Here is a 266,458-nt window from a genome sequence, read left to right as displayed (position 1 = left end):
TTTAATCCTATGTTTATGTTGTTCAAAGAGGAAAATATTACAAATAATCAGGAGAATTAAAATAAAATAACACAAATGGGTTGGATGATACATCTACCAGAGTAGTTAAGTACAAACAATGGAAAGTTCTGAATGGAATACCAACAGTGGAAAAAGGATAGATTGCTACTCATCACATGCAGGAGACATTGAGTTGCATACATTTACAATTAAAAATATTCTTATAATATTAAAAATATTAAGTAGTGTGATATTGGCTTATCAAAGGCTAAAGGAAGAAAACCTTGAGTAAAAATTACCTGGTCCTCCGGATTGGGGGTTGTGCAGTGGGCCAGCTCCTCACTCACATGAAAACATAAAAATGCTAAAAAACCTAATAATACGCCTCGGAAAAATTGTAACTTTGGACGATGAACTGGCGATGAGAAACGGAAAATGATGTTTGGATGCTGGAATGTGCAAGGTATTTCCACTAAAAGAAATTTACTACCTGCAGAACGTGACATGTTCAACATGGATGTTGTCGTACTCTCTGAAACAAAGAAGAAAGGCCAAGGAGAAGAAGAACTGTATAATTATGCACATATCTGGAGTGGGGTATCAAAAGCAGTAAGAGCCAAAGCAGAAGTCTCCATTATGATAAAGAAATCGTGGAAAGAAAGAATCACTAATTGGACATTCATCAATCAACGTATTATAACTGTTGAAATGACATTATTTGCTAGGGAAGTTGTGATTATTGGCATGTATGCACCCACGAATGACACAAAAGATAAGGAGAAGGATACATTGTGGGCCACCCTCAGGGAGACTATTGAAAAAATCCCAAGAAGAAACGAGCTGATTATCATGGGAGATCTGAATGGAAGGGTATGAATTAGAGAATCCTGTAGAATAGTAGGAAAACAAGGAGAGGACGAATATAATGACAATGGGGAACGATTGATTGCAGTTTGTGAACAATTTGATCTAAAAATTACCAACACATTTTCAAACATAAGGACATTCATAAATATACTCGGCAACAGAACACTAAAGAACTTCATTCTATAATAGACTATATTATCACTAGGCAAACAAGTAGTTTAAAGGCAGTCAACGTCAGATCTTATAGAGGAGCCCAGTGTGGATCAGACCGCTTTCTAGTAAAAATGAAGTCTTTCTGGCCATGGAAGAATGCAAGGAATGATACAAGTAACATAAGTAAAATGAACCAGACTCAGAAAGATGAAAATTTACCTTTTAATATTGACAGCCTACAAGACGAAAGTATCAGAACACTCTTTGCAGCCAGGATGGAAAGGAAACTGGTTGAATCATTTGAAGGAAGTACAGAGGAAATATATGACTATATAAAAACTAATGTGAAAATCATAGCAACAGAGGTGTTGGGTAAAAAAGATAGCAACCACAACTGTGCAGCAGAGTGGTGGTCAGAGGAACTAGAGGTCCTCGTTAGAGAAAAGCGAAATGCGTTCCTTCAGTGGTTGAATGATAAATCAGAAGAAACAAGATCAATATACAAGGAAAAGAAGAATGAAGTGATGAAAAAAATAAGGATGGCAAAAAATGAATCATGGGAAAGAACATCTGCCAAGGCGAATAGCAAATTAGGATTTGGGAGAGCAAGTATTAAAAGGGCTTCGACAGGATACAAAAAACAAAACTAATCTCCAACTGATAACACAAAAGGAATGGGAAGAGTATTTCCAAAAATTATTAAATGAGGACAGAGAAGAATATCTAGAAGAAGGAACAGTGGAAGAAAAAGGACATGAAGATGATGAGATCCAGATTTTAGAAAGTGAAGTACTTCAGGCGTTGAGAACAGGAAAGAATGGTAAATCACCGGGACCAGGCAATATCAATCTGGAGTGTTTAAAATATGGTGGTGACAAAATTGTGAAACTGATAACACAGCCCTTCAACAAAATGATACATGGAGATTCAGTACCCAACGAGATGAAGGTAGGTTACATTAATACAATATTTAAGAAATAGGATCGCAAAATTTGTTCAGACTATTGAGGAATTTGTGTTACAAACACTGAAGGTAGGTTACATTAATACAATATTTAAGAAATAGGATCGCAAAATTTGTTCAGACTATTGAGGAATTTGTGTTACAAACACATTAATGAGAATTTTTGCGAAAGTAATTAAAAACAAACTGGAAAACAATCTTAGAACCCAAGAAGAACAATGTGGGTTCACAGCTGAGAAATCATGTGTAGACCATATTTTCACATTACGACAGATTTTGGAGAAACATAGGGAAAAATCAAAAAATATAGGATTAATTTTCATAGATCTAGAAAAAGCATATGATACTGTTCCAAGAAAATTACTTTGGAGAGCACTACATATGGCAAATGTAAACCCTTCCTTGATTAAAATAATACAACAGATGTATAAAGATAACATTTGCCAAGTGAAAGTTGGTAATAAACTTTCACAGAAATTTAGAACAAGTAATGGCCTTTGACAGGGCTATCCCATGTCACCATCATTATTTAAAATCTATATAGATATTAGCCTTAGAACATGGTCTCGTAAATGTAATAGTATGGGATTGGAAATAAGAGATGGAGTTTACCTACATCATTCATTGTTTGCTGATGATCAAGTAGTTGTAGCACAAGATGGTGAGGATGCTAACTATATGTGCAATCAACTAGCAGTAGCATATAAAACTTGGGTTTGAAGATTAATTACCAAAAAACAGAATACTTGACTAATGATTCAGATGAGCTATACATTGAAGGAAAGAAAATCAAAAAGATAAACACTTTCTGTTATTTGGGCTCTATTTTAGAAATCGAGGGAAAATCAGAGTCAGAAATCAATAAAAGAATTAGTAGCAGACGGAGGGTCATTGGGATGCTTAACTCAGTCTTATAGAGCAGGAATGTAATGAACAGAACTAAAAAATTAATATAAAAATCCATATTAGAGAGTGTGGCTCTGTATGGAACGGAGGCCTGGACAATTAACACGAAGCACATTAAAATATTACAAGCTCTAGAGATGGATTTCTGGAGAAGATTGGCAAGACTCTCTAGGAAAGAAAAGATAAGGAACACCGAAATAATAAGGAGAATGGAAATAAAAGAAAGAATATATGACTTAATGGATAGGAAGAAATCACAGTGGTACGGGGCATGTATGACGAATGGAGAAAACCAGAATACCAAAATTGATACTGGAGTGGGAACCGGAGGGGAGAAGAAGAAGAGGATGACCTATGACCACTTGTCTCCAAAATGTACAGCACACAATGAGGAGAATGGGTGCACAGGAAGAGGACACACAAGATCGAAACACCTGGAGCATTATTTTGAAAATATAGTTTAAGAACGTTTATTGTTTGTATTGTAATTTCCAAGTAAATTATTATGTTGGAGATAAGCCTCTGTAATGAGGAAAAGCTCAAAATAATAATAAAAAATCTTAAGCTTTCAGACAAAGTACACACACACATTCTGAGAAGCACAACTGCTTACATCTACATGTATACTCTTTAAACCACTGTGAATTGCATGGCAGAGAGTACATCCCATTGTACCAGTTATTAGGGTTTCTCTCTGTTCCTTTCACATATGAAGCATGGGAAGAATGATTGTCTGAATGGCTCTCAGCAAGCTGTAATTCTTCTAATCTTATCTTCACGATCTCTATGCAAGCGATACATAGGGGGTTGTAGTATATTCCCAGAGTAATCATTTAAAGCTGATTTTTGAAACTTTGTAATAGCCATTCTCAGAATAGTTTACATATGTCTTCAAGAGTCTACCAATTCAGTTCCTTCAGTATCTCTGTGACACTCTGCTGTCAAATTCTATACTGGATTTGTGGCTGAGTTAGCCCCTCTTCTCACTATAATCTATAGTAGATCCCGTGAACCAAAACCCATGCCCAATTCTTGGAAAAAGATACAGGTCACAGCTGTCTACAAGATGGGTAGTAGAAGTGATCCACAAAACTACTGTCCAATAACCTTGACATCAATTTGTTGCTGAACCTTAGAATATATTCTGAGCTCTAACATAATTATGTGTCTTGAGCAGAATGACCTCGTCAATGACAACCAGCATGGTTCCCAAAACCATTGATCATGTGAAACTGTGAAACTCAACTTTCACTTTTCTCACATGACATACTGAAAGCTTTGGATCAAGGCAACCAGGTAGATGCAGTGTTTCTTCATTTCTGAAAAGCAGTTGACTCAGTACTGCACCTACACTTACTGTCAAAATTATAATTTTGTGGGCTATCAAGTGAAATTTGTGACTGAATTGAGGACTTTTTGGTAGGGAGTACACAGCATGTTATTTTGGATGGAGAGTCCGCCAGATGTAGGAGTACTTCATTGTCAGATGTGGATGTAACTTTGGGCATGCCCCAGGGAAGTGCATTGGGAGTCTTGCTGTTCATGTTGTAAAGTAATAACCTTGCAGACAATATAAATAATGAAATAAGGCTTTCTGCAGATGGTGCAGTTATCTGTAATGAAGTACAATCTGAGAGAAGCTGCACAAACATGGTATTCAGTGAGATCTTGATAAGATTTCAACATGATGCAAAGGATGGCAATTTGCTCTAAATGTTCATAAATGTAAAACTGTGCACTTCACACAACGAAAAAACATAGCATCCTGTAACTACAGTATGAATGAGTCACTGTTGGAATCAGCCAACTCATACAAATACCTAAGTGTAACACTTTGCGGGGATATGAAATGGAATGATCACATAGGTTCAGTTGTGGGTAAAGCAGGTGGTAGATTTTGGTTTATTGGTAGCATACTGGGGAAGTGCAATCAGTCTACAAAATAGATTGCTTACAAATCACTCGTGCAACTGGTTCTAGACTACTGCTCACGTTTGTGGGACCTGTACCAGATTGAAAGTATACAGAGAACAGCAGCACAAATGGTCATTCTGCTGCTGCCATTGGGGCCTGGAGCTTTGTTCAGTTTTAACAATTTCATCTGGTTCTCAACACCATGGGCACTAATACTTATTTCATTAATCTTTTCAGTGCTACAAGGATTAAATTTGGGGCAATTCTCCTGGGCTTTCCTATGTAAAGGAATATTTGAAAATGGAGTTAAGCATTTCAGCTTTTCCTTTGCTACCCTCAGTTTCAGTTTCTGTCTCATTCACATATGACCAGAACTTCTTTGCGTTCTGTGAAATGTCGCTTGACAATATTCTGCTATGGTTGTCATTGAAGTCATTATGCATTGGTCTCTTGACAGCTAAACACATTCCATTCAGCATCTCTCTGTCTATAGCCCTACGCTTTGTTTTACATCTGTTGTTGTTGTGGTCTTCAGTCCTGAGACTGGTTTGATGCAGCTCTCCATGCTACTCTATACTGTGCTAGCTTCTTCATCTCCCAGTACCTACTGCAGCCTATATCCTTCTGTATCTGTTTAGTGTATTCATCTCTTGGTCTCCCTCTGCGATTTTTACCCTCCACGCTGCCCTCCAGTACTAAATTGGTGATCCCTTGATGCCTCAGAACATATCCTACTAAACCGATCCCATCTTCTAGTTAAGTTGTGCCACAAACTCCTCTTCTCCCCAATTCTATTCAATACCTCCTCGTTAGTTATGTGATCTACCCATATAATCTTCAGAATTCTTCTGTAGCACCACATTTCGAAAGCCTCTATTCTCTTCTTGTCTAAACTATTTATCGTCCACGTTTCACTTCCATACATGGCTACACTCCACACAAATACTTTCAGAAACAACTTCCTAACACTTAAATCAATACTCGATGTTAACAAATTTCTCTTCTTCAGAAATGCTTTCCTTGCCATTGCCAGTCTACATTTTATATCCTCTCTACTTTGAACATCATCAGTTATTTTGCTCCCCAAATAGCAGAACTCCTCTAATACTCTAAGTGTCTCATTTCCTAATCTAATTCCCTCAGCATCACCCGACTTAATTCGACTACATTCCATTATCCTCATTTTGCTTTTGTTGATGTTCATCTTATACCCTCCTTTCAAGACGCTGTCCATTCCGTTCATCTGCTCTTCCAAGTCCTTTGCTGTTTCTGACAGAATTACAATGTCATCGGCGAACCTCAAAGTTTTTATTTCTTCTCCATGGATTTTAATACCTACTCCAAACTTTTCTTTTGTTTCCTTTACTGCTTCCTCAATATATAGATTGAATAACATCGGGGAGAGGCTACAACCCTGTCTCACTCCCTTCCCAACCACTGCTTCCCTTTCATGCCCCTCGACTCTTATAACTGCCATCTGGTTTCTGTAGAAGTTGTAAATAGCCTTTCGCTCCCTGTATTTTACCCCTGCCACCTTCAGAATTTGAAAGAGAGTATTCCAGTCAACATGGTCAAAATCTTTCTCTTAAGTCTACAAATGCTAGAAATGTAGGTTTGGCTTTCCTTAATCTTTCTTCTAAGATAAGTCGTAGGGTCAGTATTGCCTCACGTGTTCCAACATTTCTACGGAATCCAAACAGATCTTCCCCAAGGTCGGCTTGTACCAGTTTTTCCATTCGTCTGTAAAGAATTCACATTAGAATTTTGCAGCTGTGACTTATTAAACTGATACTTCAGTAATTTCCACATCTGTCAACACCTGCTTTCTTTGGGATTGGAATTATTATATTCTTCTTGAAGTCTGAGGGAATTTCGCCTCTCTCATACACCTTGCTCACCAGAAACTAGAGTTTTGTCAGGACTGGCTCTCCTAAGGCTGTCAGTAGCTCTAATGGAATTTTGTCTACTCCTGGGGCCTTGTTTCGACTTAAGTCTTTCATTGCTCTGTCAAACTCTTCACGCAGTATCATATCTTCCATTTCATCTTCATCTACATCCTCTTCCATTTCCATAATATTGTCCTCAAGAACATCTCCCCTGTATAGACCCTCTATATACTCCTTCCACCTCTCTGCTTTCCCTTCTTTGCTTAGAACTGGGTTTCCATCTGAGCTCTTGATACTCATGCAAGTGGTTCTCTTTTCTCCAAAGGTCTCTTTAATTTTCCTGTAGGCAGTATCTATCTTACCCCTCTTGAGATAAGCCTCTACATCCTTACATTTGTCCTCTAGCCATCCCTGCTTAGCCATTTTGCACTTACCGTCCTACTTGATCCTCTGCTGCCTTCACTATTTCATTCCTCAAAGCTACCCATTCTTCTTCTACTGTATTTCTTTCCCCCATTCCTGTCAATTGTTCCCTTATGCTCTCCCTGAAACTCTGTACAACCTCTGGTTTAGTCAGTTTATCGAGGTCCCATCTCCTTAAATTCCCACCTTTTTTCAGTTTCTTCAGTTTTAATCTACAGTTCATAACCAATAGATTGTGGTCAGAGTCCACATCTGCCCCTGGAAATGTTTTACAGTTTAAAATCTGGTTCCTAAATCTCTGTCTTACCATTATATAATCTATCTGAAACCTTTTAGAATCTCCAGGGTTCTTTCATGTATACAACCTTCTTTCATGATTCTTGAACCAAGTGTTAGCTATGATTAAGTTATGCTCTATGCAAAATTCTACCAGGCGGCTTCCTCTTTCATTTCTTAGCCCCAATCCATATTCACCTACTATGTTTCCTTCTCTTCCTTTTCCTACTGTCGAATTCCAGTCACTCATGACTCCCTTCACTACCTGAATAATTTCTTTTATCTCATAATACATTTCCTCAATTTCTTCATCATCTGCAGAACTAGTTGGCATATAAACTTGTACTACTGTATTAGGTGTGGGCTTCGTATCTACCTTGGCCACAATAATGCGCTCACTATGCTGTTTGTAGTAGCTTACCCACACTCCTATTTTTTTTATACATTATTAAACCTACTCCTGCATTACCCCTATTTGATTTTGTATTTATAATCCTGTATTCGCCTGACCAAAAGTCTTGTTCCTCCTGCCACCCAACTTCGCTAATTCCCACTATATCTAACTTTAACCTATCCATTTCCCTTTTTAAATTTTCTAACCTGCCTGCCCGATTAAGGGATCTGACATTCCACGCTCCGATCCGTAGAACGCCAGTTTTCTTTCTCCTGATAACGACGTCCTCTTGAGTAGTCCCCGCCCGGAGATCGGAATGGGGGACTATTTTACCTCCGGAAAATTTTACCCAAGAGGACGCCATCATCATTTAATCATACAGTAAAGCTGCATACCCTCGGGAAAAATTACGGCTGTAGTTTCCCCTTGCTCTCAGCCGTTCGCAGTACTAAAATAGCAAGGCCGTTATGGTTAGTGTTACAAGGCCAGATCAGTCAATCATCCAGACTGTTGCCCCTGCAACTACTGAAAAGGCTGCTGCCCCTCTTCAGGAACCACACGTTTGTCTGGCCTCGCAACAGATACCCCTCCGTTGTGGTTGCACCTACGGTACGGCTATCTGTATCGTTGAGGCACGCAAGCCTCCCCACCAACGGCATGGTCCATGGTTCAGGGGGGGGGAGAGTGAGCCAATAACATTTTTAATAAACAAGTCTATGGAAGAAATAAGATTCCCTTAATCCCTCAAAGCCAGTAAATTGATTCCTGTATACAAAGGAGGCAACAAGTGGGATCCAGCAAACTGCAGATCCATCACTATAACCTCAGTGTTGTTGATAATATAGAGAGAGCAATAAGAGACACACTGGTACACTTCATAGGAAGGAGCAATATTCTAAGCAATGCCCAATACAGTTTCCTTAGATCGACCAAGTCGTGAATTTCAAATTTAGTGAGCTACATAATGATAGCATTAAATGACCAGATGAAAGTTTGTGGTTTATTCCTAGATCTATGCAAAGCCTTTCATTGTGTATGTCATGATGCACTGTTGCAGATACTTCATCAATATGGCATGAGGGAGAAAAGTTAGTATTTGGTTCACTGCTTTTCAGTCTTCACATAAATGGTATGGATATGTCAGAAGATGAAAACGTCATCATATCTGCTGTTAATACATGTCATAGCTGGTGGTATCAGTGGTGGTGGACTGGAGAAAAGAACTGTTGTGAATGTAGAAAATGTAACGAAGTATTTCAGTAGTAAAAATCCATCATTAATGCAACAAAAACCATGTACATGCAGGTCCATGCCAGTAGAAATATTCCCACTGAAATAATCAGCATTAGACTTAGGAATACAGACCTACAACAGAAAAGCAGCTATGAATTCATGGGTGTGATAGTAAACAAGTACTTGTGTTGGAAAAACCATGTAGTTAATAAATGTCCAAAAATTAGGTGACATATTCATAAAGAGGAAGATGTCTAGCACAGGAAATGAGGACACATTAGTAAAGTACAATCTCAGATATCCATACTTTTGATATTATGTACTAATTTGGGGTGGTGCTGCTGACACTAACACAGGAACACTGATTTAGCACCTAGCCAAGCCAAGAGAATCTAATGATGATTACCACATGGCAAGTAAAAGACTGAAACTGACAGATAAGGACCCTAAAGAGCCATGGTGTGTCTTTTACTATAAGCTCCCACATGACATAAAAAGTATAAACGTTCTGTCAGCATTTAAACAAAATCTAAAAGCTATGTGATTGTGACATCCCTACAATATATCAGAATACGCACACAAACATCACAGCAAATAAACACAAACTGTGTGTGCTTGTGGATGAATGTGCCAAAAGCAATGACTTAAGTGACAGAGTGGAAACTTAGCTCACATAGGCCTAGTTATATTAGAATAGTGTTTGTGACCAATAGGTGCAATGCACTACAGTTGATATGCCGAAGTAGCAAGCAACAATTATGTAAGTTTAATGAAAAGATACAACAACTCAATTACTCAGAACATGAGTGAGCACTATATGGTTTGGGCTGAAACTCGTCCACTGACATTGCACTGGAATATTGTTGGCTGAAAGTCAGCCATTACCATGGCATTGGAATGCTCTTGGCTGAAAGTCAGTCATTGACATTGCACTGGAATGTTCTTCCAAAGAAAAAGTCCATGGGGCCAACAATTACTGGTGAGTGGTAGGCTGCTTGAGAATGGATTGAAGATAGAATTCACCAAGATGGTGAGCTTGAGGAAGAGTTGCAGTATTAAATGGCCAAATGAAAGTGCAGCAAGGCAAAGAGCTCAAAGACATTTAAAGACAAATTCCAGCTAGGCAATGAGCAGAGGATGGGCTTGGCAAGGTCTTGGTGGCTTGAATTCTGTGGTGGGATGATCCACATACTGTTTGGAATTGTGAACCGGCTGCAGAGCAGTCGGGTGGTGACCTAAATACCTGACAGGCAGAAGAATACCTGCATGGCACTCTGGGGGCACATGACTTGCAGGAGCAAGATCGTGCAGTACTGAACTTGAGTTGATTTTGTGCCTGAAGGGGCCAGGGTGGAAGCATCAAAGGCTGTGAGTGTGTTAACAAGGTTAAGCACTGGCAGGAAATGAAGGAGCAGCATGAAGAATGATGCAGATTGTTATTGTGTATAATAGCACTGAGAATTTGCAGTGAGAAGAACTGACAATGAGTACTGCAGCAGTAAGGAAGATGTCTCAGAATGTTGCGTATCTATAGTAGAATGACATTTGTTGTAGTAGGCATTGAGTTGGCCCCATAAGTGATCAAAGGGGAAGGTAGCAAGGTCTACCTCAGGGTTAAGGAACTGGAGATCAGGACAGTGATGATCATCAGAGTAAGCAAAATGAAAAGCTTATTGTTGAGTGTCATCTTGAAACACAGAGACCACACAGCACTGTTTCAGCCAAGTGAGGAAGACAGGCCATAGCTTCAACTCTTCATTCAATTATTGAAGTAGTAGTGGCTGCATGATCACCACCTGGGAAAAGGCAGCTTCTAGCTGGGTTAACTTCCTTAAGAGGTGCTCAAAGTTATATTCTAGGCACTGTAAGTGAAGTGAAGCTGTGCTGAGAAGTCTGAGGGCTGAGGTGCCATACTGAAAAGAGACATTGGGTGTTGAGAGCACACTTATGTGTTTAGACTGTTTTCATTTGATCTCTCAAGGTAGGCTGGAGGTGTGGCAACCCACAGTATATGCCTGTGTGGTTGGTAGCTATTCTTGCATGCAGCATGAATATTACTATGTTTGAGCATGTTCTGTATAACTCTAACCAATCCATTAAAGCAAAACCAGGCTGTTTCTTTCTTGTTTTTAACCTGTAGTGTCTGACATAATGTAAAATGGTCTAACAAGGTTTAAATAAAATGGAAGATTAGAGTTTAATGTTCCATCAGCAATGAGTTCATTAGAGATTGTGTACAAGCTTGGATTAGGGAAGGATGGGGCCGGGGAAATCAGCCATGCCCTTTCAGAGGAACCAGCCAGGCGTTTGTGGTAATTGTATTATGGAATTCACAGAAAATCAAAATCAGGACAGTCAGAAGGGATTTCAGTCATCATCCTGAATGTGAGTCCAGTATGCTAACTGATGTGTCACCTCCCATGTTCCACAAACCACGGCACTGATATCATAGCCCTCCAGGAATCCCATATAAACAAAGACAATATAGCAAAGGGAAGGTTACAGGTTACAAAATGATAGGATACCTGCCATATCATCTACACATGGCTCTATCATGTATGCCAAAATCAGCGTTCCTGATATTAAAGGAGTGTGCTGCCAGATGATCAGTGACACAGAAATGATAACTCTGGAGCTGAGTGTCTTAACTGTTGTCTCAGTCTACAAACCACTGAACATCAAGTGGCCCACCCCAGCCTTGCCATCTGTACCACAGCCATGCATATACATAGGTGATTTCAACAGCCACCATTTGATCTGGGGCTATGCAAACAGTGACGTAGGTGGAGAAAAATTAGTGGAGTGGCCAGAAGGAGAAAAACTCTATCTCAGCTATGATGCCAAACAATTGAAAATCTTTCACTCCGCTAGATAGCACACTGACACTAATCCTGACCTGTGCTTCCTCTCCACTGGTAAAAACACACTCCCTTTGAGTCATGCAAAGAAAGTCCTAAAGGGCTTCCCAAGAAAACAACACTGCCCAACAATAATCAAAACAGGACTGGAGATACCCATAATAAATTCCATTAACAAGCCAAGATCGAATTTCAAGAAAGCTTGCTGGGATCAATATACATGGGAAGTTGACAGAAACCTATGCTGGGTAGCCCCAAAAGCAGAAAACTACAAAAGATTCGTGGGAGTAATAATTGGTGCAGCCAAACATAATATACTTCGAGGGCTCGGGGAAACAATACACCACAGTATCAGACCCTTTTCTGAAAGAGATATAAATGAGGCCATCAAAACACTGAAAATGAGAAAAGCTGCAGGGCTGGATGGTGTATTCCCTGAATTTATATAACATGTAGGGGAATATGGAAGAACTTCGCTGAAGAAGTTCTACAAGACTGGAAGGGTGCCTCAACAGTTCACACACATTAGCAATCCTCAAATCTGGAAAGCCAGTACATGACCCCTTGAGTTACTGGCCAATTGCACTGCTGAGCGTGTGCTTCTAACTACTGGAACGACTCATTCATAACAGAATACAAGGAATAATAAACAACATAACCCCAATGTATCAGGCTGGGTCAGAAGCAAATGGAGCTGCTGTGAACAGGTCCTCGTCTTGACATCCTACATTGAGGCTGGATTCCAAAAGAAACCAAAGACATCAGTGGCCTTTGTTGATCTGTCAGCAGCATATGACACTGTATGGCTAGATGGACTCCTGCAGAAGTTAAAAAAGCTTGGTCCAAGTAAGAAACTGACGACACTTGTGGGAAAGAAGTTAACCAACCGTTACTTCAAGATTAGCATTGGACACAAACAGAGCAAGTCATTTATCTTGAACAATGGGCTCCTCCAAGGGTCCGTCCTAGCACCCCTACTTTTCAATCTGTACACCAGTGACATGCCAAATACTGCTAGTGAAAAGTTTTGCTATGCCGACGACCTTGCCATAGCCGTACAAACCAGCACACTTGAGGAAGGAGAAGCTATGTTATCTACAGACTTAGAAACTCTCAACATATTCTACAAAGCATGGAGACTCCAGCCAAATGCAGCAAAGACAGAAGTCTGTGCATTCCATCTAAACAACAGAATTGCAAACCAGCAGTTGAATGTGAGCTTCTGCCAATGAAAGGCAGACATAATTTCCAGCCTAAATATCTTAGTGTCACAGTAGGTCAGTCTCTGACATATAAAAACACTTGGAAAAAACAAGCCAAAAACTAAAGACCCAAAATAACATTGTAAAGAAACTAGCTGGTACAACATGGGGTGCCGACGCATCGACTCTATGTACTACAGTACTTGTGCTGGTGTACCCAGTTGCTCAATACTGTGCTCCAGTGTGGAAACACAGTGTCCACACAAGGAAGCTGGATGTACACCTGAATGAGTCAATGAGGATTATTATGGGCACATTAAAATTCACCCCAATCCCCTGGCTTCACACCACCAGCAACATCCCACCACCTGAATTAAGACACCAAGAAGCAATCAATGGGGGATGGAGGAAGCTACACCACCCCGACTACCCACAAGACCTCCAAATTCATACAGTCTTAAACAACCCTCCCCCAGACCTCTTAAATCTCACAATCCACTGTTGCATAATGGCATAATGGAAGGAACAGTAAGAAGGTTGAGATTAAAGAAGAGTGGTGCAAGAGGTAGAATGCTGCAACAATAGCACATCAAGGTGTCCAAGACTCAACTGCCAGCCTACCAGGATTTCATGTGTGGAGAAGTCAGTGGACAAGGTTGAACAGAACAAGAACTGGCCATGCCAGGTGCAATGCTATGATGCACAATTGAGGACTCTGAGATTCTCCAGCCTGTGATTGTGGGGCCCAAGAACAAACTGTTAAACATATTGTTAGAGACCATCCTCAGGGGAAGCATCCTGGTCTATATAGTGACTTTATTAATGCTACTCCCTCTACTGTTAGTTGGCTTCAATCATTAGATATTGAACTATTATTAAATGTATCTGTCTTTTTTAATCTGCAATTATATCAGTTAAATTGGTCTTTAAATATGTCTGCTTGTGTCTGTATGTGTGGATGGATATGTGCGTGTGTGCGAGTGTATACCTGTCCTTTTTTCCCCCTAAGGTAAGTCTTTCCGCTCCCGGGATTGGAATGACTCCTTACCCTCTCCTTTAAAACCCACTTCCTTTCGTCTTCCCCTCTCCTTCCCTCTTTCCTGATGAGGCAACAATTTGTTGCGAAAGCTTAAATTTTGTGTGTATGTTTGTGTTTGTTTGTGTGTCTATCGACCTGCCAGCGTTTTTGTTCGGTAAGTCACCTCATCTTTGTTTTTATATATAATTTTTCCCACGTGGAATGTTTCCTTCCATTATATTGATATCATTAATTTGAATCCAACAATTACGTTTGTTATTGTCACTGTTGCATTTCGAAATCTTTTCTGTCGTCTTATTTTCCTCTTTCTGTTTTTGCCAGTAGTTTCACTTTGTATTCACCTTCTCCTTTTTACCGTAATCTGCTATACTATTTTATCCCGCCTATATATATACTCAATAATGCGTAACCCACTTCCAAACCATAACCAAAAAAATTTTTTGCCGCTTTCAGCACTACCGCCGCTATAATATCCACCGTTTCTAGTTCACAAACAGCTCCTTTCACCTTTTAAACAACCATTTCGGCCAGTTCTAATAACTTTCGCTTTATTTCCATTTCCGTTTTTCCCACACCACTGATCATTTTTAGCCGCTTCCCACAGGTTTTAACGCGATTATTTCTTCGTCAGACAATTGTTAGTCTCATTTTCATAATCTGCCACCACAATACCACTCCTTTTAATATACTACACGCAGTTTTTTCGAAATTTTCCCGAATTTCTGCGTCCTTTAACGTGTTTTGGCGGCAACACAACCACCTAACCTTTATACACATCGTTGTCTACCAACCCAAGTCCAACATAGCCCAGCTGTAACCAACACCTTTTCGCCTTTTTTCATTCCAGATCTCCTGTTTCTTTCCGTTTCACCTTTATCTCTCCCCATATATTTTTATTTTCATTTTCATTTCACCTCATGTTAATACTTTCCACCTTCTAATACCATGTCACCCTCACAACACCCCCACAATGACCCCATTAAGTTTTATTTACATTCCCTCCGCAAACATGCCTTCGCCCTAGCCAGATTACACTCCCATATTCTATTTTCTCAGGCTTGTCTGACATTTGGCATCACCCCCAAAGGCAGGTCTTTAAATATGTCTGCTTGTGTCTGTATGTGTGGATGGATATGTGCGTGTGTGCGAGTGTATACCTGTCCTTTTTTCCCCCTAAGGTAAGTCTTTCCGCTCCCGGGATTGGAATGACTCCTTACCCTCTCCTTTAAAACCCACTTCCTTTCGTCTTCCCCTCTCCTTCCCTCTTTCCTGATGAGGCAACAATTTGTTGCGAAAGCTTAAATTTTGTGTGTATGTTTGTGTTTGTTTGTGTGTCTATCGACCTGCCAGCGCTTTTGTTCGGTAAGTCACCTCATCTTTGTTTTTATATATAATTTTTCCCACGTGGAATGTTTCCTTCCATTATATTGATAGTTAAAGTAGTCAGTAATATTAAGATTGTAATTTTCACAATTTAAAAATGTGTATAAAATTTGTGCCAAAAAGAAAAACTAAACTATATGTAAATACTTAACTAGATATACATGTAAAATTAAACTTTATGTACTTGTCACTGTTTGCTTATGTTGCCATATGATAAATAAATAAAATAAATAAACCTCCCTTGTTAATAAATATGCTCCTCTCTTTGCTGATTGCATGAAGAACCACCTAATTTTTTTACCTTATCAGTCCACCTAATTTTCTGCAGTCTTATGTAGTACCAGATCTCAGATTCTTGGAATCTCTTTTTTTCTAGTTGTTCTCACAGTCCATGATTCACTAATGTACAATGCTGTGCTCAACTCATGCATTGTTAGAAATTTCTGCCTCCAAATTATGACCAGACTTTCTTTGGCCAGAATGCCTTCCGCTGTGCTAGTAAAATTTTTATGTCCTCCTTGCTTCATCTATCATGGGTTACTTTCGTTCCAAGGTAGTAGAATGCCTTCTCTTCATCTACTTCAACATAACTGATTTTAATGTTTTAATGTATTGCTGTTCACATTTTTAGTACTCCTCATTACTTTATCATGCCTTGGTTTACTCTCAATCCAGACTGATTAGTCCATTAAACAGATCCTGTAATTTTTCTTCACTTTCCAGGAGGACAGCGATATCGTCAGTGAATTTTATCATTGATTCCTGTCCCACTGTATTTTAATCCTACTCTTGAATCTTTCTTTTACTCCTGTCATTTGTTCTTTGATGCATAGATTAAAAAGTAAGGATGAAATACTACATCCCTGTCTTATACCCCTTTTAATCCAATCATTTTGTTATTGGTCTCACAGTTGTATTGTTCCTTCTTTGTTCTTCTACACAGTGTTTGACTTGTAACAACTAAATATCATGAAAAATACAGATGATATGAAAAAAAAAGTTCCAGATGAAAAGTTAATATTTTCAAAGGAGACATCTGTCTGTTCTAAAACTGGCCACCGCATAACCCCTCCACCCCCAATGGAAACCCCCATTTTTTTAAATTGTAGTTTCAGGTTCTAAAACAAAAATACTTAGGGTTTATCTGAAATAATTTTTTCCATATGTGGCACATAAACAAAACATTGCTTCCCCAAGGGACATTGCCGAGTTAGGGGGTGGCCAGTTTTAGCACATACAGATGTCCCCCTTAAAAATATTAGCTTTTCATCAGCATTTTTTTAGTGTGCGATGTGTCTTGATAAAACAAACACATTTTATATTGTTTATTACTCATCTTTCCCTGTAGCTTACTCCACTCTTCCTGAGAACTATTAACATTTTGCACTATTTTACTTTGCTGGATGCTTTCTGTAGATCAGCAAATCCTATGAAAGTGTCTTGATTGTAATTAAACCTCACTACCATTATAAAGTGTAACATCAAAACTGCCTCTCTCACAAAACTTATGATCATATAACACATCTTTAATTTTCTTTTTGGTTCTTCTGTACACTGTTTTTGTCAGCAGCTTGGATATATGTACTGACAGGGCAGTAGTTCTGATCTCACATCTGTCTGCTCTTGCACATTTTAGAATTGAGTGCATAGTGTGCTTTCAGCTACACATCAGCTATAATAGCTGTTTGCTTGCCACTTCATCCAATGATTTTAAAATATATTGTCTATCCTTTCTGATTTATTTGATCTCAAGTTCTTCAAAGCTCTGTTGAATTCTTATCCTAACACTGGTTCCCCCATGCCTTCCATGTCACCTACTGTTACTTCTCCTGTCAGATCATCAGACATCTTAAAAAAAAAAGACCTTCAGTGTACTCTTTCTACTTATCTAACCTCTCTGTTCTGTTTAACTGTGGAGTTCCCACTGCACACGTAATTTTCAAGGCCTTGCTTTTAATTTCACTGAAGGCTGTTTTGACCTTTCTTTGTGCTGAATTAATCCTTTGAAAACCATTTCTTATTTGATTTCTTCACATTTTTACTGCAGCTGTCCCAGGTTGGCTTCCGTGCACTCGCTATTTATTTCATTCCTGAGTGACTTATTTCCTATAATTGTCTCTCTCTGGAATATTTTTGTATGTTTGTCTTTCATTTATCGGGTTAAGCATTTTTTCTGTTGCCCATCCTGATAATGATATAATTTAGCTGGAATTCTTCTGTGCCACTGAGCCTTTTTGCAAGTATACCTACTCCTCTCATAACTCATAAAAAGTGTACTCACAATTGCTGGCTGAAATTTCTTGCAGCAATGCTATGATGCACAAGTAGCCTTTCTCTCTCTCATTTCTACTATCAAGACCATATTCTCCAATAAATGTTTTTGGTAAAGAAGTCTCAGTAAAACAACACTGATTCTCACAGCAGAGTAATGATAATGTTTTATTCATTAAAGGGTACAAAAACATGGTACATAATGCACACCTAATCTCTACTCTATCTACCTATTCATAATAAATCATACTCCTGTTATATCCTTTTCTGCTGCTGTTGATATTATGCCATACATACTTGTCCAGAAATCCTTATCTTCTTTCCAGTTCATTCAACCCCCACTATATCTAGACAGAGCTATGTATTTTCCTTTTCAGATATTCTATCTTCCCTACCTAATTCAGACTTCTAACATTCCATGATCCGACTTGTAGAATGTTACCTTCTCATTGTTTATTCAATCTTTTTCGCAGAGATATGAATGAGGGACTAATCCTGAAAGTTTCTAGCCTAACAAATAAAGAATGACAGAAATTTCATAATACCAATTTATTTTTCCATATAGTACCAATGTACACTAATACACTTGTGGGCATGCTCAGATAACTTCTGCAAACCATTCAAATAAAAGATCTGTGATTTCGAGTCCAATCAAATGTTCACAGCATCAGTCACTGCATCATCATTGTCAAATTGTTGTCCTTTGAGCCTTTTTTAGGTTTGGGAAAAGAAAAATGTCTGATGGAACCAAATCTGGAGAAGATGGCAGATGGCATAACAGTTCAAACCTGCAGTCACACAGAGTTTCCAGTGTTGTGAGGGCTTTTTGGGCCAGTGTGTTTTCCTGATGCAAAAGAACTCCACGCGCCTATTTTCCATGCCTTTTTTTATTTATCTCCTCTCTCAAATGGAACAGAATGATGCAATAGTATGATGCATTGATTGTCATGCCCTTTTGCAAGTAATACACCATAACTACCCCTTCTGCTTCCCAGAAGACCGATGCCACCACATTACCAGCTGATTTTGCACCCAGAATTTTTTTGGGGTAGGGAACGAAGGATGTTTCCATTGCTGTGACTTGTTCTGTCTCAGGATCAGGTTGATGAATGCATATTTTGTCCATTGTCACATACCTTGCAAGAAAGTCATCTTCGCCTACTTCAAATTGGCAGACGATTTCTTCACAACATTGCACATGCTCCCATCTCTGATCTGCATTCAAGTCTTTCGGCACCCACCGAGATGAAACTCTCTGCATTCCCAAATATCCACAACAATGTAATGAGCATGCCCATGGGAGATTCCAAATGTGGTTTGAATGTGCTGCAATGTTGTTCGGTGATCCTGCAAAATTGTATCGTGAATTGCAGTCACTGTTTCATCAGTGGCAATGGTGACAGGTCTTCTGCTCCTTGGTACATCTTCCATACTTATTCTTCCACTTTTGAGGTCAGACACCAAGTTTATCACTGTTCCATAAGACGGAGCACTGTCCTTAAGCATATTCCACATGTCCTCAGCAATTTACTTGGGTGTTACTCCCTTCAAATGAAGATATTCAACCACAGCACAGTTCTTGATTCTCTCGATATGTGCCATTTTGCTTACACTATGGTATACAATGCATCCTAGCGGCAAAACTAATGAAGCTGGAGCCACAGAATTTAACTTATATACTCACAAAGGGACACCATAAAGGAAAGTGGTTTGTACGAGACATTATGGTCTCGGGCTGAAAACTTTTTGACCTCTGCTCATAGAATGGAGAGCCCAATCTAGGGACTAGTACATATCTAGGCCAGAGAGATGACAATCTACATCTGTCTACAGCTATACTCTCTAAACCATCGTGTGACGCATGGCAGAGGGTATGTCTCATTGTACCAGTCATTAGGGTTTCTTCCTGTTCCATTCATGTATGGAGTGTTGGAATAATGATTGTTTGAATGCTTCTGAGCATGCAATAATTATTCTAATCTTATCCTCATTATCCCTATGTGAACAATATCCCTAGGCTAATAATTTAAAGATGGCTCTTCAGACTTCGTTAATAGATTTTCTTGGGATAGTTTACACCTGTCTTCAAGAGTCTGCCAGTTCAGTTCCTTCAGTATCTCTGTGACACTCCCATGGATTAAACAAACCTGTAACCATTTGTGATGCCCTTCTCTATATATAATGTTACTTAAAATCCGACTTGATTGCAATTTTTTTTTATTCATATGACCGGTTTCGGTTCATTCAGAACCATCTTCAGATCTGATATTTCAGTTACAGGAGTAACCCGTCCAAATTCAGCAACTTTCACATGCTACGTCACATCTGAATGAACTGAAACTGGTCATATGAATTTAAAAAAAAAAAAAAAAAAAAAAAAAAAAAAAAAAAAAAAAAAAAAAAAAAAAAAAATTGCAATCAAGACGGATTTTAAGTAACATTATAAAATCACTGATTGCTGTTATCCCATAAGACATTATGTCTGTTTTTGCAAACTTCTCTATATACATTCAATATCCCCTGTTAGTCCTATCTGGTACAGGTCCAACACACCTGAGCAATACTCTAGTATCATTTGAATGAGTGATAACAATCAATCACTTTTGTAGACTGATTGCACTTCCCCAGTATTCTATCAATAAACCAAAGTCTACCACCTGCTTTACCCACAACTGAACCTGTGTGATCATTCCATTTCATATCCCTCCAAAGTGTTACACCCAAGTATTTGTATGAGTTGGCCAATTCCAACAGTGACTCACTGCCATTATAGTCACAGGATACCATGTTTCCTCATTTTGTGAAGTGCAAAATTTTACATTTCTGAACATTTAAGGCAAATTGCAAATCTGTGCACAACATTGAAATCTTATCAAGATCTGACTGAATATTGATGCAGCTTCTTTCAGATAGTACTTCATTATAGACAACTGCATCATCTGCAAAAAGCCTGATTTTACTGTTCATATTGTCTGCAATGTTATTAACATACTAGGTGAACAGCAAGGGTCCCAACTCACTTCCCTGGGGCACTCCCGAAATTACTTCTACATCTGATGATGACTCTCCTTTCAAGATATCATGATGTGTCTTCCCTACCAAAAAGTTCCACAAATTTCACTTGATAGCTCATATGACTACTTTTGACACTATGCGTAGGTGCAGTACTGAGTCAAATGCTTTTCAGAATTGAAGGAACACTGCATCTACCTGGTTGCCTTGATGCAAAGCTTTCAGTACGTCTTGTGAGAAAAGGTGAAAGTTGGGTTTCACATGATCCATGTTTTCGAAATCCATTCTGCATGGCACTGAGGAGGTCGTTCTGTTCAAGATACCTCAGTATGTTTGAGCTCAGAAAATGTTCTAAGATTCTACAATGAATTGATGTCTAGGATATGGTACAGTAGTTTTGTGGATGACTTCTACTACCCTTCTTGTAGACAGGTGTGACTTGTGCCTTTTTCCAAGAACTGGGCATGGTTTTTTGTTTGAGGGATCTACGGTAAGTTTATAGTGAGAAGACGGGTAGACTCAGCCACAAATTCAGTATAGAATCTGACAGGTATTTCATTGAGGCCTGGAGCCTTGTTCATTTTTAATGATTTCACCTCATTCTCAACACCATTGACACTAATACTTATTTCATTCATCTTTTCATTGATATGAGGATTAAATTGGACCCCATCACCTAGTTGTGAGAGCATTCTGCTGATAGCCACATTACTTGCATCCATGATGATGGATAAGAGAGCATCACTTACAGAATGTGTTAGTGTCACAAGTTGTTGGAAGGACAGTTTGATATTATTGAAGGCGTTGAGAATTCCCAAAGTCTGCATCAGTGTTTTATTGCCATGTTTGTTTTTTCCTGCCAGTGTGTCCTTTACTGGGTCTTGAATAGTTGTTGTCTATAGATGTCTCCTATACAAGTTGACGGTTCCCAAAAATCATCTTAATTCTGGCCGAGGCAGAGCTTGAAGCAGTGCTGTTTTTTCTGTGATGGGTCAGACCCCTAATGCATTAACCATGTGCCCCAGAAATAAGACTTCCTCCTGGCATAGTTAGCACTTTTCTTATTGATCTCAGTGCCGTAATAATTAAGGATATCGAACACACAAAGAAGGTGCACCTCTTGATCTGCTAGACTCTCTCAAGGTATGAACAACAAAAAGGAAAACACTGTAAAATTTTATCAACAAAATGCAGCCAGGTCTGTGTGGCATTTTATAGGCTGTAAGACATGGAACGGTGCTCATACAACCCAAACAGTATATTAACAGCTCTGTTTTTGACATATCATTCAAACACTGGGGATCTGGAGATATGACGCCTTGCAGTCAGATGCTGCTGCCAAGGAATGAGAAAAATCCAGAATGTTCATAACTGGATATCTATATGGAACCATTCATGCATTTAGTGATGATAGTCCCCACATGTTCTATGAGACCTGTTCTTCTTTGGGAACAAATATATGAGTGATGGCTAAGCATTGTCTGATGGTGATACTATCTCAGCATTAAGTAGTAGTTCTGTAATATGCTTTGCTATGCACAATCTATCTGATGGCAGATACTGAGCCATATAATGAACTAATGGCTCCAGCAGCAGAATGATGTGGTGCACTGTCTCATTATTCACACAGCGCCTGGCCATTCATTCGCAATGTTTGGTAATGTCACTCATCACACACATGGGGACAGCATGTACACTTACAGTATCAGGCACTGAACTAACCTTGATCTCTCACTTTGGATCAGAAAACTATGTGGACAATGATGTGTGTGGTGTATGTACTGAGTAGACTGCTGCTATGGCTGCTGTGGTGGCAATTGTTGTAGAGACTGCTGTTGTCACTATTGTTGTAAGACTGTGCTGTGGTCACAAGCGTTGCTCAAGTCCTTTTGAACTGTAAGTATTCTCTTTTTCAGATCTGAATTCACTGTATGCAATTGTAGATGCTCCTGTCTAGCTTCTTCAGATTTGTTCGTCGTACATGTAGTTCTTCTGTTAAAGCATGCTCTAGTCCCACATTCTCATTGTGAGGGTCTTGCTGGTGCTTAAGTAATAATGGACTTGGAGATGGCCTTGAGTAGCCCTAAACCATCTCCCCTTTCTGCATTTGGTGGAGTAATTCCACTGCCAAGTCGGGTGCCATAAAAAATGTCACACACACACACACACACACACACACACACACACACACACACACACAAAAAGTAAGCACACCTCATGCACACATGACCGCTAACTCCAGCATCTTGGTTCGGAATTCTGATCAGGTGACTTTTTTGTTGAGAGTGGCCTGGTGCACCTATCACAAGCTGCCTCCAATGTTGTGCCTCTTGCCTCCAATGCATGTATGGTACCAGCACATTTGCAAGTGTGTTGAAGCCACAGCACATGTAAACCGGGCGTCACCTGAGAGTGGAGCAGATGTAGGCCGAAGGACAGTGGACCCTCTACGTGTGTTGTCAGGAGTGCTTGTGGCTACCCAGTTGGTGGAGTCCATGTGGAGCTGTTGTGGCCCCCTCATGTCTGAGGAGAGCAACCTTGTGGGAAGCAACTGCAGTGCCCTGGCATTGTTGTGGGATTCTATGTAACTTGTTGGTCAAACATAAGCAGTTCTTTGCAGTGTTACATTCTCTCGCAATTAGCACTGCCTGAATAAGTGTGCAAATTTAAACATTCAAATTGGCCACAATGTGCTACTTGCCATATCCTACAAGATGGAGTCTTGCAGTAGTCTCCAAAATTGTGAGGGTATGTTGCAACCAATTCTCTCTTCAAATATGACTTGTCAAAGCTGTTATTCTGAAGTCTTCATCAGACATTTTAGTGGTGCCATCTTTGCTGCTTCAAATTTTGAATTTACAGTAGGTTGGGGTGCCTGTTGACTGTCATTGATGATGTGAGTGTGACTGGAGAGGTTGTACAGCAGAATTACAATTTCCACATGTCGTCCTCAATACTATAACACCGCAAAGTGGAATTGACCATCCAAAACCAAGCCTCCGGCTGGTCTGGTTGAAAAGCAGGTAGTTTAAGCCTATGACACAGATAAAACATCATGTCACCAAAACTCCATCTATGCTATGTATCTAAAATCTGTCTAGGAACAGCAGTAGATACCTCATTGCACCAGCACAGCATGGAAGGAAGCCCAGGGCACGTGACATGGGGCTCAATCTGTTGAGCATAACTTTGTGGCACGAATGGGTTCATCTGGAATGACACTGGCAAATAAGTACCAATCGGTACACTTTATGAGTGTTCCGTGGATCAAGGTATGTGGCTAGAGTAAAACTCTGGTGGTCTATAACATCCAATCGGTGAACTGGCATTTACTCGGCAAGGTTTTTTTATACATGTATTGTTCCCATACACAATTGTCATTAAGAGCATTATTTGTACATTGGGCATGAGAATGTTCAGTAGATTACTAGTCATCACCCCATTCTGCATAAGTTGTTGGAAAAATAGATGTTTCTGAGGTGTATCCATCACTGAAGTAGTACTTGAGTGTTGTATAAATCCAAAACAGATGAACAATCTGCTCCATGGATGCAGGGTCACCACTGTAGGTAATCCATTGCAGGACTCATGTAGAATAAAGTACTAACTAATACAAACCGTGAATAATGTTTTTATTGCTCTTAAATCAAGCCAATATACATGCGAGCATCTGCTCACAAAAGTGTAAAAATCCAGATTGACTAAACACTAAAGATGTCACACACATTACTATTCTTTCTTTTCTTATCCTCAGTCACCTATATCAATATTATTTCATTGTTCCACTGCAACTTGCATGGAGAAATCCCAACAAGTGTCTCCCCCCCCCCCCTCCCCTCCCCTCCTCATTTCCTTGGTTTTCATTCACAGTTTTTCTTTACTTATTTTTGTATTGCTCAGCCTAGAACAATAACTGTAACGGGGATGAGGTGACTCCCATCTACCTTCCTCATGAGGTGGTGATGCTATAAAAACATGTGCTTTGTATTGATCCATTGTGAGGGTTGAAAAGTCCATGTTTCACTATGTATTAGCACCCTTATTTTCTGCACAGTCTTAGTGAGTGTCTGCTGCAGGCCCAGCGAAAAATCAAGTGTTACACAGTTCTTTGACTTCTTCTGATTCAATACTAGGGAACTCTGCTATCAAGAAAAATTCAAGAAATAGTTATGCAGGATGTTGCTGATTAAACTACATCCAACATAACTGTGTCAGAAAAAAGTACTGAGAACAAGAGTCTGCCTCAAAAAAGCACCCGTTTACATATTATCTAAATTTTTTATTCAATTATTGTCAGTAGTGTGATGCTAAATCAGTAGTGTATTGCTAAATTCATTTTAATGACTGAAACTGACATTTTTCCTAAACTGAATGTTCACTGATATTCATCTTCCTTTTGGACAGTACCTTCAAATAATTAATTGCAGTTAAAACATTGTACAACATTTTTAAACCTCCATATAGTGGAAAACAATTTTTACAAAATGATACACTGACTTCAAGAATTTCAGGGTGTTACACACTTTGTAAACTATTTCCTGAGTGTTTTTCTCTCTAGTCCTGAAAAGCTACAAATTTGAAAATGTCAGGAAGCTAATGTTGTTACATCATTTTAGATAAGTAATCTTTCAGGATGTCTGGAACCAGTTTGGTAGTAATGAATTACACTTGTTTTTGGTTGTTTATTTGTTTTACTTTGTTTTTTGCTTCTCACTATCAATACATGGCACCTTGTCATTTTATAAACATTATTTCATTCCATCAGTCCCAAAAACTGTATGCTGTTAGTATGTCCACTTCCAATATTGGCAGTCAAGCAATACTGTATACATTAGGACTGTACTAGCCATTATCAAATTACATGTTTCATTTCAATGTGGTGTGCTGTGGCTGCCTATACAAGGAAGAGTGATGAAAACACTCTGTGTCCATCAAAGGCACTGCCTTGATGAAAAATAAATCTCGCTGAATGCTGAGCTGGAATCATAAACCATAGCTCTGATGATGCTATCAGGTCAGAAAGATTGGAGCCTCCTCCATCCACACTACTCACCTCAGTGATGGAATTGGCGTATTTGGTTTCCATTGTCCCCTGTGTGTCACTGTATTAGCAAATAAGATATGAGAATCAAATAAAGCTTCTGCTTCCACTTTCAAATTCTCATAACAAATTCAGACACTGAAAAGAAATTAGAAAAGTAAGAATATTTCTGTAATTGTACTTACTTGTTTTTGCAATCAACTCTACAGACAGAGAGCATATCAGATGCAGCTTATGACAGTGGCTGGGAAGAGCATGATGTTTCAACACAGAAGAATGTAGCGTTCATCATGCAGCGTGCCCAGAAAACAGTTGTCTTCAAAGGCGGCTGGTTCTACACACTAACCACAGAAACCTTTGTGGAGGTGAGTCACTAATAAAGAAAAACCATGTTCTACCTCCTTACCACCCAAACCAGTGGGAAGTAATTCATAACTAATTTTAATGTATTACATCAATAGAAATTGTGGGATGGAAACAATCCCCAAAAATGAGGAAAAGCAACCACTTACTTTGAGTGAACTACTACTTTCTTTACCAATTGTAGTATACCCTCCTCCCCCCCCCCCCCCCCCCTCTCCTTTCCTTTCCCTCACCCCCATACACATACATACATACACAATATTGCTCATCCAAATCGTCAAATCATAGCTGAGTGGTTGCCATCCCTCACTTTTGATTTGATTAATGTTAAGTTCATTTTCCTTCCATTTACATCTGTTTTGTTTGCCTCTGTATTGGGTCTCGTCTTCATTATCCATATGGGGAGAACTCTGTGTTGGGGTGCTGGGTATTTCCGATTACTGCCTAGAAAGTGGTTAGTTCTAAACTTTTATGTCAGTGTCACTCTTTCTTTCAATGTCTGCAACATCTTATTTTTCTTAATTCCTGTGTATTCCTCTATGAGTGAAATAAAGATGTGACCAATTAGTGCGGTTACTCTGAGTGCATGTGGTGTACCTCATTAATACAACCTAAAATGGTTCCCACACGAACAACATTCCTGTATACCTAGGTCTTACAAATACTTAGGAAGCATTGTTTTATGCAGGCAGATGGAAAAATTGTTGTATTCTATTGTAGTACCAAGCCTGTCATTTTCAGGATCCACAACTGATCCTATGTTACCTTTCCGTCTGACATCTCTATGCATTGTTATCCCCTTTGTCATTCTCATTCTCTTTTCTTTCATTTGCAGTGCGTATTTAATGAATGCTTCTTCAGTAAATATTATTGTCTGAATGAACTTATTTTGCTGAAATGTATAATCAGTAAAAGCAAATAGAAAACTACAAAGTACAATAGGCATTTTTGTTGGAAGGAATGGTCAGTGTCACTAAACTGACATATATCCATACAAATAAATAATTTTACAGAAGTTAGTAATTTCTCATGCAGCAAATATTATTTTCATCACTTTCTAATTTATAAGGCTTTACTTGGTCAAAAATGTAGAAAAGCTGTCTTAATTTTCAATATAAAAGTTACTTTTTGAGCTAGACAGATAAAATTTATATTTCTAATTTATTCCACTATTTTATTCCATTAATGAGCAATATTAATGTAATTATTTTGTATGCACCATTAACTGTTCTAAGGAGTTGTGAATTTCTTGCTGTATGCCAATCAGAGAAATGCATTTGCTTGCAGCTCCTCCGGCTGTCATTTTCCTACTACACTGTGCTTCGAAATATCAATGACAGATAAGAGAAGCCACAGAACATGGATTGGATGATCTGATAGCCAAGCGCCCTCTTCTTATGATTATACCATCTTTCAAGAGGATAGCAGTCAGTAAGAAAACTTGGTTCCATTATTGGGAACTTCAGAGTGACAGTTTACACCATGCTTTTAGTTAAAACAGATTATTGATGATAGAAATTCAAAAATGTTTACTACAGCGCCATAATTCTATAAACTATAATTATATAAAATTGCTTGTAATTAATGCATAAAATCAATAAATTGCAAAGAAGAAGAAAAAGAATAAATTTTTCAATAATACAATGTGGCACTGCATCAAAATGTTTCCATCATGTAGTTGCTATGCTCAATGTCTTTTTATATTTGACTGTTTATTTCTTTAGTTGGTACCATCAAAATTTCTAAAAAAAAATCTTTTAGAGTATGAAATTTTCTGTCTAAATTTATATTATTGTCTCTTAAACATATTCAGTATGTCCAAATATGGTAGCAGTCTCTACGCCTATTTCCCAAAGTTTAAATTAAAGCCTTGGCTAACTTACTCAAATAATCTTGGACTAGTTTCTGAATTCCATCAAATCATTTAATAGAAACTGATTTGCCTGGATATGTAGAAAATAACGAGAGAGAAAGGATGGGGGTAACAATAGAATAAGGAGCTCAACCTAAGGACTAGTTCATGTGTAGGCCAGACAGATGACAGTCTACATATACTTTTACATCTATACTCTCTAAACCACTGTGAGGGGCATAACAGAGGGTATGTCCCATTGTACCAGTTACTAGGGTTTCTTCCTGCTCCTTTCACATATGGAGAGTGGGAAGAATGATTGTTTGAATCCTTCTGAGCGTGCAGTAATTATCTTATCTTATCCTGACAATCCATGTGTGAGCAAGATTTGTGGGTTGTAGTATACCCCTACAGTAATAATTTAAAGACAGTTCCTGAAACTTTGTTAATAGACTTTCTTGTGATAGTTTACATATGTCTTCAAGAGTCTGCCAGTTCAGTTCCTTCAGTATCTCTGTGACACTCACCCACAGGTTAAACAAACCTGTAACCATTCGTGTTGCCTTTCTCTGTATATGTTCAATATCCCCTGTTAGTCCTATCCGGTACAGGTCCCACACACCTGAGCACTAGTTTAGAACGACTTACATGAGTGATTAATAAGCAATCTTTCTTCCAGTCTGATTTACACTCCCCATTATTCTACAAATAAACCAAAGTCTACCACCTGCTTTACCCATGACAAACTATATGATCATTCCATTTCAAATCCCAACAAAGTTTTACACCCAGCTATTTGTATGAGTTGGCCGATTCCAACAATGACTCACTGCCATATTGTCATAGGATACCATGATTCTTCATTTTGTGAAGTGCAAAATTTTACATTCCTGAACATTTAGGGCAAGTTGCAAATCTCTGCACCACGTTGAAATCTTATCAAGATATGTTTGAATATTTATGCAGCTTCTCTCAGACATTACTTAATTATATACAAATGCATCATCTGCAAAAAGCCTTATTTTACTATTCATATTGTCTGCAATGTTATTAACATACTAGGTGAACAGCAAGGGTCCCAGAACACTTCCCTGGTGCACACCCAAAGTCACTTCTACATCTGATGGTAACTCTCCATCCAAGATAACATGCTGTGTCCTCCCCACAAAAAAGTCTTCAATCCAGTCACAAATTTCGCTTGGTAGCCTGTATAATAGTACTTTTGACAATTAACAATAAGTGTAGGTGCTGTAAATGCTTTTCGGAGATCAAGAAACTTGCCTTGATCCAAAGCTTTCAGTATTTCATGCGAGTAAAGTACAAGTTGGCTTTCGCATGATCAATGTTTTCGAAATTCATTTTGGGTGGCACTGAGGGGGTCATTCTGTTTGAGATACTTCATTATGTTTTTGTTCACAAGATCTATGATAGATTATAGTGAGAAGAGGGGCTGACTCACCCACAAATTCAGTATAGAATCTGACAGGGATTCCATTGGGGCCGGAGCTTTGTTCAATTGTAACTGTTTCAGGTGTTGCTCAACACCACAACTCTTATATTTATTTCACTCATCTTTTCTGTGGTATGAGAATTAAATTGGGACAGTTCTCCTGGGTTGTCCATTGTAAAGGAAGATTTGAAAATGGAGTTAAACATTTTAGCTTTAGTTTCACCACCCTCAGTTTCAGTTTCTGTCTCATTCACTAGGGACTGGGCACAAACTCTGGTGCCTTTACATATGACCAGAATTTCTTTGGGTTCTGCAAAAGATCACTTGACGATATTCTCATACGGTAGTCATTGAAGGCATCACTTAGTGCTCTCTATACAATTAAATGTGTTTCATTCAGCATCTCTCTACCTATTGCCAGGGCTATCACAAGTTCTGGAAATCAGAGAATATCTGGGAAATGTGGGAGAAAAAAAAAAAAAAAAAAAAAAAAAAAAAAAAAAAAAAAAAAAAAAAAAAAGAAGAAGAAGCACTGGAAAAACCTTATTTTTGTCTCACTGGATGAAATAGTTTGTTTACCGAGATGTCACACATCTTCACCGGCTGGACACAGCTGAATATGTGCGCCGCTTCCCTACTTCCTCATTCTCACTGCTTCTCCCCTTTCTACCACTCTTCTCAGTTTCGAGTCCACACTGCCATTACTTCTTATAGCACTCATGTATGCATAAGTTGTGTCCGAGTGATTGTGTGAATGTGCATGCACTCTCATTTTCTGACAAAGGATATGGCCAAAAATTTAGTTGTGAGTGTGTGATTATCTTTTGTATGTGCCTGTCTGTGGCTCATCGATCATCTTTACATTGAATTTCTACCTTTCCTCATTAGTATTGATTCTCAGAGTATTTGTGCAAGTTATCTGTTGCATGGATTGATCACTGCAGTCTCATTTTATCAACATGGTGTCTGTGACACGTGAATAACTGGCCACATGAGTGGGCTTCCATGAAGGGTATCTCTAATGGATGGGGCCTGCTGATCTGAAGCCCATAGTTTCTCACTAATGTGCAAGCCCTGCCTGTCAGATCTAGCCCACTGATCAGCCCACAGACCTGGTCTGTTTGTGTGTAGTGTAACATGGCAAATTTTCATGGTTTATCCATGTACCCAGGACTGTTATGCTGCGCAGCAGGCGAGAGGCCATGGGCGATGGCTTTCAGGAAGTGCAGCTGTCTCGCTCCAAGTACAGTGTACAATTTTATAAACATTTTATTTATACTAGTACATTTTGGCACTTCAAAATTGGTTTATATGTTAGAATGTATGCATGATAAAGAGAGGAAAATTGTGGCGGTCACTGGCAGTTTGCATGTTATGTATTCATGTATTTGTTGGAAGAAAAATCACACAATACCTGTACAATAACAGACATTACATAGTGGGTAGTAACCAACAGTAACAGATATAGTGGAACCAAAATTTTATTGGCGATCACCTATATTGTTGGTTTACACAATTCTTCCCCACTTTATACACATCTTTCAAGGGGCCTATTTTTTTTCTGAGGTTATTTCTGAAATCAGTGAAGGTCTCGTAAATCTGTCTTGTGACACCAACATAATGAATATTTTTCTCACAAAATGTGTTTCATTTTATTGAAATAAAATAACAACAGTGGTCTTAATGAAACACATATACCATTTGGTTTGCTTTCTTTATCTAAAACCAGTTCATTACAAAAGATGTTGACGTTAGAACCTAAGATTTTTGCTCATGTTTAGAAATACACAAGTCCTTATATTTTTTGTCAACTTATGGCTTTGCTTACCCCCAGATCTCTAAATTTATCTGGAAATCAGGTAAATATCAGGGAATTTCACTTCAGGAAACTTGTGGTAGCCGTGTATAGCCCTATGCTTTATCTTAAGACTGTTATGCAGTAATCTCCGTTTCCTTAGAAGTTTCTTTACAGTGACTGTACACCATGGAGGTTCCCTCCTATTACAGACTGTTCTACTGGATACATATCTATTCATTGCATGGTCAACTATTCTTTTAAACTCGAGCCAGATTTACTCTGCATGTCTCTGACCTGTGCTGAAAGTTTCAAGATCCTCATTGAGATACGACACTACTGATTTTTTATCTAGTTTACTGAACATACATTTCTTTCTGCTTATTTTATATGTCCTTTATACTTTGGTACTCATTGTCGCCACAACTGCATCATGGTCACCGATGCCAGTTTCGAAGTGGACATCTTCAAAGACGTTAGGTTTGTTTGTTGCCATTAGATCCAATATGTTTCTGTCATGAGTGGAGTCCCTAACTATCTGTTCTGGGTAGTTTTCAGAGGAAGCATTTAGTCAAATTTCACAGGCTGCCGTATCATACCCACCACTAACAAAACTGTAATTTTCCCTATTAATTGTGGGCTAATTGAAGTCTGCATTCATGATTACAGTATGACGGGGGAATTTGTGTACAAGTGAACTGAATTTTCTCTAAAGTGTTCAGTTATTCTGATGGGTGTTAGAAGTATCTAATTATCGTTTTATGTCCACCCCTGATACCGAGTCTTGCCCTATCAAACTCACATGCAGCTTCAGTTTCTATCTCAGTGGTTTTGTGTCTCTTATCTACTGCAACAAATATACCTCTTACATTTCCTAATTGCCTATTCTTTCAATATACACTTAAATTTTCCCAAAAATCTCAGTGCTATCAATTTCAGGTTTCAACCAGCTTTATGTATCTAGTGCTCCGTATATCCAGTGCTTTTCATGAGTGCTTCTAACTCTGGCACTTTGTTGTGAATGCTTTGGCAGTTTACCATTAGGATTTTAATACTTTCATCTGTGAAAGACACTGCATTCAATCTTACCCTGATACTTATGGGTTTTCTACACTTATCATTTTCTGGATTGGATAGAGGGTTGCCTAATCTAAAGACCCTTGTGTGCACACCACACACAGTCAGCTACCTGAGTAGCACATCTGAGCTATTAGGGGGACCCTACAGTTTTCAACCGTATGGCACAAGTTCAGGAAGTTGCGGCCTAGCCCGTCACAGAATCTTCTAAGTCTCTGATTCAGTCATTCCACTCAACTGAGAATGAGAGGGCCATGAACAGTTCTGGGGTCAGTGCTGCAAATTGTGAGCTTCATTTAAACTCCATGCACAAGGCTGGTATTCTCAACCTTCTCTGCCAGTTGCTGGAAAGACCCAAGAATGACCTCAGAGGCATCATTTGTTCCAATGTTCACCACGATCTGCAGTTAGTTGCACCCTAAAGGGTGGAAATGAACACGTAGAAAGGTGACATATTGAGTTGAGAAGAATTAGATGGATTTTGGAGTAGGTGTTTTAGAGTATAGAGAGAAGAGCAAAAATTGTCTCAAAATGTCATCAATGAATATGAATCATTTGCGGGGCTTTGTGTGTTGACTGGACAGGAAGGTTCCTCCAGAGGACCATAACTAAGAGACCGTAGATAGGATGACATATTTTGAGTGCTCATGGCAGTATCTCAGATTTGTTTAGAGAGTTGTCCTTCAAAAGTGGAATAATTGCCGGTCAGGAAGTGGTTGCCTAGGAGGATTTAGAAAAAGGTGGTGGGTTTAGCATCAAGACAACATTGGGAAAGTCTTGCGGCTGTGGACATAGGGAACGTTCGTGTGTTAGAACATTCACTGCATCCACAGTGGCCAACAAGTTGTCTGGTGGTAATGGGAAACTGCAGGAAGGCAGTGAAGGAACTGAACAGTGTCTTGAATGTAGTATGGGAGGTTGCAGATAATACTTTGTGACATCGGCCAACAAAGGCAGAGGTCATTCTCTATAGGAGCTTTGTATCCAGTCATAATGGGATGATCATTAGGGAAACTTGTGGGGGTGAGTTTGTGGAGTCTGGGAAGTAAGTAACAGGCAGTAATGCAGGGAGCAGTTTGTGTGAGGAGGGAGATAGCTTCATCCCAAAACCTGACATCTGAATCTAAGTGGATCATGGTCATTAGGTTTACACACAGAAGTGTTGGAAAGTTGACGGTAGTCTGTAGCCACAGTTAACAACAATTCATAACCACTGTGGGAAGCGTGATAAGGTCTGGATTGGTTGTTAGGTTATTAATAGCTGTGTGCTCCATAGGAGTGATGTTGGACTTCCTGTGGAGAAATTGGGAAAGGAGGGTGAGGTCAGGTTAGAAGTGATGAATTTCTGAAAGATTATTAGGAGTCTGGATGCAAGAGGAGGTGGATCACTGTTGGAGGGTGGTTGGAACTCTCTTCAACAAGTTTCTATGTGATGTTTTGAGTGGCTATCACCAGTGGGGTGTGTGGTGAAGAAATTTTTCCGTTGCAGGGAATGAGTAAAGGTAAGAAGGTCCGTTACAAGTTCTTCATGGTTAAGCTTAGGTTTTGGGCAGAAGATGAGGCCTTTTAAAAAGTACTGGGACTTTTGCAGGGCCAGTCTTTTGGCAAAATGGTTGTCAATTGTGTTATTGGTTGGCTTTCCAAGGGCAATATGTTTCAGGAATGGAGGAGAAGGAAGTTTTTTGGGAATGTTGGATAAGTCAGCAAGTCATGGTTGGGGAGCTATGATGGCTTTTTTTTTTGGGGGGGGGGGGGGGGGGGGGGGGTTGGAACAGAGAAGTAGACTCTTTCTTGGCTATGGACCTTGCTGTTGGTGGGGAGGCTTGCGTGCCTCAGCGATACAGATAGCCGCACCATAGGTGCAACCACAACGGAGGGGTATCTGTTGAGAGGCCAGACAAACGTGTGGTTCCTGAAGAGGGGCAGCAGCCTTTTCAGTAGTTGCAGCGGGCAACAGTCTGGATGATTGACTGATCTGGCCTTTTAACACTAACCAAAACGGCCCTGCTGTGCTGGTACTGTGAACAGCTGAAAGCAAGGGGAAACTACAAATGTAATTTTTCCCCGAGGGCATGCAGCTTTACTGTATGGTTAAATGATGATGGCGTCCTCTTCGGTAAAATATTCCAGAGGTAAAATAGTCCCCCATTTGGATCTCTGGGTAGGGGCTACTCAAGAGGACATCGTTATCAGGAGAAAGAAAACTGGCATTCTATGGATCGTAGTGTGGAATGTCAGATTCCTTAATTGGGCAGATAGGTTAGAAACTTTAAAAAGGGAAATGGATAGGTTAAAGTTAGATATAGTGGGAATTAGTGAAGTTCGTTGTTAGGAGGAACAAGACTATTGGTCAGGTGAACACAGGGTTATAAATACAAAATCAAATTAGGATAATGCAGGAGTAGGTTTAATAAGGAATAGGAAAATAGCAATGCAGGTAAGCTACTACAAACAGCATAGTGAATTCATTATTGTGGCCAAGATAGACACGAAGCCCACGCCTACTACAGTAGTACAAGTTTATATGCCAACTAGCTCTGCAGATGACGAAGAAATTGATGAAATGTATGATGAGATAAAATAAATTATTCAGATAGCGAAGGGAGACAAAAATTTAGTAGGCATGGGTGACTGGAATTCAATAGTAGGAAAAGGAAGAGAAGGAAACGTAGTAGGTGAATATGGATTGGGTCTAAGAAATGAAAGAGGAAGCTGCCTGGTAGAATTTTGCACAGAGCATAATTTGATCAAAACTAACACTTGCTTCAAGGATCATGAAAGAAAGTTGTATACACTGAATAAGCCTGGAGATACTAGAAGGTATCAGATAGATTATATAATGGTACGACAGAGATTTGGGAACCAGGGGCAGATGTGGACTCTGACCACAATCTATTGGTTATGAACTGTAGATTAAAACTGAAGAAACTGCAAAACGGTGGGAATTTATGGAGATGGGACTTGGATAAACTGACTAAACCAGAGGTTGTACAGAGTTTCAGGGAGAGCATAAGGGAACAATTGACAGGAATGGGGAAAGAAATACATTAGAAGAAGAATGGGTAGCTTTGAGGGATGAAGTAGTGAAGGCAGCAGAGGATCAAGTAGGTAAAAAGACAAGGGCTAGTAGAAATCCTTGGGTAACAGAAGAAATAGAGAATTTATTTGATGAAAGGAGAAAATATGAAAATGCAGTAAATGAAGCAGGCAAAAAGGAATACAAATGTGTCAAAAATGAGATCGACAGGAAGTGCAAATTGGCTAAGCAGGGATGGCTAGAGGACAAATGTAAGGATGTAGAGGCTTATCTCTCTAGGCGTGAGATAGATACTGCCTACAGGAAAATTAAAGAGACCTTTGAAGAAAAGAGAACCACTTGTATGAATATCAAGAGCTCGGATGGAAGCCCAGTTCTAAGCAAAGAAGGGAAAGCAGAAAGATGGAAGGAGTATATAGAGGGTCTATACAAGGGCAATATTCTTGAGGACAATATTATGGAAATGGAAGAGGATGTAGATGAAGAGAAAATGAGGGATGTGATATTGTGTGAAGAGTCTCACAGAGGCCTGAAAGACCCGAGTCAAAACAAGGCCCCAAAGTAGACAACATTCCATTAGAACTACTGACAGCCTTGGGAGAGCCAGGCCTAACTAAACTCTACCATATAGTGAGCAAGATGTATGAGACAGGTGAAATACCCTCAGACTTCAAGAAGAAATTATATAATTCCAATCCCAAAGAACGCAGGTGTTGACAGATGTGAAAATTACCGAACTATCAGTTTAATAAGTCACGGCTGCAAAATACTAATGCAAATTCTTTACAGATGAATTGAAAAACTGGGGAAGATCAGTTTGGATTCCGTAGAAATATTGGAACACGTGAGGCAATACTGACCCTACGACTTATCTCAGAACCTAGATTAAGGAAAGACAAACCTACGTTTCTAGCATTTGTAGCCTTAGAGAAGGTTTTTGACAGTGTGAGTGGAACACTCTCTTTCAAATTCTGAAGGTGGCAGGGGTAAAATACAGGGAGCAAAAGGCTATTTACAATTAATACAGAAACCAGATGGCAGTTGTAAGAGTCGAGGGACATGAAAGGGGGGAAGCAGTGGTTGGGAAGGGAGTGAGACAGGTCAATAGCCTCTCCCCGAAGTTATTCAATCTGTATATTGAGCAAGCAGTAAAGGAAACAAAAGAAAAATTCGGAGTAGGTATCAAAATCCATGGAAAAGAAATAAAAACTTTGAGGTTCGCCGATGACACTGTAATTCTGTCACAGACAGCAAAGGACTTGGAAGAGCAGTTGGACAGAATGGACAGTGTCTTGAGAGGAGGATATAAGATGAACATCAACAAAAGAAAAATGACGATAATGGAATGTAGCGAATTAAGTCGGGTGATGCTGAGGGAATTAGATTAGGAAACGGGACACTTAAAGTAGTAAATGAGTTTTGCTATTTGGGGAGCAAAATAACTGATGATGGTCGAAGTAGAGAGGATATAAAATGTAGACTGGTAGTGGTAAGGAAAGCATTTCTGAAGAAGAGAAATTTGTTAACATCGAGTATAGATTTAAGTGTCAGGAAGTCGTTTCTGAAAGTATTTGTATGGAGTGTAGCCATATATGGAAGTGAAACTTGGACCATAAATAGTTTGGACAAGAAGAGAATAGAAGCTTTCGAAATGTGGTGTTACAGCAGAATGCTGAAGATTAGATGGGTAGATCACGTAACTAATGAGGAGGTATTGAATAGGATTGGGGAGAAGAGGAGTTTGTGACACAACTTGACTAGAAGAAGGGATCGGTTGGTAGGACATGTTCTGAGGCATCAAGGGATCATCAATTTAGTATTGGAGGGCAGTGTGGAGGGTAAAAATCGTAGAGGGAGACCAAGACATGAATACACTAAGCAGATTCAGAAGGATGTAGGTTGCAGTAGGTACTGGGAGATGAAGAAGCTTGCACAGGATAGAGTAGCATGGAGAGCTGCATCAAACCAGTCTCAGGAATGAAGACCACAATAACAACAACAACAACATCATGTAATCTCATGCAAATTTAAGACAGAAATAGCCTGGATCTCTTCCTCAAGTGGTGCTGTTCCAAGTGTCCAAAGGCAAGAGTTTCTATTTCAGTTATGGCATTGATTAAGTTGTGGTCATGCAGTAAAAAGGTTTCTGTGAAAGGTGTTTAGGCTGTCAATTAAAGTTTGAGCTTGGATTGTGTAATTATGAAGGACCAGATTGCTGAGGGTGAGAGCCTAAAGGGATTTCAAAGGGTGAAGGTTCTTGGGGTAGAAAGCCCAAGATGACAGTTTAAAGCTAAGTCCACTCAGTAGGATACCACACGCCAGACAAGATTGCAGAAAAATTATGCAAGACTGGCGTTCTGCTAGGGCAAATAAGCTTTTTGGAATTGGGAGAGGTAGAATGAGCAGGAGTTCATGGTTGGATGGTCAAGAGACAATAGGAGTGACTGAAAAACTATTTCAAAATAAGGATCTGAAAACGTATGGTCTAAGTGTCATGACAGAAATAAATGATCGGGGTCGTAGAGAGAGCTGTTTAGGATGCTACAAGAAAGGTCAGGAAATGTTTCAAAGAATCAGGAAGTAGTTGGCATGATCGTACATAAATATTTTCAATTGCAATCTGCTTTAGTTGAGAGTTTTCCTTTCCCTTATGTTACTTGGTGTTTGTTTGCCAGCGATGAGACGTCAAGCCCCCAGGAAATATCGTTGTTTAACTTTTAGTCTGTATTTGTTTAATCCATAATACATTTAGTTTGGAGTGTAGCACACTTTGACTCACCACTCTTATCCTTGTGTGATGGTGAGCAGCCCAGCAACATTCATTCTCCATAAACTGAGTCATAATTATTGTTGCCTTATAGGTATTAAGATCTACCTTGTGTGAATGGACATCAAGATCTACTCCACTTGGTTTCCTTAATCCTCTTTAGATGCAGTTAAGGGCTTGACATACTTTTATTACTCTGAGCTTCATGTAACCCAAGTTTCTTTCATACACTTGAAACATAATTATGCTTTTCTTTAGCATATTGACACTGGTAAAAGAAAAATAATTATTGTAACCCTGAATTTTCAAAACAGAAACTTGAAAAAATCTGTTAGTTCTACAAGTAAACACACCTGTCATCTTCAGGAAAGATCAATGAGAACTCAATTCCAGTAATAAACATCATATGAGTTATGTAATGAGGAGTAATAAAACATCACATACTATTCCATTTACTTTTTATTGGAAGTAAATTTTTTTCACTTTTACTGAAAGACGAAATTCAAACTATCACTTGCGCAGTTTGTAATACATAGTAATTACATAGTGTGCTTTTCTTTTATGCCCATTATCAGTTTATCATGACAGTGACTCTGGTACATTCCTGCTACAATATACAGAGAATTCTAATTGGTATCTTTTTGTCTTCGCCTGCCACAAAATTAAATATTTAAATGTTACATTTGTTTTATTTGGTATAATGCCTATATATAATACACCTTATTTTCATTAAAATGTTAAAACCTATGTACAACAGTCTACTATTTTCAAATAGAAAAACTTTTTACATAATTACAAAAACTTAACAGAATTAAAGGACACACAAAAAGTCATTTAAAGCTACAGAATTATCTGTTATTTTGTCTAACTCGTTAAATATTTGGCAGCATTTGCATTATATATTTCACACATGAATGCAAAAGGTCAAGCTTCTCTTTAGGATATCACACTTGCTAGTAACTATGTTTCATGGTGTGATTAATCAGATCGTCTTTGTGGAGTACTGAGATCTTTTTGTCAGCCATTGAATTTGTCCAGATCATCACAAGATTTTGATTTGTTGGCTCTGTAAAAGATGAAAATCACTCAGCTGCATAAAATTTTAAATACTACAAGATAAAATGCTTTGTAAGATGAAAATAGACGACCAAAGACTTAGACACTGGATATGTTTAAAACTTGTTGAGAAGGTAATGCAACACAAGATAAAATAATTATTCACTCACCTTACATTAAAACATAGCAAAATGGTTCTGACCCACCTGCTACCATTCTACTACTTTGAATAATATTCTTTTCCAAATGTATGTACTAATTTAATCATTGTCAATTTCCATGATATAATTAGTTTTACAGAAAAATTCTTTATTTGAAATAAATCAGTAATTGAACTTGGCCCAAATTTTATTTGAAAGTAGGGAATGTACCATGTAGGTATACAGTGTATCATACAAATAGCACCTTCAGCTTTAATCTTGGGTGGTTGTAAATGATGTGCAGCTACTCAGGGAGGTTCATTGTGAGCTATAGTTATCATATGGCAATGAAACTTGGTAGTTATGCTAATGCACTAATACGGAACCAATTTATGCTGGAAAAAACTTAGTTCCAATTGTGGTCTCCAGGTGCAAATCAGGTGCCGTACACTGTTTGTATGATACTATGACATCCACATTGTCATTTGACAAACCATAACATGAATGAACAATATGGCTATTGAAAAGGAAGACTGTGTGCTGATAGAGAAACTCTTATGTTAACAGCAGTAATTACCATACGTGTGAGAGTATTACGGACTGAAAGATCTGAGGAGAGGCCCGATCCCATTAAATGGTTTAAAGAAGATTGTAATAAAATTCAAAAATGCAGGTGGGCTTAGTGTGGCACCTGGAAGAGAAAGGCATCCTATCCTGGCAGAAATTATTGATGACATTGCAGTTGCTGTTGCATGCAGCATGTGCCCTTGGTAGTGCTAGTGTTCGTGCAGTGTCACGAGACTTGTCCATTCCATAGTGAACAGTAATGAATGTTCTGTGGTCTGTCTTATGGTACACTGGTACCCTTACAAGATCCATATGATGCAGCAACTGAAACCTTACGATCCACATCAATGTTCTGAATGTGCTCTTTGGTTGCTGGCATGGATCAAAGTTGCTTATATGTGGCTGGGCATTAATCTATGGAATGATGAGACACATTTTACACTGCGGGGTGCAGCGAATATACAAAACTGCCAACTTTGTGTACTGTTGGACTATGTGCTGTGCATGAAGAGCCACTACACTCATTGAATGTGACTGGTGTGGATTCACAAGCACCTTTATTCTCTGTCTGTTCGTCTTTGAAGTCAGGTGTAACGTGAAGTCTGCACGTTATTGAAACGTCCTTGTGCAGCACACGATTCATACTTTGGAAGAGTGCAACTGTGGGGAAACCACTGTTTTCATGGAATATGGGACAACACCTCATGTCGTGTGCCTGGTAAAAAATCTGCTCAACACAACCTTCCACAAACCTGTTATTTCCAGAGGTTTTCCAAATGCATAGCCAGCAAGATCACCTGATTTGAAACCATGTGACTTTTGGCTCTGGGGATATCTGAAACAACACATTTACCATGGACATATTTGGTCTCTAACCGGTATAAACGTCAGTGTACAGGTGCTCAGATTCCACTGGAATTGCTAGGAGCAACTGTTGGTCATTTCGTTTTATGGATGCAGCATGCTGTTGATGTCTTCAGTGCTTTTCCCAATGCATCAGATGTGGAAACAATCACAGAGCTGGAATAGCATGTGGTGACCAAAAATTGGAACTAATTTTTTTTCAGCGTAAATTGATTCCATATTAATGCACTAGAATATCTACAAAGTTTCACTGCCATATGGTAATTACAGCCCACACTGGACTTCTGTGAGTAGCTGCTCTTTAATTATAACCACCTGTTATTTTTCTAATCATCTAAAATACATTTAAAACAAATTATTGTTGGACTGAAAAGACTGACAACACTATAAACATTCACCGTGCACTATTATGAACCAAAATGTAATTATCGAACTCACAAAATATAATTATACCAGACACTGTATACTACACCACGAGCACATATAGATGTTGACTCTGAAATTATTGGTATATCTGAACACTTCTTAAATAAGGAGATAATTCAGAGGCTTCCTGTACCAGGATACAGGTTGGCTGGCAGCTTTTCGAGGAGTTCTTTGCGGTTTGGGGGAGTAGCCATATATGTGAAAAACGGCATCCCATTTGAGTCAATTGATGTTTCAAAGTACTGCACTGAAAAGGTGTTTGAATGTTGAGCAGGTGTGGTAAAATTTAACGGAGCTAAACTTCTAACTGTTGTTATTTATAAATCCCCAGACTCCGATTTCACAACATTTTTGCTAAAGCTAGAGGAGGTTCTTGGTTCACTTTATAGGAAATACAAAAAGTTAGTTATATGTGGTGACTTCAATATTAATTGTATAAGTGATTGTGCAAGGAAGAGGATGCTGGTAGACCTCCTTAATTCATATTATCTTATGCAAACCATATTCTTTCCAACCAGAGTGCAAGGGAACAGTAGAACAACCACAGACAACATTTTTGTTCATTCCTCATTACTAGAAGGGCATTCTGTTAGTAAAAAGGTGAATGGCCTTTCAGATCATGATGCACCAATTTTAACTCTAAAAGATTTTTGTGCTGCAACACGTGTTAAATATAGTCATCAGCTGTTTAGGAAAGCTGATCCAGTTGCTGTAGAGACCTTTGTAAACCTTATCAAGGAACAAGAGTGGCAAGATGTTTATAGCGCTGATACAGTAGCCGATAAATATAATGCTTTTCTCAAGACTTTTCTCGTGCTCTTTGAAAGCTGCTTTCCGTTAGAACGTTCAAAACAGGGTACTAGCACAAACAGGCAGCCTGGGTGGCTGACTAGAGGGATAAGAATATCTTGTAGAACAATGTGGCAATTATATCAAAACGTTAGAAACAGTCAAAATCTAAATGCAGCAGACCATTACAAACAGTATTGTAAGGTGCTTAAAAATGTTATTAGGAAGGCAAAAAGTATGTGGTATGCAGATAGAATGGCTAAGTCTCAGGATAAAATTAAAACCATATGGTCAGTCGTAAAGGAAGTGGCTGGTCTGCAGAGACAGGTGGAGGATATAGAATCGGTGCATAGTGGGAAAATCCGTGTTACTGATAAGTCACATGTATGTACAGTATTTAATAATCACTTTCTGAATATAGCAGGTGAACTAAATAGAAACCTAGTCCCAAGGGAACCATATAGCGCTCTTAGAAAAAAGTGTTCCTAGACTGTTACCTGAAATGCTCCTCCATGATACTGACAAGAGGGAGACTGAGTTAATAATTAAATCACTAAAGACCAAGAACTCTCATGGATATGACGGGGTATCTAGCAGAATACTGAAGTATTGTTCTATGTATGTTAGCCCAGTACTTAGCCATATATGTAACCTTTCCTTTAGGAGTGGTCGGTTTCCTGACCGATTAAAGTACTCGGTACTGAAGCCACTGTATAAAAAGGGAGACGGGGATAATGTTGACAATTTTAGACCTATATCTATGCCATCAGTGTTTGCTAAAGTTATTGAGAAGGTTGTATATACAAGGTTACTGGAGCATTTAAATTCACATAATTTGCTGTCAAATGTTCAGTTTGGTTTTAGAAATGGTTTAACAACTGAAAATGCTATATTCTCTTCTCTCTGTGAGGTTTTGGACGGATTAAATAAAAGGTTGTGAACGCTAGGTGTTTTCTTTGATTTAACGAAGGCTTTTGACTGTGTTGACCACAAAATATTACTGCAGAAGTTGGACCATTATGGAGTAAGGGGAGTAGCTTACAATTGGTTCGCCTCTTACTTTAAGAACAGAAAGCAGAAGGTTATTCTCCACAATATCGAGAGTGGTAGTGATGTTCAGTCCCAATGGGGCACTGTTAAGTGGGGAGTTCCCCAAGGGTCGGTGCTTGGGCCACTGCTGTTTCTTGTTTATATAAATGATATGCCTTCTAGTATTACAGGTGTTCAAAAATATTTCTGTTTGCTGATGACACCAGCTAGATAGTGAAGGATCAGGTGCGTAATATTGAAACAGTATCAAATAATGTAGTTCATGAAATAAGTTAGTGGCTTGTGGAAAATAATTTGATGCTTAATCACAGTAAGACTCAGTTTTTACAGTTTCTAACTCACAATTCAACAAGAACCGATATTTTGATCAGACAGAATGGGCATATTATAAGCGAGACAGAACAGTTCAAGTTCCTAGGCATTCGGATAGATAGTAAGCTGTTGTGGAAAGCCCATGTCCAGGATCTTGTTCAGAAACTAAATGCTGCTTTATTTACCATTAGAACAGTATCTGAAATAAGTGACACTTCAACACGAAAAGTAGTCTACTTCGCATATTTTCATACGCTTATGTCGTATGGTATTATTTTTTGGGGTAATTCTTCTTATTCAAAAAGGGTATTTTTGGCTCAAAAAGGGTATTTTTGGCTCAAAAAGGGTATTTTTGGCTCAAAAAGGGTATTTTTGGCTCAAAAACTGGCTGTTTGAGCTATATGTGGTGTAAGTTCAAGAACCTCTTGTCGACCCCTATTCAATAGTCTGGGAATTCTGACATTGCCCTCACAGTATATATTTTCTTTAATGTCGTTTGTTGTTAGCAATATTAGCCTATTCCCAAGAGTTAGCAGCTTTCACTCAGTTAATACTAGGCAGAAATCCAGTCTGCATGTGGAATGCACTTCCTTGACTCTTGTGCAGAAAGGAGTGCAGTATTCTGCTGCATCCATTTTCAATAAGCTACCACAAGAACTCAAAAATCTTAGCAGTAGCCCAAACTCTTTTAAGTCTAAACTGAAGAGTTTCCTCATGGCTCACTCCTCCTATTCTGTCGAGGAGCTCCTGGAAGAGCTAAAAAATTAAGCAAATTCCAGTGTTACATTGTTGATTTTCTTTATTTAAACTTACGACTTGTCACCTGAATATGTATTTTTATATTTCATTTTATCTGTTTCTAATATCGTGTTATAATTTCATGTATTGACTCGTTCCATGACCATGGAGACTTCTCCTTAATTTGGTCCCACGGAACAATAAATAAAGAAATAAATAAATAGTCGTGTCCAGTATGCATACAGTTTACATCTCTTGAAAGTTGGCAAGTATAATTCAACCAGTTAACACCTAGATTTAGCCATTCACTCTGGCAGTGAATGTTTATTCGAGTGAATTATTATGCTGATAGTCATAAGCTCATGAACTGTGACAATCAAATATTTCTGCGAACTTTGCGCAGTTTGAACTCTGAACATGCAATTAGTGTTATGTGAAAGTAATATGACAAGGGACACTAGTAATGAACTTCTTCCAGAGCTAGCACTTAATGATTGTATTACTGTCTGACATAAGTTATTAGAATTGTTTGCTTTGTTGATTAAATGATAAACAGTTAACTGATAATTGTATGAGGGACATTACGAAGAAATGGTCATAGCTCAGTGGTGATTAAAATCATAACAAGTATGTCCCCTAAGTAACTTAGAACCCATGGTGTTGTGTTTGTTGTTTCTTATTGTTTTTCAGTGTAGTTAATAAACTGTGTGAACAATTTTTAGCAAGAAATTGCGAGATTTAAGGTACTGCCAAGGAAGAATCTACACTCATGTAAATACCCTTACACACTTTGTCGTGTAGAACCTATCAAAGGACAATATTAATGGATGTAGAACAGGCCAAGGTGTACATTAATAGGAAATAAGGATGTGTCAATGGTCTATTATAGAATGGATTCACAATTAACCATCACTAATTTTGATACTAAATTTAGCAGGAAGATTGCAACTTTGAAAGGGAAATAAATTAGTTGCTGCTTTCACAGTCATTTTAAGTAGTAACTGTTCCTCCAAGTTCTTCCTATGCCATATTTATCCAAGTACTAGTACATTTATAATTGCCAAAGGATAGGCATTTTATACATACTGTACGAATAGGGGCTAGGTCATAAACCTGTGCAATGAGAGATTTTTTGATCTGTGCTGCGACTCTTACATATTTCTCATCTACGAGCTACAAGAACACACAGCTACACAGATTATAACAACAGAATGTTTGCTCCATGTGAAAAACAAAATCAATTCCCACAAGGAACGTAGGGGGGGGGGGGGGGGGGGCTGACATGAGTATCTGAATGAGCCATTACAGTTTTTATGATATTCAGGTAGAGTAAGACCTAAGAATAACAATACTATCTTCATCCACTCCTTGCCAGACATTTCCATAATGAAGATATATGCATACAGCCACTTTTATGGGAATTCCCTTTGTCTGCCACCAATGTCAGCTGCAGCAGAATGGTGTCACACCAGTAATGGATTCAGTGTACTATCATGTGGTATTTAAAAATTACTTTCTCTTTTTCATAGGTGGAGTTTAGCAGTAAATCCATGTCTGTGAGTTGCTGGTTAACATTCGGCAACAGAGTTTCTTATTTTTGTTTACACTACCAAAAGATGAAGTTGTATGCTATACAAGGAAGATGAGTGGTTTACTATCTCTACTACACTAATGTCTTTAGATATTCCACACTAAATGAACTGTGGAAGGGAATCAGCTCTAAATTTTTTAAAGGACCGATTCCGATATTTTCTCGAAGTGAATTAGGGAAATCACAGAAACACTAAACCTAGATGAATGATTTAGAAATCAACACCCAGCTCTCTTCAAGGCAAAATCAGTCTCTTACGCTGTGAACCACCTCATCCAATAGAAGTGATGTAGAGAATGAACTTTTACCACATGTAGTTTGAAATGCATATAGTGAGACAAGTCCCCTACAATGTCACTACAAATATCATCACAATATTGTTCTTCAGCTTCTCTGAGAAAAATTCATGTCAAAATATGAGGCACATTGAATAAGTACGGCAATAATTTTTTTTATGAAAACAGGTTGCCTTTATCAGGAGTACAGTACACCACACCATTCTTCACACTTTTGGCTACGAAGTCCTGTTTACCGACAATCTCCATTCAGTGTGATGACCTCATGCCTCCTTTGGGAGGACCTGTATGCTCACATGGTACTACTCTATTGGCCAGCGTCTTGCTGCATCAATAATCTCTCCACCATCCATGTACTACTTCCCATGGAGCACGTCCTTCACTGAGCCAAACTGATGGGAGTCAGAAGGTGGGAGATCTGGGCTGTATGGTGAATGAGAAAGTGCAGTAAAATGAAGCTTTGTGACCTCCCCTCAGGTGTGCAGACTTGTATAAGGCCTTGCATTGTCATGGAGAAGGAGAAGTTCGTTCACTTTTTCATGACGATAAACATGATGGAAGTCGTTTCTTCAACTTCCTGAGGGTAGCACATTATACTTCAGAGTTGAACATTGCTCCGAGGCAGGAAATCAAACATAATAACCCTTTCAGAGTCCTGGAAGACCATGCCACTACTTTACCATCAGAGGGTGTGGCTTTGAACTTTTTCTTAGGAGGAAATGGATTGCTGTTTTGATTCTAGTTTGAAGTGATGAACCCATATTTCATCACCTGTGCCAATGTTTGACAAAAAAGTTTCATGATCAGCCTTGTAACACACAAGCTATTCTGCATGTACGGTCCTTTGTGTTGCTGTTCATGGTCCTTTGGTAGGTGACAAGGAACCCAGCAAGCAAACACCTTTGAGTATGCCAAGTGGTGGATGAGTGTGTCAGCACCACCAACAGACACATCCATTTCAGCAATGTCTCTGTTTGTGATCCATCAGTCACCTCAAATTAGACTGTCTGCACGCATCAACACTGCACGAGTCACTACTGAGTGCAGCCAGCCAGCTTGCGGGAAATGGGAGAGATTTGCGTGACCTTGTCGCAGTGATGACAGACGTCTCGCCCAATGACTCAACATGCTTTTGTTCACTGCCACGACTCTGCAGACATTCTGCAAGCACTTATGAATATCCACAACGCTCTGTTTTTCTGCCAAAAAGAAATTAAATGACAGCTCTCTGCTTGGAATGCACCTCCATTACAGATGTCATCGTGAAGGCTACATGTAGTGCCACCACCTGTTGGAACTTCATAAAGCTGTAGAGGCTGAAACAGGAATATTCCAAGAGGCTGAGAAAAAAGAATGTGTTACGTTACTTATTGAACGACCTTTTTAAATCCTCGGTGAGTGGCTGGATGTCAGTGTCCAACAGGTACACTATCATGGCGACTATGTTGCCACGTCAGGTGCACTGATGAACTGTTTCTGTGGAGCTGCTGTGACACTTTTATGTCCCCCACCCCTCAAGATCTGCTTCTATAACCTTGGTTCACACCCTGGGCTGGGGGCACATCCAGAATCTTGTCCCTCACCTGCCCCTCCCTCGCCAAGTTCCTCCATCTGCACCGCACAACCAGGAATCCATGCTGGCAATATTTCTGCTATTGCTCCTCGTACCCTCAAAGACAGTTCATAGTTGAACATGCCTCAAACGCCAATTTTGAAATTGGTCTTATCCTCTTGATGATTTTCAATGAAGCCTTATGATTTCTGGTATGAAAATAAGGTTCCATCCATTCAGGAAGGGAGCCAGTAATACTATAATATTTTACTTTTACAAACAGAATTTTATTTTCCAGGCAATCAAAGGTAAGATCCTATTATACATCAAGAAAATGGTTTTTGCTGCTCAGCTCTGCCACAGATTTTTTGTCAGGTCATATAGGACTGACTTTATAAAGAAAATTGACACTAATTACAGATGTGATTTTCTTATTTCTGTATTTATAAACAGATGTCACTACTCTGTATTCCTCTATCACAGAAGATGCCACGTATCACTAATGTATTACAAAGGTAGCTTGAGAGTAATCCTCTTTAATTAGCATGTAACATGGCAGACTGGGATACAGCATCTCAATATCACTGATACCAGGACTAATGACTCTTTTGATCCTATAGTCACAAATTTTTCTTGCACATTCTGAGTGACTGTCAATCTGTCTATTTATATTTTCACTTGGTTATGAACTTTATCTTTACTTTGGAATTGTGTAGACATAATTTTCTTCCACAAATTCATTTTTTTATAATGTAGATTTACTTTCCTTAGAACATTCAAGAGATGTCCTGTTGTCAATAATTCCTGGGGTCAGAAATAATTCTTTATTCGCATCAGAGGTTTTACATACAACGGAATCCTCAGCACACAAAATCATCACAAATATGTTAGTGATAAACTCTGTAGATTAATTAGTAAGTACTCATAATTAGAAAATTAGAACAGTCACTGTTTGAAGGACACTATTTGATTTAATTTCAGATGAAAACTTGGCACAACTTCAATTGTTTTAATGACAAACAATTTATTTCAATTCAGAACATTATACGATGTGAGAGACCTGTTATGAAATGCAAAATTGTTTGAGTAATGAAGTTTAGTAAATATATTGTTATTGTGCTATGTAGCTTAATATGGCATAAACCATACCGATTTGTCTTTGTGTGAAGTTTTCTGAACCAAGTTCTGCAGAGAGGTATGCAGGCAGTACAGAGCGATTCCGTCTTTGTAGAGAATGATAATTAGACGTTTTTTGGAATAATGAAGGTAAGTGCTTTGTTCTAATGGTTTACTATGTCAAGATCAGTGCAGTTGTATGGAATTTGTTAATACAGTGAAAATGAATCTGGAGTTGTGTGTATGCCATTTCAGTAATTACAGTGTTATCCGCATATTCCTACACATATAATGAATCCATTAGAAAAATGCGATGCAACAAAGCAAAATCACTGTTTCCCCTATAACAATGGGCAGAATCTAAGCAAAGCAGTGTTTTACTGCAAAGAGCTCTAACTTTTGTAATATACTTTGAAGATCAGTTAGTGTCAAAAACATTTTTTTAATCTTTCATGAATTTAAAATTTTAGTGGGATGTTGTAAGTGCAAGATCATATTGCTCTGCTATAAGCATTATCATAGCCAGAAGAATTACAACTTCTTAGTGGCGAAATTATTTTTATAATTTATTTTGTGACTTTTTTTTCAACTAAAATATGTCAGAGTGGTAAATTTAATGCCTATTTAATTTACTGTTCATACCAAGTGTAATATTTGCTGTTACTGTGTCATTAATGACTAAATTTTGTGGAAAATGATTTTAATGTGTAATTATTTTGCCCAAAATTATTATCTGGGAACCTAATTTCATTTTTGTCACTATTTTTATTTGTTTGTACTTCTTATCACAGAAAACAATTTTTCTTTGGGATGCAAAGAAATTTCGTCTTTGTTCTTGTTGCAAGCTTATTTTACCTATATTTTGCAAAGGTATGATACAAAGAAATGAAACAAGATCTGACCAGGCAAACAAGTAGTTAGACGCAATAAATATCTCATACCTGCGTTGTTGAGGATCCCTGCGACCAACATGCAATACCACCTCTCCAGACTTGATGTTTTTGAACACGTTAATAGCTTCTGCATGTGTCAAGCCCTGCAGTGGGTTTCCATTTACAGCAAGAATTTCATCTCCTGAAAATCAAAAAATGAAAATGATAAGTATCTCATCACACTACTGAAGAATGCCTTAAGTTCAGATGAGCTACGGTGAAATATAACACACTGGTGTTCCTTTTTAAAGACAATATTTTTAATCACAATGTCTAAACAATAAAGTTTCCATTTCTGTCATAGTACAGAATCGTGCATAAGTTGCCTCATTCCATTTTCTAGGATGTATTCAGTTAAGTAACAACACTATTTTTAAAATAATTATGGTACGTTCTTCATCATATTAAATATGTGAAAAAGTAATATTACAAGGCAAGTTGCAGGTAATTATGAACAGAAAGGAAACATTTATATTCATAAATAAATGATCTTTGGAAAAGGTGTCATTCATTTCCACATCTTTATCATTTTTCTCTGCAAGGAGCAAATTATTGCAGATTCTGCAATTTGCTAAGCAGTAATGTGTGAAATTGAGCACACACAAATGAGACGAAATGTGCAATTTCTCTTGCTTTTAATGAGGGCAGGTAGTTGGAGCACTGGTACTTCAAGGAAATTGCTCGAAACTGCCAGCATATCAAATGTATTCACAGAAATAGTCTCCGATTTGAAAACAGTGAAAACAATCAGAAGAAAATAACACTGAACATAGGCCAGATTTTGATTAATCAGGACTTCTGTGCATTGTGATTATCTTTCATACTACTGGAGCAACACAATCTGGTGTTCTGTCATAATGTGTTTATAATTCTGTGTGAGCTGTATGTGACTCATGTTCTAATAGGGAATCCATTCCCCTCAAAATCAGCTAATATACGGCTGCAACTGACCTCAAATTCCTCCATGTAGATATCTTTCACTTCGGCACATCTAGTGCCTCTATCAACTTAACAACCAAAATGTCATTAGTACCTTGAATTGGCCCTGTGTCTAGCGCATCTTTGATGGACCCTGGCCGGTTTCTAATTTTGCTAGGATAGACTAGTTATTATACTCAGACTGATGACACAGGAGTGAGATTCCCATCTTCACTATTCACATTACACCTCTTCATGGAAACGTCTGGCAAAGTGGCACTTCATTTTGTACGGATAAAACCAAAATGTTCTGTGTTGATGATGCATTCATTATTTGGCCTTTTTGGAAACCCAACTCTCAGATTCCACCAGTATCTCAATATGCAGCAATGAAACATAGTATTTCCCCAAGAAGTAGAAAAGAAGAGAGTGCTGCTAATTCCTTAACACAGAAGTGTACAGGTCACTAGAAGATACACTTGAGTGCATGGTCCACATCAATCTGTCAGTCAGTCAGTCAAGCGGAAGTTGTGTGGATACAATATAGGACAATCGGTAAAAACAACCATCCAATGTTCTCGTAACACATATGTAGTCATTGACCAAGTGGAGAAGATACTCCATCTGGTAGGCATTAAACCAGTCTATCAGAACAACAACAAAAGAAGAGGTTTGTTGGGTCCACCAATTATGCTGCTGACACAGTGCACACATTGGGAGTTGCATGTGTGGATTAATTGCCACTGGACAGACATGGTCTATGTTCAGAACATTGCTAAAAGAACACAAGTGTCACATACAGTGCTAACAACATGATGAATAAATGTGATGAACAGAAACATTGTGAATGAATTCATGTTCTAGGTAGACAGTCATTTGCCTTCAAAAGGAAGAGAGAAGAAGCACTTAAAATACTCAAGTGACCTGCCAATGTAAACCTCAGTGATGATTGTCAGATTCTATCATTTTGTCTACTGCCAGCAGAAAACAACATATGGTTGGACTGCATTCACAATGCTACTCCAACATGCACAGCCATAAGCCCTTTTGCAAAAGGCACATAATGCACTGACGCATCATAACTACCACCAGACACCACACGAGCAGCATTATGCATTATATGATGATTCCTGTTTATGCTCATTTTAATGGATTACAGGGGTTAGAGTGAAGAACGTACAGACAGAGAGAGAGAGAGAGCGAGGGGGGGGGGGGGGAGAGAGAGAGAGAGAGAGAGAGAGAGAGAGAGAGAGAGAGAGAGAGAGAGAGAGAGAGAGAGGGGGCGAGGGGGCGAGGGGGGGGGGGAGACAGAGAGAGAGAGAGAGAGAGAGAGAGAGAGCGCGAGGGGGGGGGGGGGGGGAGAGAGAGAGAGAGAGAGAGAGAGAGAGAGAGAGAGAGCTTCGTTTGACAGTCTTTTTGGTGTTCCTATCTGCAGGTAAGCATCTTACCTATATGGTGAGTAGAAACTATGCCAACTATCCTTTTCATTATACTGTCATTATTCCATCCTATATTTTCCAGTTTTTGAAGAAATTTTCACTATCAAATAAAACATTATGGCTCTGAGCACTATGACACTTAACTTCTGAGGTCATCAGTCACCTAGAACTTAGAACTACTTAAACCTAACTAACCTAAGGACATCACACACATCCATGCCCGAGGCAGGATTAGAACCTGCGACCGTAGTGGTCACGTGGTTCCAGACTGTAACGCCTAGAACCGCTCGGCCACAGTGGCCGGCTAACAAAACATTAGATCACAATGTTTCATTTACTATCACCTGCATTTGTCCTGTTCCCTGTTATTTTCATTAGTTTTCTTGGAAACTTGTAAGAGCAGGACATATGTGCCTATGAGTTTTTGTTCAGAATCACAATATTATCACCCCTCAAAACATATATCTTTCCTCCTGACTCATCCTGTATAAGAATTAAGTTGGACTGTCCAGCAGTATTACATACCCTGACGAATGCTCACTTATAGTAGTGGTCAAAACATTGCTCTGGCGTTTTACAGGGCAACACAATCTAGAAACCAGGGAAATTTCCAATAATTTTATATATCTGTGATAAGACACAGAAAGAAACTTGCTATTTAGGAGTTTGATGGCAGCTGATAACGGTGTACTGATCAATTTTAATGCTTCAGTGGAACACTGTATATGGAACAAGATGAATTATAAGCAGCAGTAGACAAACTATGAAGCAGTTTTATCTAAGTGATGTTTTATTATTCATTTCTCAATCTTAGGCCAAGAAGTAATAAATGGTCATTCTAACCTTCTCTTAGAGTGCCCTCTTCTGCAGCTTGTCCAGTCAAGAACACAGTCTTCACAAATATTCCCATGCTACCTTTCGGAGAATCCTGTCCACCAACCACACTGAATCCCAGAGATTTCTTCCCAGGACCTTTCTGAAATGTGACAGTGAAGAGTTGCATGGAAAGTGATTTTGGTCTTCGTGGCAATGTACCACCACCACCACTGCTGTTGCCACCACTAACAGCAGAACCCCCTATAGTCCTCCTACTGTCAGTAGAACCTTGTGGAGCTCCTGCGGTAGGTCTTCTTGGGCGTGGATTAGCATCGAAATGCTGTGAGAACTTTTTCATTCCAGTTAACTGCTGTGCTGAGGAGAGAGGAACTCTTGATTCTGATTTGGGCACCTCAGCTGTGGGTGGTTCTGCAGGACTAGATACACATTCAGATCCAGGAGAAACTTTACGTGCTACAACTATATCTACATCTTTTGGCGTATTCTTTAATGTGGCACGAGCTTCTACCAGTGTGAGACCACGGAGCCTACGACCATTGACTTTTACAAGTTCATCACCAATTTGAAATCTTCCATCCCTGAAAGCAGAAATATAGGTTATTCATATTGCTTAATGTTTCAACTACATTGTCTAGTATTACTAGTCATGAAAGTTAATTAAGTGGAATAAATAATTTAAAATATTCCTACTTAAGGACATCAACATTATATTTTCTACATAAAAATCATAGCTGTAGGAAAAAATGATTTATGTGTAAATTTTAATGTAAAGCAAAATTTTCACAATGTTTAATGAAATTTTACATTGGCAAGCAGGAGCATGTGATCCACTGAAATACTCACTTTCATTCTCAAATATCTTTACTATGTTTGGCAGATTTACTGCAGTTAAATGGTTTCACATTCTAATATGTCATTACCACAACTAAAACATACATAAGATGAAAATATAAAATTACTATTAAATATAAATACTTACAAAATATTGACCAGTGCTGCCGGCCGTACCGAACTTGTTGCCATTTAACTTTACCTTTCTCATTCTATGGTCCTTTTCTGGTAAGATTCTGTACCTTTAACTGTAATGTTTTTACTTATACCTGGTTTCTGTGTTCTTTTTTATTTTATGTTTTTCTTAGTTACTGTAATTAAATACTATGTTCATTTCATTCTATCAGATTATTTATCCCCATTCTGATACATTAAATTATTGTTGTTTATATTTTTGTAACGTGGAAAATAATGTTTATCTTATAAATTTTTAAACATAAATAATTTTTTACATTTGATTTCTCACACATTTAAATGTAGCCTGCTCATGTACCTTTTATGAACATATATATCCCAGTTTTAGGGTGTGACGCATGAGAAGGCGTAAATCATAGTAAGATACTGGGTATTAGATTGCACTTATTAATATTTTAGTACAGTTCATATTTAATAGTAATTTTGCATTATTTCTAAATGTTTTGTTTTGATGATGACACAGAGATGAAACCATATTTGTCTGATACATTGAAGACATTTGTACATACAAGGATGTATTTTCACAAAGAATTACAATTATTTTGAGAGTTTTATTCCATATTCTAATTCTGCAGTGAGGGTAATTGCTTGTAAGGCTAATCAGCAGTATTCTATAATGTACCTGTCAATGGGTCCTCCTGGTTCAATATGGGAAATTATGTAACATGTTGACCTCGCACTAGGATCTTTCTTCTCAATGTAAACTCCTAGCTCACCAGAATCATCCTTGGCGAATCGAATACACTTAAATTCTCTTTCTTGTGTGTGTTGGGAATTCTGCATTGGTTGTTGCTGTTTTTGTGGTTTGCATCGGTCACAGAGGAGTGACTGTTGTTCAGTGTCATTTACATTACCACCAACAACACTTCCAGTCTTACGGCCACCGAGTGTCTTCACGTCACCTCGGCGAATTCCCATATTAATCCGAGCATTTCTCTGTCGAGAGAATGACAACTTCTCATCTGTCCCATTTTCAACTATATTAACATTATCACAATGTTCCTCTTCTTCTTCAAAAACATCATCTGGAATAGCAGCATCATCATCACAGTTCATAGACTTTGTAGTTTTAGTCTCATCATCTTGTTCGGCTAAAGACGATGCATTTGATCGCTGATGTTGCAATGGCTGCCTAGGTTGTACACTACCAAATATTGCTTGTATATGATTTCCATTAATCATTGAAGGAAAATCTGATGCAGCAGACTTTATGGAACCTCGAGGAGAATCTGAACCAGCTCGCGTTGAATCACTTTCATAACCACTCTCATCAGATTTTACAGCAAGTAAATTACTCAGGAATGCACACAGTTCATCAACTGACAGCTGTTGCCCATTTGCTGTTGTGATTGACAGATTGTTACCGTTTACTGCAGTAGGCAACACACCTGAAATATAAAATATTCTGAATAAGTAAATTGACTATACACAATAAAATGAATGTTATGTATAAAAAAATTAACTTTAACTATTGAATTTTCTAGAATTCAGTGTCATCTACTAACCAGAAAGCACACCCATATGTTAGTTTTTAGGGGCAGTTGGGGTCAAGACCTGGAAGTATGGAGTATTTTTAATATTCCAGAAGATGAATGGTGACTTAGCCACAAAAAGCACCAGTTATGACCCTGTTAAAACCTGCATAACACTGACTTTTAAATCATTTCTTGAAAGAAAAACACCTGACTACATTATATTTTTTCCTTTTCTGGGAGAGCTGGGAGGAGGGGGAGGGCTGTCTCCCCCTTGCCTCCAGATATGGGCACCCTTGCTAACCACTGAGAGAGCACATATAAATAATGCCTACAGTAACAAATGAACCATGTCAAATACTTGCTGTGGCTGGTGGGTAACAATCTGATTCAATGCATCTATGAAATTTAATTAATTAATCACAAACTTTTATTGACTCCTGCTTTCCCTCAAGAGAACTACATTTGCACAAATAAATTTTAATACATATCACAGATGATATTTCATCTAATATATTTCTTTTACACGAAGAAAAGGAGAAGTCTCATTGCATGCTGTAGTGTAAAGTTAAATTAATGAACAAATATCACAATTCTATGCAGAAATGCTGCAGATAGTTACCTAGCATCAAAAGTGTAAGTAATAACAATGTATTTTATTCTTATTTCATAATATTGCAATTTCTGCTGATCACAATGGCGTTACAGATGCTAGAATATGGAACAAGCTACTATTTTAGGATACTAATGGATTTTTCATAAAATTTACTATTGTGTATACAATACAGTAGATTCATGACAGTACTCATATCGATTGATTTTAAACCATAATACACAAAAATAAATAAGGTCGACAGTAGCAGCTCAAAATTTAGTGTTATCTTCAACGCGAGATGCTTTTAATAGCTTTCACAATGAAACTTTGTCTCAAAACCTAGCAGGAAATCCCAATAGATCCTGGTCATATGTAAAGTACACCCGTGTCAAGATGCAATCAATACCTCCACTGAGCAAATATTATAATGCTGTTACTGAGGACAGTGTCATTAAAGCAGAGTCATTAAACTTCATTTTCCAAAATTCATCCACCAAAGAAGACAAAGTAAATTTCTAAAATTTGATCAAGAACTGCTGCTAACTTAGAAGTCTTCAGTGTAGCATCGCAGCTTAAATCACTTAATAAAGGCAAGACCTCTGGACCAGATTCTATACAAGTTAGGTTCCTTTCAGAATATTCTGATACAATAGCTCCTTACTTAGCAATCGCATAGAACTGCTAGCTCAACGAAAGATCTGTATGTGTAAAATTGAGTTGGACATGTCACAGCAACACTCAAGAAAGGAAATATGAGAGATCCAATGAATTAAAGACCCTTATCACTGACTTCTACTTTCAACAAGAATTTGGAACACACAAGTTGTTCAAATATTATGAACTGCCTTGAAGAAAACAATTTATTGACACATGGACAAGACAGTTTCAGAAAATATTGTTCTTTTGAAATACAACTAGCTCTTTATTCTCACTAAGTAATGAGTTCTATCAACAGGGAATATCAAGCTGATCCTATATTTTTAGATTTCCAGAAGACATTCAAAACTGTTCTTCACAACAGACTTCTAATGAAATTCCATGCCCACAGACTATGGTCTCAGTTGTGTGACTGGAGTGATGATTTCCTTTCAAAAAGGTCACAGTTCATGGTAACTGATGGAATGTCATCAAGTAAGACACAAGTAATATCTAGCATTCCTGAAGGAAGTGATATAGGTCCTCTGCTATCCTGATATACATGAATGATTTATGAGACAATCTAAACAGCCTTCTTAGATTGATTGCAGGTGCTGCTGCTGCTGCTGCTGCTGCTGCTGCTGCCATGTACCATCTTTTACAGTCATCAGATGATCAAAATCAATTCCAAAATGATTTAGACAAGATAACTGTATGGTGCAAAAAGTGGAAACTGACTCTAAAAGATGAAAAGTGTGAATTAATCCTCATGAATACTAATAGGAATCCACTAAATTTTGGCTACACAACATATCACATAAATCTAAAGACTGCCAATTCAACTAAAACTTAGGGCAATAGTCATCAAACTACTGCCCATGATTCTTAGCTGTATTTTATAATAATATGCATATAGCAACTAACAGCCAAATCCATGAACATTAACTAATGTGAAGAGCTGCTTGAGAGAGTAGTTTTCCTGCTCAGTAATGAACAAAAATATTTACTGAGACCAGTAACATTTTAAAATGTGATTAGTACTCACTTTTAATGGAAGCTGGTGAATTTGGCTATGAACCAAGTATAGTTGGTCAATTACCTCTAGGACAGAGGGCGAAGTAGGCAGCAACTGTGAGGTTAGAGGGTGCAACAGGGGCATGCTTTATTGTGGGTCTTTCAGTATTCACAACTGGTGGGCATGTGTGACTAGTATCAAGAAGCTACTATGTATAAATTTTGACATTGTAGAAACATGGATTCATGATTGTGCATTATACAGTTGCTCATCTTCAAAAGTGGCACACATTTCTGGCAAGCAGTGAGAAATTAAGTTAAGGTATCATAATAAAGTGCAGTGAGAAGAAGGAAAGCTACATTCAGTTACATCGAATTACATTAATACTTGTTCCATAGATCATGAATGTGATGTTTTGTAATGATGTGGAATGTGCCAGTTTAACATAAGTTTTCTGTACACCATATAATTACTTTTCTTTTTACAGCTATTACTTCCTATCAAAAAATTCACGTGTTATGTAGAAGGAGTTGTCATTCAGAAATTCTTTTGATTTGTTTTTAAATGATGATTGGTCAGACTTCTAATGCTATTTGGCAAATGACAAAAGATTTTTGTCACGGAATAACTCACCCTTTTCTGTGCCAAAGTCATATTTAACCCAGAATAGTGAAGATCATCCTTTCTTCTAGTGGTTGTAGCTATTCACTTCACTATTATTTTTGAATTGGTATGGGTTATTAATAACAAATTTTGTAAGTAAATATGCAGAGTTCCTTAAATAATGTCTGAAAGGTGATATTGGGTGGGCTCCAACCATTATTCTGATTATTCTTTTATGCAATGAATACTTTCTCTCTTCATGATAATCACCCCAAAATATGATGCCATATGAAAGCAGTGAATGAAGATAGGCACAGTAGGTTAATTTACTGATATGTTTATCACCAAAATTTGTAATAACACTAATAGCATAAGTAATTGAATATAACTGTTTCAGCACATCATCAATGTGTTTCTTCCAATTCAATTTCTCACCTACACACGCATGCCCAGAAATTTTGAATATTCTGCCTTCGCAACAGACTTCTGTTCAAAGTCTATGTTTATCAATGGTGTTGTGCAATTTACTGGACAGAATTGTATATACTCTGTTTTATCAAAATTTAATTAGAGTCCATTTGCAGAGAACCACTTAATAAATTTCTGAAAGAAATTATTTACGATATCCTCAGCTGATTCTTGTTTGTTGTGTTTGAGTTCTATCATAAGCAATAAGAACTAGCTTTGGATCTTCACGAATACAGTGGTAAGCCATTAATATATATTAAGAGCAATAAGGGACCCATGACTGAACCATGTGAGACTCCATTCTTGATACCTCTCCAGTTAGAGGACTCTGCTGATTTTTTGCAGACTGACTGTACTGTTAATTTCAACCCTCTGCATACAAAACATTTAGTAACCAGTTGTGCCCCTGTCTCATGTTGTATAATGCATTTAAATATAAATGTAGTTACTGTTAGTAATCCATTATTCATCTGTTCACATGGACAACACAGCAATACTTCATAATACAATTACAGCATCACAACTTTGGGATCGCTGAGGTGGCAGTGCTACAAAGCGGTGAACACTTGACATGAAGTGTTCTAAATGTTGTGAACTTTTAATAATCAGTACTTTGGGGCTTGCGGTCAACTTCTTCCGCCCTTAGTATAGCTAGTCTATTGGGAACCCTTAACACACCTCATTTACGTAGGTTACCAACTAATAGTAAGAACAGTACTTATGCAGCTTGAGGTACTGCCCTGTGACGTCAGTATTGGCTCCTGAGATTTAGTGGCAGAACAATTAGAGAATGCAACGGGCCTACTAAAGAGACTGCTTACACTACGCTTGTACATCCTCTCTGGGAGTGTTATTATGTAGTATGAGATCTGCATCAGATAGGATTGATGAAGGACAACGAAAAATTTCAATGAGAGGCTGCTCTGTTTGTATTACTGTGAAATAGGGGAAAGTGTGCTATGAATATGATACTTGAGTTGTGTTGGCAATCATTAAAACAAAACCATTTTTCATTGGAGCAGTATCTTCTCATGAAATTCTAATAACCAATTTTCTCTTCAGGATGAGAAAATATGTAGAGAGAAATGCCATCATAATAAAATAAGAGAAATCAGAGCTTGCATCGAAAGATTGTGTTTGTTTTCCCCATGCACTGTTTGAGACTGGAACAGTAGAGAAATAGTTTAAAGTGGTTCCATGAGCCCTTTACCAGGCATTTAATTGTGAACTGAAGAGTAATCATGTAGATGAAGATGCAGAACAAGAATCAGAATTGATATTTACCAATACACTATAAGACACTGTTATCAGCAGTATCTTAATGCTTTAAAATCAACATGATAATTTTTTAAGTTGCACTAATGATATAGATAATATATACAACAAAACTACACACAAGCATGATTATTTACGCTACAAAATTTACTTACTGAGTAGAATTAATTTTGTAACAGCTACTTCGTCAATTTGCTCCTGAATTCAGGATCCAAGTATGAGACTTTTGGTGTCTGTAGGTATATCAGTGAAAACTTTCATTCCAGATTAGTACGTACTGTTTCAACACTCTATTGTGGCCATCATCTGCTTTACAATAATGTGAAAAGTTTTCAGTCTGGCTTGCAAAGAGTGTTAACAATAGTATTTTTTGTTAATGAATACTAACAAGTAACAACAATTGCCAACTTTATTTTTGGATTCGATTTTTATAATGCTTTCTAAAGCAGTTTTGTTGTTTGCTTTGTATAAACAATTGTACAAGAATTTTGTCCCATCAAGGAACTGCTCATTTTGGATAGTTTATCCCAATCAAAATTAATCTGAAGCCTGTAAAACTTTCCAAGCATTGTGCTGCTTCATTTTTAATAGTCATGAAATGATTATCTGAATTCAATTGTTACCCAGCTTCGCTTGAAGATGATTCATGTGACTGCAACTACAAAAGACCAACAATGTGTTGTTGGACTATGAGTGATTCAAAGTGTATGAAACAGGTAATGCCATATTCGTATCAGAAGTAAAAGTATGGTGTATTTTGCAAGGGGAATAACTATGAGCAATTCGTGCATAAAGTGGGTACTGCATCTGTTGAGTGCTGAGAGAAAATGAATGCAGAACAGATTTCTCAACAATATCAGAATAATTTTGAAACTGATCTAATGGAGTTTGTGCACTGATTCGTTGTTGAGGGTTTTACATGGCATTCATCACTTCATGTTTGAAATGTGTCCAATCTACTGGACTAATATGCAAAGAACACAAGTTCTTATGACACAAACTCTCATTTAAAATATCTATTTGAAATCTCTCAATTAAATATTCAAAAATATGTATCAGTTTGAAAATGGTGGTGGTCCACTGTGTAGAGCATTTTTTTTTATTTACCAGTATTGCAATGGTTAGTGAAACTAAAGTATAACATGAGTGGGTCACATTGTTTATCAACAGAGTTCTTTGAATATTTAGAGAGAACTTAATAATAAATTGGCAAAGCAAGAGCAAGTTAAAAATCATTAGCAGTTTTAGAGGGAAATTGTTTCAACATTTGAAACAGCAATCCATAACATATGACTAATTCTTTTGAAATGCAGATATAAATGTAAGAGCTGTTTTAGTTACCATTTGCTACTGGTTGTGTAGGAGGATTTGTGAGAGAGACAGTACGACCAGCACGAAATCCTGATGGCTTATTCCTTTGCCTCCTTGGCTCTGGATCATCACATCCAGCAGCCAGCAGATCATCACAGCTATTCCCCCTTCGTCGTACACGAGGAGAGCTAACTGTTGTCTCCTCTGTTAGCACAGCCAACTTACGACCAGCATTTGAAGCTGGTGCTGCAGGCTGCAACACAATATTTATTGGTGCGACAGGTTAATAAATCATTAAAGAGTGACTGAATTTATTGTAACTGCAGTCAGGTTGGTGTTGAGTTAACAAATGTATAGTTAATGGTGTACACTGTTTTCAGATGATGCTAATCCTAAATGATATTCATTGCAGCAAGCCACAAGTAAGTACTGGGAAAATTATAGATGACATTTATATTTATAGAATCTCTGCCGAAATCCACTGTAGATCATTAACACAGACCAACTTTCCTGTTGCAGAACTTCCCTTTAAAATATTGTAATTCATAATGAAAGATGATTGTGGGAGAAAGTTACACTTCCAAACAGAAAACTCGTGTAGCTCAAATGTGTTATATTCATGTACATGCTTTTGTCATTTCTTAACATCGATAGCGTGCCTGGGAAATTCCCACCCCTCTTAATTTTGAACAGTAGGGGAAACAGTTGTTTTATAGAACACACTGCTTGGATGCCAACAAAACTATTTGAAATTCAAACGATTTAGACTGATGTTTGTGGATGAACTGATAACAGGGACCAGCGAGTCGCAGTGTGCTGTGCTTTTTTGGTATAATTTGCAGATTCTTTGTTTGACCCAAGAGCTATTTTCTGATGTATGTGTGTTATATCACAGTTTACATAGGAGGACTGTGATTTTCTAGTCTCAGAGAAATGACCGTTATGTGCAACAGTTGAAACAGAACCCACTTCATGTCATGATAGGAGCTGGAATGCTTTTACAATTTACATTCAGGTGTTATTTTTTGAAGTGTATGTGTATAGAAATTGTAATCTGAATATGATACAAATCATGCTAATAACTCAATTTCAATGCAAGGACTTATGGACATGTGGTTACAGGAGAATGGAGCTTCAGTAGACTTTGCTTCTCATATACGTGAGTTCCTTTATGAACAATTTTGAGGTACTTAGATTAGGCATGTTTCATCAACATATCCAGCCCTGATTAAAGTAACTTTTAGAGTGATTTTTCAGTGAGATGGGTGATAGGCATCAGCCAAGTGCAAACTAATTCTGGATTCCCCATGATTGCTATGTTGTCTCTTCTGAAGACAGAGCATTGCGAACTGAGTCAGTTTACATGGAACATGGGGAATGATGGGTGAGTGAGAGGGTTAGCCATGTCACTCCCCATCACTGATATCTGTCACTCAGAAACTAATTTTATTTGAGCTATACTATAGTGAGTAAGATTATGTATTTAATTTGTAGCAGGCAGTTTTAATGATCATAACTTCATACCTGTGAAGGTGGAACAGGGCAGCCACCATTTGCCATTGCCTTGTGTTGCTGCAAGGTGGCTAGCAGGTCCTCACAACTCAATGTGCGGCCAGAGCCACCAGCAGCTGCCAAATAGTCCAACACCTGTTGCTCATCCAGCAAAAGAGCATTCAGCTGGTAAAGATCTGCCAGTCCACGCCTACATTCCTCCTTAACCTGTATAATAAACAAACTTTATTATAACTTTAGAGTTTTGGGAGTTGACTACAATAAAAGCAAATCAATTGCAAAAGGAAGACCACAGTGCGTGTTTCATGGAAAGGAAAACTTACGAAAAAGAACTTGCTGTACATGGAATTACTGAAGCCAGTAGCATTGTTAAGTAAAGATGCCACCAATCAAGTAGTTGCTTTTAATATCAGAATACCTTAGTAGGCATGTTTCTTTGAAATTTTCCTTTTATTTAATTTAGGCCACCACAGGTCAGTTACGTACAGTTCAATACTCCATTTTTCACTATCAGGTTTAGCAACAACTACAACAATGCACCCACAATAATAACAGCAAAACAAAATGTATACATTATAATAAAAATGCTAATATATTAGATTAGATTAGATTAATACTAGTTCCATGGATCATGAATACGATATTTCATAATGATGTGGAACGAGTGAAATTTTCCAATACATGACATAATTAAGTTAATTTAACAACATACTAAAGTTAATATAACAACTTTTTCATTTTTTTGTGTTTTTTTATTTTTTTAATTTTTTTTTTTATTTATATCTAAAAATTCCTCTATGGAGTAGAAGGAGTTGTCATTCAGAAATTCTTTTAATTTCTTCTTAAATACTTGTTGGTTATCTGTCAGACTTTTGATACTATTTGGTAAGTGACCAAAGACTTTAGTGCCAGTATAATTCACCCCTTTCTGTGCCAAAGTTAGATTTAATCTTGAATAGTGAAGATCATCCTTTCTCCTAGTATTGTAGTTATGCAAACTGCTATTACTTTTGAATTGGGTTTGGTTGTTAATAACATATTTCATAAGAGAGTATATATGCTGAGAAGCTACTGTGAATATCCCTAGTTCCTTAAATAAATGTCTGCAGGATGATCTTGGGTGGACTCCAGCTATTATTCTGATTACATGCTTTTGTGCAATAAATACTTTATTTCTCAGTGATGAATTACCCCAAAATATGATGCCATATGAAAGCAACGAGTGAAAATAGGTGTAGTAAGCTAATTTACTACGATGTTTATCACCAAAATTTGCAATGACCCTTATTGCATAAGTAGCTGAACTCAAACGTTTCAGCAGATCATCAATAGGTTTCTTCCAATTTAATCTCTCATCAATGGACACACCTAAAAATTTGGAATATTCTACCTTAGCTATATGCTTCTGATTAAGGTCTATATTTATTAATGGCGTCATACCATTCACTGTACGGAACTGTATGTACTGTGTCTTATCAAAATTCAGTGAGAGTCCGCTTACAAGGAACCACTTAGTAATTTTCTGAAAGACAGTATTGACAATTTCATCAGTTAATTCTTGTTTGTCAGGTGTGATTACTATACTTGTATCATCAGCAAAGAGAACTAACTTTGCCTCTTCATGAATATAGAATGGCAAGTCATTAATATATATTAAGAACAACAAAGGACCCAAGACTGACCCTTGTGGAACCCCATTCTTGATACTTCCCCAGTTTGAGGAATGTGCTGATCTTTGCATATTATGAGAACTACTTATTTCAACTTTCTGCACTCTTCCAGTTAGGTACGAATTAAACCATTTGTGCACTGTCCCACTCATGCCACAATACTTGAGCTTGTCTAGCAGAATTTCATGATTTACACAATCAAAAGCCTTTGAGAGATCACAAAAAATCCCAATGGGTGGTGTTCGGTTATTCAGATCATTCAAAATTTGACTGGTGAAAGCATATATGGCATTTTCTGTTGAAAAACCTTTCTGGAAACCAAACTGACATTTTGTTAGTACTTCATTTTTACAGATATGTGAAGCTACTCTTGAATACATTACTTTCTCAAAAATTTTGGATAAAGCTGTTAGAAGGGAGATTTGACGGTAATTGATGACATCAGATCTATCCCCCTTTTTATGCAAAGGTATAACAATAGCACATTTCAGTCTATCAGGGAAAATGCCCTGTTCCAGAGAGCTATTACACAGGTGGCTGAGAATCTTACTTATCTGTTGAGAACAAGCTTTTAGTATTTTGCTGGAAATGCCATCAATTCCATGTGAGTGTTTGCTTTTAAGCAAGTTTATTATTTTCCTAATTTCAGAGGGAGAAGTGGGTGAGATTTCAGTTGTATCAAATTGCATAGGTATGGCCTCTTCCATTAACAGCCTAGCATCTTCTAATGAACACCTGGGGATCCTACTATATCCACAACATTTAGAAAATGATGATTAAAAATATTTTCAACTTCTGACTTTTTGTTCGTAAAGTTTTCATTCAATTTGATGGTAATAATGTCTTCCTGTGCTCTTGGTTGACCTGTTTCTCTTTTAATAATATTCCAAATTGTTTTAATTTTATTATCAGAGTTGCTGATTTCAGACATGATACATATACTTCTGGATTTTTTAATAACTTTTCTTAATATAACACAGTAGTTTTTATAATGTTTGATAGTTTCTGGGTCACTAGTCTTTCTTGCTGTCAGATACATTTCCCTTTTCCGGTTACAAGATATTTTTATACCCTTAGTAAGCCATGGTTTGTTACAAGGTTTCTTACAAGTATATTTAACTATTTTCTTGGGGAATCAGTTTTCAAATGCATTAACAAAAATGTCATGAAATAAATTATATTTTAAATTGGCATCAGGTTCACGGTACACCTCATCCCAGTCTAACTGCTGTAGGCTTTCCTTGAAATTTGCAATTGTTAAATTGTTGACTGAACGTACTACTATGGAGCACTGTTTAGTATTGCTGAATGGAGCTATGTCATATATTGTAACTAGCTGTGCACCATGATCAGAAAGACCATTCTCAACAGGTTGAGCATTTATCTGGTTAAACTTGGTCTATAAAGAAGTTATCTATCAGTGAGCTGCTATCCTTTACCATCCGAGTAGGAAAATCAATAACGGGTGTCAAATTGAAAGAACCGAGTAATACTTCAAGGTCATTTTTCCTATTACCCTCTTTCAGAGAATCTGCATTGAAGTCCCCACAAATAATAATTTGTGTCCCCCTGTCTGATAGATAGCACAACAAGGAGTCCAAATTTTTCAGAAATAGATGAAAATTTCCTGATGGGGACCTATATACAGTTACAATTATAAATGTGCCTTTATTTAATTTAAGCTCACAGGCACATGCTTCTATATGTTTCTCTACGCAAAACTTTTTTGTTCTATATTTTTTGCACAATGATAACTTTTGACATATATGGCAACTCCTCCTTTCTCCATATTTTCTCTCATTACATGTTTAGAGGGCTTATATCCACTTACATTTACCTTATCCATATCAGTAACAATGTGATGCTCAGACAGGCATAGTATATCTATTTCATCCTCAACTTCTAAATCTTCTAAACAAACCAGAAGCTCATCTACTTTATTCTTTAAACTCCCAATATTTTGATGAAATATACTTACTTTATTTTTAATTATACTTTTATGAGAACCTTTCCTTATTCTAACATTTGCAGTAGGGCCTACTCTCCTGTCTGAGTTTCTCATTGTGCTTAGGCCTAGTTGCTATACCAGTGGTCACATGGTGTTCAGAGAGGCAGATTATGTCAACTGGGTTGGGTGACTTTAATTCATCAATGGAATTACCTAGGACTGAGATACAACTTGGTGGAGATAAAATTTCTGGTGATTGGTGAAAATTTATAATTGACAGCTGTGATTGGTGATCCTATGTGCTAGAATTGTGCTGTTTAATTTCTTTCCTAAACTGAAGATTTGTTTCAATCCTGACCTCTCGTAGAACTTGACATCTTTCTGTCTTACCTATCCTAAAAAATGTGCTGCTCCAACACCTGTAACCACTGGTATTTTACGATTCATGGCAGTGCCTCCCCCCCCCCCCCCCCCTAAATTTCCTGCTATTACCCCAGCCAGTTTCCCCTTCCCTTTCCTGTTGACATGTAGGCTGTGCCTGGTATAGTCCCACCTACTGAGAGAATCAACAGGAACCACACCAATATGAGCCCCCGCATCCGACCCAAGCAGCCATTCCAACTCCAAATTAACTCTCCCAATGGAAGAGTTCAAATGAGGCTGGTCATGGCGTCTCAGGACAGAATCAAATTCAACATTGGTGTGTCTCGATGCCGACGCAATTTTTACCAGGTCACACTCTATACTGTACCCAGGATCTCTGTCAATGCTGTTCCCTGGCCCTCCCACAATAACCACGGTGTCTTCCCCTGTAAATCCTTTACAGAGTGAACCTAAATCCTCTGTCACCTGATCCAGACTAGCACTTGGTTTAGAAAATATTTGTGACCTGGTATTCTGGTCCTAATTCCTCCTGCAGAAGTTGGCCTACACCTCTGGCATGAGAACTGCCTAACAACAAAACTTTCTTCCTTTTCGATGGCTTTCCTACATTCTTTCTCAATTTCCTATTGAAAGTTTGTTGTGTCCTGTCTACACCTACCTCTGCTTGAGGCTCATCAGTTTCTAACTGAAGCAACAGGTCAAACTTATTTTTGACATTCACCACAAAACTGTCAGACTTAGTTCTAGGCCTGTTCCTTCTGCTACCTGTTGCCACTTCCCACCTCTCTTTGCCCTTCTCCCTCCTTAACCTGTCCAGATCTTCCCTAGCCTGATCTAGCTCAGCCTGAAGGGCAGCAATTTTCCTCTCCTGTTCCACTATCTTCCTATCTCTGCTGCAAATCCTACATAACCACTGATGAGCCTGATCCACTTTCCCAACACCCACGCCACTGCAGTCCCCCCAGTGAAAAAAAAAACTACTGCATCATCACACCAAATCCCGGAAGTAACAATTCTACGGCAAGTCAGGCACTTCTCACTCATGGCAAAAATGATACTTTAGCTAGAATAAATCAATTAAATTACCGAAAATCAAAAAAGAGGTTGCAAGAATGAAGCCTATTCACAAATGTATATAAGCAAGTTTCTGATTTAAAATTCCGCTGTTTTTCTGAGATCTGTATTAAAACAATGAAGGTATACGCTATTTATTTTATATTTCACTCGATGGAATGAAAAAAAGGACAATTAAACGAGATACTTTAACTTTGAATCTCCAAAAACGTTACGAGAATTAGGCCTATAAACAAATGTATATAAGCAAGTTTCTGATATAAAGTTACACTGTTTTTCTGAAATCTGTATTAAAACAATGAAGTTATACGCTATTTACGGTAGTTTACTTATCTGTTACCGAGAAATTAGTTAAATTACCGTGAAACAAGAAACAAACACGTTTACAAAATTTAAGCCTAAGCGTGACTTCGCGAAGTTACGATCTTTTCGTGTTTTCTGAAAAAAATACGCAAAGAAAAGTCAAACCTTTAACGGCAAGACTAAATGATACACAAATGCATGTATTTAATTTGTTGTCGGCGTTAAACTAAATTATATTCCTGTCTAAATCACTTAACTTTCTGGAAATGGTTTCTGGCGTCACTTACTCGGCGGCCATCTTGGAACAGCATCTTGGGAAGATGCAAAAATTCATCTTATACAGTGATGTCACCTGTGTATTTTTATCTGCCTATCTTAACTGTTGTTTCATTGCCTGTTCAAGGTATTGTTTCAACAACATGTATCACTGCAGACTAAGGGTTTATGCAATTATTTGATGCAGGTGACATTGCCTGTTCTCTCTCAAGGTAACAATTGAGAAAAACAATACAGGGTGTATATAAATGAATATTGGGGGTTTTAACACTTTATAATATTTATTACATTAAACTTGGAGTTATAAATGATATCTCATATGAAAGAGCAACTCAAACAGTTGTGTTTGGCACTAGTGCACATGCGCAGCGCACATTGTTTCCACCTCAATCCGCTAGACAGGAGTAGTAGCGAAGATGGCGATTAGTGAAAAGAAAGCATTTTGTGTTTTGCAGTTTGTGAAGACCGAATCTGTAGTTACTGTGCAACGTGCGTTCCGGCTGAAGTTGGAAGAAGATTAGCCAGAGAACTTCATTTTCCAGCAAGATGGTGTGCCACCTCACTGGCATAGCGAAGTACGTGATTGGTTGAACTTCACTGTACCAAAGTGCTGCATAGGCCGCAAGGGGCCCAATGACAGGGCTAGGTTTGCATGTCCTCCATGTTCACTCAACCTAAGGCCATACGATTTTTTCCTTTAGCGCTTCATCAAGGATCGAGTGTACGTGTCTCCACTACCAGCAGACCTCCCTGAATTAAGAAACCGCATTGAAGCAACTGTTGCTACAATCACTGAAGACACACTTATCAAAGTTTGGGAAGAACTCGGCTATAGACTTGATGCGTGCCGTGTGACAAATGGTGCTCACATTTAACATTTATAAGGTTCTTGGTAAAACTGCTCAAGTTGCTCTTTCATTTGACATATCATTTATAGCTTTAAGTTTAATATAAAAAATATTATAAAGCATTGAAACCCTGATATTCATTTATAAACACCCTGTTTATGTAGTAATATAGCAGTGAGCGCCCTCTCTAACTTCCTATGACTGTATGTCTAGCCAGATCCGTAACTGGAATTAAATTATTGATAGAACCCAGGTCTGTGTCATCCATAGAAACAGAAATAACTCTGGATGTACGTCAGTCACAAGTGAGTGGGGCTATCATCATGTGACGCTATTTTATCGACAGATGGTATGGATGTGGGGCTGTATCTAAAAGTAAGTTGTGAAAGAGCTACTGGAAAATTGAAGGACAATAAATAATTTAAACATGTCATCAGTTTTGTGGTTATTAGCTGCTTTCACAACATATTTTACCATCATTTGAAATATAAACTACTTGAAGTCTTTATTTTTTTGCAGATGACTGGGTAGCATAATATATGAAAACATGTCATCTGTAGAAACCATTACATCAAAATCTGATAATTTCTGAAGGACTGACAACGGGCCCACATTTGAAATAGGCAGGATGTTTAATGCCAATGTCCTTTCGTAACAACAGAAAGAAATGTAAATCCCCACCTTTCACGAATTTGTAAACATAGTTATTTTTTTGTTAACAGCTATATTATGTCACACAAATGCTTGGAAACAACAGCAACAATTACAACAAGGAATATGAAAATCTGTTGTGTGGAGTCATTCTTTGAACAACAGGAGATAAGACATACATGTGTCTCAGAATAGCACAAATATTCACATGGTCGTCTGTTTCATGGAAAAAGTCTCACAAAGTTAAAAAACCTGAACCAGCAGATTCTCCAAAAAATGCTGAGTAGCTCACAAAAACATATGTAGAGAACTCAAAACATCCAAGTTCTCAGGGGAAATTGACAGTATTCTGCAGCCTCCCTGTAGTAATAATCATAGGAAGCATGAAAATCAAATCATCCATGCTATGCACCATCCACAAATATTACAATGTCCATAGAATTATCCCCAGAAAAACACTGGCAATTATAACAAGTTAGTTTGCATGGCCACCCTCTGCAGGAAGCCCAGAAATTTGTTTTGTAAATAAAACCCCATTTTCCTGGTGCCACTTAATTTGTTTCTCCCAGACGCATTTCGCCATTTTCTTGCTCGAAGGCATCATCAGTGGGACGATTTGCGGTGATCTACGTTTCAATGAAGTTGCAATATTTACATTGTACGAGGCACTGTGTTCGATGAAATAGTTATATCGAGTGGGAAAAGAATAATAGTACACTACAAAAAGGAGGAGAAACATTGAGAACAGTGTGAGAAAGGTCGGAACTCAAAATTGTGCCTATATGTCGGTAATAAAGTGGTAGTGCAACCTCCAGACTCGATGAGAGGAGAAACAGATTACAGCAAATCATTCCACTAGAGATGCTTTAGAGCAAGAAAAAGCTGAAAAACTTCTTGGAAAAATAAGTTAAGTGGCTGCGGGAAAAGGCTGTTTTATTTACAAAACAAGTATTAGTGGAAATCGTGCATCATCATGTGTCTGAAGGATGCATTAGATGAACAACAAACAAGTGAACAACTGATCGCTTTTGAGTATCAGACAACATATAATGGCCAGTACACACAGGCTCTGTAAAGACTGTGGGTACCGACTGACCAAATTTAAATGCCAGATAGTCCTATCACTATACCAACAGAAATTCTGGTCATATGTGAATGGTAATCAGTAGCACTGGAGTGAGCGTCCATGCACTGGCAGATGGTTCAGAAACAAATTGAAGGTAGCAAAGCAAAAACAGAAAAGCTTAACTTCATTTTCAAATATTCCTATACTAAGAAAATATAGCAGGTCCCAGTCTAATGACTGCATCACTGCTAACATTAGTGTCGATGGGTGAAAAATATCTTAAATCGTTAACAAGACTCCAGGGTCTGACGGAAATGATGTCAAATTCCATAAAGAATTTGTGGTACACAATTCTTCCCATGTCCAGACAGCTGTGATAATCTCTCTGTACTGAAATGAGAAGCGACTTGCACTTATTGTAGGGGAGCTTCCATTTATTGGTTCACATCAAATATGAATTCAGAATTATTGACAATCCTGATACTACCACGCTTGTTTGGAAAGACTCTGCAATGTGCATTTTCCTCACTGTGATGTGAGAAAGTCACGATGTAGCAAACTTACATCTGAATTTATGGTCGGTCTCATTACGGATTAACTGTCACTAAATCAACAATTTTGAACTAACTACTGTAGATGGATAACTGTGTTACAACAACAGAAAGGGCCTTGCTTCCGACAATGAAAAGTGACTTGCTCACGATGATTAAAAGGGCCTCAAGCCGCCCTCACAAGTGGTGGAATGATATGGCCTCCATTGCATTAAGTGATGCTCACAAACAATCCTGGGGTTGATACAGTATGTGCAGCGGATTGGATCAAATTGACCACAGCCCACTCCAGTGGCAGTTGATGGCTACATGTGACGTGCACGTACTCCATAGGATTTATGCAAATGGATGATGATAACAATGATGATGATGATGATGATGATGATGATGATTATTGGTTTGTGGGGCGCTCAACTATGTGGTCATCAGTGCCAATTTCCACGCAGCCCAGTCTTTCTTTCCCACGCAGCCCAGTCTTTCTTTCCCACGCAGCCCAGTCTTTCTTTCCCACGCAGCCCAGTCTTTCTTTCCCACGCAGCCCAGTCTTTCTTTCCCACGCAGCCCAGTCTTTCTTTCCCACGCAGCCCAGTCTTTCTTTCCCACACAGCCCAGTCTTTCTTTCCCACACAGCCCAGTCTTTCTTTCCCACACAGCCCAGTCTTTCTTTCCCACACAGCCCAGTCTTTCTTTCCCACACAGCCCAGTCTTTCTTTCCCACACAGCCCAGTCTTTCTTTCCCACACAGCCCAGTCTTTCTTTCCCACACAGCCCAGTCTTTCTTTCCCACACAGCGCCAGTCTTTCTTTCCCACACAGCGCCAGTCTTTCTTTCCCACACAGCGCCAGTCTTTCTTTCCCACACAGCCCAGTCTTTCTTTCCCACACAGCCCAGTCTTTCTTTCCCACACAGCCCAGTCTTTCTTTCCCACACAGCCCAGTCTTTCTTTCCCACACAGCCCAGTCTTTCTTTCCCACACAGCGCCAGTCTTTCTTTCCCACACAGCGCCAGTCTTTCTTTCCCACACAGCGCCAGTCTTTCTTTCCCACACAGCGCCAGTCTTTCTTTCCCACACAGCGCCAGTCTTTCTTTCCCACACAGCCCAGTCTTTCTTTCCCACACAGCCCAGTCTTTCTTTCCCACACAGCCCAGTCTTTCTTTCCCACACAGCGCCAGTCTTTCTTTCCCACACAGCCCAGTCTTTCTTTCCCACACAGCCCAGTCTTTCTTTCCCACACAGCGCCAGTCTTTCTTTCCCACACAGCGCCAGTCTTTCTTTCCCACACAGCCCAGTCTTTCTTTCCCACACAGCCCAGTCTTTCTTTCCCACACAGCCCAGTCTTTCTTTCCCACACAGCCCAGTCTTTCTTTCCCACACAGCCCAGTCTTTCTTTCCCACACAGCCCAGTCTTTCTTTCCCACACAGCCCAGTCTTTCTTTCCCACACAGCCCAGTCTTTCTTTCCCACACAGCCCAGTCTTTCTTTCCCACACAGCCCAGTCTTTCTTTCCCACACAGCCCAGTCTTTCTTTCCCACACAGCCCAGTCTTTCTTTCCCACACAGCCCAGTCTTTCTTTCCCACACAGCGCCAGTCTTTCTTTCCCACACAGCGCCAGTCTTTCTTTCCCACACAGCGCCAGTCTTTCTTTCCCACACAGCGCCAGTCTTTCTTTCCCACACAGCGCCAGTCTTTCTTTCCCACACAGCGCCAGTCTTTCTTTCCCACACAGCGCCAGTCTTTCTTTCCCACACAGCGCCAGTCTTTCTTTCCCACACAGCCCAGTCTTTCTTTCCCACACAGCCCAGTCTTTCTTTCCCACACAGCCCAGTCTTTCTTTCCCACACAGCCCAGTCTTTCTTTCCCACACAGCCCAGTCTTTCTTTCCCACACAGCCCAGTCTTTCTTTCCCACACAGCCCAGTCTTTCTTTCCCACGCAGCCCAGTCTTTCTTTCCCACGCAGCCCAGTCTTTCTTTCCCACGCAGCCCAGTCTTTCTTTCCCACGCAGCGCCAGTCTTTCTTTCCCACGCAGCCCAGTCTTTCTTTCCCACGCAGCCCAGTCTTTCTTTCCCACGCAGCCCAGTCTTTCTTTCCCACGCAGCCCAGTCTTTCTTTCCCACGCAGCCCAGTCTTTCTTTCCCACGCAGCCCAGTCTTTCTTTCCCACGCAGCCCAGTCTTTCTTTCCCACACAGCCCAGTCTTTCTTTCCCACACAGCCCAGTCTTTCTTTCCCACACAGCGCCAGTCTTTCTTTCCCACACAGCGCCAGTCTTTCTTTCCCACACAGCGCCAGTCTTTCTTTCCCACACAGCGCCAGTCTTTCTTTCCCACACAGCGCCAGTCTTTCTTTCCCACACAGCCCAGTCTTTCTTTCCCACACAGCCCAGTCTTTCTTTCCCACACAGCCCAGTCTTTCTTTCCCACACAGCCCAGTCTTTCTTTCCCACACAGCCCAGTCTTTCTTTCCCACACAGCCCAGTCTTTCTTTCCCACACAGCCCAGTCTTTCTTTCCCACACAGCCCAGTCTTTCTTTCCCACACAGCCCAGTCTTTCTTTCCCACACAGCGCCAGTGTTTCTTTCCCACACAGCGCCAGTCTTTCTTTCCCACACAGCGCCAGTCTTTCTTTCCCACACAGCGCCAGTCTTTCTTTCCCACACAGCCCAGTCTTTCTTTCCCACACAGCCCAGTCTTTCTTTCCCACACAGCCCAGTCTTTCTTTCCCACACAGCCCAGTCTTTCTTTCCCACACAGCGCCAGTCTTTCTTTCCCACACAGCGCCAGTCTTTCTTTCCCACACAGCCCAGTCTTTCTTTCCCACACAGCCCAGTCTTTCTTTCCCACACAGCCCAGTCTTTCTTTCCCACACAGCCCAGTCTTTCTTTCCCACACAGCCCAGTCTTTCTTTCCCACACAGCGCCAGTCTTTCTTTCCCACACAGCGTCAGTCTTTCTTTCCCACACAGCGCCAGTCTTTCTTTCCCACACAGCGCCAGTCTTTCTTTCCCACACAGCCCAGTCTTTCTTTCCCACACAGCCCAGTCTTTCCTACACAGTCCAGTCTTTCCTACACAGTCCAGTCTTTCCTACACAGTCCAGTCTTTCCTACACAGTCCAGTCTTTCCTACACAGTCCAGTCTTTCCTACACAGTCCAGTCTTTCCTACACAGTCCAGTCTTTCCTACACAGTCCAGTCTTTCCTACACAGTCCAGTCTTTACACAATATAATCGAGCCACTGTCACTAATGATGATGATGATGATGATGATAATGACAATACAAAACGCAGTACCTGGAAGAGAAACCCCGCAAGCTGGCTGCGAATCGAACCCAAGATCCCGTGATCCAGAGGCAGCTACGCTAGTCACTAGACCACGAACTGCAGCCTTACGCAAATGGAGGAGGTTAAACTAGTTTTTCAATTTGTCAAAGACACACAACAATGTTTCTTACATTAATTTGCACCTTTAACAGTTGTTCTTTACATGCATGACAACACACCATTTTACCTGTGCCCAGTAGCCACAACGCTCCGACTGCAACGATGCGAGAAGCTACCTACGGGTGACAGAGGTGGCGTTCCTCCAATGCGTTAGTCAGCCTCTGAATGCACGTTCAAAACGTCTGGGTTCCTCGATAGTGCTCTGCACTTTCAGTAAGCCTCTGTCGTACATTTTCCACACTCCGACATCAGAAACTTTTCACGTAGAAAGTTGACGTTCGAGTTAATGGCCTCGTGATGGCAACTTAATTGTCGACCAGAAAACAATAGTGAACCGAGAATTGTAGACCGAAAAGTGCATTGCTACAACGGAAAGTGAATTTTTGAGATAGTGATCGGCTTTCGGTCGTGGGAGGAGCACACTCCAGCTTGCGACTGTTGACCCATGAATGAGACAGGCAAAACGTACCCATTCGGCGTCCTTCCTCGAGTCGGCGGCGGCGGCAGCGGCAGGAGCCACACGTTGCTGCTGCTGCTGCTGCTTGGATCGCTCGTCGCGCACGAAGAGGCTGCGCAGCGACTCGACCCTGGAGATGCGGCGGCCGCTGCGGGCGGCAGACGCGCTGGCTGCGGCGGTGCCGGTGGCGGCCCCCACCCCCGCGGCCGGCGGCGGCGTGGCGGCCGCGGAGCCGGGGGCAGCGCCGGCGGCCGGCGCCTTGCCCGGGGACCAGTGGCGCCTGCGGCCGGGCGCCACCGCCAGCAGCTCCGACGAGTCGCTGCGCTTCAGCTGCTCCCACTTGCGGCCCACCTTCTTGCCCCACGTCGCCAGGCCTGCGCGTTGCCACAGACATCAGTCACCAGTCAGATTATTCACTGTTGTTCTACTCGTAAATTTACACTACACCCAAAAAAACCTAAACTTATTTCCCGTGGTATACAACGTGAACCTAGAGCACTTAATTCATTAAATAACAAATTACAAGCAGCAGGTATTTTCTGTGTTTTGTCAAAGGCATTTGATTCTGTGAACCACAACATCCTTTTAAATAAATTAGAATTCTATGGTGTCACGGGCAGTGCTGCAAAATGGTCCAAGTCATACCTCGCGAACAGGAAACTAAGGGTGTCAGTGCATGGGACTTGTGAATTAAGTCACCAGTCATCATCAGAATGGGAAGTAATTACATGTGGTGTCCCACAAGGATCCATCTTAGAGCCATTGCTTTTTCTTGTAGACATTAATGATCTCTCATCAGTTGCACTGCCAGAAGCAGAGTTCGTTTTATTTGCAGATGACACAAGTATTGCAATAAATAGTATGTCGAGTGTAGTTCTAGAAAGATCTGCTAATTATATTTGCATGGATAATTAATAAATGGTTTAAAGCCAACTCACAGACATTAAACTTCGAAAAGACTCACTATATGCAATTCAGACCTTTTAAGAGGTTTCCACCCAGCATATGCATAAAGTATGAAGAAGAGCAGATAGAAGAGATTGTCGGTCTTAAATTCCTGTGATTACAACTTGATAATAAATTCAGTTGGGAGGAGCACACCACAGAACTGCAGAAACGCCTTAACAAATCTGTATTTGCAATTCGAGTGTTAGCTGCCAGGCGACATAAAAATGAAAAAGCTTGCATACTTTGCCTACTTTCATTCCATAATGTCAAGTCAAACAAAAGTTTTCAGAGTCCAAAAGCGTGTATTACGTATTATTTGTGGAGTAAATTCACGGACGTCCTGTAGAAACCTGTTCAAAGAACTGGGTATACTAACTACTGCCTCTCAGTATGTTTACTCCTTAATGGAATTAGTCCTAAATAATATATCTCTTTTTCCAACAAACAGCTCAGTTCATACATACAATACGAGGAACAAAAATGATCTGCACAAGGACTTAAAAGCACTTACTTTAGTTCAAAAAGAGGTCCACTACTCAGGAACACTCACCTTCATCTTCAATAACTTGCCAGCAAACACAAAAAATTTAGTTACAAATAAAGGTCAGTTTAGAAGGAACCTGAAAAGCTTCCTAGTAGCTAACTCCTTCTACTCCATTAACGAATTTTTTAAATAGAAACCAATGATGTATTGTATATATTCATACTATTAGTATTATTATTTCAGCTTTAAAAAAATTGACATTTTCCACATTCACGAGGATCTCCTCAGCACGGATCTACGGAACGAAAAACTAATCTAATCTAAACTGGTTCCTAACATAGGGGGATTTACCTCCTGGGGGATAAAATGAAATTTTCGTAGGGGTAAAAACCAAACAATTCCATTCTGTTGCAGCCACGAAATTAAATTATTTTCAAAATATCATTACTATTATCACAATTTTGTAAATACCATATATTGATTTTAGAAGTTATCAATAATTACTTTTTCGTAATTAATAGCCTTATGCGATGGATGTTACAGGTTCCTCACATAGTCTACCCACTACACACATATGTTGTGCTTTGTCCCGTACGTTACCGATGATAAAAGTGAGACAAATGCTAAATAGGCCAAGAAAACGTGTTCTCCAAGTTGTAGGTAGCACCTTTGGTAGTCCAGATATTGCGTCATTTCCCTCTTCGAAACATATAAATGAATTAATTGACGCCACTACACAGCAGTAACTACATAAGAGCTACTATAGTGCTGTACACAGTATTATTATTATTATTATTATTATTATTATTATTATTATTATTATTACTACTACTACTACTACTACTACTACCAGAAGTAAGCAGTCCAGCAATCTAGTGATTTACGAACAATAGGTATAACGTAAAATTTTTAATTTGGTTGATTTTCAATGAGGTTGCAGTGTGTTGGTCAAGCAAATGCTGCAATGGAGAGGAGTAATGCAGGGGAAGTATGTTTTGTAGGAAGTGTCTACCCTCGCAGTGGACAGTTAGCTTTCTTATTTGAGGAGTTGGGGGTAGCACTTGCGATGCTCCACGAATTCCCATACGAAGAAAAGTCCTTTCTACAGTATAGTCAGGTGCTGAATTTGATGATAATGTGGGGGCGTGGGGGTGGGGTCCTAACTAATGTGTGATTGCAATATGGCGTGGTCTAAGAATGGTTGGGAATCACTGTCCTAGAATAAATCTACTCAAAAGCCATTTTGCATCTGAGATGTGAAATATTAATTACAATGTACATTGGTGCGTAGAATACGAATCTACCTTTCAAAATTTTCTAGCAATTAAGATTTTTTAATTTTTTGGGGTTTTTTATTGTTTATTATGTATTTTCTGTATTTTGATGTTTGTCGTTCCTTTGCTCAGATGTCTTTTTATTTTATTTTATTTTTTTTTTTGTGCAGGAATGCTCAAAGATCTACATATCATCAATAGACTGGAGGAGTGGCTCTGAGCACTATGGGACTTAACATCTATGGTCATCAGTCCCCTAGAACTTAGAACTACTTAAACCTAACCTAAGGACATCATACAACACCCAGTCATCATGAGGCAGAGAAAATCCCTGACCCCGCCGGGAATCGAACCTGGGAACCCAGGCGCGGGAAGCGAGAACGCTACCGCACAACCACGAGCTGCGGACATTGGAGGAGTGATAAGGACTGTCAAACTCTCCTCACCTGATGACAAGATAATCCACAGTGCCCCATGATCTAGTTCCTATTGAAACACGCATGCACGCATGGTGCAATTCTTGTCATACATATATCGGCCTACCAGTGTACAGCGAGTTTTTGTTACGTCACTGAGTTTCTTGTGGGAAGTACTGGAATGTTGCGATATTGAAAACTTACACGTAATAAAACTGCCAACTGCCTAATGTCGTCGTTGTCTAAACACCCCTACAACTATTGCAATGATCGATTTCAAACACACCTGGTGCACATAACACTTATTATCCGGAAAAAAGTACTTTTTGGGGTAAGAACCACCTAGCACTGGGCTGGGAGTGAAAAACGGAGTGACATAAAACGTGGGCGGTGAGAGCGAGGAGGTAGAAGTGGTCAGTGATTTGGGGGGAGGGGGAGGGGGATAGGACAACGCGATGTGTGCGATTTATGTGAAATACGCGCACGGAGGAGAAGCCACTCGTACAAAGTTAATGTGGTGTGAAACTGTATGACGAACTTACAAAGGAGACGGGCGTCTTTAGGAAGACAAAGTAGTGATACCCATGGAAAAATGTTGAGTACTTGGTGCAGGCAGTGTTGGAGAGCGCGTGGGAGAAGGGAATTTCTGTGGAAAAGGTTAGTAAGAAATGAGGTGACGTGAAGTGCATTGGTTGAGGTGGTAGGAAAATTCTGCTCCTTGACCATTTAGCCACGATTGTCACAGAGCAACAGTGAGAGTTGTTCTCTCACAATGTTTTTTTGTAGTATTATTAGTGTTACACATGCACGGTTGAAACCAATTTCGGTTGAAACCAGTTTCGCCAGAAACAAACACTGTCACTTTGCTCTAATACACACAAAGAAAAAGGTTTTGCGTCACCTCGGTTACGAGAGTTCCGGAACCTGTACAGAAAATTGGAATAGAGATTAACATAATCATCATTTACGCAGTTTTTATTGCTCATGAAAACCACACATTGCATGTTGTACCACTATACAGCGAGATCTTCAGAGGTGGTGGTCCGGATTGCTGTACACACCGGTATCTCTAATACCCAGTAGCACGTCCTCTTGCAGTGATGCATGCCTGTATTCTTCGTGGCATCAAGGCACTGTTGGTTCAGATTGTTCCACTCCTGAACGACGATTCGGCGTAGATCCCTCAGAGTGGTTGGTGGGTTACGTCGTCCAGAAACAGTCCTTTTCAATCTATCACAGGCATGTTCGATAGGGTTCATGTCTGAAGAACATGCTGGCCACTCTAGTCTGGCCATGTCGTTATCCTGAAGGAAGTCATTCACAAAATGTGCACGATGGGGGGCGTGAATTGTCCTCCATGAAGACGAATGCTCGCCAATATGCTGCCGATATGGTTGCACTATGGGTGAGAGGATGGCATTCACGTATCGTACAGCCGTTGCGGCGCCTTCCATGACCACCAGCGACGTACGTCGTCCCCACATAATGCCAACCAAAAACAGCAGGGAACCTCCACCTTGCTGCACTCGCTAGACAGTGTGTCTAAAGGCTGTCAGCCTCACCGGGTTGCCTCCAAACACGTCTCCGACGATTTTTTGATTGAAGGCATATAAGACACTCATCGATGAAGAGAACGTGATGCAAGTCCTGAGCGGTCGATTTGGCATGCTGTTGGGCCCATTTTACCGCGCTGAATGATGTCGTGGTTGCAAAGATGGACATGGCCATGGACGTCGGGAGTGAAGTTGCGCATCATGCAGCCTATTGCGCATAGTTTGAGTCGTAACACGACGACCTGTGGCTGCACAAAAAGCATTATTCAACATGGTGACATTGCTGTCAGGGTTCCTCCGAACCATAATCCGTAGGTAGCTGTCTTCACTGCAGAAGTAGCCCTTGGGCGTTCTGAGCGAGGCATGTCATCGACAGTTCGTGTCCATATCCGAACAACATCGCTTTGGTTCACTCCGAGACGCCTGGACACTTCCCTTGTTGAGAGCCCTTCCTGGCACGAAGTAACAAAGCGCGGACGCGATCGAACCGCGGTACTGACTGTCTAGGCATGGTTGAACTACAGACAACACGAGCCATGTACCTCCTTCCTGGTGGAATGACTGAAACTGATCGGCTGTCGGACCCCCTCCGTCTAATATGCGCTGCTCATGGATGGTTGTTTACATCTTTCGGCGGGTTTAGTGACATCTCTGAACAGTCAAATCGACTGTGTCTGTGATACAATGTCCACAGTCAACGTCTATCTTCAGGAGTTATGGGAACCGGGGTGGTTCAAAGCTTTTTTTGATGTGTGTACTATTTCTTGACTGACATGGCCGCTACACGTCACGCTGGATGTCGTCTTCTCACTATCTGTCACCTGGTAGAGCTCCTGAGTTGCACTCATCTGTGCCAGTACATAATATATCGCAGGAGTGGGACTGCATTAAACGTTTCTTTATGAAGTGAGACGTCAGAAAAGTCTTTAACGTTGTTGTATAACTGAAAACTATTTGAATAAATAGGAACACACTGTTTGAAATGTGTTACATAAATGAAGGATAACAAATCTACCTAATATGACTTGCAACACTGTCTTCCAAATATTCACTGGCATTCAAAATTTCGCCTAGTATAAAACTACTGTGTGTGTGTGTGGGGGGGGGGGGGGGGGGGAGACTAGGAGGAGAGAAAAACAGTAAATACCGGTAGCTGAGAACAGAGGAAAGGCCAGCAACAGGAAAGGCTCACAACTTTGAAGCAATGGAATAATATCAAGAGAGAGATCTTTCTGTTGTGAGGGCTCTCCATAGGAAACTTCATACATACTCTAATTACGAGTTGACAAAGAAAATTAAATCCAAAGGGCATTTTTAATGAAGACGACGAAGTGGTAATTGTCATAATACGATTACGTTAATATTCCTATCTCATTTTGTCCTAATACTGTATTTAATAGTAAAATACCCATCTATGAATTTTTTAGCATTTTACAAAGAATGAAGTCTCTTTAAAGGAAGGAGATAAAAATAAGCGCTATAGTATTCATCAACAACAACTATAACTACTACTACTACTACTACTACTACTACTACTACTACTACTACTCGCGTGTAGCTTGCAGGCTGTATCGTCGTGTTCCATGAAACCTTTTCGTTGCTGTCTTTTCTTCCAGAGCTGCGTTGGACATCTTCAGAGGTGCTGAGACTTGCTAACGGACGGAAAGGGCTTTTACACATGCGAATTTCTGCCCGCTTTTCACGGTACTGATATAGCAACGTTGAGCTCCTCTGAAGATTTCCACCGCAGCTCTGGACGAAAGTTTCATGGCCCGCGATCATACATCCCGGAAGATTCGCTGTATTCTCGCATGGTAACATAAACAACGCTGCTAACTTCTGCTTCAGCATTTCTGAAGAGCATTCTGGACACCGAAGTTACCAGCAGTGGATCGGAGCAGTCCAAGTTTGCTGTCCCTCACGAATACGCATCGTTTGTTTATCCGCGCAGAGCGTGGTGCGTGAACCCTGAGCAGCCATCGGTCTGCTCAGCAGCCTTGGGGATCCCTTTCACCGACGCCATTTCGATGCGACCTACTAGCCAAGTGATCTTTCGCCAGATCCCGACGTACAATTACTCCTCGAGCCGAGCAGGGTTCTAACAACATAAACCGAGAAGAAATTTTACTTAAGCGAATTGTAAGCTTGAACGCTGCGTATACCTAGACCAGGGGTGTCCAACACAGGGGCCGCTTGCGGCCCACGAAGTGAACGTCTATCACATGATCGGTTACAAAAAATAAATAAATAAAAATAAAAAATCCGTTTACGTAAAATAATACTTTTTCAATCCGAAACTGTCGCCACACGATGATGGTTTTTCACTGACCCAACCGTAATTTTTCCTTCCTCGGCGGTTATTGTTAAGTATATTATGTATGGCCCCACAAATACCCGTGTCTTCGAAAGTGTTCCAAGTAAACTGAAGGGTTGGTCACCCCTACCCTAGCAACACTGGGATACGGAACGGAAAGGCGTGGGAGGGGTTGGGGATGGGGTGGGGTAGCGCTAAGCGAGGCGCTTGGCCCCTATATAATCTGCGGATGTACACTTCTTTTTCCATCACAAAATTCTAGAGTATTTCTAGCGACACTTGTTTGTAGTTCTGTTGCACCTCAGATTTACCGTTTGCGAGCGCGGCTACGAACACCTGTTGGTATGGCTGTTCAATGAACTCTCCGGCTGAGATTCAGACGTAAGTCTGTTAAAAGCCGTTTCTACAGACCAATTTGAGGGCTTTTCCGCGAGATTTCCGTAATTTACACAGGTAATGCTAGTTCTAGGGTACGCTTTACTAAAAAAAAACCTAAAGATGTAACTTTCGAAGCACATTTTGTTTGACTTTAAATATTCCAACAATACGTAAGAGAAGGCATGAAAATACTGCAGTAACTCCATTAACACGGTTACTTGAGTCGTTCTGTAAGAAAACCAAATGTTTTCGATGACATCAAACTTGAATAAGCCGTTTTAATCTTTGTTTCCTGTTTCTCTAGCTCGTGGGGTATTGATGTGGCGTTTTGCTGATTATGTTTGTTGTAATCCAACAGGATTTAGTCACTAGCTCTTATTGTTTCTACAATATCAGTTTTTAATTTTCAGTGTGAACTAAACATCATTGGCATATGAAAAAAAAAACATTTTTGTTAGGAAATAATTGCACGGATTTAAGCATAAGAAGGGTGTAACTGCACATTGATTGGTCAAATAGGTAGCATGTAATAACAGAAACAGATGTGCTTTTTGAGGGGTGCCATCGCCATCTTGAAAATAACAGTGATTCAATGTGTGTGAATCAGCGAAAACCAAAACGTTCTAGAATCGTAGTTTTGCTTTATTCACTGGCCAGTTTCGATCGTTATGGTCATAGTCAGATAGATCTGTCTCCATCAATTTAATAAGAGAAGCAAATAAATTTATAGCCATGGCTGATGTCACAAAATATAATAAACACGATAAAATTGTAATAAATACTCAGGACCCGCGACGGAGGGCCCTCGGTAACACGACACTGCATCACGGACCTTGACTGTTTATTACAATTTTATTGTTTTTTTTACTGTATTGTGTGACGATAACAATCCTGGTTATAGATTTTATTTGCCTCTCTTATTACCTTTAAGGAGACAGATCAATCTAATTATCGTAACTATAGAAACCGGCCACTGAATAAAACAAAACTCTATCACAAAATGTTTTCGTTTCCAGACCTGCTTTGGATTTACTGATGAAATATGCTTACCATTAGGTATGAAAATAATGTACCTACCTTTAAAACTTTGAGAGGGTAGCTGCTAAGAGTTTCGTGTAGAGTAAGGTTTGTACGCTCCCTGGCACAGTTCTTGGGGCACAGTACATTCTCAAATGAACGAATCAGTTACATCCAATATGGCAGTATTATCATCATGGCCCCTCTTGGATAAATTTCTGCGCATACCTGTGTCTGGACATCCGAAGTTTTCTGCCTAACACTGGAAGGCTGCTTTTCAAATCACAAATATTTCGACACTTGTAGCTCACTGTACCTTGGTCTAACACCTTCTCCAGTGGCTAGATTCGAAACTGAAGCGCGATTCCAGAAGGTCTGCAAATCAGCCTTCTACCTTTGTCATTACCTCCTCACTGGATTCAGTACGGTTTTCCAGTCACAAATCAAGCGCGATGGCGCAGTGGTAAGACACTGGTCTTTCACTCAAGACAATGGCATTTTATATTTACGGTCTGCGGTCCAGGTTTAGTATCTGTGTGACGGTTACTCTGAAAGGGCACGGTCGATTTCCTTCCACATTATTCCCCAACCCGGATGTCCCCAATGACCTTCTCGCCAGTGGGACATAAGACCCTCGAGTTCGTTCCTTCGTTCCTTCGTTCCTTCCAGGAACATGGGAATTTGTGCAAGTGACAAGTTTTCACATATGGTGAATGTACCAACATCTTTTACTTTAAATCCCTCGGTTTGAGTTAAGTAGACAGTCTCTTAAATATGGAAAATGAATCCGCTCACGTCAGCATGGGTATCGAAAAAAAAAAAAAAAAAAAAAAATACGTACACAAGAGCTGTGCAGACTACCGTCTAGCAAAATAACGGGATAGATTTTATTCGTACGTAAGAATTAATGATCACTCAGTCTATTTAAGGTAATCAGTCAACAAATTCGTCACCGCCGGGAGAAAGTAAGTTAGTACCAGTGTAACTATCTCTGGCATTGATAATGGCCTCGATTTGGCGGGCGGGATATGCCACGAACTTCTTTAGGCATGCATATCTAGCTGAAGCCCCAGAGCCACCAAGCTGCGGGGTTGTGATTACTACGTTTCACCTGACGTACAAAGAGCCCCAGACATTTTCTACGGGATTTAGTTCATGTGGTTTAGCAGGGCAGTCGAGGTGCGAGAAGTTGTCTGAGCGTTCGTTAAACCAGGAACACATGCGTGCAACTCTATGAGAACGGCTGTCGTCATTTTGGAATATTAGATCCATAGCGTACTCATTGTTAAGATCTAGAACAAAGGGCAACGCTTGGCACCGAGGATGCTGAAACAACATCCTGGTTCATATTCACGGCAACTTATTCCGCCAATTATTCTGATCACACTACTCGCCTCCAGTCAGCTATTATCCAGGATCTGTTTAGTTTGGCACACTGAAGACGTGTAACTTTGCGTGTCGCTCTAAGCAAAGACATTTTGAGAGATACCGATGTCCATTGTACGTAGTTCCCTTCGCAATATTCGTTCTGAAACTGGTTGACGCTGACGTGGGTTCACTGGCTGGAGCAATTCCAGTTGGGTTTGAAACCAGCTAACATTGGCACGGTGTGACACGCTTCTCCTGTCCCTGCAGCTTAAGATATTTCTACGTCCACTGGTCTTATGATGTGTAACGTGCCTGTCAATGATACAGCACTCCTTGACACACGCTGGACACTCCATGTTGATCAACAAATCGAGCAGTTTCATTCACGGCATTGTCATGGACATGTCCAAAGACGATAGACCCGTTCTGGCATTTTATCTTGTCTCCGCGTCGACCAATTTTCCTGCACTGATTCCACACACACACACACACACACACACACACACACACACACACACACACACACACACACGCACGCAATTCATTAGCCTGACATGTTCGGGGATGGAGGATCGCCGGCCGTTGTGGACGAGCGGTTCTAGGCGCTTCAAAATGGTTCAAATGGCTCTGAGCGCTATGGGACTTAGCATCTATGGTCATCAGTCCCCTAGAACTTAGAACTACTTAAACCTAACTAACCTAAGGACATCACACAACACCCAGTCATCACGAGGCAGAGAAAACCCCTGACCCCGCCGGGAATCGAACCCGGGAACCCGGGCGTGGGAAGCGAGAACGCTACCACACGACCACGAGCTGCGGACTTAGGCGCTTCAGTTCGAAACCGCGCTGCTGCTACGGTCGCAGGTTCGAATTCTGCCTCGGGCATGGATGTGTGTGATGTCCTTAGGTTGGTTAGGTTTAAGTAGTTCTAAGATAGGGGGCTGATGACCTCAGATGTTAAGTCCCATAGTGCTTAGAGCCATTTGAACCAATTTGATGGAGGATCAAATGGTAGCAGTTACACACCACCTACAGCGCTCAAACGCGACCAGTGTACTGTTTTAAGAGAATGACTATTATTTTCTCCCGTGGCGTTACACTCTCCACAAGCCGTTGTGCTGTGCATGGATGATATTTCGCACTAATATTACTGATTTTCTGTCCTATTCCATTTGCATACTGAAGGAGGGAAAAAGGTCTTATGAATCCTTGGACGCCCCAAACTCGTGCTCTATTCTGATAACCTCATCGCGAGATATGCGATACTGGTGAAACAGTCTTCCTCGCATACAGGACCTCTAAAATCGGTCAACAAGGTTTCACGAGAACTATTTCGACCTTCTTCAAAGGATTCTCTAACACTGTCCTAGCAGCGCGTCTCTGCATTTGTTAGGTGTCTGTTGTCTCGCTTCGCACGATAAATCTCTAAACACTGAAATAATACTATATTCCACAGCATCACTGGCACACTGCAATGTCAAGCAGTGAATGTCCTCATCTAAGCGAGAGAATATGCGTATGAAGTTTTGCGTCCTTGAACATAACTTTCTCATATGACAGGAACAAAAACCCGTCCGTCAAACACTGCAGCACCAATATGATAACTGAGTGTTGTTTAGCTTCTGATTTGTCGATTATTTTAAATGATAATGGCACGAGCGTGATGTGGGTCTACAGGTTGTGTGTGTTGTCAGGCACCCTCTGCAAAGTATCTGGAGGGAGGCTGTAGTGTTTCAGAGTGGGTCAATCATTACTATTAAATGGTTACTCAGCAACAGTAAGTCGACAATTATTCTGCATCGTATTTGCCATCTGTGCTTCGTTTTCCTACTTTTTATTATCTTTAGGTCATTGTGGTATTTCACATAATGTCATTGCGTTCATTCGCATTTTTGATTTGGTTGCACAGTGTATTGTTGTCTTAAGTAGTTTTAAAGACATTACTACTTTATGGTGACAAAGCAGCTGTTTAGTTCATAAGACTATAGTAATAGTAGTAGTAGTAGTAGTAGTAGTAGTAGTGGAAAAATCTGCCAGCACAGCCACCAAACGTCGCCACAGCCACCAAACATCGCCACAGCCACCAAACATCGCTACAGTCATCAACATCGCCATGGCTTACCCTTCCTGGTGGCCTTGGGCGACGGCTGGTCGTGCATGCTGCGCGGCCGCTCGCGCTGGTGCGCGCCGCGACCGCCCGTGCCGGTGCCCGCCGCCGCCCCTGCCTGGTGCCCCGTGGCGGTGCCCAGCGGCGGCGGCTGGTCCAGCGAGCAGTCGGGAGTCGCCGGCTGCGACTCGCACGCGTCCTGGCTGAGCGGGCTCAGCGACACCAGCTGCGGGCTCGGGTCCGAGCAGCGCCGCTTGAACAGCCGCATCCTGCAACATGCGGTCGCCACATCAAGTCCTCTGCCGGTACCTCGAACTACACAGTTGGCAGCAATTCGCAATACAGCAACAGAGTTAACTCTACAGGCTCGTCTAGTTCCTGCGAAGGAACCATATCCACTTAGAGTTTTGATACGTGCCAACAGATCGCGCCGCCTGCGGAACGAGAGGTGTGGATGAAACAACATGGCAGTGCGTTCAACTATGTGCAGTGTAGGAAAGAGAACAGCAATAATTTTGTGGTCAGAGCACTCCCAGAAGAGTTATCTAAAGCAGAAGCCATATCAAGTTTTTCAACAATACTGTGTCGAATTTAGCTAATCCAAGATCTGAGCTGAGGTGGGATGGGGTGAGGAGGTGGGCACAACATGTTACTTTTGCAGATGACAGAGAAACAGTTTTCAGATGTCATTTACGTGTTCTGGCTTTCTTTAAATTGATACTGAACTGATGTATCTACAAATTGAAGGTGGCGCGGGGAAGAAAGGAAAGGAGAGGGATCACTGCTCCCCTTTCCTTTGCTTTCTTACCCGCTCCACCTTCAATTTACGTTTATGTGTAACATCTGCGGATTCTGCGTGGTGTCTGTTCTTTCAGACCTCCGTGGGAATCTCGGACGAGCGAATATGAAGGTAATAGACAGGGGCTGCGGATAGGTGGCGCTCGATGGAAGTTTGGATCGGCTATGTTGCGAGCCGAGATAGTCCATGCAGTTGCGATAACTCTGTGTCCCGGATGGCCCAGTGGTTACCGCACTTGCCTGGTAAGCAGGAGATCCCTGGTTCGAGTCCCGGTCCAGTACACATTTTTATTCGTCGCCGCCGATTCCACGCAATTTCCCAATGGAGCTGATAGCAGCGAACCCTCCCCTTTCCTCTCCTTTCTTCCCTTCTCCACCTTCAATTTACATATAATGTATAACAGCTGAGGATTCTGCGTTGTGTCCGAAAAAACAGATACCAGACATTCATATGATATGTGTGTGGTTTGGCCTGGCAGGATGTGCGTTCGGCTTGAGACCCATTTGTACATTGTGGGAGAGGGAGGAGGTGGTAAACTGCCCTCCATCAGCCCCTCGCTAGGTACGTTCTTGAGTTAGTCGCTAACAATGAAATAAAACGTTTATTTTAAATAAACAGCCTACGCCGTTAATTGACTTCTCTTAAGAAACTGACACCGGCTGTCGCCACGCACATGAGGACGACTACTCCACAAGAGTGTAGCGGAAGTACGGTGGCAACGAATTATTGTACGGGGTGTGCACACATGCATTTAGAAATGAATCTGCGTGTGGCGCACGAGCCGAGCTTCGGTCATCCCAGTAAAACCTTATCTTCGGAATGTGGGATTCGTGAGAACTGGCACACTTTTCCAAAATGTTTTAGCCAATGGGTTGCAAGACAAATTCGGATTCCCTCGTAACTACGGGTTTCGGAGGTCTTGAAGCATAGTAAACTATCTGTAACGTACGTATTTAGCTTGCTCAGTGACGAAACCGAGATGTGATACGCCTGCCGTCACAGTGCACAAAACACGAATGCATCATTTAAACAAGAAAGCAGTCTTTAGAAAGGCAGCACACGTCTCCTGCTGAAAAGAACTTCTCATATGACTACTCAGCCGTTAAATCCGTCCTCACACGATATTGTGTGAAAACGAACGTTGAGCGCGACGAGCTTTGTGGCGCTGCAACGTGGCATTTCATCTTACGAAGCATTTACGAGCAACAACAACAAAAGAGATACCGGCGTATTTTCGCAACGCTCTGTGAAATATGATCCCACGCGATGAAAGATCGCTTTCTTCATTACGGGCCGAGTTGAACAGTCATCACTCACTGTAAGGTGCTTTTGCAGAAAACAGATGTAGAAATATTTTGGAAGCTTAAATGACAAGGTTTAAGTATTGCAATTGGTGTTTTCTTATTTAGAATTTGCGTGCTTTGAAAATATGCTGTTCCAAAACACCGGCACATTAAAGCATTGTCAGAAACTACTCGTTTTTGGTATGATGTGTTAAAATATCGGAGAGATGTAGGTCCAGATCCAAAGACACGGTTGGAAATATAAGCCTGTCAATCTTTTTTACTCAACGGAAGTCAGTCTGTAGCCCCAATGATGCTGCTGAAGTGAAAACTTTGTTCGATGTGAAGTTCGAAGCTTTGGAGGCAAATGAGTCAGAAAGAGAACTTACACGATCGTGACAAGGCACGCACGAACAGCGTATTAGTCACATTCAGTTTCTGCAGTCTGGGGACGTAGGTGAAAAACTTAGTTTCATTGTCCTAGTACATTGCTAATGGCTTTTGCCCGTCACCATTGCAGAGTTGTCTAATGTACGCGTATGAGGAGGCGCTCGACTCGGATGTAAGCCAGTTCGAATCCTGGCGGTGGGTGAAATTATCACAGCCATTATTTCACCAGGAAGGGAAGGAGAGGTGGTGTAAATTCCGTGAACACTGATCTTCGTGCCAATGTCTTAGATTAAATTTCAGATCTCTCCATTGTGTTTCGTGAAGTGAGGGCATATGACATTGTTCATGGTAATCTGTTTGTCGGATGGCGCCGCTAAACTAAAAATGTTCAAATGTGTGTGAAATCTTATGGGACTTAACTGCTAAGGTCATCAGTCCCTAAGCTCACACACTACTTAACCTAAATTATCCTAAGGACAAACAAACACACCCATGCCCGAGGGAGGACTCTAACCTCCATCGGGACCAGCCGCACAGCCCATGACTGCAGCGCCCCAGACCGCTCGGCTAATCCCGCGCGGCGACGTTAAACTCGGCGGGTCCCTAGGTCATATTGGGGAGCAGGAGGCCATACGTGCCACCTGATTTCTTCTATCATCATCATCAATATATAAATACCCTATACACGGATCCATTACATTCACCTAAACGCCACAAATACACATGCGACGCATTCTCATATATCCGCAAGGAAAGGCGCCCATACGTGCGGAGGAAGAACCCCAATTCCACTTGTCAGCTGAACCCACCCCGTGGCCTATCTCAAACAACAATGTCAAACAACCCTTAAAATTTTTAATGGCTTACGTCTCGGATAAAATTTAATTTTATTAAAGATCTTTAGGTTACTCGAGTTTTCCTTATTTCATGTTCGACAGCGGTTAGCGAAGTTAGCAGCTATTGCAAACTGTGTACATTTTCTGAAACAAATTCTGGGATGCGGGGAGGGAGTGAGGGATGAATCATTGAGGTACACGATGTAATCTTCGTCGTGCTGTAAATACGTAAATTTAGGTGAGATGACGAAGCCAGCCATATATGATCATGATGCCAACAATCCGCGTACAGATATGCCTGCATGTAGGTGGAGAATTTAAGTATTATGTTTCCAGAATGCATCTTTCACTCTGTAGATAGGACTATTCTGAAGTTTTCTGGCAAGTTGAAACTTGGTGTAGGACTGGAAATCGAAACTGCAACCGTGTTTGTCACAACCAATCCTTTCACCGAATAAGCTATCCAGGTACTTACAATTTTAAATATGCCTGTGAGACAGACAAATCACATTCTTATACGGTTGCTAACACAGCCAGCCGATCGTAATAAGATTTAGCTTGACCTGGTTTCGACACCGATTATGGGTATATTCATCAAGAAATAAAGAAAAACCAAAAACAATTACCTATTAAAGGTTAAAAACTCATTAATAAAGAGGAAAACCCAATAATAGATCGTTATTATATTGAACAAATTTATGAGGTGACTATACTCACATGTAGTACCTGTTGAACATGCATTTAGGAGCAAGGTGCTCTCGTCTTACAAAAAACTTCTTAAAATCATATTTAAAACATTATAAGAATTACAGATATTGGAACTGACATAATAATGGTACTTCTCAGTAAAAATTTCTGTGTCAGTTACAATACCTGTAATTTTTATAATGTTTTAAATATGATTTTAATAAGTTTTTTTTATATAACGAGAGCACTTTACTCGTAAATGTGTTGTCAACTATGACTAGATCTTAGTATAGTCACCTCATAAATTTGTTGAGTATAATAACCGTCCAGTCTTAGTTTTTCCTCTATATTGATGATTTCGTAATCTGTTAAAGATAACTGTTTTTGTTTTCTTTTTCTCATGAAGACACCCACAGTCGCTACCGAAACCAAGTCAAGTTATATCTTATTGCAACAGCTTGGCTGTGTTATACAGATACTATTCACGTAAGAGTGACTATGTTCCAAAACTCTGTATATATTAATTTTAAATTAACAAAAACCTCAGTTGCAATGTTTACCTAGGTATCAGTTGGGATAATTACGATTTGTCCATAACCGTAGTTCCTTTTATTCTGAAGAAGGTTGGGTTACCCCAACTGAAACCGAGGTAACTCTAGGTAAACATTGCACCTGAAGCTGTTGTTAATTTAAAATTAATGTTTATACAGTTGCTGACAGGGCCGCAAAATGAAAATATTAAAACACTCTACATGTTTCCAGACTACAGAACAAGTCTCTTGCATTCCTTGCGGTACTAACACGATGTACGTACGACAGAAAGTAGGAAGACAGTACTGTCGAATTAAAGTAAGTCGGCGAGAGGATTGGTTGTGACAAGCGAGGATCCGGGTTCGATTCCTGGTTCAAAAAATGATTCAAATGGCTCTGATCACTACGGGACTCAACTTCTGAGGTCATTAGTCCCCTAGAACTTAGAACTAGGTAAACCTAACTAACCTAAGGACATCACACACATCCATGCCCGAGGCAGGATTCGAACCTGCGACCCTAGCGGTCTCGCGGTTCCAGACTGCAGCGCCTAGAACCGCACGGCCACTACGGCCGGCTCGATTCCTGGTCCGGCACAGTTTCAATCTGGCAGTAAGTCCCGGTCTGGCACACGGTTCTAACCTGCCAGGAAGTTTCATTGTTAGAAGTGCTCAACGACCAAACGCTATGGCTTGTGACGTAAAAATATCTGTCGCTGTTTATAAACGACTATGCCGCAAATGCAACAGGATGAAACGCCCACAAAGGTTGTAGAATTTAGTGCATACGGACTTACCTGTCCCACGAGGCAGCATCGTCAGCTCTTTGTACGTAATAGATGTGCATCATCATTCCTGGTACTGTATGTTCCACGAAGTATGTGTTCGTCATTCCACGGTCGATTCTTTTAACAGGAACACTTTTTACACATTCCGGAAAGTCTGGAGAGGCTACAAATTGTTAGAGAACGCTAATTCCCATTTAATTTAGATACTAATCAGATGCCGAACTCTTCGGAAGAAATCCTTTCAAAGGAACGAGTAACCTTACATACAAGGAGACTCTCGCGGTAGCGACCTACGAACAGCACATCACGATCTATGTAACACAGCTGCCGCCTAGGACACCTCGTCTCCATGACGAAGCGTCCAGACCGCCCGCCTGCGGGCCTCGGACGGAACAGAACAGAGCGTCGGTGCTACATACACTCCGCGGCGCGGCTCAGGACACAACTGAGGCGGCGGCGGTCTGGGAGAGACGCTGCCGGGGAGAAAGCCAACCGTGGCTTTTCACTCTCGACCGAAGCGTCGCCTAGAGCTTCTCCGGTGGTAATTGACGTTCTCCTATGACGCGGCGCTGTCGCTGCCCAGGGCGAGCGTACTCTCTCCGGGAGCGCGGCCGCCTCTCCGGTCATAAATCGAGACAGGGAACCTCGACCTGTCCCGACCTGCTGCCGTGCTCTACCAGACTGACAAAAAACGCATTCTGCGGTCTCCGCATCGGATTTCTGTCGGTCGCCCGACGCAGGAGACTGTTGGCGTGGCGACCGAAGGACGTTTTGTAACAGAGTACGAGCCGACGAATTCCGATCGTTTGCTGCTGCGGTGACTGTCTGTTCTGTTCTTCCGAGTTTCTTGTCGCCACGAAACGGCTGTCGTCGGCTCCTAAGGAATGCTGTCCGAACAGTGGGCTTACTGACGCCTGCGCGGCACCTTGTCCACAGTGTTTTTACAGCCGTTAGGAGTTGTGCGACTGCATTTAGTCGCTACGACTGCTGCTGCACTACTGTTTAGTTTCTAACTGTGTGTGTGTGTGTGTGTGTGTGTGTGTGTGTGTGTGTGTGTGTGTGTGTGGAGGGATAAACAGGGCATGGGTGGGGGATGGGATATGTGCATGGTGAACTCTACTTTCACTGACATTTTTCGGAGATTGTTCAGGGACATATTCTGAGTATTATGCATTACTGCCAACCTTCGCAAACCAAAAATAGGAGGTTCAGCTTTGAAAACCAGGAGGGACGAATGATTAAATGGTACAAATGGCTCTGAGCACTATGGGACTTAACTTCTGAGGTCATCAGTTCCCTAGAACTTAGAACTACTTAAACCTAACTAACCTGACATCACACACATCCATGCCCGAGGCAAAATTCGAACCTGCGACTGTAGCGGTCTCACGGTTCCAGACTGTAGCGCCTAGAACCGCTCGGCCACTCACTCCGGCCGGCACGAGTGATTAAAAACCGTGGCTTATTTTCAGTAGAGTCACGAGGCATGCAATTTGACACTCTCCCTATGACGTCAACAAGCTACTCCATGAATGCAATGGGACAAAACGTCCGCAACAGGTTGTAGAACTTAGTGCTTACGGACTCACCTGTCCTATGAGGCAGCATCGTCTGCTCTTTCTACGTAATAGATATGCATCATTCCTGGTACTGTGTATTCCACGAATGAAAACACTACAACTACCCAAAATGTTGACTCCATGCCTCTTGTCTGTGGTGCAACTTATTGGCAAATCGAGTTTTAAAATAGGCAATGTACGTAAGCATTCAGATTTCATCACACCACTACTTTCACTTTTTTAATTTAATTGAAGAAAGGAGAAATTATAAAAATGCAGCAAATGAAGCAGGCGAAAGGGAAAACAAACGTTTAAAAAATGAGACTGTCATGAAGATCAAAATTGCTAGGCAGGATTGGCTAGAGGACAAATGCAAGGATTTGGAAGCATATTTCACTAGCGGACGTATCTGACAGGAAATTCATGTCGCCACGAAGCAAGGAATGTCTCAGTTTGCGAGAGGGATCGGACTGAAAAGGGAAAAAAAGTAGCACCAAATTCAGAACCAGAGCCTTTTTGAAGAAGAAGAATATTTCTGTGGACGTGGGATCTTAGATTAACCATAAGTTGAGAAACAGCGGTTTTTTCTTCTCCTTCTTCTTCTTCTTCTTCTTCTTCTTCTTCTTCTTCTAGCTCCGAACTTCAGACACGTTTTTCTCGAAACAAAACTTTTCAGTGGGCGAAGCTCTGTGGAGCTCGACAGATTAACCGATTTATTTGTTTTTTGTTTTTTTTAATGAAAGAATTAAATTTAGTGCGCCTTAGAGCTCTTTTGTATTCAAATTTTAAATATTTCTTTAAACATTTGAACTTAGAAAAACAGGCCTAGAAGTTACCATGTTTTTCAAATAATTGCCATTTTTGCTTCGAGGTATTTTTCAAAACCCCATCGTGATGGTCCCTACATTCCTTCTAATTAATGAATTTTCTGTTTTTATGGGTGTCAGAAATAACAACAACGCTTCTCGCAAACCAGGACGCGCTGCGAGGCGCATACTTTCACAAGGGCTGCTGCCGTCATTTTTCATTTGTTACTATACGTATTTTTTCATCCATGAACGCATGTGTAATGAAGAGGTAAATCCCTTCTATGAAAATTTGTAAAATTAACCCGTTTTTCATTTCTATCGATCAGAACTCTCCTTTACCTTTTGACCACCATCGGGACGAACACTATGTGATGAAAATATCCGGACACTCCCAAAAACACACGTTTTTCATATTAGGTGCATTGTGCGGCCACCTCCTGCCAGGTACTTCATATCAGCGACCTCAGTAGTCATTACACATCGTGAGAGAGCAGAATGGGGCGCTCCGAGGAACTCACGAACTTAGAATGTGGTCAGGTGATTGGGTGTCGCTTGTGTCATTCGTCTGTACTCGAGATTTCCACAGTCCTAAACATCCCTAGGTCCACTGTTTCCGATATGATAGTGAAGTGGAAACGTGAAGGGACACGTACAGCCCAAAAGCGTACAGGCTGACCTCGTCTGTTGACTGACAGACACCGCCGACAGTTGGAGAGGGTCGTAATGTGTAATCGGCAGACATCTATCCCGACCATCACAAAGGAATTACAAACTGCATCAGGATCCACCACAAGTACTACGACAGTTAGGCGGGAGGCGAGAAAACTTGGATTTCGTGGTCGAGAGGCTGCTCATACGCCGCACATAACTCTGGTAAATGCCAAACGACGCTTCGCTTAGTCTACGGAGCGTAAACATTGGACAACTGAACAGTGGGAAAACCTTGTGTGGAGTGACGAATCACGGTACACAATGTGGCGATCCGACAGCAGGGTGTGGGTATGGCGAATGCCCGGTGAACGTCATCTACCAGCGTGTGTAGTGCCAACAGTAAAATTCGGAGGCAGTGGTGTTACGGTTTGGTCGTGTTTTTCATGGAGGGGGCTTGCACCACTTGTTTTGCGTGGCACTATCATAGCACATGCTTACATTGATGTTTTAAGCACCCTCTTGCTTCCCACTGTTGAGAGCAATTCGGAGATGGGGATTGCATCTTTCAACACGATCGAGCACCTGTTCATAATACACGGCCTGTGACGGAGTGGTTACATTACAACAACATCTCTGTAATGGACTGACCTGCACAGAGTCCTGACCTGAATCCTATAGCACACCTTTGCTATGTTTTGGAACGCCGACTTCGTGCCAGGCCTCACCGATCGACATCGATACCTCTCCTCAGTGCAGCACATCGTGAGGAATGGGCTGCCATCCCCCATGAAACCTTCCAGCATCTGACTGAACGTATGCTCGCGAGAGTGGGTGTTGTCATCAAGGTTGGATCCACACCATACTGAATTCCAGCATTACCGATGGAGGGCCACACGAACTTTTAAGTAATTTTCAGCCAGGTGTATACTTTTCATCACATAGTGTTTCCACAACAGGTTACCAGAGAACCAACTGGAATTCGTTGCATGTTACTGCTATGTGTGTATCCCACTGGTAAAGGTAAGCCTACTAATAGTTGGCAGAATTCTTACAATTACAGATTGCACCTTTAGGTTGTGCTGTCCTCAGGTTTCATTGCTGACCCTCGTCTCGGCATTGTCACATCGAATTAGTTCGCACCTGCAGATAGGTAATCAGTTGCTAATTTCACAGAGCGGACTGCCTTCGCACCTTCCCGGGCACATCGCGCCAACGACATGCACCCACGAATTGAAACTTGGTTCGTCACAACCAAATGAAGTCCATATTGGGCACCTGTAGAGGGAGTTATAAACTTTGAGAGATGCTCTGTCCATTTATGTGCCTCGTTTTTCAGTATGTCTTGTAGATTTTAGGCGGTCGTCTTCTGAAACCCTGGAGGTAATTACGTATAATCCTGTTTGTCCTGTCCCCCGCACCCGAACTCCCTTGGAAAACTAAACGGTGCGAAATAGTGTCTTCATATTAATAATTATGAGTAAGATATTAATTAAAATAACCATACTTTATTGTTTTTGAAATAAAATTTGTTGTCAAAGAGTAAGACTCATTAAGACGTGTGAAGAATGTGGAGATCCATTTTCATGTTGAAGACGTGAACGCTGAGATATTTTGTAGTGGTTGGGTGAAGACAGTCTGACCATACATGAACTTGCAATTGCAAGTTTTCAAACACCTAATTTCGAAGACTCCAGTGAAAGCAGGTGTGGATCAGGTACGTGTGTAACTTCGTCATGGGTTCGAGACGTACTTGTTGTGCAACATTTCCAGTTGGTGACACGAACTGCAAGTTCATTCAGTACGATAATTCTGCTCTCTCAAGAAAGTAGTTACGGGAATGGTAATAAATGTTAACTGCTGAAAAATATTTCGTTCTATTCTTACGATGTCACTATTATAGAATTTTTTCAGTGTATCAAGGGAAATTTCTGTATATCGTGCCTTTGACACAAAGGTGTAAGTTGCCTAATGACGACGGAGACCACGCTTATGGCTACACGCAGTGAGAAACTGCAATATTTCCTTCTGAAGCGGTTCAGACAGAGGGTGGAACTCTGTGTAGAATCACGGTCGAACTTTATTGCAGACATCTTTCTTGCGCGAGACTCATTTCCAGGCGATCAGTAACCCACGTGCCGTTTTCTCCACAAGTTCAATCATTTGGGAAACGAAAAACAGAAGAAATTCCGGGCGTTGTTGAAACTCAGTAAAACAAGACCGGTAACTAACTGCAGATATTTCAGTGAAACCATTTTATCACTGCTGTCATATCTTAAGTACTTTAATCCTTTTGAATTCCATACATACAAATAAAAATTTGAAAATAAATCTATTTAAGCAGCCCTCGGCGTATTAAGTGCTGAGCAAAAAGGAAAGACATTAAGAGCGTCTCACCTAAAACGTAGTATCGATATTAAGTTTCATTCAATTTGTCTTTTTCCTCTCATATTCTTTGAAGGAATCTTGCGTGCAGCAGGTTGAGGTGAGATTCAGAATAGAGTGGTATATGGGTAGCTTATTCAACCGTACGTTGTCTGAGAAGAAAATGTAAAAGAAAAAGAAAGAAATAATGTTACTTTGTGCTCAATATTTATCACTATACTCTTGCGGGGTAGTGCGACGATGCATATCTGGAACATGAAATTAATGTTTCAGCCGCATGCGCAAATGCACCGAGAGATGGATGGCGGGGATTTCTCCTCTTGCGAGTGTCTGCAGTACAGTTACGGCCAGGACTATATTTACGATGTCCCATACACAAACGACAATTCCTCATCCAGATAATAGCGCGTCCGTAACTCCTGTCAAACAGGTATAAGCCATTTCTCATGAACAGTTAGCCTGTTTCTCACTTCTTCGAAAATTTATGTCACGTTTGACTCTCCTTGACTACGTGTTGGCTAACAGCCAAGTACCTATACTATCGAATTGAATCATTTTTTACTTGCACTTTACTAGTTAATTAGGTGGTTTGTACAGTTATGCTCAACTTCAGAAAATTTTTTGAGGGAAGTTCCATGTTATATCAATTTCTTAATTATTTGTCAATTAGGTCATGATTCACTACGGATTACAATAGCATTAATATGCGATGTGATGTGAGCGATTGCCCTTATCACGTCTATGATATGCTGAAATATTATCCAGTCAAAGGTACTGTTATGCCACAGAATGCAAAAGAGGAAAAATTAAAATTTTTCTTAAGTTTACGCTAGCAATGCCACCGTCGACATCAGGCAGAGGTGGTGACTTAGGTACACAGCAGAAAGTAACAATTAACTCAAGTCTGCTGCGGAAATGAGCAGACATTGTTACATCGGCACCAATCGCCAGGCTCAAGTTATGTATTAAAAGCAAAACGTGCACAGAGGGGAGGGAGAGGGGAGAGGGAGAGAGAGAGGGAGAGAGCGAGAGAGAGAGAGAGAGAGAGGGAGAGAGAGAGAGAGCGCTGGGAGAACTGCGAGCTCTCGAAGTGAAAAGCAAACTCATTTCTACAAAACCAACCATGCTTCATGAGACTTCGACCACTAGTAGAGAAGTGGGCCACATAGGGTCCTAACGAACAGAATCTCACGGTATAGCCTCCCATCCGTCTCCAAAAATACAGCGATCCTCCGGCTCTGGAACAGTTGATCATTAGAATCGATGGCGTTCGTAGCGAGGCACTCGATTCAACGATTATTAAGGTGTAGTGACAGCCATGTATTAGATGTTCCAGTAGTCTTCATGAACATGCTGCTTGTCGTCCTCTAGATGCAACATCCCAGTAACCATGACCTGCCACTCTGTCTGCCTACCACGTTGTTACGTTGTTGATGGGGATATTGAAGGTCTTCCAACAGCAATACATCTCGTGGTGGTGGTTAGTGTTTAATGTCCCGTCGACAACGAGGTCATTAGAGACGGAGCGCATGCTCGGGTTAGGGAAGGATTGGGAAGGAAATCGGCTGTGCCCTTTCAAAGGAATCATCCCGGCATTTGCCTGAAAAGATTTAGGGAAATCACGGAAAACCTAAATCAGGATGGCTGGAGACGGGATTGAACCGTCGTCCTCCCGAATGCGAGTCCAGTGTGCTAACCACTGCGCCACCTCGCTCGGTGCACATCTCGTGGTGTTTATCGCACTAACATAATCGTTACAGCTGGGTGAGAGGGCCAATCGGTGCTCTGTTCCTGATCATCGCTGCAGGCGCTTCCGGATACTAGGGCCTAACTGTACAATGGGGCCAGGATCAGCCGACTACACAACATCCGATAGTGCGGCACATTCTGACGGGACACCGTGCGCCATCAACATCTTCCGCAACGAGACCGAGTGTGCTGTAAGTCAGTGTGGGGCTAAAATCTAACGCTACGGCTTCACCTGCAGACAGCAGACGATAGCCCGCAAGACTTGCTGGAGCAACAGTCTTGCCCACTGAGCCGACAACAGAAGTCAGCTGAATTCCTCCGTGTCACTAGCACGAGGCTTCTGCCCAAGCTGACGATAGGACACACAACTTTAAATCTCAATGAATAAATATTAACTTGCTAACCATGTTTTATTAGCGCCGAAAGACTCTCCACAGGTTCCACACCACAAAACCGACAACACAGAAGTGTCTCCACTCGGCACCCCTGCAGTACAGTAACGTCCTATATACCAATACTGGTTGGTTGGTTGGTTGACATTGATTGATTGATTGATTGATTCGGGGTAGCGCGAGCGGTTCTAGGCGCTATAGTCTGGAACCGCGCGACCGCTACGGTCGCAGGTTCGAATCCTGCCTCAGTCATGGATGTGTGTGATGTCCTTACGTTAGTTAGGTTTAAGTAGTTCTAAGTTCTAGGGGACTGATGACCTCAGAAGTCAAGTCCCATAGTGCTCAGAGCCATTTGAACCATTTTTTCGGGGTAGTGGACCAGGCAGAGAAGTCAACGGTCCCATCGGATTAGGGAAGAGTAGGGATGGAATTCGGCCGTGCCCTTTCAAAAGAACCATCCCGGAATTTGCCTGAAGCGATTTGGGACAATCACGGAAAACGTAAATCAGAATGGCCGGACGCCGGTTTGAACCGTCGTCCTTACGAATGCGAGTCCAGTGGGCTAACCACTGCGCCACTTTGCTAGGTGCACTGCGTGGGTCGAGTCTGTTTTTGCTACAAGTTCTTCTCCAGAATGGCTTCCACACTACAGTTAATCGGCAATAAGTTGTCGTGTTGACCTAACGTTATCGTAAAATTATTATTGCAGAGCGCATAGGAACATCTAAGTTGTACGGTGAATCGTATCACCTGGTAGGATGAATCCTGTTTCTTATTACTCCTGGTCACTTCCGGATACGTCATCAACCGTGACAACGACTTCTCGAAACATGCACCGAGACACGGAAGCAGACCAGTGTGGGCAATATTATGCTGTGGCGGACCTCACCCGGGCTTCCATGAGACCTGCGATGGTGATCAACGGCACCATAACTGAGGACTGCAGGGACACACTTGTAGAATACGTGCATCTCTTCACGCTTGATGTCTTCCCTGAAGGCGATGCCACCTCACAGCAAGACAATTGTCCGTATCATAAGGTCAGAATTGTGCTGCAGTGCTTTGAGAAGCGTGACAGTGAACTCACGTTGAAGTCTCGGCCACCAAATACGCCTGATCCGAACCCGAGACAGACCTGGGATGCAAAAATGCACCTGCTCCGCACCCTCCTTCGGAAACCATGCATCAGAATCCTTGCTATATTGCCCCTAAAAGGCGTACCAAAAAGCTACTAAGCAGATGTTGTCTAATTAATTTGACTCATCGGTGTGTTATTTCCATAGCAAATACGTACAATGGTCTTGTAAGGTTGCGCTGAGCGCGGCGAAAATCTGAGGAAATGGTCTTCAAGGAACAAAACTTCCACAGAAGACGGACAATCGCCGTGGGTTTCAGGCTGCGAGATTGAGCTGGCACTATGTACTGACTTGATTTCTAATGTTCGTCCTGGTTCATCAGCTGTAGCGCTCTTGAAGATAAAATTATCATGTATTGCTCTGGCATATGAAAATGTACACAAGAATCAAGGAAGTCATCCTTTGAGAGTTTCACAGTCGGAGTTCTATGTTAAAAGATGTGGATATCCTTGCGTGTACCCAAATATGTTCAAATTTACACACTTAACTCTGGTTCGTCAGAACGCTTTCTTCTAAGGTTGTTTGATAGGCAATAACGGCTGCTCGCTAAATCAGGACGCATGATGTCACTCGGCAGGCTATATCGGAACAGATCCGCGAAGGAAACGGTCACCGACTGATTTTCATCCAGTGCACAACTGTGCGTGACTGGTCGCCGCGGCATACAAATACCACGTTCCTGGAGCTTTCCGCGCACAGTACTCGTTGACGTCATTCTTCTGTTTGCTGCAGCAAGGATAGTATCTGGGATGGGCCACCCGCTCTACTCCAGCTGGTAACAGCAAGAGTCGCGGACCATGCGTAGTTCATAGACTTATGAAGAGAAATTTTGAATGCAATCGAAGTTCAGGGACAAGATTTAAAAACGTCCATGTTTACTAACCATATTGCTGTTAGGAATGTGAGTGACAGAAAAGGAGTTGGAAGATCAGTCGAATTTAATAGATATCTTTGCGAAGAGGTCAGAAGATGTAACTTTAAAATAATGGAATATAGTCGATTTGTATCAAATGATGCTAAGAGAGTTATATTAAGAAAAGAGACACTAAAAATAGATGAATTTTGCTGTTTGTGCAGCCAAATGACTGAAGATGGCCGAAAGAGATATGGAATAATAATTTGTTAACATGTAGCCTTGTACGAAAGTGAAAGGTGGACGATAAACGGTACGCAAAAAGAAGAGAATAGACGCGTCTGAAATACTGTGCTACAGAAGAATGCTGAAGACTGCTGAAGACTATGTGGGTAGTGTTGGGATAGAGAATTTTACTTAATTAAATTCGAGATTTTCTCTATAGGCGTTAGGGCGAGCGAATTTTTCTGTATCCTCGTCGTCTATAACTCAGCAGACGTTCATAATTAATTATAGTATAAATGTTATGGATTGTTATTGTGGTCTTCAGTTCTGAGACTGGTTTGATGCAGCTCTCCATGCTACTCTATCCTGTGCAAGCTTCTTCATCTCCCACTACCTACTGCAACCTACATCCTTCTGAATGTGTTTAGTGTATTCATCTCTTGGTCTCCCTCTACGATTTTTACCCTCCACGCTGCCCTCCAATATTAATTTGTAATCCCTTGATGGATTATGATGTTTAAATACCACAAAAATGAGTTTTTTCTGTGTATATGATATATTGTATTAGTTTAGATACTTGTTTTGCATTTTACTTTAATTAATGTATTTTTTATGTGCCCCTTGGGCGTCGCGCGGCATAGTTCGTAAGCAGACGTCTCTACGTCACAGCAGATGCTGCTACGCGGAGCTACTAACGCCGCACGTGGAACCAAGTACGGTCTCGCAGTTTTGCAGTACGAGAGGTACCTAAGAAGACTAAACGAAACATTGCCTGTTAGGCTGATGCTAAAAATATCAAGAAGACTAATGTTGTTGTGAGCCTAGCATCGCCTCAGTACACATGCAATTAATCGATGTTGACTGTGGTACGTAACCGTAGAAAATAATTTTGAAAATGTACAAATAGAAGAATACGTAAATAAAAAGTATTCAATGAACTGTGGATGAAGCCCGACCAACAGGCATTACATGCATTGATAAAAAATGATAGTGGATTGAGAACGGCTAGTTTCTAGCTGAAATCTAGATCTGCCAGTAAAATTAAAAAGGACGACTCACAGCTGAAATCTATTATTTACATGTCAATATAACAGTCGCTGCGTGCAACAGCCTTCTGAATGGAAGGTAACCTGAAGAAGAATATGTTAATTAAGACACTGTGAGGAAACCCAGAGGGTATGGGTTGATAGACACAGTTGGCATCAAAGAATTGTCGATTTGGTAACACAAGGGAGAACGGAGGGGGGAAGGAAGTGAGGGAGGGGAGGGGGCGATCTGTTTCACTTCGTGAAAACTTTCTACCGCCAATATCACAAGAATATTTCTTTATTTACAACAGCAGGTTTCGACAGACTTACACGAAGGTAACAGCAAAGTCATTCGAAACCGGTTGTTGTAAATAAAGAAATTCTTATGTGATCTTCGTTTTACAAAGTTTTTACCGAGGTTTGAATACAGTAAGCAGCTTCCAATGGATGTAGGATGAAGTAGGTGTGAAGAAATGAAGAGTCTGTTACAGGCTAGAGAGCAGCACACCGGTCTTCGGGATGAAAACAAGGTTTGGACAACGAAAGGAAGAACTTTTAATCACCTGGTTATTTATGCGGTTAAACAACTGCACATTTCACCGATGACTCAAGCGTATTGTGGAGGCATTAATAAACTTTTAGTTGTTTTGTGGAGTACTACAGTGCTTCGGAAATCAGAGCCGCATTCTTACTTTTCATGAGTGTGTGTTCTTACCGAGTGCAGTATCCATGCACTACTCTTGTTATCTTTTTTATTTGTATCATTTAAGTATGGATACAGTGCTCCATTCCTTTTCATGGAAAGTTACTCTCATTTTCATTTCGCGAGAGGAAATTTTGTCGAAGGATAGCATTTGTAATTTAATATATAATGATTAATGTGTAGTTAAATTATATACACTAGTCAAAATTTTTGAATCATTTCTCTTCCCATTTTATCATACATGTTTCATCCAAACAAATTCACACAATAGCCTGGAAAAAATATATTGCATCCTCTCAACAGTAATGGCCGATACCAAGTCTCTTTCACGTCCTCTCTCATCTAATGGTAGAAATGAAGTAAACGGAACCAACTGTCTTCTTCCCCGTGAGAAAGAAGACAATTGCCAGAAAACAGAGGCAGCGATGGATGCAGTAACAGTTCTCTCACCGTAAATATTAAATTAATTTCAGAATTAAAAATTCTTCCAGAGCAGCAAGGAACAGATGCCATCTTGTACGAGGGGGCGAAGAATACATATAGAACCGAATGTTAATGAAGAGGTACTTAATGGAGTTGGAGAAAAAAAGAAATTTATGGCACAACTTGAACAAAAGAAGCCAGAGTCTTGGGTTCGGGTTCTGGTACGCAGTCATCTGTCAGGAGCTTTCAGAAGAGAAATTGCATTTCGTGATTGTTGTCGCAAGGGAGGAAAAAAAAAAAAAAAAAGAAAATTTACTTTTCCCTACTTGATAGTATTCCAAATTATTTTTCATTTTTCCTAGCTGAAGGAAATTACATAATTTTTTTCCTAGTTATCTGAAGTATCGCAACTTGAGCTTGTCTTCGCTCTCTCTCACTGCAGAAGGAAATCGAAAAGCTGACTAATTGGTAATGCCATAAACGTGCTCTTTCGGTGTGTCTTCGTGCGCAAGAACATGAGCCTAATTATTCTTAGCTGCGGAATCCCCATTATCGTCGCTCCTATTTGTGTTGATGAAAATTATGATAACCACTGTTCTGGGCTCTCGATGTGACCGCCTCTTGTTGTTTCTGATAACTCATCAAACTGTATAGCGAGCTTTCCGGTAATCTGTTACAGATTTTACATTTGGGTCTACCTCGAATCTGAAGCGTCATCGAGCAGCGGTTTGCTAGCCAGCTGGCGCTCACTGACTCATATAAAAGAACACGTTTTCTACGATGGACGTAGAATTTTGGTATTGCTTCACTGGTTGCTGAGTGAATTATCTCAGTGGGATGGACTACTCAACTCTCACTGAATCCGTCACTAGGTCATCAGACATTCGCAGTAATACGCTAATCTGGAGTTTAAATTGTCTCACTAAGCATTTTTGTGGTCCTTCTGCGGACACGCTGCGGTAGGTGGATCTAGATCGTGGAAATGATCAGAGTGTCATTGTCATCGAAAAATACCCCGCTAATACTATCTGAGACAACAAGGGAGAGTAGTGAATTACTACTGTGCACATGAAACATGTAATTTTCATTCCGTTTAGGATAATTAAAGTTTTCAGATAAAATGGTGTGCTTACAGATTTGAATAAGAATCGGATGCGACTATATTGCCGGCCGGTTGCCGTGCGGTTCTAGGCGCTTGAGACTGGAGCCGCGTGACCGCTACGGTCGCAGGTTCGAATCCTGCCTCGGGCATGGATGTGTGTTATGTCCTTAGGTTAGTTAGGTTTAAGTAGTTCTAAGTTCTAGGGGACTGATGACCTCAGAAGTCAAGTCCCACAGTGCTCAGAGCCATTTGAACCATTTTTTTTGCGACTATATTACGCATCTTGTAAATTGCAGTTCCCGAGAATCAAAGGGTTACAAAGCTTCTTAGTGAACCTTGTCAGCTGTGAGCTGGAATATCGAGATGCTCGTCACGGTGCAGACGGACGCAGGCCACAGGTACGAAACATACGCAGTAAATGGCGAGAGCAGTGGGTAAAGAATGATGCAGTCGCTGATGAACACAGCCACTGCAATAAAGTCTGAACAAAGGCAGCGTATCCAGTGTTAAGCGCTTAATAAATGTCTGCCTGTGACAGAGTACAAGCGCAGCTCGTGTTTAATGGATGCTCCATACACATTAAGGCGCTTACTGGTGTAGGACATTTCCCCCTCATTAGTGGCACCGCAAACGCAGCTGCGGCTTTTTCATAACTGATGGAAACAAAACCTGGAACGCGTTTTAGGAGAGAATGGAACCCCGTTCTTGAATTCTGAGAGCTGAACGTCTGAACACGCCAAATAAGGCGAGGAGAGCTTGGGCGTAGCTGCAGAAAGTTTGGTCGAATGCGGTAGGTAAGGAGGTAATTATTGTGCAAAGGTAGTGCATTGTAATTTGCATACATTTTGCGAGGTACTAATACACATTGACGAATATTGGTTTAAATATTGCGAATAAAGATACCTTTCATATTTAAGGTCGGAAAACAACCAACCAGCGTTTCTGTTCCATTAATATTTATTGTTTCGAACCAGTCTTCAGCTTATTGTTCCGTCGTCAGGAAACTATTTCTACGACACGAGACAATAGTGTTTGGGAAACCGAATATTAGTAACAAAAATGCTGTCAACAAACACAGAACTTTTGTTCATGATGTTAGGCGAGAAATGTTAAATCGTCGTGTTACGTCCCCACTATTAAGCTACACATGATTCAACCAACCACCCACATACACACTTAGACCTCATCCTCAATGATCAAATCCATCTCCACAAACGTGTACTACAGTATAATTGTCATTACACCTCACTTTATGTTTCCTTAGTGATCGAGCGGTTTTAGGCGCTTCAGTCCAAAGCCACGCGGCTGCTACGGTCGCAGGTTCGAATCCTGCCTCGAGTATGGATGTATGTAATGTTCTAGATTAAGCAGTTCTACGTCTAGGGGGCTGATGACCTCAGATGTTAAGTCCCATTGTGCTTAGAGCCATTTGAACCCGTCTGAACTATTTTTTTTTATATTTCCTTACATCCTTTGGTATTACTATCACACAATTTGTGTAGTTCAATTGTGTGTTCTTTCGTTATCAAATTTGATATTATTCATCTTGTATACTGTAATTTAATATGTTTGGCACACAGCAAGAATGATGTGTACTCGATTTCGCATGTATCACATTAGGTAACACGCGAATATTATGTGATTGCTGGTAGTATGTTTATTTCTAGCATCTGTTTTCCTACACACGCTTGTGAGTGGTTTTCTGATACATGGCCCAATAAGACGAAACTCGGTTCGAAATAAGTATTAGCGGAACTAAAACGCTGTTTGTTTATCGACATTAAATATGAAATTATTCTACCAGTCCGTAAACATAAGACTTTTCAGTTTAATATTAGCTGTTAACTAAAAGGTCACATCTGTGTTTTTTTTTGTTTTTTTTTTTGTCATCAGACTGGTTTCATTGTGCGGTCCGCCACGCCGTTCTCTCCTGTGGTAATATCTTCATCAGAGAACAGCATTCACACCCAGCTTCTTCTCGATAAGCTGTCAGTGTAGCTATCGTGAAAGACGGGCAATAGGCAATAGGAACGAGAACCAAGAGGAAACAATAAGAATGAAAGTATATAGAAGCGTTTGATTAAAAAGGCACAAGGTGGGGCTGAAGTCCTTCCGTTCTACAGTTAAACCTTTGTAAAGAATAAGAAAGAAGAAAATAAAAGAGACGTTCAGAAGTGGGATTAAAACTTAGAGAGGATATCAGTGACAAGACTCGCTGATGACATTGCTGTCCCATGTCCTGAAGGACCTGCTGAATGGAATAAACGGTCTAAAGCGCACAGAATACAGATGGAGACTAAACCAGGAAAAACAGAGTCTTGTAGAGCAATAGATTCTTGATAAACTCAGCATCGATATTGTGGACCATGCAGTAGCTGATATGAGTGAATTCTGCCTTGGAAACAAAATAATGCACTGCATGGTACTTTTATGAAGGAAAGGGGATATTAGAAGCAGCCTGTCACACTCAAAGAGAGCATTCCACCGCGAAAGAAGTGTATTAATAACAAACATTGGCCTTATCTGGAGAAATACGTTGTTAAGGATGTACACCGGAACACAGCTTCTTATGGAAGTGAATCATGGACGGTGGGAAAACGGGAACGGAAGAGAATCGAAGTGTGAGATATGATACTACAGAAAAATGCTGAAAATAGACGTATTGTTAAGAAATTAGATACTCCGTAGTGTCTATGAGGAAAGGAATATATGAAAATTACTGACAAGAAGAAGAGATGGAGGGATAAAGACGTTTGCTATAGTTTGCCGGTTTTAGTTGTGCTCTATGCCTAACAAGTGCTTTAAAGTGAAGGCATATTCATTCCGGTGTGTTTTTAGGAAGTAGGGATTTTTTAAGTAATTTTGTGTATGAGGAAAGACAGTAACTCCGCCTGGTATATTGAGCAGACCGGTGACCAAAAGCTTTAGTGCATTAGACACCGATAAACGTACAAGTGTGGGGAGCATTTTCATTTAAGAACAATCCGTGTTTAGTAGCTGATCAGATTTCGGGAAATATGTTACCATAAACTTGCTAACGCGAATGAAAGGGTTTGTGCATGACTGTTAGGATTAGCACGGGCTTGACAGTGAACTTTTAATTCAAAACTTCAGAATATGCCGAAGTTTTGCCAGTATTTCCACCTTTCATTCAAAATTAAAACCTTTTCCCGATTCTTAGAACAGTTACATTGTACAGCCTGGTGCGAGTTGCAGTACGGTAGGTTTCTGCTCGGCTTTCCTACCGGCGATCTGCTGCAACGAGTTCACAGGTAGGTGCTGGAAAAAGAACGAAAAGGAAACGCACCGTCACAAGTTTGGTGATTCGACCTGCTGTGCTGCCATTCACGAACAGCACTTCGGAGAATGTTTTCCAACAGTGTAACTCAAGTGTAACCCAACTTGCTCTAGAGATCACCATATCTGTCTCCAGTCGAGCACATATGGGACACCACCGGACAACTCCAGCGTCATCCACAAACACCATTAACCGTCCCTGTACTGACGAACGAAGTGCAAAAGACATTGAACTCCATCCCCTAAACTGACATCCGGAACCTGTACAACAGAACGCTAGCACGTCTGCATACTTGCATTGAACATTCTGGCGGCTACGCTAACCTGTCATCTTGCAACGTTAATCACTTAAATGTGTCACCTAGACAAATGTACTCCCGAAGTTTCATTAGTCTATATTGTTTATTTTATGGTGTTGTGATTTTGTTTCCCGTCAGTGTATGTATGATCAGTGAAGTTCAGATCTCAAAACATCAACCAACTGAATCCGTTCGATGCAACTCTGAAACATTCGCGAGAAAATCCGATTTGAAGTTTAGCGGCTGCCTTTAATTCGCTAATGTAGCACCTTTTTTTCAATGGCCCACACGGATCTGTGGTAGAATGCTCACTTGCCGTGTCGGTGGACTGGGTTTCATTACCCGGCGATGCAAATTTTAAAAGAAAGGTGCATATTCCACGAATATTTCTGTGATGCGTAAAATACATATAGACGAAAGAAATCTGTAGCGCTCGAGAGCGGTTATCATTGGTCCGAGTCTTGATTTCGTTACTTTTTCGTTTTTCTCAGTTCAGTTCGATTACCTACGCCATTTAAATATACAGTGTATCAAATATACGGTAATCATCACATTTATAATGGTCATTTTCGTGAAAAATTGATGTCTCCTTATTTCTAGTTACACATTGCCGTAAAATTCCAGTTTTTATTTCAAATGCGAACTCTTAACTTCCGATCTTTAATGAAAGACTATCAACAAAGATTGTTTACATTAAGAATACATTACCAACTATTTTTTCATCTTTACGTATTTTGTTTCACGGATATGCTGTTAGAACATAAATCTTTGTTTGGAAGTTTGCGTTGGGCGGGAATCGAAGCCGGGCCACCCACATAATGAGTGAGCAGCCCACCATAGATTCAAGGCACATAAAAACGTCAAAGACGATTTCCTCTGAAGTTTTTCAGATTTATTTCAAACTGCTTTCGCAGAAGTTCTGAAGTTCATGTACCATAAACATTAAAAAATTACCAACGACCTGTTACCGAGTGGCCTATTTGTTAGATGAACAGGTTGACACAGGAGGGTAAATCGTGGCGGGCCGCATAAAACCTGTAGAAAAACCAGTGAGACAGTCCTCAACCTCCCCGTCCCGCAGACATGCACATAAAGATAAGAAGGTATTCATCAGATTCAGCGAGTATGAGGCAGTAGCAGTATCGATAGTTAGTTCGCCCCGCTGCGGGGTCGCTTTACTTGTTACTTGTTTCAGAAAGAGGGTGAAACCGTGACGTCAAGTACAAAGCCGGGAATTGAGCAGCCGTAAGTGAACAGTGCGCATGTGGCTTTACAGGGGCCACTGCAGACTGATCTCGACAGCTGAAACGCGTCCTCTAAATGGTTCAAATGGCTCTGAGCACTATGGGACTTAACATCTATGGTCATCAGTCCCCTAGAACTTAGAACTACTTAAACCTAACTAACCTAAGGACATCACACAACACCCAGTCATCACGAGGCAGAGAGAATCCCTGACCCCGCCGGGAATCGAGCCCGGGAACCCGGGCGTGGGAAGCGAGAACGCTACCGCACGACCACGACGCGTCCTCTAAGCTGACTGCAGTACCTGTCTACAACAGCGTTAAAGACTTTACACTGAGGTGATAAAAGTCATGAGATATCTCCTAACATCGTGTTGGGCCTCCTTTAACCTAGGTAGTGCAGCAGCTCGACTTGGAATGGACTCAAGTCGTTGGAAGTCCCCTGCAGAAATATTGAGCCTTTCTGCGTCTATAGCCGTCCGTAATTGCGGATGTCTTGCCGGTGCAGGAGTTTGTGCACGAATTGGCCGTTAGATTATGTCCAACAGACGTTTTATGGGATTCATGTCGGGAGATCTAGGTGGCGAAATCATTCGCTTGCGTCGGTGAGCTGCTTTAACGTCTTGTCAGTTATGACAGTGTTTGGGTGTGGGATATTAGCGAGGGAGTGTTTTAGACCCTTCTTAAACTGATCCCAGTTCACCTTACCCAGGCGTCGCCGTCTTTTTTAGGTGGCTCTACCCTAGTAATATCTACGTCAAAAAATCACTGGTAGGTGATGTGAGGCTAGAGTTATTCTACTCGCTGCAGTAGTGAGGTGTCCGACACCTCTCATTATTTGTATGTCGAGCGCGTCTGGGTGGCCAAGTCCGACATCAGGGTAGCATGTGGTGTCATAGGGTCCCAGGGCTACGGCGCTGTGCTGCCGAACTACACGTAGCAGGCGGCGATCATTTGTCACACAGGAATTCCACTAGAGTGTTTGGATTTGAAAACTTCTGCGATATTGGTGTTTTTCCTGCTACGGTAATAGTTTCGATCGTAACAAGCAGTGGTAGTTGCACCAAATGGTGTTTGAAAGAGCTTTTTATTTAGAAGGTGCACGAGGTGAATACGTGCGAGCTGCCTGTTGGAGGAGGTGCGAGTGGTGTGGAGTGGAGCAGTTCGGAGGGTGCCGTGCCGTGTCCCGTGCTGGCGGCTGCACCGCCGGTCGGCCTTGACCCCGGCTGCAAGGCTGATGCTGCGGCTGGGCCGGCGCCGCTGGCCACGCCACATACCGCGGACGCCGCTGCGCTCGCGTCGCCGCGCCGGCAGTCGATCTGCACTCCCCGTGATGGGGTCGCTCTCCAGGCCCGCTGACACCTACACTCCTCACTGGCGGCTCCGATGCTAGTTATATCATGCCTAGTATCGTCGTCACTGTCTTGTGTTCCCCATGTCCGGAGGTAATTACCATTACCTGTTCTAAGTAGTTTTAATCTTAGAAGCCTTCTGAAAAACTTGATCGGCATTGGCGGGGATAGTGGGGAGGAGGGAGGGTTGGAAACTATTTCAGTCTATTGCTGGGACATTCGCCCATTACCCCAGAAAAAAATTCAAATGTCGTGAGCAAGTGTATTCACTGATATATTACACACTCCTGGCCATTAAAATTGCTACATCACGAAGATGACGTGCTACACACGCGAAATTTAACCGACAGGAAGAAGATGCTGTGATATGCAAATGACTAGCTTTTCAGAGAATTCACACAAGGTTGGCGCCGGTGGCGACACCAACAACGTGCCGACATGAGTAAAGTTTCCAACCGATTTCTCATACACAAACAGCAGTTGACCGGCGTTGCCTGGGGAGACGTTGTTGTGCTGCCTCGTGTAAGGAGGAAATTGGTTGGTTTGTGAGATTAAAGGGACCAGACTGCGATGGTCATCGGGCCCTAAGGAGGAGAAATGCGTACCATCATGTTTCCGACCTCGATAAAGGTCGGATTGTAGCCTATCGCGATTGTGGTTTATCGTATCGTGACATTGCTGCTCGCGTTGGTCGAGATCCAATGACTGTTAGCAGAATATGGAATCTGTAGGTTCAGGAGGGTAATACGGAATGCCGTGCTGGATCCCAACGGTCTCGTATCACTAGCAGTCGAGATGACAGGCATCTTATCCGCATGGCTGTAACGGATCGTGCAGCCACGTCTCGATCCCTGAGACAACAGATGGGGACGTTTGCAAGACAACAACCATCTGCACGATCAGTTCGACGACGTTTGCAGCAGCATGGACTATCAGCTCGGAGACCATGGCTGCGGTTACCCTTGACGCTGCATCACAGACAGGGGCACCTGTGATGGTGCACTCAACGATGAACCTGGGTGCACGAATGGCAAAACGTCATTTTTTCGGATGAATCCAGGTTCTGTTTACAGCATCATGATGGTCGCATCCGTGTTTGGCGACATCGCGGTGAACGCACATTGGAAGCGTGTATTCATCATCGCCATACTGGCGTTGGTTACACGTCTCGGTCACCTCTTGTTCGCATTGACGGCGCTTTGAACAGTGGACGTTACATTTCAGATGTGTTACTACCCGTGGCAGTACTCTTCATTCGATCCCTGCGAAACCCTACATTTCAGCAGGATAACGCACGACCGCAAGTTGCAGGTCCTGTACGGGCCTTTCTGGATACAGAAAATGTTCGACTGCTGCCCTGGCCGACACATTCTCCAGATCTATCACCAATTGAAAACGTCTGGTCGATGGTGGCCGAGCAACTGGCTCGTCACAATGCGCCAGTCACTGCTCTTTATGAACTGTGGTATCGTGTTGAAGCCCCATGGGCAGCTGTACCTTGTACACGCCATCCAAGCTCTGACTCAATGCCCAGGCTTATCAAGGCCGTTATTACGGTCAGAGGTGGTTGTTCTGGGTACTGATTTCTCAGGATCTGTGCACCCAAATTGCGTGAAAATATAATCACATGTCAGTTCTAGTGTAATACATTTGTCCAATGAATACCCGTTTTAGTGGCCAGTATATATATATATATATATATATATATATATATATATATATATATATATATATATAGAGAGAGAGAGAGAGAGAGAGAGAGAGAACGAGCTTCACAAATTGAGCACGTCAATAACATGTTGGTCAAGCTTTGGCCATTATGCAAGCATTTACTCGGTTTCATATTGATAGTATTGTTGGATGTCCTCCCGCGGGATATAGTGCCAAATTATGTCCTACTGGCGCTTTAGATCGTCAAAATCCCGAGCTGGATCGAGGGCCTTGTCTATAATGCTCCGAACATCCTCTGTTTGGGAGAGATCCGGCGAATTTGCTGGACAGGTTAGGGTTTCGCAAAGACGAAAACAAGCAGTAGAAATTCTCGCCGTGCGAGGGCGGGTATTATCTTACTGAAATGTAACGCCGTGATAGTCTGCGAAGAAGTGCGGCAAAACAGGGCGTAGAATATAGTCGACGTACGGCTGTGCTGTAAGAGGGTGGAAGCGGTACAGCGACTATCCTTCGTGAATAACCCAACCTTATTGACATGTGGAAGGCAACTACGTATTTTTATTTCGATTAGTTTTTCAATGTGTAACACTTCCTCGTCCTCTCTGTATCTTTCGAGTATGTATGAGAGCATGCAGTGTGAATGTGTGGGGCTTAGAAAGGTGAAGGGCTGTTTAAAAGAATTGTCAGTAGATTCAGTAGGTTTCTTAAAAGAGAAACTAGCGAAGCTAAACACCGGGATTGTTTCAGTCACTCCGGAAAGATCGGTTCTGAGGAGTGTAGATGGCAGAGGTTAGCCTTCAGCCAACGGGAACTTGTCAGTTCGAACAACGCTCGGGGTGCCTGGTCGTTAGCGTGGCGGAGGAAAGGTAGCCAGGACGTGCTGAGCAGAGGACGGAGGGTGGAGGGTGGAGACGCTTCGTCTGGAAGGTGGCAAGATGCGAAATGCAATGTATCATGGTAGATACAGTTCGCGGATCAAATCCGCTACACGCCGTCAAGTGGCTTGCGGAGTATGGATGTAGATGAAATTTCCCTCTTTGGCTCGTCTCACGAGTGTACTTGAAAATTGTGTGTTAAAGCATCTCTTTGGGTAGCTTCCCAGCTCTGTGAGGTCACGCTTGTGCATTAATTTAGGTAGTAGTGGCATTTCCCGTAGTGCTCCGCGGTGTGCTTCAGCGTGGCAATGCATTGAAGGGTTGTGCCCTGGTGCATGACAATGAATTTCCTTCGGCCTACCTATAGTGTGACCACTGATCAGCTGATAATACGAGACCAATTAACTGTTTCAATACTTTTCAGCACTGATAGTAGTATGATCTAAAATTTAGTCACCTAAAAAACCAGAGTTGGAATTTTCAAACAATTACCTTCCATCTCTGAAAGCTCAAATCCATAATTGTAAGAGTAAGAACCCCCTAATTACCTTAGTAAATATTGCCAAATCAACTAGCATTCTCCCCTTTGATAACCCAGTAAGAATATGGGTGTAGGCCTGAAAAAATGCTAGCGGTTAGACCCCCCGTTACTGAATGCGTTGGTTTTGCGTGTGTGTCTTGTTATCTGTTGCGTGTCTTGTTATCTGTTGTTTTATCAGTAATTAAAAATCAGGGTCGTACTCACACGAAATATTATCACGCAACATTGAACCACAGTATCCAGTTGGGGGGGGATAAGAATACTGTGTCATACTAGTGTATGAGAACCAAGTAGGCAAGCAGCACAGGCAATCAACGCAGACAAGAAAGACGGTTACCGAGCAGTAGCAACCAAAGGGGTCCTGCTATGAACAGAAATGGCACCCCGGATCGTCACTCCTGGTTGACGGACCTTATGGCGGGTGAAAGTAAGGTTGATATCCCACCACTTTCCTGGACGTCTTCGGCCTGGAATCTCATTGACTGGAGTAGGTCTTCAGTGATAACTTCCACTTGGAACTGAGTACCAACGGCCAGCGAAGACTCGTCTGAAGACGCCACGGACAACGAGTAAACTCGATAACTCGGTCGATGAATGAAGTGTACATGACGTCCTGCAAGTGGACAGTCCCTCTCGTAACAGCTGCCGAGGTAAGTGGCCGTGGCACTGAAAATCAACAAAAATCTTTCAAAGCACATGAACAGAGTGAGTACTTGTCTAGTTTTGAGGACTGCATACTTTAGAAATCAAGACACCGCTGTAATGTCAGTGCTAAAATGGCTGCTTCATATCCACTGTTGTCCCGTGAATGTGAAGAGTCTCAGAACAGTGGTTCAACTATCACTTCCTACTCGTCCAGTCTTTCTCTCTTACTGAATCCTGCAGGGGTGTAGGCCACATAGTAACTTAGAACTGAAGATGTCTGCAAGATGTCTGCAAGATCAACCTACTGTAATGTAGCACAACAGGGCGAAATGACAGATTGTCGGGATCAGATGGACACTGACGAAACTGTGTTTTGTCCGGCTGCGGAGGGTACAAAACGAAAACTACGAGTAAGTGATGCAGTGTATACAATAGCAAAAGTGCTCCATTACAGGAAGAGTGATGTCTGGAATACGTTCCGTGTTACACTGTACTTTTCAGATGCAAAACACACAAAATTCATCCAATGCAACAAAATGGTTGTATTCTTGTTTATTCCCTCTCCACTATAAGAAAACGTATGTGCTCCGTCAAACGAATACAGGGTACATAGCGTCACTAACGTGTCCATGCGACCAAAAATCGGGCTATTGTGTATGCTTTTACTCCTGGAAATTTGCGTTAATAGGCTAATAGCAAGTTGTGTAGCTGATAGTGGTACCAGAGATACCCTCATCCACACCGCGAAGTGAGTCGCGGAGTATAGTTGTAGATGTAGATAAGGCATGAGGTAATGATAAAATTGGGTAGTTTCTGTCTTTACGAGTTTCTGGACGAGGTCATCAGTAATGACGAAACTTCCTCTATTTCGTTTATCATCGTGCACGTTTGTGCGGCCATCTTTAAATGCACCACCGTATCTTCTAACGATTCTAGTGCTCCTTGCGCTGGTTCCACATAATTCAGTGATCTGCCGACGAATGTCGGCAGCTTTGACGTGTCTTGCATTTAAGAAACGAATAATGTCGTGTACTTACAATCGGCAGCATTTTCAATTGGCTGGGCCATTTTGAACATGCATAATTAAACAAACGTGAGGGAAACCTGCCGTAAAGGCGTTTATGGATAACCAACAGCTGAACGAAGTCTGGAAACATGTGCAGTGCGGCGACCACAAAACTATCAGTCGCATTTCGAAATGGTACTTCCTTTAAAAAATGTGCCTCTTCGTCAAAGAAGTTAGGGATCTGAAGTCTTTCTCTACAGCGACTGCGATTAGTTTTCTTGATCTGGTGCCACCGCTCCCGACTCATCTTTCATTTCAGAATCCTATCATGATATAAATTGTGGCAATGAGTACAAATTATCCAACATATTAACGGAAGTTCAATCAACATTTTATTTTTCAAGAGCTATTGGCACAAATAACATGTTATACAGCGTTATCTGTCGATTCTACAACGAAAGACAGTCATGTGTTGACTCTGGCACTTTAGAGCGAAGAATGAATGATCAGTTCTCCGCAAGACTGGGAGGAATTTCTGTGGAAATGAAGAGGCAGCTTCTTGTGTCGCTCCACGTCAGTGAATCAGAGACACTACAGGAGAGTTTGTACAACAAGTTCATCAGTTGGTACCACAGGTCAGACCCGCAAACCCTGATCATGATAACGATGGCTCAGCTGTAGCCTCATAGACTCGTACACGACCACAGAACACTCCCAGAGGTCTGTCCCATGATCTGCAACTGGACGAACTGTTGTGCCGCCGCATGCTACAGAGTTTCCCGAGACTAAAACATGTACGTTCAGGAAAATACAATGCAACGATCATGTGTCTGAAGTTTATTACGTAAGATGGTGTTACATAAGATGGTACAAGCAAGAACGACATTAGAAATTGACTGGCATTGCCGATGGAGTTGTGGCTGGGCAAATGACTATTTAGAGGTATCTTATACCGACGTGTAGGTCTAACTGAACCAAAGTACGTCCGATATTGTTTCTCTAGAGCACACTGTATGGAAATGGAACGGTCGCCATGGAATCATCAGAGTGAGAAAAAAATGGAAACTTTTGCTATGTGATACATCAGAAGGACTTTAAAAGGTATGAGGACAAATCATGTGAAAATTGAAGAAGCACCGGTACTAGGAAAAAAAACTGAAGGAAAGCAATATGTCGGAACCGTTACCTAAAGGGAGGAGAAATGTTTAGTGGGATTTTGGATGTATTCAGGCATCCGTGGCTAGCTACATTATCGTTGGAGCGAGCAGTAAATGGGAGAACGCGGTCAGCTGGAACACGGGTCTGACAAGGCTTAGATGCTGAGTCCCAGATGGGAGATGACCACGACGCACCGGCAGACGAGTCCAGAGGCGTGCCTGCGCTCGCACAACACGCTCGTGCATACGTAGGCACGTCCGCTATCTCGATCGCCAAGTGCAAGCCGACTGCAACTAGTCTTACTGGGAATGCAAGACGCGGACCCGGAATGCTACGACCAAGGCCGCCGGCGCGAGGGAGCGGAGGAAGTTCCTGCGAGGAGGAAATGCCAGCGAGGCGCGGTCGCACGGCAGTTGCTTTTATTTTTTGCCTCTTTAGCCGTTATTTGCTACTACGATGTATCTTCGAGATTTTCCCACGCTGCACCAACAACAATCCGCACAGTTGTCAAAGCTATAACGTACTAACACCCTGCAGTTCCAGTATTTTGCTGTTTTGTCAAAAAATTACATTGTGTGTGTGTGTATACAAAATCCAAATTGATTTTTGAAAGGAGAAGCATCAACCAGCCACTGTCAATAATTCTGTTTGTTTACACAAATAACGCCCTTACCGGTCTCTAACCGCCAGATTCGTCTTCGGACGTCTAGTCACGTTAAGATTCCATTTATTATTATTTACATTAGTTATCGGATGTTTCCCCCTTTTAGCAAAAGTTAATTGGGGTGGAGAAGGCTACAGCTGTAGGACACTACCAACCGAAGGGAATTTTGCCACAAGGGAGAAAAAACAGCCAGCCAGGGCCAACAACAATAAATGGAATCTTAACGGGAACAACCGTCTGAAGATAAAACCAGTCGGTTCTGAACTGGTAAGGGCGTTGTTTATGTAAAGCAATGGCATTGTTAACAGTGGCTGGTTGCTGTTTCGTCTTGTGCAAAAATCAACTTGTACCTGATTATTTTGCTGAAATAAGACAAAATATACTCACAGTAACCCGCCAGGAACCAGCATCGAAAAATTTTACTAACAGTGAAATTTCCAGCGACTTGAAGACTCATGGCTGGTTAAAAACGTGTACCTCATCGAGGCTCTGTTACAGGTTGTTAGGAATAAATTACTTTATTTCATTTCAATTCCACCACGTGCCGATTACAATAATTTTATCATCAAGGGTGCCTACAAGTGTATCCTTGTGCTCCGTATACACACGACGTAGCGAAGTATGGAAGGTAAACCTACACTCGGTTGGAACAGTGACTCGAATGCCGCACTGCTTTACTAGGCATGGTAATCTTGGACGTGATGTGCCGTTGCTTTTTGTGGACGTGAGTCGCGGACTGTGAGAAAAGTGTGAAAGAAGAGAATCTAAGCGTTTGAGATGTTCTGTAAAAGGATGATGAAAATTAGGTGGACTGATAAGGAATGAGGTGGTTTTTCACACAGTCGATGAAGAAAGCAGTAGGTGGGAAACACTGACTGGATGAAGGGATAGAACGAGAGGACAATTCAAAGCAACATTTATGGACCGCCAGCATGCTGAAGGTGAAACAGGGCTGGAACTTTTTTTAATGAAATAAATGGTTGGAATTTTGTCGGAAGTTGCATTAAGAAGTATCCTTAATTTATCGGTGGTGATTAGTTTCGGAGATTGTGTCTGTTCTCAAAACTTACAATAAAACAGAGTTACAGTAAATGTTATAATAATTATACCAATGAGGCATGAATATTGGGCGGTAGTTTCTGTTACAGTAGGTTATACAGCATCTTCGTAAGTAATTGAAATACAGTCATGGATCAGCCACAGCTGAGAATCCAAATGGCAATGCACAAAGCTTAAAATGCAATAGGCAGGTCAAACTCAGCAGTACGAACAGAAATGAGAGGTGTCAGTTTCGACTAATAGGTAGTTATAATGTATTTTATCGTGTAATTGTGTAACTTGTAACGTCAACATTATAGTATTAGAACTTTTGGGTTAGATAAATATTTTCGTCCTATGCGCACACCACTACTAACGGTCTCTGGCACTCACTTGGTAACTGCTGGTGTCTTCCAGCATCACTTCTCCTCGTACTGTTTCTATAGAATGGACACGGTGCTCGAAACTAATCACCATCAATATGTAAAGGGTACTTCTTAATGCAAACTTAAAACGGAATTCTAACCATTTATTTCAATTAGGCCATATTAACTGTTAATCGACCTTGGCTGTTTGTATTTTTTTTTTAAATTGTTATTCAAATTAACTTACAAGGATCATATTAACCCATCACTTTACTACATTAGTGGGTCCTAATATTACAATCATATTAGAACTACTGCAACCTAATTGTTAACCATACAGGTACGCAGATTCTACTCGTACTATTATTTCTCTACAGTTGTTATTGTTTATGTAAATGCTACTACCTATACCTAACTAATCTACACTACCTGCAGCGTTACAGATGTGCCAGCGTGTAACAAACCTATGTTGTTGGCCTTGCCCACCGAGCTAACCCCAGTGGGCGTGCCCCTGGCAATGGGCTAGCCGGAGACTTTAATTGCTGCACTACTATCCTAAGGAGTTTCCTAGCTTATCCTACAAGTAACCTATTTCTTATCTATACTGTCTCTGTCGGTGCGTGTCATGTTGAGTGAAAAGTGTGCACCTACTCCCCCCCCCCCCCCCCCCCACCCTAATCCGAGACATGGCGGATCCCAGCCGTGAAGCGGCTGGCCAAGGCCATGTCCCGGCGGAACAGGATAGGTGCACGGAGTCTAATTCGAGTATGAAATATTATCGATTGCTCCTATAAATTCTTTGAGAACTTTAGTGGAAATTGCATCTGAAAGTTTATTCAGGACGTGAAAGGTGTTCTCACGCCTGAGCAGATGGTGCGTGTCGTGGTTAGGAAGTAGTTGTCTAAGTTCCTCTGCAACGTCGTCGAAGAGGAGGCACTCATAGACCACGTGGTCTGGAGTGCCTTGCACGGCACCACAGTGACACGCTGGTGTAACCCGCTTCCCGAACCGACATAGGTATGTCGGGCGGGGTCCATGTCCAGTAAGAAAGTGCACCAGTCCTCTGGTTGGTCTGAGATATTTAAGCTGTAATCGCTCCTCAATGTGGCAACAACTCATACGTTCTTCGCCCCACTGCTCTTGCCACAATTATTCCCCCTTCTTTTTATTCCAGGCTTATCACCAAAGTATACCCCCATTACTTCCACTATCTTGTCCCTCCTTTCCTTCTTCACCCAGTACCAGGCGGCCTGTTCTCTGATTTTTATGTCAAAGGGACAGAGCCCCATCAATACTAGCAGTGCCCCCCACCCCGGCCCCCCGCCCCCCCCCGCCTCCGCTCCCCGCCCCCCCCCCCCCCCCCCGGGAGTTGTTCTGTATGCCCCTTGGCTGTTTCAAAAATATGAAAAAGCTTTTCAGAGACCGCTACCAGGCAACTTTCTTGACCTCCTTAAATTATTTAAAAAAATCAACATATTTCACGGCACAAACTTCATCTTCAGGCTACAATGGCATTACAAAAAACATTTTACGAAACTACAGGTAGATATTAGGGTTATTCTTTACACTCTGTGGCCGTCTTTGTTCAGATGAAATGTCTATTCCTGTGGTGTGTTCTGTTACCTCAATTTCTATGGCTGCTTGGGCCTTGTTAACCATTGTTCACAATACACTTATAGCGGGCACTTAAAACGTAGAAAGAAGGCCTTTCATATGAACATATGTCACAACTGTAAAAAAGAACTTTGATATCTGTATACAGTTTTGTAAATTATTTTTTGTATTAGCAGCGCAGCCTGAAGGCGAGGTTTGTGCCCCAAAACATGTTATTTTTCTATATTATTTAAGTAACTCAAAATTAGCGACCGGTTGCATTCTCTGGAAAACCTTTCCATAGGATGATAGGATGATGGCTAAATGTAAAGACATCAGAGAGTGACTTACATTGTAGGAGTAATCGTAGAGGGCAGATAATGTAATGGAAGACACAGACAAAAATATATTCCACGACTGATCGAAGTGTCGTGGACTGTGAGGGAAACTGGAAAAGAAGATAACTGGAACAATTGGTGTTTGGAATTAGTGTAGCCGGCCACTGTGGCCGAGCGGCTCTAGGCGCTTCAGTATGGCACCGCGCTGCTGCTACGGTCGCAGGTTCGAATCCTGCCTCGGGCATCGACGTGTGTGATGTCCTTTGGTCAGTTAGGCTTAAGTAGTTCTAAGTCTAGGGGGCTGATAATCTCAGATGTTAAGTTCCATAGTGCTTAGAGCCATTTGAACCATTTTCTGAATTGGTGTAAATGCTACTCTGTGATGATGATGTTGGCACAGAAGAGGAAGCAGCCAGGTCAAATCGAACCAATTGGGATGTTGTTTGAAAAATTTGACCCTGCCTTCCTCTGATCTTCGAACTGATCTACCAAGCCATTTGTAAGGGGACCTACAGTTCAAAATGGGCTGCTAACCATGATGGAGCTTGGTATTTTTCAGTTTGAAGCATCATTGTCAAAGGCGAAAGAAGCATTAAACAGCACATAAAAATCTAAAGTGGGGACTGAACTGCTGATGTTTAGATCCGTAATCTGATACCCGCATACCCACCGACACATTTAGAAAACTGAAAGGCCATGCTTCGTAAAGTTGGCGTCGTCCTGTGCAGATGAGGCGAAACACTTGTTTTCTTTATCAAACAAGCAATTATCAATGGGAAAACATGTGGTATAAGATTGCAATTGAGCATAAACTAAAAGGAAGGCGCCAAAACGACACCACTTACCGCGGCAAACATAGTTGTAATGTTCTTTGATCGCGACATCGGAGACTGGAAGAAAGTTAGAGACTTCAGAGACGAAAGGAATGCTTAATAATACCAACCCATTGCAGGTGAGGTCTCAAACAGACAAGACGGACTAGAAAGATATAGTTATATATGTTAAGAGGCAATTTGGCAATGACTAGTTTTGTACAGTGAGTCGGAGAAAATATATGTTAAGCTGTGGTGGGCAAATTGGCCGGATAAATATTGGAACTTCGATCTTAGCCATTGCACAACGTCATCCGGTGATAGTACACTGTACTTTCTTAGGAGGAAGTTAGAGACTGAAATTTCGTGAAAAGATCTTGCCACAAAGAAAAACTTTGTGTTAATGACAGCCACCCGAACTCGCGTATCGTATCCATGACCCTCACTCCTCTGTTTTGCGATATACAAAACGACGTGTCCTGCTTTGAGGTTTTTCAACGTCCTCCGTCAACCCTATCTGGTAAGAATCCATACCATGCAGCAGTACTCCAGAAAAGGACGGACAAGCGTACTGTGATGCAGTCCTTAGTAGTCCTGTTTCATCTTCTAGGTTTATTCCAATGAAACGCAGTCTTGGTAGCCTTCCCACAACATTATCAATGTGATCATTCCAACTTAAGGTATTCATGGTAATTCCTTGGTATTTAGTTGAATTGGCAGCTATTAGATTGTCTGATTTATCCTGTGACAGTCATTTAGCGGATTTTTTAGATGCAGAAAAAAAAGTTTGGTTGCCCAAGATAGGTTTATTTAATCTTCAAATGTGACGCGTTCGCTTGTTTTATCGATTGTCTGACGAAGCCTAGAAAAGGTAAAGCGCGTCAAATGCGAAGACTAAATAAGCTTATCTTGCGCAACTAGAAGTGTTTTTTCTGCATCTAAAGATCTATTACGGTTGCTGTACCTGTGCCACCGCCGTAGTCATGGAGTGGAGTGATTGAAATTTAGCAGATTCCTTTTAGTACTCAAATGGATGACTTCACACTTTTCATTTTTAGCGTCGCCATACAAATATCGTGTCTGAATAATTTTACAATTGGTTTTGATAATGTGACGATTTTACAAGACGGTAAATGACAGTATCATCCGCCAACAATCTAAGTGGCCTGCTCGAACTGTCTCCTAAATATAGATCGGAAACAGCGGGGGCCTGTAGCACACTTTCTTGGGACACTCCAGATATTGCTTACGTTTTACTCGATGACTTGCCATCAATTACTACGAACTGCGACCTTTCCGACAGTAAATCACGAATCCAGTGGCAGAAGTGAGATTTCGTTGGCACGCAATTTGATTAGAAGCCTCCTGTGAGCAACGGTGGCAAAAGCCTTTTGGAAATCTAGAAATACTGAATTGATAGATACCCCGTAGATAGCACTCATTATTTTGTGCGTACAAAGAGCTAGCTGTGTTTCACAAGAACGATATTTTCTGGAACCCATGCTGGCTATGTGTCGATATACCGTTACCTTAGAGGCAAGTCGTAATCTTACTGCAAATCGACATCATATGGGTCTGTAATCCCATCGAATTACTCCTCTTTCCTTTCCTGATTGGTAGTGTGGCCTGTGCAATTTTCCAGTCCTTTGGTATGGATCTTTCGTCGAGCGAGTGGTTGTATATAATAGCTAAATTAGGGATATTGTATCGGCATACTCAGAAAGGAACTTAATTGATGTAGCATCTCCTATCTTGAGCACTAGTGTGTCTGTTGTGGTTATTATGTTCAGCCACATTGAAAATATAATTTATCTACTGAGCTTGTACTGCTTAAATTGCGTTGTTGACCCAAAAAATGGCGTGAGTGTTGATTGTGACACTGCCAGTAGTACGCTTCGCTAGTACCAATGGATTATGTACCACATGTTACATGTTACATGGTTTGCCAGCTGTGGGACCCGTGGCACGGTTGCGGCTCCGTAGCGGGTAGACGCAGCAGCAGCAGCAGCAGCTGCAGCAGCAACAGGTGGGTAACGAGGTTGCGGCGGGTCGCACAGTTAGCCGCCGCTGGATGGCATACCTCGCCTCGCCCGGGATGCGGGTCACAGGTTCGCCGAGCCGGCACACTTCGCAGCGTGCCGCTCCGGCCAGTTACACCACACTCCTCCGCCAGCCACTGATCTTATTAGTTCTCCTCGGCCAATGGGTATGGTACATGTTGTATTGTTGCTAACTCCAAATGCAAAATGGTTCCAGGGGCCAGCGCTGGAACTTTTGGATTATTGGAACGACCTTCAACTAACAAGGGATGCGTAACCCAACCGGTTACCTCCTCTTTCGCACGGTTGCAGTACATACTTAGCTGCAAGAAGTGCTGCTCCAGCACACTGAACCTCTTACGTGTTTCGAGAAATTGAAGTTGCAAGATTTAGGAGCCTGTTCAAGGAGGAGGTCATTAGAGGCGGAGCACAAGCTCGGATTAGGGAAGGAAATCGGCCGTGCCGTTTCAAAGGGATCATTCCAGCATTTTCCTGAAGAGATTTAGGGAAATCACGGAACACTTGTGTCAGGGTGGCAGGACACGGATTTGAACCGTCGTCCTCCCGAATGCGAGTCGAGCCTGTTCAGTGAGCGCCGATCGTCTAGCAACTTCGTTAGGGCGACGGGCTATGATGGGACTCTACCAGAGCGTGCTGGGAAGTAACGCATCCCAATGTTTTACTCTGTTCTCGATATCGGTTGTGGCATTACATTTTATGAACATTACTTGGCCGACTTTCACCACTTCGCTGATGCAAGCTTGCAACCCCCTCCCGCTAGACAGCTCTGAATTGTAGCGTGTAACATGGCTATGTGTAACGTAACTATGCTGGTACCTGAGAAACAGTATGCTGTAATCCAATCTCTAACTGCAGAACACGTGCCTCCACTTGAAATCCACAGAAGAATGAAAGCTGTGTATCGCGGTGATTATATGGACATCAGAAATGTGTGACAATGTTGTTCGTGCTCATAACCAATGCATCACAATTATCTCATTATTTATTCCTATACTAGCTTTTTCCCCCATGGCATCGCCCATGTCTGCATCTGACACATATATTGAACACACTTCCCTCTTGCCCCCTCTGTGTTTTCCACCTCTTCCTCCCTCTGTCTGTCCACCTCATCCTCACACCACTAGTTGTGTATCTCCTCCTCCCCCTCTCTTTGTCAGATTCCTTCACACCTTCTCTCTCTCTCTCTCTCTCTCTCTCTCTCTCTCTCTCTCTCTCTCTCTCTCTCTCTCTCTCTCTGTCTATACCTTCCTCCCCTTCCCTCTGAGCAAATTCTCCTCCCCCCTCTCTCTTTCCATCTCTGCCTCCCCTCTTCCTTTTCCACCTGCCCACTACCCCTCTACACCTTCCACCTTCCTCATCCATCTTCCACTCCTACCCCCTCTCTGTGTCCATTTCCTCCTCCATCTCGTTCTGTCCATCCCATCCTCTCCGCAGCTCAAACTATTCGCAGCCATCCTCCTCAACATGTGTAGTCCCTGCATTATAATTAAATAGACTGGGCATATACTACTTCCACAATAGGCCAGTCATGCATGGAGGCTACCCATCAGGGGCTTGAAAATCAATTATTTACCCTTTACGTAAAGGCTGCCCTACAAATCAGGTCGATAAAGTGTGCCAGTACTACTGCAACACAACACACCTGTCATGCATGACAGCCTACATATTGGAGCCTGAAATACCTATTCTTGCACCTGACTTGTAGACTGCACTGCAAAGCAGGTTGCTTTGGTAGGCCGATACTGTTCCACACACAAAATGCCTGTTCGTGGGGCAGCCTATACTCCAGGGGCTGGAAAAACACGCTTCTGTTCTTATCTCCCACAGGAGCTAGATAGTTATATAGATAGTTGTAAGCCCTGCAGTGGTGATACCTGTCAGGCTTGTTTTTCTGAACCAAATTTGGTTGAAATCGATTCAGGGGTTTCGGAGTAGATCCCAAACATACAAACACTCTGCTTTTTTTATATATATAAAAAGAACAGTTAATAGTGAAATAGTGAAATCAGATCGCTATGGTGAATTCCATATTTTCACTATCTGGCCACTTCCCATGGATTTCTTCTCCATCCAGAATCTCTTCACTCTTTCGCTGAGGTGGTTCCTCCTTTCCTCTGGTCAGATGATCTTGGTCATTTTACTTTGGTTTTCCTGGACCCACTGAATTCGTCACCTTCATTCAGAAAACCTCTTTACCCCAGATCTCTCTCCGATTACAATCTCCTCCATGGCCTTTCTTATTTCCTCATCCCATTTTGTGGTCGCCTTTTGTTTGGTGACGCAGTTGAAGATTTTCTTTGTTAGTCTGCAGTCGCTCAATCTGAAGAGGTGCCAATAAAACTCCAGCCCTCTCTTGCGTATAGCGTCTGTGATCCTCTCCATCTGTTTACACATATCATGAGTTTCTCTTTTTTTTGCGGTCTGAGGGCCTTCCGTAAAATTATTCTTCTTATTACCTTTTTATTACCTTCTTTTCGAAGAAATATGACACGTTGTAGTGATACAAGTATTTGGTTGAAGTTTAGCACAAATACAAAATAAACGAGATTAGACTGCAGTACAGGCGAATACCTATTTTGCTTGCCACCTTAGATAGTTGCGCTAAAGCCATTGCTCGACATACAGCAGTCCCGCATGGGATTCAGCAGGCTCGTACGATTTTGGAAAATTTTGAATCTCGATTTCTCTAAAACATGGTTAAGTCGGTGGCTGGCAGGAGTATTCTTCCCTTTTAAGTCCAGTAAGTTCAGCTAATGACAATACCAGGTGCTTCTGAACTCCATAATTTCTGTATGAGTTGCACAACTCACAACTATATGGATCAGATTGGTCCTTACTAAGAGCTCTCGTTTTTTTGAGCAGTTAGCGTGCGGCATTGCCCCACACGGTGTCTGCTCCGACTTCTTGTCAGTAATCACGATTTCAAACATTTGTCCTTAAATTCGGCACTCGTATCAACCACTTGTGATCCTTTAACTGAAATTTATTTTTGGACACTCCCTGATAACGCAAACATTTGTGTGAAGTTTTTCAGTGTTACGGCCACTCCACATGGCGTAAGAGAAGTTACTCATTTACAAGCATTGAAAAATAAACTCACAGTTTATCTATTTACATAATTATAGCTGTATCTTTACTTCGCACTGTTTGTGAACGCTATTTTCTTCAGTCTCTAGTTTGTTACCAAACCTTGGACACGTTTTAATTTCCTATTTCCATATTTACTTTTGGTAAGTCTTGTCGTTAATGTTGATGTTATGTTAATAATTATTGTGACTTAAATCGGTAACTTTTTGCCATGCATTGCTTTCAATGTTACGTAAAAGAAGATGCGTTTATATTGAGGACTCTAAAGGCTGTACATGTTGCAAGAAGCGGCCTGAAGACCATAATATAGGAAGCATTACAACTAACTAAATAACTGTATTAAGTATGCAGTGGTTCTGTTGCGTTGAAGGACCATCAGTTATCAGGAAGAGACACGAAAACATATTCAGGTATAGTGAGGGTGTGGTGTCACCGCCAGACACCACACTTGCTAGGTGGTAGTTTTAAATCGGCCGCGGTCCATTAGTACATATCGGACCCGCGTGTCGCCACTGTGTGATCGCAGACCGAGCGCCACCACAAGGCAGGTCTGGAGATACGGACTAGCACTCGCCCCCAATTGTACGGACGACGTAGCTAGCGATGCACACTGACGAAGCCTCGCTCATTTGCAGAGCAGATAGTTAGAATAGCCTTCAGCTAAGTCAATGGCTACGACCTAGCAAGGCGCCATTAGTAACATTGCATGTATCTAAAGAGTCTCACTTTTATCGCCACAATCTCCAGATGTACCAAAAGGATGGATTAAAGTTAAGTATTCCAGAAGCTTCGTACTTTTCTTTATAGCATTCATTACGTATCCTGTTTCAGACCTCACGCCCATCTGCGTGAGCGTAGCGGGTGCCTTTCGGCTTCCTCTCATTGTGTCTAGGCTGTCTTGTCTAGACACAACAGAGGGAACTGAGGAAGCCTACTTACAGAAATCTGTAACTGTTCACATTGTATTCGCCGAACAGCGGCTATTTGACAGTCGTTTATCGCTTCCTGGACCTCTTACAATATACTTCTGCCGTGTAAGGGTTCTTATAACCGTTTTCACGTCATGGCAATTTTCATCGGATATATACATTCCATTCATTCTGCCCTACTTTCCCTTCTTGCTGTAGGGATATAGTGACAAGTTCTTTGTGCTCTCTTTCTTTGAATAAACGTCTTATGTAACCACAGTTACTTTCTCTCTGTTGAATAAGTGAGCGGTATCTTAACACTATCTCCTCGTAGTACTGTAGGTCCTTGCTTTAACTTCGCTGTGACACTACAGTACTGCTTACAGACAATGCTCTCGGAGCCTGTTTTCTTTTAATTTAAGATTTATTTTCAATTTCGAAACTTCTGATACATAAATAATTTCTCATACTGATCTTAGTCCTCTTTCCTGCGTTACTGCTCCACAAAATGGACTCCATTGCTTCTGAAGAAGTAGATGTAAGAAAACCTATAACCACGATCTCTCTCCAACTGTTTATGACTCTAGTGATAGCTTTCAGTTTGTAATACTGAAATTGGTTCCCGAATCTGAAATACAGCTGTGGTAGATTTTATTGACATTATTCAGCAGTGAAATACAAAGTAATCAAAATATCGCACAAAATATTTTCTGGAGAATCATTTATATCTTGATTATACGAGGAGCGATCAGTATATACTGCAACACTTTTCTTTCTAAAAGCAGGTTGGTTTTATTATAGATTCCAGTACACCATATTATTCCCCAATTCCTAGCTACGTAACCCTATTTTCTCAACGATCTCCGTTCAATGCGGCGACCTTTCGCCACCTTACTGTGAGGGCCTGCTTGCCCACGTGGTACCACTCTACTGGTAGACATCGGAGCCAGCATCTTGCTGCAGCAAGGACCTCCCCATCATCTATGAGGGTACGTCAATTCTTATCCGCAATTTAGTTATATTTTTGTTTATTTTGGTAGTGCTTTCGTTTTACGTTGATGACACATGCTTTGTTTATTTGTTGTTATATTTCTGCAGTTTTCAAGCTGCTAGGTTAGTTTCGTTATTTCTGCCGTGCTGTTAATCATGGCTGCTCCGCTGTCTATTTGCCCAAAGAAGAGCAACGTTCAGTGATCCGTTTTTGTGGTCGGAAGGCGTATCAGGGACCGAAATTTATGGAAGACTTTCGGTACAGTACATCCTTCATTGGGCCAAACAAATGGGTCGGAAGATGCGAGATCCGGCCTGTAGTGTAGATGAAGAAGAACAGTCCAATGAAATTTTTTGAGCTCCAGTCGGATGCGCAGACTTCCGTGGGGCCTTGTGTTGTCGTGAAGGAGGAGGAGTTCGTTTGCATTTTTGTGGCGACGAATAAGGTGCAGTCATTTCTTCAATTTCCGTAGGGTAGCACAATACACTTTACAACTGACAGTTGCACCGTGAGGCAAGATATCGAACAGAATAATCGTTTCAGATTCCCAGAACATCGTCGGCATCATTTCACCGGCGTAGGGTTCGGCCTTCATCTTTTCCTTCGGCGGGATGGTGGTGTGGCGCCAGTCCACGGATTGAAGTTTTGTTTCTGATTCGAAGTGACGAACCCACGTCTCATCGGCTGTGATGATCGACGAAAAACTGTCACGATCAGCCCTGTAACGCTTAAATGATTCGCCACAGATGGTTCTTCGTTGCTTTTTATGGTCTTCTGGTAGGCGGCGAGGAACCGCATTTGAATAGTCCAACTGGTGAAAGAGAGTGTCAGTACTAACAGAGACGTTCAGTCGTACAGCAAGGTGCTCGATTGTCAACCGTCTGTGACCTGAAACGGGAGTATCCGAACGTTCCAACATGACAGGATTCTCAGCTGTCTCCCGTTTGCCGGCTCGCGGGACATCGGACAGGTTTGCGCGACCTTGTTGCTGTTGTCCGACGCCTCGCCCTATGATTCACCTTGGGTTTAGATCTCCGTAGACATTCTACAAGCGCCTATGAATATCTGCGATGCTCTGGTTTTCCGTTTAAAGAAACTCTACTCGAAACAGACGTGAGTTAAAGACGGCATTTTGGAGGCTACGTATAGAGCCTCCATCAATGGGAACTTCATGAAATTACAGGGGCTGAAGCGGGAACAATCCACGATATTCCATAACAAATTCCGCATTTTTTCTACCGAAACTGGTGGAAAACAAAATGTGTTGCATTACTTATTGAGCGTCCCTTCTCTTAAAACCACAACTGACGTCCTGTATTTGCCTATCCTAACCCTATCGAACATTTTGTCTTACTACTTGTCGATGCATGTGGATAAGTTGAGAGCTTATTTTCAGTACAGCAAAAAGATATTCTTATAGATGAATCATATAGATGATGGTCACTGGGTGTGCATGTTGATGACACTTTTTAGTTGGAGATCTAATCCAACACGCCCGGAGGATGTACACGTGCTGCGTATCTCCATCTTTCCAATTTTGAGCAAGGTCGAATTATTGATATGAGGGACATGGAAGCATCTGATCGACTGATTCTCTAGACAGTTGGCTGTGGTGCAATGATTGCAGAAGGAGCGATGACAAGATGGAGTCTTGAGGACGCTGTGGCAAGAGGACTATGCTAGGATCCTTTCAGGACATCAGCATGAGAAGATCGTAGGTTTTTAAACTGGATCTGAACTCTCCGGAATAGATTATTGGAAGCAGAGTTGGGATTTTGAGTTGCCATGCGTCGTTTGGCGCTGAAAATATACCGCAAGAAACAGAGTTTTGCCTTCAGTAGAGCCAGCGGCTACTGGGACACTGACTGGCATACTGCGATGCTCAGCAATGAATCGTAGTTCCGTTTGTGATGGACAGGTCGATGCCACGGTGCCCATAATGACCACAGGAAACACTGATTCTCTAGACTCATACACGAAGTCATGGGACATACACAGACGGCTGTAGTAACGCATAAGCAAGATATAAAAGGGCAGTGCACTGGCGGAGCAGTCTTTTGTACTCTCATGATTCATGTGAAAAGATTTCCGATCGTGATTATAACCCGAACGCAAAATGATGGTTGGAGCTGGAATTCATGGGACATTCCATATCGAAAATCGTTCGGAGATTCAATATTCCGAGAGCCACAGTGTCAAGAGTATGCCGACAACACCAAATTTTAGGCATTACGTCTGTCCACGGATATCGCAGTGTCCGACGGCCTTCACTTAACGACCGACGCCAGCAATATCTGCGTAGAGTTGTCAGTGCTAACAGACAAGCAGTACTGCATGAAATTACCGCAGACATCAATGTGGACATACCACGAATGTAATCATTAGGACACTGAGGCGAAATATGGCGTTAATGGGCTATGGCAGCTGACGACCGACGCGAGTGCCTTTGCTGACAGCACGATATCGCCTGCAGCGCCTCTCCTGGACTCCTGACCTTATCGGTTGGATCCCAGAATACTGGAAAACCGTGGCTTGGTCAGGTGAGTCCCGATTTAAGATGGTAAGAGCTGATGTTTAGCCATGACCCAAGTTTTCAGTAAGATACTGTGCAAGCTGATGGCGGCTCCATAATGATGTGGGCTGTGTTTGTAAAGAATGGAGTGGGTCATCTGGTCCAACTGAAGCGATCGTGCTTGGGGACCACTTGCAGCAGTTGACAGTCTTCATGTTCCCAAACAACGATGGAATTTTTGTGGATGACAATTTGCCTTGTCACGGGGCGACAGCTGTTCGCTATTGGTGAGAAGTACATTCTGGACAATTCGAACGAATGATTTGGGCACCCAGATCGCCCGACATGAATCCCATAGATCTTCTATGAGATGTAAACGAGACATCAGTTCGAGATCAAAACCCTGCACCGGCAATATTTTCGGAGTCTGGGACGGCTGTAGTGGCAGCATGAGTCAATTATTCAACAGAGGACTTCTAACGACTTGTTGAGTCCATGCCAAGTCGAATTGCTGCACTACGGCCGGCAAAAGGAGGTCTGTCACGATACTAGGAGGTATCCCATGACTTTTCTCACATCAGTGTATTTAAACGATGTGACTGTCAAGCAGGACACTGCTAAAGCTGTATCCGAACATTACGGGTTTGTTTTTCCAACTCATCCGCGTTAACTTACATTTTTGTACAGTTAGAGGTACCTGCCATTCATCACACCAACTAGAAATTTTGTCTACGTTACCTTGTATCCCCCTCCTGTCACTCAACTTCGACATCTTCCCACAGACAACAACATCAGCAGCAAGTAGCCGCTGATTGCTGCCCATCCTGTCCGCCAAATCATGTATTTATACAGAAACTATAAAAAATATATAAATCAGACACCGTTATACTAAAAATATGTTGAACAATTTCTCCTTCCTTCTTCCCCCTCATTCTTTCTTGGATTTTTAATTCTGAGATAACGGAAGAACGATTTTGTATTTATTTTTGCAGTTATTCGGCGTGGTCATTTTATGTGATTCCCTTTTTAGATTGTCAACCAACATTTGGCTCTGAGCACTATGGGACTTAACTTCTGAGGTCATCAGTCCCATAGAACGTAGAACTACTTAAACCTAACTAACCTGAAGACATCTCACACATCCATGCCCGAGGCAGGATTCGAACCTGCGACTGTAGCGGTCGCGCGGTTCTAGACTGCAGCGCCTAGAACTGCTCGGCCACCCCGGCCGGGTCAACCAACATTTCTCGAAATTTTTTCGGAACGTTTGTGAGACACACCTCAGTACTAGATCGTCCAATCAACAAGGCTAAACTCTTCCCTGAAAGGTTCATAGAAGTGAACCCTGAGCATGCTGTACGGCCACCTACCTGTCCACTGGTGTCATGAGACTGTTTTTTCGGCCAAGTCGCGTCCCATTCTCATTCCCAGGGCTGTTGGAAAGCTCTGCAGCGTCTGGTAACGAAGCCCCGGTTTCCTTCCAAAGTTGCGCCACACGCTGCGGTGGTAATTGCGAGAAGAGCAACCAGCTGTAATCTGTGTTGCAAATGCGAGTAAAAGCGAAAACTCGGCAGAGCTCTCTGCTCCGTGAGAGAACGGGCGCGTTCGCTCCGAGCGTGACTGTAAACAAAACACGGCGAGACTTGCAGGCGTCAAGGACGGACGCTGAACTGGTTGCGGTGGCCGGGCCGTGGAAGCTCTTTCGACTCTGCGCTCTCTTTCCGCCGTCGATCCGTCGCAGTGCCCGTGGGTCGAGATTAATGCCACTGCACGCCAGCCCACACTCTCTGTGTGAAGCTTGTCAGTGAGCGAGGGAGATTAGGGTGTACGTACTGTCAAACACGAGGCCATTACAGACAGCATAAGCTGGGGATGGAAATCCGCTTTACCCTTTCGAGTGAACCATGGCGACATTTGGCTTAAGCTCCTTAGGTAATGCAAGGGAAACCTAAATGTGAATAGTTGGACAGAGATTTGAACTGCTGTCTATCCGAATGCGCACCCATTGTGTTACCAGTGCACCATCTCGGGTAGTCGCCATGTAATTCGCTAGTCCTAAGAAAATGAATATATTAAATCACAAGTTCCTTAGGCTAACGATTAAATACTTTGAAATAAAAAAGGTCGAAAATAAAATTTTAATTTGCTATTCAACGAAACAATTTACATTTTATAACAACTTACGCTTGTAGCAGCTATTCAGTGTTAGGACCACCAGTCGCAATGCACAAATTATAACGTAATTGTTTCACTGAAATGAGTTCTGGATTCCGAATCATTTGACATCTACAAGATTAATCTGCAATTCATACTTAAAGTGTTTGGAACTACTTTCAGACTTCTCGACCGTTCCACTCTTGAATAGCGCTTGGGGAACCAATACCTTAACCTTTCCGTGCCAGCTCTGATTTGTCTTATTTTATTACGATGGTCATTTCTCCGTATGTAGGCGATAATCAACGAGGTGTTTTGGTATTCCGAGGAGAAATTTGGTGACGAATTTCGTGAAGAGACACCACCACAACGAGTACGTCTTTGTTTTAATTCAAATAAAGCTCTCTATTCTAAAGTATTGCTTTAAATAACAGCTGAATGTTAACAGCAGTATTTACATAACATGGCTTTAAGGAACAACTTTAAGCAAGGGGAATCTCTTCTTCCTATCAGAGCAATGCATACAACAATTGTAGCAATAGTATAACGGTAACTGTTGACTTTCCCGGCGTAAACTGTTGAAGGAGGTTTCTCGGGCCTGCAGCCAGGTGGTAGCGTTGATATCTCGCGACGTTTAGAGAAGTGTCATACTACCCATATTCTGGCGAAGATGGGTAGTATGACACTTCCCGAAACGTCGCGAGATATCAACGGTATCACCCGGCTGGACACCCCAGAAACCATCAATAGTATAATCATTTTGCTCCGTGAGAGCTATGCATATCGATATTCGTGTAAGAAACAGAAATTACCGAGTGATCAATATAATATGTATACCTCACAAGTGTACATTACAGAAAGGAAACTAACCATATTTCGAGTGGTAACTAGAATTTAGAGTGGCGTTCACGGAAGATGATGTTGCGGGTATACGTTTAAGTTGTTGCGAGTACTACATACTACAGTAGGGTCTATGTAATAACTTTGTTCTCATGAAATTTTACGTCAACCGTGTATTCGAGGTAGAGGATATTTCTGATGTTTAAAAATTTAACTGTAGACGTAAGACACCACCTACTGAAACTCTCATGGGTGCAGAAAGAAAAAGGAACAGCCTTCTATAAACAATATACTGAGATTAAAATTCTTGACCAATAATAAATTTTTCTCCCGTATTCGATCGGTTGTCCCGTGTACTGATCTAATCTTTAGCTATTCTTCAGAAGCGTCACATTTTGGAACTTCTATGCATTTCGTCTCTGGACTGCTTACCGTCCACAAACGCTTTCAGAGGAGACTTTATAATACTTATAATTGCTTTTGGGGCTAGAAAATTTCTCTTCTTGAGAGACTTTTTCTTGCTGTTACCAGTATGCATGTTATATCCTTTCTACTTTGGCTAGCGTTAATTATTCTGCTGCCCAAAACGCGAAACACATTAACTAATATTGGTTTCATTTCCTGGTCTAACTCCCTCAGCACCACCCGATTATTTCGACTATACCCCTTTATACATTTTTCTCTCTTTTTTCTTCGTGTTCACCTAATAGCCTCTTTTGAAGACAATATACATACAATTCAACTGGTCTTCCAATTCCCATGCTGTCTCTCTCAGTTTCACTGTCATCATGAAACTTCTTATTTTTATCCCTGAGCTTTAATTCCCTTTCCAAATTTTATCTTCGTTTCCTGCTTGCTCCACGTGCGAACTGAGTAACATCTGTGGCAGGCTACAACCATGCTTCATTCCCTTCCGATTTCGGCTTCAATTTCATGTCTTTCGGAAGCGTGTAACTACATTGGTGGTTGCTGTAAAGTTTAAGATAACCTGTCGCTCCCTGTATTTTATCCCTGCTGCTTACAGAATTGCAAATTATATGTTCCAGTCAACACAGTCAAAAGCTTTCTCTGAATCTATAAATGCAATAAATTTAGGTTTCCCATCGTGTTCGCTCTATCTTCTGAGATAATTCGTAGTGCCATCATAGCCTCGAATGTTCCTACATTTCTCCGGAACCACCATGTACTCCACGAGGATGGCATATGAACACTGACAAAAAATAAATTCGAAGTGATATAATACTAGCAAAAAATCGTTTTCCCATTCTGAGGTTGTTTGCTTCTGCCGTCCAGTGGCAAATTAACAACCTGATTTCACGTTCTACATGTTTTTACTCGACAATTTCTTGTCAGGTCTAGAAAGAAGCTATCTCACTGAATACGTCTCATACAGAGCTAATGCTATTCTGGAGCAAAAAATTCCGTAATGCCTTTAAAAAAGACGTTCATATTCTATCCAGAGTGAGCATATTGTTTTACAGGAATACAATGGCCATCTCGTAAAAGATTTTTTTTATTATATCTTTCATCCTCAGGAACAAATGGTGTCAAAAGTGGTTTTGACTTCTTCGCAAGTCATCTGATCTTTTGAATACCTTACACAGTAGTTAGTCGACCTACAGTAAGTGAACAGCCGAGAATATTTGCCTAGAAATCTGAAGGTTTGAACTGTCATTCGTGTGATCTGAGGCTGAAAGATAATAATTCATGCTAAAGACTTTTTATAGGAATGTCATCTAGTAATTTTTGGTAGCATAAGCAGATAGGAAATAACGAGCCTAACAACTTTATGTGCATTTTAATATTTTAGCACCGTATCGACTAATGCATTTGATTTCGCGCGTGCAGTGAAGGATTTGATTAAAAGGACTGTGATTTCATCTTCGCCAAAGCATGGAATTTGGTGCTTTCTCTGGTCACTTCTGACAAATGTCGCTATCGTGCAACTCCTGTTGATGAATTGATATCGCGGTTTGGATCGAGCGCCGAACCACGGTTGGCATAAAGGTCTTTGCCACCTATCACCATCTCATTTCAGGCTCCTGTGTATTGTGCGATTACGACCTTAGTGACGCGGTTCTCATGTTTGAAACGACTGATGCGAGCGCTGTAGCTTCAGTCTGTCATCTCACTCCGAACACGGTCGAAAATTATCAGTTTAAGAAACGTAATTTCTGCGGTTGCACTCTCGAAATCTAATGCAGCAGATTTTGTCTTCGTCTAAACTTCATCTACATCTCTACTACCGAGCGAGGTGGCGCAGTGGTTAGCACACTGGACTCGCATTCGGGAAAACGACGGTTCAATCCCGTCTCCGGCCATCCTGATTTAGGTTTTCCGTGATTTCCCTAAATCGTTTCAGGCAAATGCCGGGATGGTTCCTTTGAAAGGGCACGGCCGATTTCCTTCCCAATCCTTCCCTAACCCGAGCTTGTGCTCCGTCTCTAATGACCTCGTTGTCGACGGGACGTTAAACACTAACCACCACCACCACCACCACCACCACCACCACATCTCTACTTCGCAAACAACTTTACAGCACGTGGCGGAGGGTGCTGTTGAACCACTGTCAATTTTTTTCCCTGGCGCTTCAAAATTATCACAGGCGGTTTATGCATGTATGCTTCAAGTATGATACGTAACCAGTCGTTTTGAATTCAATACAATTTATTGTGCGGTACCAGTAACTGCTCTTCGAGGCTCTGCAGCTTGGTCATCAGATGCAGGTATTACAGGAACAGCTTTACCCTAGGGTCGTGGTGTTGGAGAAAATAACTGAAATTTAGGCGAAAGTTTAAGAAATCGTTACGAAACGGAAAGATTGTTATCTTCTTCGCTACTTGAAATATAAAGAATCTCAATCTCTCTCTCTCTCTCTCTCTCTCTCTCTCTCTCTCTCTCTCTCTCTCTCACACACACACACACACACACACACACACACACACACACACACACACACACACACACACACACACACACACGCGCGCGCGCGCTCTTCAAATGGCTCTCAGCACTATGGGGCTTAGCAAGTTAACATCGGAGGTCATCAGTCCCCTAGAACTTAGAACTACTTAAACCTAAGAAACCAAAGGACATCACACACATCCATGCCCGAAGCAGGATTCGAACCTGCGACGGTAGCAGTCGCGCGGTTCCGGACTGAAGCGCCTAGAACCGCTCGGCCATCGCGGCCGGTACACACGCCGTATCTAGACATTTTGTGTTACCGTAAATAAACACCGACATAAAAGATAAATTGTAGCAATTAACAGTTGCAGTCACTTACTTTCTCGTACGACACGTTTCAAGGGCTTAGACTCTCATATTCAAGTGGACCAGTGGGTGCAATGAACTTTTTGTTTGCTGGATGCAGCCAGCTGTTTGTTTTGAGCTTCATTTCGATACAAGTATGGTATAATACGCACTTGTCATCGTAATGTGGTACTGGAATTACAAATTTTGAATAATAATGAAGGTTATTACAAAATTTTACCAGCAGAAAGACCCTGAAGTGTTATGAATATACATTTTGATGCCACACAAAAACGAGAAAACAACAGAAGGCTAGAAAGATTGAATGATGGTATGACACTAATTGCCGGGAGACCGTATCTGGATTGTTCGGCCGCCGAGTGTAAGTATTTTATTGTATTGTATTACTTACGGTGACTCGCTTATCGACGATTATGAAATGATGATCACAACACAGTGGGTATGATGAAAATTAATGTAGTCCTTGCCGGTGTGAGATCCAATAACGTCTTGGTGTACCCCATTACCAGCTTTTCTGTGAGAGGAAGTGCTAAGACTGCTGGTGCCACGAGAAGGCTGTGGTACCAGCGAAGATGGCAGCGGCTTCGAGGCGGCGGCGTGGTTCGCTCTGTGTCTGCCCGCTGCTTGCCGCCTGCTGCCTACTGCGGCGTGCAGACTGGCAACGCCAGCCAGACACCTGCAGGGGTCAGCGCCGTGCCGTGAGAACTGTGGCCCGCCGCCGAGCACAGCCTCGATTCATTCCAGCCCAGCACTCCAGCTAATCAAGTTCTCTCTGGCGGCTGTCTGCGACCACTTCCAACAACGCTTTCAATGCTCTATTGCAAAAAATTCCGTCCCTGCGAAGCTGCAGACGGTTCCCTCTGCTTCCTGCCTCACCCACATCGACAGACACTGCCTACTGCCTCGACACAATTAGCTACTTGCGTGTGGTCAATTTCTCCGTAGTACTGTGATATCGTTGTACTTCATCGTACAGTACGATACCGAAGAACAAGGGCCTGGACGTATAATACAATCTAAAAACGTATACTTTCGAGAAAGTTATGATGTTATGGGTTTTCATACCGCATCATTCTTTCCAGAATCTTCGGACCCAACGTTTCGGTCCTCTTGCTAGCGCTTCTTCTGGAAATAAGCTGCGGCAGGATTCCCGAAAAGTAGGATTCGAAGATTCTGGAAAGAATCGGTACGAAAACGCATTTCAACTTTATGGCATATAACTGTTTCGAAAGTTTCACTTTATACTATACCATTACGAACGGACTTCACCTTTGTATTTTGTTCTTCTATGGTTCTATTACATTGCAGTTGCCTGCATGTTTCATCAAGGGATTTTGGTATTTACAGTGACATGTACAAAGATACGGAGTCTGTAATAGCCGGAACTACTTTCGGAAGCTACAATTTTTATCCCTCTTATTAAGGAAACCAAACGTCGAGGAAAGCTATGTTGTATGTGACATCATGGTGAGCCTTGTCCTCTTGAACTCTATTACGAATAAGTCGCATTCCTTGGTGGCACGACAGAATAGTAGTCTATCACACGCTACCAAAATTAAGTATTTTGTTGACACATTTCACACTGGAAGTTTCTGCGAGATCGAACAGAACACAGTTTCACTTGCGTGTCTTTCATAATTATATTGGCAAAATTATTCGTCATCTTACAGAATTTAAATTTTTTTATCTTTAAAGAATTTTACGTTTTAATGATAAAATATACACTGCACAATTTGTAAATCTTGAGAATGTTCCACTTTTTTTCAGATTACTTTTATTGATGCATGCGTTCCAACAGGTCGCAGCAAGAAATCGTTTAACGCTTTTGTTTTGTAACACTAGGTTTTAATCTTTTTCTTAACTAGTAGCTAAGACTTTCCGTTATGAAAGTGTTGCACGATATTATAGGCGAAACAGGCCAACATCTCGGACTTTAATATTAGAAATTTTCGCTAAGTTGTGTTGATCTAACCACCACCACCACAACCAGTCGTCTTACTCACTGATGGGCGTAGTGGCTTCATTTGATTATTACCTTCTCTCAAAGCCTGCTGAACAGTAGACCACTTAATTTGATCTGTGCACCTGCTCGTTTCTCTCTCTCTCTCTCTCTCTCTCTCTCTCTCTCTCTCTCTCTCTCTCGATTCTTCCATCTACAAATTTTTCAGATTTTATTCATCTCTTCTCATAATGTGGCAAAAGAACTAAAGAATTTTTGGTGTACATGAAAAGAAAGACTTATAGAGTTATGAAGTTGCTTAATAATGGATAGGTCACTTCCTTTCTCGGTTCATTTTAACCGGAACGTCCTCCGCCATCACCAAAACCCAAATGTGTCAATACACTGCTTGTCTCTGGCCTAGAGGATCCGTGTTTCGTAAGCGCAAAAGAAGGCGGAAAACAAGAGTGTTTCAACAAGCGGATCTTTGTACCGTTCATTATCGTTCTGTTCTGACACATCTTTGTGAGCGTCTGCATACCAACTCGTCCTGGCGCGATCTACCTCTATCTTCACATTTTCCGTGTTGCATATGATTGCCCCAAGACAGATGAAAGATCGCTCGCCTTTCAGTTCCTTCACTCAGTCTTGAACCTCTGCGCTAACATTTATCACGAGTGTGGACTTTATGAGATTTATATCCAATCCATATGATAGACTACTGTAGTTTACTTTTAGCCGGCCGCTGTGGACGAGCGGTTCAGGGCGCTTCAGTCCGGAACCGCGCTGCTGCTACTGTCCCAGGTTCGAATCTTGCCTCTGGCATGGTTGTGTGTGATGTCCTTAGGTTAGTTAGGTTTAAGAAATTCTAAGTTCTAGGGGACTGATGGCCTCAGATGTTAAGTCCCATAGAGCTCAGAGCCATTTGAACCATTTTTGAACTTTGTTGATACAGTCCTCGTCTATCACGCGGTGTGGACGATACGAGCCAGATTCATCTCACCCTGTTTCTACTAGCGGCCACTATGTCGCTCACAGACAGCCACGTCTCTTACCGTGCTGCTTCTGTTGCATTGTTCCACTTCAGTGACGCCCGCCATGAACTTATCTTGCCTTCTGCTTTTACACTCAAAGCGTACAGCCACGGCTGTAACGCACCCTGGGCCCACATCACACTCCCACACATTATATATATATAAACAAGGGGAAGAGGGATCACATGTACAAACCCAGTTACGAGAAAATACGGGAAGTGGAACAGGATAGCAGGACGTATGCTAAGGCACGTATTGCCAAGAAATATTGGAGGGAGAGGGAGGTGGGGTGATGTGTTGTGGCATGCTAATACCCAGCGTCAGGCAAAGAAAATAAATCTGTAACTTTTCTACATCTACCACTACCACACTCTGAAATTGAATCAGCAATAAACAGTGCTGCTAAATAAATTCTTTTCAGTTACGTCATTGTAATTTGCAGAGGTCACATACAGACGTGAATAAAGTCAACGAGTTCGCTGCAGGCAGGCACCGATAGCCCGGAAAGACAAGGAGCGGGCGTGGCCGGTAGGCATTCACACAGTCGTTACGCAAGGACAGCACGGAGCGGCGTACAGCATAGGCCGGTGAGAAAGCTGGGCCAGGCGCGGTGCCGCCGGCTGATCGGCGGCCGTGTCCCGACGTAAATCTCGGCCCTGCCCGCCACGACTGCCTGTCTCCACAATCTGCATTCCGCAATGCAATTATAGGGTCACTTTTTCGAGCCCTCATACTTTTCCCCCATTGCGAAGCAAAAGTTTGATATTTGGCTCAAAGGTGCCTACAAACATCCTCTGTAACGGTGCAAAACCGAGGTGCCATACAGCATCACCCCTGGGCTCGGAAACTCTTCAAATAACAAGGTGTTGACACCTGCGTAAGAAGGCCATAGCTCATACGTTCGCGTGAGGTGTAAGGTTGGTTAATTCAGACAAACACCGCCGTGTACGTGTCGTACGATTGCAAGGTTGTTACACCCTCTCTTACCCCAGCCGAGAAAGACCTTTCACACATATTGCCGCTCAAAATCGACACAAAAATGCCTCACGGGTTGGCACGAAGGGCTTTAATGAAATCAAAAATCCTTAGGGACGTTGATTCCCATACAGTGCAATGAGCAACACGATGACGGTCTCGGCAACCTTTGACATTGCTCACAACTCCCCAGACTACTCAACCATTCCCGAAGGACCTTTTCTGGGGCCTGCAGCTCCACCGAACGTGATCACATCCCTTTTGGAGAAAAGCGCGATCGCAATTTTTTCTCTGGTGTGCAGAGTGAAACTGCTAGGGACAGTTCAAAACCAATCGAGCAAATCTGGATGTTTTACAAAGAAGGAAATGCCGTTTATGGTTTTTCAGCCTTCTTGTTTCGGCACTCCTGTGTCGTGATCATAGGTGGCGGGCTGTGACATTGACACATGCATTAGTAGTACGACAAACAGTTCCTCTAAGACCCCCAAAGTTTAGCAAACCCTCATGCTACCCGTGCTTCTTTGTTCAACGCTTTAAAAATGAACCTGCACAGAGAACCCATGACAGATTCCTAGGTGCCTGCAGGCAGGCAACCCCCTCGACACCCTTCAGCTGAGTGGCGCTACGTTGCTGCTCTAGCGGCTGCTTGCGAGCATTCAGAATCTTTAGAACATGCCTGCATCTTCGTAAGAATTTGTCGAGGACTTTCTCTACACAGGAACATTTTTAAAGTGCTCAACAAAGCTGCGTGGGTGGCTCCGAAGCTGTTGTCGACCTTAGGGTACGGGGGAGGGGGTTGAGTGACCTTTTTTTTGCTGTTTTATTTACATGTGTGTCAATGGCGCACTCCCTCCCTCCCTCCTTCCCCCGCCCCCTACCCTTCTCTACGAAACAGGAGGGAGTGAAAGCGGAGGGATGAAAAAGCACGACACTCCTTTCTGCTTTGGAAAATCCCGGAAAACCTAAATCAGGATGGCCGGACGCGGGATTGAACTGTACACAAGAACAAATATTGCTGTCGCACTACATTCCAAAGGGGTGCGAACACGATCAGTGGAACTGCAGGCCCACGACGTCCTTAGGGAAGAGAGAAATCGTCCGGGGGCGTCAGCAGTATCAAAGGGTGACACGAACGTCGTCCTGTGGCTCCTCTCATTACAAACTGTCGTTTCCGACCACGGAATGTGCGGAAATCAACGCTCAAAGGGAAGGGATAGTTTCATTGACTCCTAGTATGCGCCCTTTTCAGGCGTTTGTGTGTCAGTTCTGAGCCGCTGTGTTGCTGGAATGTTTTCCTCGGCCACCCACCAAAACCCGTGTAATTTATGTGCTGCGCGTCGCGGTTCAAGAGAAGGGTCAGAATGGTGTAAGGGGTAGTGTGCCCGTCTTCCCGTCGTGCCACATGTCCCCGGTAACGTTGAGCAGGATTGTGGCGAAATTTGGTGCCACCGTGACAACTAACACACTTTATAAATCACATGTACTTGTCGACTCTTGCCATTTTTAACAGGTTTTTTCAAGATCGCTTTCTTGTCTGTTCTCCGTTCGGCGATTTATTTTAAAATAGCTTATCTAGTGTCTTGAAACTTTAAACATAGCTCAGAACTCGATGAGAATGCGATGTTAACTCGCTTTGTGCCTAGTGTGTTGCGGAGGATACTTTCTGTACCACTGTTATTACCCTTTACGAAAAGAACGATTGCTGGGGGACGTCCGTGTGAGCTCGACGTTTTTAAGTAAACTTTTTTATCTTCACTGTCTTTTCACGAGATGTACGTAGAAGGAAGCGATGATTGTTTGACTCAGATGAAAAGAAACTGAAATAAACCGTAAATTTACCACAAGGGGCTGTTGCAATTTCGTCAAAGTGTTTCAAGTCGACTGAAAAATTTCGCACAAACAAGACTAAAAAGCAGGAAATAATAACTAAAACAAAAAGAACTTTTTAATATAACACGTTTTTAAAATGGAATAACAAGTAGAAAGTAATTTCTCCTAGATCCATAAAGATTATTAAACCCATACAGACAGTCCCAGAATTTGTGGTTGTGAATTTTTAATACCTATGACAATAGTTGTAAAATTTAAAACGAAAAACGTGGAGCTATGTAATGTATAATAGTATGGAGTGTAGGGAGCAGCGGCTGTTGAGAAAAATCACGCAACACTTCATATCAATTGCACAGTAATAAAATTGTTACAGTCTTAGGTGAACTATTCATGCATCCGTTATCTGCTGCATGGGCCCCGGTTTTTCGTTTTACATTTTACAAATACTGCCACCGCTATCAAAAACTCAGAAGTAAAAATTTTCAAGGCTATCCGTATTGGTTTAAGAATATGTATGGATCTACGAGGAATCATTTTATGCTTCTTAGTCCGTATTAAAAACGTTTTAAATTAAAATACTTTTGGCTTAAGTAATTATTTTGCTTGCGTCGACACGTTGCTGTTTGAGACATCGTTGGGCCCGATGACGACGTCGCATGGCGCCACCCTTTTCCACCACTACAGAGAATGGCATCTTCGAGCCAAATTTCAAACCGGCAACGCAGTCGGAGAGAATTATGGGGTTTCGTTAAAGTGAGTCTTTAATTGTGTTGGGTAGTGTCACAGAACCAACAGCTACCATACTTCTGTGACTGGTTTTATGCTGTTAGCGAAATACCCGAGGAATGTTTATATACCAAACTGGATGTTTTTTACTTTGCAGTACACAAAGTAATTGTTACATTTCATGTCGTTATTAGTTCTACTGGTCTGATGTACTAATTCTCTGCTCCCATCTTGCGCTAGCCTGTCCACTCCCCATATTTGTGTTATTCATTATTTAACACATTTCCTGGCCGCCCCCGCGATCCCGTCCTGATCGCTGTTGTAAGCGCTAGTGCTGGTTTTCTGTTTCGGGGGTGAAAGGGGACTTGCAAAGAGTTAACCCTGGAGATGAGGGTTTTTCGTGATCATAAATTCTTAGTAGTCTGGGGATATCACGCTGATCTCGACAGATACTGATTTTCCAATGATGATAAGTGTTTTCGAACAAGTGGTAGAAATCCTGACAGGAACAAGCACTTTCAAAAATAAGTTCTGATAATGGGAGCGGTAACTGGTACTCAAAGTGCGCATATTCTGCTCTGAAGGCTTGATTGGCTGGCTGAACGTTTAATAAATTCGTGCAGCGGTCTAGAGCTCGCGAAGCGGAGGATTCGGTCGATGGCCTGCTCTAGGTTAGAGCCAAGTCTTGTGCCCTCTAGGGGCACAGCTGATATTTTACAATGTTCACCTCTCTGAAGTCGGTAGCTACTGATCCCTCGTGATCAACAAAGCTATTCCTCAAATACGGAAAGACCACATGAATCAGATATGCTTTTTACATATTTTTGCTAGCCGGACCTATGTGTTCTTCCTTCAGCTATTCTACGACAGAGTCAGGTTCAAGCGGAAGGAGATTTTCTTCGGCCTGCAGCTGACTGGCCGGTCTTTCCAGTATTCGCCTAGTCGGATGTAGGAAACGGCCTAAAATCCACATCCAGGTTGACCAGCACACCTGCCTTGACGTGAAAACGCAGGGCGGATTTCAATCGGGGCCACTTCCTCCTTTTCACTGGCTGTCTCAAACGACCACAGTGACGAGCACTCATGGATCACCCAATTCCCTGCTGTCCTCCTGTGTCCCTTGTTCCTCCCAGATCAATGTCCCGGAAGGGGTACGCTAATGCACGTGAATGAAGCTGACTTTGCGAGATTTCACTGAAGGAAAAACAAATTATGTTTCTTCCCGTGAAATTTTTAGTCTGGTGTTTGTGCGTAACTTTTCCCCTACTGACTTTTAGCTATATATCTTTTGTGTTGTTGCGGAGATTACCGGCGAAGTTTGCTAGGTGCCAGATGGAGGCGGTGCATGAACTGTCAGCAGCTATCTATTTCCAGTCGAGTGGTCCGATCTCTTATTTGCCTCGAAGTAGATAGTTACAAGGCTTTAATTACAAAGCATTGGCACAGCCAGAATTTTAATCGTGACGCAGAATAAAAGCGAGGATGGCGCCAATTAGACTGACTTAATGGTGTAGCACGGCAGAGGATCAATCCGGGTCCGATGGAAACTTTTCCAAGTAAAGCTACGGAACAGTGCGTCATTTAACTTGTCTCGCGCACCGCGATTGTGAGCTCAGTCGACCCGACGGTAGTTCAGAGGACGGTAGAAACGAACATCATCCTCTTGCAATGTCCCCTCCCTTAAATGTTGTACTCCAGCAAGTTATTGCTATAGGCAACCTTTAATACCAATCTTTCAACACACCCATAACTAATTCTTTTGGGTCGCCAGCCGCACTATAGAAGGTTCACCCCGCAAGACAAGGGAAATGATTCTAAAAGGAAATCACTGGCCCATTTGACAGTTCAGACGCTGTGTCCGTCCATACAGATCGTCGAACTGTACAGAAACTAACTCAGAAATACAGACGCTATACATACCCTAACATCACACAAAGATTAAGGCGGACCCTTAAGAGAAGTAACGACACACAGGACATGTAGCACATATAAACGGAGAGATCGACTGTTGAAGGACTTGGCAATATAAGTTAAAAGACAAGAGTGTTTTGTTCACATCCTTTAACTACCATTTCCATTCTTCTACGCTTTTACGATGAAGTCTTTCATCAAATCTGGGTAGTTACAGTGTCTATGACAAATAAGGTTTAATCTAGCCTCTTTTATACCCTTAGACACTTCTAGTCCTCCTTGACAACTGGTAAAAGCGATGAACTACCTGTCCTCCAGTCTTTGACCGATCAATTACTTGCTCCTACCCGTAAATGAAACTACAGGAAGTTTACTAAGGCGCTGTATCTTTGACATTGAGCACTGGGTCTCTCCGTTCTCCACCGAATCTTGTCGGAGTGCCCTCTCGTCCTCCGAGCTGCCTCCAGCTCCTCACGCCGCTGTCACCGCTTCCATGCTACACTACCGGCCGCGACCCCTGACCGACACCTACCGCCTCCACTATTCTTTTCGCTCCTGTACTGCGGTACGCCACTCTTCGCCACTTCCCTCTTTTCATTGGCTGTCTCAAGCAACCACAGTGACGAGCACCCATTGATCACTCAATTCCCTGCTATCCTGTGTCTCTTGTTCCCTCCAGATCAATTTTCCAATATAACTGTGACCTAGAAACATGGCCTAATTTTCTTTCGTACACTTACATACCATTACCGGGTGTGTAAATTATTAACTGTACTTCTCTGTGACAGGCGTCTGCCGCTCGTGGTCTTGCGGTGGCGTTCTCACTTCCCGCGCACGGGGTCCCGGGTTCGATTCCCGGCGGGGTCAGGGATTTTCCCTGCATCGAGATGGTGTTGTTGCGTCATCATCATCATCATCATCATCATCATCACCTATGACAGGCTGAACGTCCACCATAGTGCATCATGTCGTCTGTGTTTGCTGCTGTTGTTATGCCTGGCAGAGTATATGTAAGGGTCATGAAAAACGCAGATGTCGAATGATCACTGTGAAGCACACGGAGATGTTGCATATTCGTAAAGAGAGAGCGCTGTCAGCATCTGATAAGAGAGCCTCACTGGAGATCTGTTTGAGCGGTTGGCCGAACCGTGCAGTATACAGATTTGCGGAACATTCGAACGTGACTGTGGTCTGATGTCGGACTCTATACGAACGTGAGGGCAAGCATACCCGCCGTCGAGATGAGACCACCACAAGGGACTATTGCAGTATTCCGCATCAAGCACATCTGTGCTTGCCACCCGAGAACAAGTAATGGACTCCCTTGAACATTCTGTGTAACTCGCACCATTGGTCGGAGGCTAACAGCAGCCGGACCAGTGTATTAACGTCCAATGCCTAGGTTGCTGTTACAGTGCAACACAGACGGCTGTGTTGGGAAATGATGATGTAACAGGGAAGACTGCACTGCTGACACATGGCGTCGCAGTGTGTTCAGCGGTGAATCAAAGCTCTGCACTATCCTGGATAGCCATCGTCGGCAGATTTCCCGTCCTTCCAAAGTTTTGGAGAGGCACAGAGGTGTTACTACTGGCGTCTTGGGGTGGGGAGCCATTGGGTACGACTTCAGATCACGGCTGATAAAGACTGAGGGCATTCTGAAGGCACAACCGTATGTCATGGACATCCTCCGTTCTCATGTGTTACCTCTCACGCTATAGCAGCGTTGTGCCATTTTTCAACAGGACAGTGTTCGTGTAACATATGACACCTGTCTCTATGAACTGTCTTCGTGACATTGAGATATTTCAGTTCCCTAGATGATCCCCAGAACCGTTCCCGATAGAACATGCGTGGATCCAGCTCGGAAGTTAAATCCGTCCAAGTGCTATTGTCGAATATGTGAAGGACCAGTTACAACAGCTGTGAGCCAGCGTTAACACACGTCAAACGGGGTGTAAGCAACTGGTAAGTGGGTTCATGCTGCCGAGTTCTTTGTAAATTTGACTCCATTTTGTTATCTCTGAAACAGTATCACATACCTTCTTACCCGTGAAGTTTTGTTTTCTCCTTCCCTTTTGAGTATTTCATTTTTTTTTGTCAGGCAGTGCAAATTCACTTCTATACAATGGTGTGTTGTTCGTGTACTTTAGACCTTTCTTCTTCTCCTCTATTCAGTATTTGATACCAGCGGAAATGTTCTGGTGAAGAAAGCTTCGTTGCTCATCAGCTGTCAACTTCTGATGTTCCCTTGCACGACCATTTTTCGGATGTTTGTTTCAGCCTCATGGAATTTCTTACGCACGGTCCTACTGGACACGTCATCCCTGTGCCAAAAATGGTTCTCTCTTCTAAGTATGTTCTTTTTGAACGTGCTGCTCTCTTGGCTAGGCATTATCATATTGGTTATAGCGGCGTCATTGATTCCGTGGCCGTGTATATTGTTATGTAGTTGTTCCTCATGCGAGCCTACGAATTAATTCATACAGCCTAGTACGGGTAAACTCATGGTCTAATGCGAGAACTAAATAGTTGTGCAGTTCGGCATCTTCCCATACACTAACCACACTTAGTGATGAATGTGGCTAACTGACATGAAAAGAAAACTATCAGTAGACATAGACAAAGTGATTTCTAACGCTAGGACACATTATAGCTTAATATCTTAATCAATGTAAAAAGGTAAATTAAAAAATCTTTTTGAAGTAATACCATGACTACAAATACTTCTCCTTGGTTTTTTCTATGAGGTGGGCAGTAAAGAAGGACAAGTTCAAATCCAGGCCCGCCCATTCGTAGCGGAAATACTATAAAATATATTTGAATTTGCTTGCATGTAAGCAGTGTAGGCAGGGAATCAATACTTCAGCGCCGCTGTCGGGTTTCTGTAACAGCACGTTCCCAAACACCTCTAGACTATTCAGAAACCCAGTAATTAAGAAGCAAGTTTCACTTAAAGGTCACCCTCTCATTGCTCCTCCATTTCCTGTTCGCGCTGTAGCCGCTTAACAAGTTTACAGCTGCAGGTAATGAAGGTAAATGCTCAATTGCGGCCTGTTGCATCACCGACCGCCTGCTATACAGACCGAAAAGCTGGATGCTCGGCTGCACGAAGTCTTTCTCTGGAACGGTTTCGCGCTTCCTACCAATCCGGCGCACTTTCGCCGGTCTGCATGGGAGATCACAGCGGAACGACAACGAAGATGCAATACGGAAGACCTGTGCTTTCCCAGCCGCAATGTACGCCATGTTAGCGACTTGTGTTTACACGCTACTTGTGGAAGGAAACTGCAACAGGTGCCGGCCGGAGTGGCCGAGCGGTTAAAGGCGCTACAGTCTGGAACCGCACGACCGCTACGGTCGCAGGTTCGAATCCTGCCTCGGGCATGGATGTGTGTGATGTCCTTAGGTTAGTTAGGTTTAAGTAGTTCTAAGTTCTAGGGGACTTATGACCACAGCAGTTGAGTCCCATAGTGCTCACAGCCATTTGAACCATTTTTGAACCTGCAACAGGTATTAGTTCGTTATTTATTTGTAAATGGAAGGTAATTATAGATTTGTGGACGAATTCGTAATGCCCTACTATCACAACTCTCGACACAAATTTACTGTCGTAAGGGTATATATGGAAGTAAACATTGTCTTCGACAAATCTCCACCCACCCACCCACACACACACACACACACACACACACACACACACACACACACACACACACAAATGATGTGGTGGGTGCGATGTCAGTATACAGAAAATTTTCTCTGTGACCGCTTCGTAACAACTCGTTCAACACTGCAAGTTTTGTTACTACGGGACTTCAAGAAGTTAAGTTACACAATATTGTGGCAGGCCAAGTAACTTTTATTGAATACTGCACTGCACTTTAGAGTGAGACAGATACATGACATTATTTTTCCATACAGTCACCAACAACAACATTAGAACATTCCACCAATCGCCGAGTTGCCCAACGACAGAAATTCGCTCCTTGGTCAGGGCCCCATTCCAGAACAGCTGTGTGAACGTCCATGTAGTTCGAAAATCTCTTTCCCCGAGATGTTCTTCCTGCATTGTCTCGATATCGTGCTCTGTGCTTGACGTCGATGGCCTTCTTTTTCGAACACTGCCACCAACGTCTGAGCGGCCTCTGTCATGTTGTTCATTTATCTCTACGAATGGACGCGGCAATACCTTTGGTCCAAATACTGCCAAAATTTCACAATGCGTCTGTGACATTTTATCCACAAGAATGGTACAGTCGTCCAAAGTTCAACTTTAAGGTTCGTTTTCAGTTGCCGCACAATTTCCCTACAAAAATATGGTGTCAACACGGCGTAACTGTCTTTGTAGGAAACCCGAAATATATACTGTCTCTTCTGACAACGAACCACTATTGTTGCACAATGGTCATAGCGTGGGAAGACGAGTGTAACTGTCTCTGGAAGTCCCTAAGTACGACACTTCTTGGACGCTCGATTGTTGTTAATGGTACTCCTGTGAGTCTCATCCTGCGCCATGGGTCATTCCAAAATGAAACATCCTAAAATATCCAAGTACACGCTTCCTGTAGCACATTTCGACGGAAAAAAAAGAAATAAATTGACACCAACTATTAACAAAAGCTTGCCATGATGTCAAGTTGTAAGGGTACAGTGCCCCTTACATAGTATCGATCATGCACTTTGCAGCGATCATAAAATACAGCAAAGACTGCAGTGCAGTCAACAATGTGCGAGTGGATAAGCTAGAGTCGAGTATTGGGAGTCCGTGAGTGGAAGTCGGGTGTGCGAGAGGCTAGAGACAGTTCTCGGTAACGAGGTTGGAGATTAGTGTCAATGTAGGCGTGATGGCACACAGTATTTGATTTCTGTGGAGTGTTTATAAATGTTGGTTTACAAAACGAATGTTTTAATTAATAAAATCCAATATGTTATCTTTTAGTAGTTTTCCTTAGATTTCACAAGAACAGAAGGACACGACAAAGAGTTTCATGAAGATGAGCTATTACCTATTTTGCTAATTTCATTAAATACAACTTAATCTTCAGTGTATACGAATAATAAAGTTCTGTGCGAAACGGGGGGGGGGGGGGGGGGGATTATAAAGTGGAGCTGAATCTATAAAACAATAATTATTCTAGTATTTTTTTATTGCAGTCTGTTGTCGATTGCCGGTTTCGTTCAAATTCTGATCGTCATATCTATTAAAAACAAGAGCCACGCTAACGTCGAATCTTACGTACTCAGTCTTCCTCCTCGACGACAATGCCATTGGGGAACGCTGTACTCATTAAATGTTGATTTAGACACGGAAAAGCAATAATGTATTTCAGTTCCTTTCGCGATGTGTCGTACCATACGTTTGGGGAAACGACAATGTTGGGGAGCCATCCTGATCCATGTCTACAAATTCGCCGTCCGCAACTCAAGGAGATTAGTCTGTGCTGGACTGACGGCGTTCCAGATGTGCCCAGCGGCACTGAGGACTCGATACGTTGGGAGGAAGTACCGTCATTTACTCTGAGCCTTTGTGAAACCAGTCTGACACTATTATGGTGTGAGTGGGTGATGCATTGCCTTGTTGAAAAACATCAGTCCCTTGTTGACCATTAAAATTGCAACACCATGAAGAAGCTTACAAACTGGCATGAAGTGTATACTGAATTCTTTGATACGGTAGTGATTAGCCTTTGAGGGAACCGCATAAATTACATAGGAGTAACGCCTTGTAAGTTCTGTGTAACTGGAGAGATTATTAGGTAGTGGGTTTTTCATTCAGAAATCTGAAGATAGTTATGTTTTATATAAGAAGCATATGCCCGAAATCGAGAGTGGTAGGATTATGACCCACCGAGACTACAGTTTATTGTTCTGCCCCATTGCTGCTGGCGCTGGCTGGGATTCCACGAGTGTAATGTGCATCTGGATTCGATGTTTGCCGAATGACGTACTTGATACCAGGAAGGATCTCAAACAGCTCTCGTGATTAGTGCTAGAGAGGACAGGGATACTGTTCGCCTCGCCGTACGAGATTGTACCGCCACGTCATGTAGAGGGGAAGTGATCCTGTTTGCATCAGTTTAAGAAGCCATACCGACAGTGGGACTATGTCTGGAGCCAAGCGGACTGTCAACACGGCGACTGTTGTTGCGGCTTCCCTTGCCACTGCAGCAGAGGGAGGCGCGACGGTGAAGGAACGTCCAACGACAACACTGGACACAGGAGGGATGCTACATTGTAATTTCAGGTGAGTCCATTTCTGTGTGCATTATCGCGAAGGACATATATCTGTGTGAAGGCTCCGAGAACTTCGAACTTCGCCAGACTGCTTTCGTTACAAGGACTCAGCTCCTGGCTCATTGGTATGTGGTGCCTCAGAGTACAGAAAACGATCATGTATAGTGCGTATAGCTGGTAATTTGGACAGCAGGTGTTGCGTTTCTAATGCACTAATGAGGTGCCTGTGCCCTATCTTCGCCTTCTACGTGAGGTTATCTTTAAACCAGATAACTTAATACCGCGTGTTGCCCGTGCCGTTCTGCCCCACCACGATGTTTTCCACATCTCCCAACCATTGAAAACATTCGAACCTGGACTGTCGAGAGAGTGGCACGCCGGTACTCGACAGCAACTACGACTGATGAATTCTGGATAGAGCTCAACAGCATAAAATGGCTTAAACGTATTTCTGATCCAAGCTCAATTTCGCTCTTTGTCGAATGGCTTAAAGTCATCGTTGCTACCAGAGGTGCCAGCTCCGTGAACTGAACTTTGCATGTTGGTAACCCCGAATCACGTCCAAATCCTGTACTCCTCTTACTTGCTATGCTTCCTGGTGTTGCAATTTAAATGTGCAGCAGAACAATATGAGCCAGTCAGTCCCTCCTCCTCCTCCTCCTCTTCCTCCTCCTCCCCCTCCTCCTCCTCCATTCCTCCTATTTCTCAGATTTTGAGTGCCCGCTTGATGCTTGAAATTATTCATTGCACACTAGCATGTCTACTCTGCAGTTACCTCGACCGAGCAGGCTCTGTGGTGAGCACACTGGACTCGCTTTCGGTAGGACGACGCGACTGCCCAAATCGCCTTCAGTCCACCGAGATTCAGCTTTTGCATGATTTCCCCAATTCGCTTAAGACAAACACCGATTTGCCTTCTCATCTTTCCACATTTCGGGCTTGTGTGCGTCGCAATAAACACTTTGTCGATGAGACGTTAACATGCAATTGTCCTTTCTTCTCTCTTTCCTCGCTCTGAAATTTACATGGAAGCGCTTGGAAAAGAGTTAATGAGCCACTTTCAGACACTCTTCTCTACGTGAAATGTATTCGCGGTTGTTTTTTTTTTTTTTTTTTTTTTTTTTTTTTTTTTTTTTTTTTTTTTTTTGGTAAGGTTTAAGGGCGCTCAACTGCTGAGGTCATTAGCGCCCAGTCACTGGTGTTAGAGCACAAGGAACCTGCTAAAACTCAAGGGGATGGGGGGACATCAAAAGGACGTGACAAAGATGCAGATGAAATAAGTAAAAAGGTTAAATGTCTTTGGTCAAGCCAGTTAAAGTTATAAAACGCAGAAGACGAGCAGCTGCTCGAGCGTCATCAGCTAAAACATCCGGTAAGGTAGATGGCAGGGACAGGACAACACGAAATTGACTAAAACGGGGACACGACAATAAAACATGGCGCACCGTTAATGCCTGACCACAAGGGCACTGCGGGGCTGGGTCACCAGAGAGCAGGTAGCGGTGGCTAAACCGGCAATGCCCAATCCGCAACCTGGTCAGAAGGACCTCCTCGCGCCGAGATGGTCGGGAGGAAGTTGTCCAAGCAGTTGGGAGCGGTTTTACTGCCTGGAGCTTGTTTCCTTGGAGGGATGACCAAGCATCCCACCACAAGGACACAAGCCTCTTACATACATCCCCACAAACGTCAGATGACGGGACACAATGGGAGGCTGGCCGAGGCTGGAGGACTGCAGCCTTGGCTGCAGCATCCGCAGCCTCATTCCCAGGCACTCCTACATGTCCGGGGACCCACAGAAAGCTGACAGAACCGCCATTATCAGCGAAACAATGGAGGGACTGCTGTATTCGTTGAATCAAGGGATGGACCGGATAGGGAGCCCCAAGGCTCTGAAGAGCACTGAGTGAGTCAGTGCAGAGTACATACGATGAATGGCGGTGGCGGCGGGCATACTGAATGGCCTGATGGAGAGCAAAAAGCTCGGCCGTAAAGCTGGAACATTGGTCAAGGAGCCGGTATTTAAAGGTGGCGGTCCCGACGACAAAGGCACAGCCGACACCATCGTCAGTTTTGGAGCCATCGGTGTAAATAAAGGTGTGACCAGCAAGTCGAGCACGAAGTTCGACAAACCGTGAGCAATACACTGCAGCCGGAGTACCCTCCTTCGGGAGTGAGCTGAGGTCGAGATAAATATGAACCGGAGCCTGGAGCCAAGGTGGTGTCGGGCTCTCACCCTCTCTGAAGGTGGTAGGGAGGGCAAAATCCAATTGTCGAAGCAGGCGACGGAAGCGGACTCCGGGGGGCAGCAGGGCAGACACATACAACCCGTACTGACGGTCGAGAGAATCGGCGAAGAAGGACTTGTAAGAGGGGTGTTCGGGCATAGACAACAGCCGGCAGGCATACCGACACAGCAGTATGTCGCGCCGGTAGGTCAATGGTAACTCGGCAGCTTCAGCGTAAAGACTCTCGACAGGACTAGTGTAGAAGGCTCCGGTCGCAAGACGTATCCCCCGATGGTGGATGGAGTTGAGCCGGCGTAAGAGGGATGGCCGAGCGGACGAGTAGACGAAGCTCCCATAATCCAGCTTCGATCGGACTATGGACCGATACAAGCGAAGCAGGACAGTGCGATCCGCTCCCCAAGATGAACCGCTAAGAACTCTGAGGACATTAAGGGAACGTGTACAACGGGCCGCCAAATAAGAGACATGTGGAGACCAACACAGTTTCCGGTCCAACGTGAGCCCTAGAAACTTAGTTGTGTCCACGAATGGGAGAACAACGGGACCGAGATATAAGGATGGCGGAAGGAACGCTTTATATCGCCAAAAGTTGATACAAACCGTCTTCTCTTCAGAGAACCGGAAGCCATTTGCCACGCTCCATGAGTAGAGGCTGTCTAGACAACGCTGGAGGCAGCGCTCCAGGAGGCATGTTCTCTGGGCACTGCAGTAGATCGCGAAGTCATCGACAAAGAGAGAGCCTGAGACATTAGGTGGAATGCAATCCATAATTGGATTGATCGCGATGGCAAAAAGGGCTACGCTCAAGACGGAGCCCTGAGGCACTCCGTTCTCCTGGAGGAAGACGTCGGACAATACGGAACCCACACGTACCCTAAACTTTCGATCCGTTAAAAAGGAATCAATAAAAAGGGGCAGACGACCGCGTAGGCCCCACTTGTGCATAGTGCGGAGGATACCTCCTCTCCAACAGGTATCATAAGCCTTCTCCAAGTCGAAGAACACGGCTACCGTTTGGCGCCTTCGCAAAAAGTTGTTCATGATGAATGTCGACAAGGTCACAAGGTGGTCAACAGCGGAGCGGCGGCGACGAAAGCCGCATTGGACATTAGTAAGTAGTCGTCGAGATTCCAGAATCCAAACTAACCGAGCATTAACCATGCGCTCCATCACCTTACAGACACAGCTTGTAAGAGAAATGGGGCGGTAACTAGAAGGAAGGTGTCTATCCTTCCCGGGTTTGGGTATAGGAACAACAACGGCGTCACGCCAACGCATGGGGAGCTGACCTTCGGTCCAGACGCGATTGTAGGTACGAAGAAGGAAGCTTTTGCCCGCCGGAGAAAGGTGTGCCAGCATCTGAACGTGAATGGCATCTGGCCCCGGAGCAGAGGACCGGGACAGTGCAAGCGCACGTTCGAGTTCCCGCATAGTAAAGGGGGCATTTTAAGTTTCCAGATTCAGCGAGTGGAAGGAAGGTCGCCGAGCCTCGTCTGCCTCTTTCCTGGGAAGGAAGGCAGGATGGTAATGGGCGGAGCTTGAAACCTCCGCGAAAAAGCGGCCAAAGGCGTTGGAGACAGCCACAGGATCAACAAGGACCTCATTACCTGAGGTCAGGCCAGGTACTGAGGAGTGGGCCTTAATGCCCGACAGCCGGCGCAGGCTACCCCAAACAACGGAAGAGGGAGTAAAACTGGTAAAGGAGCTCGTGAAAGAGGCCCAGCAAGCTTTTTTGCTGTCTTTGATGACTCTACGGCATTGCGCTCGGAGTCGTTTGTATTCAATACAATTCGCCAACGTAGGATGGCGGCGAAAGGTGCGTAAAGCACGTCGTCGAGCACGGATAGCGTCCCTACAAGCCTCGTTCCACCAGGGGACGGAAACGCGACGTGAAGAAGAAGTAGCACGAGGTATGGAACGTTCGGCAGCATGGATAATAACAGCCGTGAGGTATTCGACCTGACTGTCACAACTGGAAAAATCGTGGTCCAGAAAGGTCGCCAGGGAGGAGTAAAGTCCCCAGTCAGCTTTCAGTATGTTCCAGCGCGAAGGACGTGGGGATGGGGTGTGGTGCAGGAGACGAACGACACAGGGGAAGTGGTCGCTCGAATAGGTGTCAGAAAGGACATACCACTCGAACCGACGGGCAAGAGTGGTAGAACAGATCGAGAGGTCCAAGTGGGAGTAGGTATGAGTAGAGTCCGAGAGGAAAGTCGGGGCGCCGGTATTGAGGCAGACAAGATTGAGATGGTTGAAGACATCTGCCAAGAGTGAGCCTCTTTGACAGGATGCAGGAGAGCCCGAAAGGGGATGATGGGCATTGAAGTCGCCAAACAATAAGAACGGCGGGGGAAGCTGATCGATCAGGTGCATCATGTCAGCCCGACTGACAGCAGATGACGGTGGAGTGTAGACGGTACAAACTGAAAAAGTAAAAGCAGAAAGAGTAATGCGGATAGCTATTGCTTGGAGTGGGGTGGTCAATGGGATGGGATGGTAATAGACATCGTCCCGAACGAGCAACATGACCCCACCATGAGCTGGGATACCGTCCACAGGGGCGAGGTCATACCGCTACGAGGTATAGTGGGAAAAGGCAATACGGTCAGTCGGGCGCAACTTGGTTTCCTGGAGACCAAGGACGAGCGGACAGTGCAGGCGGAGGAGCAGTTGTAATTCCTCCCGATTAGATCGAATACCTCTTATGTTCCAATGAAACAACGCCATTGCTAGTCAAAAAGTTGGGGGAACGAGACGGGGAAGAGCTGGTCACCTCGATGGCCGCGGAGGGCCAGGTTGCGAGGCAACAACGCTACAACTGACGGCAGACGGATCCGGTTCCATCGACTCGTCGCCAGCTGCGGCCGCTGTCCCTGATTGTGTAGGAGGGGCCGCATCATTTGCCAACAAAAGGCCGGCGGAACGCCTGGCAGCAGAGCGTCCCGGCGAAACTGAGGACGGCCGGGAGCAGCGACTCACGGATGAAGCGTCAGATGAAACGGGCCGGGGTGGAGAGGGGGATAGAGACTACTTCTTGGAGGCCTTCTTGGAAGGCCGAGGAGGCACAGGGATGGTGGGCTGGACCCGAAGAAGGTCCTCACGTGCGGGGTCCGTTTTGGAACGCCGGACCTCGGAAGCTGGGGTCCGGAACGTTTCCCCGATGGACGCCTGAGAAGAGGATCACTTCTCAGGTGGCGTGGGGGGAGGAGGAGGAGGAAGGGTGGCCCCTGGGGCAGGGGGGGTGGGGGCCGCGGGGGAGGAGGAGTTGGAAAAGAGGGATTTGGGAGGCGGAGGCAGAGCCCCCTGATGGGCAGAGGAGGCGGAGGGGGGACAGGATAGAGGTGAGGATACACCGGAAGGAGTGGACACAACTGAGGCAAACGAAGTGGCCAGTGACACGGGATGAAGGCGGTCATACTTCTTCCTGGCCTCAGAATAAGAGAGCCGATCCAAAGTTTTGATTTCTTGTATCTTTTTCTCCTTCTGATAGGCGGGGCAGTCTGGGGACCTAGGCGAGTGGACGCCAGGACAATTAGGGCACCGAGGTGGTGGGGTGCAAGTATGTTCCTCACGAAGAGGACGTCCACAGTCGCCACAAAGGGGCTCAGCCTCACACCGGGACGACATGTGCCCAAAGCGCAAACACCTAAAACAGCGCATAGGAGGCGGGACGTAAGGTCGCACGTCGCACCGGTAGCACATCACCTTTACCTTCTCCGGGAGAACGTCCCCCTCGAAGGCGAGGATAAAGGCCCCGGTGTCGATGCGACGGTCTTTGGGGCCGCGCTGGACTCGCCGGACGAAATGCACGCCGCGGCGCTCCAGGTTGGCCCTGAGCTCCTCATCAGATTGTAGCAGGAGGTCACGATGAAAAATAACCCCCTGCGTCCTATTTAGTGCCAGATGTGGGACAATGGAGACTGGGATGTCCCCTAGGCGGTCGCACGCCTGGAGTGCCGCCGATTGTGTGGCAGAGGTGGTCTTGATAAGAACGGACCCTGATCGCATCTTGCTGAGAGCCTCGATTTCCCCGAAGACGTCCTCAATGTGCTGAACAAAGAACATGGGCTTGGAGGTGGCGAACGTCCCCCCATCTGTTCGAGAACAGACCAAATAGCGGGGGAAGTACTTCGCCCCAAGTCGGCGGGCCCGTCCCTCCTCCCATGGAGTGGCCAAGGGGGAAAGGGCAGGAGAACCAGAACTAGAAACGGTACCTTTTCTTTTGGAAGACTCGGCCGCAGAGCGACCTGATACGTGTTGACGTTTCATGTGCGAAACGTCCGCCCCGATACCACCCACTCCGACCAGGGGCTCTCCCCACGGGCGCCACCCAGCCGCAGCAAGGGCCACCTGGCAGGATGACCATTGCTGGGAGTCCTGATGCCCCATGGAGACGGGCATCTACTCCTTGGCCAACGTGGGGAGGGTGCAGCTCAGGTATCGGCAGTACGATCCCTGTGTTGTCAGGGGGCTACAACCTAGAGGGTACATGACGACCCCACCACAACGGGCTGGCTACCGTGCTGGATTTCTGGTGCCATGGAAAGTCCATCATGATCGCTGGTACAGATGGAGATGCACTATGGGCGTAACTTGGACAACCCATCAGGCGTTTAGGCCCAATTTGAGGAATAATGGGTATGGTGACAACGCCGGTGCAATGCTGAGTGCCAAGGTCTTAGTGCACTTAGGACCAGTGGTACACCATGTAAGGTGTCCTTCCCCAAAAGGCTCGTACTTCTGTAGAATTTTGAAAAATGGAGGTCAAACCCCAAGGGGGACCATCACATTAAGGCCAAAACATTTGAGACTCCTTTTAGTCGCCTCTTACGACAGGCAGGAATACCGCGGGCCTATTCTTACCCCCGAACCCGCAGGGGGAATTTGCGGTTGTGAATATGGACAACTATCAGCTGTATAATGGCATGACGACAGTGACAATTTGTGCCGGACCAGGACTCAAACAAGGATTTCTCGCTTATCGCGAGCGGTCACCTTACATTTGGCTACCCGAGCGCGCTCCACGGCCAGAACAAAACTTCCGTATGTCGTTAGTCATGTGTCTACACCTGCACTCTTATATCCATTATGTATATTCCGCACACGGGAGATATTGTAATTCGAAGTCGCTTGCCAGGCGTCTGCCGATAAATACGATACTGTAGTCCCTGTCCGAAGGAACATTGCATCGTACTTCTGAGCAACGCAAGCACTGCAGTATCGTATCTTAAACTGGAACAGCACGGAAAAATCGGACATCTCCATCTTTCCGTGACAGCTCTGGTTTTTCATATTTTATTACTATGATCATTTCTCCCTATGCAGGTGGGAGTCTATTATAGTAGTCGGAGGAGAAAGCCAGTGATAGAAATGTTGTCAAAATACACCGCCGCAACGAGAAACGCTTTTTTATATGATGGTCACTCGAATTCGCGCATCATGTCGCTGAAGCTCTCTCCTCCCTACTTCAGCGCAGTACAAAGCGAATTGCCCTTGTTTAATTTTTTTCGAAGTGCTCCGCCAATAATACCCGCTAAGTGTACCATACCGTGCTGCAATACACTCCACAAGATAATGACCAAGTGTACTTAGCCCTTTGGAATCTTCTAAGTGTTCTGCCAATAAAATGCAGTCTTCGGTGCGATTTCCCTACAACATTACCTACATTACCTATGTGATCGGCTCAGTTTAAGTTGTCCGCAATATTGTGATTCCTACGTCTTTAGTTCAACTGACAGCCTTTAGATTTGTGTGATTTAATGTGTAACCGACATTTAACGGATTCCTTTTTGCACTAATGTGGGTAACCTTACAATCAGCACTGTTTAGAGTGAACTGCAATACTTGGCGCCGTACAGATATCTTGCCTAAATTATTTTACAATTGTTTTTTACCTTCTGATGACTTTACTAGACGGCAAACAACAGCATGCAAATAATCCAACAGAGTTGCTCAGATTCTCTCGTAATCCACACATACTACAAATATATATATATATATGTATGTTTCATATCTCCTCTTAAACCACTGGACTGATTTCAACCAGATTTGGTACACTTGCTGTCAGGTAACAGTTCAAGTGGTTCAAATGGCTCTGAGCACTACGGGACTTAACATCTGAGGTCATCAGTCCCCTATACTTAGAACTGCTCAAACCTGACTAACGTAAGGACATCACACACATCCATGCCCGAGGCAGGATTCGAACCTGCGACGCAGCAGCAGCGCGGTTCCGAACTGAAGCGCCTAGAACCGCTCGGCCAGCACGGCCGGCAGGTAATAGTTATTGCTGGGGAAAACGCCATGTATCATATTTCAGAAGCTATGACGTCACAAACACTGAGCTGCGTGAAAAACTGACGCATTGTGCATGACGATTAAGTTATTATGTCTTTGCTACTATCTGTTCGCAACACATTTCGCCGACAGTATCCACACCTACCGTTGAATGTACCAATCTTGTTGTAAACATGCGAACGATTTGTACATTATGCACATACCTTTGTACGACTGTTTTATTATGTCAAAGATGTTGCCACGAATACACAGAAATGGAATTTTTTGAATATTACACAACAAACGCAGTTCATTTGTATCTGCTTCTAATAAAAAAATTTGCAAAATGAATACCCGGGTAATGCCGGGTTTGTCACTACTTGTTATACAGATTAGGCACAGCAGAGGGCCTGTAAAATTTCGTTGAGGATCACCAGACCAAGTCTGTTGCACTGGAGAATTTTCACTACTGGCCATTAAAATTGCTATACCAAGAAGAAATGCAGATGATAAACGGGTATTCATTGGACAAATATATTATACTAGAACTGAAATGTGATCACACTTTCACGCAATTTGGGTGCATACATCCTGAGAAATCAGTACCCAGAAAAACCACCTCTGGCCGTAATAACGGCCTTGATACGCCTGGGCATTGAGTCAAACAGAGCTAAGATGGCGTGTACATGTACAACTGCCCATGCAGCTTCAACACGATACCACAGTTCATCGAGAATAGTGACTGGCGTATTGTGACGAGCCAGTTGCTCGGCCACCATTGACCAGACGTTTTCAATTGGTGAGAGATCTGAAGAATGTGCTAGCCAGGGCAGCTGTCCAACATTTTCTGTATCCAGAAAGGTTCGTACAGGACCTGCAAGATGCGGCCCTGCATTATCCTGCTGAAATGTAGGGTTTCGCAGGGATCGAATGAAGGGTAGAGCCACGGGTCGTAGCACATCTGAATTGTAACGTCCACTGTTCAAAGTGCCGTCAATGCGAACAAGAGGTGACCCAGACGTATAACCAATGGCACCCCATACCATCACGCCGAGTGATACGCCAGTATGGCGATGACGAATATACGCTTCCAACGTGCGTTCACCGCGATGTCGCCAAACACGGATGCGACCATCATGATGCTGTAAGCAGAACCCGGATTCATCCAAAAAAATTACGTTTTGCTATTCGTGCACCCAGGTTCGTCGTTGAGTACACCATCGCAGGGGCCCCTGTCTGTGATGCAGCGTCAAGGGTAACCGCAGCCATGGTCTCCGAGCTGATAGTCCATGCTGCTGCAAACGTCGTCGAACTGATCGTGCAGATGGTTGTTGTCTTGCAAACGTCCCCATCTGTTGCCTCAGGGATCGAGACGTGGCTGCACGATCCGTTACAGCCATGCGGATAAGATGCCTGTCATCTCGACTGCTAGTGATACGAGGCCGTTGGGATGCAGCACGGCGTTCCATATTACCGTCATGAACCCACCGATTCCGTATTCTGCTGACAGTCATTGGATTTCTACCAACGCGAACAGCAGTGTCGCGATACAATAAACCGAATTCGCGATAGGCTACAATCCGACCTTTATCAAAGTCGGAAACTTGATGGTACGCATTTCTCCTCCTTACACGAGGCATCACAACAACGTTTCACCAGGCAACGCCGGTCAACTGCTGTTTGTGTATGAGAAATCGATTGCTTTCCTCATGTCAGCACGTTACAGGTGTCGCCACCGGCGCCAATCTTGTGTGAATAATCTGAAAAGCTAATCATTTTCATATTACAGCACCTTCTTCCTGTCGATTAAATTTCGCGTCTGTAGCACGTCATCTTCGTGGTGTAGCAATTTTAATGGCCAGTAGTGTACATTTAATGGCCAGTAGTGTACAAACTGCAAAGTTTCTGACAGGAAATTACGCAATTTGAGTGGGATCCGCATGTGAGGATCAGCCTTTTGGAAATCTAGAAATACGGAATGACGTTCAGATCTCCTATCAACAGCACTAATTACTTTTTCTGAATCGAAGTAATTAACCTATCATCAGGTACCTGCAAGTTTTGCTTAATGGTAATACCTGAGTATCTAGTTCAGGTGACACCTTTATATCTGCAATTTGTTGCGTAACCGAAATTTAACGGATACTTTTGGGTACTACACAGACTTTAGCATTACAGTACAGCCCGTCGTTTCGAAACCAAACGTCTTCACATGTTTTCTGCCTGACTGCGTCACAGCTGAGTGTCTGCGGTTTTGCCGGCCGAGGTGGCCAAGCGGTTCTAGGCGCGTCAGTCCGGAAACGCACGACTGCTACGGTCGCAGGTTCGAATCCTGCCTCGGGCATGGATGTGTGTGATGTCCCTAGGTTATTTAGGTTTAAGTAGTTCTAAGTTCTAGGGGACTGATGACCTCAGACGTTAAGTCCCATAGTACTCAGAGCCATTTGAACCATTTTTGTCTGCTGTTTCCTCCAGATGTACGGGAGCGAGCGACGCTCTTCTGTGGCACCAGCAGCCGCCGTTTCGCTTAACTGAGGCCGAATGATCGCGTGTGGCGCTTCTTCATTTTGCGGCGGCCAGACGGCGAGGAGGGGCGCTGTACTCTGCTGTGCGGTAATTGCGAGGGCCTTTTACAACCTGCCGTCGCCGTCGCGGGAACGTGTTCTTAATGCCGGTCTGGTAAATTTGGCGCGCTTTACGTGCCAGTGCGGTGTGCTCGGGCAGATAGCCCACCGCTCTCGGCCGGCGATACTGCACGGCCGTGGGCAGCCACTGGCCGGTGCGTACTCAAGCCTCGAAGCTGCGCAATCCACTCGTTCGGGTCGCGAAACTCATCTACGCCCGAGCGCAGTTCATTTCCGTGAAGGTGAGGTCAGCGTTCAACTGAGTGTCCGCTTAGTGGTCATTATAGGTGCGAACGTAGCCATTTCCTCTGCTCTGCTGCAGCCACGAGATTGCGCTGCGGCCTTAAGCCATTTACGAGATTGATTAACAGATGGAAATGCGGATGCGGACGAGACGCATCTACCACGTGCCTACTAATATGATCCGAGTCGGATATTACGAACTTGTTTCTGGAAATAACATTTCTACAGCTAAAATTCATTTTTTATTTTCATTTCTTCGGTTCTAAGAGTTTCCGGGTCACAAAAAAATGTTCAAATGTGTGTGAAATCTTATGGGACTTAATTGCTAAGGTCATCAGTTCCGAAACTTACACACTACTTAACCTAAATCATCGTAAGGACAAACACACACACCCATGCCCGAGGGAGGACTCGAACCTCCGCCGGGACCAGCCGCACAGCCCGTGACTGCAGCGCCTGAGACCGCGCGGCTAATCCCGCGCCGCTCCGGGTCACAGCTCCAGTCTCAAAAGCGCGTTCATTGCATCGCACTTCTTAGTAGCACAGGCCATGCTATTTAGTATTTATTTGTCAATATCATTACCTCGACTCTCAATAATTATTTCCTCCCTAGACGGGAATATACGTAACTTACGAGTGCAGTTGGAGTCATATGTGTGACGACGCATGGAAGTCTGGGTCTGGCCGCGCTTCGTGCACGGATATACGAAGCAGTTAAGGCAACCGCTGGCGTAAAGCGCGAAATCCGGCACTAATTTTCGTAGTCCTTCCAATATACAGCCGACAGTGCTTCATATTCGCAACTGCGAATACCTTTCCTGTATCTAAATTAAGTAGTTGTGTTAAGAACATGCGAGGAGTGTACGGGTAACACTAAGAAGAGTGTAACCATTACATTCAGTTTACTATGTTAAGTCAAGTACGGGACGCACCGAGAGACACATTACTATTACTTCCACCGTAACTGAAGTCCACATTTCACCTTAATTAGGCCTCTATTGCTGACATTTATTGTTTTCTGTAAATATTTTTCTGTTTCACAAATTTCACTATTGGGATCGTAAAGTTTGTGCTTAAATATGACATGGCTGCCCCATGTCGCCAACTTTTTTTGACATCTGGAAACGATAGACTTGCACATGTACAAAAATAACTGAAGTCAAAATAATCGAGGAAACTGGTGTCAAACTGTACTGTTCCTCACGTGACTTTAAACAAGTCTCCCAAAAATGTGACTTACCAATATTCAGTGGAAAAATTGTGGCCACTCTGAGCAGCCCTCTTACATTGTTAGCAGATGATATTTCTCCTTCACAGTCTGGTGAAAGCATCAAGAGGTCAAAATCAATTGTAACACGATCTACACAACACACCGGCATGGTGCGAAAATTGCCGTTTCACTCTCAGCAATAAAAAGGACGAAATCCTGCATACGAGTACTACAAAATTCCGTCCAAATTTGGTTACGAGACAAATCACAGGAATGTAAGGGGGTGAAGGGTTAACTAAATATCTAGGGACTACAACTACTAACTACTTCTGGTATATGTACTGCTTACCATACAGCGCTGACAGAGCACATCGAAAAAAAAAAAAATTCAAAGACGGGCACCTCGTTCTGTATTATCGCGACATGGGGGAGAGCATGTCACGGATATGGTAAGTCGCTGGTGTACAATAATTGAAACAAACGCGTTTTCGATACGGCGAGATCTTTTCACGAAATTTCAATCAGTCTGAACGTGAAAATGCTCTGTTGACGCTTACTTACACAGTGAGAAAAGGTCACCGAAATACATATTGAATTTAATTTAGGAGAACGGGTCCAAACCAAGGTACTGGATAAAGAGGCAGTCAGAGGAGGAGCTAGAAAACTAGACCTCTGTTATAAGTACAGAGCAGATGCAAAAAACGAACCATATCGTGGAAAGCCAAAATCAGACACTATAATTCAGTTGTAAAACCAGGAAGACTATACTTTGGAATGTCTTATTTTAAATGAAAAGGGGTAGTTGGAAGATACTGAAAGGAAGATGCTCAAGGTAATTCTGGGATCCCAGTAGACTATGATGGGTCATGGAGGAATAAGAAAAACGAGGAGCTGTAAGTACACCGAAAAGATCACGGACACAATGCGGAAAAGGTGGTTGAAATTTTATGGGCGATAACCGACCGAGCAAAAATATGATACATTATATCACATCATATCATTAAAGTCCGTCTCTAATTGGATAGGAGGAGGTCAAATGGCATGCACCTGAAACTGGTATTGCACTAGTGCTGATCCAAAATAGCTTGGACCAGAGAAGAATTCAGAAACAGTCAACTTGTAAGCGTATTATCATATCGCTGGCTTGGTTGCGGAGTATCTTTGCGGGCAGCGCTTTTACAGAGTCAAGGGTGGGACACGGAACTGTTGTGTTGTGGGTAGCTCTGCATGTGAAAGGCATTGTTACTATGGAAGTTGAAGTGTTGCTGCAAGTGCTATTACAGTAAGGTGATGAAATATGTGATTCAGAGGGAAGTGCGTAATGATGTAATTCAAAACGAGCAGTGCCGCCAATAACGTATTTGTGTATCCTCTCGTTGCGTGTCGCACAGCAATCAATCATCCGCGCCGTGTTTGGTCTCTCAGAATGAACTAATTTGAATCAGTAAAAATTAGTTACCATAATAGAGTGCAGTCAGTGCCAGTGTATTGTAGCGAGCGTGAGAAATTGCGTTCGGTCATTCCGTTTCCGCATCATCAACAATCTGCCGCGCCGCGACGGTTACGTGCACACTCGTACAATTGAGAACTGTGAATTGTAAATTAACTTTATGAGCAGTGTTATATCATTACTAGTGTCAAGGAGGACTGGCACCAGATATCTGTACGTGTAACGAGCGTAAGGACTTTCGTTCGATCATTCGGCTTCCGCATATCAACAATCACCCGCGTCGTGTCGGTTACGCGTACGCTCGTCCTAGTGATACTGTGGACAGATATTCATCTAGAAGTTGGCATGAAACTCATGATTTAGAATGTAAACAATGCAACCTGTGATTTATTATCGTCTCACAATATAGATGTTCATACCAGACGTACAACAGTGTTGTGTTTGACGTTGAGTGGCTCCCCTAAACCCGCTTGCGTATTTAGACACATAATTTCAGGCAAGCCAGCAGCAGTGTGTAGTTGAACAAAACGGCTGCCGCGGGATTACCAGGTACGTGGTGTGGACAGGGCGCACGGTCCAGGACGGTCCGAAGTGCGGCAACCAATTTAAGGGTCCCCTACCCCCGCCAGTCGAACCCTCGGGCGTGTTACGAACTGCATAATGTCATTTGAAGAGAAACCTCTGAAAGTACACTATATATCTGACGACGTTCTGGGAAGAGAGGAAAAGAAAGGCCCAGATGCTGTCAAGTTCTGCGTGCCCCATAACTGGCGAAATTCAAAAGGAAAAAGAAAAGGAAACTGGGTGAACCGTTAGTTCTCCAAGTTAACAGCAAGAACACTTCTGCAAAATCAGCCAACGCCTTTCAAAAGAGCATAACTCTTTACGAGACTTTAGTATTAAGAGTTGGTACCCCTGCTTAAGCTCATTCACTGCACCGTATGACTGACGGCTCACAGTGGACCATTTCCCACGCGTCTGACCGGCCGCTTCAGGTCGCGGGCGATGAGTAACCTGAGCCGGCCGCGCTCGCTGGCTCGCTCTTTAGGCAGGAAGGGGCCAGGCGGCGCCCTTTGAGGAGCGGGCGGCTCTCTCTTTCCAAGGAGACTTCCAATTTCGGCGATCGTCGGTCGCTCCGTCCAGACGCTTGTCCTCTTAACCCGCGCTAACCGAACGCCATTCGTTATACGAGCTCTGACGCAACACTCTTCTCTCACGGGACTTTGCGACAACCTTACCCAACTCCTGATGGGTTTTCCGGGCGCTGCTTTCTCCGTCACCAACTAACGACATGCTTCATTCCCGACAATTCACTTGGAAATAATGGACGAAGAAGGAAAATGGGATCGTTGACAGAATGTTCTTTTTTTCATCAGTCATAGACCCTCCACAATTTCATCTCCTTTCCCAACCTCCTCTCACAGTTGCACTTACAATTAACGTCCTCATTTATTTGTTCTGTGTGTTCCAAACCGGCCTTCCCTTACAGTTTTTGTCCCCTATGGCTCCCTCTGGTATCGTGAAAGGTGTTCCCTGACATGTTGCGTCCTTCCGTTCTTTATTCTACATTTCTGTCCGTTAAAATTACATTAGAAAGGACCTGGAAATGTGTGTGTGTGACGGACATGGTAATGTAGAAAACCAAACCAATCTACATCTACGTGATTACTCTGCTATTCACAATGTTCACAATGAAGTACCTGGCAGAGGGTTCAATGAACCACCTTCAAGCTCTCTCTCTCTCTCTCTCTCTCTCTCTCTCTCTCTCTCTCTCTCTCTCTCTCTCTCTCTACCGTTGCACTATCGAACGGCACGCGGGAAAAACGAGCACTTACATTTTTCTGTGTGAGCCCTGATTTATTTTATAGTGATGATCATTTGTCCCTATGTAGTTGGGTGCCAACAGAATGTTTTGCTCTTCTCGCAAAGTAATTGTGTGTGTGTGTGTGTGTGTGTGTGTGTGTGTGTGTGTGTGTGCAATCTTATGGGACTTTACTGCTAAGGTCATCAGTCCCTAAGCTTACACACTATTTAACATAAATCATCCTAAGGACACACACACACACACCCGTGCCCAAGGGAGGACTCGAACCTCCGCCGGGACTAGCCGAGCAGTCCATGACTGCAGCGCAAAGTTGTACTTTAATCTGTTTGTACAATGAACAAACTGAACACTAACTCACTAAACACTCTTAACAAGTAACAGTTCCAGTATGTACTACTTTAATGAACACTCATATAATGCAACCATACAAAAATAAATGAACGTGCAAATAAATGTCAGGAATAAGCTTCAAATTCATAAATACTTTTGTCTGATTAACTCATTAAACATTTAACACACTTTATTCTGAAACATTCCAGACGTACGGGCCGATCTCAATTCACGTATTTGTATGCAGATGGAAGACAGCATACAAAGCGCCGTAAGTGCATTTATTTCATACAGATCAGTAGCTTTGTCGTTACTTTGCTGATGTGCTTCAATCCTCTTTCTGTACTGTTCCAGCTTAACGTGTGTCCATTTCACAATTACTTCTATGAGTTCATTATCAAATATCAAGGACCAAATATTTTCTATCTTAGGATTATCACCTGAATTTTTAATAGCCCTTGTTATACCCGGTATTCCTCAGATTATGTTATCACAAGATACTCGTCTAGCTTTAGTTCGTTCTTTTGATTTCCAACAAAATACATTTTTTTACCTTTGTAAACAAAAGGCACTGACCTATCGTTATTTGCTTGCGCGCCTGTGCACGGAATTTCAGCGCCTGCAACGGAGTCTCGTTCATCAGATGAAGACCTGGACGTTGCTTTTTTGGAGAAAAGGAAGGATCACAATCGGAATGGTCAGAAAATAAATCTTCTACATCTATGTCAATCGGAATCGTCAGAAACAATGTCCCCTCTATCTATATCCCCTCCATCTATTTCTTCCCACACCCTTGTAAGCTTCTCTCCAAAATTTGGATCATCCACTCTCAATGCTTCTGTCTGTCTGCTTTTTTTGTGATTTAGCTGGAACATGCTCCATTTTCCCCACATGTACAATATATCACAAAAATGCTAGGACTTTTAACAGAATGTCTGAAAGAAAAAAAAAAAAAAACAGTTGGCCGCATGTAGACGTACTCACCAGAAGCAAACGTACAGGTTTTTGGAAATAAGTGTCTAATAGACACGCAACAAAACTTGCGTTACCGGTAATGTGTGTCTCACATACACTGTCGCATTTGAGAAAACATTAATTCACGTATAACCATTGCAGTCAATAATCAATCACATCACAAGAGCGACAAAAAATTGTGTGAAGCTACAGAGCATTCATACAAGTAGCGTAAACAGTCTAGCCAATCTAACAAAATAAAAATGCATGCGTGTCCCTCAGACACATACTTCCTTTTAAGGGTTAACAGGGTACGAATAATATACGATTAAATATCTAGGTGATTCTGAGGTAAACAGGGTGCGAAATATAGAACACAGAGTTGTCATCTCTGGCAGCAATAATGGCTCTAACCCGGCTGGGGATCGAATCGAACTGAGCTTGGATTCCATGTTGCTTCACTTCTACGCCGTAATTCATCAATAATAGTGGCTGGTGAGTGATGGCATGATATTCTCTCTGCAACCCATGAGCAAATATGTTCAGTGGGAGAGAGATTTGTGAAATATGTTGGTCAGGGTAAGAGCGGAACACCCTCTGTGTAGCGGTAGGTCAGGACACAGCGGGCAACATACGGTCTTGCGTTATCTTCTTGAAAGACAACGCTACAGCTATCACAAAGAAAGGACACAGCCACATTCACAAACGTAACGGCTCCTTTTCGAATTACCAGGTGTGCGAACCAGAGGACATCGCGCTGTGTAATCATTAGCACACTATACCGTAACCACAGGTGCTCGCCCCTTTACGACGAAAACAAACGTAATATGGCAACATTCGTTCTCGCAGCCTCCGCACACAGATACTCCACAATCTTGATGATGTAGACAGAACTGGCTATCGTCTAAAAAGATTATGTGATACTCCTCCTGTGTCCAGTACTGTTCCTTGAAGCCAGTGGTGCTCTTGAGGCCGTCGCTTTGTCTGTGTGGACGACTGTCTTCTTACCAACATGCCATTTCCTGAGGCAAGTTACGTTTATTACGATCCTATACAGCCGCGCTCGAAGATGATGTACGCCCTTTCGGCCGATAAACAATTGGGGTTGTTGACATCCTGTGTGGCGTTGAGTATGGCACACCTGAATCCATCGATTCCACACTCAAATGACAGTCGAGATACCCGAGCAACACGAGTAGAAATTCGCGAAACGATAAACCGCAGTACCAATAGTCAACGATCCTGCCCCCCGTGCTCCTGCCGGATTTCAGACACGCCTTGGTAGTCGTTTCTCCCCCTTACACGAAGCATAACACTATTTTCTCACACGTGACCAACATTCAAATGAGAATCCTGAATGAGAAACCCGCTGCGTAATCTATCCTTATGTCCGCCCCTGGTAGCTGAGTGGTCAGCGCGACGGAATGTCATACCTAACTGCCCAGGTTCGATTCCCGGCTGGGTCGGAGATTTTCTCCGCTCAGAGATTGGGTGTTATGTTGTCCTTATCATAATCATTTCATCCCCATCGTCACGCAAGTCGCTGAAGTGGCGTCAAATCGAAAGACTTGCACCAGGCGACCGGTCTACCCGACGGGAGGCCCTAGCCACACGGCATTTCCATTATCAATGCTTATTTGCAGAATGTAAATGGCGTTATTCCTATGTTTGGAGGTTAAGCTGAAGTGCTAAGTTTTATTTATACTGAAGCCTGCAGTGCATTTCATACCACCACGACGCTTGATGCGTGATGTCTTCATGATGCTGCAATTTTAATAGCCAATAGTGTAGTTAATATTTTGTAAATACTCATTTCCTCTCAGGTTCTTGTAGTCCACAACACTGTGTCTTCCGTAACACTACATCCCAAACAGCTCGAGGCTCTTCTTTACCTGTTTTCGCCACGATTCACTAACAACAACAACAACAACAACAACAACAATAATAATAACAACGACGACAACGACAACTAAGAATTTTAAATGTAACTGTACGGCGAACAAACAATTAAAAAAATATTTGAATCATATTCTTTATGTTCGAATTTTTCTTACATTTCTTTAATACACACGGAGATCCGCAATGCGTGCTTCCTTGCGATGTTGATCATATAACTAACTTCGTAAAAAACGCAATGCCTCTCTCGTGACATCAGTGGTCACTTTAACGGAGTTAATTTAACAATGAGTCTAGGTCCAAACACGAAACGAGAACACGATTAATGTACCACCTTTATTTTATTATTGCAATTTGGCGTTATCCTGAAATTTGTTGTAGTTTTGTCACTGACCACCTTTCTGCTACACATTATTACTTTCGTCCTTTCCTAGTTTAGTATGAACCCATAAACTGCGCCGACTCAAAACGTCTTGCAGTTCTTCACTTTCGCAGTTGACAGCTGTGTCATCAGCGTATCTTGTCACCGATATCCTTTCACCTTGTTTCTTTATCTCATTTATTTTGATCTCTTTCACTGTTTCGCGCTATAAATATTGCCCAGTAGAGCAGAAAGACTGCATCCCTCCCTTAAGGTTTTATCTCATTACCTTCCATTGTTAAGAGGGAATATTACAGTTCTTGCTCATGTAGTATATTGTATTATCCGTCCTCCCTAATAACACGTACCTATTTTCTGAGGGTTTCAAACGCGTTTTCGTAAAAGGGTGTGAAACGAAGAAAGTACTTACACAGTGGCTTAGCACACTGAAGAAATTCTTCCATTACTTTATTACAAATTTATGTATTCATAGTGACACACTTTTAGTTAGAAAGTTTTTCTTCACAGTGTTGTTGCGAAGTGATCAATCAAGCAGTCCGCCAAAGGCCGTCGTAAATGATAATACAGCTTTTAACCGCACGAACTTGATAGTCTCTTCGCCGTGCCGGATGTTATACTGATGTAAATGCGTTAGATTTTCCCCATCGAGTAACATATTTTGTTAGAATCCTTTCTTTACAATAAACTTTATTTTCACACATCATTTACTTTTCTTTTAAGAGTTCTTATTTACAGAAAATATTTCATTTTTTATTTGTACCTTAATAAGCTCTTATTTGCCATCCGTACATTACGACAACGACTATATCGGTCATCCAAGAAATTAGGACCGCACTACGTCACCGAGGTGATGCAAAATTTTTTTATGTATGTATGTATGTACCACCTCGGTGACGTAGCGCGGTCCTAATTTCTTGGATGACCGATATAGTCGTTGTCGTAATGTACGGATGGCAAATAAGAGCTTATTAAGGTACAAATAAAAAATGAAATATTTTCTGTAAATAAGAACTCTTAAAAGGAAAGTAATTGATGTGTGAAAATGAAGTTTATTGTAAAGAAAGGATACGTACGTACGTATCAACGTGTGTACATACATAAAAAAAATTTGCATCACCTCGGTTCCGACAGTTCCGGAACCTGTACAGAAAATTGAAATAGAGATCAACATAAACACCATTTCCGCCCGTTTTGTTGATCATGAAAACCACACATTGCATGTTGTACCACCATACAGCTAGACCTTCAGAGGTGGTGGTCCCAAATGCTGTACAACAGTATTTCTAATACCCAGTAGCACGTTCTCTTGCATTGATGCAGCCTGTATTCGTCGTGGCATACTATCCCCAAGTTCATCAAGGCACTGTTGATCCAAATTATCCCACTCCTCAACAGCGATTCGGCATAGATTCCTGGGTGGTTGGCGGGTCACGTCGTCCATAAACAACCCTTTCAATCTACCCCAGGCATGTTCATGTCTGGAGAACATGCTGGCCACTAGTTGAGCGATGTTGTTATTCTGAAGGAAGTCATTCACAAGATGTGCACGATGGGGGCTAGAATTGTCGTCCATGAAGACGAATGTCTCACCAATATGCTGCCGACATGGTTGCATTATCGGTCGGAGGATGGCGTTCACGTATCGTGCAGCCGTTACGGCGCCTTCCATAACCACCAGTGGCGTACGTCGGCCCCCCCATAATGCCACCCCAAAACAGCAGGGAACCTCCACCTGGCTGCACTCGCTGGACAGTGTGTCTAAAGCGTTCAGCCTGACCAGTTCACGTCTCCGACGATTGTCTGGTTGAAGGCATATGCGACACTCATCGGTGAAGAGAACGTTATGCCAATCCTGAGCGGTCCATTCGACACGTGGTTGGGCCCATCTGTGCCGCGCTGCATGGTGTCGTGGTTGCAAATATGAACCTCGCCATGAACGTCGGCGCACAGTTTGAGTCGTAACACGACGTCCTGTGGCTGCACGAAAAGCATTATTCAACATGGGTTTCTCCGAGCCATTATCCGTAGGTAGCGATCATCCACCGCAGTAGTAGCCCTCGGGCGGCCTGAGCGAGGCATGTCATCGACAGTTCCTGTCTCTCTGTATCTCCTCCATGTCCGAACATCGCTTTGATTCACTCCGAGACACCTGGACACTTTCCTTGTTGAGAGCCCTTCCTGGCAGAAAGTAACAATGCGCTCGCTTTTGAACCGCAGTATTGACCGTCTAGTCAAGGCTGAACTACAGACAATATGAGCTGTGTACGTCCGTCCTGGTGGAATGACTGGAACTGATCAGCTTTCGGACCTCCTCCGTCTAATAGGCGCTGCTCACGCATGGGTGCTTACATCTTTGGGCGGGTTTAGTGACATCTCTGAACAGTCATAGGGACTGTATCGGTTATACAATATCCACAGTCAACGTCTATCTTCAGGAATTCTGGGAACCGGGGTGATGCAAATCGTTTTTTATGTATGTATGTAGAGATGAAAAATCAATGCAGAGTGAAAAAATAATGTGAGAGTATCATCATTGCAGCAGGAAGACCTATGATATTATATACGAAGCCTATAAATATGGGATTTAAAGATTCGCTTGAATAGTCTATGACGTTGTAATTGACGTAATTAGGCGCATGTGGAATTTCTACTGGTCTAGGTACCTCCTCCACGTGTTAACAGCTTCGTGTTTTCTTCTTTGGGCATACCGGCTCGCGAGACCTGCATTTGCAATGTAAACTCGTCTCGCCTTACGTACGACAGCTTGTCGCCGGGAGATATGCAAATGGTAACCGACCACTCTGAAGATGTTGCCCCGAGGACCAAATTTAAATAAAATGCCTGGGTAGCGTCGTTACGCGGCGACCAGCCTTACCGTAAGGACTTGTGACGGAGTGCGAGCGAGCGGCTGCTTAGGGAGTCGCCGACGCGACGGTGGGGCCCCGATCTCTCTTTGCTGCCGTTGTAAAGTGAGGAAGCACAGCAGTTCCGTGCAGTTAAACGCTCGCTATTCCCTATGTTTACTGTCTGAGAATAGGTACTCAGCTTACGTTAATTTTTTCTGAACTTTCTGCAGTTATAAGAGAATCTCCTATACTTCTAATTCAGGCTGACAGCAAAGAAGAACCTTACGAGACACGTAAAGAACATTCAGTGTCACGGAACATTTTATTATCTTACATTTAGATGCCCTCCATCGAAGTGTCTATCTGATATTCATTGTAAGGCTTCTAACGAAATGTACGAGGGACGTTCAATAATTAATGCAACATTTTATTTTCTCTCCCAATTTCGATTGAAAAAGTTCTGCAATTTTTTGTGGAACACTGAACTATTCACTCTTCAGCCTCTACAGTTTCATGAAGTTTCAAAAGATGGCGACGCTATACATAGCCTTCAAAATGGTGTCTGTGACGAAGTGAGGAAATACACAGTTACGTGCAGTTAGTTAAACGCTCGCTATTCTCCAGGTTTACTGTCTGAGAATAGGTACTTAGTTTATTCTAATTTTTTCTACCCTTTCTGCAGTAGAAGAAAATATCTTCTATCTCTAATTCATGCTGACAGCACATACTTCGTTATCAGTTAGAAATGAATAGTTTAACCCCATTGTACAGATACCAGATATCTGTTATAAGAATAGAGGGATATGAAAGGGAAACAGTGGTTGAAGAGTGAGTGAGACAGGGCTGTACCCTATCCCAGATGTTACTCAATAGGTACATAATAAGCAGTAAAGGAAACCAAAGAAAAATTTGGAGTAGGAATTAAAATTTAGGGAGAAGAAACAAAAACTTTGAGGTTCGCGGATGACACTGTAATTCTCTCAGAGACGGCAAAGGACTTTGAGGAGCAGTTGAAGGGAATGAACAGTGTCTTGAAAGGAGGATGTAAAGTGAACATCAACAAAAGCAAAATGAAAATAACGGAATGTAGTCGAATTAAATCAGGTGATTCTGAGGTAATTAGATTAGGAAATGGGACACTTAAAGTAGCAGATGAGATCTGGGCTACTTGCGATGCAAAATAACTGATGATGGTCGAAGTATGGGGGATATAAAATGTAGACTGGTAATGGCAAGAAAGCGTTTCCGAAGAAGAGAAATTTGTTAACATCGAGTACAGCTTTTAGTGTCAGGAAGTCTTTTCTGGAAGTATTTGGATGGAGTGAAGCCCTGTATGGAAGTGAAACATGGACGATAAACCCTTTAGACCAGAAGAAAATAGAAGCTTTTGAAATGTTGTACTACAGAAGAATGCTGGTAAAGTAACTAATGAGGAGGCACTAAATATAATTGGGGGGAAGAGAAAATTGTGGTGCAACCTGACTACAAGAAAGGATCGGTTGGTGAGACACATTCCGAGGCATCAAGGGATCGCCAACTTAGTATTGGAGGGAAGCATAGAGAATAAAAATTGTAAAGGGAGACCAAGAGATAAACACAGGAAACAGTTTCAGAAGGACATAGGTCAGTAGTATGGAGAGCTGTATCAAACCTGTCTTTGGACTGAAGACAACACCAACACCGACCAAAGGTGGGTTCCAAGAAAAAAGCTGCCATTTATTTTCTTTTGATGGAAAACCAGAGCGTCGCAGGTATTCATGAGCACTTGCAAAATGCCTACGGAGACCTGGAAGTGAACAAAAGCAATATGATTCGTTGGGCGAGGCATCTACCATCATCGCAACAAGGTCGTGCAAACCTGTCCGATCTCCCTATAGAATACATCTCGCACGTTCCAACTTCCATCTGTTTGGCTCATGAAGGATGCACTTGGCTATAAGCGGTACGTGGATGGTGGGGATGTTGTTGATGAAGCAAGACGTTGACCAGCAGACTGGTATCATGCGGTATACACGCCCTCCCACTAAGGTGGCGTAAGGCCGCCGCACTTTAAGGAGATTGTGTTGGAGAAAAGGTTAGACTAAAGAGTGGGGAATAATAGGGTGTATTGGGATCCTGAATAAAACCAACCGCTTTCAGAAAAAAATGTGTTTTATTACCTACTGAACATTCCTGTAATTCATCCACGAAGTGCATGGCTTACATAATACTCGCTCTACGAATTCTTCAGTAGTGCTGTCAGCCTAAGCTCCTTATCCGCTAAGATTAGCAGAGGAGATAGGGAAGATCGAAAGGAGAGCAGCGCGTTTGATCACTTGTCCACTGAATAACAAAGTTACAGGGATACTCCTCAAACTCATGTGATGGATGCTCCAAGAAAGGCAGTGTACATTACTGAGAGCTTTACTGTTGCAATTCCGAGAGCGCGCGTTGCAGGAAGAGTCACACGACGTACAACTTCCTACCAGATACATTTTGTAAAATCAGAGTGGAGCACGCACGAAGCAAAAACGACAGTCGTTCTTCCCACGACGATTCGCCGTGAATGGACCAGGAAAAGGGGAAAATTATAGTTATGACAGAAGTATCCTCCGCCATCGTCCTACCATCCAGTCACCGTCTAGTATATGGCTTATGTGTACGAGGATTCCATGGTAATAGGGACATATCAGAAATTGGTTGTCGATTTGGGGCCTCAGTTGATAAAAAAAACAAAAACCATCAAACCACCTGTTTATTAAGGCGCCTCTTAGTATCTTGATGGTGCGTCTTGATACATTTGTCCGCTTGCTGAGCTAGTACTCTGCGCGCAGATCCGATGTCCCACTCACTGCAGCTAACACGGTAGCTGAATTGTCAACTGTCGGCGTGTGGTTTATAGAATTAATCAGTTACAAATGTTTTCCATAGGGACTGCAGTTTCGTTTACTTTGAGTGGTGTTGTGATGAATCTGAACGGAAAGAACAGATGCTGAACAGTAACTAGATCTCAAGTAAGATTAGGAGCTACACATTGCTTTCAGGAGATTTATGGAGCAGATCCTAAATATCTGTCCAGTTTCTAACATACAATGGTAGGTTAAAGGGTGTGAGTATCTTTCTTATCATTTACAACAACAGTATAAAACTGATAATGACTTTTTCAATACACGTTCCTGATTTCTAATAGCTCTGTAAGGAAATTTTTCTGCTGAGTATGTAAGACGTAAGAATGTGCCACATACTCAGCAGAAAAATTTCCTTACAGAGCTATTAGAAATCAGGAACGTGTATTGAAAAATTGTCATTATCAATTTTATACTGTTGTTGTAAATGATTAGAGAGATACGTTTTTGGGTGACCCAAAAAAAATGGAAATTGACGGGTCGAGATCAAGACTGGATGCACGATGCGAAAACACCTTGAAATTCATACTCTAAACTGCTTGAACGTTATGGGTGATGGTATGTGAGCGCTTTTGACATCCAAGAATACGGAACGCCGTTTGACAGCAGATCTCCGTGTTCGTTTTGAATTTCATGCTTCAACTCTCAGCTAAGTGTACCACTGTAACCCTGACTGTTTACTGTTGACCTGTTTCCAGGCAAAGTTCCACAAAATGCCCATGTGCGTCCCCAAGAAGCTGAGCATCACTTTTCGTATAAAAGATTGACTCTTGAATTTGTTTTTGCCTGGAGATCCATGGTTTCTCCATTTCGTGCACTGGCGTTTGCTCTGGTTCACAGCGATCATCGCAGACTTCATCTCCAGTGATGATTCGTTTCGAAAACAATTATCCTTCATCAGCATGATTGTCCAACATCTCCTGACACCTCACACTTCATTCAGTTATATATGTTTGTCATTGCGTCAGTTTGGGGGCGATCTGAAAGCAAATTTTTTTAATACTATGACCGGTTTCAACAGATCTACGTTGTCGTCATCGGACCTTTTAACTTTATTAGTTGTACATATTTGTTACAATACTGAAAGTCACACAGTGATGTTGCGTGGAGTAAAACGTGGCAGGGAACATCAGCATGTCTCAAATAAAGTAACACAGAATTAAATCATACAACATGTTGTGTTGATATCCCAGCATACACTACGCGGCGACATTAGCACAATATATCATATGTTTTAACTATGTGTTATTTTAATTATGACATCCTGCCACGATTTATTTCACACAAAATCACTATGTGACTTTCAGTATTGTAACAAATATGTACAACTAATAATGTAAAAAGATCCGATGACGACAGCGTAGATCTGTCGAAACCGGTCAGAGCAATAAAAGGAATTGCTATCGATGTTGACAAACTTAATTCTTCGAGAATAATATGGTTTCGTTCAGTTGCTTTAGGAACCATATTTTATTATTTTTCTGAAAGTTAAGACTTTATGGATGATGCCATACGCAGAACCGTTACAGATGTTCATCTGGATAGCTCAAATGGCTCTGAGCACTATGCGACTTAACTTCTGAGATCATCAGTCGCCTAGAACTTAGAACTAATTAAACGTAACTAACCTAAGGACATCACACACATCCATGCCCGAGGCAGGATTCGAACCTGCGACCGTAGCGGTCACGCGGCCCCAGACCGAAGCGCCTAGAACCGCACGGCCACACCGGCCGGCCATCTGGATAGCCACTGCATCAGTTAGTGTTCGGTTATTCAAAATGATTGTCCTACAGTCTTGTTCGGCTGCTTTTCAATGCTCTGGTAAACATTTCGCTGTGCAAAAGATTGATCCCGTATAATTCTGAAAGCCTGCTATTGATTTGAGTTCTTGGCATACCTTCAGACCACAAAAACAGATTGAATGACTCTGAGCACTATAGGACTTAACATCTAAGATCATCAGTCCCCTAGAACTTAGAAGTACTTAAACCAAACTAGCCTAAGGACATCACACACATCCATGCCCGAGGCAGGATTCGAACCTGCGACCGTAGCGGTCTCGCGGTTCCAAACTGAAGCGCCTAGAACCGCTCGGCCACACTGGCCGGCACAAAAACAGATTACAGAACGCTGTTCTTCACTGCGCAAGCGGAGAGTGACACACCCAAGTTTAAGTAGCACAATCGTGAATCGATGTGACAAAGCTGAAACCTGCCACATACAAAGATAAAGGTACCATCTAGCGTCTGGTATTAAGCCATACTCCCAACGTAAAGATGCTTTGAAGAACGAAAGGGGACGGGAAACAATTTCTTCTATTGGTAGACATCAACATCAGGACAGATCTTCGGGGTCTGGCAAAAAGATCTCCCGTTTTTCAGTAGTTACAAACCAAGACATAAAAATACGGAGAAAATACTGTTATTCGTTAACTACAAATACTAAGCCATTTTATGCTGGTTGGTTTTAAAAATTATGTTCGGTAAATGGCGTCCTCCACTGTTGACACATTACTGAAGCTATTCCCAGAAGTTGTCCATACTTGTCATTTCCGATATTTCCGATGGAATGGCAACCACATACTGCGTAATTGCCTTCTTATGTGCTTGCACGGTTGTGGAGCGAGGCTTGTACGCTATAGCCTTTAAATGTTCCCAAATAAATAAATAAATAATAATAATAAGAAGAAGAAGAAGTCCAGGAAACAAAGCTCTCAAATTTCTAGAAAATCCGAAAGGTGTGAGCTGTGGTTCCTTATTGTTGGAACCGGACTTCTCCGTCTTCATGGCCCCAACAGCCAGGTTTAACTTATGTCTCCGTCATGTGACGGTAGTAGTTTGAATTAACCATTATCGTTACGCTACCCGTTCGTAAAAGTAAAGGTTCTAACACCTCTTTCAGCAACGGTGCACCAAACTGTCACATGTCGTCTAGGAAGACGTTGTTGGTGAAGTTCCTGGTTTTTTTTAATGGTAGTAGCGAACATTTTGTTTATTTACAGTATCTGACTATCGTTTTGTATGTGTGCTTGTGACGATCTCTGTGCAGAAACTTCTTACATTCTTATCAGACAAGCTGCATCTTTAAGTGGTGAACGCATTAGGAACTGCTGCAGAGACGCTCTCACATGCGCCACATTTTTCGTCGTTTCCAAGGTCGACCAGTAGATTACCTTTTCAGTGCAGAACCTGATGCTTTGAAGTTTGAGTATCAAACTCGAATAGTTTTTCTAGCAGGGAACAGAATCGTGCTGGCCAAGTTCGAACCGCAATGCTCGCTGAGTAGTAATCACAGACCCACCACTACAAATCTACTCTTCCACAACAAATGCACGATGCTCACGTAGTCAAGCCATTGCGCCTGCGGAAAATGGCACTTACACTGCTATCGATCGAAACAGCCGCATCAGTAACCCCATCACAACACACACAACGGCCTCTCTAATTACGAGACGTCTTTTTGCCGGACCCTTCAACTGAGGAAGAGTTACTCTGATGCGAGTACAAAATGAATCTCTTGGTTGTGAAAATAAGAAAAGTTTTATTATAATTATAATAATCTGTTTGTATGCATGAGCCAACGACCTTGACGTAGTGATGACAGCGGATAAGCTCCATCACCGGAGGTAAGTGCCGTCGAGCTTGGGTAGCACTTGGATGGGTGACCGTTCGCGTCAGCCAAGCGCTATTGACAAGCGGGGTGCACTCAGCCCTTGTGAGACCGATTGAATAGCTGCGGGCGGGAGGGCGATATGTTGTTCCCATGCCCCTCCAAATCCGTATCTAGTTACGCCGTTCCGCTGAAGATGGCAAGGCGGTCGGTCGGCCTCCCTAGGCCTGTTCTGAAAGAGTTTAGTTTGTATGTTTTTTTTTGTTTTGCTTTGGTTTTAGGGCGCAAAACTGCTATGGTCATTAGCGCCCGGTCCGGACTTAGGAAACAGTGAAAAACCGAAAATGGAAACCAGCAGCAATGGAAACGAAACTCAAAAAATTGGAGAAACTAAAAGCAGAAGGAAGGCTTAAAAATCCACTACAGAAAGGGGTTGGTTGTCCCCAAAAAAAGCTTCAAATGACTGACGTCATTTCACTGGCACTAATAAACTCGAGAACGCGATCGGCCGAGCGCGTGTCATCTGCTAAAATTGAAGATATATCAGGCGACAGCTGTAGACGGGCGCGTAACGGAGTAAAATAGGGGCACTCGAATAAAAGGCGTCTTACCGTCCACAGCTGAGAGCAGTGGGGACAGAGTGGGGGAGGATCGCCGTTTAAAAGATATCGATGGCTAAAAAGACAGTGCCCTATCCGGAGTCGAGTTAAAATTACCTCCTCCCGACGACGCGTTCGGGAGGAAGAGGTCCAAGCACAAGGAAGAGCTTCCACGTCCCGCAATTTATTATGGGGAAGTGTCGACCAATGTGCGTGCCATAAAAGAACAACACGACGACATAAAACGCTCCGTAGATCGGCGAAGGGAATCGATTGAATAGCTGGTCGAAGAAGAGAGACTGCAGCCTTGGCCGCTATATCGGCCGCCTCATTTCCACATACACCAACGTGTCCCGGGAGCCAGAGGAACGCCACCGAGACGCCCCCCAGGTGGAGCAAGCGCAGACAGTCCTGAATCCGGTGGACCAGAGGGTGGACAGGGTAAAGAGCTTGGAGACTGAGGAGAGAGCTGAGAGAATCTGAGCAGATAACATACGGTATCCGCTGATGGCGGCGGATGTAGTGGACAGCCTGGAGAACAGCGTAAAGCTCCGCAGTATAAACCGAACACTGGTCGGGAAGCCGAAAGTGATTTGGGGTGTCGCCAACAATATAGGCACTCCCTACACCTAACGATGTTTTCGAGCCGTCGGTGTAAATAAATGTGGCGTCAGTCATTTGTGCACATAGAGCAGCAAATGCCCGACGGTAAACAAGTGTAGGGGTACCATCCTTGGGAAACTGACATAGGTCACGGAGCAAGCAGATCCGGGGACGGAGCCAAGGCGGTGCTGTACCCCAAGTTGTCAAGAAGGTTTTAGGAAAGCGGAAAGAAAGAGAATGGAGCAGTTGACGGAGGCGGACTCCTGGTGGTAGTAGGGAGGAGGGGCGGCCTGCATACCCTACATCAAAGGAGGCGTCGAAAAAAATGTCATGGGCTGGATTAGCAGGCATGGAAGACAGATGGCTAGCATAACGACTCAGAAGGACTGCTCGCCAATTGGACAGAGGAGGTTCACCAGTCTCAGCATAAAGGCTTTCCACAGGGCTGGTGTAAAAAGCTCCAGACACTAAACGTAATCCACGGTGGTGGATAGAGTCGAGACGACGAATAATAGACGGCCGAGCAGAGGAGTAAACTATGCTTCCATAGTCCAATTTCGAGAGCACTAAGGCGCGATAGAGGCGGAGAAGGACCACTCGGTCCGCTCCCCAGGAGGTACCATTCAGGACACGGAGGGTGTTGATGGATCGCAGACAGCGAGCCGAAAGATAGGAAACGTGGGAGGACCAGCACAGTTTTCTGTCAAACATAAGACCCAAGAATTTAGCGACGTCCGAAAACGGAAGGTTGACAGGTCCTAGATGTAAGGAGGGTGGAAGAAACTCCTTACGTCGCCAAAAATTAACACAAACGGTCTTACTGGGAGAAAAACGGAAGCCGGTTTCGATGATCCAAGAGTGGAGGCGATCGAGACATCCTTGAAGACGTCGTCCAAGAAGGCTGGTCCGTTGAGAGCTTTAGTAGATCGCAAAATCATCTACAAAGAGGGAGCCCGAGATATCAGGAAGGAGACAATCCATAATTGGATTTATGGCAATGGCAAACAGTACAACACTCAGCTCGGAGCCCTGGGGTACTCCGTTTTCTTGGGAGAAAGTACGGGAGAGAGTAGTGTTCACCCGCACTCTAAATGTGCGCTCTGCCATAAATTCGCGAAGAAAAAGGGGCAGCCGACCTCGAAAGCCCCAAGAGCACAGTGTGCGGAGGATGCCTGTCCTCCAACAGGTATCGTATGCTCTCTCCAGATCAAAAAATATTGCTACTGTTTGGCGTTTCCGGAGAAAATTGTTCATGATGTAAGTGGAGAGAGCAACAAGATGGTCAACTGCAGAACGATGCTTTCGGAATCCGCATTGGGCAGGTGTTAAAAGACTTCGGGACTCCAGCCACCAAGTTAAACGGCAATTCACCATACGCTCCAAAACCTTACATACACTACTCGTGAGAGAAATGGGGCGATAGCTAGAGGGGAGATGTTTGTCCTTTCCAGGTTTCGCAACAGGAACGACGATAGCTTCCCGCCATCGTCTGGGAAAAGTACTGTCGGTCCAAATTCGATTATAAAGGCGAGAGAGGTAACGCAGACTATGGGTTGGTAAATGCAGCAACATTTGGACGTGGATACCATCCGGTCCTGGGGCGGAGGAGCGAGAAGAAGAGAGTGCATGTTGGAGTTCCCGCATGGAGTAAACAGTATTGTAGCTTTCGCGATTTTGAGAGGAGAAAGCAAGAGGTCGCACTTCCACTGCACGTTTCTTCGGGAGAAACGCTGGCGGGTAATTTGAAGAGCTCGAAATCTCAGCAAAGTGTTGACCGAATGAGTTAGAAATTGCGACGGGGTCCACTAATGTATCATGCGCGACAGTGAGCCCAGAGACCGGGGAGAAACTAGGCGCGCCTGATAACCGTCGAAGCCGACTCCAAACTTCCGAGGAGGGAGTGAAGGTGTTAGATAAGCTAATAAAGAATTTCCGGCTTGCCTTCTTGCTATCGCGGATGACGCGACGGCATCGCGCGCGGAACTGCTTATAGCGGATACAGTTGGCCAAAGTAGGATGGTGGCGGAAAACGCGAAGAGCACGTCGCCGCTCACGTATTGCGTCACGTCACGCCTCGTTCCACCAAGGAACTGGGGGGCGCCGGGGAATTCGGAGGTGCGTGGTATTGAACGTTCCGCAGCAGTAAGAATAACGTCGGTAATATGTGTGACCTCATCGTCGACGCTGGGAAAGTGACGGTCATCAAATTGCGCTAGAGACGAAAAAAGTGTCCAATCGGCTTGGGCAAACTTCCAGCGTCGCGGGCGCATATATGGCTGTTGAGGTTGCAGTCTATAGACACATGGAAAGTGGTCACTCGAGTGTGTATCGTCAAGGGCGAACCATTCGAAGCGCCGAGCTAGCGGAACAGTACCGACCGAAAGGTCCAAGTGAGAGGAATTTGTCGTGGAGGCAGACAAAAATGTTGGGACCCCAGTTTTGAGGCAAACTAGATCCGCTTGGTGGAAGACGTCTAGCAATAGTGAGTCACGTGGACAAGGATGTGGAGATCCCCAAAGCGGGTGGTGGGCATTGAAGTCCCCAACCAGCAAATAGGGGGGTGGAAGCTGACCAAGAAGATGAAGGAGATCAGCTCGTGCCATTGGTGTGGACGATGGAATGTATACAGTACAAAGAGAAAAGGTATATCCAGAAAGGGAAAGACGGACAGCGACAGCTTGGAAGGAAGTGTTTAAGTGGATTGGGTGATAATGGAGAGTATCATGGAGAAGAATCATGAGACCTCCATGGGCTGGAGTGCCTTCAACAGAAGGGAGATCAAATCGGACGGACTGAAAATGGGGGAGAACAAAGCGGTCATGAGGACGCAGCTTTGTTTCCTGAAGACAGAAAATGACCAGCGAGTAGGATCGTAAGAGGATCGACAATTCATCCCGATTGGCTCGAATGCCGCGGATATTCCAGTGGATAATGGACATAGGGTGAACAGAAAATGGAGGAATGTGACCAAGGTTGCTGTCAACTCATCGACTGCTCAGAGCTTGCGACCGACAGCATGGAATGGCATTCATCCAAAGGCAGAAGATCCTGATCCATAGGTTGTTCAGGAGCAGCTCCTGCCACCAGCGATCGGCCGGTTGATCGGCCGCCAGCAGTGCGCCTCGGCGACACAGAAGATGGCCGAGGGTGATTTCCGCCAGGTGGTGCTGTAGATGGGACACGCCTTGGCGGAGAAGGAGATGAACTGGGTTTCTTAGTAGCCTTCTTGGAAATATGATGTTGAGATGGAGGAGGAACCGATGGTTGTGAAGTTGGGGTACATAAAAAATCTTCACGAGTGTGCTCTTTTTTGGAAGTCCGGGTGTCTGACTTTTGGGCTCGAGATTTAGCAGAACCCAATGAAGGGTGAGCCATAGAGTGGGCAGGCGAAAGTGGTGAGGTTGAATGGGCGATCTTTGCACTGGCCGATCTGACGACCGTGGCACTAAAGGTGAGGTCGCAAGTCTGCATGGCCGCCTCCTTTGTTGGCTGAGGAGAAGCAAGGACAGTGCTGTATTTTCCTGTCTGGGGCACGGTGGGCTGTCGACTGGCGAATAATTTTCGAGCAGCAAAGGACGACACCTTTTCCTTCACTCTGATTTCCTGGATGAGCTTTTCGTCTTTAAAAACGGGGCAATCTCGAGAGGAAGCAGCGTGGTCACCCATACAGTTGATGCAGCGAGGGGATGGAGGTGGACAAGCACCCTCATGGGCATCCATGCCACACGTAACACATTTGGCCGGATTGGAACAGGACTGGCTGGTGTGATTGAACCACTGACACCGATAGCAATGCGTAGGGTTTGGGACGTAAGGGCGAACGGAAATTATCTCATAGCCTGCTTTGATTTTCGATGGGAGTTGAACTTTGTCAAATGTCAAGAAGACAGTGCGGGTTGGAATGACGTTCGTGTCAACCCTTTTCATAACTCTATGAACAGCCGTTACGCACTGGTCAGATAGGTAGTGCTGAATTTCTTCGTCAGACAATCCAACGAGGGAGCGTGTATAAACGACTCCATGTGAGGAATTTAAAGTGCGGTGCGCTTCAACCCGGACAGGGAAGGTGTGGAGCAGTGAAGTACGCAGCAATTTTTGTGCCTGGAGGGCACTGACTGTTTCTAACAACAAGGTGCCATTCCGTAATCTGGAACAAGACTTTACAGGACCTGCAATTGCGTCGACACCTTTCTGAATAATGAAAGGGTTGACCGTGGAGAAGTCGTGACCTTCGTCAGACTGAGAAACAACAAGGATCTGTGGCAACGATGGAAGAACTGTCTGTGGCTTAGACTCAGTGAACTTACGCTTGTGAGCAGACATAGTGGAAGGTGAGGAAACCATTGCGGAAGAATCCCCCATGATTACCGGCGTCTCCGATGGCGCGCTCCTCCCTTGTGGGGGCCCTCTCTGAGGGCACTCCCGCCTTAGGTGATTGTTCACACCTCAGGTCACACCTCCCGACAAACGGACGGAGGGACCAATCGGCACTTTCGGAAGGTATTAGCTCGGGTAATCACCCCTCCCTGGGCCTGGCCGTTACCAGGGGGTACGTACGTGTCCTACCTGTCTACCCGGGGCGGGGAATTACGCGTTACCCCGTCACCGGCTACGCACAAAAATGCGTGGGTCGGCCTTCAGACACGCACAGGGAGGAAGAAAGAGATAGGGAAAAACAAAGAAAGGGAAAGGAAAGAAGAGAGGTCTCAAACGCCGCAACGGAGAAAAGGGTAAAGAGAAGAGGTAAGGAAAAGAGAAGGACAAAGGAAGGATGAAGACATACAAGCAGAGAAGGCGAAGAATGCGGTACATTTACGAGCGTCCGTCTCCGGACGTAGGCACAAACCATACTCCCAGAGGGGGAGAACGGGAAGGAAAGAGCCACAGGTGAGGGGAGGAGGGGCGAAGACGGGGGAGAGGGAAGGATGCGGAAAAGTAAGGTATGCAGCCCGGAAAGGAAGGAGTGCCACATTAGCTCGGGGTCCTGTGCTCGCTACGCACGTATCCAAAAAAGAGTTGTGGACCCCCTGGGGGGTAGTTTGTATGTGTACACAGATGTCAGTTAACATAGTGAAGTATGATCTTGAAACAGTTTTCTTTTCTTCAAAGACTCAGAATTGACGACCAATCGGATGTGTTTCAGATTCATGGAACTGTTTGCCAGGAACGTTTTGTGTAGAAGCCGGCGCCACGTCTATCGCGCATTTCTGCAGTGGGGTTATCTGTGTCGTACTGTCACCGTTGTCTCCATGGCCAGAAACGTACAGAAGACCTTTACGTCACTGTATGCTAATGATCAACCGTGAGCAGTGGGCAGAAACAACAGGGCTGTTGACTTCAGTGTGTACCCAAACTGTGTGCGGAGGGCGATAAGCAGTGGCGCACACACGACTGGGGCAGCAGGCGGCTCGTTGCGTCCCGCAGAGGCCTTCCGTCTCACTCTGCGTAAAACGAGTAGCGGTGAGCTCACTTGACAAGTTACATGGAGGCTTCAGAGGGTCGAACGATCTGCTGTGTCATTTGAAAGGCTTGAAGTTCAATGTAAAGCGAATAACTTCACCCACCTGCATCTGAAACAAGTTTACAGAGAAAGCGGCATCGTTCGTTACTCGTATTCCTGACATCAAGCTCGATCGTGCCGGTGTTTCAGTGTCCTCGACAGCGTCAGTATCAGCCTCGTTCTCAGTATGACCTCAGGTAATGAACAAGGCAACGCGACGTCATCGTCCATACAGCAGGTTGTGAATTAACCAGTGAGTCTTTACTGGAAAGAACGTCAGATTTAAACGCATCTTTCGTCCGTCCCTCGGAGCTTCCGTGGCGTCGCACAAAGTCACAGCCGTTGACAGACGCCAAATCGCGGGAACGAAACTATGTGACGTATTGCTTCGTGGATTTCACTGGAAACGTCATTTTGGCTGTCTCCGATTATTTATCTGCTCCAGTACACAACCTATGATTCTACATAAGGGTCGCCAACCTCTTTGACCCGCGAGGCAGAGTAAAATTTTTCATAACTCCGAAGCGAATAATTAAAACCGATGTGGCTATTTATTTTACTTACTATCTATTTATGTAACCTGATGTGATTAGGGTCATCAGGCCCCCTGTTACCCTACCAGGGTTTCACCATTACACTACCGCTTTTACATCGTAGTTACCTAAGAAATTATAGTATGACAAATATTATTAAAATGATTTTACTGTCTATAGTGACAATGCGAATAAATTATACTGGCTATGAAGTTATAAAGGTTAATACTAGCAGTACCCCCCAACTACTGCTATTTCTGTAATAATGACATTCGTAACAATGATAGTGGCAGATATAAAAACATGTAGAAAACAGTTGTTTTCTGATGAAAGGAAATTTAAGGAGTCGGCACGAGCTAAAAATACTGGGAAATGGGGAAGATCTGGTTGGAATGAAAGAGGTTCAAGGGTGACGAGTATGTACAGGGACAATAGTAATCATTATTGTTGATTTAGTAGATTTGTCATCAACAGACTTCTGAAGCCGGAGATGATGTTCAGTCCTCTAATATACTGCGGGAGTTATTCTAGAGTCTAGTTCCTGTTACTGAGAAGGGCTTCAGAAAGTCGCTGAACGATGGACTGCGACAGAAAGGATTTTTATGTGATGGGAACAGGTAGTGTTCAGACAAGAGCACTAAGGTCGAATTTTTCTGTGATGGGAACAGGTGGTGTTCAGACAAGAGCGTTGAGGTCGAGGAGAAATATGGGAGACAGTGTACGTAGATAAGACAGCAGAGAAGGTGGAGGGTATGGAAATCTCTGCGCTTGTCTGCACAACGGCGGTATAGCTGTGCATAGGTGAAATATAATCAAAAAGTCTAACATCACAGATCTAAGGAACATAGGCATTAGTAACTAGTGCCAACCGCCGTGAGCTTTCCTATGAAAGGCGCTAAAAGATAACATCGATGTATAAAATAACTGGAAGTGTAAGCGTTTCTACAAGTTTCTTTTGCATGTCAAGAGGGAAGAATTGTTTATATTTTTTTATGGCATGGAGAGATGCTGATGCCTTCTAGCACATTGCAGTTACGTGCACAGTCCAATTTAGATTTTCATTTATTATCACTCCTAGACTCATTCCTGAGGAAGAGAAGTTGATACTTGTCCCATTTAGGGTTAAAATTGATACGAATTCCCTATATTTCAGGCTAATGAGCCTAGACTGACAAACCTTTAACGTTAATACTTAGGATGGGTTGACAGTGTGATTCGCCATGGCTATATTGGTTTTCACCTTACGTATAAATGGTTGAAATGGCTCTGAGCACTATGGGACTTAACATCTGAAGTCATCAGTCCCCTAGAACTTAGTACTAGTTAAGCATAACTAACCTAAGGACATCACACACATCCATGCCCGAGGCAGGATTCGAACCTGCGACCGTAGCGGTCGTGCGGTTCCAGACTGAAGCCCCTCGAACCGCTCGGCCACACCGGCCGGCACCTTACTTCTAACTGCTTTCAAGAAAAATTTCAAGATTCGACCACTCCACTGGGAGAGGTCCACCAATAACAGTTCAATGGCTCTGAGCACTATGGGACTAACAGCTGTGGTCATCAGTCCCCTAGAACTTAGAACTACTTAAACCTAACTAACCTAAGGACATCACATACATCCATGCCCGAGGCAGGATTCGAACCTGCGACCGTAACAGCCGCGCGGTTCCGGACTGCGCGCCTAGAACCGCGAGACCACCGCGGCCGGCTAACAGTTCAATGCACCGCTTAAAACTGACCACTTATCACTATCGCCAATAATCGCCACAACGACAATACCGGAATACGGCTTACTGTCAATAGGGAAAGGGTCACATAAAAATACGTCTCAGATTTGCACTGGAACTAATGACATTTACTCGCACGAATTTGGTTTAGACAAGGCCGTCACTTATCTACCACGACGTCTAGTCAGCTAATGGCTCCACGCTCAGGTCCGAGGCTTTTTACAGGACACGTCCCAGCTCATTGAATCACAACACTCGCTGACAAAAAGCATGAAAGTGCCAGTGCAGAATTCGACGCTGCGCACGGGAATGCCCTTTAAGAATGCTTTAACGCCTTTCCGTGCTGGAAACGTAATCTCGTTAATCACAGAGGATCATTGACTGGAACCCTAAAATGATGACCACTATAGAACACAAACGTCGCCCCAGAGGCCCACTACCCGCCACTTCAATCTGCCGGCCGGCCAACTCCTCGATTTCGCGAGTTCCAAACCGCTCCAGGAAATTATTTAATATGTATGGCTTTTAGGCTGTGTGAACCTGGAGCAGAAAGTACTCACTCCCATTAGCCGTTTCCTACTCCTGCTCACAGCGCTTCTCTAAGGTGCTGCCTCCTCGCAGGACTTTAATATTTTCTGCAGAGGAAGTTTGAAACACAGGCTGTCACGAAGGAAATACTCGCCCTCTTGGACAGCCTATTCGGTTCCGATCAACACCGTTTAAGAGGGTTAGGGAAGCCCAGCGCATCGTCTTCAGCAGAACAAGCAATCCCTCCACCCTGAAAGCGAAAACTGGCATAGACGAGTACAATATCTAAACAGGATGGCAGTAAAGGATATGTTACAAGATCTACGTACGTTTATTTGAAACTGCTTTCATTATTGGCGGCGCACTTTAATGTGGAGTTCCAAATCCGTAATTCCTGTGGGTATATTTATCTTATGGTCGTTGGTTGTTCAGGGTTGCAGGTCCATGGCTTTGTACTACGTTTGACGTGATGTTAACTTAATGAAAACAAAAAAAAAAAAAATTGTGTAACATTTATTTATCATTGTTCAGTATCGAAATAATAACGGACGTGCGATTCAATAAAATATTTCGCCGCATCACTGTTGTCATCTTCACACTGAACAAAAACGTTACAGCGCCATCTTGTAAAATATGCCCACCGGCAGGTGTCGCAGCGTCTGCTTGCTGCACTCGTCGGTATCGTGCGAAGACTTCCCACAACTGCTTCTCTTCAGCTCAGGCTGCTGGCGGCTTGCGACTCACTCCCATTGGAATGATGCAAGCCCTACCTACTATTAGGGCGTGTCTTACTAATAAAATTTTAATTCATGTAATTTTAAATGATAACATTCGGAGTCCCTCACTGTCCGTTTCCTCATTCCATAGATACGCCAAAAATACAAAGTCTATATTAAAACTGACTGCAAGAAAGAAAATTTTACAGCACAGTGCTGAGTATGCAGTTTTTGTTTAATGTTTTATATATAAGGAAAAAAATGTGTGTTGAAACAATTTGTTGGGGATAACTTGTCGGAGTAAAACCAAATACGGGAAGTTGCACTACATGAAGAAATCTTATAAAACAAACCCAAGTAAAAATTTCGGATTTGATGTGAAAATGGAGGAATAATTTCAACCAATTTTATGTAGTGAGTGAAACTTTCTCTTATATTACATCAGAGCCTCTTTCTATTGCGTAAAATTTTAGAATATACCATATGTAAATGAGTTATCATCTGAAGCAATCTATTAGGAATAAATCGAGTGCTCAAAATCGATGGTAGATTTGTGAAAAGCGAGCCGAGTTCAACGGAATTATTCCGGAGAACGATCTCGCCGGAGATGATACGAATCTACCAGGTTCACATGACGAAGTGTGTGAACCAGGAAACACATTTACATTTGCATACGAAGCACTAACTTCAACACCTGGAGCACGTAGTTCGATTCCAAAGGGTGAACTGATTCGTACCAGGAAAAATTAGACTTCTTTAAGATGCTTTTACGTGTTAAAGTGAGCGCCTGGCAAACTACACCGGTATGCCCGAAGCGAAACGTCAACTGAGAGACTTTTTGTCTTAAGCACTGGTTCTAAAGAATTGCCACCTTAGAATGTTCAATCAACGTTAGCGGCAGTAGAAATTACAGTATTTCTTGACAGCAGTTGATGATGTGTTTTACATATACCTCAAAATGACAGTCGACATTACATTCTGACAAGTCAGTGGATAGTAGGATTGCGTGACTGTGGAAGGGTGGCTGTACGGTGGGCTCTTCTAGCAAGCGACTGGCAGGCAACAGAGTCGTCAGTAGTCACACAAGGGCACATCTGCTGGGCAAGACGCAGCGCAGTACTCTGGTGGCCGGTAACTTATACTTGTCAACCTGAGTGTTGAAGAGCAGCTGGCTGGCGATCACAAACGGCCTGTCGGACTGGGGTCGCTAGCAGAAAAGGCCGCGGGAACTTACAGCCATTTCCTTTTCATGTTGTTGGGTCGTTGAAACTTAACTCCACCAAAAACCTTTCAGAGGCTGTTCAGGGATATCTTCTGAGTATCTTGATGTAAGGGACTCATTGTCTCTGGTGGTTCGTTACAGACTTATTGCATTTCGGTTCGCTTCTTGTTGTAATTAGGTTTGTACACTCCTGGAAATGGAAAAAAGAACACATTGACACCGGTGTGTCAGACCCACCATACTTGCTCCGGACACTGCGAGAGGGCTGTACAGACAATGATCACACGCACGGCACAGCGGACACACCAGGAACCGCGGTGTTGGCCGTCGAATGGCGCTAGCTGCGCAGCATTTGTGCATCGCCGCCGTCAGTGTCAGCCAGTTTGCCGTGGCATACGGAGCTCCATCGCAGTCTTTAACACTGGTAGCATGCCGCGACAGCGTGGACGTGAACCGTATGTGCAGTTGACGGACTTTGAGCGAGGGCGTATAGTGGGCATGCGGGAGGCCGGGTGGACGTACCGCCGAATTGCTCAACACGTGGGGCGTGAGGTCTCCACAGTACATCGATGTTGCCGCCAGTGGTCGGCGGAAGGTGCACGTGCCCGTCGACCTGGGACCGGACCGCAGCGACGCACGGATGCACGCCAAGACCGTAGGATCCTACGCAGTGCCGTAGGGGACCGCACCGCCACTTCCCAGCAAATTAGGGACACTGTTGCTCCTGGGGTATCGGCGAGGACCATTCGCAACCGTCTCCATGAAGCTGGGCTACGGTCCCGCACACCGTTAGGCCGTCTTCCCCTCACGCCCCAACATCGTGCAGCCCGCCTCCAGTGGTGTCGCGACAGGCGCGAATGGAGGGACGAATGGAGACGTGTCGTCTTCAGCGATGAGAGTCGCTTCTGCCTTGGTGCCAATGATGGTCGTATGCGTGTTTGGCGCCGTGCAGGTGAGCGCCACAATCAGGACTGCATACGACCGAGGCACACAGGGCCAACACCCGGCATCATGGTGTGGGGAGCGATCTCCTACACTGGCCGTACACCACTGGTGATCGTCGAGGGGACACTGAATAGTGCACGGTACATCCAAACCGTCATCGAACCCATCGTTCTACCATTCCTAGACCGGCAAGGGAACTTGCTGTTCCAACAGGACAATGCACGTCCGCATGTATCCCGTGCCACCCAACGTGCTCTAGAAGGTGTAAGTCAACTACCCTGGCCAGCAAGATCTCCGGATCTGTCCCCCATTGAGCATGTTTGGGACTGGATGAAGCGTCGTCTCACGCGGTCTGCACGTCCAGCACGAACGCTGGTCCAACTGAGGCGCCAGGTGGAAATGGCATGGCAAGCCGTTCCACAGGACTACATCCAGCATCTCTACGATCGTCTCCATGGGGGAATAGCAGCCCGCATTGCTGCGAAAGGTGGATATACACTGCACTAGTGCCGACATTGTGCATGCTCTGTTGCCTGTGTCTATGTGCCTGTGGTTCTGTCAGTGTGATCATGTGATGTATCTGACCCCAGGAATGTGTCAATAAAGTTTCCCCTTCCTGGGACAATAAATTCACGGTGTTCTTATTTCAATTTCCAGGAGTGTATATGTATAGCACTGAGTACAGTGCGTAGCACAGCAAATGTCGACGGTATGCGCTGTGTGTCTTCTTTTTATTTGCTCATGGCACATGCTGTTGACTATAGTGATGTCCTCTTTACTCCGTTGGCATGAAGTTTGCAGTAAGTACTACTCGGTTCTATCTACAGTTTTGTTGTCCGGTAGTGTAGTTACCAGTGACAGCAGTATGGATAGTTTTATTGATGAAGAGTTGGCCGATATGCACCTCGTGTATGATTTCACTGAATGCAATGGCAGAGAGGCATAAAAGATGCTATGGTGAGTTTTTCCCGCACCAACGCCTACCGCATCACAGTGCATTTGCGTTCTATACACAGGCGGCTACGAGAAACTGGATCCTTCCGTATTAGAATGTGAGGTATGCTATAATACCGACGCGGAAGAGAATGTGTTACACGCTATTGGAGACAATACTGTCTCTAGTAGTAGGTATGTTACCCGAACTCTGAATACAGGCCCCTTAACTGCGCTCACATTCTTATATGGACAAGAATTACATCGGTACTGTCTACAGAAGGTGCAATCATTGCAGCCAGTGAACTTCTTGATTGTCCGTTGTTTGTAGACGAAACCACGGGAGAGAGAGAGAGAGAGAGAGAGAGAGAGAGAGAGAGAGAACGAGCACGTTCGACAGTAGGAATAGCCAGGTATTGGATGACGTAAATCAAGTAGCAGTGGTGTATGTCGATCCTACCGATGTAAGTGGGTTGGTAATGTCAACGATTTTCTGATTGGACCTTATGTAATTCCTGATGCACTAAACGTGCCGAGCAAGGTTGCGCAGCGGTTAGCACACTGGAATCTCGTTGGGGACGTCGATGGTTAAAACCGGCATCCGACCATTATGATTTAGGTTTCCCGTGATTTTCCTAAATGGCTTCAGAAAAATGCCGGGATGGTTCCTTTGAAAGGGCACAGCCGAATTTCTTCCCTAATCCGCTTGCACTGATGAGATGGCTTTTTAGGCCCCTCCACCAGATGGAACAACCACTAAACGTACACTATTTATCAAAAGTATCTGGACACCGGGCTGAAAATTACATCGGTAATGCTGGAATTCCATTTGGTGTTGGCCCAACCTTAGCCTTGATGACAGCTTCCACTCTCGCAGGCGTAAGTTCATTCAGGTGCTGGAAGGTTTCTTGGGAAATGGCAACCCATTCTTCACGGAGTGCTGCACTGAGCAGAGGTATCGATGACGATCGGTGAGGCCTGGCACAAAGTCAGCGTTCCAAAACATCCCAACGGTGCTCTATAAGATTCAGGTCAGGACTCTGTGCAGGCCAGTCCATCTCAGGGATGTTATTGTCGTGTAACCACTCCACCACAGGCCGTGCTTATGAACAGGTGCTCGATCGTGTTGAAAGATGCAATCGCCATCCCCGAATTGCTCTTCAACAGTAGGAAGCAAGAAGGTGCTTAAAACATCAATGTAGGTCTGTGCTGTGATAGTGCCACGCAAAACAGTAAGGGGTGCAAGCCCCCTCCATGAAAAAACACGACCACCGCCTCCGAATTTTACTGTTGGCCCTACACTACACACGCTGGCACATGACGTTCACCAGGCATTCGCCATACCCACACCCTGCAATCGGATCGCCATATTGTGTGCCGTGATTCATCAGTCCACATAATGTTTTTCCACTGTTCAATCGCCCAATATTTACGCTCCTTACGCCAAGCGAGGCGTCGTTTGGCATTTATGGGCGTGATGTGTGGCTTATGAGCAGCCGCTCGACCATGAAATCCAAGTTTTCTCACCTCCCGCCTAACTGTCACAGTACTTGCAGTGGATCCTGATGCATTTTCGAATTCTTGTGTGATGATCTGGATACATATATATCTGCTACACATCACGATCCTCTTCAACAGTCGTTGGTCTGTGTCAGTCAACAGACGAGGTCGGCCTGTACGCTTTGGTGCTCACGTTTCCACTTCACTATCACATCAGGAACAGTGGACTTAGGAATCTTTAGGGGTGTGGAAATACCGCGTGCAAACGTATAACACAAGCGACACCCTATCACCTGACCACGTTCGTGAGTTCCGCGGAGGGCCCCATTCTGCTCTCTCACGATGGGTACTGACTACTGAGTTCGCTGATACGGAGTACCTGGCAGTAGGTGAGAGCACAATGCACCTAACATAAAAAACCCTTGTTTTTGGGTGTGTTCAGATACTTTTGATCACATAGTGTAGTATTCTACAAAACATTCCATCAACGTGTCATCCCACAGCTCCTTGAAGATTTGTCACTGACAATTCGTCGTCTTATGTGGTTTCAAAATGACGGGGCGTCGGCCTACTTGCACTATTTGTGAGGGATCGTATGGAAGTACAGTTTAGACGGCAGTGGACTGGTCGCGGTAGTCCTGTCCCACGGGCAGGTCGGTCATCAGGCAAGACACAAAACGTACGTGCCTGAGAGGAGTCTAGTTTTCGAGACTCCAGTCGATGCTCTCAAGGACCTCGTTGCTAGGATTATCTTAGCCGAGCATTTACTACGCCGAACTCCTGTAATTCTTGAGCCTGTAAGACAGTGTGTGGTGCGTCACTGTGATCTGCAATAGTACAGTTCTGTACTTGTTGCATGCGGTGCTGCTCTGTACACTGACAGAACAGACTGAACACAATGCCATAAAAGCGTACATGTTTCGTCTCAGGGTTAAGTGCTTGAAGTCTCTGTTATTGATATTACGGGCTGCTTCACTTTTGTTAAAGTATTTTCACAGGAAACTAGTGTGACCGCAGTAACAGACATACTAAATCATAGTTACATTGTTGATCTGTAGCGAGCCGCCGGAGACTGTGGATCCCTTAACCCATAATACTCAGAAGGTATTCCGCTACAACCTCTGAAAGTTAGTCGGTGGAGTTCTGGTTCACCCTGTATATTGGAAAAACACAGCAGTTTACTTACCCTGAAGAGGAATGCTGCAAACACGGGCGAAACGTCGGCTATGTAGCTGTTTTGGTGTTCACATTAACACAGCTTAACGCACAGAACGAGTTGATTCAAACAGCTATGGAGTTATAGACAGATTTGCGTAATCTTACGATCGCTCCGAAAATCTGCCCGAGAAGAATCACCGAGTACGTTCACAGGATGTGCAGCAAATGTTGAGAGGGTGAACTAACCTTAAACAGCGGATGAACCGAATGCAGCGGTATTCCTGTGGGTATTGTTATTGGTAATCTGGACAGAGAGGCATTGTGCTGGCGGAGAGGCGAGGGCATTAGCATACAGCGTGGGCAGGCAGCGGCGCCCGGCGGCCTGCAAGCAAAAGCGGAAGAGGCGGCTGTAGAGGCAACGAGTTGCCCGGGAGGGCGCCCACCGGATTCCCAGCAAATTTACGGTCTCAGGATTTCGTAAGCGCCGCGGAGCTCCTGGGCGGACGCGTGGGGAGCAGCAGCACCACACGCCGCGTCGTGCCGTGAAATTGCGAGATTTTCTATTAGCCACACTACGCCTCCGTTCGCACGCAATAGCAGCGTCACTGTAGCGCCTTATAGAGCTGCAGTAATGCGGCCCGCAACACGATGCTAACTACACGTGTTCATTCACACGTTTCTACAGTGAAGCTATAGCATCTAGATATACATCTAGGTGATTAGTCTGTTATTCACAATAAAGTGCCTGGCAGAGGGTTCAATGAACCACCTGTTCCACTCTCAAACGGCGCGCGGGGAAAACGAGCACAAAAATTTTTCTGTGCGAGCCCTGATTTCTCTTATTTTATCGTGATAATCATTTCTCCCTGCTTGCCGGTGTGGCCGTGCGGTTCTAGGCGCTTCAGTCTGGAACCGCGTGACCGCTACATTCGCAGGTTCGACTCCTGCCTGGGGCATGGATGTGTGTGATGTCCTTAGGTTAGTTAGGTTTAAGCAGTTCTAAGTTCTAGGGGACTGATGATCTCAGATGGTAAGTCCCATAGTGCTCAGAGCCATTTGAACAATTCGTTTCTCCCTATGTAGGTGGGTGCCAACAGAATGTTTTGGCAATCGGAGGAGAAAACTGGTGATTGAAATTCCATAAGAAGATCCCGTCGCAACGAAAAACGCCTTTGTTTTAATGATTGCCACTCTAACCCACGTATCATGTCTGTGACACTACCTCCCCTATTACGCGGTAATACAAAAGGAGCTGCCCTTCTTCGTACTTTTTTGACGTCATCCGTCAGTCCCACCTGATGCGGACTCCACACCGCACAGCGATACTCCAGAATAGGGCGGACAAGCGTGGTGTAAGCAGTCTCTTTAGTAGACCTGTTGCACCTTCTAAGTGTTCTGCCAACGAATCGCAGTCTTTGGTTTGCCCTACCCACAATATAATCTATGTGATCGATCCAATTTAAGTTATTTGTAATTGTAATCCCTAAGTATTTAGTTGAATTTACAGCCCTCAGATTTGTGTGAGTTACCGCGTAATCGAAATTTAGCTGATTTCTTTTAGTACTCATGTGAGTAACTTCACATTTTTCTTTGTTCAGGTTCAATTGCCACTTTTCGTACCATACAGATATCTTATCTAAATCATTTTGCAAGTCGTTTTGATCATCTGATGACTTTACAAAACAACAGTGAAATCTCTTCAAGTGGTTTTGGTGGTGGCCGTAGTGGTGGTAGTAGCTGTAGTAATGGTGGTGGCAGCGGCAGCAGCAGAAGAGTGGTAATAGCAAACAGTTTAAGGGCACTTCGAAAAACAAAAAAACAAAAAAAAGAATTTTTGATCGAACATTTACGGAAAACAGTATCTCAGTACGAAATTTCGCGCCAGTCGTAAAAGAGTACCGCTAGCAGCGCTACTACGAGGATACGAATTACGTTTGGTTTAAATAAGCGCTTTAACGGTCCTAAGCGTTAGCTACCTTTGAGATACGACGTAGTGAGTTGATGTTAGTCAAGAATGCCCTTAAGACGACGAGGACGCCATTATCAACACCTCATTGGGTTCGAAGGAGGTCATGTAATAAGGTTACGAGGAGCTGGATGTACCTTCCCCAGTATCGCAGGAAGGCTTGGCAGGAATGTAACGTCTGCACGTGTTTGCTTGCAGTTGTCTCCGGAAGGTACGGTCGCAATAAGATCGGTCTCCAGACGGCCACGTGGCACTATCGAAAGGGTGCTGAAAAAGTAAATTTTAAAAAATGAGCGGCAGGCGATCCAGTGGTCCAGGGATTACGGAGTTCGTACGCTAACGACATCTCGTTCTCATGATCGACACGCAGAACTTCCCTTGCGCAATATGTAGCCCTAATGGGCTGTTAAGTGTGTATATATATATATATATATATATATATATTAGAATGTCCTAACGGAAAGACAAGTGTATTTGCATGATCTTCCACTGAATTTCCTATGTTATTTGGCTGCTTTCTTATTTTTATTACTACAAGAAATATTACTTGAATTTTACTTTTATAGGCAAGTTAAAAACTTTATCAGGCGCCTTCAAACTTGATCATATTTGACTGAAAACGAATGAGAGACTGCTTCTCGTGAAGACGCTATTAAAATACATTCTATTGTATATCGCCAATTTTCAGCACCGATATTTATGAAAATGTTTCGTTACGAATGGTTTGCATCCAAATAGTCAGAAGCAAGAGAAGTTTTAAAAAGTGTCAATGAGTTTTGTTTTTCCTTAGAAACCCTACAGATTTCTTGTGCAAGTGGAAATACTGCATTCATTCGATGTAGTAAAAGCCATTTTAATGTTTTCCGTATATATGAAATATATCGTTCCGATATTTGTACAGTCGAAAGCTCTTTTGATGATTAATCGTTCATTACCCTCATATTCCAGCACATTATACCTCATTGTATTATTTAGTTAAGATATGTACTCCTTTATTTATCGATTTTTGACTTGGGCTCCCAAAGCCTTTCCCTCGTCCTTTAAACTGCGTCTGCAGATCGAAAGGTTCAGGTGCAAACCAATTCCCGGTACCGTACCTTAGCCGATGGCGGGTATAAGCAACAACTTTATCTTGGAACTCTTCCATTTGGTACGTGTTTGCACAGAAAAATCACAACATGGGAATTGTGAGTCCGCCTTGATGCAAAACACTTTGTTATTTGTTTACTTCTTTATTCCCCGAACTACACTCATGCTCATAAATTAAGGATAATGAAGATACATGGTGAAACAACGCTCTGGTGGGCGGTTTGCGGGTTCAAATCACCTCGGGGTATGACCATGCGGTGCATTTCACATTCGGACGTCGCACGGTGGCGCTGGCAGCAGTCCACATACGCAGAGGTGTGTCGGTGCATGTCAGATTACGGTGCAGCGAGTAACTATGCAGACGTTTTCAGACGTGCTAATGGTGACTGTGTGTTGAAAATGGCTCAAAGAACACATATTGATTACGTTTTGTGGGGTAGAATACTAGAGCGACTGGAGGCTGGTCAAACAGAGCAGGTCGTAGCATGGGCCCTCCGTGTGCCACAAAGTGTGATCACAAGATTATGGCAAAGTTTCCAGCAGACAGGAAACGTGCCCAGGCGCTACAGTACGGGACATCCGCAGTGTACAACACCATAAGAAGACCGATATCTCATCAGTGTCCACAGACGGCCACGGAGTACTGCAGGTAACCTTTTTCGGGATCTTACCGCAGCAACTGGAACAGTTGTCTCCAGACACACAGTCTACAGACGACTCAACAGACTTGGTTTATTCGCCCGGAGACCTGCAAGGTGCATTACACTGACCCCTCGTCACAGGAGAGCCCGTAAAGCCTGGTGTCAAGAACTCAGTACATGGTTATTGGAACAGTGGTCCCAGGTTATGTTCACGGATTAGTTCAGGTATATCTCAACAGTGATTCTCACCGGGTTTTCATCTGGCGTCAACCAGGAACCAGATACCAACCCCTAAATGTCCTTGAAAGGGACCTGTATGGAGGTCGTGCACGTACACCCCTGCATGTCTTTGACAGAAGAACTGTAACAGGTCAGGTATCGGGACGACATTTTGCACCAGTATGTCTGCCTTTTCAGGGGTGCAGTGGGTCCCACCTTCCTCCTGATGGATGATAAGGCACGGCCCCATCGAGCTGCCATCGTGGAGGAGTACCTTGAAACAGAAGACATCAGGCGAATGGAGTGACCTGCCCGTTCTCCAGAACCAAACCCCATCGACAACACGTCTGGGATGCTCTTGGTCGACGTATCGCTGCACGTCTTCGAACCTCCAGGACACTTCAGGAGCTCCGACAGGCACTGGTGCAAGAATGGGAGGCTATATCCCAGCAGTTGCTCGAACACCTGATCCAGATTAAGCCAACCCGTTGTGCGGCCTGTGTACATGCGCATGGTGATCATATGCCATTATTGATGCCGGGGTACATGCGCTGGAAACAGTGGGGTTTTGTAGCATGTGTGTTTCGGGCCGATTTTCTCAACTTATCACCAATGCCGTGGACTTACAGATCTGCGTCGTGTGTGTTTCCTATGTGCCTGTGCTATTAGCACCAGTTTTGTGCAGTGCCACGTTGTGTGGCATCACATTCTGCAACTATCCTTAATTTATGAGCATGAGTGCAGTTTCAGCGGCAAATGTCAGTCATCAGTGGCTTTTTAAAATCTAAAACATTCAGAAAGTATCGTAGTTATACAGACACAGTACGACATTGTTACATATTTACTGTTCGTTTTTTGAAATATAGTTTTCTATGGAACCTTATTTATTGTACTTTATGCCAGGTTCTAAGAATTATTCTCGCTGTTTGCAGCATATTTTCTATGATTTTTTTCGGTTGCTGTTTTTTCTCGGCGTACATCATGTCATCTGCAACTGTGCGAGCGGCTGTTAGTAAAGAAATACTTAAAGGTGAACCTAGTATGTCAGCAATATACACTCGGAGTTGCGGTAGTGTTGTGGAATCCAGTTTTGGTGTGTACTGGGCTATTAATTAGTTATTCGTGAACTCACGTTCGTTGGACGGCATGTAGCTGATTCTGTACACAGAAAAACAAAACTTCGACACTGTTTATGATCAAGAAGATTACGACATCTTGCTGTTCGCGCGTGTCGCGTGAGGTGTATCACATGTTGCGATAAGGCTGTGAAAATTGTAGGGGGAATTACGACTTCTGAACCTTATTTGTCTCTGTGTGTGATGGGGAAGTGGTTCTTTTGTGTGTGTGTGTGTGTGTGTGTGTGTGTGTGTGTGTGTGTGTGTGTGTGTGTGTTTGCGCGCGCGCTTTCTGTTCTGTGTCCTGGGTCAGTTCTCTCAGAGCCGTAGAGTGTGTGTTGTGTTATCGTTTAGAACATTTTGGCCTTCCGCTATAGCCTTTTGTATGTATTAATTTTCTTCTATCGTTGGTTGTCGATATATTGTGTGGCTGTGTTTCAGAATGTGCAGATCGCTACTTGCACGTTATGTTGTCCCAGTGATTCGAAAGTCACGGTGCTCGAATGGAACATTAGTCCATAACGGTGGTCTGGAAACGCCGGTGCTACAGAGGGTTGTGATGCGGACGGCGCCGCGACTGCAGCGCTAACGGTGCGCCCAGACCTGGGCAGCTGTTTGACAAAGACACGGCGGCCCGCGGACGGAGCAGAGGCGGCCGCCACGGCAGGCAAGCTGTCTGCGGCGCGTTACGGTACTGCACTGGACGGAGCGCGCCGGGGTCGCCTTCCAGCTGGCCCGTTACCGCAGACCGACCGCCAAATCGGAAACGATGCGCCCCATTGCGTAGGCGAACGATCCCGGCTCCTCCGGCCAACATCTCCCGCTGAACCGTTATGCTCTGGGACTGGGAGGAACAGTGGATGGCAAGCACGCACGTAACAAAAAAAACTGTTGTTCATATTTGCACCGATTCATCCTCAGTCGTTAGTTCAGTTGCGTTTGCCATGTCGGTAACGATAAATATTATCAGTTTTTTGCATCTGACTATTTCGTTTTCAACCAAACTCGCGGTAGTAATCACTAGTGTTCTACAATGAAGCGCCAAAGAAACTTCTATGGGCATGCGTATGGAAATACAGATATGCGTCAACAGGTAGAATACGGTGCTGCGGTCGGAAACGCCTTTGTAAGAAAACTAGATGATGATTGGGATTGTGGGGCGCTCAACTGCGCCTTTATCAGCGCCCGTACAAATTCCTAACCTTTACTCAGTCCAATCTCGCCACTTTTCATGAATGAAGATGAAACTATGAGGGCAACACGAACACCCAGTCCTCTTGAGGTATGCAAGACGACTAGTCTGGCCCAGTGTTAGAGCGTTTGCTGCCGCTGCAATGGCAGGTTATCAAAATTTGAGTGAGTTTGAACATGGAGTAATAGTCGGCGCACGAGCGATGGGACACAGCATGTTCGAGGAAGCGATGAAGTGAGGATTTTCCCGTACGACCATTTCATAAGTATACCGTAAATATCAGGAATCCGGTAAAACATCAAATCTCCGACATCGCTGCGGTCGGAAAAAGATTCTGCAAGAACGGGACAAACGACGACTAATGAGAATCGTGCAACGTGACAGAAGTGCAACCCTGTCACAATTGCTGCATCAACGCTGAACCATCTGTGTCAGCGCGCGAACCATTCAAAGGAACATCATCGATATGGGCTTTCGGAGCCGAAGGTCCATTCGTGTACCCTTGATGACTGCACGACAAAAAGCTTTACGCCTCACCTGTGCCCGTCAACACCGGCAATGGACTGTTTATGACTGGAAACATGTTACCTGGTTGGTCGAGTCTCGTTTCAAATTGTATAGAGCAGATGGACGTGTAGGGACGTGGAGACAACCTCATGAATCCATGGAACCTGGATGTCGGCACGAGAGTGTTCAATCTGGTAGATTCTCTGTAATGGTGTGGGACGTGTGCATTTGGAGTGTTATGGGACCTCTGATACGTCTAGATACGACTCCGACATGTGACACGTACGTAAGCATCCTGACTGATCACATACATCCATTCATGTCCACTGTGCATTCCACCGGACTTGGGCAATTCCAACAGGACAATGCGATACCCTCACACTTTCAGGATTGCTACAGAGTGGCTCCAGGAACACTCTTCAGAGTTTAAACACTTCCGCTGGCCTCCAATCTCAGCAGACATTAACATTACTGGGCATATCTGGGATGCCTTGCAACGTGCTGTTCAGTAGAGATCTCCACCCCATCGTACTCTTACGGATTTATGGAGAGGCCGGCAGGATTCATAGTGTCCGTTCCCTCCAGCGCTCCTTCAAACCTTATTCGAGTCCATGCCACGTTGTGTTGCTGCACTTGTTGCGTGCTCGCGGGGGCCCTACACGATACTACGCAGGTGTACCAGTTTCTTTGGCTCTTCAGTGTAGCTGTTTAATCACTGCATTCTATTATGACAGGTCCATCGACAAAATACGTCGTTCAGTCATATTAACGTGACCACCATCTATGTTCGGTAAAGTGCTACAAGCACTCAAAGAAGGCATGTGGCAGCACTAGCAGCCGAAGGTATACCAAACGTACCTGGGGAAACATGGAAAACAGTGTTGTTGTTGTTGTTGTCGTAATGCACAAACGGAGCTATTTATTAAACTATCAGGAGTGTCATGGGTGGAAGCATCTTCAGAACGGCTATGTTGTAAACTGTTCGTATGCAACCATGGTTAAAGTATACCACGTATTGGCGAAATGGCACTATTCAATACCACTGCAAACTCAAGTGTGTTGCACCATGGGACATGGGACATGGATGACAGGGACGAACGACAGCTCCGGAGGTATGAATGGCGGAACCGACGTCCTCTGTTGAGCATCTGACGGCCCAGATGGAACAAGGGGCTACCAATAATGACCTCATCGACCCTTCTGCGAACGTTGTTGCGTGTGGCCTGCCCTCCGCAGCAGGCACCTGGTTCATGCACTCATGCTGACTACTGCTCATCGGCTACGAAGGCTTGAGTTTGCAGTATCGCAACTGAACGTCCACTGGGTGGCGACAGATGGCCTTTTCAGATGAATCACGTTTTATGCTCCATCGGACACATGGCGGTTGGTGTATACAGAGTGAAACGTCTGAAATTGTAGGTTCCAGGCTGGAGGAGGGAGCGTTATGGTCTGAGGTATGTTTTCGTGGCATTCCCCAGTGATCTCGTCATTTCGGTAGGTACAATGGATCAGTACAGGTATGCAGTTATCCCTGGGGGCCATGTCCACCCTTACACGCAATCTGTTTTTCCTCAGCACTGTGCCGTCTACTTTCAGGACATTGCAACATTTGATAGCACACAGTGTGGGTGCGTCATTCGAAGAGCACCAAGATGAGTTTAGCGCACTCCACTGGCCACCAAACTTCCTGCATTAAAACCCAGTCAAGATCTTGGGACCACGTCGGTCGGGCTGTTCGCGCCACGGATCGTCTACTGAGAAACCTAGCGCAGTTGCCACGGTGCTCGAGTCGGCGTGGTTCCAGATTCCTGTTGATACCTTCCAGAACCTCACTGATTCCCTTCCTGCATATCTGGCAGTGGTTAATAAGGTTTTTGACAGGTGGTCACACTAATGTGACTAGACAGTATGTAGATTACCTGATTAAAAAGCATCCAGACACCTATTACTGGATATTGTGTCCACCCTTCACCTTTACGACTGCTTAAATTCTGCTGGGGACACTTTCAACGTGATGTCAGAATGCCTGTGGAGGGACAGAATCGAATTCTTCCTCAATAGCCGAAACCAGAGAAGTTAGTAATGCTGGACGCTGGGATCTGGGGCTAAGTCTACGTTCTAAGTCATCCAAAGGTGTTCCATTGGGTTCAGCCCAACCGACATAGTCCCAAGATCTTGACTGGGTTTTAATGCAGGGAGTTTGGTGGCCAGTGGAGTACGCTAAACTCATCGTGGTGCTCTTCGAATGATGCGCACACACACACACACACACACACACACACACACACACACACACACACACACACACAGTGTGCTGTCAAATGTTGCAATGTCCTGCAAGTAGACGCCACAGTGCCAGGGAAAAACAAATTGCATGTAGAGGTGGACATGGCCCCCAGGGATTGCTGCATACCTGTACCTTCCGAAATGACGAGATCACCGGGGGAATGCCACGAAAACATACCTCAGACCATAACGCTCTCTCAGTAGCCCAGTCCATTTCAAGAACTTTACTCTCCACAAACCACTACCTTAAAAATTTTACTTTGTGAATGGTTTTACTGTTATATTGATTCACACAATCGTCTACGAATTTTCCTCTACTTTGCGCATTACACAATGCTATAATGTGTGTTTATATCTTTCCGCATTTAGATTTTTCTAAAGCGAAACAAGGGGACCGCATCCTACCCAAGAGAAACTCCCCCATACCCTACCATCACCACCTCCTCATTAAACGGCTTTTTTATAGGCAGGTAACATTCACCAGATACTCGCTAATCCAAAACCTTCCCACCGCCAAACCCAAACTTTTCCATGGGATTGCCACAGGGTATAACATTTTCAGTTATTCATTTTCCAGTGGCGTCGATTTTTACGCCACCTCAAGTGTCGGTTAGCATTAACTACAGAAATAAATGAATTATGTGTAGCTGCTCTAATACTGTACGCTATTCTTTTTAAATCCCTATACAATTATCTTTGTGGTTGTTGGATTACTGGTAGCACTATGGCACTCATGAGCGATTCCTTCCGCTGATTTCATCTGATTTTTTACAGCCGCGCTCCGCAATACTCGACGGTTCCTGTCCATTAGAACATGAGGTCCGCCTGGTCTTTGTTTAGGTGTCGTCGTCCCTTCGCATTTCCACGTCACAGTCACATCACTAACATTTGAAGTGGGGAGCTTTAGAAAATTTTAAATGTCCCTGATGGATTTGTTACTCAGTTGACTTTATGTCGCGTCCCGGCACAGCCACACTATACCAGAATGAAGTAAGTGCGAGCTGCGTAGAGCAATCGGGACGTTAACGACAATGGGTTAGTTATAAATTGTTGTCAACCTTTATATCGGAGATGAGAGGGAGGGAGGGAATCTCCTTGATTTGAAGCAAATTAGTTTCCTGAAAATAGGTTACAGAATTGCAATAGGCAGAAAGGATTGGTTAGTTTCTATCAAGTTTATTCTCAGATATACTTATGTGAGGTGTTGGACCATAAACCCCTTAGTAAGATTCAGTCTATTTATTCGGACTTGCTACTTCAAAGCTAATTGCCAATACATATACGAAACAAGTACAAAGCAATTACTTGTTCTTAGTTAGCACTGAAATCTCTCTAAGTAACTGAGACAAAGACTCGCAGCCTCTGTTCAACACTATTCCAATGAAACTCTAAAAATCCTATTTGACCTGCAGTTCCTGAGTGTCCACCAGAATCTATCACCGTCTTCTCGTAGTTTAAGTCTTTATCAGCTGTATCGGCTGCTATGGGCCTACTCGGCCCCGCTGGCGTCTCGCTGCGGAATCTCCAAACTGCCGTCACTGGCTCTGAGTCTGCATCTGAATCTCTGCCCCTAGCTATTCCGCTGCCTGGCCTTTTATTTCGTTTCTCATGTACTTGGGTGCACACGAATTAATTTGTTTCACACGACCCTTTCATTTCTAAGTGATCGGATTGCACAAGATTGCCTATGGTTCCACACGACACTCTCGTTTCTAATTGGTCGGCTTGCGCAAGAATGCCTTCGATTCCCCACGATACTTTGGTTTCTAGCTGCACACAACTTAATTTGGTTCCATACGAGTCTTTTCCGCACGTGACTGACACTCTCTCTTGCTGTATTATCGCCCTAATGTTTGCATCTTCCATCGTGCAAGTTTGATTCATGCTGCTTCCTCTGGGAGGAAGTCAAACACTTAAGTTATTTTATCAACAAGCCATACTTGACAGCCTCCGCCGCTTATATTGTTCCTACGTCCTAGTGGACTAAGTCTTAATGTCGGTTGGCTGTTTGCCTATGGAGCCTGGACTCTTATTATGGTCACAAAAGCAAGAATAAAAATTAAAATTTTCTACAGTCACAACAATCCAACGACCAGTCTACGATCGAAGTCACTGAGTTCTCATGATCAGTCCAATCTGCTCTTACTGCTTGTCTACTCACAACACTATACTTTCCGCCTCTCGTGACGTCTAGTCACCAGTTCCTCGTTAGGTGGTGGTGGTGGTGGTGGTGGTGGTGGTGGTGGTGTACGGATACTTCAGACAGCTAAAGAACTATTTTATAGACAACTGATGATTGCTATACAATTGATTAAAAGCTATTGATAGATAACAAAATAAACGTTCAGTTGCAAAATACACAATGTTTATTCTTACCTACATGATAAAAATACTTTACTAAAGTCTTTGACCCACTTTCGTACAGCTTTGCTTATCTGCAGATGTAAGCTATACGGAAAGGTAGAAGACCCAAGAGAGAGAGAGAGAGAGTCAGAATGACGGAACTCGAGAAGAGAAGTGATGGGATATAAAAAAAAAGTGCAAGGAAGGGATTCCATCTATTGTCCAATTGTGAATTGAAGGCACAACGAGTAGAAGAATACCAGTTATAAGATTCGCTGAGGAACTTTCTACCCGAGTGAAAGTGAGGAAGAATTACAGGCCCTGTTAAATGTAATTAACAGTCTAATGACTATAGAATATGGATTGAGAGCAAACTGAAGAAACATGAAAGCAAAAATGAGTAGCAGAAATTATATTAGCGACGAAATTATCGAAATAGGCTAACACCTCCATGACGAAATGAAGGAATCCTGTTACCTTCCAAGCAATATCACGCATCGTGGACGGAACGAAGATATTATAAACAGGGCAGCACAAGGAAACAGGACGTTCCTCGCTGTGAAAGTCTTCTATTATCGACCACATACCTTACTCTGAGGAAGAAATTTGTGAGAATTTACGTTGGGAGCACAGCACTGTATGTGCTGAGAGGCACCCGTCGTCAGCTGCAATGAACTAGACACTGATTTTTGTTACATTACGATACAAGATCACTGTTGTTATAGTTACGACTTCAAAATTATTCGAAATTCCTTGTACTTGACTCTGAACGACAGTGCGGGATATGGACAGGACGCTGTAGATACGTATATCTCATTCTCCCAGCGAACGTTATCTGGCGTGATACCAGATGAAAACCCTGTGAGACCGTCTGAATTGGAATGTAGTATAATACGACAGTTGTCTACGACGAAGAACAGCCTGAACGAAGCTGTACAAATATTCAGTCAGAACTTGATAAAGTTCCAAAGTGGTGCAATGATTGGCAACTTGCTTTAAATGTTCAAAAATGTAAAACTGTGTACTTACAAAACGAAAAAACGTAGTATTCTATGACTACAATGATAGTGAGTCACAGGTGGAAACTTTAACCTCGTACAAGTACTTGGATGTAACACTTAGTATGGATATGAAGTGGAACCCTCACATAGACTCAGTCATGGGTAAAGCAAGTAGCAGACTTCGGTTCCTTGATAGAATACTAGGGAAATTCTATTAGTCGTGTGACCCATCCCAGAATATTGCTCAGGTGAGTGGGACCCGTACCAAATAGAACTAGCAGGCGATATTTGTAGCAGCATACATGGTCACAGGTTTGTTTGACCCGCAGGAGTGTGTCACTCAGACGTTGAAAGGGCTGAAGTGGCAGACACTTTAAGACAGACGGAAACTAGTCCGGGAAAATCTGACAAAATTTAAAAAATCGGCTTTAGATTTTGAGTCTAGCGATGTACTACAACCCTGTACATATCGCTCCCACAGGGATCGCGAGGAGAGAAATTAATTACAGCAGGCGCAGAGGCATTTAAACAATCATTTTTTCTCGTGCTCCATACGTGAATGGAACGGGAAAAAGCCGTAACAACTAGTGCAGTGGGACGTACCCCTCTCCTACGCTCTTTACAGTGGTTCGCTTAATATTCAGGGTGTTACAAAAAGGTACGGCCAAACTTTCAGGAAACATTCCTCACACACAAAGAAAGAAAATATGTTATGTGGACATGTGTCTGGAAACGCTTACTTTCCATGTTAGAGCTCATTTTATTACTTCTCTTCAAATCACATTTATCATGGAATGGAAACACACAGCAACAGAACGTACCAGCGTGACTTGAAACACTTTGTTACAGGAAATGTTCAAAATGTCCTCCGTTAGCGAGGATACATGCATCTACCCTCCGTCGCATGGAATCCCTCATGCGCTGATGCAGCTCTGGAGAATGGCGTATTGTATCACAGCCGTCCACAATACGAGCACGAAGAGTCTCTACATTTGGTACCGGGGTTGCGTAGACAAGAGCTTTCAAATGCCCCCATAAATGAAAGTCAAGAGGGTTGAGGTCAGGAGAGCGTGGAGGCCATGGAATTGGTCCGCCTATACCAATCCATCGGTCACCGAATCTATTGTTGAGAAGCGTACGAACACTTCGACTGAAATATGCAGGAGCTCTATCGTGCATTAACCACATGTTGTGTCGTACTTGTAAAGGCACATGTTCTAGCAGCACAGGTAGAGTATCCCGTATGAAATCATGATAACGTGCTCCATTGAGCGTAGGTGGAAGAACATGGGGCCTAATCAAGACATCACCAACAATGCCTGCCCAAACGTTCACAGAAAATCTGTGTTGATGACGTGATTGCACAACTGCGTGCGGATTCTCGTCAGCCCACACATGCTGATTGTGAAAATTTACAATTTGATCACGTTGGAATGAAGCCTCATCCGTAAAGAGAACCTTTGCACTGAAATGAGGATTGACACATTGCTGGATGAACCATTCGCAGAAGTGTACCCGTGGAGGCCAATCAGCTGCTGATAGTGCCTGAACACGCTGTACATGGTACGGAAACAACTGGTTCTCCCGTAGCACTGTCCATACAGTGACGTGGTCAACGTTACCTTGTGCAGCAGCAACTTCTCTGACGCTGACATTAGGGTTATCGTCAACTGCACGAAGAATTACCTCGTCCATTGCAGGTGTCCTCGTCGTTCTAGGTCTTCCCCAGTCGCGAGTCATGGGCTGGAATGTTCCGTGCTCCCTAAGACGTCGATCAATTGCTTCGAACGTCTTCCTGTCGGGACACCTTCGTTCTGGAAATCTGTCTCGATACAAACGTACCGCGCCACGGCTATTGCCCCGTGCTAATCCATACATCAAATGGGCATCTGCCAACTCCGCATTTGTAAACATTGCACTGACTGCAAAACCACGTTCGTGATGAACACTAACCTGTTGATGCTACGTACTGATGTGCTTGATGCTAGTACTGTAGAGCAATGAGTCGCATGTCAACACAAGCACCGAAGTCAACATTACCTTCCTTCAATTGGGCCAACTGGCGGTGAATCGACGAAGTACAGTACATACTGACGAAACTAAAATGAGCTCTAACATGGAAATTAAGCGTTTCCGGACACATGTCCACATAACATCTTTTCTTTCTTTGTGTGTGAGGAATGTTTCCTGAAAGTTTGGCCGTACCCTTTTGTAACACCTTGTATAAACGTAGATATAGATTTAACATGCGTGAGCTTTCATTTGTCGGCAACTAACTTGCGACACTAAACCAGTATGAAATTTCATTAATCAGGTCTATATTCATTCAATTCCTGTTTGTTTCTACTTCATGATTGAATTTCACTCAATACTGGTTTTAAGCGTACAGACTGCTTTACTGCTTTGTAATTTTTTTTTCCAAATATCTCTCTCGGATATTCGAACTCCAATTTCGTCGACTCCTCCATTGTGTTGATATTCGTAGTGCATGCAGAAATCATGGTAGGATATGAACAGTAACAATTCTTTCTTTTATTCGAATTGAACGTTTGTGGTGTCAGTTTTGTCTCGAGTTTATGCTGGCAATGAAGCCGTACCTACGCTGAACGAAATGGGCAGTGCCTAATGCGGAACCGGTCCGGTTTAATGAGACACGAAGTAGACGAATCGAGCCAGCTAACACTACACATCAAGCTGTCCTCTTGGAGAACCGGAGCTTTAACTCCTACACTCCCGCGCGAGTAATTAAGTCTGCGCCAGGCCAAGACAATGGGAGCAGCACCTGGGTAGACGTTATCTTTCAGCCAGTGAAGCAACGATAGGCGAGGAACACTTAAGGGGGGCGAGGGTGCCCATTTAGTGGGATGCGAGCTAAGTGGTGTAACACTCACTGAATATATATATATCTCTCTCTCTCTCTCTCTCTCTCTCTCTCTCTCTCTCTCTCTCTCTCACGCACACGCACACACCTCTCATTCCTCTAACAATAGTATTGTGCAGTATAGAAGGGACGCAACTTGGATGCGATGATGTTGAAATTTCCAAGTGAAAGGATGATGTGTTGCCATGGGCTGATAACGTTTATTATTTCTTGGAGTGTTTGCAGTCGTAAATCGAAAGGAACGTATCAAACAGGCGAAGTGTTTTAGTTTGGGAGAGTTTTGATGATTCGTTTATGCAAACCTTAATCGGAAGGTTTAACTTCACATCGATCGTTCTTTAAAGACCAATGTGGAAAACCTGCTACGGACATGGTAAAGCCGGAAGGCAGGTTTACCTACGCGCTCGGGTACTCTGACCTAGGCGATGTAAACCCATGGCAAAGGTTGCTAGGAAGACTGTACGATACCTGCAGTCATTACGAAACCATAGCAGCTGCGGGAACTCAAGACTATTTGTGAAAGGGAGATGGGTCTCTCATCTGCTTGCCTTTTGTAAAGTAATATTTGTGATTTCCGGACGACGAGTATATCGGAAATTCACCTTCGAGCACATAGCACGACAATGTGCTAGGCGAAAAGGGAACCGGGTGACCAATGGGGGCTCACTTTTATGGACTTTGGTGGTACAACCAGTGGAAAGAAAAATAAGGAGAAAAGCGCTTTGGGGTGTAGGAAAATGGATGTAGCGTAGACATTCTGGTGGAGGTGGTCTCACCTGTGGATGGTTGAATGCGGACTGCAGCGAGAGGCGATGCTAGTAATCTGCACAAGGTAATTGGGTAGGAGTTCTACTTGGAGCAGTGGTGAGACGCACTGTGTGTAGTGAAACGTAAAGTTACGAAGGTGATTCACTGTAGTTTGTTTACGGGTGGAGGGGAGAAATTATACTGGGAAGAAGGCTGGAGGACACGGAGCTTTCTGTTACTTTAAGTAGCGTCCAGGAGGTACTCTGAGTTTCTAAGGATGTTACTATCTTTGCGCTAAGCTTTACGTTTCTAGTTGGCTGATTGAACAATTTGCAGTGATGCAGATTAAGCGGCTTCCGCCGGTAACCTGTTTCCGAACAATTCACCATAGCAATACGTCAGGTGATTTGTCTCGTGCGCCCTGCATTGTAAAGAAAGAATAGATTATGGCCTCGTGTATGCCTTCGCTCGGCAACACGGAAGCTCCAGTAGGAAAGTTTCAGGCTTAACAGATGTCTCCGCATGCGGAAGCCTACGTATTTACTCAACGACATCGTTCAGGCAACTATGGCGCAGCGCAAAAACCCCAGTATACTATCTGATCAAAAGTGTAGGACACTAATTATAGGACATTAATATGGGGTTTATCCACGCTTCGCTTTTATGGCGGGTTGAACTCTACTGGGGACACTTCCAATGGGGGTGTCTAAATGTGTGAAGGAATGTTAGCGCATTCTTCCTCAAGAACCGAAACCAGAGAAGTTAGTGATGTTGGGGCTGGGGCCTGGAGAAAAGTGTAAGTTCTAACTCGTCTAGAAAGGGTTCCATTTGTTTCTGGTCGGGACTCTGGGCAGGCCAGTCCAAGAAAGTTGTTGTCCTCAAACCATTACCTCACTAACGCTGCTTTATGGCAGGGTGCATTGTCACGCCACTATGAACAGTCATCGCCTCTTTACTGTTCTACTGTACGCAGTACACGATGCTGCGAAATGTGTTCATACCCTTCCGCATTTAACGTTTCATTAAGCGCATTTAAGGGTTCCACACCCTAATCACGAAAAACACACCCATACTGCACCACCACCTCGTGTGTACTTCACTGTTGGCACCGCACTTGGTGACAGGTAACACTCTGCAGGCATTCATGTAACCCAAAACCTTCCAAACGGTACAGTGCGATTCATCACTCCATATGACTAGACTCCAGCCATCCATTGTACAGTGGCCTCGCTCTTTACACCACCTTAAGACTAGCTTCGCATTGACTAAAATCTGCGGCTTAAGAGGAGCTACTCAGCCATTGTACCCTATTTATTTAACCTCCTACTCTGAGTCATTGCGCTAGCTGGATTCCTGGCAGCACTTTAGAACTCACGAGTGATTCCTACCGCTGATTTAATGCGATTTTTTTCCTTTTTCTTTTACAACCACCCTTTGAAATGCTCGACAGTCCCTGTCCATCTGCACAGGAGGTCTGTCGGGTCTTTGTTTAATTGTGATCGTTCTTTCGTGTTTCCACTTCACAGTCACACTACCAACATTCGACTTCGTCAGATTTAGAAGGATTCGTTAATCAGGTGACATCCTACGACTAGTCCACGAACGAAGTCGCAGAGCTCTCGTGACCGAACCATTCTGCTGTTACTGCTGTACTGACAACACAGTTTTCTCTGTCTCATTTTATACTGGCAGGTCCGCTTCTGGTGGCATCTAGTGGTCAAAACTCCATTACACAGGGATCTCCGTATACGTATGCTGCTGCATCTACATCACATCCAAATGCAAATGCCTGGCAGAGGTTCATCGCACCCCCTTCACAATAGTCCGCAGCTCTTGGTCTAGTGGCCAGCGTTGCTGCCTCTGGCTCACTCGGTTCCGGGTTCGATTCCCGGCCGTGTTGGGGATTTTCTCTGCCCGCGGACTGAATGTTTCTGTTATTATCATCATCATCATCATCATCATCATCATCATCATCATCATCATCATCATCATCACCACCATCATCATCATCTTTCGTGACAGTTGCAAGATTAGGTTGAGTTAAACATTGGACTGAGCAAAACATTGGGACTTAGTACGGGCGCTGATGACCGCGCAGTTGAGCTTTCCACAAACCAAACATCAACACCTTCACGATAATTCTCTATTGTTCCACTCTCTAACACCTACATCATCCCGTGTTTCCCTTATTTTGTTATGATGATCGTTTCCCCCTATGTAAGTCGGCGTCAACAAAATATTTTCGAATTCGTAGGAGAAAGTTGGTTCAAACATGGTTCAAATGGCTCTGAGCACTATGGGACTTAACTTCTGAGGTCATAAGTCCCCTAGAACTTAGAACTACTTAAACCTAACTGACCTAAGGACATCACACACATCCATGCCCGAGGCAGGATTCGAACCTGCGACCGTAGCGGTCGACCGGTTCCAGACTGTAACCCCTAGAACCGCTTGGCCACCCCGGCCGGCAGAGAGTTGGTGATTTAAATTTCATGAGAAGATTCCTCAAAAATGTTCAAATGTGTGTGAACTGCTAAGGTCATCAGTCCCTAAGCTTACACACTACTTAACCTAAATTATCCTAAGGACAAACATACACACCCATGCCCGAGGGAGGACTCGAACCTCCGCCGGGACCAGCCGCACAGTCTATGACTGCAGCGCTTTAGACCGCTAGGCTAATCCCGCGCGGCAGAAAATTCCTCCACAAGGACTAATGCCATTGTTTTTTGGCGTCCACCGCAACTCTTGTATTATGTCTGTGACACTTTACTCTATTCCGCGATAGTACAAAAGTGCTGCTCTTCTTCAAAGTTTCTCGATAAACTCCGTTAATCGAATCTGCTAAGGATCCCAGAGCGCGCAGCAGTACTGCAAAGCCCGCATCTCGTGGTCGTGCGGTAACGTTCTCGCTTCCCACGCCCGGGTTCCCGGGTTCGATTCCCGGCGGGGTCAGGGATTTTCTCTGCCTCGTGATGGCTGGGTGTTGTGTGCTGTCCTTAGGTTAGTTAGGTTTAAGTAGTTCTAAGTTCTAGGGGACTTATGACCACAGCAGTTGAGTCCCATAGTGCTCAGAGCCATTTGAACCAAGTACTGCAAAAATATATCTGTTGCATCTTCTAAGCGTTCTGCCAATAAAACAGTCTTTCTTACGGCTTCCCCACAACATTTTTTATGTGTTATTTTCAAATTACATTGTTCGTAACTGTAATTCCTAGGTATTTAGTTGAAATGACAGCCTTTAGATTTGACTGATTTACCCTGTAACCGAAGTTTAGCGGATCCCTTTTAGTACTCATGCGTATGACCTCAAACTTTCAGTTATTTAGGATCAATTGCCAATTTTCGAATTATTTCGATATCATTTCTAAATCGTTTTGCAATTTCTTTTGATCTTCTGATGTTTTTACTAGACAATGAGCGACAGCATCATCTGCCAACAACCGAAGACGGCTGCTCAGATTGTCTCCTGAATTGTTTATGTAGATAACGAACACCAGAGGGTCTATAACACTACCTTGGGGAACACCAGAAATCACTTCTGTTTTACTCGATGAGTTTCCGTCATATAAGGGGCATAAAAAAAAAAAAAAAAAACGATCCGGAGGCATAATTACAAAACCAGTACTTGTATGTTAGAAGTATTGATCCTGGCTGTTGAGACACTTGTCACTGTGACACAAGGCGGTGAATGGCTGTCTCATAAAATTCCCGGGGCTGCGATGTTAACCAGTTCCGCACGTACAGCTGGACGTCGTCGTCCGAGGTGAATCGTTTGCTCCTCAGAACCTTTTTAAGGGGGACCAAAAATGGCGTAATCTTCTCATTCACTCCCTGCAGCACCGGACAACAGTGAATCCCCAGCGTTACTCGCAAACCTTTACCACCCTTCGCCAAGCGATCAAATCAAAACGACCAGGCAATCTCTGCTCCACGACAATGCAAAGCCTCATACGGTCAACACAGTCGCGGCTCTCTAGCAGAAATTGAAATGGGAGGTTCTCGGCCACCATCCATACAGCCCGGACCTCTCCCTGTGATTACGCCATTCTTGGTCCCATTAAAAAGGCTCCGAGTGGCAAGCGATTCACCTCTGACGACGACGTTGAGCTGTACGTGCGGAAGTGGTTAACAACGCAGCCGCGGGAATTTTATGAGACAGCCATTCACCGCCTTTTGTCACAGTGGGACAAGTGTCTCAACAGCCAGGATCAATACTTCTAACATACAGCTACTGCTTTCTGTAGTTATGCCTCCGACTCGTTTCTTTTTGAACGCCCCGTATACTTTCTACATCTACATCTACATCCATACTCCGCAAGCCACCTGACGGTGCGTGGCGGAGGGTACCTTAAGTACCTCTATCGGTTCTCCCTTCTATTCCAGTCTCGCATTTGTTCGTGGAAAGAAGGATTGTCGGTATGTTTCTGTGTGGGCTCTAATCTCTCTGATTTTATCCTCATGGTCTCTTCGCGAGATATACGTAGGAGGGAGCAATATACTGCTCGACTCTTCGGTGAAGGTATGTTCTCGAAACTTTAACAAAAGCCCGTACCGAGCTACTGAGCGTCTCTCCTGCAGAGTCTTCCACTAGAGTTTATCTATCATCTCCGTAACGCTTTCGCGATTACTAAATGATCCTGTAACGAAGCGCGCTGCTCTCCGTTGGATCTTCTCTACCTCTTCTATCAACCCTATCTGGTACGGATCCCACACTGCTGAGCAGTATTCAAGCAGTGGGCGAACAAGCGTACTGTAACCTACTTCCTTTGTTTTCGGATTGCATTTCCTTAGGGTTCTTCCAATGAATCTCAGTCTGGCATCTGCTTTACCGACGATCAACTTTATATGATCATTCCATTTTAAATCACTCCTAATGCGTACTCCGAGATAATTTATGGAATTAACTGCTTCCAGTTGTTGACCTATTTTGTAGCTAAATGATAAGGGATCCATCTTTCTATGTATTCGCAGCACATTACACTTTTACTTTTGATCAGCTAGCGCAGTTGCTATATTTGCAGGTGAGGAAGTAAAAAGGTAGGCTGTGCGTGGTTCTCTTCGGCACGGGCAGCGCCTGTCGCAACGGTACCGGCGCGCACCAAGTCACTCGTGGCGACAAGCGAGGCTCGGCAGTCAAGGCGAGCAGGCTCGTTCCACGCCACGCCACGCCACGGCAAAGCACAGCACGCGGGGGAACACGCCCCGAGAGGCACTACCGAGAAAAGAAAGCAAAAGGCGGCCGTTCCGTTATTATTTCTCTGCGCGGGACTCTCGAGTCCACCACGCGGACTGGACTTCGCGTTAGGCACGCCGACTGCGCGGCGAATGTGCTCACTTAATGCTCGATAGCCGTCGCCGCGAGGGCGAAAGTGTGGCCGATCGACAGGCGCCGTGGACGCGGTGTGACACGGCGAAAGCATGGCCCGGGGCGTCCGGCGGACACTGTCTCCTCGCTGCGACGGGTCGATTCTCGTATCTTATGATACACCACAGATTGCGAATATTTTTCCGTCTGCTTTTATAAGCGAGTGGTGAACACACGGAGAACATATATTGTGAAACTTCCTGGCAGATTAAAACTGTGTGCCGGACCGAGACTCGAACTCGGGACCTTTGCCTTTCGCGGGCAAGTGCTCTTCTTTCAGGAGTGTTAGTTCTGCAAGGTTCGCAGGAGAGCTTCTGTAAAGATTGGAAGGTAGGAGACAAAGTACTGGCAGAAATAAAGCTGTGAGGACAGGGCGTGAGTCGTGCTTGGGTAGCTCAGTTGGTAGAGCACTTGCCCGCGGAAGGCAAAGGTCCCGAGTTCGAGTCTCGGTCCGGAACACAGTTTTAATCTGCCAGGAAGTTTCGTATCAGCGCACACTCCGCTGCAGAGTGAAAATTTCATTCTAGAAACATATATTGTGTTCTAACATTATCAATTACCTCTAAGAGAAAGGTCTACTGACACGCAATCAACACGGATTTTTTTTTTTTTAAATCGTTCTTATGAAACACAACTAGCTCTTTACACACACGAAGTTCTGAGTGCTACTTGACAAGGGATTTCAGAGTGATTCTGTATTACTAGATTTCCAAAAGGCTTTTGACCCTGTGCAACACAACTGGCTTGTAGTGAAACCTGCGAAACAGTGGCGGCGAGCTCAATTCTGCATTCAGGCGGTACGTCGTTACTTTGAACAGTTTGTGAGAGATACTCTGACCCTTAGCAAGATGCACAGAATGACATGTTTAATGAACAGCTTCTTCTACTGACCTACTGACAACGACTACCTCATAACCGAGATTTTCACTTTGGGATCCGCGCTGGTCAATAAGGAATCCGATCAACGGGACGTGTATAATGTTCATTGTTGTCGATATAAGCTGTCTTATTCAGTGCGAAGATTAGTTAAATGCAGCAGCTCTCCACGCCAGTCCCTTCATCGCTACATAACTACTTAACTACAGCAACCTCCTTGCTGATGTCAGGTCTTAGTTTCTCCTTACAATTTTTATCCCCCGCTCTTCCCTCCATTACCAATTTGACAGTTCCATAATGTCTCAGTACGTCTGAAGTACGTATTCACAACTCGAATAATCAGCTTATTCAAATACTGGCAATAGGCTCAAAACAAATAACTCGTATTACTAATATAGTTTTGGGACTGAAATTTACAACGTAATGTCACAAAGGCTCTGTATGGAGCCGTGTCTGGACGGTAAAATCCTTACACTCCTTGGAGCAGATGAAATACACTTAACAGTCTCAGCAGCGTTGAGTGTGTCAAAAATCATTTCATGTCTTTCAAGGGAAGGTTAGATTAATATCCCCTCGATGACGAGGTTGATAGAGGCAAGTCGCAAGGGTGAGGAAAGGAAACTGACAGTGCCCTTTTCATAGGATCAGTCCTGGAGTTCTCTTAAGTAATTTAAGGAAATTAGGGGCAACCTACGCCAGGATGGTCGGACGGGGATGCGAACACTGCTCATTACGAATGATAATCTAATATCTTAGCTACCTAGTTCGGTTCGAGGTTCCAGTACCAAAAAAATGTTCGTCACTGCCCAGTTCAATGTCGATCAACTGTAACAGTTCCCCATGAAATCTAGTACCTTGCCTAACTACATCATGAAATTCAGTGATGTCTGCAGCTGTCTCAAAAGTTGCGTCCGAGGATTCAACTGTAGACAAAGTTCCATATGACTTCTATGTAGCAATATGTGTTCAACGTACACGGGGGCAGAGTGAATAGTCCGTGTACCAGTCATAAAACGGCCTATGTCTCTCTCACATCTGTTGCAGAGTTGCGGATTTAGGAAGTTTGAGCTAGACGACTTTTGTGCTATGGGCTCGTGATGTGGGTAGAGATCGTGATGGACAGGCGTACAGTGCACATTTTCGTTAGTCAGTGGGATTCAGGTAAAACCAGAGTTACAAAGTTCAGATTCTTCAACCACACAAGCTAGTCTTCAGAGACGAAACTGATCCAGATTTCTTCTGTGTGGGCTATATTGAACGAAAGAAATAAGATGAAGACAGTGTAGCTGTTGTGAAAACGTAGATTTCTGGAACAAATACTATACTGCTAATAAACCGCCAGTTAAATTCTTCTTAGAAAGGAGACTTTTTTTTTTTAAGATAGGAGATCAAACTACGATGTGATGAGACTCTGGGTCACAAACCAAGCTAATAAATGGTAGTGTCACTGGCTTCTGATAGCGATCTCCTTATCTTACTGCCATGGCATGTAGTGATAGTAGAATCGAGGTATTTGCGGCAATAACGACGCTGGAGGTTAGAGTAGCTACATGGGACGTGAATGTCGGACTGATGCTGCTTGAAGTCCAGGAAAAAGATAGGGGAGGGGGGTTCTCAGGGCTCATATTCAGCGATGCAGCAAGAGGCATCACTCCCACGCCCAACCCCCAGCCTGCTCGATGATGAACCCCATTGACTGGAGTAGAATTGGCTTCAAACTGAGCCTCGATGACCTGCGAAGACGTATCTGGAGATGTCCCAGACAGCAATGGGATACCAACCTCACTATCGCTCGCCATATGGAACGGCAACCAGAAGTAATGGTGTGCAGTACTATTTTACAGCCGGACCCATTTGGCTGCCGTCTGCGGCGCTCTAAGAGCACGGTGTTTCGGCAGCGATATTATACATCCCACTTTTTGCTGCACTTTGTGACAAGTAATCCTGGCCTGACATCTCAGCAAAATATTGCCCACCAGCAGACGGCGAGAGTTTATGCTGCTTGTCTTCCTGCTCGCCCAATCCTACCTTGGAAAACAAGGTCTATGGATCTCTCTCAAATTGAGAACATTGGATCATTATCCGCAGGGCCCTCCAACCAGAAAGGGATTTTGACGATCTAACGCACCGATTGCACAAATCTGGCACAATATCCCTCAGGAGCAGATCCAACAACTATCAGTCAATGCCAAGCCGAGAAATGCTTGATTAAGGGCGAGCGGTGGACTAACGTATTATTTACTTGCTCAGTTTGTGAAGCTCTCTCTCTTAAATAAACCATCCGTTTTTTCTGACAGTGTACTCATTTGAACATATACATCACATCTACTGATTTCCGTACCATATGGTTGGTTGGTTGGTTTTGGGGTTTGATGGGGGCTAAACATCGAGGTCATCAGTCCCCAGTTCCAAACAGACATACTTGTAAAAGGCCTATACAGTAAAAGCGTAACCTCTGCACACAGAGGGAGGGAACACCAAGGTGTATAGAGCTAAAATGAACACCGCCGTAACACAAAATAGAGGTCACTTAAAAGGAGCAGAGCAAATAGTTAACTAGAGTAATACAGACTACAGTGGTTGATGGATCAGGTAAAAGGTCAACACTCAACGACAAACGAAGAACCTCCAGCTGGAAAACGTTGATAGAGGTACCAACACAACTTGTTACCGTAAAAGACGCTATTTTGGTATCCACGTCACAATTAAAAGTCGCTGGAGTGGGTGTAGCCTGAGAAATCGTGTGAGATCGCCCACACTAGAGCGAGTGATAAAACCCAGCTGCATGGATAAAACGTAAAACTGAGTCAGCTATAGCGGCATCGTCACTGAGAATTAAAATAAGTGCACCTGGTAAATTAAAGGACTGCCGCAAGGGGGCTAAAAGGGAGCAGTCCATCAGAAAATGGACCACTGTCAGCCCTGCATCACAGCGACACTTGGGCGGGTTCTCACGACGAAGGAGATAACTGTGGGTCAAACGCGTATGTCCAATTCGGAGACGGCAGAGAGCAACTGAGTCTCTACGCTTGCATCTCAAGGATGAGTTCCATACGACCGTGGACGACTTGACCATGCGGAGCTTATTTGGCGTGTTCAAGACGGACCATTCAGAGCTCCTGACATTGCGGACCTTGCGATGTAGGGCTGACCGGAAGTCTCTATCCGCGAGACCAAGCTCCAGGGTGGCGAAGTAGTGGCCTGCTTGGCCAACCGATCGACACGTTCGTTTCCTGGGAAGCCGATGTGGCCCGAAGTCCACACAAACGTCGCTGAACGACCACACTCAGCCAGAGCAAAAACAGCATCCTGAATACCGAACACCAAACGGTCCCGAGAAAAACACTGGTCGAATGCTTGCAACCCATTCAGGGAGCGACTGCATATGACAAATGACTCCCCACGGAGGAGGAAAGGTGAGCGAGTGCACGATAAAGAGCAACCAGCTCCGCAGTGAAAACACTGCTCCCACAAGGCAGGGAATGTTGCTCAACGTAATCGCCGTGGATGAAAGCAAACCCAGTGCGTCCATCGACCACAGAACCATCGGTGTAGACTACATCTGCATCGCGAAACGAGGCAAGAAGAGCCAGAAATTGGTGACGAAGACTGGCAGGTGGAACGGAGGACTTGGCGTCGCAGGACTTATCCAAGCAAAGCCGCAAGCGAGGGAGAGACCAAGGAGGGGTAGAGGAAGAGGGCCGGAAGGATGGAGGAAGGGGAAAGGACTCGTACCATATGGACAATTCCTACATGGTAGCTTATTTTTGTTTGTTTGTTTCAGTGTATTTCGATTAAGCCGTATCTTGTTCTATGCTGTTCGAGAAAAATTAAATAATATCCCGATTTCACTGGAGTTTTGGACAGAAGTAATATACTGATCACGTAACTAGCTGCGTGTCAATGTCAGCTAAACTGGCGACAAACGCAGAAGAACCTGCTAGCGACTCACTTTCCTCGGCATCTGTGAGGAGCCTTCAAAGTCCAGTCCTGAGAACTGGAGAGTGTGGGCCGTCGCCCACGTGGCCGTCCTGCAGGCGACCTTGACCCTTGGGGCCGGAAGAGGACTAAACAGCTACGTGCGCCTCGCCTCGCCGCCGTCTCGTTGCTCGTGTTGGCAGTCAGCCCCGACCGTCGCCCTGGCGCCGCCACCACCTCCTCCTCCTCCACCTCCCAGTCCTGTTTGCATAATGAAGGCTCTGCGCGCCCGATAGCGGCGTGGAGGCGTGAGGTGCCACTCCGTGACGAAACGCTCCACTTTGTATTATGCATTTCATGCCCGGCGCTCTCGGCGGTAACGCGTGTAACAACCGGTAGAGGCACCGCCCGCTACAGACAGCGCCTAAAATAATATATGACATTCTGAAATACTATATTTTACGGCGGGTAGCCGAAATTTTATTTATCACCTCGAAACACCAAGTTCACGACCCTGACATTTGGTGATGGTGTCCTTCACGTATTTACCCTCCAATGCGGCATGTTTTTCCCATCAATGGATGCCTAAGACCACTAGAGGCTGCCCAAAAGGAGTAGTTTTGTCTCCTCTATTGTGGAATCTAGTGATTAACGAACTCATTGAGGAACTAAATTCCAGACAATGCTTCTGCCAAGGATACCCAGATGACCTGGTCATAGTAATACTTGGCAAATTCACTGACACAGTTAGAAATGCGGCACAAGGAGGGTTGGACATTGTGCAAAAATGGTGCATTAAACAGGATCTGAGAGTTAATCCTAAGAAGACTGTTGTGGTGCCATTTATGAAGAGACATATTCAGCATGCAAGTTGGAATCTAAAGCTCTTCGATGAAACTCTACCTGTGAAGGGGACAGTGAAATATCTAGAGGTAACCTTGGATGAGAAGTTAACTTGGACTCCTCATATTAAGAGTATCTGCTCCAAGGCAAAAAGCACTTTAGTGAGTACTAGGAGGGCTTGTGGCAAAAACTGGGGCCTGAGCCCCAGGGGTACGCACTGGATATACACCACAGTGGTTAGACCTAGGATTTCCTATGGGGCTGTAGTGTGGTGGAAGAAGGTAGAACTGCGGGTTGCTGCTAAAGAGCTTGCTAAGGTGCAGAGATTGGCCTGCTTAGCCATAACGGGCGGAATTAGCAGCACACCAACCGCTGGAATGGAACCCATGCTGGACATGCCTCCACTTCACCTTTGGGTTAAGATGGAGGCAGCAGCTGGGGCATACAGACCTAAAACTGGCCAAAACTGGGTCTCATTTGGATATTCAGAATCACACACTAACATAGTGAGTGGGGAAAATATAGGTATGGCTGGGGAAATGCCCGCTGACTATATAATAACTCCTAACTGCTTCGACAAGCCTTACAATATAATAATTGGAAGTAGGGAGCAGTGGGTTGGTTGGTTGGTTGTTTTGGGGGAAGAGACCAAACTGCGAGGTCATCGGTCTCATCGGATTAGGGAAGGAAGGGGAAGGAAGTCGGCCGTGCCCTTTCAAAGGAACCATCCCGGCATTTGCCTGGAGCGATTTAGGGAAATCACGGAAAACCTAAATCAGGAAGGCCGGACGCGGGATTGAACCGTCGTCCTCCCGAATGCGAGTCCAGTGTGCTAACCACTGCGCCACCTCGCTCGGTGGAGCAGTGGGAGAAAACAGTTCGTCACCATACAGGGGACATCGTTTGGTTCACCGATGGATCGAAAACAGATCAAGGCGTTGGGGCAGGGTTGTACGGGGTTCAGCCAAGACTGGAGAGCAGCACCTCTCTAGGGAAACTGGCCTCTGTATTCCAAGCCGAAATTACTGCAATATGGGCATGTGTGGAGGAATATGAGTAGGTGCTACAATGATCGTAGCATCTACATCTATTCAGACAGCCAGGCAGCCCTGAAATCATTGGCAGCTCCTGCAACAAGATCTAAGATTGTTGCAGATTGCCACAGGGCTCTGGTGGTGCTAGGGGGAAGGAATAAGTTGTTCGTAGTGTGAGTCCCTGGCCACTCAAGGATTTGTGGCAATGAACAAGCCGATAGATTGGCTAGGATGGGGGCAACAACTCCATTTATTGGACCGGAACCTGTCTTGACAATCACCAAGCCTATGACCAAATTAGAACTACGGAACTGGCTTAGGAAATAGCACATAGGATATTGGACTAAGGTCCATAAACAAAAACATGGTAAGGTAATGATGCCAAGCTATGTTTTAAAAGAAGCTCTGTAAGCCTGGGATTGAACAGGAAAGAGATCAAACTCATGACTGGACTGATGACCGGCCATGGGAACTTCAAAAAAACACCTACATACAATGGGTATAATGGAAGAGGACCCTAAATGTAGGATCTGTGATGAGAGTGAAGAAACTGCATCACACCTAATCTTTGAATGCATGGCACTGGAGAGTAAAAGATATAGAATCTTCGGGACAACAAGACCTGAAGAAATTGTGTAACAGAAAACTGGTAGAGGGACTCCTTGCACTATTTAAGGGCACTGGTTGGCTTTACTAGATGTACAGGGAGCGATACCGCACATTAAACCTAGTTTCGGTGCGGGCAGTGGCGGGTTAGAGCTAAGCTGTTTTAGCTCTCCTGTTAAAATCAAATCAAATGGATGCCACAGAACCCTCCGAGACATCGTATTGAAGAACGTCTTACCATATTTCAAAGCATTACAAGTACTTTGTACTAGAGTAAGATAAACAGCACGACTGGCTGTAGCTGAGAAGCTCTCGTAAGATAATCCACCTTTGTTCAGTGGAGAAGACTTCGAGAGATGGGGTGACTTAGGGAGTAACTATTTTGAATCAAGTAGTGTTACACTCTTTAAACATTTCTCGCAACATGTGGATCAGAACGATCATTTTTAAGTACAGGTCAAGGCTTACTGTGCAGCAACGGTATGAAAGGTAGTAAAGCACATACCGAACTACGGGTGACATGGTCTTGACTGTAAAACTCTACAGTTTTGGCTGTTCAAGAAGCTTTAAACCTCGCAAAAATCACACCGTGGTCATTCTTGAAATGCCTGTCACTCAACGGTCTCTTCAATCGAGGAAAGAAGTAGTCACTGGGCGCAATGTCAGAAGTATAGGGTGGTGATGCAAAATTTGACGACCCAAAGCAGCAGCAAGTGTGATTTCTGCGCAGAATGGGTTGGGATGTTATCGTTGAGCAAAGACATCTCCTTCGACAATTCATCGTGACACCGTTTTGGTAGCCTCCTGTAGCCTCGTCAAGTGATGTTCCTGTGACGATTTGCACCTGAGAGGCATATGTACAAGTGCGGGGAGAGGGAGGCTGTTGCATACCCCAAGTGACGACAATTGTACAGATGGTCGAGAGGTCAGGGCTTAGCAGGTGGGCAGTCCAGGGCTGATGTGAAATGACAGAACAGGAAATTAAGTTAAATGAAGAGAATATATTTCAATGTACAGGATGTGAGGGGAGCGCCTAGTGTAGGAAGTTACCAGATGTAGGCCAGTCGTGGAGGTCAGACAAACTGAACAAAGTGGGCAACGGGAGGGGAGGCGGTTCCCGTTAAAATCTGTTGGTGGCCAGTGACAAGGCGCAGAGCTGGAGGCTCCTGCCTATCAAGGAAGACGTCTGTTCTATTCGAGGTCTGGATCACAAAAGATAGACGCAAATGCGTTCTGCTCTATAGAATCCCTCCAGCGTGCATATATGCGACCTGCTCCCACACACACTATTAGCCAAACCGATGACGTGAATTTGCTGGCAACTTCAGCAGAGCGCTGAAGGGGTGTCTTGTCAGCAGCTTCAGCCTGACAGAACCACCTCGGTTCTGAAAGGCAGGCAGCCTGTGTCAGGTAGGCACAGCCGACGTTACTGTGCAGTAAATATTTCTTGACTGGTTTCCACCTCGTACACGCTGTTAGCACCACATAATCCAGTCCCACGGAACACTCAGCATCACCTGGTTTGGTTTTCGCCTTTCCTTCTGTGATGGGTCTACATGTTTCGAATGCTTGGTCTGCTCATTTGTCCCTGGCCCATACGGAAAACTCGGCACTCGTTCACGGTGAATACGCAGCTGAAGAGGAGATCTGGACTGGCCTGACACAGCTGCAGTACTGAAGCTGCTGCCTCGACTAGGCGGGTGTTTCGTAAGGGTGTGAACAGTCGCGAATTCAGCGGGTCGTGACCTATTTCATGTTCTGAACGTCGTGAAAGATGATGAAAACTTGATCCATCACTGTTTTTCACTTTCTCAACTATCGCTTCGGTTATCCAGATTTAGATATTCCCTGATTTTTCTAAATCGCTCCATGTAAATGTCGGGGTAGTACCCTTCCAAGGACACGGCCGTATTCCTTCCCCATCTTCGAAAACAATTCGATTTTGTCATCCGTATCTAATGACCTCGATGTCGACGGCTCTTAAACCATCAGCTTCCTTCCTTTTCGAACACCAGAACCTCCACTTCTATGGAAAATTCCAACCGTTTGACATAGAGGTGGTTGCAACTTCGGTCATTCGCAATCGGAACTGTTTGATTAATGTAAGAACTTCTGCGCCACCTAAACACTGCGTTAAAAAATAGTGCATTGTCGCCTTAGAATTCAACTCAAAATCGACTGTTACAGTATTTTTCCCTTTCAAATGCAGAAAACGAAGCACCAATATGCTGCCCTTTTGGTTTTGGCTCCACTGCCCGGCGAACTGTCTTACAGTAGTGCGGGGATTTCCATGTGTACCACGTCTGCAGACGTCTGAACATTAGTTACGTAACTATTTATTTCACGCCGATGGTTAAAACTTTACAGCTACCTCTCGTACAGCAGGTTGTACCTTCATCGCTGTTCCTGAATTACTTCTATATCTTTAAACTGCCTACAGTAAGTCGCAACTACAGTTATCAAAACAGTTAGGCAATCAGACAAAAATTATACCACTTTTCCTACTTAAAAATTACCGTAATGTGAGGATATATTTGCAGGTAAAGTACAGTAAAATGCAGACTTGTATACTGATATAGATATTTTGTAATTCTTGTGTGTATGATATAAGACCAGTTATTGCCATCATTGCACTGTTCTGATAGCACATAAGCAATTCAATCAGCAATATCACCTAATATGGTGTTCACTGACCACGAAAACTGACCTTGAATCGCACTTGTTTTGTATGTTTTCGCTGAGTTATTGATGGGTTCGTCGAGAATGTTTTCTCACTCCACCAGAAGAGGAATCTCCATATATGTCGTAAGAGGTGCATGTATTCGCAACGTAACCCCTCTATGTGAGGGGAGCAAGAAGTTTTCAGAATTTCAGTGACATCTTCAGTTGAGCTCTAAGAGGAAGATTATCATCAATAAAAGAGAGAATCGCAAATACAGGTGAAATTAAGCATCAGATGATGGTCAGGCTTGGTAATCGCGAATCTAGGTGATGGTAAGCATCAAAGAGTGGTCAGACATGGTAATCGGATGCATCCAGAGACCGCTTGTATCAGGAGCTGTAGCGGCAGAACCCTTCCCAGGGAACTTGCAGAATATTTGTATCTCGCTGTTGTCATGAGGCGAGACTTCAGCGCCACTGTTACAGAATGGGATCAAAACTTATGCCAGAAAATTATTCATGTGACATCATTCTGAATGTCTTCGAGCATATAACGTTTTAGGGCTCCGAGAGACAAAGAAAGCTGAACCTTTCGAATCAAAGTGGAGGAGTAGATCAGTGATCATAAGGGTGTGATGACATTAGTGAGTACGGGAGTTATAAGCAACCTTAAGGAGGACACGGAAATGTTCTGTTTAGAAAGAGTAACAGCATACAAACTGCAGAGTATCTAAGCAATTAAAATCAAACATCCAGTTCCGAGACCGAAGATCTGGAGAAAAAGTGGATGAATTTCAAAAACATCGTTCGATATTTTTTTTTAGACAATTACGTTCCGAGCAGTGTTTTAAGGGATAGGAAAGACCCATCGTCGTCTCATCACCGTGTTAGGAAGTTTCTACGGAAGCGAGGAGAGTTTCGTCAAAGATTTAAAAGACGTCTAAACCTAGTTTACACAAAAGCCGAACGAAGCGGTAATTAGCGTAAGGATGTGCAAAAGAGAAAGTATGAATGAATTTGAAAGTTAAATTTTGCTAACAGATCTGACTAAAACCCTAAGAAGTTTTGATCTTACGTAAAAATCAATAAACGGGTCGAAATCGTCTATTCATTCATACGTGTCAGTATGCTGACACGGAAACAGAAAATGACACAACCAAGCCCAAAATACTGAATTCTATTTTCCGAAACTGGTTCACCAAGGAACATCGTAATACGGTCCCACCTTTCAATCAGAGACTATGAGAAACAACTTGCGCCCCCTGCTAGCAGCAGATTATTGTACGTTGCTAGAGCAACGATGGATCCCTACCGTCTGGAAAGAAGTGCAGGTAATTTCCATTTTCAAGAAGGGACATGGGCCAGATGCGCTGTATTGTTGTCACCTTTTATGTTCAATTATTATGAATTTTTTGTGAACGAAAATCTCCACTGCGAAGTCAAAATGGATTCCGAAAACAGAGATCTTGCGAAACTCAACCCGCTCTGTCCGTCCCTGTGATCTAGTGCGCCGTATATATCGGCGCTCAGGTTCATCCCGTATTCCATTACTGGAGGAAGGCAGTTGATACGCACCTCTCATTTACTGAAAAAAATACGAGCTTACCGAGTATCGAACCAGATGATGACTGGGTTGTAGACAGAACGAATCACGCCGCTCTTAACAGAATAAAATCGACAGACGTAAAGGTAATTTCAGGAATGTCCCAAGAAAGTGTGATGGGTCTTTGTTGTTTGCGGGTAAGCTATTTTACTTCGTAGATACCCGTATGAGTAATTTATGAAGTGAATAATTTCTCGTGATATTCTTAGGTAATTGAGGTCGGTGTTACGTAATGGTCTTTGTACTAAATGGATGTAGGACTACGTTGACGTGGCATAGAACTTGGGCATGCTCGCAGATCCTTGCCGTGTGCAGTGTCTGCCATATTGCAGCTAGGGGAAACGCTCCCATCGGTCTACATGCTCAGTTCTGGGTCGTTCACTTATTTCTGTCTGTGAAGCTTTTGTGATTTACAATAACAACGTCTGAAGCAGCTAACAGTCAGATTTCACAGTAGTTAAGTGTTGTATTAGAAGTCACACGCATATCTAGAGTAATTGCCAACATCACATACTGAGTCCGAGTCTCGGTCCGGCACACAGTTTTAATCTGCCAGGAAGTTTCATATCAGCGCACACTCCGCTGCAGAGTGAAAATCTCATTGTGGATCACATACTGTAAGCTGCTACTTTTACAGTCACCCTTGCCGTTTTGTTTCTGCAAAATTACAACAGAAAATTTAGCGCTCAAGATTTATATGTTTGCAGTAATTATTCAGTGGTCAATAGCAAATGCTTGTCTGCGTTATTCCCGAATTTCGTTGCCTGCCACCTTGCACGAGTATATATTTATATATATATATGTATATATATATATGTTGTGGAAATACATGAGATGCAGTGTTCAGAAATGCTGATAATCTTCAAGGCTATTTGATATTTTATGTCCCGTTGAAAAAGTAAATTGTTGCATTTGCAATAAATGCCTCTGTTTCTGAGTTGGAACGGAAGTTCTGACACACAAGTGATAAAGTTGTACGTAAATATTTACTTCGCTTAGATTTAACAATACGTGCCACCGCACATTTTAATATCATTTTATACTTAACGATTACTTGCTTAGTTTATTCGTAATTTTTGTGGGCAGTAGTGTCAACTTTGTTGAAGAGACGCCTGCATTGTTCACGACGTTTCATTTAACGAATTAAATGTACCTAAAGCTTTAAATGCACAGTAGGGTTCGTCGACGACGATGTCACTTGGCGATTGAGGACAATTGCACACTGGGGAACGCTAGGGAACGAAACTGGCCTTGCCTTTTTCAAGGAACCATGATCTTAAGCGATATTTGGAAGTCATGAGAAACCTAACTCTCGATGTGCGATGGGGATTTCAAACGCGGCACTCCAGAATGCCAGTCCAGTGTGTTAGGCACTACGCCACCTCGCTCAGTCAGACCACGCTACAGTTTTGAAAATGATATATCAGGGAAGTCATCAAATTTTGCATTAGTTATGAAACCACTACGTTCATCACCATACATGTTGAACTTTTTTAATGAACTTATATTGTGATCTAATGAAGTTATTCAGGGTGTTCGGAAATTCGCATTACAAACTTCTAGGACTTGTAGAGGAGAATGAGTACATGATATTTTGAATAGGAACTCTCATCCGGAAACTTCGCCCAACAACGCGAAAGAATCGAAGTTATAGGCGTCGGTGCCTGTAAATGTATGTGTGTATATATGGCGGTGATTCCGTGAAGGAGTTACAAACTTTCTGGGATGATGAAGGATGAATATATTAAACTGAGATAAGGGTCCCTGTACCAAAAACAAATTGTGTTGTACGTGTCCCTTCACGTTTCCATTTCACTATCGCATCGGAAACAGTGGACCTAGGGATGTTTAGGAGTGTGGAAATCTCGCGTACAGGCGTATGACAGTAGTGACACCCGATCAGCTGACCACCTTCGAAGTCCATGAGTTCCGCGAAGCACGCCATTCTGCTCTCTCATGATGTGTAATGACTTCGGAGGTCGCTGATATGGAGTACCTGGCAGTAGGTGGTAACACAATGCACCTAAAATGAAAAACTCATGTTTTTTGGGGTGTCCGGACACTTTTGATCGCATAGTATACTCATGACTGTGGAATACGTGTACTGGATCTTTTGTTGCTACGATAGTAGGGTAGACAACTTCCAGATGTGGTAGTATTCATCAAAACAAGGAAAAAATGTCCAGTAAAAATGGGCTCTAAAATGCATACCTGACGGGCTATGTGCACTTTTTCATCACATCTCTATTCACTAAGTACTCATAGATTCCGAGGTGTGCATTTTACTGGCCATTACAATTGCTACACCATGAAGATGACGTGCTACAGACGCGAAATTTAACCGACAGGGAGAAGATGCTGTGATATGTAAATGATTAGCTTTTCAGAGCTTTCACACAAGTTCGCGCCGGTGGCGACACCTACAACGTGCTGACATGAGGAAAGTTTCCAACAGATTTCTCATACACAAACAGCATTAGACCGGCGTTGCCTGGTGAAACGTTGTTGTGATGCCTCATGTAAGGACGAGAAATGCGTTCCATCACGTTTCCGACCTCGGTAAAGGTCGGATTGAAGCCTATCGCGATTGCGGTTTATCGTATCGCGACATTGCTGCTCGCGTTGGTCGATATCCAATGACTGTTAGCAGAATATGGAATCGGTGGGATCAGGAGGGTAATACGGAACGCCGTGCTGGATCCAACGGCCTCGTATCACTAGCAGTCGAGATGACAAGCATCTTATCCGCATGGCTGTAACGGATCGTGCAGCCACGTCTCGATCCCTGAGTCAACAGATGGGGACGTTTGCAAGACAACAACCATCTGCACGAACAGTTCGACGTCGTTTGCAGCAGCATGGACTATCAGCTCGAAGACCATGGCTGCGGTTACCTCTGACGCTGCATCACAGACAGGGGCCCCTGCGATGGTGTACTCAACGACGAACCTGGGTGGACGAATGGCAAAACGTAATTTTTTCGGATTAATCCAGGTTCTGTTTACAGCATCATGATGGTCGCATCCGTGTTTGGCGACATCGCGGTGAACTCACATTGGAAGTGTGTATTCGTCATCGTCATACTAGCGTATCACCCGGCGTGATGGTATGGGATGCCATTGCTTACACGTCTCAGTCACCTCTTGTTCGCATTGACGGCACTGTTACATTTCAGATGTGTTACGACCCGTGGCTCTATCCTTCATTCGATCTCTGCGAAACCCTACATTTCAGCAGGATAATGCACGACCGCGTGTTGCAGGTCCTGTACGGGCCTTTCTGGATACAGAAAATGGTCGAATGCTGCCCTGGCCAGCACATTCTCCAGATCTCTCACCAACTGAAAACGTCTGGTCAATGGTGGCCGAGCAACTGGCTCGTCACAATACGCCAGTCACTACTGTTGATGAACTGTGGTATCGTGGCCGGCAGAAGTGGCCGTGCGGTTCTAGGCGCTGCAGTCTGGAACCGCGAGACCGCTACGGTCGCAGGTTCGAATCCTGCCTCGGGCATGGATGTGTGTGATGTCCTTAGGTTAGTTAGGTTTAACTAGTTCTAAGTTCTAGGGGACTAATGACCTCAGAAGTTTAGTCCCATAGTGCTCAGAGCCATTTGAACCATTTTTTTGTGGTATCGTGTTGAAGCTGCATGGGCAGCTGTACCTGTACACGCCATCCAAGCTCTGCTTAATGCCCAGGCGTATCAAGGGCGTTATTACGACCAGAGGTTGTTCTGGGTACTGATTTCTCAGGATCTATGCACCCAAATTGCGTGAAAATGTAATCACATGTCAGTTCTAGCATAATGTATCTGTCCAATGAATACCCGTTTATTACCTGCATTTCTTCTTCTTGTAGCAATTTTAATGGCCAGTAATGTAGAACCGATGTTTATTGGACACATTTTGTTTTGGCCCATACTACCACATCTTGAAGTTTCCTACCCTACAATCTTAGCAACAACCGTACCGGTACACGTCTTCCACAGTCAGAAGTATCAAAACTGTTTTCGCTTGTAACTTTCGTCTCGTTCGTTTGCGGTACAGGGACCCTTACCTCTGATTAATACATTTCTCCATTATCCTAGAAATGTTTGTAATGTCATCACGGAGTCGCCCTGTATATAAATAAGTTTACAGGCGCCGGCGCCTATAAGTTTCACGCTCTATAGCGTCGTTGGATGACATGGGATCCTATTCAAAGTAAAGCGCTTATTCCCTCTACAAGTTCTAGAAGTTTCTAACGGGAATTTTCGAAGATCTCGTTTACTTAATTCACCCTTGTATATTCAAAATGATTTGGAACTTTATGAAGTTAATTGAGGGTAGGTGACGCTTGGAGGCCCACTCCGTGTAGAAGGATGACTCGTGCGTCCAGCAGCCGCAGCTTTCTACGGTCCCAGGTCTTGACGTATTGTGTTGCTGCGTCTTTATTTTGATAGCAGCCCAACTGGTTTTTTTTGTTGCTGTTGTTAAAAATTTTGTTTATTGGCGTGGTTCCCGAGACCCAACATCGTTTTTTTAGACTGTTTATAATGCAATGATTGAAATTTTCGTGAAAACTTCTTCGTATTTTGGTGAACTCTGTGTAATAGGCTGATGCGTGTGCGGACTCCGTGCATTTCAGTTTGCAATCTGGTTACAATTCGTGACCGCCATGTTTTAGTTTGGCAAGAAACGAAATCTGTGGGTCTCTGGCAGAAACGTTCAAAGAGTAACATCTGTTTTAGGTAGAGATTACTTCTGTTACCTCATATAACCAACTCTCCTTTAAAGCGCCTAACTTTACAGCTCCTTCCCACATGGCACCGATATTACGCAAGAGCATATCCGACTGGTATGAATTGTATCCGCTACGGCCTTGCGAGTCGACCGACCTTGGAGCTCGCATTCCTGAATGTAATATGGCAGGCAGACAGGCTGGCAGCACTCACTTCGACAGCCACTGCCGCGGCTGAACCTCTGGGGCGGCTCCACGCAGCCAGTCCCCACTTACCTTCAGCAGCTGCATCGTTGATCGGGGATCCGTCTAACAGCAAGCATTATTTCTCCGCTGTTGTGGCAAATGAAGACGTGCACTGTAAACAATCCGAATGCAGTTTTTATTTTTCAATATGCTGCGAGCTGCATGCCAGAAGAACTAGCCAGTTTGTCAGCGATCCTTGGTTCGCGCAGTTCATCTCCATCTACACGCATATTCTGCAAGGATTTGTTAATTCAATGTCGGAGGGTACTTCGGAAAAATATTATCGATTTTCTGTCCAATTCCATTTGAGTATTATAGTATAGAATAAATGATTTCCTATATGCGTTTGTTCGTGCACCAATTTTCCTCCCACGATAAGATTTTGGCCGCCTAATTTTCGCACAATATTCTTCGAATACAGAGTCTTCAAATTTTCGAAAAACATTTCGCGAAAACCACGTCGTTCTTCTTTCACGAATTCTCATTTAAGTTCGCCGAGCGTTTCTGTTATACTTTCCTATCAACTACAGCGACAAATTACGAACCCAACAACACGTCCTTAAATTTGTTGTGTATCTGTAATGCCTACCTGATAGAGACTCCAAATACTGCAACAAATGAATTGGTCACACCAGTGTATTGTATGCTGTTTCTTGAAGAGATTCATCCCACTTTCAAAAAACCCTCCAAAGAAATCTGCCTTCCTTTTGCATTCTCTAATTTTGGTTTTACGTGATCGTCACCTTACACATGGCTGCATATACAAGGTGACTCACCTGTAATTTGCGCTGCAAGTATCTCATGAACCTAAGGCCCCATTGATATGCGGATTTCACATATTGAAATGATGGGCAGGATCCGCCTTTGCAGACCATACACCGAGTGTTATCAGTTCCGAATGGGTAGTTATTTACAGAAGGTACAAAAATATGGTTCAAATGGTTCTGAATACTATGGGACTTAACTTCTGAGGGCAGCAGTCCCCTAGAACTTAGAACTAGAACCGCTCGGCCACCCCGGCCGGATGTACAAATATATCACTGCAACAATGCCTATCGACAGTACCACAATTAAAGTAGAGTAAATTGGCATGTCAATGGTATTTGTTTAATGTGTCTAAAGCAAAGTTTACGAGAAGTTCGAACACTGTAAATACCGACAGTTGTTTGTTCCATGTGGTAGCACAAACGAATGTTTATTAGACATGGGTGCTTACGTGCAGACCTACACAGAAGTTAATACGTCTGTGGAGGTGTCGTGTTGATAAATGGTGCATTGCCCAGGACAAACGAAAGACAAAAAAAGATGAATATAGTACCTGCGTGGAGTCTGGCACGTAAAGAACCAATATACCCTCAAAGCCTGTACTAAAAATGACCACCACCAACGTAAACACAAGCCAGCAGTCTGCCATACAACTATTGCTGCACACGTTCTAGCATTTCTACGGCAACTGCACTGTCTTTCAGCTTCCCCAACAGCAAAAACCCAATGGCATCAGATCTGGCGAACGGACCGGCCAAGGTACTCGTCTTCTTCGTCCATTCCGTCGATTTAGAGAAAAGCCACGCAGTCGAAATTAGTGAACTGTGGGCCGGACATCTATGTTGATACAGATTCCTCCTACTCCAAAGAAGAATGGAGAACAGGCGTAGAAGATGGTCCTTTTACGAACAACGGGCCTATAAGGTGATGGTGCACTGTTCGACACCACTATTCCACATTGGAACTCGACACTGTGTTCCTCTAACCACTCCATCACACTCCTGGCCTTGTGACATGGCGCATTATCTTGTTGAAAAATGCCACTACCGTCGGCAAACATGATCGTCAAGAAGGGGTGTACGTAGTCTGCAACCAGAGTACGACACTCCTTGGCCATCATGGTGCCTTGCATGAGCTCCGCTGGACCTATGGATGCCCAAGTGTATGTTCCCTAGAACATAATGAAGCCGCCGGCAGCTGGTCTCCCTCCTGTAGAACAGGTATCAAGGAGCTGTTCCCCTGGAAGACGACGGATTTGCGCCCTCCCATCGGCATGATGAAGGTATCGGGGTTCAGCAGACCATGCAACGCTTTGCCAATGCGCAAACGTCCAGTACCGATGGTCACGTGCCCCTTTTACTCGTAGTTCCCGATGTCGTGGCGTTCGCATTGGCACATGCATGGGTTATCAGCTGCGGATGCCCATCGTTAGAAGCGTTCGGTGCAATGTGTGTTCAGACACACTTGTACTCTGCCCAACCTCGAAATCACTGTGTCCTCCCCAGAATCGAACCCAGGACCAGCGTGTGCGAGAACACAAAACCGCACTGTAGAAGCAATTGTCCGCACGACAGAGATATGCACTTTGTAGTACATAACGGCTCGGGGGAAGTAACAACAAGTCATTTCCACAAGGAACTTGCCCAAGTAGGAAGAGAGGAATTTCCGGATCTACCCACCTACCCAAAAATGCTCACATCCTGAGAATGGGACCAATTTCGACATAGGTGACATTTAACTGAAATAATTAACTGTGACCATGTGGACTGCTTGTCGATTATTAATACTGTACACCTTTATTAAATCAGTTTCAGTTCCACATTCCACCACCATTCAAGTGAGCGTTGGAGAGAACTCACCACCAACAATGTCACATGCCCTGACATCGTGAAAGACGATGGAGAGGCTTGACGTATTACCCAGGATAGTGGGCCAACCTATTGACATGAGGATTTTTACGCCGTCCTCTTTGTCCCCTTGCCTGATAAACCCTGACAATGAAGGCACCCTTTACAACCAGTTTTCTAACCCATATCTCCTAGATCAAGCACCACTGCATTATCATTCGTTACTTTGATATGGAGGCTAAACATGAAATCATCTTTATCTGTAGAGAATTTTGTTCTGCAGTTTTATCTGACCGCTGAGAAAACTTCTAATTCTGACTGGATAAAAGGTATGCTAGCAGTTGTGGACAAGGCACTTTTTAGAAGTACAAATGAAATAAAAAAATTTCATGTTGGTTAACAGGGTTAGAATTTAATCAGATTTTTACGCTTCAGTCATGTTACTGCTTTTATTTAAATTTTGTTTATCGCCAGAGTCTGGGTTAAATGAAGTCGATGAGTTATGAAAGTAATATTTATTTGAACTTACAAACAATAATCTAAAAACAAATGAGATTGTTTTGTTCGTGAACCATTCTTTGAACGTTTAGTCCTAAGTTATGCCTTGCTCCTACCACAGATCCTTGATCTTTTACTCTTCATATCCTATGAAATATATTTGTAAAACATTGGCTGTTTCGTTTTGTATGTGGAGAACAGAGAAATACCACCAGGTCGTGTGCGGCCGTTTTTACATGTCATCCGATTTCACGCCCATCCCCAGTTATAGGTGTGCTTGGGATGTTCTGCAGTCACAGACATTTTGTCCAGGTAACAAGTGCTTCGAGTACCACGAACGATAGAAATTACTTCAGGCGTTAGAGAGAGATGCTGATATTTAACACTGTGACCTTCACCCAGACTCCGCTCCTTGTGGTGAAACGTCGGTTGGTTGGGATTTAAGAGACTAAACAGAGAGCCACCAGTCCCTCTATCAAGAGAGAGTTCATCTGGAATTAGCGACGCCACCCATAAATTTAAACAATTATCAAATCACAGTCAGAGTGCTTCATAACGTTAACGTCGATTGCTGATTTAATATGGAGTGCACCGCTTTGCACAGTTAATATATTGACGGTGTTATTTATATTACGATGTGACAACGCCGGCCGCTGTGGCCGAGCGGTTCTAGGCGCTTCAGTCTGGAACCGCGCTGCTCCTACGGTCGCAGGTTCGAATCCTGCCTCGGGCTTGGATGCGCGTGATGTCCTTGGGTTAGTTAGGTTTAAGTGGTTCTAAGTGTCAGATGTTAAGTCCCATAGTTCTTAGAGCCATTCCAACCATTCGGTGTGACAACACTGACGACAGGTAATAAAACAACGAATTTGTCAATTTTTTTATATTCGCGTAATATGATGCCGTAAATGCTTTTAAGAACCTGGTGATGGTCTATCGACCGAAACTGATTGTTAAATAAAGAAATTTATCAGCAGCTTGAGGTGGTGATTACGACTTTTTTGAAGCATTTACCAGTGTGGAGCACCATCTCCTGAAAATATACTGTAACGGAAGGACCTGTGATTCGAGAACCGATCATAATCGTTGGAATGCTATCTTTTCAGTTTGCAAAGGACGTTGATGAGGTTAATCGGTCTGTGGCTGTCAATGAACGTTGGGTTATTGCTTGGTTGGGCGATAATACTGTTTCAATACGGGGGAAACATCTTCTAGCCAAATAGAGTAGATGGAGTCCTCGAGTAATGTACTTATGTTTGATTATGATCATTTGAGTCTTATCAGGGCCTAGGGCCATATGTTGTGACTAGCCAGGAGTCAAAGTTCCCAGTCGAAGGTTCATTATATAATGTGGCGTAGCAACGGATAAAGAATAGGGAGGGTGAAACGTCATCGGACTGACACTAACCTGCCCAGCGACCTCGATACCAACATTGGTCGTTACAGAGTTTTTTCACGTTTCCCGGCTTCTCACTTCCATTCTCACCCCTTGGTGTAGTAGTAGTCCACAGTATTTTCATGCATATATATGCGTCATGTATGTACAATATTTGGCTGAAAATGCTGCAAACGTTCCTGAGTTAGGTTACTATGGCAATCCCTTTTCACCATCACAGCTAGGAGAAAGACGTGGTTCCTATTCCCACAGAGCTTTTTTCATAGACTAAGTGATACGTTTACTAAATTTGGTTGAAATCGACCCAGTACAACGTATATAAACGCACACAGTGGGTTTTATAGAGATATTTGTCGCTGACTGTAGACAGTATAAAACAAATAAAATAATAAACTAATTGTCGTCCGCGTAAAATTTTCTACGGGGTGTTCAAAAAGTCTCTCTACAGTGCCGTATGATTTTAAGTCGCGCGTGCCGTATGCCGCAGTGGATATACCGAAATGAAACTCAGTGAAATACAAGTTATTAATTTATTGAATATTCATTTTTACTTACAAATTTTCACATTATATGTTGAAAATGTCCTCCCTGTTGTTGAACACCCAATGCAATTCGTCTAGTCATGTTACCAGACACAAGCTGGAACATTTCTTCTGTAACAGAAGTAGTGAAAGTGGATATTGAACTTTTCAATTCATCGATGGATTCTGGGCGGTTTTTATAGACAGTTGCTTTCGCTGCACCCCAGAAGAAAAAGTCAGGTGGTGTTAGGTCAGGCGATCGTGGAGGCCAAAGTCCCTGTGAAATTATGCCATCACCAAAAACATCAGCAAGCAGTAATATCGAAACGCGAGCTGTATGCGCGGTTGCACCATCTTGCTGAAAATAACCCTTTCAGTATTTCACTTAACCCAAGTTCTCCTATGAATGGGTACAGAACATCACTGCAGTATAGTTTTGCGTTTATTGTCTCGTTGGAAAATATGGGACCCACAATCCGACGTCTAGAAATTGTAATCCAAGCTCCTATTTTCACAGAATGAAGTGGTTCCTCATGAATACACAATGGAGTATTATGCCATCACCAAAAACATCAGCAAGCAGTAATATTGACACGCGAGCTGTATGCGCGGTTGCACCATCTTGCTGAAAATAACCGTTCAGTACTTCACTTAACCAAAGTTCTCCTATGAATGGGTACAGAACATCACTGCAGTATAGTTTTGCGTTTATTGTCTCGTTGGAAAATATGGGACCCACAATCCGACGTCTAGAAATTGTAATCCAAGCTCCTATTTTCACAGAATGAAGTGGTTCCTCATGAATACACTATGGAGTATTTTGCAAGTTCATGTACCCGAATAAATGAAACCACCCCTCATCAATGAAAAACATTTCATTAAGAATATCCCTTCCATTTTGTTGAACGAAATTTTTGAACCATTGACAATAATGCAGTCACTTGCCATGATGAGTATTTTTCAGTTCTTGCACGACTGTCACTTTGTACGGGAAAAGTTCTAATTTTTTCATTACAGCTGTGTGGGCCGCTCCGACACTAACATCGATTTCCTGGGCGAGTTTTCGTACTGACTTGTTGGGACTCCTGGACATTTTATCTGAAATACCGAGTAGTTTATCCTCAGGCAAAACGCTAGTACGACCACTTCTCGGTGCATCTGTCACTGAACCCGTATTTCGAAATTTGTTAATCAAATCTCGCACAGTATCGCCTTGTGGGAGTGTTGTCTCCGGGAAAAATGAACTAAATGTTTGACGAACTGAAACTGTGTATTTACCGCCAGCTTTGAACACTTGTTCGACTAAAAACACACGTTCTTCAAGTGTTAGCATTTTATCAGTGACAAAAACGAAACAAACGAACATAGGAACTAAACTTAAACGCTGACGTCAACACGTAACGACACGCACCAACGATACTACTGACGCTGGCTGAGATGAAGGGAACAGGGGAATGTTGGGAGGGTCCACTTGGAAGGGAAGTAACCGAGGCAGGTGAACAATCATACGGCACGCGCGGCTAACAATCATACGGCACCGCAGAGAGACTTTTTTAACACCCCGCATGTAGTTAATACCACTGTGCGCAGACTGGGAACACTATCATACGCAGCCAGCTTCCTACGCGGCGATAATATGAGAAATCACTGCAGTCAGACGGTGACACACAAGGCAGCAGCATTCCTCGACGAATTCGAAAATACGCCACTTGCCGCTTCCGAAGAAAGGAGGTGGGCTTTTCCTGCCCAGGTCCAGTTAACTTAGCTGACGTGATCCATTGAGTCGTGGACGTAGTCGGCACGGGAATTTTTATTGGTCCTTCCTGGCGCGTATTTTTAATCGGCGTCTAGCTGCCGCTTCTGTTCCGGAGCGCCCAGCACGTGTGACGGAATGTTGTTTACTGGCGACGAGTGGTCCACGTGCCTAACGGCATAGAGCGGGCGGTCTTAATCTCCGGGCGCGTACACTGCTGAGAACATCTCACCGAGTATGATAAATTGGGATGCTGGCGCTTTAGATGTAAAACCACGTATTTATGTTGCAGTAAAATCAGTTATTTACGGTCTGAAGCCGTCATGACAGTCGAAAAATTAGGACACGGAAAAAAGCAGATCGTAACAAACAGATATACCCCCACAGGAGATCAGGGTATCACAGATGAAGTTCTTTAAGATTGTAGGTCTTTCGAATCTGAGCTATTCGCAATTTTATATCGAGACTAACTAATCAGCTGGTGTCGTCCTGTTTCTTATTTTTCTCCCATGATAAGTCATGTGGGCAGCTAGTCTGTCTGAAATAATTCCACACTTTAAGAGTTAAGCCGCCGTTTAACACCATGTTTAGTATTGATTATGCAGTCAGTTGAGCGTAGAGGGCGGGTCGATAAATTTCTCCGGGTGTGCCACGTCCAGCTAAACCCCCCACTCACTGTTGACTAGATCCCAAAGAGTTACCAAACTGCGGGGATGTTCATTGCTATGTATCACCCACTGTTCGAAGTAGTCCCAGATATTGTCTATGGGATTGGTATGGGGAGCGTTAGGGTGTAATGTTCAAAATGGTTCAAATGGCTCTGAGCACTATGGGACTCAACTGCTGAGGTCATTAGTCCCCTAGAACTTAGAACTAGTTAAACCTAACTAACCTAAGGACATCACAAACATCCATGCCCGAGGCAGGATTCGAACCTGCGACCGTAGCGGTCTTGCGGTTCCAGACTGCAGCGCCTTTAACCGCACGGCCACTTCGGCCGGCTGGTGTAATGTTCGTGAAACTGGTAACGTATGTAAGCAGACGTGTGTACACGGTCGTTACTTTGGGAGACGGTATTCATTCTCGATATAATCACTGGAAAATACACACACACACACACACACACACACACACACACACACACACACACACACTACATTGCAATGACTTACAGTGTGCGTCAATTGATCACATTTCTGGTAGCAGTTATATTCCAGCTAAAACTCTCCAAAGCACCAACTTTGTTCTTTTAACGTGGGATTAATAGTTTGTTCGCTGAGCTTATTGACTGCGATTCCATGTACAAAAGAAAAGCAGCCAAGTTTAGACCTACGCATTTCTGTCACTTTGACGTGGCAGTAATACTTTGATAGTCAACTGAAGCCCTGAAAATGAAGCTATTTTCCGCCATGTACGTTACTGAACAAAATACCCATTCTCTGTGTCGGTTTTGGCAAGAAGTCACTATGATTCCGACTAAATGCAAATCATCTTTGAGAAGCTTAGCTTCTTTTTATTTCCAGTATCATGTAGGTTACCTACAGGTAGGTGTAAGCTGGCTGTTAAACGGTAAATGCCATCACAAGTTTGAAGCAGCCAGTCACGTTGTGTCACAGGGCTCTGCTTCGGGTCCTCAATTGCTGATTTATAACAACGCTCTTCCGTTCATAGTTGCAGAATATCACTTTTTCCAGACTTTGCATGTGTGGGAATAAAAAATAATACGAGACTCTTTACTGAAGAAGTAACCAAAATGATTGAAAACGTCAACAAATGGTCAAGTCAAATATATTATTGAATTTGGTCAAGACACTGTACATAAAGTTCAGTACTTCTCACAGGAGAAGCTGCAAGAATAAGTTTCTCTAACAATAAAATACGATAAGTAGAAAGTGTTGAGTTCTTGAAATCATAAACAGGCCATAGCCTTCATTCGATAATCCACTGCCTCGAATTAATGATGCACCTTATTTGAGCTACTGTTACGATACCGCTATAAGTAATTTACAAACGGAAAAACTAGCTTATTCTGCGAATTTCCGATCACTAATAAGCCAAGCAATCGTTTTGGGGAAATTCAACTTAGAGAATGTTTTCAGGAAACAGAAGATCATTATGGGAATTACATTTGGTGCGAATTCTGAAATATCTTGCAGGGACCTGTTCAAAAAACTTTGTATTTCTTGCACTTAACCGTAAATATAATTTCTCTGTTCTTAAAAAAAAAAAATAGCGAAATATGTGGTTCTAACAGGAGAACCGAAAACAGTCTGCTTAAAAATGTATTCAACTACCTATCTTCCAGTGCATACTAAATGTTATGTACGTAACGTGGTGGAGGACTGAATTAAAGTCAGTTGGGAAAACCACCTACTCCACTGACGGCAATCTCCACAGAAATTATTAAATTTAATGTTTCAGAATTTTTAAGTAATTTGCGATGGTTTATTATGCCAATCAGAGATAATGGAAGACTTTTACGAATAAAAATCTGTCCACTGTCTGTTTTTTGGGTTTTATTTCCAGAACCTTATTTCAAATCGTAAAATCCAGTGTTTCCCAGATTCATACGAGATATTCCATTATCACATGTTGAAGCAATAGAACGTTCCTGTTGTTATATACGCGTAAAAACTTATGAGCGGTAGTAAAAACGTATGAGCGTTATGAAATACAGCGAGGAGCCGCTGTCACAGGTTGAAATCCTTCTGGGCCACCAGCGAATGAGATTCTTGCAATATGTGGGTGTGTTACAGCGCTGTAATTTGTTTTTACTAGAGCTCTTAACGTTTTACCTTTATATAACAACGTAAGTGCCAGTGGTGGTCCAGCGAGTAGAGCACTGGACTCTGTCCTGGAGGTCACGGGTTCAACCGCGGATGGACGCGGAGAATTTTGCTCGTTCCAGTCCTTCGGGGACGCTCCCAGGTCCACACAGCTTGCTATCTAGTGACTAACTGGGATTTTTCACAGTGGTAAAATGCAGCTGGGGGAGGGGGCGTCACCCTCCCCCTTCTTAGGACGTGATGATGAAAGGCTGCACACTATAGCTGCAGTCAGGCCTGTAGCCCACATTGACATTCTTGTGCTACTGTAAGTATAAAGTATGCCAGTTCCTGAGTGCAACCAGTATGAAGACGAAGCATATTGTAACGGAATTTTCATGCCTGCCAAAAGAAAACTGAGTGCAACTTGCACCGAATGCCCACAGTTGGCGTATTTTATGCTCACATAAGTACTATCGATTTTCGATATAGTTCTGTTCTCGATCAGCTTATGCACTTCGAAGTTACGGTGGAGTTGGACTACCACGAGGGCACCTGAAGACATAACTGAACCAGTTGTTTTGGAAAGGACATCAGTCACATTTTTTTAAGAAAATCAGCTTAGGAGTTGAACACGTTCATGACTACCAACCAATCTATTGCGTATTATCATAGTTCCAATGGCTTGAAAAATCCTTGTGTTTTGCTTTAGGGGGCAAAAAACAGCTGGAATCACACGCACCCAAGTCAAAAGTGTAGAACACGAACACAGAGAGGAGTTAAACGTCTATACGACAGTCCCAATGGGCAAAATAGGAGACAGCTAAAAACAGGCACATGGAAAAAGGGCTAAAAAACCTTTACAGAAATGGAGGCCCAAAAATAAAAATTAAATGGCCTTTGCCATATTGCTTCGGCGGATAAAAAGTAAAACGCGGTCGACGGAATCAGAAGTGGTCTCCAAAAGCAGAGTGCCATTCCATAAACGAGAGCAGGATTTCACACGGCCAGCAACTGAATCTACACTTTTCTGAATAATAAACGGATTTACCATGGCGAAGGACTGACCGTCTTCAGTACATGAGACCACGAGAAACCGTGGTGCAGCAGGAACACTGGCCGCCTTGCGTTTACGTATTGTAGACGATGATTGGGACTCATAGCGAGGAAATCCTCCATGATTACCATCGTCTACGATGGCAAGCTCCTTCCAACTGGGGGCCCCCTTCACAAGGTGGCGCACCCATTTCAGGCGATTGTTCACACCTCAGGTCACACCTGACGGAGGGACCAATTGGCAATTTGGGAAGGTTACAGCTCAGGCAATCACGTCTTCCTGGGCCTGACCTGTACCAGGGTGTACATGCAAACCCTAACTGTCGACCTGGTGCTGGGAATTACGCGTTACCCAGTCATCTGTTATGCGTGAAGATGTGTGGGCTGGCCTTCGGGAGTGCACAGGGAGGAAGAAGAAAAAAAAAGACGATCCTCAAACGCCGAAGCGGAAGAACGAGAGGAGGAGGGAAACAAAGAAAGGAAAAGGGAGCGAAAAACAGAGGTGATACTATTCGCATGTCAGTGACAGAAAGCAGAACATTCCCAATAATATCCCAAATATTTTCCCCAAGAGAGGGGAAAGAGAACAGCAACAGGATAGACATGCAGCACGGAATGGAAAAAATGCTGAACAGCCTGGGGCTCTGTGGTAGCCAAGCACAAACCTGCCAAAGAGTGGCGAGCCCCACGGGGGGGGCGGTTGTTCATATGTTTTGAAAAGGGGCATCAGTCCATGAGCTGATGCCCTATTCAGAACAACTACATTAGTGCTCTCATGTGATAATCCGGGACACTCCTGTCAATCCTTTAATTCCTTGCAGCTATTATAGTTATTTTTATTTTAGTTAGAGTATGTTTATCCGCTCCAGGAAGATGGATTCCGACTTTGATTTGCAGGAGGAAATAGTTTCTAAAAACGTAAAAGCGTAAAAAATTCTTCTAATAAAAATCTGATAAAAATGGTGCAAAATCAAAGGACTAACACAAACTACAGTGTTAAAACTGTGAAGGAAAGGAAATTTTTTTCAGTTGATTTCAAAAGCTGGAAGAAATTTTATAAGACAAAAATTTTTTATTTGCTTAATATGTATGGATGGATATTCCTGAAGAAGAATAATTACAGCTTGGTATATCAAAATACTACATGTTTGAAAGCAACAAGCACAACAAGGGAGTGCTGAAAACTTATCACTAACGACGGATTAAGATCAAATAGTTTTAAGCTGGCAAAATGTGAAAATATGCTATTCCCTAAAGAAAAGGCGTAGCTGAAGAATTGTCCGATTAACTCCAAAAAAGTGGAGGACATTAGAAAACTCGAGCAGTATATTCCGGGACAGTTTATTACACCCTTCTATGACGATATGTGTGAGTGATCAACTAATAACGTAGAAGAAACTGATTAAAGGCATTACATCAAACCTTATGAAGACAAGTGTTGCACATAAATGTATTTTTTGTGAAAATATGGTAGAATGTCTTTTCGCAACACGTAACTACGAAGAAAAGTAACGTCAGTAATGTAGAAACTCTTTTTGCGAAAGAGTTTTTTTTTAATTTTCCGAAAGTTGCGGCTTGCGGACTTATGCCCTTTTAAGATCTACTGGTTCATATGTGTAATATCTAAATCGACGATCTGAATCCAAAACCATGTGTGAAACGGATGAATGAATTTATTATTATTATTATTATTATTATTATTATTATTATTAACATTTGGGCCTTACTGGCCATGCGATAAACAGCAGGGGGCATTTTAACAATTTTCTTTTAGCCTTCATTGTGCCCACGTTAGTTTCATTGTTTAAATTTTAGCATCAATGTGAGTTTCGTAGAATTCCACAATATACACTCCTGGAAATGGAAAAAAGAACACATTGACACCGGTGTGTCAGACCCACCATACTTGCTCCGGACACTGCGCGAGGGCTGTACAAGCAATGATCACACGCACGGCACAGCGGACACACCAGGAACCGCGGTGTTGGCCGTCGAATGGCGCTAGCTACGCAGCATTTGTGCACCGCCGCCGTCAGTGTCAGCCAGTTTGCCGTGGCATACGGAGCTCCATCGCAGTCTTTAACACTGGTAGCATGCCGCGACAGCGTGGACGTGAACCGTATGTGCAGTTGACGGACTTTGAGCGAGGGCGTATAGTGGGCATGCGGGAGGCCGGGTGGACGTACCGCCGAATTGCTCAACACGTGGGGCGTGAGGTCTCCACAGTACATCGATGTTGTCGCCAGTGGTTGGCGGAAGGTGCACGTGCCCGTCGACCTGGGACCGGACCGCAGCGACGCACGGATGCACGCCAAGACCGTAGGATCCTACGCAGTGCCATAGGGGACCGCACCGCCACTTCCCAGCAAATTAGGGACACTGTTGCTCCTGGGGTATCGGCGAGGACCATTCGCAACCGTCTCCATGAAGCTGGGCTACGGTCCCGCACACCGTTAGGCCGTCTTCCGCTCACGCCCCAACATCGTGCAGCCCGCCTGCAGTGGTGTCGCGACAGGCGTGAATGGAGGGACGAATGGAGACGTGTCGTCTTCAGCGATGAGAGTCGCTTCTGCCTTGGTGCCAATGATGGTCGTATGCGTGTTTGGCGCCGTGCAGGTGAGCGCCACAATCAGGACTGCATACGACCGAGGCACACATGGCCAACACCCGGCATCATGGTGTGGGGAGCGATCTCCTACACTGGCCGTACACCACTGGTGATCGTCGAGGGGACACTGAATAGTGCACGGTACATCCAAACCGTCATCGAACCCATCGTTCTACCATTCCTAGACCGGCAAGGGAACTTGCTGTTCCAACAGGACAACGCACGTCCGCATGTGTCCCGTGCCACCCAACGAGCTCTAGAAGGTGTAAGTCAACTACCCTGGCCAGCAAGATCTCCGGATCTGTCCCCCATTGAGCATGTTTGGGACTGGATGAAGCGTCGTCTCACGCGGTCTGCACGTCCAGCACGAACGCTGGTCCAACTCAGGCGCCAGGTGGAAATGGCATGGCAAGCCGTTCCACAGGACTACATCCAGCATCTCTACGATCGTCTCCATGGGAGAATAGCAGCCTGCATTGCTGCGAAAGGTGGATATACACTGTACTAGTGCCGACATTGTGCATGCTCTGTTGCCTGTGTGTATGTGCCTGTGGTTCTGTCAGTGTGATCATGTGATGTATCTGACCCCAGGAATGTGTCAATAAAGTTTCCCCTTCCTGGGACAATGAATTCACGGTGTTCTTATTTCAATTTCCAGGAGTATATGTAGTTAGTCTAGTTGGTTTCATTCTTTAAATGTACGCACATAATTTCAGCCTGCGTTTCTTCATATTTCAATAAATGGTGCTGTGGCTTTCAAATTCTCTATTGGTTCAGTTTGCATGTTACTTTTTCAGCATAATTATGACCTCACTTTTTCGTGTCCACTTTCCGATCTCTCATTGGGATTTCTTCGGCGTCTGACTTTGTTTAAAAACGAGTATTTCAGCCACACCATTTTGACGGCTATGTTGTTGTGACTCAGTTTGGTGTATTGTGATATGAAATTTTGTTACATTTAGAGCTTTTTTTAATGAATAATAGCAGTTTCTACTCTGTGAAAATAAATTTCGTAACCAGTCTTTTCCAGGCCAGTCTCCTAAAAGGATTCGCCCAAATATCTTAAATGGGCTGCTCACTCGATTTACCAGTATTAACGTTTTAGATTTTTGAGTGCCAAGTTGTTGCTATCCACGTAATTTTTTTCCCTTCTGTTTATTTCTTTTTGTGCTATTTGAAAAATCCTGACACAGAACCACTAAGTCCTATTAGACAACTGAAAAGTTACTAAGACAGTTCATTAAGTTGTTTCAGTCTGTTTAGAGCAATGTTCCAAAATTTCTCCCCTGAATTTTTCCGAAGACTTTGATCCATTTAAATTATCGCTGATAATTGCACTAGTTTTGTTTCATGATTTCTAAGAGACACTTACAGGCCACTCCGTGATAAGCGTTTCTGAACTTTACAAGGGTAAGAACCACTTTATATGGTGTCTGAGAGTTTCAAACCTGAACAGTATATGAATGGAATATTTCATTGTATCGGGCACTTATATAAAATGAGTATCTTTGACAGGTTTGCACATCTCACAGACCACTCTTGCGGGATTCACGGAATGCGACTAACGTGATATAACTTTAAAAAGGCTTGTCGCTGCCAGAGTAGTATTTTGCCAGATCCCTTCTCACGAGCAAAACGACCTTGGCTGGAGAACAGCACCTGTTGGCGAATCCGGATTCTTGTCGTCCGGAGTCTGGCCACTGGCCACTGGCCACTGCCCACTGGCGAGACAAGTGTCCTTCCTTGGCCGGTGGAGGGCAGGGCCGCGAGCGGAGCGGGGCAGGCCGCAGCTCAGCGGTGGCAATTGGGAGCCGGCGGGAACCTGTTCTGGCCGGCCCAGGTGCGCTCCACTATGCACGCACAGCGCCTCGGCAGCTGACCCACCCACTGCTGGACGCACAGTGCGTCAGCTCGCGCAGACCACTCCGAGCGTTGCTGCCTCAGCGAGAGAACCGTGTGTCCCACAGGAAACCATCTTCCTTCACATCTTAGGGAAAGGCCATGTACAGCCATTTTGGTTTATGTTTTTCCACAGTGAAGAGCCAAAGAAACTGGTACACCTTCCTAATATGCAGGACACGCGTGACCACGCAAAAGTGCCGGGACACGACGTGGAAAGCACTCGACTGATGTTTGAAGTAGAGCTGGAAGTAACTGACACCACGAATCCTGCAGAGCTGTCCATAAATCCGCAAGAGGAGTGGAGATCTCTTTCGAACAGCGCGTTGCAAAGCATCCCAGATATGCTCAATGATGTTCATATCTGAGGAGTTTGGTGGCCGACGGAAGTGTGTAATCTCAGAAGAGTGTTCCTGGATCGACTCTGTAGCAATTCTGGGCGTGTGGGGTGTCGTATTGTCCTGCTGGAATTGCCCAAGTCCATCGGAATGCACAATAGACATGAATGGATGCAGGTGATCAGACAGGATGCTTACGCACGCGTCACCCGTCACAGTCGTATCTAGACGTATCTGGGGTCCCATGTCCCTTCAACTGTACACGCCCCACACCATTACAGAGCCTCCAACATTCTAAACAGTCCCCAGCTGACATGAGTCCATGGATTCATGTGGTTGTCTCCATACCCGTACACGTCCATCCACTCGATACAATACGAAACGAGACACGCCCGACCAGGCAACATGTTTCCAGTCATATATCCAATTTCGGTACTGACAGGCCCAGGCGAGACGTAACGCTTTGTGTCATGCAGTCAGCAAGGCACACGAGTGGGTGTTCGTCTCAGAAAGCCCATACCGAAGATGTTTCGTTGAATGATTCGCACGCTGACACTTGTTGATAGGCCAGTATTGAAAACTGCAGAAATTTGCGGAAGGACTGCACTTCTGTCACGTTGAATGGCTCTCTTCAGTCGTCGTTGGTCCCGTTCTTGCAGGATCTTTTTGCGGCCGCAGTGATGTCGGAGATCTGATGTTTTACCGGATTCGTGGTATTCACGGTACACCCGTGAAATAGTCGTACGGGAAAATCCCCACTTCATCGCTACATCGGATATGCTGTGTCCCATCGCTTGTGCGCCGACTATAAGACCACGTTCAAACTCACTTAAATATTGATAACCTGCCATTGTAGTAGCAGTAGCCGATCTAGCAACTGCGCCAGACACTTGTCTTATACAGGCGTTGCCGACCGCAGCGCCGTATTCTGCCTTTTTACGTATCTGTGTGTTTGAATATGCATGTCTATACCAATTTTTTTGGCTCTTCAATGTATTTTTCCGAATCAGTCTCTAGGAATGCGATGACGATTCTGTAAAGGAAATATTAAGTTTTTGAGTTAGGTCGCATCTTGCTATTCCGGTCGCAATAGCTTTATTTATCGATTCTCATATTTTGTTTGTAATTTAGTGTTGCTATTTGATTTTATATACTGTCATTTTGTCATTTGGAGGTAGTGAGTGGAGCTGTGAACGCTAGAAAATGGAGTGCCAAGTGGAGAAATCGAAACATCTCCGAAATGTTCTTCTGTTTGCTCTCAGTGCGGGTGTGACAGCAGCAGATGCAGCCAGAAACATTTGCACATGAGGCCACTGGCAATAAAATGTTTTCTCGTTTTAAGGAACGTCGTTTTGACATTAGTGACTCTCCACGTTGAAGAAGACCTGCGGGTTTTGATGAAAATCGTTTAAAAACATTAGTCCACGTCAGAGTAGTCGAGAACTGGCAAATGTGATGAAGGAACAATAATCATTCCACCGTCGTGCGACATTTGCATGCAATGGGGATGGTTCAAAAATCGGGGTATAGGTACAGCATGCTCTATGCCAAAATCACTAATATGAGGGGGCATTATATGTGCTTGTCTGCTTGCTCGTCATCATCTAGCTCGTGAACACCATCAACCATTCCTAACATTTATCATTATTGGTGACTAGACATGACGTCTTTATGACACGTATTCCTTTACCTCCCCCCCCCCCCCCCTCCATCCCACCTCCAGGGGTGTCTTTTGAGGGATGCATGATTGCATTCGGCCTTGATTTCTTTTTTGTGGTCGAAAGTGCTCGAGCGCATTTAACAGCGAAGGTGGAGCAGCTCTTGTAACGAGAGGATATTTGGTGAACGGAATGGGCCACCCGTTGCCCCGACTTAAATCCCATCGACTGCGGGTAGGATGCTTTGCGGATACGTGCACCAACGACCACCCAGCAGGTGTCAACAGCTCATTCGGAGGAATGGAACGCACTGCCACAAGAACTCCTTACCGACCTTGTGGACAGCATGACAGCACGTCGCAGAGCATGCACTGCCGTCCGTGGTGATCAGACACACTATTAAGAACCATGTAGTGTCCATGGGACCATAATTATTGTCTTTGAATAAATGTGTCATTTCTGTTTGTCTCACTGCGTATTTACTTCAGTTACCTTCTATACTATACTGTGGCAGTTATTTCCATGTGTAGTTCGAGTTTCATCGAGGTTTCCTACTTGGTAGTGACGAATCAAAGTTCTGCACACCAGAAGAATGGAACAATACTGTCAATCGTCCCAGAAGAAAGTTAATGTGCGAGTGTGCGCGTGGACTCCATTGATGAAGTTCTTCACGCTCGTCTACCCTGTGCAGTCTCTTCGTTTATGATTAATTACTGCACCTTACATTATCCGAACGTCGTTACTGTAGTCAAGCCACAGTGTCCCTCCGCAATTTTTGCGCACACAGCTCCCTCCGTTACCGCAATGACAATTTCCTGAAGCTTCAGGATAAGTCCTACCAACAGATCCCTTCTGTAATCAAGTTGTTTCATATATTTCTTCCCTCCCAAATCGATGCAGTACCTACTCATAAGTTAATCGACCTATCCATCTAATCTTTGATATTCTCTTACAATACATTTCGAGATGTTCTATCCCATTACTGTTCCAACTGCTTACCACCCACGATTGGCTTCCATATGAGATCACACTTCAAAAAATTTATATTAGATATTACCAAATTACTTTTCCTTCACAAATGCCATCTTGCTCTTGCCAGTCTGCATTTTATACCTCCCTAATTCGGCGGTCGTCATTTATCTTGCTGCCCAAATAGGAAAACAGATCATCTACGTTTAGTGACTCATTTACTAAGCTAATTCCGTCAGCATCGACTGATGCGTCTGAATTCCACTCGCTCTATTTTACTCTAGTTGATTTTCATTCCGATGAGCTGGTCTTCGAAGTCCTTTGCCACCTCTTGGAGTTGATGTATCGAAGACTGCTGCTGTATTACGTGCTTAGAAAGGAAGCACAAAATATGCCTTCAAAACAGCTTATAAGATGAATATAAATAAAAGAAAAACAAGAGTAATGTGTAGTCAGATCAACTCAGATGATACCGGGGGAAATAAATCAGAAAGTCACATACTGAAAGGAATAGCAAAATTTTAGTATCTGGACAGAAAAGTAATCTTCAATGACGAAAGTAGGTAGACTTTATGGCACAGATCGACTGAAGGATGGGTCGGTTTGTAGAGCACGCTGAGACGTCTAGGAATCGTCAATATGGTAATGGATACGCACTAGTTAAGCAGAGATGTAGAGGGCACAGCCTAAATTACCGAGGGGAGCTGCACGAAACCAAAACTTCGGGCTGGAGACCAGAAGAAGAAACAACACTGTTTCGTGTCCTTCCATCCGCACACGCCCTGAACTCAGCCACATCTGCCGTCGGCAGTATGTTTCCGGTACGGCTTCAGCTTGCACTACCCACAACACAAACGAGGTAATTACTTTCTCTTTAGTTTTGACGCAAGACGTATGCGTAAGGCCTTGTTCAAGAACTTCCGTGTCAATACCGCACAGCACTGAACTGCGGAAGCGGCCACAGCGTATTAATTGAGAACCATTTACTTGTGGACAATATATCCAGAAAAATAAAGGAGAGAATGTACGGTTCTCTGATTGCCTAGTATCGTTCCGTTACCATAGGCGAAAGGGCAAGGAAGTTTAGCGATACAAACTCAACGCTGACGTAACACTGTCATCATTACGTATCTGGGGGTCAACATGGGAGCTGTGCGGCTGTACCACAGCCGTATCTCTGTGTGCGCCTCCGCAGAGGCCGTGATGAACTTCCTTACTGCTACCAGCTACAATATGAGCAGATGAGTATCAGGCAAGTTAGGATGTAGGAACTTCACAATTTTAGACACTCCTTACTTCAATACAGCGAAGAAGGATGCGTTGATGAAACTATAGAAGGGACTGGTCTGGTAAAAATATCGTTGTAGTTATTGAATTCAAGTTTTCTATACAATGTACGAATGAAAAGGATGAAAAGCGATCACTATGTCTCGAAACAACTGAGCAAATCATTCAGTGAGGAATTTGCTTTCAATGTAATAATTTGCTTAAAGTTGCGGTAAATGAAGTGAAACATCTCTGTTTTTCACGAACGTAGTACATGGAAGGACTACAATAATTGCTCAACTTTCTCCCATGCTTCTTTCTGAGAAATATTGATATGATTATTTCATTTGAAACTATGTCGTGAAATTGAGTAACACTTTGTAAAAGAGGAAGAAAATAAGTACGTAAAAAAGGGCTACAAGTCGTTTACGTTTAGCTGTAGAGGTGTACCAAAAGCTGGTCGAAAGAAAAAAATTCACATATCTCATGACAGGTTCGCATCTGACACGATAAATAACACAAATTTTGAGTTTAAGAAGAATAATTAATTTGGTAACAAACCGTGGAATAAAAGATGCTAAGACTATGCCGAAAACAGTATGTGAGATCATTACTGTAGAATACTAAACGTACTGGGCTATTGCAAATAATTTTACAGACTTTGGGAACGGTTTTCCTCCCATTGAAACAAGGAAGAGCGTCTTGTTAATATTTGTCCGAAAATGTTTCGTTTTTTACTAATTACATAAGAAATACTAGACTGGCACATTATCTTCGTGTCACGGTGAACTTTTAAAAACTGTTAACCACTTGATTGTGTCATAGGATGATATAAACCCTTCAAAACGTATATTACAGCAACCTTTCAAGGACCCACAAACATTGTCTAGTCTGTTCAAAGATCTCCAAGCCGTCTCGAATATGGGTAACATACGTAATTTGTGTTTCCATGGATAAAACACTGGACTCGCATTCGGGAGGACGACGGTTCAATCCCGTGTCCGGCCATCCTAATTTAGGTTTTCCGTGATTTCCCTAAATCGCTCCAGGCAAATGCCGGGATGGTTCCTTCGAAAGGGCACGGCCGACTTCCTTTCCTAATCCGATGAGACCGATGACCTCGCTGTCTGGTCCCCTCCTCCAAAACAACCCAACCCCATGGATAAACGGACATGCACCGTTATCCACTGCGATTTAGTGGCTACTTAACTGGTAGTCTGGTACCTATCTCTATATCTATCTGGAGATCATTCAGTGTATCTGAACATTGAAACTAAATAAGCCAGGAACAGATTCCCTAGAAGACCTTGTATTATGCAAGGAATTCGCCACATACAATGATTTTCCCAGGACAAATGCAACAGAGCAAATATTAGTAACTATAAATGTAATGGCATCTGGCCGGAGCCCATTTCATTTAGAATCACAACAAAAACCGGCTGCGTTTCCACAATCCACTGCGATGCAGATTCAAGATAGATTCATTATTCTTAAATATAACGTTACTTCTAACACAACATCTCCTCTACATATGTGCATCGATGTCCAGCATGCTAACAGTGTACCGGCTAGTTCTCACGCACCCACACACTCGTCTACTGAAAGCAAGTTACGGCCACAGAGGCTGTGATGTTACACCTAACCACTTTCTTGCGGCTGTTTGTATAAAAGACATTGTACAAACCCTGGTATGATCGAGACGACTCAAAGTGAAGTGAGCGGCCTTTCACGGTATAGATAATTTTAGCTTGCTTCTGCTGTGCTCGAAGGTGTTATCTTTTCTTTCATTTTTCATTTTGATGACCAGATGGAGACGTCAGCTGGTGTATTATTGCGTGGTTAACTATTTATTCTCCGTTTTGAAATTATTCGAAGTAACTTAGTTTGATGACCCTTTATCATCAAAATCTATTTCGTAGCTCTGATATCAACATCAGGCACCTAGTAGGAAAATACAAAATCAGCACACTCGTCTATATAAACGTTACTATTATTTGATAAATAAAGATTAGGAATGATGTGCATATAACAGCATTAAGTCAGTCACCCAAATTACATTTTTTTGTCCAGGTCCAATATTGAAGACAGAAAAATAATAGAAAGGTATGTTGTTTTTCTCTAGCGTTCTGTTAAGATGAATAATTTTTAGCGACTAATTATTTACTTCTATATTAGAGTAGTTCTGATTGCATCTGGCGATGATCCTTCGCAAATCAAATTTCTTTGTGTTATTACCACGTGATAGTGCACGGCTACAAGATATAGAAAAGCGTCTAGCGGCACAAACCGCCAAATTATACGCCTGATTTGACGTGTAGAGGTAATGGGAGTACACCTGAAACTGTACATGGTTCGGTACATCGAAAGAAAGTACTCAACAGGATCAGTGGTTTTTTTTTTTTTTTTTGTTTGGGTTAGTTAATGTATGTAACTTTATATGGCATCACACTGAAGCCGGTATGGCTTGTTAATGTATCATATGTATAGTGTTATCTTGTGGAGAGGTGAATCCTTGGCGATGATGCTATACTTACAAAACTGACGAATTTAAAGAAACTAGTTTCGGTAGTCAGAAATGTTACCATGATATACACACAAGATAACTAGGGTCTCCCGAAACAGTTATCAAAAACCGTTACAAAATTTCGATCACTTTTGAAATATTACAGGGTCTAATGTAGAGGCCAAGGAAGAAAATAGCACCGGATTCCATTGTGGCTGGTGGGCTATTCGTCGTTAAGAAGTAATGATGTACTTCACAGCATACAACTACCTTCTAGCAGCCGCAATAAAAGCTGCAGCCGACATTAAGTTGTAAAGCATGGATGTCATCGCAGTTTTAACGAACATTCCTAGAGAGCTATTTCCCCTTACGCGAAAAACACTTTTTTAATGAAATGTGGTATCTTCTTTGGTTCAAATTATATACGTATTATGAAAACTAACACTTATCTATTATTGATAAAGTGTAAGATGTCGGAAAGCGTTCACCTTCAATGTCTATAAAGAATTATTTGTGTGTCCTTTGTAAGTATCAGTTTGTACCTTAAGGGAATGCTTTCTCGAGTGTTTCCTTGGTTACCCGTCAGCTTATTTGTCAATCTACACTACTTGCGCCGCAGCTACGGACTCTTACATTCCGTGAAAACTTTGGAGAACAAATAGAATGTTTTATTCGGAACGTAAGTACTCGCTTCAGTTGTCATAAATAAATTCGCCAGAGGCGAGGGATACAATCTGAGTTACGATTGTGACGAACTATGGACTTCAACTGGTGGAATGACAGGCAATCACTCAATGCGACTTATTTGCCGCAGCCTGTAGCGAAGGGAATTTGAGGACATATAGTACTTAAGTTTTATTTAAGCAGCTGTTTTGGTACTAGCTCAGAAAAGATGCTGAATTTCTTTACTTTTCTTTATTTAACAACATTAAATTCCTAGATAAAAAGTTGTTTCAAGAACATTCAAAATTCTAGTTTGAATGGAGCAACACAAAAGACTTTTCTTTAGTTTTATGTTTAGAAAGACACGAAATCGTTTTCGATCCACTGAGTGCATTATCACGGATTTACTGCTCTCGTCTGGGTAAGTACTGTACGTTGATTGCGCGTTAGTTTCATGGGAGGAAGTGGTCGTTGTGAGGCTGATAGTCGAGGTTTCTCGCTTTTAAGTGTATTTGAGAGTCGTCAGTTCGAATTTCACAATGTTCAACTGATTCGACTGATTGACGCTGAACGTACGAAAAACATCGATGTATATTAACTGCGTACGCATTTTATAAAGGTCGATACTGACAATATTGCGAAATTAACTATCGCTTATCGACAGGTCGTTGCGGCAATACGGATAAACCCTCATTCTTCACAAGGCTGCACTATTAATTTGTTCATTATTTCATGCATCGAGCTTTGCGTATCACACCATCGATAAGAGCCTTCTGGAATGTGTGATGAGACTGTGAGTAAGTAAGGGAATGGAGCAATCGGAAAATAATAACGTAGTAACAACTACAGAATAATTGATGGGTAAATGTAATCAAGTAACTGTACAGAGGAGGCTTTGAACAGGAAAAACTTGGTAAGAGTTATTAATTTACATAGTAAATGAGCTTCCCGCAATGCAGAGGTAAACATTCAGAACCCGGCGTAGGTGGTTCTCAGTGGAAGGCCGGGGAGGGGGGGGGGGGGGGGGGGGGGGGAAATCTGCAGCTCGTAGCAGCATGATAGCTTGTGTAGTGTAGAAACATATTGTTAACTGAGCACAAGTGCATCTTAGACAAGTATAAACAACTGAATAGGCTGTTATCTAGTTTCAGAAATTAAACGTGGCAGTCACCTGAAGTGACTTAGGGAAAGCACGAAACCCTAATCGGTAATCTAAAAATGGCAGTTTTTTCCACCTGTCTATTTATTTAGAATCGCGATATCAGCTACTGAGCCAGTCTGAAGTAACAGCTGTAACAATTTTTTTTAGTTGTACCATTTTCTACCTCACTGAAGGGAAACAATGCATATTCTTTCCTCCTAAGAGGATGTAATTCTCGTGTCAACCAAGTTAATATTTTTTGTATGCATTGTAGGACTCCTCGTCGTCTATATAGAGGGATTAATTTATCCTTTTATATTAATGCTAAGCAGTTTCAGTTTTTTAGTGACACAGAATCTTAAATTAAAAATATTTAATGTATACACCGAACTGACTTTAGTAGTATCCAAGCATAATTCATTCACCGCAGACGTAATTTTCTGACGTAAACAAACACGTCAGCCGGCAACATGGCGGATACTACGCTGTTTTTGTGTGTGTACGATACAAAGGAGAAGTGTTTGTGCCACCATAATATATGCCGAAAATTGGAGCAAAAACAAACAGCGTAGAAAGTAGAGCTGACGAGCAATATATTGAACATATGCAACTTGCGAAGTGCAGTAGTTTGACACAATAGGTGTTTTGCACAGGGCAGATGTAGCATTCAAATTGAAATCGATGTTTTTAACGATTTACTAACTTAAGATTTATATATACATTGAAGATAGGCAATAGCCCGGAACGCCTACTGGCATAAATACAAATACATAAAAATGTGACTGTTTGTTGTATTTCTTAAAATATTCTACAGAAAGACACAGCACTTCACTAAAAGCCAGAAAATTACGCAGAATAAGTATTTTAGCACAATACTACGTCTACATCTTAACCTAATGTCTTAGACATTACTTGCAATTATTTTCTGCAATATGTTGAGTGAATTCGTTCTTAACGACTTGGTCTGACACAACCTTGTATTTAATGAAGTGCTACGTCCTTTCGGGTAGACAACGACGATTTCTGTTCTACGAAGCATACAAAGTACGTTCGCGCGGTTGACGCGAGAACTACGTTCTCTTAAATCATTGACGGACTCACAGAGTTTTGGGAACAGTGTTTCCCTAAAACTGAAATGGTCGTTTAGCAAATTATGTTGTTACAGCTGCTACACGAGACTGTCACGACAGCCGAAATAGTTATCGTAAATAAGTAAACATGTTTAATAATGGCCAAAGCGGAAAAAGCCGTCATTTCTAAAATATTATAGAACTGTTTACGCAGATAACAAGAAAATAAATTGAATGCATTCCGGCGACACAGGTTCATACAGTATGCATAGAAATTGTGATTCACCTCGTAATTGCGAATAAGGCCGAGAAAGGTTTTAGTGAGTCGGCATGGTCGAATGGCTATATATAGTGCGATGCTAACGCTGATTGCAAACACTTTATAGATGTATATATCATCAGCTCAAGTCCCTGTTCTTAGATTGGGCCCGAAGTAAGGCAGTATTGTATGAAACTGACTGCGGACCGAGACTTACACGTGCGTGTGGAACGCCGCGTCGCCGCCTGCACCAGCGTCGCCGCCGTCCATTGGCACGGCTCCCCGACGGGCCATGATCGCCCCCATGTCGAGGCGTCCTCCCAGACTGGTAGTCCTAACAAAGCGTCGCAGCAGCGGCCGTCTGCGTGGTGCACAGACCGAGGCCTCGACTCGTTACGTCCCACTTCTCTTATCAGCGTTTTTTTCGTAGCCTCCTGTCTTATCAGGGACGTCGCGTTATTAATTATGACGTATGGCTTATTTTTGACATATGGCTTAACTTCATTAATGCTCGCTTATCTTCTGCTTTTACAGAATGGCACTACGGCTCTTTTCGCCATAACCCTTTAGAAATGGGCAGCAAAAAAAAAAAAAAAAAAAAAAAAAAAAAAAAAAAAAAAAAAAAAAAGTGTCCTGTTAGCTAAGAACTTCGTTACTTATGAAACGGAGTGTTTCAGTTTTCCACATGAACATACGTAAATTTATGTGAATTATTAATCTTCCCTAGGACCAAGAAGAGTGTAGAAACCCATATCCTACTCCTTTCAGTCTTCTTCCGCAGTTCGAAATGGATTAAACTCATTTCAATACAAAATACGGTACGCCAATAAACTGTGTATTACTGTGCTAGCATTCTAGAGGCACTACAAACCCTATCAAAGATATGATTAGCCCAATCTTGAACACCATTTACAGTGTTTAATTTATTTCCACGAACAAAATATTTAGCATGTGACCGCATCAGAAACATCGATTTGCAGAGGTTGACTGAAACTGTCAGTCGTGACACAAGCTCAGTGCAGGCTGTGCGTGGAACATGTTTCGTACAGACCATGTAAATGGCGTCGTTCATCTAGACAGAAAACGGCTGGTGCCACATCATCCAAAATGGTCCTATAGGATTTGTTAATTGTAATAACAGGAAACTAAAACAACGGGTCTTATGAATAGATAATCACACATCAAATGTAAGTAACGTTGAATACCCTTCAGCATTGTAAGTAGGCTGTTTAGGTTTTTATGTTGGTAACGCCAAGTAGCGCTTTGTATGAAACTCACTGACTGTGCTGTGTGCAGTCTGTGGCTATTGTAGTGTTGGGCAGCTGGATGTGAACAGCGTATAGCGTTGCGCAGTTGGAGGTGAGCCGCCTCAGTCGTGGATGTGGGGAGAGAGATGGCAGAATTTTCAGAACGGACGATCTGGACGTGCGTCCATCAGAAGAGAATTTGTCATACTGTATATCATGAAATTATATACAGACTTTTGAATATTAAGGTAAATACATTGTTTGTTCTCTATCGAAATGTTTCATTTGCTAACTATGCATATCAGTAGTCAGTGTCTTCAGTAGTTAGAATCTTTTATTTAGCTGGCAATATTGGCGCTCGCTGTATTGCAGTAGGATGAGTAACGAAGATTTTTGTAGTTTGAGTAACGAAGATTTTTGTGAGGTAAGTGATTCATGAAAGGTATAGCTTATTGTTAGTCAGGCCCATTCTTTTGTAGGGATTATTGAAAGTCAGATTACGTTGCGCTAAAAAATATTGAGAGTCAGTTTAGTGTTGATCAGAATAAGCGAAGAGAGAAATGTCTGAGTACGTTGAGTTTTGCTCAGTTGTTTAAAATCAAATAACGTAAGAGGTTTATCAGCACAGTAATTCATTAATTTTTCTACGGGGATGTTTCAGCATCACTCGTGACCATTTTGTTTACAACCGCACTCACGTACCCTACACATCCGCAGTCCATGTGAGTGAATAACGAGGTAGCGTTGAAACCTCTTTTTACATTCAGTATGAAGGGAAGCAGAAGAAAATTCAGAACCAGGCCTTTCCCTCGTGTGAAAACTCCTGATGAGCTATCCTTCGTTCACATGCACACTAGTAATGAATAAAATACGCCGCTTTAAAGACACTCGCGTGTATTTTCACGTTTTTTTCACAGGTCTCACTGTCCTAAGTTGTTAATTAATACGTAGTATGATTACCGTGAGGACATCACCACCTATAATTTTCGATGTATAAAAAAACCTCTTCCCTCCCTCACTCTCTGACTTCATTAAGTAAGTTACACATTATTACGGGAGGGTAAGTAGTAACTTCTGTTGAATGGTGTGCTACGCTTCAAAGGGACACAGATTCACGACATTATTTTTCAATTCAATCACCGTGCGTCTGCAAACAACGATCGAACGAAACTTCCCGGCGGATCAAAATTGTGTACCGGTCCGGGACTCGAAACCGGAACCTTTGCCGGGCAAAGGCACTACTAACTGAGTTACCCAAGAACGACGGAAGACCCGGCCTCACAGCTGTTCTTTCGCCAGCACCTTATCCCCTACCGTCCAAACTGTACGGATGTTTTCCTGTGTAACTTGCTTGGCTGGTACTCCTGGACAAAAGGAGTTTCTTGTCAACGGACACTCCGCTTCAGAGTAAAAGTTCATTCTGGAAACTATTCCCCAGGCTGTGACGAAACCACATATTCGCAATACCCCTTCTTTCCATCAGCGCTAATCTCTCTAGTTGCACTAGCGAACTTCTTTGAGGTTTAGATGGAAGGACAAAAACAATTTGCTATTTTTACACACACGAAGTGTTGAGTGCCAACGACAAGGGTTTTCAAACTGATTCTATATTTCTAGATTTCCAAAAGGCTTTTGATACTGTGCCACACAAGCGGCTTGTAATGAAATTGAGTGCTTATGGAAAATCGTCTCAGTTATGTAACTGGATTCGTCATTTCCTGTCGGAGAGGTCACACTTCGTAGTAATCGACGGAAAGTCATCGAGTAAAATATAAGTGATTTCTGGCGTGCCCCAAGGTAGTGTTATGGGCCCCCCTGTTGTCCTTATCTATATAAACCATTTAGGAGGCAATATGAGCAGCCATCTTAGGTTGCTCGCAGATGGTGCTGTTGTTTATCGTCAAACTCATAAGGAAATCAAAACAAATTGCAAAACGATTTTGAAAATATGACTGTATGCGAGAAAATTGGCAATTGACCCTAAACAATGAAGAGAGTGAGCTCATCCACATGAGTGCTAAAACAAATCGATTAAACTTCAGGTACATGATGAATCACTCAAATCTAGAGGCTGTAAATTCAACTAAATACAGTTTAAAACTCCTTAAATTGGAAAGAACGCAAAGAAAATGTTGTGGCGAAGGGGAATCAAAGACTGCAATTTATTGGTAGAACACTTACAAGATGCAACAGATCTACTGAAGAGACTGCCTACACTACGCTTGTTCGTCCTCTTTTTGGAGTATGCTGCGTGGTCTGCGTTCCTCACCAGAGAGGATTAACGGAGAACATCGACTAAGTTCAAAGAGCAGCACCACGTTTTGCATTATAGGAAGTGGGAGAGCGAGTGTAACGGACATGATACAGGATTTGGGATGGACACCATTAAAACAAAGGGGATTTTCGTTGTGGCGGAATCTTCTCACGAAATTTCCATCACCAACTTTGTCCCCCGAATGCGAAAATATTTTGTTGACACCGACCTCCACAGGGAGAAACGATCACCATAATAAAACAAGGGAAATCCGATGTCCCGCGGAAAGATATATGTGTCCCTCACTTCTGCGCGCAGTTCCAGAGAGGAATAACAGCAAACTATTGTGACGGTGGTTCGATGAACCCTCTGCCAGACACTTAATTGTGATTTGCAGAGTATACATGTAGATGCAGATGTAAAGCTGGGAGGACGGGTCGTCGGTCGTGTTTGGGTAGTTCAGCTGGATGAACATTTACCCACGAAAGGCAAAGGTCCACGGTTCGAGTCGCAATCAGACACACAGTGTTAATCTGTCAGAAAGTTTCACATCAGCGTACACTCCGTTGCAGAGCGAAAAATTCACTCGAGGACCGCTTTGTGAACGTCCTCATTGTTTGAAAATGTGCGATTGCTACGAATCGTTTCCTCCATTGCCTGCCATCTGTGGTCGATGATATACACCCCTCCTTCCCTATGATCACCACCCTCGTCTCTGCAGTCCTGGTCACATTCTTGACACTATCTCTCTGCGGCTGGACGTGAAATTCCATTTTAACCACATACCGCCAGAATTTCACGGTTAATCTGTGTGCAATTTGTACGTTTTGCTCACAAGAAGCGTACCGTCTCTGGTAGTACAACTGTCGACTAAGTTCCCAGTTCACACATCGTTCACTGCCACAGTATTAACCGTACCGCAGCAGAACTAGGTCTGCAGGTAAGCCGAAACACGTACTCCTTTCTGACGATGTGTCTCTCTTTGCCTGAGATGACGCGAGCAACTTACTTTATGAGATCCCCTAGTACGAGAGAGAGTGCTAGGACGAAAAGAAAATTACTTTGCTGGCACAAAAGAAAACTTCTGTCCGATCACCGGAAACAAACTGGGGTACTGTGTGGCGGGCAGCCGGCACGCTATTGACTGGGGCACCTGTCTATGCGTCAGGCGCGGCCACAAAGGGCTGGTGATAATTACGTGGTGGGAGCGCAACATGTTGCCGCTGGCGAGGCCGGCAGCTGGCGCCCGCCATATGTGCAGGACACACACACACACACACACACACACACACACACACACACACCTGTTGTCTGTCCGCCGCACAGCTACTGCAGCCCGCCCACGTCAGTCCTTTGGCACGGCCGAGCGGGATGATCGTCTCTGCACATGATCCATGCAGGTAGCAGACTTACCTGGGAAAAGAAAGAATGCTGTCAGTTGTAGCAAAGATCTTATCGGCAGCACAAAGCTTCTTTCATTAAATACAGTGTATTATAAAAGTTCGATTACAACATTAAATGACTGATGTAGAAAGTAAGAGGACAGTTCAGTAATGTGTTGAAGTCTCGTCACCACATTTAGTTGTGGTGCTAGTGGCTGATAAGTGTTGTTCTGAGGGGGTACAGTGCGAATGGGTGATCGTGAATCTATCCACGAAAATAACACTGTTGCTTTCATCTACAGTGAGTCCAAAAAGTATTCGTCTAGCTGCATATCTTTTAGAAAACACAGTCTGTGTGACACGGAAAGTATACAAAATCTAAAGAGCCAGTTATGTAAGAAGTACCTCAGTAAGTCATTTTTGTTGAAAAGCAAGGAAAGAAATACATCCAAATCGACAGCAAGGTTAACAAAACATATAATTTAATACACGGGCTAGTTCATGAAGTATTCGTTCATCATCTGAACATGCCGAAATTCTGAGAGCAGTGATTAAATGCTGACCCACTGCACACACTACAGTCCAACGTGCGCGGCCCCACTCTATGGCCTGTTGTGGTTCTGAACGGCGCTAATAGAGTGCAATTAGCGCCATGGACCGTAAGGGTAGTGAGACGACGCTGCTCGAAAGGAAACTTATTCTGCGCTTACATAATGAATGAGAATCATCTTACGAGATTGCTAAAGTAGTCGGTAGACCTAGATCGACAGTTCAGTCGATAATAGATCGATTTTGCGCAATAGAATCATTAAGAAACCAACCACGTACCGGACGCCATCATACTTTGACTGATGCAGATGTGAGATTTACGAGGTGTGGCTAGAAAAAAACCGGACTAGTACTGTTGAAACAATAAAACGAATGCAATAAGGCTGAAAGTCGCGTGGCCTGTCACGTGACTTTCGCTCCGCCTACTGCTCGAGTTTCATCTGCCTCCTGCACTCAGTCTGCCCGTGGCGTCTGTTTTAAGTAGTTGACGTTTTGTCTGTGCGTCGGAAAATGTTGAGTG

At 43.3% G+C, this 266,458-nt stretch overlaps 1 protein-coding gene and 1 non-coding gene across 2 annotated transcripts; one reads left to right on the top strand and one right to left on the bottom strand.

Annotated features, from left to right (window-relative positions):
- Positions 1–38,604: 38,604 nt before the first annotated feature.
- LOC124615473 lies at positions 38,605–260,843 on the bottom strand. The gene is made up of 10 exons (XM_047143393.1): positions 260,724–260,843; positions 87,244–87,497; positions 75,584–75,740; positions 75,379–75,514; positions 62,712–62,906; positions 61,218–61,440; positions 54,435–55,200; positions 52,793–53,364; positions 49,602–49,734; positions 38,605–39,229 (listed from the first exon to the last, which is right to left on the bottom strand). The coding sequence occupies exons 1-10, from the start codon at positions 260,810–260,812 to the stop codon at positions 39,181–39,183; spliced, it is 2,574 nt and encodes an 857-aa protein (XP_046999349.1). The 5' UTR covers positions 260,813–260,843; the 3' UTR covers positions 38,605–39,180.
- Trnap-cgg lies at positions 219,414–219,488 on the top strand. Its single transcript has one exon. It is a non-coding gene; the product is annotated as a tRNA-Pro (tRNA).
- Positions 260,844–266,458: the final 5,615 nt, after the last annotated feature.

This window comes from Schistocerca americana, chromosome 5, assembly GCF_021461395.2.
Source record: "Schistocerca americana isolate TAMUIC-IGC-003095 chromosome 5, iqSchAmer2.1, whole genome shotgun sequence".
NCBI lineage: Eukaryota > Metazoa > Arthropoda > Insecta > Orthoptera > Acrididae > Schistocerca > Schistocerca americana.
The sequence above is the reverse complement of the archived record's forward strand: the minus strand, read 5'-3'. Positions and strand labels throughout refer to the sequence as shown.

What these genes read in the sequence shown, in the direction of transcription:
- LOC124615473 (XM_047143393.1), bottom strand. Translation starts at nt 260,812, where the DNA reads ATGGGGGCGATCATGGCCCGTCGGGGAGCCGTGCCAATGGACGGCGGC. An exon ending in GCGGCGTTCCACACGCACGT is followed by an intron (nt 87,498 to 260,723) that starts GTAAGTCTCGGT and finishes CGCATGTTGCAG; the next exon opens with GATGCGGCTGTTCAAGCGGC. An exon ending in TACACAACCAGTAGCAAATG is followed by an intron (nt 55,201 to 61,217) that starts GTAACTAAAACA and finishes TTTATATTTCAG; the next exon opens with GTGTGTTGCCTACTGCAGTA.